This window comes from Protopterus annectens, chromosome 1.part0 (assembly GCF_019279795.1).
Source record: "Protopterus annectens isolate FY-2018-M chromosome 1.part0, PAN1.0, whole genome shotgun sequence".
In the NCBI taxonomy this organism is placed as follows: domain Eukaryota; kingdom Metazoa; phylum Chordata; order Ceratodontiformes; family Protopteridae; genus Protopterus; species Protopterus annectens.
In genome coordinates, this window is record NC_056725.1 from 967707228 (window position 1) to 967984195 (window position 276968).

At 38.8% G+C, this 276968-nt stretch overlaps 1 protein-coding gene across 1 annotated transcript; it reads right to left on the reverse strand.

Annotated features, from left to right (window-relative positions):
* Nucleotides 1-31159: 31159 nt before the first annotated feature.
* ARG1 (arginase 1) lies at nucleotides 31160-242470 on the reverse strand. The gene is made up of 8 exons (XM_044064577.1): nucleotides 242356-242470; nucleotides 176617-176689; nucleotides 151502-151676; nucleotides 112915-113074; nucleotides 86817-86911; nucleotides 74469-74573; nucleotides 50550-50689; nucleotides 31160-33778 (listed from the first exon to the last, which is right to left on the reverse strand). Exons 1-8 carry the CDS (start codon nucleotides 242410-242412, stop codon nucleotides 33606-33608), a joined length of 978 nt encoding a protein of 325 aa, XP_043920512.1. The 5' UTR covers nucleotides 242413-242470; the 3' UTR covers nucleotides 31160-33605.
* Between the last annotated feature and the right edge of the window lie 34498 nt (nucleotides 242471-276968).

Sequence of the window (276968 nt, forward strand, 5' to 3'; positions counted from 1 at the left end):
GGAAGCCCTCCTTACACTGGAAGATGCAGATGTCTGTGTAGTCACGGAAACTTGGTTTAGGCCTGTGGAAAGCACCCCTGCCTCACCAGGCTATACCTCATGCCACACATTCCGATCACAAAATGAGGTCAGGAAGACTAACGGTGGTGAAGTCTCTATCTTCATTAAGGACAGGCACACCTCCAGACTGGTTTGCCAGCATGATGCACTGGAACTACTCCAGGTACAACTGACAGTTGGCAATTTATAGCTAGCTATAGACCCCCTTCCATGACTCAGGACACCCACTCCTCTTACCTGGATCTACTAAACTCAATCAAGGTACCCCCTAACACCCTGATCCTTGGTGACTTCAACTACCCCACCATAGACTGGGTAAACTATTCTTGCACTAATGCACTCTCTCAACAATTCCTCGACTTCATCAGTTCTAATACACTAGACCAGCTCACCTCATCCCTCACAAGTGGAGATAACATTCTAGACTTGGTTCTCACCAACATGGGTGACCACTGCATCACTCTCATAATATGTAATTCCCTGGTGAGATCAGATCATTGCACCGTCTCATTTGAACTTTCAATCCCACCCAACCCATCCCCCCAGCCGTAATCAAGCTAAAAAACTTCTCAACAGCTGACTACAACCTCCTAAGGAAGGGTATCTGTAGCTTCACACCACCACCCCCCCAAAAAATCTAGACAACTATGCTGAGCAGTACGCCAATGCAGTTTACAAGCACCTGTACAACTGCATGGACTCAGCCATATCCAATAGAACTAAAACCTGCTCCTCAAGGAAACTCAAACCTGTTCAGTGGACATCCTCTATCAACAGGCTTTCCAACAAAAGAAAGAAACTGTTGTCCAATGGTAAAAGGGAACAAATTCCAAATTGGAAAAACTCCCTTCTTAGCCTCAACAAGCAAATTAGATCACTAGTAAAAACCTCCAAGGCCAATTATGAATTGAAACTAGCCTCCATAACAAAGGGAACCATAAGGTCTTCTTCAGTTATGTCTGGAATCTTCGTGGCAAAGCCCAGATTTGTTCCAAATTAGTTCTTAACAGTATCACTTACACTGATCCTGTTGACTTAGCCAACCTGCTAGCAGATAGATTCAGTGCAAACTTCACCCCTCCATTCCCCCAAAGGCCCTTTTGACATCCTTGATACTTGTCCCACACCTCAGATCTCCGTAGATCAAGTGTTACAGGCCCTATCCAAGGCAAAGAACACAGCTGCCATGGAACCTGATAGTATCCCAGGATGTATTCTGCACCATCTCCAGTATGAACTGGCTTTGCCATTGAATGCTCTGTTAAACCACAGCCTAAGTACTGGCTTCATTCTAGCAGAGTGGAGGACCACTATTGTTATCCTCTTGCACAAAGGTGGTGCCACTACTGACCCTGGAAACTATCACCCCATTAGCTTGACAAGTCTGATCTGCAAAGCTATGGAGCGTATTATTATGGATCTCATCAACAAGGACATAGGCAATCTCCAAGCACTTGACCCCACCCAAGTTGGATTCGTTAAGCGCAGATCTTACCTGCTGAACCTGGTTGACTTCTTTGAGACTGTCACCAAGGCCCTGGATGAGGGAAAGTCAGTACATACAGCTTACCTTGACTTGGCCAAGTCCTTTGACACAATCCCATGCTCGGGCATCATCAAAAAGCTAACACAACGTGGCATAAATCCTTATCTCATCAGGTGGGTGGCCAACTGGCTCACCAACAGGACCCTTAAAGTCAAAATAGGCACCTCCACCTCCGATAGCAAACCTGTCACTAGTGGAGTTCCCCAGGGATCTGTCCTGGGACACCTACTGTTTGGCATCTATTTCTCAGAGGGAAAGGCCAAGACAAAAGGCCTGTGGCTGACCAAGTTTGCTGATGACTGTAAGTTGGGTGCTGTCATTGACTCCCCAAACAATGTTAACATACTGCAAGAGGGTCTCACAGCAACTAATGACTGGTGCCAAAGTCATGGCCTCAAGCTAAATGCCAAAAAAGTATCATCATACCCTTAAGCAAAAACACGACCCCTACTGATTACCACATCAATGGCAAACCCCTAAGCACACAACCTGTGGTGAGAGACCTGTGCACTCAGGTTTTTTAACAACCTCACATTCAACTATCATGTATCAGCAGTGGTCAGAAAAGCCTTTTACTTGGTTCATCTCATAAGTAAAGGGATTGCATCCAGAAAAAAGGAGGTTATTACCTCTCTATACTCCTCCCTCATTAGAGTATAATGCCCCATTTGGGATGTACCTCTCCAAACATCTGCACCAACTGGAAAAGACATTGAAATACCTCACAAAGAAAATCCATGGCTCCAACACATGTCCTATGCAGACAGGCTGAAATCACTATCACTCTCCTCAGTATCATATAGATTGCTCAGGGGTGATCTGTGTCTCGCCTACAAGACAATCTCAGACCCTGCCCTACTAGAGATGCTACATATCTGTAAGGCTAACTTCTCACGCGCTACCCACTCAAAAATCCAGAACCTAATATGTGACATTAACAAAACCTGCTGGAGAGACAAGTTTGTCTCCCAGCAGCTGCCCCGTCTGTGGAATAGACTTCCCATACACATCAAGCAAAGCACCTCACTGACCCTCTTCAAGTGCAACCTAGATGAGTAGATGGGGAACCACAAATTTGTCTAAGTGGTTCCACCTGTGTCCATCACTGACAGGGGTGACAGGTGCTGACTGAGTTTTCTTTTTGGGGATAAACTCTTGGCTAGGCTTGTAAGGGCCCCAGGGCATTAGCCTAGTAACCTCCTATGATCGTATGAATGCATGCAGAATAATGTGGGAATGAGGTTTAAGGGAAGACAGGAACTGAATGAGCTATGTAATGTTAGATTGACAATAACTGTATAAAAGATCAAATGTGATGTATAATGTTTGCATCTGAAAGTATGTCAATATGGTTTGTTTTCATTTATATAAATGTATAATTATCTATGGCATAAGTAATAATTCAATAAAGTTTTTTGCTTAAAAAAAGCATGAAAATGGAATGGCTTTGTTACAAACTGTGATAGCAATGGCTGTGTAAAGCTGCTGCGATCTAATTATTAAAAATATTTAGGGCATTCGCACTATGCATGTGTGTGTGTGTGTGTGTGTGTGTGTGTGTGTGTGTGTGTGTGTGTGTGTGTGTGTGTGTGTGTGTGTGTGTGTATATGTGTGTGTGTGTGTGTGTGTGTGTGTGTGTGTGTGTGTGTGTGTGTGTGTGTGTGTGTGTGTGTGTGTGCGTGTGCATGTGTGTATGTATATATGTATATGGGAGCAGAACCTTTCATCACCAAGTCTGACGGTCGACAGATGTTTGAACTTGTGCAGCTGATTGAATATCAGCTAATCAAAGTGCACCAGTTTTATCAGTACGCGACTGCACTAAGGTGATGACTGGGGAATATGCTGTTTCCCCATTGTAGTGCAATCTTGGACATGGCATACATAATGAGAAGAGGGTATGGGTGTTTCAGGATAACAAATGAATTTTTTCCTATCTTTTGTTCGATGTTTAGCTTTTTGATGAGTAGGAAACAATCTTTATGGGACTGACTTTTTCCCATTTTGATGAAAGGTGATGCTTCTGTATACAATGGATATAAAAAGTTTACACACCCCTGTTAAAATTCCAGATCTTGTGAAATAAAAACATGAGACCACAATAAATTATTTCAAAACTTTTCCCACCTTTGATGTGACCTATAACCTGTACAGTTCAATTGAAAAACAAACAAATCTGTTAGGGGAAAAAATATAAAAAATAAAAAATGTACAATAAGCTGGTTGCATAAGTGTACACAACTAATACTTTGTTGAAACACCTTTTGATTTAACTACAGCATTCATTCTTCTTGGGTAGGAGTCTATCAGCATGGCACATCTTGACTTGGCAATATTTGCCCACTCTTCCTTGCAAAAGCACTCCAAATCTGTCAGATTACAAGGACATCTCTTGTGCACAGCCCTATTCGGGTCACCCCACAAATTTTCTGTTGTATTTAGGTCTGGGCTCTGGTTGGGCCATTCCAAAACTTTAATTTTCTTCTGGTGAAGCCATTCTTTTGTTGATTTGGATGTATTCTTGGGGTCATTGTCATGTTAAAATGTGAAATTTCTCTTCATTTTCAGCTTTCTAGCAGACACCTGAAGGTTTGGGGCCAAAAGTGACTGGTATTTGGAACTGTTCATAATTCCCTCCACCTTGACTAAAGCCCCAGTTCCAGCTGAAGAAAAGCAACCCCAAAGCATGATACTGCCACCACCATGCTTCACCCATGGGGATGGTGTTCTTTTGGTGATGCAAAGTGTTGCTTTTGCACCAAACATACCTTTTGGAATTTTAGCCAGAAAGTTCAGCCTTGGTCTCTTCAGGCCATAACACGTTTTGCCACATGCTTTTGGGAGACTTGATGTATTGTTTTGTAAATTTTTGCCGGGCCTGGATGATTTTTTTGTGTAAGAAAAGGCTTCCGTCTTGCAACTCTACCCCATAGCCCAGACATATGGAGAATACGGGAGATTGTTGTCACACGTAGTACACAGCCAGTACTTGCCAGAAATTCCTGCAACTCCTTCAGTGTTGCTGTAGGTCTCTTTGAAGCCTTCATGGACAGTTTTTTATCTTGTATATTCATCAATTTTGGAGGGACATCCAGTTCTTTGCAACATCACTGTTGTACCATATTTTCTCCACTTTTTGATGACTGTCTTCACTGTGGTCCATGGTATATCCAATGCTGTGGAAATTTTTGTGTACACTTCTCCTGACTGATACCTTTCAACAATTAGATCCCTTTGATGCTTTGAAAGCTCTCTGTGAACCATGGATTTTGCTACAGCAGACAACTGAGTAAATGTCTGGAAACTCCTACTAGAACAGCTGAACTTTATTTGGGGTTAATCAGAGTCTCTTTAATTGATGGCAAGTGTGTACCTAAGAACTCTGAATGCTGTAATCAAATCAAAAGGTGCTTCAACAAAGTATTTGTTTAAGGGTGTGCACACTTATGCAACCAGCTTATTGTATGTTTTTATTTTTTATATTTTATATTTTTTTCCCTAACAGATTTGTTTGTTTTTTTAATTGAATAATACAGGTTATAGGTCACATTAAAGGTGGGAAAAGTTTTGAAATTATTTATTGTGGTCTCATTTTTTAAATGACAAAAACCTGGCATTTTAACAGGGGGGTGTAAACTTTTTATATCCACTATATGTATATATATATACAATTTGTAATGTAATATTAATAGTTTAGTGTGTTTTATGGAGTATGTTTTTAGAATCTTTATTTCTGCATATGTAATGTGTCATAATAACTGTTATGAATTTTGATATGTATTTATGTTTTTAAAGTGAGGTTCCTTTTATGCACTTATTACATAGTTAATTGATTACCTATCTAAATGGGTGTATATATAAGCTTGTTGGGGAATGGCTTTGTTCATTCTGAAGAAGTCTCCACTGAGGAGACGAAAGCGCTCAATAAAGTACTCACTGGTTCCTGTTTTTCGCTTTCCTTACTTGTGTACAAGTTTTTTGGTTTGTGGAGGTGTGTTTATATATATATATACACATATATATATATATACACATATATAAAAACAAAACAAAAAAAACAATGAATAGATGCTTAGCCAGAACTGTTATTTGCTGAGCGCTTTTGTTCACTTTTTTGATAACAATCGAAATTCATCAGAGCAAAATGTAATGTTTTTTCAGTACTGTACGAGCTTTAAATGGTGTAACTTGTATAAAAAATGCTTCACTATGATTTGGTAGATAGACTGCGCTAATGCAGGAGTATTTGGACTAATGAGAGACACTGCTGTAAAACAAAAGGTTTTATCTGCTAACATCCTGCCCCTGGGGACGTGCCGTAACTTTTTAATTGTACCACTTTAATGCACATTTAATGTTGAGATTCTCGTTGTGCCCTGGTGAGGTATCTGCTTCAAGGAGGAGTTGCCATCTTAATTCCTTCAGCTCCAGTAGTGTGTTGCAATCTCCAAAAAACTGCTGGACCTGAGCCGCTGAACATATGTCGGCGGTCCCATGAACACCAGGAGCTCCTCGAGGAGGTACTAGGGGAGTGGAAGTTACAACTCACCATCACCCTTTTCAATTTAACTGACAGAAATTTCTCAGAGGCTCACGTTAGTTTATTAAACAAGGGCTTCTCCTTTTTACCGTCACAAAGAGCATGGATCACCAACGTTCTGCTGGATCTAAGGCTTTATCTCAGAAAACTGAATCTGAAAGTGCTTCTGAATAACACGGAGGACACAGACTCAGAATCCTCCGACAACCCTGATACACTCGCAGCCCCCAGAAAAAGGAGTTTATTAACCCCAGCCCTAAACAACATTCTTTCAGCCTTCCAAAAAGTGCGTGAGCAAGATCTCAGAGGGCTTCTTAATGAGCCCAACTCCCACAAATGGTAGAACCTCTCACCAGTGGAGCTGCACGCCATGTGGGACTTAAGCCAGGATCACGATCTGCATATCATGAAAGCAGATAAGGGAACGGGCCTTGTACTTATGGAGCAGGAAACCTATGTACATAAACTTAATTTGGTGCTTAACCAGGACTTTTACAAGGCTGTGACCTTGAACAAAGTGAGCAAAAGCTTCACTACCATTGATAAGCTGCTCAAAACCCTGGAATACAAGCAGCATATCACCCTAGAGGAATTTGTTTTTCTTTCAGTGCATAACCCAGCCTAGGAAGAGCGTTCGGCATCCCCAAAGTACACAAGGACCCCACCGACCCCCCATTCAGTCTCATCATCTCTAACCATAAAACCAAGACAGAGACAATCTCGGAATAACTGGATTTCTTTTTCAGCCCGCTAGTTCAGGCAATGGATTTTTACAACAAGGACTCCTGGGACTTTTTAAACATTTTGCATGAGAGTAATATTGATTTCTCAAAATGCATGTTAGTAATACTAGAAGTAGTAGCATTGTACTTCAACATCCCCCACAGGGAAGGTTTGGAAGCATTAGAACTGTTTCTCAACAAACATGCTAAATTCAATGTTTTTAAAACTGAAATGCTTATAGCTTTAACCATAGTGGTTCTAAAAACAACTTTTTCTGCTTCAACGGAGCCATCTACCTACTGTCCAAAATGGCCCCCTCTTTCACCAACCTAGTCCTCAGCACATGGGAGAAAGAGACTTTGACCCATATACAAGACTTCCACAAAGCCCACTTATATTGCCGTTTTATTGACAATATTTTTTTCATGTGGTAGGGTGACAACACCGAGCTGGACACCTTCCTCATGGCACTCACAAACAGCATCCCATACCTAGACTTTGTAATCTCAGGATGAGGGACCCACATTTCTTTCCTTGATACTCTGTTAACCATTGACCCCCGCACTGGCAGCCTTGCCTCCAATGTGTACCGGAAGGACACTTACAGGAACAACTTCCTGGATTTCAAAAGTCAGCACCGAATGTGCTCAAAGGGCAGTACATCCACCTCTCCAGGATCATCTCTGATGATGATACCTTCCTCAAGGAAAGCCATTTCCTTTCAAAAATGTTCATCCATAGACATTACCCCAAACAGCTAGTAGCGGATGCCTTTCAAGAAGTGGCCTCCCACAGATCAGACAAGACACCCACCCATCCTTACTCATGGCTTCACCCCCCAAGGCAACCACCAGAGCTACTGAACCCAAGAATAGAAACTGTAGTTTCCCTATCCCTATCAGCCGAGATATGCAAACCATTAGGGATATCATCAGTAGAAACTGGAACATCATAAGAGCAGACCACAATACCCACCTGATAGTCGGTAACGAGCCTGTCTTCTCATACAAGAAGACCAGAACGCTCAAATAAACCTTTGAAAGGAAAGAGACCCCCTTACTTATGAAGCAGCGTCCTCATCTCACTTCATACACCATTCATTGAATTACCTTCTAACCAAATAAGCAGCATCCTTACCTCAGCTTACTTATCTATTCAGCAAGCTTCCTCCAGCTGCTCATTTTGCTTTCCCCCAAATCCTTGAAATGAACATACAGACACCAGAGGGGGACAGAAAAGGGCAAGCCTGTTCCTTTTCTCTGCCTACCCCGACTGATAAAATAGCCACAATCCCCACCAACCCACCAATAAAAAAGGGAGGGTGGGTGGGTAGCAAGTGCATGCAAAAATATGATTACTTACCCAGCTACACTTGTCTAAACCCCTTAAGCCCCTCACCACCCTTACCTCATTTCCTCCCAATCATCCCTCCTTCCATTTAACCCTTTCACCTCCCCAACCCACTTAACTTCCACTAATATATCAATCTAACCCCTCGTGAAGATGTCCCAGGACAACTTGGTTTGTTGCCAAACCACATTTGTCCCGGTCCCCTTCAATAAACCCATCACACTGAATGACATTTGACGACCTTTATTAAAACTTCCATAACATAGCTTTGATCACCAAAATTCATTAATTATGGCTGGACATAGTATAATTGATTCCAAACACAGCATAAACATTCTTGTAATGTTAATCAGGACAGCATACCTACTCATCCTGCCCCAGTAAGCAGCATCCATACCTCTGCTTGCTTAGTTTACTTATGAAGCTATATTCAAGACTCACTTTATATCCCATTTACTGAATTACCCTGCCAACCAAATAATTCAGGAGGACATGACCTTACTCATCTTGACCCAGTAAGCAGCATCCATACCTCTACTTGCTTACTTTACTTATGAAACAGTGTCCCATCTCACTTCATAAACCAGTCATTAAATTACCTAACAACCAAATAAGCAGCATCCTTACCTCAGCTCACTTATCCATTCAGCAAACTTCCTCCAGCTGCTCATTTCCTTTCCCCAAATCCTTGAAATGAACATCCAGACACCAGAGGAGGAACAGAAGAGGGCAAGCCTGTCCCTCTTCTCCACCAACCAGCCTGACCAGGCTGTTCCCCCTCCCTTCTACCCAAAATCGTTCAACCAACTACCTCCCTTAAAGGGAAAGGGTTAGGTCAAACATCATTCGGTGTACCCATCATCTGTAAAGTACATTAGAACCCTGTTATCAACCCCATGCTTTGACATACCAGCACTGAAATATGCTTTAATGAAACTAAATAAAGTAGGATTACCCGTGACCCCACTTTACCACCAGAACATCCACTCCAAGAGAATACATTCCCTTATAGTCCACTTCCTTCAAGCCACTAACCATGGCTCAACCTTTCTGGAATGACAACCTATAGCCATAACAAATGCCACAAAAACTATTACCTCTTGAACTCAAATCTGCATCCAGTCAAAAAAAACCCTTAGCAAGTCTCTAACCCAGGACTGTCAACTATAGCATATCACATTAGCCCACCAAACTACACAGCTCTGGATGTGCAGTAACTCAATTACTGCATGGAATAGTCTAACTCTAAAACTTTAATGACCTAACACTAAGTGCCAGAAAACCAGAACCCCTTGACCTAGTTCCTTGAAACACACCTATGCCCAGCAATGAAGTACTCTACGTGCCCAACCGTAAACACCCACAATTCACCCATTACCAAATGGTAATCAGGACTAGAACCCAAGCCACCCCACTCAGAACCTCAACTTCCCCACTCACTTCTTCCTAGCAACAGTCCTAGCTAGAACACTCAAACTACTAACCATCCTTAATCACTGCTTGTCCCTGACCTTTCCCTCAAAGGTTCTCTTCCCTTATGTTACCTATACCTTTAGTAAAGCATTAAAACCTGGCCTACAGCTGCAATATCCTGCAACCAAGCTTCCGTTAAACCTTCTAGCTCCCGTCTAAACAACACACCTAGTTTCTAAAATGACCCCAAAACAGCCAACTACCTACCATGCTTCCTAAAACCCTACCTACAAAATTCACCCAAACCATAAGTGAAATGATCCTTGTGCTAGTCTGTAAAACCTTAACCTGGTATGTGACATTAACACTTCCTACTCAAGGGACAAATTTGTCGCCCCAAAGATACCACACATTAGGAACAAACTCCGACATCCTGTCAAACAAAACACATCATTGGCCCTTCCTCCAAATACGGTTTAAACAACTGGATGAGTAACTATAATCACCCCAAGGTTACAATCACCTGAAATCAAGGGTTGAACTCAGCTGACTTGCAAGAGCCATAGGACTTTAGCCTAATAAGTTCCTGTGCTCCTATGAATGTTGTGACTCCATTCCTCCTGTGGGATCCCCACTCTCCCCATAAACCGTCCCCAACAGTTTTACCCTGGCCCCCCATCTACCTCTTCCTTACTTGCCCCACATTCTAATGCAATAATCAGCTCCCACACTACTTGAACACAGTCCTCTAACATGCCTTAATGACCCAAATCAGGGGATTACTGGTGACCGCATTGTGCACCACTCCAGCCACCAAAACATCCCCCAACAAAATTCATTACCTTGCAATTTTACCTCATTCCTGCCACTGACCATTACTCTCTGTGCACTGCCCTCTCAGCCTTGGTATACACCACTCTGCCGACTGTGACTTCCACTGCAACCAGCCTCCTTCACTCTGGCCATCGATTGATTCATGAACTGCTGCCACTCTGCACTTCTGCCATCTGTGACCCCATTCCCATCTGCAAAACAAAGAAAACTGTAAATCCTCTTGACACACAAGATATGACTACCTTAGTCACTGCCAAGAGCCTATCTTGTACCAAACTGCATAGATTCATAGATTAATACTGAGACAACTGCCCCTGTGGGCCATTTTAAGCCTAGCCAATTAAGTCAGTCACACATTCCACAGTAACTATCTAAATGGTATCGGTGGTAAGCAAAAATGAACCATTATTTCATTACAAGACCCCTAATAAAATTGAAAACAGCACATTTTTAGCCATCCTATGGGCTTCTTAGGTAAAGAAGTTCGTGAGGCCTAGAAGTAATGCCCAGTGATCTCGCACTACCCTACAATCACAGTTCCGCCTAACACTTGCAGTGCATGCCCATTGAGCCCCCCTCAATTGCGACACGCCCGCAAAATTGCTATCTAACGCTCACCGTCCAACTGAACCACCTTCAAAATAAACCTGAACAAAGTCATAAATAAAATGTAACTGCAGCACGCCATTATGCGTAATTTTAAATATAGTCATTAGAAAAATGAGAAAATTGGTAGGCTAACAGGTTTTGCTTTACCATGCGCCAAGTTTGAAAGTCAAATATCTGCCAGCACCTTCCAAATTCCCCTTTCACCGATGTCCACTAAGTTGACAGAAATCACCTTTTATGGAGTAATCAATATTACCAAGCAAAGCTATATCTTTCATGAAGAACGATACAGTTGAGAGGTATGCTACCGACTGCTCAGGCACCACCTAACCATAGCAGCAACCCGAATCAGCACCATCATCCTCACAACAACTCCTTCCTAACTGCCAAAAATTCCCAGATAATTCTCCCTATCTCTCAACCCATCCAGGACAAATCTCCCAATCTGGCAACCTGGGCCAACTCAACTTGTCCAAGGTTTTCTGACCTCCATCCTTCAAGCCTTATCAATGCCCAAACAGCAAACCAACACTCCACTACCCACTGACCGACACCTCCTAGCCTCCTGTAAAACTGCTCATTTTAAATGCAGCTAAGCCTCCCCCTTTTTTTTGACTACTAGAGCCACACTGCACATATGCAGCACTGTTGTTCTGACCCACTCAAATGCCCACAAAAACAGATTCAATCATAAGAATAACTCAGAAAATGGGCACAAGTGACCACCTGTTCAGCATCCTGCAAGCAACAACAAACGATGGGCTTGTATTCCCAATCAATACCAAATGGCACTGAAGGCCATGCCAAGCACAATACATCACAGAAATTGCCCGCTACAGCATGGGACAAAATGTGCAAAGGTACTTGAACACCCACCATTCCAAATAACCAAGTCTCCCCACACTATGCTGCATTCCACATGCCACACTCCCCCATTTGAAAGTGAATGGCTCCTGTGAAGTCTGCACCCACCCTATCCCTCCAACCCTTAGATTGCTGAAACATCCATTCCCACCAAAGGTACATCCAATCAGCAAGTTTAATTAGAGACATCAACAATGGATTCGCTTGGACCCAGGGCGGCCCACCTGCCAACAAAATAGCACATGTCAGGGCAATTTCACTTCACCATCACAATTCATCTCCCAAAATAACTGACATACACAATGTGTTTCAAAGGAGCATGCATGCAGCACCTGAAAATAACTAACATATTAAGGACATGATCTCCTTCACGTGCAGCTGTCATATGTACAATCAAGCATACATCCAGTGTTAAACATTGGCTAGGCGAACATCAGTGCCACTATTCATTACACATTTGTCTACCTTTGTTTAGTGTGAGAACTGAGGGAACTATGCCTCCTCCACGCAAACAAAGATGTTACAAGGAGGGGCCCGGAGCACCAAGAACCATTCCCACGACAGAACACGAATGATTTGATAGCACTCCCAGCACACTGCCAACCCCCCCCCCCACCAAGATCCGAAACTCAGTAGCAATGACAATTTCCCCAGCACACCAACCCCCAGCAACAAATCCTTCACCTCTGGCAGCACAGGCAAACAACATCAACACACATTGTTCCGGCCAAACACTTGACAGAATCCTCGACACTTCACAAAACAATGGCCAACAGAGGCACAAGGTGTGTGACGAGAACTGCCATCATCATCAGACACCCTCGCACTCAATCTCAAACAAAAGAGCTTTGACAGAGCTGCCAGAAGTGTTCAATTCCACTCTTCTCCCAACACAACCATCCAGAAGTGGTGCAGAAAATCCCCACCTCTAAAACAGAACTTCTCCCTGCATGCACGTTTCTGAAGGATACAAGGTCAACTGCATAACCCAAATCCTCAGACTGACCCAGTGATCTGCCAGAAACTCACATTTTCATGACCCAAATCCTCAGATTAATCCAGTGATCTGCCAAAACTCACATTTTATGGGGACCCACACTTTCATGGAAACAAGCAAATCATAGACAAGCTCTACTCGAGAGCAGAAGTAACCATCTGGCCTACCTGCAACGGCCAACCCACATGCTAGAAGCAACCACTGCTTCAGTTATCTCACTACTCCGCACTGCGTGAAAAGAAACACAAAAGGCAGCTCTAAAACTGCCAATCCATCCTGCATGTCACTCTGAAAAGCCTTAACCCAACCTGTACTGCCACACCACAAAGAACTCTTTCAGCGGCTGTGTGCCTGCAACACATGCAACAACAACCCATGCTGCTCTGCCATGTTTACCCACTCCACTATCAAGAAAACAACTACAAGCCATAATACATTAAGTGGAGTAGCTTGCAAGTACAGAAGCCAGAAGTACACAGCTGTCCACTTTATCCATGAAAGCATCCACATGGGACCAATCTGAATTATCGCTCTGATCAGATTAGAAAATTACTAGCATAATAAGGTTGCATTAGCAGAGACTGTAGTCCTTCAAATAGATGCCCGCATGCATGGCCAGTTTTATGATGCCATGACATTTGCCTACTTAAGCAACTGCAGAATGTTGAGTGTGTGAAGAAGGCTATTTCCAGATCACAGCCCTACATTTGCCATGGACTTTTATTTGACAACTTTAATGCCACTTGAATAATTGACCAATTGGTTCTTCGTTTATAAATGTATAACACTAATAGATTTGACATAAGTGCTTTACAGTATTCTGCAACCTCGTGTTTTTTATGGCACTTTCAATGTACTGCAAAGAAAGTATAATTAAGATTCCTTACTTTTGTTTATGCAAGGTGTGCAGATCAGGACCTTTGCAACCATTCTGGCAGCTACCATGTACAGAGGTTTTACAACCCACATGGTTTGACCAAAGCAGCTCCACTGTTTTTTCTGGTGTTTTTTTTTTAATAAAGATTGAGGAGCTGTAAATACACATCAAAGCTGCTACATCTTTATCAACCACTACCTTTCAAATGAGATGAGTGATACTTATCAGCATGCCGTGCATGCGCATGGAGCCCTTGCTGACAACCGAACTCTAAGCCTGTGAATAGCTTACCAATGGTCTAAGATTATAACAGGGGTATGATGCATGTCTGTGCCCAGAAATGTGCCTTGCTTCACTGAGCAACCCATCTCTGAACATAAACCATTCAGTCCTGCTGTAACCAAAACAGAAAACCTGGTAGACTGTCTCTTCAAACCAGAACCTCAGGGCTGAAAGAGCCTCTGTCCCTCACTGACTTGAAACCCAATTTCTTTTCTTGTTATTGTGCATGGCCCTGAAACAGCAGCACCCCACCCCACAACACGATAAACCCAGGTGCACTGCCAACATAAAAGTACCTAGCTTGGAAGAGACAGGGCCATGAAAAAAAAATATATATATAGCCTACCTGTTTTCTAGTGATACCTACAGGTCGTCTTGGATGTCACTTGCTATAGCAAGTTCACACCAAAATGTGATTACTTACCCAGCTACACTTGTCTAAACCCCTTAAGCCGTTCCACACCCTTACCTCATTTCCTCCCAATCATCCCTCCCTCCATTTAACCCTTTCACCTCCCCAGCATTAACTCCCACTAATATATCAATCCAACCCCTCTTGAAGATGTCCCGGGACAACTTGGTTTGTTGCCAGACCTCATTTGTTGATGAAGTTATTGAATAACAGAAGGACTGATACTGATCCCTGTGACAAAGTTACATTGACTGGTAAGGGAGCGGAAGATGTATTTCTCAGTGAATATTTTCTGTTCTCATGCAGAGATAACTACTGAACCATCGTATTTACAGATTAGTTTTGTACAGTACTGATGCAAGGCTGAAAAGGAGGTGTAGCAGTAGGTTATGTAATAACTATGTCAAAGGCTTTAGATAGATCTAAAAATAGTGTTGCAACTATTTGCCCCTTGGTTATACATGATTTACTACATCTAGAAATGACAAAGAAGCCATCTCGAGTAATATGGTTGCATAAGTATATATATATATATATATATATATATATATATATATATATATATATATATACATATATCTTTATATATATATATATATATATATATATATATATATATATATGTATTTATATATATATATATATATATATATATATATATATATATGTGTGTGTGTGTGTGTGTGTGTGTGTGTGTGTGTGCGTGTGTGTGTGTGTGTGTGTATGTGTGCATGTGTGTTCTGTATGAGGGAGTGCACATTATACAGGTATTGACTCACATTCAGGAATGTTGTGAGGTATGAGCTGAAATTTCTGTAGTATGCCCACCCCAAGTGCTTTGTTCCATTTATTCAACTTACAAAATGAGCATCTGCATGTTTTTTTTTTTGCAGTTTGAATTTTACATTTAGTAATTTATGTATGATAATTATATATTTTGTAGTGTATTTTAAAGTAAAATAGTTCCTCCATGTATTTATCTGCTAGCTGTGCAAAGTTAAAACTTTTTAACTGTGTGGAATTTTGGTCTGAAATGTTCTGGGAAATCATTTAACAGACCACCCCCCCCTCTGTCAAACTGTTGTGTACTACTTCAATATTCAGTTTAAAAAAAAACAGATGCTAACACTATACAATACCTCAAATACTTTCTGGCAGGTGAATCAGTCCAGATAAGACTAACATATCAGTAGAAGAGTGCTTCATAAATATGTATACTGCTTTTGAGAAAACACATGCTCAAAAATATTCACACCAATAATCATGTTAGTGGCAACTCTAAGAAATGAAAGACATACATATGAGCAGTAATGTTCCTACCATGTTTCACTAACTTGATTTAACCTATGATATGTTTACTGTACCCTAAAAATATTCACAAGGTTAATCTTTGTGGTGACAACTGGGCGGGCATTATTTCCCCAATAATACACACCATATTGGGCATTACTGCTTGCGTACCATATTTTCAATGCTACCTCTTAGGTGAAAGAAGGCCTGGAAGAATCTTCCTACCAAATTTCTATGTTCAGATATAATTTGACTCATAACAAGTGTGGCTGCTTTCTATTGGTATAGTTATTGTTTTTCTTTGTGTTATTCACTTCTTACCTCCTCTGACAGTGCTTCATTTTTTGTTTCAGGAGTTTATGCTTTCACTTTCTTCCAGAGATTATTTTTTCACTTTTTGGCTATCTTATATTGTTTTTGATCTATTAATATATTTAAATTTGTGCTTATAATGGTTTTATTACTGTAAAGTATGTTTAATTTGTATCACATTGCTAAATCCTGAGTTGTTGTATTTCTTTTATTACTATTTTTATGCAGACAGTAATATACGGAAATTGGGGGTGTATTTCTGGTGTTTAGTATTGTTTTTATTAATTTACAGCTTATAGGTGCCAATTTTTAAGAGTATTTATGTGTTGGGCAGTTGTCCCTGCTAAATGACTTTTCAAGATGGTGGCAGTTTGTTGAATTTCAAAGTCTGTATGGAAGTATGGATCTCTGAATGAGTAAGGTTTAGGTAGCCTGAACTAACTTTTTTCCATGTCTGGGTCCAATCTGATGTACTGGTAGCTGGATATATGACTGCTCAATTTCCCTTGCTAATTTTATAAATATATATGTATGTCTACCAAGTGCAGATGACTACCTCAGAAGATAAGTACATGTCTTCAAACATTTCTAGTTTATAGTGTAGTACAGTATAATATACTACAGTATAATACAGTATATATTATTATATTATAGTACAGATCATTATATGTATTCTGCATAAAATAATGTTTTTGTTTAATGAGCAGGATGCAATGTACTGACCGGTATGTGTTTAAGTATCCCATAAGCCTAGAGTATACACAGGATGTCACATGATGCTCTCATAAGCCTAGAGTATACACAGGATGTCACATGATGCTCTCTTGCTTCTTTCGTTGCTGTCATGTTAGTAAAGAGAATAGTTGGCCATGTACTGTCTATGGGATATCCATATATCTGGCCATCAAGTGAACAAACATCTACAGGTAGAAGTTAACTAACTGCATTCCACAAAAAGTATAAGAATTTGGAGTATTTTGATTTAAGCAGCTTGGTGTCAGGACAATGTTTATATACCACATGTTGGAGCAAGCTAGCAAGATATTTTTAGACAGTGGACACACAAAACATTGCAGCTATATGCTATGCATCAAGATTATAAGATGTGTAGTTTAGGGGAGATAAAGCTTCATTACATCTCATGTACTAACAGGGCAGATCCTAATGTCATGATTCACACACTTATCCACCTTCACATTTAGAGTCCAGAATAGAATATATTAGCATCTGTGGTGTATGATAAAAAACAATTCTAAATGTGAAGCAACATTTCTCAAAAAGGTCCAGTACAGAGATGTCCTATAAATTATACTGCAATTAAATGAATAACATTGGGCCATGGTTGCTAGCAGAATTTTGTATTTCCATTGTCCAGTGTTCATCTGTTGAATATGCAGCATATAATACCAATTAGCATCTTTATTGAATCAGATGGTGTGCTTGTCCAATAGTAGTGTAACTCATCATAAGAACTCACATGATATAATTCTTTGCTCACACACACGGGTGATATTATGAACTAAGCACCCTACCCCCTCCTCGGGGATAATTTGGCTATAAAGTGTTGTGTACTTAATAAAATCACTACTGATACAAAGTGAATACTAAATTCCTCCTCTGCTTAGGTTTTTAAACTGCTCCACTAGTTCCAATAAACCATAACTATAAAGTATTCCAGAATTGTGCTTATATGTGCTGAGTTATGAATATGAACTCTTGTACATGGCACCATCAGCTGCCATGAACATGACACAATAAATTAGTTTTTAATAATTTTTCTGGTAAGCTGTGATGCAAAGCTGTACTCACATTTTTCCGAGGTAACATTTTATAACTTAAAACCTCAGCTTTGGCCAGCTAAGAACTTGCTGTATTCAACTGGACGTATAAGAGAATTTAAGTACCTTTATCTGCACCTTTTTTTTCAAAAAAATACAGTATTTAAATTGATTTTAACTGTGTTGCAGGAATATTAACTGAACTGGAAGTTAGTCAGTGTTTGCTGAATTTTGTTATTTGCTAGTAATTACAGGTGTGGGGGTAGCCACAATCTTTGATTTCCTGTCCTTGCCTATTTAAGTGGTACAGTGTGAAATATTTTCTGCTTAAAAACCTCAGCTTTGGCTGGCTAAGAACTTGCTGTATTCATCTGGATGTATAAGAGAATTTAAGTACCTTTATCTGCACTTTTTTTTTCAAAAAATACAGTATTTAAATTGATTTTAACTGTGTTGCAGGAATATTAACAGAACTGGAAGTTAGTCAGTGTTTGCTGAATTTTGTTATTTGCTAGTAATTATAGGTGTGAGGGTAGCCACATTCTTTGATTTCCTGTCCTTGCCTATTTAAGTGGTACAGTGTGAAAAATTTTCTGCTTAAAAACCTCAGCTTTGGCCGGCTAAGAACTTGCTGTATTCAACTGGACGTTTAAGAGAATTTAAGTACTTTTATCTGCACTTTTTTTCAAAAAATACAGTATTTAAATTGATTTTAACTGTGTTGCAGGAATATTAACTGAACTGGAAGTTAGTCAGTGTTTGCTGAATTTTGTTATTTGCTAGTAATTACAGGTGTGGGGGTAGCCACATTCTTTGATTTCCTGTCCTTGCCTATTTAAGTGGTACAGTGTGAAATATTTTCTGCTTAAAAACCTCAGCTTTGGCTGGCTAAGAACTTGCTGTATTCAACTGGACATATAAGAGAATTTAAGTACCTTTATCTGCACCTTTTTTTTTCAAAAAATACAGTATTTAAATTGATTTTAACTGTGTTGCAGGAATATTAAATGAACTGGAAGTTAGTCAGTGTTTGCTGAATTTTGTTATTTGCTAGTAATTACAGGTGTGGGGTAGCCACATTCTTTGATTTCCTGTCCTTGCCTATTTAAGTGGTACAGTGTGAAATATCTTCTGCTTAAAAACCTCAGCTTTGGCCGGCTAAGAACTTGTTGTATTCAACTGGACGTATAAGAGAATTTAAGTACCTTTATCTGCACTTTTTTTTCAAAAAATACAGTATTTAAATTGATTTTAACTGTGTTGCAGGAATATTAACTGAAATGGAAGTTAGTCAGTGTTTGCTGAATTTTGTTATTTGCTAGTAATTACAGGTGTGGGGGTAGCCACATTCTTTGATTTTCTGTCCTTGCCTATTTAAGTGGTACAGTGTGAAATATTTTCTGCTTAAAAACCTCAGCTTTGGCCGGCTAAGAACTTGCTGTATTCAACTGGATGTATAAAAGAATTTAAGTACCTTTATCTGCACCTTTTTTTCAAAAAATACAGTATTTAAATTGATTTTAACTGTGTTGCAAGAATATTAACTGAACTAGAAGTTAGTCAGTGTTTGCTTTATTTTGTTATTTGCTAGTAATTACAGGTGTGGGGGTAGCCACATTCTTTGATTTCCTGTCCTTGCCTATTTAAGTGGTACAGTGTGAAATATTTTCTGCTTAAAAACCTCAGTTTTGGCCGGCTAAGAACTTGCTGTATTCAACTGGACGTATAAGAGAATTTAAGTACCTTTATCTGCACCTTTTTTTTTTTCAAAAAAATACAGTGTTTAAATTGATTTTAACTGTGTTGCAGGAATATTAACTGAACTGGAAGTTTTGACTCTGCTCTTCAGTTAGTTTTCCCACCCACCCTCACTGTTTGTTTCTGTTTTGGAGTTAATCTTAGTGGCCTTGAAACTGCCCGCCCCTCTTGTAAATTTGTGTTTGGATACTCCTTCTGGGCCCATCTCATTTGCTCACTCAACTGAGTGCAGTGAGATCATATTCTGATTTCAGGCACTCCTACTGTGTACAAAGAGAGCATCTGGGAAACAGAAAAAAAAATTAAGCTTGTTTCCTGCCTTTCCTGTTAAGTGGTATAGACTATTTGTAGGCTTCTGAGCCCCCAAGCCCTTCTGTGTTGGAGGGAAGCCTTCTAGCTTAGTTCTTTTTTCTTATAACTAGCCAGTTTTCTAGTTTCAGCACTCAAATCTGTTTCTTTGATCTCAGCACTTGTTGAGAAAAAAAAAATTTCATCTGCTTTTACTGTACTTGTGTTTCTACCTACTTTGTTTTACTTTTGCATCATCTTAAAAGTACTCAATTGTATTTATTAGTGCTTGGTGTAACTCATTCTAAGCCTTTTGGTTTAAACACTTGGGCTTCGGACCAATTGTTTTGCACTGAGAGGGTTTGTGGTCTGCACTGTAGTGGCAGAACAGGTAGCTTACATCCTTCTAGGTTGGGAACTGCTGATTGAGGGCTCAGTGTCTGTTATTCTAAAAGTGTATTAATTCTGGTTTAAGCACTTGGGCTTTCAGGCCAGTTATTTTACATTAAGAGGGTTCGTGGTCTGCACTCTTGTGGGAGGAGGGCTGGACTCTGCCCTTCTGAGCTGGGAATTTCTGGTTAAAGGCTTATAGTGCATGCATATCTGAACTGCTTCTTACTGAAGTTGGTGCACCTTGTTTGCTGTGGCATAGACTGGATTCGGGCCTGCTGGATCTAGCTTTGTTTGTGTAACTTGAGCACTAATCCAGGCATTCTCTAAAGTATTCAATTATATTTATTACTGCTTGGTAGTAACTTGATTAAAGTGTAGCTATCATTCTAAGTCTTTTGGATTAAGCACTTGGGCTTCAGACCAGTTGTTTTCCATTAAGAAGGTTTGTGGCATGCACTGTGGTGGCAGGACAGGTAGCTTTCATCCTTCTAAGTTGGGAACTGCTGATTGAGAGCCCAGTGTGTTATTCTTTAAGTGTATTAGTTCTGGTTTAAGCACTTGGGCTTCAGGACAGTTATTTTACATTAAGTGGTCTGCACTCTTGTGGGAGAAGAGGCTGGACTCTGCCCTTCTGAGCTGGGAATTTCTGGTTAAAGGTTTATAGTGCCTGAATATTTGAACTGTATCTTACTGAAATTGGTACACCTTGTTTGCTGTAGCATAGACTAGATCCAGGCCTGCTGAATCTAGCCTTGTTTATATGCTTGTTGTTTGTTTGCTTATTTCCCTGGAACGCTAATTCCACCTAATATGCGGCTTCTCACTGCTTCTGTGGATCACTAGTGATATCTGCATTGATTACTGTACTTATTTCCTTGTTTCACTTGAAAGAAAGTTACTGTTTTTCATTTTTGCATTTAAGTTACCTGTAACACATTGCACTTAAGTTACCTGGCACTTCCTCACTAAAGCAATTATATAAGTCAGCACTAAAAATTAAAAGCACTACACCCTCACTCCCCACTGGCCCTTGTTTTCAATTATTAAGGAATTCCCAATATTATTCTAGCATGTCCAAAAGTCAGTTGTCAATCTCCTCTCTGGTCCAGCTGGTGAATCTGGGAATCTTGAGGTAATGTTACAACTGCCTCATGTACACAGACAGCCCTCTCCTCCTCCCAACAAATTCCAACACATGTGAGAGATGCAACCATATAGCCAAACTGGAGGCTAAGCTCTCTCAACTCAGTACTGGCATAACCAGTCAGGAGGAGAAGGAAACCACACTCACTACAATTCCAGTCTCACATAGACCTACCACGACAGCAAACCAAACACATAATCACACAAAAACATACTCGGAGACTCTAAATAAAGATCTGCCTAAGCAGCAGAGACCTCCAAAGCAGACACCCAAGCAACCGCTACCCCAAAACAAAACACGTGCAACACATATCTCACAAAGCCAGTGTGCCGAACAGTCACAGCTCTTAAGACTAAACAACACACTTGATACACTTGTAATAGGTGACTCTATCGTCAGGCACACTGACGTCCCGCTCACCAGGCTGAACAAGGAGAGGGTCACGGTGAGAAGCCTGTCGAGCGCTAGGATCCACCACATAACACAAGCACTCAGGTCACTCCAAGGCAAGTACAAATATGACTCAGTCATTGTCCATGCTGGTGTGAATGACCTGAGACGTACCTCCCTGGACTACATGAAAAGAGACATAAAGGAGCTCTCTGAGCATGTAGCCCAGGCCGGTATGACCCTGTCCTTGAGTAGCATCTTACCCTCACCAAGAATGATGCCACAATATGAAGACAAGATGATCAATTTCAACAATTGGCTTAAGTACTGGTGTCATTCAAAGGGGATCCAATGCCTGTCAGCTTGGGATGATATGCTCGACAAGCCACAATGCTTCACTAGGGATGGCTTGCACCTGTCACCCCTGGGCTTTTGGATATTGGCAAAGGCTCTTGCTACCCCCATAGTGCCTTTTTTAGGCAAGGCTCAAAAGACAAACCCACCTCCATAGGTATCACAAGGGATAAGAAACTAAGAGTAATGCTACTCAACGCCATACGTCTAAACATCAAGATGCACACACTCGAAACTCTCCTTAGCATGGAGAACATCGATATCTGTGCAGTAACAGAAACCTGGTTCAGGGCTCCCGAGAGCACCCCAGCACTACCAGGTTATACCTCATACCATGCTTTTCAGCCCCAAAACTTGGACTGAACCACAAAAGGAGGGGGAGTATCGATATTCATCGAAGACACCCACACCTCCAGGTTGGTGGCAAAGCACAAAGCATCAGAGACTATTCATGTGCAACTAACAGTGGGTAAAACTGCCTTCCAGTTTATAGCCTGCTACAAACCACCCTCCCTAACCCAGGAACCCCACTCGGCCTTCCTGAGAACACTGGAAAATATGAAAGTCTCTCCAAACACCATTATATTGGGCGACTTCAACTACCCAAACATAGACTGGGAGCATTACTCTAGCTCCAACACCCTAGCCCAAAGGTTCCTAGAATTTATAAACTCAAATGCTATGGAACAACTTGTTACCACTCCCACAAGAGGGGAAAACATACTGGACCTGATCATCACCAACATGGGGACTCTATGCTCCAGACCAGAAGTGTATCTCTCACCGGTAAGATCAGACCATAAACTAATCTCACTGGATTGTCACATTCCGACCCCACCCCTGCCCAGAAAACCACAGTGAAAAACGTCTCTAAAGCAAATTTCACACTCCTCAAAACCGAGGTGGAATCCTTGAAAGCCCGCCGGCCTGTCGAAAATATCGCCCAGACCGCAGAATCCTTTATAAACGCATTCTATGAACACCTTCAGGAATGCATGGATCATGCGATCCCAAATAAAACCAAGACCCAATCCTCCAAAGGCAGAAGTCCTGTCTGGTGGACCCCATCCATAAACAAACTATACAATAGAAGGAGGAAGCTACTAAATGATAGAGCAAAATCCCAAAAAGGGAAGGCATCACTGATCAGTATTAGCAAAAACTATGGGCACTCATAAAATTGTCTAAGGCCAGCTTTGAGAGAAAAATTGCACAGGACACTAAGGATAATCACAAGGCTTTCTTTAGTTATGTTAGGAACCTGGGTGATAATTCCCAGATATGCTCAGAATTAGTCCAAAATGACAAAAAATACAGTGAACCCACAGACATTGCCAACATCCTAGCTGACAGGTTCAGGGCAAACTTCTCCCCCCCCACCAAAAGGGCAAATATCTATCCCAGCAGAGTGCTGCCCCCCTGACATCTCAGATGCTCAGGTAAGAGCCGCCCTCTCCAAAGCAAAAAACACAGCATCAATGGGACCAGACAGTGTCCCAGGCTGCGTCCTACATGAACTCCAAGAAAAGCTAAACCCAAACATAAAACTACTGTTCAATCTCAGCCTTACTACAGGATATGTGCCCAAAGAGTGGCGTACAGCAACAGTGGTCCCTCTCCATAAAGGTGGTGCCTCAACAGATCCTGGAAACTATCGCCCCATAAGCCTGACTAGCTTGGTCTGCAAAGCTATGGAAAGGATCATCATGGACCTCATAAATAAAGATATTGGGGACCTACAGACACTGGATCCTACCCAGTTCGGCTTTGTTAAGGGCATATCCTGCCTCTTAAACCTGGTTGATTTCTTTGAAACAGTCACCAAGGCCATTGACGAGCAGAAGGTGGTCCACACAGCCTACCTGGACCTCACAAAAGCCTTCGATACAATACCCCACTCTGGCATTATAGATAAGCTCACCAGCTTAAATATAAACCCCTATGTCACTAGATGGATTGCAAACTGGCTCAAGGACAGCACCCACATGGTTAGAATTGCTGGAGCCATGTCAGACTCCAAACCAGTTACAAGTGGTGTCCCACAACGCTCAGTCCTGGGACCTCTCTTGTTCGGTATATATTTCTCGGAGGTACAGGCCAACACGGAAGGACTGTGGCTGACCAAGTTCGCAGATGACTGCAAACTGGGCGCCATAATCGACTCTCCAGCTGGCACAAGCATCCTCCAAAAGGGCCTCATAGAAACAGACAACTGGTGCCAGAGCCATGGCCTCAAGCTAAATGCCAAAAAGTGTATAGTCATCCCCTTTGGCAAAAATATAGTGCCCACAAATTACCACATAGGTGGTAATCCATTAAGTACAGAAGAAGTAATTAGGGACCTGGGGACCCAAGTTGATAGCAATCTCTCATTTGACAACCACGTGGCCAAAGTGGTTAGAAAAACATTTTATATAGCCCACCTAATCATGAAGGGATTCACATCTAGAACAGGAGAGGTCATCATGCCTCTTTACTCATCCCTCATCAGGCCCATAATTGAGTACAATGCCCCTTTTGGGATGTACCTTACCAGACACCTGCAGCAACTGGAAAGACCCCAAAAGTTCCTCACCAAGAGGATCAAAGGGCTCAAACAGATGCCATATGCTGCCCGGTTAAAGAAACTCTAGCTGTACTCAGTGGCATACCGCCTGTTCAGAGGTGATCTGTGCCTGACGTATAAAGCCATGTCCAACCCGGAATTAATGGACATGCTGCACCTCAGAAAATCCAAATCCCATTGAGCTACGCGCTCGAGACTTGAACCTCAGCACTGAAATAAATAGGACATGCTGGAGGGACAGATTCATAACCCAGAGGCTCCCTTCACTCTGGAATAAAATCCCAGTCCAGGTTAGGCAGAGTCCCTCATTGACTCTCTTCAAGAGGAATCTTGATGAGTGGATGGGAGATTGTAGGTTTACCCTGGGTATCACTTCTGTGTTACTGTTAGACAGAGGCACAGTATACTAACCTCGAAAAAGGGCATAGCAAAATAAATTTAAAATGGGTGGCGAAAGCCAAACACATTCTGGCTAGGCTTATAAATTCCCTACGGCAGATAGCCTAGTATGAACCTATGAACCTATGAGTGAAGTAGAAATATTGCTGAAATGTGAACAGCTAAATAAAAAAGTTAGACTTTGCTGGTTGTAAGTTAATGATCCCAGTCAAACAAACCAAATGTAACAGTAGCTGCTTATCAGTGGCATTGTAAATAGGATAAACTTTGCAGCAGGTAGCGCACCTATGAAATATTGTCTCCTTTTATACATAAACATATTATACAATTTTCAACTATTCTGCATAAATCAATGCCATTAATGTACTGCTTAAGGTGGAACTATTACATAGAGGAAGAAAGATAAAAAGGAACAGTCGTAGGTGGGATAGTTTGGTCTAAGGAATAGTATTTCATATCATACACACACACACACACACACACACACACACACACACACACACACACACACACACACACACACACACACACTGAACTAGCAAAGCTGTTTATATGTGTAAGACAACCACGACAACTACTAGCACCTAGACAGGATTTTCAGATGATTTAAATTTATCCAAGTCTTTTGGGTTTCTAATACCATGATGGGAATGGGCCCCATTCCTAAGTCAAAGTATGATTAACATTCATAAAATTAATATTGTTTCAGTCTCTGATGTTAGCCAAAAGTGCTGTTTGCAGCACTCGCAATGTGCCCAGAACTGACTCCTTCTACAATTTATATGGATTTACATGTATATGTAGCATATCAAAATACAACTATGAATTCTTTTTTATAAGACCTACTGCTCCTGTTACTGTTGGAACTGTCTGAGTATCCTTCTTCCACATTATCCCCATTTCTGCCTGTAAATCTTGCCATTTTATAACTTTGTGTCTCTGTTTACGTAAGACACTGTAATCACTGGGTGTAGCAATTTCAATTATTAATCCTACTTTTTTCTTCTTTTCATGGACTACAATATCTGTTTTTTTTCCCATCTATTTTTTGATCTGTCAGTAATAGGTGGTCTCATGTGATATAAATTTCAGCAATCTCTATAATCCTTTGTGGCTCATGTTTCCAGTGTTTCTAAACTTCTTCAGTATTGTAATGTCTGCGCAATCAGCAGTACAACAGTGTTGCCGCATTATTATGTCTATCAGTATACAAGCCCTCTGCCACTACTGTATCATATCGAGCAGCAAGATGTGTGACTGTTTCCAGTTCTGTGTTACAGAATCTGCATTTGTCTGTTTCTCCCACATGTTCAATGGACTTTATAGACCAATGTCTACGTAGTCCACTGTCCTGTGCCACCAATATTAACCTTTCATTATTTGGTTTAAATTCACCTCTCCTTAACCATTCCTGCATCAAGTCCTCATCAACATGAGGTTCTTCCAGAAGTTTTCTGCACTTGCGCCGATATTTATATTTTTTTCACATTTCTTTCCTTTTCATCTGATCCTTCTCCTTAAATTATTTCTTTTGTTTTTTGGTATCTTTGGCTGCTGCCTGATTTTTGTCTACATCTGATTTGATCTCCATTCCTGCTTGACACTGATATACTTCTCCTAAACTAAGCAGGGAAGTCATTTTAGACTTGTTCTGTTCAGGTTTTAAAACTTTCACTGTGTTTGGATCTGGTGAAGTCAGCAGATATGTACACCATGCTACAACAGCAGATCTATACATATAATCAATTTTGAGGAGGCACATACCTCCTTCAGAATGAGGGATATATAATCTTGGTATGCACTGATTTGTATATGTGTTCACATTGTGATGTGCTCTACATAGGAATAAACACACACAAGTTCTCTAAGAGAATTAAAGAGCATTTATATGCTATTAGAGCTAAAGCTGCTAATAACGCTTTGTATAAGCACACATTGACTTGTGTTTTTTTTTAAATATCTTCCCTGTTTTAGAATATTTGCCTTTGGGTTTTATAGGGCTAAGTTATAAAACTCAGTTATTAAGAAAACAGATTTTGTGGCAGCTAAGAATGCAGGCTGATAAATTTCCAGGATTAAATGAAACATATTAAATTTTTTATAATAAATTTGTAATGTCTGAGGGTTATGCATATTTTATATTTAAATTAATTAAAATTAATTTGATTGATGAAGTAATTGGAAGATCATTTTTATTGCCTTGGTTTTTCTATAGAATGGATGATATGATTTTAGTTTGCATTCTGATGAAGTCCTGTGTTGGATGAAAGCGCTTAAGAAAACTATCAAAATGTTAATTTGTTTTTTTGCCGCGTCACCAGTGGAGGATTTTGGTGTTTTGATTTTTATGCATCATTTTTCTTGTTTTCTTGTCCAACTGATACAATACCTTTTGGGGGCAGTCAATTACCCCAAAACTGTAAGTTAGAACAGGAAGAACAATTTAGTTTATAGCTTGAACTTTGTTCCTAGATGTCAGGGCTGTTTGTAGTCTTCTAAAATATTCCTGAGTTTTTTTTAATTTGTTCATGTTTTATTGTCAATCATTCATCAATTTCCAAATATTTATGCACTCTCCCTGCTCAAGTTTCTTTATATCACATTCCTGTCCCAGACTGGTATTTTCTTTGTGCTGCATTTTTCCTGCTTTAAATGTTGCTTTTGCACAATTATCAAGACCAAATGATATTCTTATATCATCTGAGAAAGTTTTGACCACTTGCAGTTGTGCTTTCAGTTCATCATCTGATGAACTGTACAGTTTTAAATCATCCACAAAAAGGAGATGCAAAGTCTTTACACTTTTTTTCTTTTCTGGGAGCCAAATTGTAACGCAAAGTCTTTACACTTTTTTTCTTATCTGAAATTGTAACCATGACCTAATCTGTTAAGTACACAACTCAATGGGTTAAGTACAAAACAAAAGAGCAGTGGTGACAAAGAGTCACCCTGAAATATCCCCCTTTGAATTTTTAATCATCCATCCATTCATCCATCCAGCCATCCAGCCATCCATCCATCCATCCACAACCCCCTTTTCCCACTTTTGCACATTGGGGTTGGGGTGTCACGGTTTGACAATCATCTAGACCCAAGGTTTACACCACAGGGTACTAGCCCTGCCATGGTCGTTCTTCCACACCACACACTCATATGCACATTCACATCTATGGCCAATTTAGAGTGTCCATTACAACTACTGCATGTCTTTGGCATGTGGGAAGACACCAGAGCATCAGGAGGAAACCCACATGAACAAAGGGAGGACATGCAAACTCCACACAGAAGGCCCCTCTAACCAAGAATCGAACTGGGGAACCTCTTAATGTGATGACTCTTGGATAATAATTTGACTTTTATTATGGATTAGCTGCAAAGTGTATTGTCACTGTTTCATGGTCACTGTAATGTAATTGATCAATGTAGGGTATATCTTATACATCTGTAAGCACTCCCTTATCCATGAATTTGGGATGCTGTTAGATGCTTTTTTGTAAGCTATCCATGCTATACTTCAATTCTTCCACTTTTTTACAGTTCTCCGTTATGACTACAAATGATTCTTTGTTCCATATCACTTTCTTTTGTAACCCTTATTTATTTATTTTGCCATGAATGAATTTTCTTCAAAATGATTATAAACTCTGTCGACATCAATTCCACTATATAATTTATACATTGATGGGAAGCAAGTTACTGGCCTATAGTTTTAGGATATCTACAGGTTCACTCTTAAGGAGGAGTATCATTTTTCCTGCTGTTAATCAGGTTGGTGTCTGTTTGGGATGTGCATATAAGTAGTTCTTACTCAAGACTAAATCCTCAAGTAAAGATGTTAATACTTTTAGCCGGAATTAGGTACTCGGGTTTTCTAGTTAGGAGCTTTTCTTAATTTTGCTTCATTTTCTCTGGCCATTACTTCATCCCATTTCATATCCTGTACATTTGAACTTAACTGCTTCTTTTACTTCTTCTATACATTCAGTAACTTTGTTATGTTCCACAAGGTCTTCATAGATATTTCTCCAAAAGGTGTCTATTTCTTCTTTTTCTGTGGTGTTTTTTTCTTTTTGCTTTGTTTTCCATTTCTCAATAAAACCTTTTTGGGTCATCAATGAATTTCTTATTTTGTATTTTTCTTTTATATGTATCTGCATATCTTCTACGTTTTTTTGCCTGTGCTGATATCTTTAGCTTGTTATTTGCAATAGTGTATTACAGATCCTTGTCCATTCTGATATTGTGCATTGTTTATATCTTTAGAAGTTTGTCTGTATGTGTGTTCTCATGTAATAATGACTAGTCACACATGTGTAATGCAAATGATGCAAGGTTTTATCCCAGAAGAATGTAGTCTGTTATTCCAATTAATTTATATGCCTATCCAACCATTTGCATTGCAGCTACCATTCTGCAGAGGGACAGATAAGGAAAATTATATAGGTACACTTTTACATGCAATCCATTCCTCACCCCTTTTGTACTTTATGTCAGTGTATTTGTAAGGTCAACCAGTACTGCAGAAGGGTTAAACATTTCACAAGGCCAACTTTCATGAAATAGTTATCAACTCGCAAACTTGTATTATCTATGCATAGGAAACAAGAATCACAGAGCCTTATGAAAAATTGCTTCATAGTTTATAATTATTTTTGTTGGCTTATCCCTGCCATACCAGGGAGTGTGACTCACTCACTCACTCACTCACTCACTCACTCACTCGCTCGCTCGCTCGCTCACTCACTCACTCACTCACTCACTCACTCACTCACTCACTCACTCACTCACAGCTTTGACTTGCTTTATTCCTTGAAGTAGTATAGAATATTCTGAGTGTGTTAAATGAGGCACTTAGATAATTATATTAAAAAAAACAAACTCTTATTTGTAGTGGGGGTGGTAAAGACCAGAAATACTTTACCAGCAGTTTACAGATAGATGTTCACACACAAAAGCATGAAGACACACACAAGCTTTCACCTCAGATGCACAAACACAAACTTGCATTTGCCTAGGAAGCTATATTTACCATCCAAGTAAAGATTGGATCAAGCCAGAAATACAAAACATTCTTCTTCCTAGACTCCTTGTAAGGTTACAGATTTTGTGTAAAATTCTCTTCATGCTGAGCATACTGAGTAATTTTTTAGAGTTTCTAAATGTATTTTTCTTTTCCCTATTTACACATACATACATACAAAGGGAGTACTTATAGGTGGGTATGTTACCTCTTCTCTCCATTTTCATACATACACAAATGCGTGCATGCACATGAATGCACATATTCTCATACAAACATACTGATTCATGTACGTGTGTGTGTGTGTGTGTGTGTGTGTGTGTGTGTGTGTGTGTGTGTGTGTGTGTGTGTGTGTGTGTGTGTGTGTGTGTGTGAGTGTGTATGTGTGTGGTGTGTGTGGTGTGTGTGTGTGTGTGTGTGTGTGTGTGTGTGTGTGGTGTGTGTGTGTGTGTGTGTGTGTGTGTGTGTGTGTGTGTGTGTGTGTGTGTGTGTGTGTGTGTGTGTGTGTGTGTGTGTGTGTTTGAACTTGTGCAGTTCATTCCAACACTGAATCTGTAGTCAGATATAATTCACATCACAGATAGTGCTGTAGCAGTAATGGCATCAGGAAGGAATCAGGAATAGCACATGGATGTGATGACTTTTTTGGTTCCAGTAAAAAAATATGCAAATCTTTTTTTAAGCTATCCATTAAAGGGCTATTTAAATAGAAAGACTGAAGAAAATTATTCAGAAGACAGTTATTAAGGCAGAAATGCATGATTTGTTTCTCATTAAATAAGCTTTTCTCAAAACTTCTCACAGCAGACTGTATTTCGGTGGAAGTAATGGATCTTCTACAAAGATTTATTTGCATATATAACATAGATCCTTGAAAAGGTAGCAAGACTGAATATTTTCTTCCACTGGACTAGTGAATAAAACAATAACCTTTCAAGAGCTAATGAATGAAGACAAATACATTTTTTATACTTTATTATAATATTAAACATTCAAAACATGAATATATTTACAAGTTTATAAATGAAATATATACATTCAAAAGTGATTAGATCAACCCTTTTCAAAAGCACCTGTACATAAATGAAAATAATTGCATTTAGTCTGCATTTTACCATCTCAGTGTACATACTGTATTAAAACCAGCAACATGGAGAACATTCTCTGTTCAAAACAGCATATTAGGTACAATCACAATAAAGTCAGACAACTTATCTAATGGAATTTGTAGGTTACTGAAGCAGAAATGGTCAAATGCTTTAAAATATTTTCTGCTGAAAACAACTTAGTTTGGAAGATACAACCTATTCACTTCAAATCAATATCAAAAATAGATAAATCTTGTTTTAAATTAGGATGATACAGTGACACACGGAACATTGCCACCAGAAAAAATAATGTTTGTTTCTGTTTATATGTTTTACATGACGTGAAGTTTATTCATTTGCTAGTTTAGTCAGCATTTCTCTCATTCACTGAAGTAGCTTTCATTAAATTCTGCTTTGACAAATCATTCTACAGTTGTTGTTAACATGCAACTGGTTGTGCTATAAAACTGAGGGAAATCAGTGTGGCAAATATAAAACAAATCTCACATTCAAAAACTAAAAGTACGGAGTAATGCATTTAAGAATACCTTTTCTAGAAAGTCACTCATAACCAGACACAGAACAGTGACAGTGAGACAGTCTCAAAAGGGATGTAGAGCTAGATTTGGAGTGTAGTAGTAACATATTAATGCAGGCCTGAGGTACAAGACATAGGCCCTTGGGCTCACCAAGTCTGTACAGCTGTTTAAGCTTTTATCTTAGGCGCTGAAGTTTCCCCACCCTTTGTGCCACTCTCTTTTTTTTGCCATCGAGCCTACAACAATGTGAATACTCCTTTGTATTTTGCTCCACCTTTTCTTTTTGTGGGGTATTCCACTGGCCACCACCTTAACAATAAAGGAAAACGTTATCTTGTTTGTCCTAAACTGAGTTCCTTCGTGATATCAGTTTCATCTCCCAGCCTATGTGTTCTCTTCAACTTTATACTCCACAACATGTCTGTTATCCTTTCCTCCTGAGGGCATTGCCATTCCTCAGAACATCTCCCATAGTCTTGGCCATCACTAACCCCAGTCACTGTTGTCTCCCACTCTTATACCATTTCAGTCTGACTCTTATCCTTTTCTTCACAATGTCTTAAGGCTACATATGGATGGTAAGCATCCTGTACGGGAGTGAGAGGACTTCTGCCTCTATGTCTCTCTGCATTGTTGTCCTTATCTTCTACATCCCAGTCTTGTAGTGGCCTTTCCTCCAACCGTACATTTTGTTCAGCATAACTGATCACAGAACCAATGGCAAACCTGGGTATCTCTTTTCATAGTTTTTCTCCACCTACCATTTCATAGTTCCCTTACTGATTCCCCACCTCTTCCTATATCACCCTGCACTTCTTGGCAGTGAGTTGATGGTACAACATCTCAGCCCTCTTTATAAACCTCCTTAACTCCCTTCTAATGTTTTTTGCATTAACTGTCACTATTTTGCTCAACTGAGTGCCATCTGTAAACACTTTTATTTTGTACATCTTTTCCTAGATATGCACATAAAAATGAAATAAAACTGGCTCCAGCACAGATCTCCAGAAGACTGACTGGTCACTGTTCTTTATCATGATAGTTCTGTCTGCTTTTCTTTTCTCTTATTTCTTTTTTACTGCAGTCCTTTACTTCTTACCAGCTATCTATTTCCCCCAGCTCATGCTGCCTACTTGTCCCATCCATGTTTTTTATAGGATCTTATTGAATGTCTTTTTTGTAACTAAGGAAGAACAAAAAATTGCAGTTACACTCCATGGAAGGTTTCAAATGATTGAGTTTGTTATCTGCATTTTAATACAATAATTTACAACAGAAATATTAGTTGCATCATTATTAAGATATTTCATGGCTTTTTGTGTTCCCCGTTATTATCAAACTTAGTGACAATATCTAACAGCCGGCTTTCCTCAAACACTGGAAATTTTAGAATAGCATGAAATTTTACAATACTGAATACTGGTTGACTGATAGGCTTTAGATTATGTAACTGAAGTGCATTTGAATACCAGGGCACCTGTGTGATTGCTTAGTTTTTTTCTAGATCATCAATAAGAAATCTATCATTTTTATCCATGTCAAATTACAGAGTCAAAATCCATTTTCCACAACCTAAAGAAATAAGACAACAGATTTTTATATGCACAAATTTTGTTAGACAAGGCAAGCTAAACTTATTTTATAGTATCTTGTATTCTGTAATGGTTTATATAAAATCAAACTTAGGTAGTTTAAGAAAAGTAAGCAGTTCAGAAGTCAGAATACCTGAGCGCATTTAAAATAAGTTGTTATATTTGAATATTTATAATGGGATAAGTCTTAATTCTTGCCAGGTTCGGGAATTACATAACCAGATCTATGGTTGCCTTCGCATGCTTTTCCACAGCAAGACAGGACCACATTGAGTGCAGCTTTGACAGTGAGATCAACTTCCTTTTCATTCTTACCAAGAGATGGGTTGACTTCCATGATATCTACGGCTGAAAGCAGACCTAAAACATATCATAACAATGAAGCATCAGTTCAAGGTGTTAGTATAGTTATTCAAAGTTAATAGTTGTTTCAGTAATAGGTGATCAGTGGACAAAAGATCAATCCAAGATTAAACTATTAGTTCTACACGTCACAAAGTGTTCGTTTTACTCTATTAGTTCTCAGAGATCACCATAGCAAATCTTATGCCAAATATCCAGATATATCAAGGTTATCCTTAACTTAAAAAAAATACCAAGGGTCTGTTCTTCTTCTAAGAAGTGCACACTTCAATACAGGATAACAGAAGATAAAACATGAAGTATTGCATAGCCATGTTTTTCATGTGTCTGAATCCCTGGTGGTCTAGTGCTTAAGACTAGTCACTCTCACACCATGACCTAGGTTCGACCCCTTTTCTGGAACAGGCTTCCTATTCTCATAAAGCAGAGCCCTGTCCCGACCTTCTTCAAATGCAGTTTGGATCAATGGATGGGGAATCGTAAATTCACTCCCAGGGTGGTGCCCATGTCTCTTATGAACAGGGGCAGTCTGTAAAATCCTCTAAGGCATAAGCACAAACCTAAACCATCCTCTAGCTCTTAGGGATTGAAAATCAGGTACATTTCCGGTAATAATGGGTAGGCTTATACGGGCTTTTGAGCCATTAGCCTAGTAACCTCCTGTGAACCTATAAATGCAGCCCTGCATTGTTAAACAGGATTCTGGTTTTGAGCCCCAGTCAGTATATAGAGTTAGCCTCATTAAATCACAAAATATTATTTAATAGTAGCTGTTGATATTATTAGACAAGTATATATAAACAACTCCATTCTGACCAATCTATGAGAACTAATAGGTTTGTTATAACAGCAGAATTGTACAGATTTGCAAGGACATTCCATTTGCGATTTTTTTCAATCTCTAAAATTAGAGAGTACTAATAAAGATGAACATATAAGTCAAATAAAATGCAGTCATTATGTTCTGAAAACATTTCTGTAAGGGATTTAATTACTACTGATAATCAGGAAGTTAAAACACAGTCCAGCCTGACTATAGATCAAAGGGATGCAGTCAGAGGTAGAGCTGGATCATCATCAAATGGGGCCATAATGAGCAAGATAAGAGACATGGCCCTGCCAGGCCATACCAGCATCCCAGTTCTTGGCAGTCTTTCCCTAATTACCATAAAACAATGTTCAAAAACACCGAAATCCATTTGCTATCAAAACCAAAAGCTCTCACACTGTAAACAGATTTAGCATGAGCAACAGTAAATCTCAATTTCCATGAAACCCACATTTATTTTAAGTGCATCTAACAAGCCACTGAATTACAAGAGTTGTGCTGGCATTCATTGCCAGACAGCATATAGCAAAACACTCATAGGTTCATAGATTAGTACTAAGCTAACTGCCCTTGCAAGCCATTTTAAGCCTAACCAATTATCCCTTGTGAGACTCAAACCACGCACCTTGTGTTTGTAAGGCAAACACCTTAACCATTAGGCCACCCTCCCAACGTACTTCTTTGTCATTTCCAGTGATTTATGAAAAACATACCTCTCAAGTGTTCTTCATGAATGCTCCTCATTTTGAATCTTAAAAAATCCATAATCCTCACAGTTCCTCACTAAAAGAGGTTGTCATACATTCAGTGTTAAGAATTTTCAGGTGCTGCCCCAGATAAATAATACTGAATCATATTACTTAAACACCTTTTTATAAGTGTAAGGTAACACATTTTAACCATCCTGTAAGCTTCCTAGTTGAAGTTGTTATGAAGTGTTCCATTTAGCAAATGTGTTCCATATTAGGAGTGGTAGTGTTTATAGTGGAAATATAATGGAAGGTTGAGAGCTATGACCAATAAAATCAAATTTTTGATTTGTAACAGGGCAAAATGAGCCAAAAATCAGTTGGTATGGTTTTAGAACAGCAAGCTGTATAAAACTCAAATGTCTGGAATTATTTACTTAGAGCAGAGCTCCCAGATTCTTAGGACAAGAATTAGGTAGTAAAACAAAAATAATGAGTAGAAAGTTGCTAAAATACAGATCTCACATTAGCATGCATATTTTTGAAGGATATAAAGTTTAAAACTCAGTCTTCATAAAATCATCAAGAAGTCACTTCTTTTAAAAGGAATAGACCACAGCAGACCACAGGGATAATTCAGGACATTCTGCAAAATCAAGGACATTTTAGAGTTATGCCTCAGTGATTTAACACAAAATTAAATATTTCAGTCGTGACAGTATAAGGTAAAAGAAATGAGAAAAAAAGGAAATGGCAAATGTTGTCCTGCTTAAAAACTGTCTGCAATAAGTATGAAAAAAAAGCTCTGTCTGGCATTATTGACTGACCAGTTCTCAGTGATTTCCCAGAAATTATACATTTTAGAGGGACAGTCACTCATAGTAGAGCACAAAAATATGTTATAAAACCATGGTCATTGACATTCTGACAGATCGCAAACTAACAAGTATGAAGATCTCTAATTCAGTGAGGATTATATTTCAGTCAATATTTATTTACCAAAGTGAGAGAAGATGAAAACAAAATGGAAGAACAGCTAGTTGTACAGCCACAAAACAAAAATATGAAAATGCTTTTACAGCTGCACAGTTCTGATGTATGGTGACAGCCTGGATTCACTACAGTGTTGTCAGAGATTTAGCAAATTTTGTAGATACAGTAAGAAAGTTCTAGCTAGAAATATCTGTCAGTTCGATAACTGCAGACATTGTATCTTTGTACAGTAATTCCTAGTGCTAAAGGTTTGGGAAGCCTTTATTTTTTTTCTTTCTTTTCACATTCTAAGTTTGATGAATTCCTCATGCTCTCTTTAATACAACTAAGACAGTATATCCTGTTCCACATGTTTGCCTTTGAAGAAAATATTTACAGTCAAACAACGAAGACAGCATGAGATTTGTTTTAGCCCTGCTAGATGTCATATTTGTAAATCTATAGGAAAGGTCTGTTGAATACGTCTCCAAATATCTCTCTCTCTCTCTCTCTCCCTATATTTATATATATATATATATATATATATATATGTGTGTGTGTGTGTGTGTGTGTGTGTGTGTGTGTGTGTGTGTGTGTGTGTGTGTGTGTGTGTGTGTGTGTGCATAAGACCTCAAACAGCTTAACATAAATGATTTAGTCTGCAATATATATGTTTTCCAGTGGCTTGAAAAGATGTGTGAACTTAGGAAGTTTATGATGCTTGCAAATGAAGACCATAATTGCCATCTGCTGAGAAATATTATAAATAAAATGTGAACTATATGGTAGACTTGTGAATGAAGAACTACAACTGTTTGATTAGACAATATGTTACTATTTCTAGACCAGGAAGCTAATTTAAGTTATATATTTTTTTTACATTTATATTATGTCACTAAACTATATCATTTACTTATATCTTTAATATTACTTTACTGTTGTAACTGTGCAAGTAATCTGGGCTCAGTCTGAAAATTGTCAGATCTGGTAAATGATCTGTCCTGCTAAACACAAATAAATAAAGAGTTGTGAAAGAACATTTAGATATTAATGTTACAGAGGTAACCAGCCAAGAGCAGCAGAACAGGCTCATAGCAGGTAACTATAATACACTGCTTAATTAAATGCATCTATGATTTCTGTGTGGGCAAAAATATTAGAGAAATATCTGAATGAACAGCCAAAATGCAAGATAAGGAGAAAAGTCAAAGGAAGAATTACCCTAGAGCTTGTAAAGACCTGTGAGATTTCCTAACTGCACTTGTCTTTGCCTGCAGTATCTAGAAATTCATAACATTTAGCTTAGGGTTCAGTAACTGCTTTAGTCAAGAATAGCTAGGAAAAAGACTGGAAGTAAATAGATGTTGTTTTCTTTCATGTACTAGTTGAAAAGGATTAGTTTCTGTTTCTCTGTGCAATTTCTCACGTCACTGCATATTTACCTGTTAATGTTGAGAGGCTGCTGGCATCTACCTTTAATTGTCCAATTTGCTGAGAAACCCTGTGATCATGTCATACGTGCAGACATGGATGTGCGCTGTAAAAACCCATTATATATCAACTGTTTGGACAAAATGAGCATGTGAAGGGTAAATACAGGATTAAAGCAAAAACTTGATCCTCCCTGTCAATGATAGCCCTGTTATTAGTATGCTTGGCACTCACCCCCATGGGACGTATTAACTGTAGCACTCTTTTACAGGGAGAAAGAACAGGTCAAGAGAGAAGATGGTGAGAGGTGAGGTTTATGTTCAGAAAAGAAGCAGAGCAAATAAATAAATAAACAAATAACCTTAGCAGAAAATGCCCAACTCACATTCTGATGCCAGGGCTGTTATTTCTGAGATAGAAGTAACACTGCAGGATAAAGGGGAAAATGGATTTCATTCCCCTTTAGCCATTCCTTGAGAGGAGATGTTAAACCAAAGTCACATCTGCTTGAGGTGGTGGTAGCTCAGGTGGATGCAAAAGATTCCAATGCACCTATTAAAAGAGTAGGGGCACTTTACTGAAAAGTAATACATGCATACGTACATACATACAACTATGAAACTTAGTAAAATTAGGGTCTATATCAGTTCATTGAAACATCTGAAGTTCGAACACCATATGTTTGAACTTCAAACCACAAAGTGCAAAAACACTGAAGTCTTAAAACAGCGATTTTTTTGCCCCGGGAAACCACACAATCGCACACTTACCTGAATCCAACCCGTAATTTCCCACCACAGTCCTGATACTCGCAAAGCCACAGAAACGGCCCACCTAATTCTTTCCCTGGGAAAGAATTTGGTGGGCCGCAGCTTTGTGATTACCAGCGTTTGAACATTACAGTCGGAACATCTGGTATTCGATATTCAGCAGTTTTGACGGCCTGATATAAACTCCTAAAATTAATATATATATAATATATATATATATATATATATATATATATATATATATATATATATATATATATATATATATATATATATATATATATATATATATATATATATATATATATACCATGCTTACAAAATTATTTTATTTTCAAATAAATAAGGAAGATTACAAATATTAAAGTCCCCCACTCATGTAACCATAACCGCTTTCTTATGTTTTTGATAATCTTTACAATATTCCAAACCTTATCATACATTATTTCTTTTAATCTAGCATTCCAAATTTCCCAAAACTACATAAAATAAATTACAACCATGTGATTCATAATTCTTATTCTCATAATATCCATACAAAATCATCTCCATAGTCAACTTGTCAATGTGTGATTGATCCAAATATATTTTGTTTACATAAGCATCACCAAATTTTGCAGACCCTAGTGAATTAAAAAAAAAAACATGATCTGAAGTTTCCATTAATTTACAATAAATACACACTCTATCTTCCTTTCTTTTATATAACATTTTGCAATTCAGATGAACATTTGCATGACATTTGTCAGGAAGAATGGAAGTAGGAGAAATATAAAATAAAAAGCATGTAGTAAATAGAGTCAGGACCTGAGTCAGTATCTTCCGCTGGTAGAAGGATATGTGTGTAGGGAATGAGTAGTATGAGTGCATTAAATATTGTTTTAGGTATAATAACAGGAGGAATACAATGAAGTAGATTTAGAAGTAAAACCGTAACATGAGAAATATATCTGTGCTAGAGTAAGGTGTCATAATACTAGAAAAGTTAGATGTTTAGCTATGGACAAAGCTGCTAATGGAACCATGTAATGTGATAAGGGTTTGTTTTTTAGACATGGCAAGCAGGGGAACCCTGTGGATATGAAATGAAAATGGGAGTCAAGTAAGGCAAGAAGAAATATTACATGGAGAAGACTGAGTAACAGAAGACAAAATAATTAAAAAGACTAAAACAGATGAAGTATATTGCATGTTTTTTATGCTGTTTGCTAGCAAATCAGTGTATAGATTATGAAAGTAAGAGATTAAAGAGGCTTTAAATAAGGAATTGGAAGGGAGAAAGAAATGGTAATGGCTTCTTTAAGAGTATGACTGACTAGAGAATTATTCACTTAGTGTAACCATATTACATACTAATTTAAGCAACAGAAGTTACTAAAAAACAGTTCTATTAAAAGTACCTTGCTTGTTAACCAAATTATATTTGATGGAAGAGTGAGCAGAGATAATTAAAATATGTATTTAAAATGCAGAGTTAGTAGTAAAGTAGCACAACAGATAGCACACTAGCCTTTGATGTAGAAGGCTATGGGCTCTATTTCCACCCCAGCTAGATCGATTGCTGACACTACATTGCAGCATAAGGGGAGGTGCTACACCTGTGAGTATGTCATCCTTCAGATGAAACATTAAATTAAGGTCCCATCTGCTTGAGTTAATGGTAGTTCAAGTGGATATAAAAGATCCCACTGCACCTATCAAAAAGAGTAGGGGTCCATTATTTATATACAAAAATAACTTTTATTTACAAAATATTTAAAATATTTACAAATGTACTGATATATAGATATACAAATATGGTTACACATACTTATAATTTCCTTTACAATCACACTAAATGTTCATCCCTATTAGACCCCCACTCCTTTTTCCACAACTACCATCTGATTTTACTTTATATTGTTGCTAAAATCCATTCACCATTAAACATAATTTCATTTAATCTTTCATTCCATATAAGATAAAATATATCTATTATTTTAACATATTCTTTATGTCTGTTCTTATAATATCCATATTTAATCTTACCCATATTTATTTTATCCATGTCTTTTATATCTTTTAAAATATCTTCTTTACATAGTTTCTCCAAAACGTTACTCTTTTACATTACAATAGCACATGTTCCATAGTTTCTTCTTCTTGCCATTGTAAACATATTCTATTACTTTTATTTTATATGGCATATTTCCTTTTATCTTTACTAGCAATTTATCTGTTATAGTCTCCACAAAAAATCTTGATATTTTACTTTCTAATTACACCATTCGTATTTTGATAGCTTTTTTTTATCTGTTAGATTTCCCCATGGTTTTAGATAGCACTGTTTGATCATTACATTCTTATACCGTACTTTCTGTCTTTTTCTATATCATCAAATTATATTTTCCACAAAAATATTTTTTCTTGGCAACATTTTATTTTTTCATTTATACAATCTTTTTTTCTTTTATTCTTTTTACCATATCCCAGAATTTATCATACTTATACCATTTTACTACTAATTCATCTTTTTTCATTTATCTACCTTAACACTTTGTACAAATTCAATGAAGCAGCATACACCACTGGGCTAATTAATCATAAAGATATTTCTTCTTTATTTATATACAAAACTCCTCTTTTTACTGACTAATCAATAATCCCATATAAATGAAAAATATATACTATTTTTCCATCAGTACTGAATTTATCAAATAAGCCTTTTTTCTGGATAATATTTCATATGTTCTCCAAAAAAGACAGGTTTGTTGTAGTTCTTCTATTTTCCCATTGAATTCTACTTATACGTTTATTCCCAAATTGTATACCTAACATATAAATTTCATTAATTGTAAAATATATATGCCCCTATCTTCACTACATCACTGGAACCTTTACTTTTCTCTTTATTTAAACCCATCCCTATTACCATTAGATACCCATTTGTGCAAATTATTACTTATTTTATCCAAACTGTGTTTTTTTTTGTAATTATTATAATGCCATCTGCATATGTTGACAAAACTGGAATTTTTAACACTTCAGGTAATTTACACCCCCACCTTCCTCATTTTGTAATTTATTTCACATAGTATCACATTCATAACTAAATGCAAAGAGTATACAACTCATTGGACATCCCTGTCTTACACCATTCTTTATATGTACCTCTTGGCTTAACCAGCCATTTACAAGTATTTTTACTTTATTATTACTATACACTAACATACATAATTTACTAACTTTCTCACTTACATTATATTCTTTCATTATTAACCATGAGATGCCTTATTAAGGTTTCATCATGATTTTTGCATCTACTTTTCTATTTATAATATCATCCACAATTTCTCTATCATTAATAATTCTTGACAACCCTTCCCCTTTATACTATCTTCCACAATATTTTCCATTTTAGTTTCAAATCTCTTTTGTATTATTTTCATAAAGATCTTATGATCACTATTATTCAATACTATCAGTCTCCATATTTTTTAATTGTATTATATCTTCCTTCTTCATTTAACCATTCATTCAAAATCTTTAAACCATATTTTAGCCAATGCCTTAATTTTCTTTTATATATTTCATACTCTATTACATCTGGTCCTGCAGGCAAATCTATATTTACTTGTCCTAATACTTTACCTAGCTCATTTAAAGAAATCTCATTTTTCCAACTCTTTACTCTCTTTCTCTGTTAACTTTTTTACTTTCCATGTTTTTTCGCTACCTTTTCTTCCTTTAACCATTTCTTGTACATATTCTTCTATACTATTCATAATCTTTTCCTGAGTTCTTTCTATTTTTTCTTTTACATTTTTTATTTCTCTCATTACACTATAATCTTCCTTTACTAATCTGCTTAAGTAACCTGATACTTCTTCTTTTTTTTATTATAAAAAGTCTTTGCTTATAAAACAATTACTGTATTTTTTCTTGATTTCTTTCTTATAATTATTTTTTTTGCCAAAGTACTTTCTATCATTATGTTCTAAATCTTCCAATGTATTGTTATATTTTCTTTTACAATTTTTCTTTTTCCTACTTTTCTCACTTCATATTGTCACTGTAAAAAAACATTTTTTTATTTTTTCTTAAATATCATCCACCACTCAGACCTATTTTGAAAAAAATGTTTTCACAGTAATATAATATTTCCATAAATCTATTATGAATCTCTTTCCTTCTTCATTCCATACGTTCTCATTTATACATTTTATTCATTTGCCTATTGTTATTTATCCCTTGCTTTCCTTTATCTCTAGCCATATTGCATAATGATCAGAACATCTACTATATCTACTAAATTCTACTGTAACTAAACCTTCTGATACTATAAAATAATATATTTCACTTCTATACATACCCCTTTGTAAGTCCATGAATTTTTGTCCCGTAGTTTTAACTTACCATATCTTATAACCTCTAGCATTTTTCTTATATCATTTCCTTTCTTTTTAAGCTTGCCTCTTAAATCAAAATTAAAGCCTCTTGTTATTATAATATTCATATTTATCATTACATATTCTAAAATCTGATGAAATCAGCATCCCCTTTCTTTACAATCAGTATAAGCATATAATGTTATAATTCTATGTACTTGTTATTTTCATTTTAAAATTACAATGGTTAATCTACCCATAACATCTCTCATTTGCTAAATTCCAGATTATCTTTCCTCTCCATAGTTTCTCTGTAATCTTTCTTCATTTGTTAAAAATCATGTATCTTCTAATATAATTACTTGCACATCACATGTATTACACAATAATAATATCTATATTCTTCTTACTATATTCTTAATGCTATTCACATTTATAAAAAGCACTCAAATTTTCATTTTCCCTTTTCTTCATGGTTTCATAACTTAATAGGCCATCCTAAGCCTAGCCAAGTTCCCTCCCAAGAGTTAGAATCAAACACTGTACCTTGTGTTTGTTTGTCAAATACCTTAACCATTATACCAGCCCCAATCATTAGCTATTTATATATATATATATATATATATATATAGAGAGAGAGAGAGAGAGATACATATAGATAGATAGATAGATAGATAGATAGATATAGATATAAATATTCATTTTTATCCATTTCCTTTCTTGTTTTCTTTTGTACTTATCCCTTTACATTTTCTTTTTCTGCATTTTACCCTTTTACCAATAGAGTTCTTTTCCCTCTTACTACATTCCAATTTATGTCTTCTTTATCAATTATTTCAGAACCTTCTTCTATGTCCTCATTATTATTTTTTCCTCATCTAATTCTTTTCCATTTCTACTACTTCTAAATGTTCTTCTCTTTGTTCATTTTCTCCTCTTTCCTTCTGCTTATTCTTATTTTCATTTTTGCAATCCATCCGTAACTGTCCAAGTTTGTTAATTTATGACATTTCAATTCACATTTTTTGCATCATGTCCCATTTCCCCACAAATAAAACATTTTATTTTGTCACAGCTACTTATCAAATGTCCTTTTTTTCCACAAAAAAAAACATGTTTTTGCTGTCTCAATATTTTATGACACTCCTATTCCCCTACATATTTATCATGTTTTGTATATGTAAAATTGTGTCTGTTTCTATTTTTAACACAATACTGCAATAAACCCAATTTGCCATAAACTTTTGCAATGCCCAGCTCTTTTTTACATGAAATTTTCAAACGTCCTTTCAAAGTCTGTCTTTCTATATCTTCTCAAAATTATACATGAATTCTTTTTTTTGTTTCCTTGTTAAAGGCTTTTAACACATAAAGATTCCATGGGTTACAGTCTTTCCTTTTTCCATATCCTCCAAGAAAACCTTCCATTGAAAAAACAGTCTCAAATATAATGTCATGAAATGCCTCTGTTAATAGGAATAAATGCTTTTACCTTGTGTGCTTTTACACCCAAAGGAGCTATTAAATTCTCCCACACTTCATACCTGCCTTTTCTTTGTCTTCTTTATTTTGACTTCTTATCAAATGTGATGTCTCTGCTCTGAGCTAGTGATCAAGAAGTCTCAATCCTCACCACAGACACCAGTGTGGGACGTTCACTTGGAACAAAGATAGATACACACAGTATTTCCAGTTGCAGCTCTCTTGCCCCAAGCACAATTTCTCTTAAGAGCACACAGAACACACGCAGTCTTGGGGCTGGGTTTCCTTCTCTCTCTTCAGACCCACAAATAAAACACCCCACTGACACAGCTGTAGATTTGAGTCTCCAGCCAGGTGTTCCAAGCTAATTCCTCCACCATCCTCTCTATTAAACCAGTAGCTAACATGCACATTCTTTGAGATTGTATTTTCACACAGATGCACACACCTGGAAAATGCTGGCATTGATTTATTAGCTATGACCCCTGCTCAGATTATAAGGTAGGTACTGCCACAAGAACACTCCAAAGTAATCTACTATAAGACTGTTACAAGGGTACGCAATTATACTGAGTAAAATAATAATACAAATGATAGCATTTGACCAATGCAGCAAGGCTTTCAGGAGCAAATAATGTGTCACCAAATAAATATAAGTACTTTCAAAGGTTAAAATATTCTCTAAAAGACCAGCCACAATGAAAAGTTTAAATATATTTAATAATAAATAATAAATAGCATGGAAATTCTAAATATTTATTTACAGTAAACACCAGAATTTCAATCACAGAAAATATTTAAAATAACACAGATGGATAGATGCAAACAGTTACAGGAAAAACAGTACCTAACTAATCTCACTATATTTTTCTGACTGATCTAAAGAACTGCTATTCCCTGGTTATTTACTAAAGCAAATTAAGATGAAATGGGTGAGTGGTCTTCCTTCTTTATCAGGTTTCAAAAACAGACTGCTCTGAGACTTCTGTCTCATCTAATATTAAAACATCATTTCAGTGCTGGCTTACAGAATGACATCACACACATCTGGTCATTTGACTTCTGGCTTCCATACCCCACTTTACTAGAAACCGAATTAGAATCTAGCACATATGTGTTGCCATACACCCACATAGAGCTTTGCTAAGATGTGTTATAGCATCTGGAAACTATAAAACCATTTCAAAACTTCCACCCTTCCAGGGTAACAATTAGTTCACTCCTAAGAGCAATACAGTAGGATTCCTAGCCCTGGTTTTCAGAGACATTTTGTCTCTGGCTGCAATCAGAACTGTCAGATACAATCTTTACGGCCTAAACCAGGTAATTCAATTTCAGACTATTTTTAAAAGTTAGCTGGATTGAGATTAATCTCTTTTCTTCCAGTATCCTCTGTTACAATATATTTTTTTCAACACTTACAATAAAGGCTGACATACAGGTGTATGTCTTTTCTGTCCAGCAGGACCCCACTGTTTGTACATTTTTTAACACAAGCAGCTTTACAAATACATTTTCAACACAAGCATCTGTACAAATCAGTTTGATATACAAATGGCATATAATTCCTTACAGAACTCCAGCTAGCTGGCATATGTTACTCATCCACTGTCCTTCTTCTCCTGGCATAGCTAGCTATACCTCACAGCATCACATCAAGTACTTCTGTTTTTCATTTACTTCTGCCTTCTTTTTTTCTACTCCACTTTTGCCTTCTTTTACTTTCTTTGTGTGTGTTTTCTTTTCCACCTCACCACTGTTCATCACGATTGTCTCTGCATCTTCCTTTTGCATTTTTTTCATAATGTCCCCCAGGAAACATCACCTTCATTTTCTGTCTCACTCTGCACCATTATTTCTTTACATAAATCATCCTACAACCTTCCCAACTGCAGGGTTGTAAATATACATCCATAATTTGCTAACTCATCTCCTTCAAACAGATTTCTTTGAAACGTTTACTCAGAATCCTGCACATCCTGCACACATTATCTGGTCTTGATATTTCTCCTCCATTTCTTTCACCACTCCATCATCTCCTTCTCTCTCTGTCTGCCCCCTTGTTTCTATAGGACACCTCTGTACCTGGAATGGAAACAGGAAGTGCTCCTTCAATATGGGTCCCACTCACAACAATGACAAGTAGGGGAAGTTCACTGATGCCTGGCCAAATTTTTCCTAGTAGTAGAAATACCATCTCGGGTTCCCCTGAAAAGAGGCTACTAGCCTAGTTCAACAAACTTGGTCAAATAAAGATATAGAAAATAAATAAAATAAAGGTAAGTAGGTTTGGTGAGGATAAGAAGTCTGTAAGCATAATCTAAAAGAGCAGGTGCTGGGCTTAAAGGTGAAGCAGTAAGTTTTATCAGCTAGATTTAACTTATTTAGTACTTTGCTATTACTGATAATGTGACAGAAGGTGTTACAACTAACTAAGAGAAGTAGAATTGAAAGCAAGAGGGTAAAAAATATTTTAATACTAAAATTGTTAGGAGTGGTTCTTGATTAAAACTTGTAGATGTAAGATTAAAGAGAAAAATCTGAACTTTGTTCAGACAGACAGATCACTAGTAAGTGGAATTCATAAAATAACCCTTTAAGATACATGGGCATAAAAAATTAGAATATTAGATCATACATTGCAGAATCCAGGGCTTGTAGAAATATGGGGAGATAATTATGAGACCAAGATGACCCCAAAAGCAATGCAAAAGAATCAAGAAAAAGGAAAACAAGGAAGGAAGGAATCCCTACAAAACTTTGAAATGCTGAGTGCAAAATATGTTTGAATGTGTTCTGTGTTAATATACAGTGTGTCTAAAATGGCATGTACATCACATAAATAAAATAAAACAAAAATAAGGTGAGAAACCACTCAAGAAAAAAGCACATGACTTAAGACCTACATAAACATTACATAAGGCAACCATCAATTATCACCATTGTTTCATAATGTAATTTAAAGCTATGTTTGTAGATAAAACATTACATAGGGAAAAATGGTCATTTCAGTGTGGAAAATTTTCAAACACTACAGACTGCAAAGGTGTTACACATGAAACCAGCAGGAAAAAAAAAACACCAAGTTAATGATAGCAAACAGTCAGTTTATTAAATTATCAGTGTGCCATCTTTATTCCAAATACTGTGGATAATTTTCATTGTCATTTCATTGCATGCCCCAAAGTACCTGATATTGTCACCATACTCTGATAAAACACTAGATGCAAAATTGTCTGAGGGAGAAAAAGAAATGAAATAAGGTATTCATTTAAAGAAGGCATTAACAAGACAATTATGTATAGAATCAGACAACAGTAAAATGATTTGAAGAATTTAGCTGAAAGGGAACATATTTAAGGCAGGAATATTAGGCAGAGTAAATGTGCTGTGAGAAGTAATTCAGGTTCTCTTAACAGTATAATATGGTAAGGGTACTGGGCAGAGTGGAGGTTCCTGCATTTACATGCATAGACCATGTCACCAAATCACAGGGAAAGTAATGCAGACTATGGTCTAAATTACAAACAGGAGGAGAAGATTTTCCCAGAGTGTAAAAACTCGTATAATAGACTGTACTGTTGATCTCCAAATTTAGCAATGTAATGACACAAAGTAGAACATATAAATAAAAGATGGTATTAACTTATCAATGAAGACCAGTATTTGTACGACCAGTAGAAGTCAGTATTTAAACATAAAGTATATAATGTTTTTAAAATTTCAGAAAGTAGAAAAGGGATTGATGTCAAAGATAGAAAGGATACAAGTGGAAGGGAAGCAACAAGAAACAGATAAGCTAAGGAAGAAATGGGAAGTGCTGATAAGTAAGGATTTGAACCTTCAGCAACAGGAAAGCATCTGCCATATTCTTGTACATATGTGCTTGCATAAGCACTTTTACACACCAGTAAGACTGCAAAGTATGTTTCTGATGTCTGAAGGCTACTTCTGGAGAGAAGATAGAGGGAAGAGGGGATACTTGAGACTTATATTCTGGTCATGTGCTAGATTACAGAACTCTAGAAAGGAGTTAAAAGAGTTGATTGACAATATAGCAATATCAGCGGAAAGACTATAGAGTTAAGTGAAGATAGATATCTTTTAGGTGTAGCTGATAAAGAGGATAAAAGCCAAGGACTGCAACAAATATTCTAGATAATTGTGTTAATGGCCAAAAAAATATATAAAAAAGAATGGAAGATAGAGAAGTCTGACTGTAAGAGAGGTGAGGAAGCTGGTCGACGGAATAAGAAAGGAAGAGGACAGACTAATAAAGGGCAACAAAATTTCAGGAACAGATGGCTGTCCTGGTTGAGATAACTATTTGTGAATATTAATAAATGTAAATGTTATATAGAGTTTTCATACATATTAGTTTGGGAGTGCAGAAAGTAAAACTGAAGAGTTTAAGTAACAAGGCAATAATGTAGCATTCACTTTGGACAGGGTTTAAGAATGAATTAACACTCTTGCAATTAGTAATCTATGAAGATGATTTAGAGGGACTGAAGTATTCATCCATCTATAAGAAGATAATGTTTAATGAGGAGAGGTATACTTAATATTTCAGTATTAATATTTTGCTACAAATAATCAACATTTTGATTATAGGTTTATAATCATCTATTTGGGTCATGCTACACTGTGTTAATTAATACTGATAGTTAACTAAAGAGAGAATTTGCAAAGCTGGCCTCTGGTGAGTTTTTGTGTACCATGCTTGCAACAATCATACAGCTTTGTGTTTCTCCTGTTTTCCGCTGTTTACTTTATAGTAATGGTATTCATAAGACTGTTTTATGCACCATCACCAGAGAGCCCCATGATATGGCTGAAGACTTACTGAACCACTCAAACCATTCACTGCTATATTTGCGTGTGGACTAAAATATGAGATATATAAAAATGCATATTTTCAAAAGTCGACTTAAATTCAGTAACCCAACACAGATGGCAGACTGTAGTATAGCAAAATCTACTGTTCTCTTCTTCTCATAATAATAATAGTAATATAATAATAATAATAATAATAATAATAATAATAATAATAATGTGGATATTCATTCATAAATAGTGCTGTATGAAGTACTGTGTAATATCACTGGCTGTTTTGTATTACATATCTAGCCGCATGTAGCAAAACTAAGAAAGTTTTAAAAATAGACAGTTTTATTAAATAGCACTTCACACAGAAACTCTTGTTCATGAATACCTAGTCTGGTCGACATTAGCAGAATAAACACTCCATTATAAGCATGTTGCTGAAAGTAATGTCATGAAGATACATATTTTTATTATTTAAGCTACACTTACAATGTAGTATGTAATGTTTACTGCACTGACTTTGCTTCTTTGTCAGGGAAATAAGAGATGGAAAGATGGAATATGCTGGTAGAAAGAGAGACAAAGACAAACTAACAGAAATACAGACAAGCCTAGCCATAAAAGTTTAGATGCAAACATATGGGAACAACGTATCAATTTATTTGTTGACCAGGAAAGTGTGACAGAGTTTGAAGCCTTTTTTTCAGTGAAGGACTGGAGACAAAAGCTTCTCTTACAAAACTGAAAGTACGACAGTTAACATTTAAAAAAAGGTGTACATAGTTCCAGTTACAGAAAAAAATCATATAGTAAAGTTAACATTGATTAATGAAGGCAAAATTACTGGTTAAGTCAAAAATGTACAAAGAAATTTAAGTGTACTTAGATTTACACTAAAACTATACTGTAGTAAAACTGCAAATTATGGCCACAGAAATGCAGCTGAATAATCTAAAGGGTAGGTAGTAGTCATGTGATCAAATAGTAGAAACACTGATTAACAACCTATTTCTTTGGGACATATCCTACAAATTACATTTAAAATACTGCTCCAATACAGCCTATAGCTCATAAAAGAATTGAGACTCCCACTTCATGTTTAGAATTTCAATTTATTTTTCGGTTCGGAGTTAGCACACAGCAGAGGAAAATGGTACATGGGAGAAGTGAAAAAACATGTCAACAACATCTTTATACTGGTCACCTGCTTAACTAAATACAAAATCATCTTAACCCATGAAATGGACCTGTAGAGCTCTTCAACTGTACACTTGTAACTGCATTGTGTCATTCGATAACATGAGCATAGCTTTTGTCTTTAAGCTGAAATGTCCTGTATGTATACAGTCTCCACATAAGTCATATATGTAGCAGCATTTTCTAAAGAAAGGTACTCCTTACCTGTTTTGTGCAGTACTTCAGCTATGTAGATGCCCTCTCTGTAGCACAATCCGCCAGGAACAGGGGTGCCAGTGGCAGGGGTTGCAGAGGAGTCCACACCATCTACATCAAAGCTCAGGTGAATTGGTCTTTTTTCACCACTAAGAGGGGAATTAAAAGAAAAGTTTACTTCTTCTAAAATGTAGAATTTGCAAACATACTTCAGTGTTTTGTAACATGACAAAATAATTGATACTTTAATACTGTCTAATCTATTTTTTTTGAAAGTAGGTGAAATAACCCGGTACTACTGTATGCTTGAGGCCATATCCAGCTGTGCTCAGACCATTGTAACTCAAAAGACAAAGGCATTTTCCAGTAGTTTCCAGTAGTTAGGTTAAGTTCTGGAAACCTGACTATTAAAACTCCAACCTTCAGTTGTGCAGATCACCACAAAAACAGGCAACCTTATTTGACAGCATTAATCAGGTTAACAAAGATGAAATAAAATATCATTGATTCTTTTATCGCAGGTCTGACATCATAACTTAAACATTTTTACAGTGATATCTGCCCCTTTCTTAAACCTGAAATGTGGTAGGGTGTGAAAACTGAAAGCTTTGAACAAAGATTTCTACAATTCTCTAGGATAACATCTTCTTAACCTCAATGTCCCTCAGATGCTGTCCCTAATGCTTAACATATGCAGCCGATTTTCTCTTTCTAGAAGGGGCTAGCCCTCCATTCCAAACAGATTCCATGTTTGTTCATATGTCGATGACTCACCAAGTGGAAGGAAAAGCTCACAATCTCTTGGGTTCCTGTGTTATACTGCTAATGCATATTCTCTCCTTTTTAGTTGGGCTTCTGGAATCTTCCCTTTCATTTTTTAACTCACTGCATTCATTCTGATAGTGTATACTAGTACCATATTACTCAATAATCATTGCTTCTTTACAAAACTTGCCAAAGCTCATGTAATTAAAATATTATGGCAGTAGGGGCTTTCAGACTTTTCAAAAGCAGACTACATTCAACAGCGCCTAACAAATCTGGTTTTGAATTCACCATCTAACACTTGCATTTGAAATTTCCACAGTAAAGTCACAATGAGAGATGCCACAGTAAATAATTCTGTAAATACTGTTCATTAGTTTAAGACTAACACGTTTGTCCAGGTTAAATGGGGCATTAAATTCAGTATTCATTTAATGTGTAGTATTGAATTATTCTTTTAGGATTTCATTTATAATACAATATGGCAGGCATTTAATTTTTTCATTATATTCCTCTGAGTACTCTCTGGACTAATTCCAGTTCTCATTACCCTTTTACAAATATAAATAGATAGACAGATTGATATAGATAAAATACATGTCTCTGTCTGTCTGTGTACTGTGACATAGTATTGCGGTATTTACCAGAAAGGTGTAAAAGTCATGCTAGTATTACTTGTAAACTTGGAAAAACAGGGAAAATTGTAACATTTGATGTTTAAATTTTGCATCCAAAAGCTGACCCTTTAAGATGATTAAATTTGTCTGACAATCAGAACCATGCATGAGCAAATGTATATAATCTAAATGGAGCCACAAAGAACTGTCACTCTTGAAGAAGAGAGAACTAGAGGCTTAGATTAATGCCTCTACAGAAGAGATGTGCATTCACAGTACATTTTTAAGAGAAAGAGTCCTGAAACCCATTTGCCTAGAGAATGTCAGAACTAGAGACTTTGGTTTGAATTGTGTTCAGCACCTGTGTTTTCTAAAGGTACTGTGACTTGTTTTCTACTAAAGACCACACATTACTTTTGTTTTGAAATGATACAACTTGTATGTTCCTTTGTGTAAGTAAAGCTGTTCTTATACAAAAGTTTCTTATCTCTGCTACATTGCTTTTCCATGGAATATCTATATGTGCACATCCATATAACTATATATATATATATATATATATATATATATATATATATATATATATATATGTGTGTGTGTGTGTGTGTGTGTGTGTGTGTGTGTGTGTGTGTGTGTGTGTGTTTGTGTGTTTGTGTGTGTTCGACACCTCATTGCAAATAATGCATAGATTAGTTAACAAGCAGCCCGGACTGTTTCTGAATATTACACTGTTGGAGAATGTAGTTAAAGTTTAGTTAAACCATACCAAAATACACTATTATTTTGTCCTGCATTTTCCTATCTGCAAGTACTAATATTCTGTTAGTTAAGTTCTCAGTCTGTGGAAAGAAAAAATCAGTGCCGTCTGTGGGTGTTACCAAGCCAACCTACACAGAAAAAAGTGTTTGCTTACTGAAGAAATGACACACTTTTGTCATATTGTATTTTTGCTATGGGCAACCACAATTAGAAGGTAAGGAACTACTTTTGAGTTAATGTGAATTTAACAAGTGAATTTTTGAGTCTGCATTGAAAAAGGGATGGGGGAGTAACCTTACAAAAAAGCATTATTGAATGCAGCTTTAACTGACTGCTAGCTCATATGTGGATTTTAAAGAACTGTGGTTATAATGGATTGCTTTGTTTGAACTATATTCAATAAACAGAGAATGAAATAAATATTTTAATTGCTGCTTTTTAAGCTGTGCTTTGCTAGATTCAAAAGCTTCTCTTAACATGGCCAAGCAGAGAATCAGAAACAGAAGCTAGACTCTTAGGAGTGAAGTAACTGAAATACTTGTTAAACAAAGTTTTAAAATGGCACAGAAAATAGAGTGGCAAGTACTGTTGAATCTTTTGACAAACTGATATGATAGCTGCTGAATGGTTGCTTACCAAACTTGCCATTTTTGTAAAGGGACTGCACTAAGCTGCTGAGAGAATTGCACTGGTGAACATGATGTATGTTCTCAATTTTACTGATGAAAGAAATTGCTGCAGCTGCTACTGAGAATTAAAAAGTCATGCTGAATTTTCAAACTGCATAAGTAACTTACTGCATATTAAATGTGGAAGTAAAAACAATGAACTGTGAAGAATTGGAGGTTTCAAATTATTTTTCTCCTGAAAGCAGCTGTTGGAAATTCTCTAAATATAAGAAATTCTTATGAGCATATGCAATGTGTGAAAAAGTGGTCTACAAGGAAAGTTTAGCAATAGCTGCTATACAGATTGTTGGAAATACTTTGTCACAAAATTTGTGTCATAAAATTGCTTTACCAAAGCTCTGTTAAATTATTGTGTAAGATGATGAGTCTTTGAAGGTAAACTTTCTGACAATGGAAATGAGTTCATTGCTGTGTTATGCAAAAAAGAAAACTAGATGCAGTCCTGGTGAAACTGATTGTGAAACATCTGTACTGAAAAATGAGAAGCAAAGAGGCTATAAGTAATAAATAAATAAATAAATAAATAAAAAATGTACTTCTTGTTATTTTGTAAAAGCAGCAGATGATAGGCTGTGCTGTGGTGCAACAGTATATATTCACAAAAGAAGGTATTATTGGCCAAATAGGACGGGTAATAAACAGTGATGTGATACTGCAAAATAAGAATGATTTGTATTTGAGTATCTACGGTCAACAGGACATCTGGATGTTTTACTGTCCAGCATTGTAATTATGCAAAGGGAAACCTTATATGAAGGTGAAGAATCCGGATCTAAAGGTTTGAGGAGAGCTGGCACAGATTAACTTAAATATCAGAACTTTTTTTTTGAGTGTGTTGTCAAAATAGACCTTGTTAAAAAAGCAGTGGAGCTTCTTATATGAAATTGTCATGCAACAATGGGCCAACAAAAACAAGGACAGTAAATGAAACACTTTCTCAGTGCTTTGCAGATTTGTAAGGAGAAGTCAAAGCATTAACTGAGAGTGTAGAAACATTACAAAGTAAGACAGACAGGTTCTATCTTTATGCAGAGAGAGAGAGAATCAGTATCAATTTTGGAACAGATGGTTTATGAAAATGAAAATGAAATGGCAGTTTTAAATGTTGTAGTATGGCATTGATAAGCAAATAAAATGGAAAAATAAAGCTAGCAAAGAAACAGTAGACTTGATCAAAACGTTTAGTACAAATTGAAAGTGAAACAAAACAAACACATCTTGAAAGTGCTATGCCAAGTAGCATTAGGAGCAAAGTGCCTGGTACTAGAACATGAAAGAGAAAAGTGAAATAAGTTCCAAACCTGACATTGAGTTTACAGACTTAAAGGGAAAAATGTGGTGAAAGAAAGAAAAGGTTAACAACATTCTCCTTGAAATAAAAAGTTAGTATAAGAATACTCTGTCTGAGAATGAGTTCCTAAATGCACAACTCCAAAAGACTGAAAACAAAGCCCAGTAGCATACCCAAATTTGTACTCACAGCAATAAAGTAGCCCAGCTAATAGAACAAAAGAAGCCTAGAAATGTAAACAAAAGTAAATGGTTGACACTGATCAGTGAGAAACCCAACAATCCAGCCATCCTCAACCCCTTTTTCCCATTTTACACATGGGGTCGGGGTGTCACTTCAACAGTGATAATCATCTCAAGCCAAGGTTTACACTACCAGGTGGCTAGCTCTGCCATGGTAGTTCATCTATATCACTCACTCATGCACACATTCACACCTACAGCCAATTGACAGTGCCCAATCCACCTACTGCATATCTTAGGAATGTGGGAGGAAACCCACATGACAGCAGTGAGGAAATGCAGACTCCACACAGAAGGCACCCCAGCCAAGAACTGAATTGGAGAACCCCTTGCTGTGAGGCGACAACACTAACTGCTGTACCACCGCGGCCACCCACAAAACCTATATGCAAATAAATACAGAGGTGAAATAACAGTGACTTACAGGCATTAAATCAAATCATTCAAGAGCTGCGGAACTAAAATGCTAAAAGAATGAAAGCCTTATTAATATGCTGCAGGAAGTAAAAAGTGCGTTGTGTTGCACACCTGAGGAACACCTTGATATTATTTTCTAGCTACCACTAAGTGTAAAGATCTGAAGGTTGGTAATAAAGTCCGAAGTAAATCTGGAGAAAATAGACACTATTTGAAAACAATATCTGTCAACATACTCTTCTCATGCTGAGCTGATATGAGAATGTCTTAGTGCTGTAAGAAACATATGAAAGGAAGATAATTCTCTCAGACAGAAAGAAGATATACTAGCAGACAGTGGTAACTAATATGGAGAACAGCTGAGGCCTTCAGAGTCTGAAAGCCATAGAAACCACTGAACAAAACTATACTTAATGCAGACTAGTATGTCTGGTGAGATCATAGAACAAACAGTTGCAGAAACCAAAACTGTGGAGAAAGAAACCCGTCCATTTTGGAGCATGGAGAAAGTCTTAGACTTTCTCAATATTGAATATAGTCCATTTATAAAGTATAAACTAGCAGACCCATCACTTTTATGTCTGATGTAAATAAAAACCCAGTAAGGGAGCCACAGTTAATGCCAGGAAAAAACTAAAGAGACAGTTCAAGCAGTCAAAACTGACAACATATTAAATGGTAAACCTTTTAGTGCAAACAGATGTGAAAATGCAGCACCTATAAATTATTTGGTGTCTGAAAAAAACACATTCAACCATTACAGGAACTTCTATCAGCATGGGAGATGATGGTGTGGATGGTTTTGATGGTTAGCAAAGAAAAACACAGCAACAGGATACTACGGTACAATTGCAGGATAAACAGACAGCTAAGCATAATGAGGAGAGTTTTCAAGTTGCAAATGGTTATGGTTTGTCACTTGTTTTATGCCATTCTGTGAAGGACGGAATTAGTTGTTGTTGTTGTCTTCCGGCTTTTCCCAGTTAGGGGTCACCACAGTGGAACTCCGGTCCGCTAATGATTGGCAGTAGATTTTCACGGTGCCGAGTTGCCAGCTCGATGCCCAACCTTCAACTAAGGCATGCCCATTCAATCATGTCTTTCGAAAGGATGGAATTAGTAACAGACATTAAAGCAGTGTTCTGACCTTATTAACAAAAGTGTTGACCAGTCTGGAGACCTAGATAGAGAAGTCAATGAGGGCAAGGACTGGCCAGGGCAGAAAAGCAGTTAAGTTGCTTTGTCCATTTCAAGGCTAGACTTGTTGATAGACATCTTTCAATGTGGAGAAAAAAATAACCCTATGCCAGTGAGTTTGTGAATCAGATGAGATATAGTCTGACAGTCTGGTGTTGCTTTTCCCCACAGGACTAAAATGGGGGGGAGGTTAACATAGTTTAGTGCCCTCTAGTAACTGGTTAAAATTTATGGCTCTGTAGTCTCAAATTATGGTGGGAGGAAGGCACGCGCGCACACACACGCACACACACACACATGCGCACACGCGCTCTGAGTGAAGGAAGCCACAACCTATTTTTTATCACAAGAAGTGCTTGAACAGAGAGACGAAACAGAGCCACTAGCAAAGTAACAGAGATGAGATTATGGGCTGTAGGAATACATATTATGGGAATCTCAGAGTGAAAAAGAGACTGTCATTGAAATTTGCCTGTTAGAGACAGAAGACAGTGTAACCAGGACTAAATACTCTTTTGGAATTTTGCCCAGAATATATGACCAGAAGAAACATTAGAATACAGACACCAGAGACATATTAATGGATAAACTTGACCAGGTTATGTGAACTATAAAACAAGGAGTGTTAACTGCATATATCTATTTATCTATAATTGGTGGGTAAGAGTGAACACTCAGAACAGTAAACACTCCTTTTTGCTTGTTTTTTCAGCCTATCATCTGCTTTCTCTATATGATTCCATTAAAGCTGAAAGAAGAAGAAGGTGGGAATTTGCCCTTACTCCACTACTGTGTGATCTCAGAACTATTCATATAATTTGCAGGGGTTGGAGGAGCACTCCCCCTTGGAGATGCATGGGCTTGCTGCCCTGGAAAAAAAATCACTTTTTCATTCACTCTTTGAAACATTCAATATTTCATGAGAGAAGTATATGCATATAATTATATATATATATATATATATATATATATATATATATATATATATATATATATATATATTTCGTGCTTGACTGATGGTTATTGCAAAGGAGATGTTAACAATTTGACTGAATAAAAGAACTGTGTTGGCAACTCATGTTAGGGGTAAACATAAGTCCAAGGTTTAATGAACGTCTGAATATTAAATGTGTTTTAAAAAACAGAACTGCTAAATGATAAACCTTGTCATTTATTTTACATGTGTTCATGTGATCATATAATCAAACCTATAAATAGACATGTTTTCAATGTGTGTTTATTTGGAAGACTTCCCGACAATAAAAGATGAAAGTTCTGAATAAGTTGCCGCTCTGGTGGTTCCTCAGACAAGTATTTGGTTGTTAATATATACACCCACACACAAACACACACATATGTATATATTTTGTACATACATGTGTGTAAATGTATACTTTATTTATGTATATGTGTGTGTGTGTGTGTGTGTGTGTGTGTGTGTGTGTGTGTGTGTGTGTGTGTGTGTGTGTGTGTGTGTGTGTGTATGTGTGTGTGTGTGTGTGTGTGTGTGTGTGTGTGTGTGTGTGTGAGTGTGACAGCACAACACACACACACACACACACACACACACACACACACACACACACACACACATACACACACACACACACACACACACACACACACACACACACACACACACACAGACACACACACACACACGCACACACACACACACACACACACACACACACACACACATTACATTGTGCAGATTTGAGCTATATCAACATTATACTTTAGCAATAATCCATGACTGGGTGAGGGTAATGCAGCATTTACCCATGGCTGGCATGGTTTGATCATGAGGGCAAATCCTGAGTAATTAAACAAAGCCAGACATGGGTAAATCCTGCATTACCCACACACAAGAGTAGATCCTTGCTATTATACAATGATATTGTTTAATAAAAAAGTGTTACCTTTTCTAAATAATGTCATTGTAGAAATGGCCTTTAGTGGCCTTCTGCTAGTTTCTCATACTCTGGAGCATTGAAGAAATCTACTGCACATGCAAACTACATTGCTGTATAATCTCTTTTATTGAGTTAGGTTATTCAGACTGGAAACAGTGAGACTTCAGCTTTATTTTTAATAACATATTCTGCTCTACTTAGCAGTTTACTGGTCTGAGTTGCCATACTTTAATTTTTTTCACTTAGCAATGCAGAGAAAGTGGAGTTCCTTCTGTGGGGAACTCAACTTACACAGAGCATGCTGACTGGACTGACCAATGAGTGTTTACATTTTTAAATATTAATTTTTTTTTAGCAACAGAGAAAACAGCATTTTCTTTCCATATAGCCATTAGTTTTGGTTTCTTTGATGAATAATTTTACAGACAATGTACAGTAATAGCAAAAATGAGACATTCTGCAGCTTCATGAGTGAAGCATGTACAACTGGTCCATAAGCTCACACACCAGACTTTTTTCTGTTGTGATATCATGGATTTACAATTTGCACACTAACTACTTTATCCAGTTGGCATGCTTCTTTTTGAATAGAAATGAGCCTTTATTGCATAATAACTCTGAGCGGATAGAATAACTAAATCCCTCATGCACATGTTTCTTAAAATGGACTGTATTTATACTGCTTCGTATTTTCCCCATTGCTTTCCTATCATGTTTTATTCTATGCTATCCTAGCCTCTATCCTCACTACAATAATCAGTCTACTCATACTGGTCCTGAGATGTACGTTAGCTCTCCTTTATCCCCTCACTCTACTTGTCATTTCTCCTTTCTATTTACATTAACTAGACAGCACATGGAGTGTGCCTAATGACTTTTGCTAATCATCACTGAATGCTCTTATGTTCGAGTCTTGCACACTGCAGCTAACTCAGAGCAGAACTAGAAGTGTTTTTCCAACTTTGAAAGCTATAATACACCTTGCAGTACCACAAATATAAAAAAAGTCATGAGAGAGTGAAGAGTATGAAATGTTTAAACTATTGGCTGTCTGTGTAGCAGTGGTAAGTGTATTACATCTTCCAAGATTGTGAAGCAGTGTGTGATATCGTTCTAGATGCAGTTCATGCTCCTACACATATATTTTTATGAAAATACTAGAATGTTGGGATAGCTAACCCTCTATGTAATACACAGAATCATGGTTGGTTTCTCCAGCTACTTATGTGTTTTTAGCATGAATGTCAGGATTCACGTATCCAGCTTCACTTTGCTCTGCTGTTGAGGTGAATCTCTTGGCACCCATATCTCAAGCCTACAACAATGTTCACAGGTTCACAGGTGTTTACTAGGCTAACGACCATAAGGGTCTTTTTAAGCCTAGCCATGCATCCCAAATCTCTGACAAGTTCTGATACCCTTAATAAGTGTAAGCATGGGCCTGGGAGATGAACAATTTACAGGTTACCTCTGTCCATTAGAGACATAGGTGCTAGATTAGGGATGAATTTCCTGTTTTCCAGCCAATTGTCCACGTCGCACTTGAATTGGGTTAGGGAGGAACTCTGCTTCACATGGATGGGGAGCCTGTTCCATAAATCGGGTAGTCTCTGTCATACACTTTCTCCAGCACATCTTATTTATATCACAGGCAAGGTTTAAGTGTTTAGAATGGGTAATTTTGGTACTGTTCATTTTGTGGATATGCAGGATGTCCATCAGAGTGGGCTTTGGCAATGCCCTGTATGCCAATCATAGATCTCCCCTCAAAAGCCAGTAGGAGACAGAATACAGAGATAGGGCCTTAAGGCAGTCTGCACAAGACGTATTACTTATGCCCTGTATTCTTTCAGTGAGGAACCTCTGTGGATGGTCCAGTTGTTGGATATGCCTGATTAGGTACATACCAAAGGGGTTGTACTCAATGATATGTCTTATGAATTTTGAATACAGTGGAACAATGACTTCCTTAGACTTAGATGCCTTGCATTTGTTTATAAGTTGCACAACATAGAATGATTTCCTCACCACTGTAGACATGTGATGATCTAAGGCTAGATTACTATCTAGGTGTGTCCCTAAGTCCCTGACTACTGGGTCAACTCAAAGGGGTGTGTTGTCAGGGTGATAGTTACCAGGGAAGGATGACTTCCCAAAGGATACTATTGTACATTTCTTGGCATTTAGTTTTAGTCCAAGGCTCTGAGACCAGTTGTTTGTCTGTGTCAGCCCCTCCTGGAGAACATTTGTGTTAGTGTGAGATTCAAGGACAGCTCCTAATTTGCAATCATATGCAAATTTAGTCAGCCAGAGACCACTGAAATTGGCCTTGACATCTGAGAAATAAATGCCAAAAAGGAGTGGTCCAAGGACTGATCACTGAGGGACTACACTTGTGACTGGCCTCTTTGTAGAGGTGGACACCCCAATTCTAACTTCCTGGGTCCTGTATGTGAGCCAGTTGGCTATCCACTGGGAGACATACGGGTTTGTACCTAACCTCTTACGTTTGTCAACTATATCCGAGTGGGGTATTGTGTCAAATGCCTTGGCCAGGTCAAGGTAGGCAGTGTGAACAACTTTGCCTTCAGCCATGTGTTTAGGAATGAAGACTCACTCATAATCCTAAATGTTCTGCTTTTTATGACAAAAGAATTTTGCTGACTTATGTTTTGTTTTGTTTGCATTATTGTCAACATTTCAGCAAGGAATAAATCCTGACAAGATATGCATCATAGGGAAACAATGGACCACACAGGGGTGTTGTAATGCCTGACACCAAAAGCAGAGTGCCTCTCTATTCTTTGGAAAATCTGTACTGGGCAAGGTCCTTAGAAACAAGGGCAAAATCATCATTGTGCCATTTTATTGCATTTGCACTTGCAAAAGTGGCATTTTCCAGATGTTTTGCAGGGGGTGAATTTGGAGGGTTTTTCCCCATGACTCCTTACAAAATTAAACATCGGACAGTATCGCACAACTTTTTGAAAGGGGTCAGACTTTAAAAAGTGTAATTTTGAGGCTTTTGACCTTGATATTGTAGATACTTATTTCCCTGTAACATCCAGGGTCTATATTATAAGCTTGACCACTAAGCTTGTTGAATGCTGAAATGGCGACAGCGAAATGGCAACAGCTTAAAATCGTGAATGGCCACTTACGTGAATTTTTTCATCGGGAAAGAATTTGCTTACCCATTACCGGGAAGTTGCCCCTTCCCCAATGTAGAGCGACCTCTGACTTGGTACATTTAGTTAGGGGGGCACAGCCCCCTGGCGACAATGGAGGGTGGAGCACCCCACTTTGTTAGTGTTTGGAAGTTTATTTTAATTTGTGATGGTTAAGCGAATTTTTTTCCCGATGAAAAAATTTGCGTAAGTGGCCGTCTGCAATTTTAAGCTTTTGCTGTTTAGCTGTCGATGTTTTGGCATTCGACAAGCTAAGCGGTCGAAATTCTAATATAGACCATGACATCCATGATGGAGGTCACTATTGTGTTTTTTAAATGGACATTGATTTTTTTTCAACTGTATTTGCTATTTACTGTGCTGGATTTTTTTGTAATTATTATGCATTTCTGTTACCGATTGAGAAATAGGTATTTTCTTTTTTCTGTATTGTTACTAAATTGTATTTGTTTATTTATATTATATATCTACACTATACATTCATTTAGTCAATGAAACAATCTCCGAACATTATATTTTCCAAACAAGAATGTCGATTTTCAAAGTGCCGAATGCAACATTTCCGACCGCTCTACCACCTAAACAAGCGCTACCATGGGTCAAAAAGGGGAGGATATTTTGTGTTTCAACTATAACCGATTCGCAGTTATGAGAACCTGCTGTACTGCTTTCGACAAGGTAACGGATGACTAAATGAATGCATACCTCTATCTACACATAAATGGATGGATAGATACATTTTTTTTTCATTTTGAGATTTTTAAGTTTGCTTTGCACTGGTAATTTGTATTTAATTTTAGAATTATGATACATTTCCACTGAATTATATGCACTTTATTCTTTATTTTATGTACTATTATATACTTCCTGTTTCTCATTTCAGGGGGGGGGAGTTAATGAGAACCTACTTTAGCATGGTCTGTTAGTTTTATACATACTTCTGTTGTTTTTCTGGTGTTTAGTTGGGGTAATTAATTATTTGGTTAATCACATCATCATTTTTTGTACAACTGTTTAGTCATCGCACTTCTGCTTTTCTTGAACATTATTGTATTACAGTTACTATCCATCCTATTGTCCATGGGACACTCACAGGTTGAGCTATGTCATCCCATTGCCCAAACTATGAAGCAGTGGAACTTTAAAAGTCCCGTTTTTTGATTCACGCCAAATCACTGTGGAAAAGCCGAAAATATTTCCTGTTTTTTCCACTGTAGTTTGGTTACATCACCAACCCAGACCTGCAGGCAGAGGTATTCCCTATTAGGTCCAGGTGTTGTAAATCATGCAACAACTGGCTGCAACTCTTGAAGGGGGCAGGGATTCAACCAGGAAGAGCCCTACAAAGGTCGCGGCTATAGAGTGTTTTTTTATTAAAGTTCCTACAGCTGCTAATATTAGGACTGCGATTTTCTGTTTGTTTCAAGACAGGATTCCAGCCAGCCATCGAGGAAGCCAGGAAGCTAGCCATCAAGGAAGCCAGGAAGCTCTGAAGTCATCCAGCTATCCAGGAAGCTAGGAAGCCAGCCAGCCAAACACTCTAGCAGGTAGGAAGCCTGCTTTCCAGCCAGCAAGCCACTGAAGCAGGTAGGAAGCCAGCTGGCCAGCCAGCCACTCAGCAGGCAGGAAGCCTGTTACCCAGCCAGCCACATCAGCTAGAAAGGAAGCCTGCTAGCCAGCCAGCCAGCCAGCCAACCAGCCACTCCAGCAGGCAGGAATCCAGTCATCTAATTAATTTTAGAGTTACTTTTTTGTAAAGTGAAAATGTGTTTAACTTTATTTTCTGCAGGGGTGGGGGGGGGGCATGTTTGGTGGTAAAAATAATGCATTTGGTTTTCTACAAGCTGTGCTAATGTCAAGTTTTCAATGGCCAAAATGCCCCCCCTACATTATGCCATTTACTATTTTACCTTTTTAAATGGTTTGTAATATTAATTCTCTTCTGCTCCATTTCTCAGGTCTTTCCTATGCCAATGTTTTGACAGTTTTCAGGTCCCAATGTTTATCAAATCAGTTCTTTCAAATGACAGTGTTTCTAGCGAGTTCTTTCAAATGCTAGTGTTTCTATCCCTCCAGCTACAACCCCTTTTTCCCATTTTTTGTACATGGGGTCATGGGGACATCACTTAACAGTGACAATCATCTAGAGCCAAGGCAGGTTTTTCTTCAGGCCTTCAGTGAATCTACATCAAAGAACAACTTTAGAAACTGCTTCATGTTTCAAATGTCAATGTTTTTATGATTGTTATCAGGTGCCAGTCTTTTTCAAACCAATTATTTCATGTGCCAGTGTTTCTTGCCAGTTCTTCTTCATGACCATATTTCTAGACAGTTCTTTTGTGTGCCAGTGTTTCTAGCCAGTTCATTCGTGTGCCAATATGTTACTGCACCCTACTATCACAGTTTTGCTAAATATGTTGCATATCAGTTAAGTACAGATTCAAAAACCAAGAGAGCAGCAGCTTCATCGCAGTCATCCACCAACAAGAGATGTGCAAGTGGCAGGATGTTTGGAAAATGGAATTTAACTGGATCGAGAAGTGCAATGATGTAAAAGCATTCTGCAGGTACTGCAAAAAGGAATTCCTGGTCACCTATGGTGGAAGAAACAATATCGCACAACATGAGGCAACTGAACAGCATCAGACTACTATTCTTCAAGCAAAATCCAGTCACCTGATGACAAAGTGAGCAAGGAACACAAACCTTGAGGGATTGAAACTTGAGATCATTGCAGAAGAAGCCTCTGAGGTGTTCAGTGCTGTTAAGCACAACGTTTCCTATAACCATTTGGACTGTGCAGTAAAACTGGCCAGCCAGTTATACAGCAACTCAAACATTGCAAAAAAGCTATCTTGGGGAAGAACCAAGGTTGAAGCCATTGTCAAAAATGTTTTGACACTGCACTCATTGGAATCCCTCCTGCATGACCTTCAGAAAACAGGCACTTCATTTGCAATTCCATCAGATGCTTCCAACAAGGGGAACATAACATTATTTCCACTTGTTGTGAGGTATAGGCCTGTAAGACTTCTATGAAGACCCTGATGAATCTGCCCAGGCTATATCACAGCTGATTTTGAACATTATGGAAAATCACTCCTTGCCCTGGAACAGCATTTCAGCATATGGGGCAGATAATGCCAGTGTGAACTATGGGAAGAAATCTAGTGTGTATGCCAGATTAAAAGAAAAGTGCCCATCACTCCAGAAGGCTAACTGTGTTGCCCACATCATTCACAATGCAGCCAGAAAAGCTGCAGCACAACTACCATATGATGTCCAAGTATTTGTAATGAAACTTTACAGCCATTTATCAGGCTCTGCCACAAGGACCAGGGACTTGAAAGACTTCTTTGAGTTGTGTGGTATGGAATTTGGGAATCTCTTAAGACATGTGCCAACAAGGTGGCTGCCACTCCTGCCAGCCATTGAAAGAACAGTGAAAAATCTGCCAGTGCTCCAGTCATATTCCCTCTCCCAGAGTGAAGAGGAGACCCCTCGGCAGATGTGGCAGTACGTTTCAGCTAATGAGCGCGATGAGAATGTATTTCCGACACTGTCCCAGTACTATCTGCATTTTCTCAGTGTTGTTCTCATGGATTTCATTGAACATGTAAGTATATTAGAAAAACAGCACTTACTGCCATGGAAACATTTTCTGTAATGGCCTTTCTCAAGGAAAAACTGCAGGCAAGAGCTGAAGGTGCTTTCTTTGGAGGAAAACTTAGGGCACTTATGAGCACATTAGACCGCACTTATGTTAACAAACTGAAAAGAGACTTCACTGTATTCTTGGAGACAGCGGTTAAGTACTTAGAACAGTGATTTGAGTATACTGAAAACAACTACTTGTTTACACTGTCTAAGTTATCTTTAACTGAGGCCTTTGCTTTCAGTGACTTACTCAATGTGACCACTGCCCTGAGTCTGTGAGATGGAGATGAAGACCATCTTTTCCGGGACAATTTAGCAATTAAGCCCTTTCTCCAACAGTTATGTACCACAAGCTTGTCCCCAGGGGAAAAGTGGCTGAAGATTTTCAGAGAAGAGCCTGAGCTGACTGCACTATATCTGGTAATTGTTAGGGTATTATCTATACCAACATAGATGCATTTGCAGAAAGAGTTTTTTTCTTGGGTGAAAAGTAAATGGACAGATGTGCGAAACCGATGTAGTGTGGACTAATGATGACTATAAATTACTGAATTACGAATGAAATGTAGCTACTTTTATTCAAATATTGTATCAAATCGAGTCTTTCTTCAGACCATAAAATCAAATAAAATACACATTAAAAAAAGTGATTTAGTCTACTTATCTTGTAGTGTGCAGTATGCAGTTTTGTGTTATATTTTGCTTTAGCTTTAATTTGTAATAAAAATAGTCTTAATTATACACATTTAGCTTGTATGCAGTATGTAGATTTTTTAGTTGTCTTTCAGAATAGTTATGGTTAGTCTATGTAGAACTTTTTTTTACTTTTTTTAAATAAACATAAGTGTCTGTTTAATATGAGTAGTGAGTTTTTTTTCCTTTAACGTTTACTTACTGTTACAACTGAGCAATGTGTTTTTGCAGTAATGTTTCATGTCATTTAAATGGTTTGCGAGTTTTCAGTATGCTGTAATAACTTCACAGTGTTGTACCCATAAATGCAATACCACATCTCCTTTAACACCACTGGTGATGTCACGGTGGGGGTGTGGCCAATGGCATGTTGGCCATACCACCTATGTCCTACTGGCCACACCCCTATGTCCCATTCCGGCATTGTTAAAAGTGGCAACCCTATATTGCATACGGTTTTCATGTTTTGCTGTATCTTCCTTTTTTACGTTTGCAGTTGTAATGCACGTTTATGTGTCGCAGGTCTGAAGCTGTATATAGCTGTATAATCGCTTTCCTACCATTGTTCAGGGTGAAATTTCTCAAGCATCAGTAGCATGTAGAAAAAAAGATGAAAGGCATAACATCAATCGCTTTTTCTCATAAGAAATCATTGTCAGTGAGATTTCTAAGTATGTCCTACCAGTGATGCACTTGTTTTAGAAGATTTCTCCCTTTTTCAAGTTGTTTTGACAAAAGAATTAGTGTAAATAATTTCAAAAGGCATGGGGAGCTGCAGGGAGAGCTTGCCCCTGCAAAAAAATGACTTAAATTGATTTCTTCTTCTTACTTCTGTATAGTGGGCATTTTGTTTTTGTTCTTTCTGCTCATCAGCTTTCAGGAAGTCAGCGTTTCATAGTAGAACCCTATGGAGTGGTCTTTGTCTCACCAGAGTAAACGTGTGCTGAATTAAAACATGAATCTCAAGTAAAAGCATTTATTTAATGTAACAACTTGTATGTAGTAGTATACTTCAAATCTTAAAAAAAATGATTTTTGGAAATTTCTAGTGTTTATCCTATAATAGGTTAGGAGTAGTTAACCACTTAATTTCTAGCATGGTATGCTGCTATGCTTTTAATTTTAATGTCATTGCTTCTAGCTTTTAATTTTGATATCATGTTTTAGAACTTCAGTCACTGCAGTTCTGCTTTATTTATGCATTTATTTGTTTGCCTGATACGTGACTTGTTTGCTCGTTTATTTAGTTTATTTTTCCTGTTCAGTATATCTTGCAGGAGTTTTATTTTATGACAAAGCTGTTAAGTTAGTTGCTATAGTAATAATGATATCTAAAGACTTTTACAGCATGTTGCCCCTGTAAATGGGGCACCATAATGAGTCATTGACCAAGATCTCTTCTAGGGTCTCTGTCTTAATTTCTAGCCATTATCTGTTTAGTTTGCATGTCATCATGTTTGTGTCACTCTTTTTCAGGTACTATGGTTGTCTCCCACCTTCCCAAAACATTTCGGTTGACTGGTTTCTTGAAGCTATTTATATTACATTTACCCCCCCCCCCCTGCCCTTGTGGCTTGGGCATTGGTTGATTGGTTGAGAAGAGTCAGTGATGATCACTTCTCTTAATTGTTTAACAAATGTATATATATATATATATATATATATATATATATATATATATATATATATATATAGTTAGATTTAAAACTGGTAAAAAATAAAAATAACCTAGCCCTAAAATCCCTAACATTGCCTTTCATCTTTGGAAAAACTACAAGGGTTTTATTTCCGCTAATCATTGTTTTATTTCCCCTAAACAGAAAGGGATTTCACGAAGGTTTCAAGAACTGCATAATGATCCAAAATAGGGAAAGTCATTGTATCTGTTTGATAGAAAGCAATTTGTTGGGGTGATCCCTGTGCGTTGAGGCTGTCTCTCATTAGTGCAAGATCGAATATTGTGAGTCCTGACACTTTGCAAAAATAAAATGCAAATGACTCAAAAAGCATATTGTGAAACTTGCCATTGTACCATTAAACCATTTTTTTTGTAGGGAGTCTTCACATCCTCTCAGGAGGTGCACCCATCACAGCTATGCTACTCATTGTAAATCTAAGGTCATTGTACCTTGGAGTAAGGTGAATATTCTGAGATGGCACAAGTTAGGAATTAGTAACTCTCCCCCCAGATTCAGACTTTAATTTACAATATTGCAAGGACTGCAGTTACAAAGCTTGATGGATCTATGGGAACGTATGGGAACCTGTGTATTGCATAGTGTTGCTGAAATCAGTTGCAGGCTGCTGTTACAAAGCTTGATGGATCTATGGGAACGTATGGGAACCTGTGTATTGCATAGTGTTGCTGAAATCAGTTGCAGGCTGCTGTTACAAAGCTTGATGGATCTATGGGAACGTATGGGAACCTGTGTATTGCATAGTGTTGCTGAAATCAGTTGCAGGCTGCTGTTACAAAGCTTGATGGATCTATGGGAACGTATGGGAACCTGTGTATTGCATAGTGTTGCTGAAATCAGTTGCAGGCTGCTGTTACAAAGCTTGATGGATCTATGGGAACATATGGGAACCTGTGTATTGCATAGTGTTGCTGAAATCAGTTGCAGGCTGCTGTTACAAAGCTTGATGGATCTATGGGAACGTATGGGAACCTGTGTATTGCATAGTGTTGCTGAAATCAGTTGCAGGCTGCTGTTACAAAGCTTGATGGATCTATGGGAACATATGGGAACCTGTGTATTGCATAGTGTTGCTGAAATCAGTTGCAGGCTGCTGTTACAAAGCTTGATGGATCTATGGGAACGTATGGGAACCTGTGTATTGCATAGTGTTGCTGAAATCAGTTGCAGGCTGCTGTTACAAAGCTTGATGGATCTATGGGAACGTATGGGAACCTGTGTATTGCATAGTGTTGCTGAAATCAGTTGCAGGCTGCTGTTACAAAGCTTGATGGATCTATGGGAACGTATGGGAACCTGTGTATTGCATAGTGTTGCTGAAATCAGTTGCAGGCTGCTGTTACAAAGCTTGATGGATCTATGGGAACGTATGGGAACCTGTGTATTGCATAGTGTTGCTGAAATCAGTTGCAGGCTGCTGTTACAAAGCTTGATGGATCTATGGGAACGTATGGGAACCTGTGTATTGCATAGTGTTGCTGAAATCAGTTGCAGGCTGCTGTTACAAAGCTTGATGGATCTATGGGAACGTATGGGAACCTGTGTATTGCATAGTGTTGCTGAAATCAGTTGCAGGCTGCTGTTACAAAGCTTGATGGATCTATGGGAACGTATGGGAACCTGTGTATTGCATAGTGTTGCTGAAATCAGTTGCAGGCTGCTGTTACAAAGCTTGATGGATCTATGGGAACGTATGGGAACCTGTGTATTGCATAGTGTTGCTGAAATCAGTTGCAGGCTGCTGTTACAAAGCTTGATGGATCTATGGGAACGTATGGGAACCTGTGTATTGCATAGTGTTGCTGAAATCAGTTGCAGGCTGCTGTTACAAAGCTTGATGGATCTATGGGAACGTATGGGAACCTGTGTATTGCATAGTGTTGCTGAAATCAGTTGCAGGCTGCTGTTACAAAGCTTGATGGATCTATGGGAACGTATGGGAACCTGTGTATTGCATAGTGTTGCTGAAATCAGTTGCAGGCTGCTGTTACAAAGCTTGATGGATCTATGGGAACGTATGGGAACCTGTGTATTGCATAGTGTTGCTGAAATCAGTTGCAGGCTGCTGTTACAAAGCTTGATGGATCTATGGGAACGTATGGGAACCTGTGTATTGCATAGTGTTGCTGAAATCAGTTGCAGGCTGCTGTTACAAAGCTTGATGGATCTATGGGAACGTATGGGAACCTGTGTATTGCATAGTGTTGCTGAAATCAGTTGCAGGCTGCTGTTACAAAGCTTGATGGATCTATGGGAACGTATGGGAACCTGTGTATTGCATAGTGTTGCTGAAATCAGTTGCAGGCTGCTGTTACAAAGCTTGATGGATCTATGGGAACGTATGGGAACCTGTGTATTGCATAGTGTTGCTGAAATCAGTTGCAGGCTGCTGTTACAAAGCTTGATGGATCTATGGGAACGTATGGGAACCTGTGTATTGCATAGTGTTGCTGAAATCAGTTGCAGGCTGCTGTTACAAAGCTTGATGGATCTATGGGAACATATGGGAACCTGTGTATTGCATAGTGTTGCTGAAATCAGTTGCAGGCTGCTGTTACAAAGCTTGATGGATCTATGGGAACGTATGGGAACCTGTGTATTGCATAGTGTTGCTGAAATCAGTTGCAGGCTGCTGTTACAAAGCTTGATGGATCTATGGGAACGTATGGGAACCTGTGTATTGCATAGTGTTGCTGAAATCAGTTGCAGGCTGCTGTTACAAAGCTTGATGGATCTATGGGAACGTATGGGAACTTGTGTATTGCATAGTGTTGCTGAAATCAGTTGCAGGCTGCTGTTACAAAGCTTGATGGATCTATGGGAACGTATGGGAACCTGTGTATTGCATAGTGTTGCTGAAATCAGTTGCAGGCTGCTGTTACAAAGCTTGATGGATCTATGGGAACGTATGGGAACCTGTGTATTGCATAGTGTTGCTGAAATCAGTTGCAGGCTGCTGTTACAAAGCTTGATGGATCTATGGGAACGTATGGGAACCTGTGTATTGCATAGTGTTGCTGAAATCAGTTGCAGGCTGCTGTTACAAAGCTTGATGGATCTATGGGAACGTATGGGAACCTGTGTATTGCATAGTGTTGCTGAAATCAGTTGCAGGCTGCTGTTACAAAGCTTGATGGATCTATGGGAACGTATGGGAACCTGTGTATTGCATAGTGTTGCTGAAATCAGTTGCAGGCTGCTGTTACAAAGCTTGATGGATCTATGGGAACGTATGGGAACCTGTGTATTGCATAGTGTTGCTGAAATCAGTTGCAGGCTGCTGTTACAAAGCTTGATGGATCTATGGGAACGTATGGGAACCTGTGTATTGCATAGTGTTGCTGAAATCAGTTGCAGGCTGCTGTTACAAAGCTTGATGGATCTATGGGAACGTATGGGAACCTGTGTATTGCATAGTGTTGCTGAAATCAGTTGCAGGCTGCTGTTGCCCTGAAAGGAGTATTGAGAACTACAGTAGAGAAAGAAAAAAGCTGTCGGACTGTACATCGGACTTAAGGGTGCAGCCAGGCATACTCGATGTACTCAAATAGTGTCTGTTGTACAGAGCTATACAAAACATGATTACATGATAGGAATGCACCTCTAAAACAACCTTTGTATAAGAGGTAGTAGCTGAAAATAATCTCTTTTCAACATTTTAGGGCTGAGCACAATTTGTAAATGAGAGGTACGTGGTGGGGGTAGCAGCTTCAGGTCTGAGTACAAAATATGTACTACTGGCTATATACCTGTTGACCGTATAGAAACAGTAAGATCAAAACTGACAATGTCTAAGTAAGTGCACTTGAGAGTGAGAGACAGACAGAGAAAATCAGACAGAGAGAGAGAGAGCAATAGAGAGAAATGATAGTGAACTGAGAGAGAAATGAAAAGGACAACTCAAAAGTGGCAATGCGCATATTAAAGCTATGGATAGAATGCAGGCTGGGGCTTAATCAACTGCTTGTGAAATTCCCAGAAACATGCAAAGTATTGACCATAACTGTCTAGCATACCTCTCATCTGTACAGATTTCACAGAATGTCCTGATTTTTGCTGCATATTTTTAGTCCATTTTTCATAAAATTGTGGGTTTTCTGACAAATCATTGGCAAATCATAGAAGAATGAAGTCAAAAAATAATGACAGACATTTAAGTTTCAGACTTCATACCCTTCAAAAGCTCATGCTAATGCAAAACCTGTTATTCTGATAACTCTTAGGTTTGTAAGAGTAATATTTAAAAATGATCCCTATTTTTGGGCCTTTGTCCCTCTCATTATTTATGGCTTTGAAAGGTATCCTGTCTAGTTCACTCAATGCTGTTATACCCATTTCATTTTCTAATGGCACCAGGAGCATCAGGTGGTACCAACCATGACTTCTATATCACAGATGTACTTCACCAGGATATTATTGCTAAAAACAATGGAATCAGGTGTTACTGATAACTAATGTGAGCTAGTTCTGTGATCGCAAACTGCCAGTTCCCATTACTAATCTGCATCTAATTTAAATTTAAAATAGAGTTATGTGATGGGCTGGGTAGCATCGACCTTAGTGAGCGAAACAAATGTCAGTCTTCTGAAACTGCTTTGCATGGCACGCAGACATGTTGTACATTGTTGTTGTTGTTGTTTTGCTGCATGGTCTCACCATACATTAATATACCTATTTGAAATTCTATGTTACTGTATTTTATCTTCTTTTCTGACAGTTTAAATATCTGTCACATCCTGTGCATTCACACAATCTGCTCCTGATGTCTTGCCTGTCATAATTTTATCTGGCACCGTTCCTTGAATTTTATACAGCTTATAATGAAGCTTTTGCCCAGACCTCCACAGGAAATGGTTCTAGCCCAGATGGACAACCTGTATAAAATGTTGATTGTGTATTGATTTAAATAATAAACACTTTTTTGTATTTAAATATCTACTAATACCACTGCCTTCAACACTGTATTTCACGTCAATTCAGGAAGTCATCTAAATTTGCTATCTCTCTCTCTCTCTCTCTTTCTCTTTTGACCTTATGTTGACCACCTTTAAACCCCTCTCCTGGCATCCAATTTACCAATTCATTCCTTTTCACTGTGACATCTAGTCTATTTGTTTCCCAACCATGTTGTGTGCAATATGGCTGATCTGCTTTCTAGTCAGGACAGTAGCCTATAAGCCCATTCATTTCATTTAGAGACAAGAACTGGCCATCAGAAGTAGGTTGCCATATGCATAAGATCACTGTACCTTGGAGTCAGGGGAATATTCTAAGATGCCAAAGGTTTGGATCTAGAATATCTAAACCAACCCTTCCCAATGGCAGCCCTGACTTCTACAGTCACTACTTTCCCAGGCTGATGTCTAGTCATCCCTGGCAACTATATAACACAGTCAACCTCCAGCCCATAGTGCTGCATTCTAGGCTTCGCCATTCATGTTTGGGACACCATTGCAGCAGATCAGTCCACCATATTCCCCAGGATTAGCGCTATTAGCTGCTCATTCCCATCCCCCTCCTTGCTTTTCCAGCTTCCTGTGCCACTAAAGTGGACAGAGATCATTTGGGGGACAACCAGAGCTTTATCCCTGTACATCACATAGAATCCTAAATGTTCTTTCTTTTTATAGCCTCAGCTTGCTGACAGCTGGTACGAATAAAGCATGCTGATACATTAAATCACTTTCATTATGTGGTCTTACATATATTAAACTATATCAATGTAACAATGCTGTTTGGGTAACTGGCTTTAGAAATTTAAATGAGCAAATATGTGACAATGCATGTTCATCAGTTTCTTTAACACCATAATCCCAGTTCTGAGGCTAGGGGCCAAAGCCCTGACTATGAATCAGGCAACATGGGTTGATTAGTGGCCTTGGCATTGCAGGAGCCAGGCAGTAATGAGAGAAAATGGAGTGTGCCTGCTCACCTGTCACAGGGAGGGAGGGGGTTCACATACTTAGGGATGGCATAGCCGCAAGCAGGATTACCCCTGGTAGTGATTGAGGTGGACTGTCTGCTGTGCCTTATGGAGGGGGAGGGCTTGTTTGCCAGAAATTCTCTCAATGAAGTGGCTGAACTGTTCAACATTATAAACCATTGTATAGTTACATGGGGGTAACCTTCCCATGTCTATGGCAGAATTTTAAAAGGATTTCAAAGTACCCTGATGGTTGTTCAAATGATGTCTCTCCTTGGTCAATCTTTGCCTTAGTGATAGGGAGCAAATGATCCAATTGTCTTAGAGAAAGATTCATAATCAGTAGGTAGAAGGGGCTAAGACAGCCAAAAATGTCATTCCATAAGGACTGCATTAAATTCCATGATCTGACTTTATATAAATTATTTTATGTGTCCCTCTAGCATATACCATGCTTGTTGCAGTTGTATTGCAATTTGCTCAGATTATTAAAACAAAATCATACATGTAGTCACATATTTTGATACCATCTTTAAATAGTAAAAAAACTACAAGAAAAACCTAGCAAAGCTAAAGTTTTCACTGTGATAATTTAAACTACTTGTAATAGAGACCCATGGGATATATGAAAATGACACCTTAAGGACATCAACTGTTTTAGCCATATGGCTTCTGAATGTCCATGACTTTTTCCTTTTTAAGTCTTTATGGATTCATTCAGGTCAATAAAGCTAAACACCACTAGCTGTAGACGTGCATATTTCGGCCTTCTTATGACCTTGCCAGTACAGCATAAGTGGACTTTAAATAGCTCACAATAGAAATCACAAACAGACAATAGAGAAATATCAGACTTTGACATGGAAACTTGTCATACTTTGGCAACAGGTAGTTAAATGTTTCTTCCATCACTTTGGCAATCCCAAGCTTCACAACTTCAGTCATGGAGTAAAACTTTATATTGTATTGTTGCAGAATTGCACTGTAAAATAAAAAAAGTGCATTGTTACAAAAGAACTATCAAGACGTAAAACATGCTACAAATAACAATATAAAATTCAAAATTCTGAACATCTCATCCTTTTCACAACATCCACTTTACTTTATTTGCTAACTACCAACATGGATATGTACAGATTCATTACTTCTTAGATGAATACAACTTCATTGAGAAAAAAAAACATTACTTTGTGTGTAATATACTAAGTAAAGATAAGTTGTTTCTTTTACGTAAGATGACATTTCATAATTCCTAGTACATATGCCAATATTCTGACATTATGCCTACAATATAATTATCACAGAAGTTAACATTTACAAGTAGGAACAAACACACAATATGCATATTCCCTATACAAACATTGGTAATGCAGCTGTAAGAGATGCTGTAATAACAGTAGAGATAAACATATGTGCCACACTGCTAGACAGCAGCACTTTAGCTTTGATCTAAATGAGGCATTTCAGCTTTACCGGAAACCTATACTGGCCTTACAAATTTAAGCAGACATTTGTGTCACGTAACTGTCTAATGCATCTTTCCATATTGAGTAATATAAAGAGAATGTACCCATACTATCAAGGTTATAGATTATTAATCTTTTCACAGAGATCCTTCATTAAACAATAGAAAACATGTTAACCTCCCCTGTATTTAAAAGTACTTCAGACTACTTATAAAAAAGTAAGCCTTCATCAAACCACAAAAAAGCATGTGAGCCTCACCTTATATCAAAAACTATTTCAGACATCTCACACACACACATACACACACACACACACACACATATAAAACATGTATAGAAACTTAATGATCCCTATCCCAAATACACCCACATTGGAAATACTCATCACTTGTCCTAGTACAATATTATGTGCTGTGGATTTTCGGTTATGATTGGATATAATCTTCTACGCTATATATCTGCATGAATTCATATCAGAACAACACAGACTCAAATATCATTTCCCCAAAAATTACAAGAAAAACAGTTAGGTGCTCTAATACTTGAAGAAAACAATGAAATATGCATTCTGAAGGGTGGTTTACACTGTGCAAAGGTTTTATTCATCTTTATTCTCCTAATTAGCCTTAGGGTGCTGTTCGGTCCTGGCAGTGGAGTAAATAGGGTTTTTAGCTGCTCAACTTGGTTTCCCAGTATTAAGGAGGACTTGCCCTGCGTGCTGAAAACAACTATTCTCCTCAACACACTGCGGTTATATAGGTTCATAGGTTCATAGATTAGTACTAAGCTAAATGCTCTTGCGAGCCATTTTAAGCCTAGCTAATTATCCCTTGTGAGACTCAAACCCTGTACCTTGTGTTTGTGAGGCAAACACCTTAACGATTTAGCCACCCTCCCAACCCAACTAAGGAACTGAACCTTTCCTCCCCTCTGCTACAGTCCCCAAGGGAATTTAATTATAAGTAAACTGCTCAACCTCGTTTCCCAGTATTAAGGAGAACTTGCCCTGCGTGCTGAAAACAACTATTCTCCTCAACACACTGCAGTTTCCCCTAACTAAGGAACTGAACCTTTCCTCCCCTCTGCTACAGTCCCCAAGGGAATTTAATTATAAGTAAAGTACGTACTTTAAACCAAAGTCTTAAGACAATTAGTGTGAGATATTCTAGGTTGTAAGTTTACTTTCACCAGCCAGGACAGCCGGCAGCCTTTACTATCTGCACCCATACCTGTCACCCCTTCCCCCTTCTTAGACTACAAGTATTTTTACTGTTCTTCCTCTTCAATCCTCTATAACATACTTACTGCCCTGCACTCTTTTCTCAGTATATATTGCCTCTGCTATACAGCTTTTGTCCACTAGAGGGCAATAGTTTCCTTTAGACCACCATTCTGACTTCAATTTTAAGTAACTTACAGGCTCTTGGATTCTAATATTCTGGAAGAGCTAATACTCCCACTCTATTCTTTCTTTCTTCTAATATTCTTCACTGCCAACCCTCTCTGCATATTATATTATCAAGGCATTGTGTCACCTTACCCTCTGCTGCTTTACTTACCTTTGCTTACTGCTCCTCTGATTGTTTGCCTAGGGTGAACTCCTCTGTGGCTCATCCCGCTCCGTTCGCCCTGGAATTCCCCCCAAATTCCACCCGCCCCCAGTGGTCTTAAACTTATACTCTAACTGCCACACCCCTATGCATTAGGACCAAACTCTAACTCCTCCCCTTAAAGTGCTATTACCTCTATTATATTCTCACTTTACCCCTATCTCCTCCCCCTTAAAGAACCATCACTCATTTACCTTTATCCATTACCCTACCACTCTATCCACAAATATCCCTACATTTAACCACCTTAACCTAAACAAATGGCTCAAAGATCCTGTAAACCCTTACCTTTATTACTACTCCTAATTATACTTATCATTCCCTATCTACTTACTCTTTACGAACACCACAGATTCCTAGGACTGCATACCCACATCACACACACCTATGTCCTTACCTCCAGCTCCACTCATAGTGTTAGCAACCTCCCCAGCTCAGCTAAGTACTCAGCAGCCATATTTCATAGACTCCATCACATCTCTCAATTTAACCCACTAGCTAGAAAAAATAAGAACCTAATTTCTTCATAGACTCCATCACATCTCTCAATTTAACCCACTAGCTAGAAAAAATAAGAACCTAATTTTTAAACTTCTACAACTCATCCTAAAAGTTCAGGTCCACTCCCTGTTAGATGGTGATATACACCCTAAACCAGGTCCTACCACTATCACAGCTACACAGCCTGATACACCAACAAATTCAATCACACAGACACTTACCAAGCCCCCCAACTCTCTCCTGATAGCTCATCTTAATATTCGTAGCATCAATAACAAAATAGCTCACCTGCATGCCCTTATTGATGTTTATTCCTTTGACATCCTCTGTCTGTCTGAAACATGGCTTAATCCATCAATACAAGACAGAGCAGTTCTACCCCCCTGGCTATAATATCATAAGACATGACCGTAACACTAAAAAAGGAGGAGGCGTAGCCATACTTTATAAGAATGGATTACAAGTTACCTTGTTAGACTCCAAACCTCCACTTTGCAACAATGCAGAAATTCTTCTAAGGTTCAGCTTAACAAAAGCAAAGCCATATATCTATCATGTGTCTATCTTCCCCCAGGCAATAACATCAACACATTAGAGGCTATCCTCAGCTGGCTCTCAAGTAACTACCCCCAAGAAACCATTATACTTGGAGATTTTAACATTAACTGGAACTCCTGTATATCTGAGCAGCCTTCTACTCATATCAACTTATATGGTTTTACCCAAACTATAACATCCCCATAAAACTAACAACAAAACTAGTACCCTTGACTGGATACTCACTAATACCCCCCAACTAAACTATAAAACAGGCACCCTCCCTGAGGACATAAGTGATCACTTGCTTACCTATTTAATCAGAACAAAAACTGTCATCCTAAACTCTACCATCTGTAGAACTATTCGCACTACCAAAAATTTTAACCCTGCTCACTTTCAGGCTGAACTAGTCACCTGTGACTGGTCACCCCTGAAATACCTCCCAATAGATAATGCCGTGAAATACTTTAACTCTAAATTTCGAACCATTTTAGACAGCCATGCCCCATTACGCTTAGAACCAAACCGGCACCATGGCTCACCAAAACGACCAAACAAAAAATCCTCCAAAGAAATAAATAAACAATGAGCCAAATGGCGCTCAACAAAAAGCTCCTCAGACCACCTGCAATTCAGACAGCTTAGAAATGAAACAAAAAAAGCCATATTAGCCGATAAAAGAAACTACTACTACCAACTACAACAAACCAACCAAAATAATCCCCAAAAATGCTGGCGCGGTATCAATAACCTCCTACACCCTGGATGCTCAAGTACTCCCTCTCCCTCTGGCTCTGATCACAACAATCCCATCCAAATAGCTGACTCATTTAATACTTTTTTCACTGAAACCATACAATCCCTAGCCAACCAGCTATCCCCTAGCATCCCAGGCTCTGCCACAACCTTTACCAATAATTCTCATCAATTTCATTTTCAGCCAGTGCCCACTTCACTTATCTGTAACCTCATACAGAAACTTAAACCCACTACTCTCTCTGCTGATAAATTACCTGCAGAATACCTGCAAAAAGCTGCTAAAGTCATAGCCTACCCCATATCCATCCTCATTAACAGAACTATTTCTAAAGGATCTATTCCCCTAATCTGGAAAGTCTCTCACATAATTCCCCTGCATAAGGGCGGTAACTCCAAAGAGTTGTCCAGTTATAGGCCCATAGCTATTCTATCTCCTTTGGCAAAAATAATGGAGAAATGTATACACATACAACTGTTAACCTACCTACTCGATCACAATTTATTAGCACCCTGTCAACATGACTTTAGACCATTTCATAGCACCACCTCTGCTCTCTTATCCTTCACTAACCATATTAACAGTAATCGTAATATTGATACTCTATCCTCAACTGTTTTTATTGACCTGTCCAAAGCATTTGACATGGTGAATCACCACCTCCTTATAGACACACTCAAAAACCTGTCATTGGACAACTATACTATACAGTGGTTCCAATCATACCTACATAACAGGCAACAGGCTGTACTATGGGAAAATACTTTATCTTCCCACGTCCCAGTCACTCTAGGGGTCCCGCAAGGATCTATATTAGGCCCATTACTCTTCTCCATCTTTACAAATGACCTTCATTCTGTAATTCCTCAAGCTGACTGTATCCAATACGCTGACGACTCCACACTCATATGCGCTGCTGCTTCTCAATCAGAACTTCAGTCACTAACCCAAATGACCTTTAGTACAGTTGAAAACTGGCTCCTACAAAGACATCTTATCCATAACCCCAAAAAAACAAAAATGTTACTATTTACCCCCACCTGCAGAACCTCCCCACTTAACTTTACTATTACTTCAAATGATAGAAATATTATATCTCCTGAACCAACCACCAAACTACTCGGGGTACTAATAGATAACAACTTGTCCTTTGAACCTCACATTAATAACACCATAAAAATAGTAAACAAGAAACTAGGTTCCCTCTATAGAATAAAACCCTTTCTTACACCTCCAGCCAGGGTTACTATTGCTCGTACCCACCTCTTCTCTACCTTGCTCTATGCCTCCCCTATCTATACCAAAATATGTAGAAGTAATCTGAGTAAACTTATATCCTCCTACAACAATATTGCCAGATTTGCAGCTGGGTCCTCCTATAGAACTCATCACTGTATCAATCTGAATCAGTTAGGATGGTTAGAGCTGCCAAATTTAGTACTTTTCAATCAATTAATAGTAGCCCATAAGATCCTGTATTTACCTCAAAATACACCCATACTTACATCCCTAGTCATCCCCTATAATAACCTCAACACCTTACGCTCAGCTAATAACCTACTTGTACAAATATCAAAATCCAACAACTTAGCTGGTGACACCTTCTTCTCCAATACAGTAGGTAAAGCCTGGAACATCCTCCCAAGCCAACTAACCTCAATATCCTCTGTCAGCTTATTTAAAAGCAAGCTTAAACCCTACCTCAAATCACACTGGCTATGCCCCTGTGTTAACCCAGACTAAGTACCTAACTATTAACTAGACTCCCACAATTCCAAGCCTCCCATGATCATGATCTTGTGTTGTCTCACTAATTTTTAGTGAGCTTAACCTTCCTTAGGATTTTTTCTCATGTAAATAAGTATATACTGTGGAATGATCAAACACCTTCATATAGTATCACTACCTATGTGTTAAATAACACTAGAAATCCATCCTTGTTTGCTGTTCTTCTATACTCTAGCTATTGATCTCTAGTGTTTTTCTTTCTTAGGTTTTTGTGAGACCTTAGTATCTCTTATCATAAATTACTAGGTGTATCTAATTTTGTAATATGTTATAAAGATTTGTACTACACCATTTCTAATACAAGTCTATTAGTCTTATTCATCTATTCTTAGATAAATTTTTCCTTTTTTCCTACTGAAATATAAACTATATAATCTTAGGCTTGTACTATAATTGTTAAAACTTATGTACCAAATTATACTGTTATTGTCTTTGTCTTGACCTTTTATGTTGTTGTAATTTGTGGAGCTTTTCTCCCCGGGCCTCCACTGAAAATGGACATATATCCAGCTGGACTAGCCCAGTCAACAAATGTAAAATAAATAAAATGTCAGGTTCTTCACCATCTGCACTCCCTTCGTAAACTACAATAACTCCATATTCACACGTTTGTGGCAAACAGTGAAAGCAAAGGCTGTTTGTATACATTCTGTTGTACATTGCCGCATATTTTCACTGAATCTGGAATTCAGTAAAACAAAAATTCATTGTAAACTCCCTGCTACCTAATTTTACACCCTTCAAAACACCCTCAATAACTCAAGTACCATAAACATCAATAAGCTAAAATGTACAAATTGCAGTAAAAGCCGAGACTTCAACAACAGTGGAGTGTGATACTAATGCGCCAATAATATTGTAATCAATAAAACTGCAGCCAATAATCTGATGTGCTCTTTATTTATTGAAGGTTAGAAGTTAAACGTCCATTTTAACTTTAATATGAGTTGAAAGGAAATCATTTTAGATGCTTCCAAAACCACATTTAGTAATGAACTTTCCACGAAAACAAAATGCATATATTTCTCAACTAGGTAACTGTCCATCAGGAAAACATTGAAAGGGGTGTAATATTAATCTGATATGAAAGACTAGCAGTCTAAACTTTGAAATATACAAAGGTTTTATTCATTCACCCATTTCTGACATCACTGAGACTCCTTGCCCATATCACTAAAACACCAATGAACAAATGTGACTAGCATGTAGCACTAGAACTGAAAAATAAAACAAACAAAAAATAGTCTACACAAGCCAACATAAATTAAAATTAAAACAAAAAAATAGTCTACACAAGCCATTAATGAAAATTGAGATCTTTTTCTCTGACTAAATTAAGACTTCTTCAGAATTAAAACAGTTTATATATAGAACCTAATCAAATTTTATAATTTTCATCATGTCAGCTAAAAACCAATGAATATGAACTCTTTGTTTTACCATGTCTTGCACCACTAATATCAATAAAAATATTTAATTAAAACAGCCTCATAAACTTAACTTTTTTAAATTAACTTTATATTGCATTTTATAGTTGTATTATTTTTCAAGTCTGGAAAACTGTAAGCATGTCATAAGCAGCCAATGTAATTTTTGAGCTTCTAAAATATTGTCATAATTATTTCATGTCTCATCCAACACAACCTTTTCAGTTCTACAAAATAAACTTTTTTAGAAAACACTAGATGTGGCATTTCATTAAAATTACATATAGGGTTGATGTCAACATTTTCTCATTATCCAAAGGTCTTAACTCTGTCTTGAAATTTAAATTTCCTTGAAAAAGACAACAGAAATAAATTAAACAAGACATACTTCTTAATTCAAGTCACCACCTAAATGAATGAATTAATTAAATTCTAAGCATTACATACTGTTTAAAGTTTGAATTATAAGCACCTTTTCTAGATTGATAAGTACTTTATCTCTGCTTCTGCCTTTAATATGCCCTGCCTTTTAGGGAATATGAATATAATCCTGAATGGCCTCAATGTGTGGTGGGTAAATAAAATGATAATAAAAATGCAGTTAGGCAGTGGAGTCCTGCCAAACTATGGATAGGCGTTCCATGCCATCTAATTAAAAAATGTAATATAATAGCCATACCCTCCTTACATCCAAAAATACAGGACTGATAAAGTTGAATATGCTGCTGTATAAATAGTGAGAAATGTTTGGAAACAATCACTTAATCAATAGAAAAATCCAGACTATAAAATGAATTTGTCTTCTTTGAACACTGCCCAGGCCATTAAACTTAGAAATTTATAATGGCCTTTTCAAAAAAATCCACATTTCCCCCTGTGTATGGCAAAATGACATCAACAGACTTTTCCCCTCACTCTTGCTTTATATTCTTAAGTACAGGGAAACTAATTAATGTACATTGAAGCAGTCAAAAGGGAACTATACTATATATGTAAATTCACAGAAAATTATATAAAAGACTGCTGTTTCAAGTACTATGCCAGTGACCAAAGAGACACTGCACAATTTCAAGCAACTTTCTTGCAAAGCAAAGCCTGAATTATAAGGATATACTTGCAAAACTCTTACAGTAGCCGTAGACATTTTTATTATCAATGGTATATTAATTATATGAACTTTATTTGGGTTATAGAAAAAAGGATTTAAAAAGTTAAAAGTTAAGTTAGCTCTCAGATTTGTGATTTATGGGTGGTTGTGATTTTCACTCTCATAAACTGAATTTCCTTTCCCAGACTGACTCAGTCCCCATATTTCCATTAACTTAATACACAAGTAGTCACGTCTTCAGAGTCCACTCCCCAAAAGAACACACCCACCTTGCTCTTAAGAGATCCTACGCATTCACTCTGTATGTAACCACTCTAGCCCTGTACCACTGAATGCCTTCTCACTAATCTAAAATGAATTAATCCACGTGGTGGTTGTGTGCATAGTTATGATCAGACAGTCACTGTGTAGTTCAGCTTTTGTTTGCCTGATGTAAAAATCCCATGGAACAGACAACGAACTATGTGACAGAAGATTCTCCATGTATGTCAACAGTAACATAAAGTTTTGCTCCTGGAGGCTAAACAAATGAGAGATCTAAATCAAACACAGTAGGCAGTAAACTATATTTTATTTTTTTTATCTACAGGCTAATTGTATACAGTTCATGAATTTCTACCAGTGAATTAAAAATTGACATTTCAGCATAGTAATCTTAAGACTGCATATTGAATACCTGTATGTATCATTGAGGTATACCTAATTACACATTTTTATTGATGGCTTATTAGGCAAAATGAGTATTTTTGGAATTTTACACTGTGTTTCACTGACACACTGAGTAGTTATTCACATATACACTGCTCAGAAAAACAGATGCCCATGCATATATGTGTATAAAATCTGTGAAGGCTCACCTGGACAAAAAGTACTAGTTGAACCTCCAATTTCATGAAACTTTTTTTTTAAAGCATGTTTTTCAGGAGATCAAACCCCTCTGCGCTCTCTATCCCCAGACTTATATATACCAAATCCATGGTCGTGCCAACATGGACAAAAGATAAAAGACCAAACTCACTGCTATCATCGGTGGTACACAAACAGAAATCGCACCAACAATGAATTTCTATTGTTGTATAAAACTGGAAAACCTGTATAAATTGGTTGAATTCTTGTCCATGTAGAGCTCATTATTTAGTAGGTTACTTGTATGTATTACATTCATATGTGTACAATTATATATTTTACATATGTGTGTGTGTGTGTGTGTGTGTGTGTGTGTGTGTGTGTGTGTGTGTGTGTGTGTGTGTGTGTGTGTGTGTGTGTGTGTGTGTGTGTGTGTGTGTGTGTGTGTGTGTGTGTGTGTGTGTGCAGTGTACATTTTTATATACTTTATATATGGGCCTTGTTATACTTTATTCAGTTCCTGTTAGGTGAGGACTCAACTCGCTGAGTTCAACTCCTTGATGTTAAACTCCCCACACACTGTTAGTTACAGGAAATCACTGGGGGTATGGTTTGTAACTGTGTGCTGGCAATGATTAATTTGTTTGGGAAGTTTCCCTTTTCTTTATGTTTATGTATTTGTATAACTGGTGTGTAAATATATATGTGTGTGTGTGTGTGTGTGTGTGTGTGTGTGTGTGTGTGTGTGTGTGTGTGTGTGTGTGTATATATATATGGCTCTACTTCACAATGCCGAAATTTCAGAATGCCGACCACCATATGGCTGACACCATATGGCCAACATCTGAAATCTCGACATTGTAAGTAAACTATGAAAAAGGAAAATAAAATTTCCATTCAACTGCTAGCAGGGGGTCTATGCCCCCCTGCACCCCCACCCCGTAACTTTAATATACCAACTCCGAGATCGCACTACAGTGCAGGAATGGAAATCTTTCCATTTTGCACTATAGTGAGATGCTGGTTCCACATTGTCGGCATTCCAAATGTCAATCATATGGTGTCGACCATATGGTTCTCGGCATTCTGGTCTGCTGGCAATGTTAGGTAGACCTATATATATATATATATATATATATATATATATATATATATATATATGTGTGTGTGTGTGTGTGTGTGTGTGTGTGTGTGTGGGTGTGTGTGTGTGTGGGGGGGTGGGGGTGTGTGTGTATGTGTGTGTGTGTGTTTGTGTGTGTGTGTGTATGTATGTATGTATGAGTTCAGGGGTACAGGGGAGGATTTTCCTAGTTCAAAAAAAAAAGTTTATTTATTTTTTTCATCAGGTTAAGTTGCTGACTTATAGGTAAACCATATATTTGAATGTGTGAGTGTATATGTATGCATGTGTGTGTATTTGTAATTATATGTATAGATAAAATATAGCTGAAACAGATAACTATGGAAATTATAAATTGATAGCTATAACTACAGATACACATACATTTAGATGCACAAATATATATATATATATATATATATATATATATATATATATATATATACATATACATATATACATGGATCTATGTTTACACATTGAAAGTGCATTTCAACGAAACGTACATCAAACTCACTTTCGCAAACTGCATTTTACTGAAAATGCACTTTCGCAAAAAAAAAAAAAAAAAAAAACAACATGCCAAAAAACTAAAAAAATATATTTATTTATTCATTTATTTTATTTTATTTTACATTTGTTGACTGGGATAGTCTGACTGGATACATGCTCATTTACAGCGGAGGCCTGGGGAGAAAAGCTCCAAAGGTGGTTACATATACAAACATTACAATGTACATATACATCAGGAGTCATCATAACATTACACAAATATAGCACATTTTCCAGTCTAGGTTAAATTTATACAAATATAACACATTTTATAGTGCAGTTAAATTTGTACAGTCTAACAATCTTCTAAACTGGCATAACAAAGATATTTGAGTACCACTTACAGACGCAGAACTAGTATACCAGTATGCATAAAGATTTAGTCAGGCTCGGAGCAGGGACATATCCACTGAGACTTGAAATACTCCTTGAGAGCTATTTTAAATTGAGATAGGGTGGTATCTAGGGTAATGTTGGCAGGAAGGGAATTCCCAATTTTGCTAGCAGAGTTGGCGAACAGGGAATCACCAGCTGAGTTGTTGGATTTGATGGTTTGCACTAATAGTCTATTAGATGACCGGAGTGATCTGGAGTTGGAGTGGAGATAGATGATGTTTTTCAGGGCAGGTGTATTATCTGGTTTGTTAAGTGCTTTGTGAGCCACAATGAGTTGATTATATTGAATCTGCCTGGGAACCTCTAGCCATATGAGATAATTTAGATTTTTTACAATGAGGTACTCACATTTATACAGGGGGGCAAGCCCCCTCCTGCACCCTATTTTCCACAAAATGCACTTTCGCAAAAGTGAGAACGATCATGTACGTTTCGATGAAATGTACTTTCAATCATAAGACAGGCACCCATATATATATATATATATATATACATACATATACACACACACACACACACACACACACACATGGATCTGTATAAACAAATTGGAGATCAAAGTTTTGCAGACAACATCACAAAGTCAGTTCAGTGAAAAAAGGGCACTACCCATGTTCCCTCACATAATCACCTGAAAACATCTTTTTCTTTTTCTCTGCAGCAAGCCCCCTGCAACCCCTGCGCTACTTTCTACTTATATATACTAACTCAGAGATTGCACAGTAGTGGGGAAATGGCATAGCCTCATTCCCATTTGTACAAGAAACTTGCAACTCTACAAAGCTACTCTTTAGTCAATAAAACAAGCTAGATTTAAAAGCTTTCAACTATACATAGAATGACAATATTGAATCCACTCATAGACATATCTGTAGATGTAAATATTGATATTGATACAGATAATGATATAATGGCCAGCGGTACAGCACTTACTATGGTTTCTACATGCACACATGAAATAAACTTCTGGTATATCATTTAAACAGCACATCAGTGTGAGCTATTACAAGGGACAGTTATTGCAAAAAGATTTAACTGTTAAGCAGTTAAAATGCAAACACATATATATGGTATATACGGGATACATACCAAAGAACAAACAAGAAATACTCACTGTTCTCCGTCGTCAACATCTCTTAATCCAATGTAAACAATATCTTTGGAAGAGAGGCATGGCTTTACCCATGAAAACCCTGGTACCTTAGGCATCTAAAGAAAATTAAAACATTTTTTCTAGTTTCATAATGGTTAGGTCAAGCCTGAAACATAAATATTGCAAACAATCTTAGATCATTAAATATCTGTACACAGGTAAACAATGAGTATCACAACAGCATATAACAGTCAATGTGAAAAGCATAATGTAAGTTGCTCTTTCTTTGTTTTGTTTTGTTTGGCTAACTTTAAAACTACTGATTTTTCTTGCAGTTCTAATAAAGTTCTTACGTCTATTTATTAAAGGTTTATTTTGCATTTTTGGAGCATAAAGGGATTGACTTTATTTGAATTGTGAAGGAACAGAGAAGTATAATTTTTATATAAGTTAAGCAAAAAACAAGGTTTAATCTTTGAGCACTGCAATCGCTCTATGGCAAATATTTTGTGATTATTTTTAGATTTTTCTCATCCTAACCATCATGTCTCTGTTGTAGCTGTAGAGTTGTGCATTCCTTTTATAAATTTGACTTTAGAAGCTCACTGCCTTATGTCATCTGTTCATATTGACAAGCATTAGAAAACATATCGGAGAGGTCCTCACCGTAGGTTGACAAAATGTCAGTAACCCTCTTTTTCATATCTTCCCACACACTAGGTACATACTGCAGTAAATACAGTATTATCCCCTTTTCCAGTTTTCTTTTAAAATCCCTCACCTAGCTTCTATTATTGTCAGAGAGTAGGAAAGGCCTAGCTAAACAAGAAAAAGGACCAATGCACATGCTTACTGAATACACAAGATACATGGAAGGAGGAAGAGATTCTGCTATCACGCTGCTTTTTAAACGTTTTGTTATATCTGTCTTCAGTCCAGGACTGTTGCTACTAATTGTTCCTTGTAAGAAGGAGGAATCACCATCTTTCTCTGCTGTTTTGCTATTAGTTATTCATTCAGTTGTTCTGATTGGTGGATTCCTGTTAAGAGATAATTTTTATGCTATATATCTTAAAGGGGTGAGGATGCATGGATATCTATATCTATATCTCTTTATATATCTATCTATATGTATATATATATATATATATATATATATATATATATATATATATATATATATAAGTATATATATATATATATATATGTATAAAGAACTGCTGTGCAGTTCAGCATTCTATTTTGCTGAACTGTCTGTGAACCTACATATATATATATATATATATATATATATATATACACATAAATACACCAAATGACAGATAGGGTAGTAGAAAGATCCTTTTGTGTCTAAGATCAGAATGGCTGTGCAAAGTGCAGCATTGTGGCCTGATCAGCCTGTTATCCTAACTCTTCGAGATATAACATTTTTACACTTTCTCTGATCTTACCAGGTTTGTGTGCTCTTTAACTGCTACTTAGTGTGTGGTTGTACTGTTCTGTTAGCACACTGTTTTGCACCTGTTCCTGTTATCAGAGTGAGGTTGCCATTAGACCTTTGCTTGCTGCTTTGTCTTTCAGTAGCCTATTTTCACTCTTGAACTTTGTTTATATTTTATACACACACACACACAGATTTAAACACACACACACACACACACACACACACACACACACACACACACACACACACACACAGATTTAAATACACACACATACACAGACGCACACACACATTTAAATACACACACACACACACACACACACACACACACACACACACACACACACACACACACACAAACATACACACACAGATTTAAATACACACACACACACACACACACACACACACACACATACACACATGCACGCAAACTCATGCATGCATACATACACACACACACACACACACACACACACACACACACACACACACATGATTTTTTTTTCTAGATTGCTTGTATTTAGCATAAGCTAGCAGGTAATCCCTAATTAGTTATTCTCTTTATCTGTCCTATGTTTTTGCTCCTGTATCTTATAAACAAAGCCAATACTGCCCAATACACTTCTCAGCACTTACTTGTTATTTATCCTTCTCCATTAATAACCACTACAGCAACTTCAGCCTTTACTTTCAATGCACAACTAATCCTACCACTACCTAACTCTACCACTATCTAATTAACCCTACCACTATCTAACTATCTGTGCCACTACCTAACTAACCCTACCACTACCTAACTGTACCACTATCTAATTAACCCTACCACTATCTAACTATCCCTGCCACTACCTAACTGTATCACTATCTAACTAACCCTACCACTACCTAACTAACTGTACCACTATCTAACTAACCCCTACCACTATCTAACTATCTCTGCCACTACCTAACTAACCCTACCACTACCTAACTGCACCGCTATCTAACTAACCCTACCACTATCTAACTATCCCTGCCACTACCTAACTAACCCTACCACTACCTAACTGTATCACTAACTAACCCTACCACTACATAGCTAACTGTACCACTATCTAACTAACCCTACCACTATCTAACTATCTCCTCCACTACCTTACTAACCCTACCACTACCACAATAGGGATTTATTTTTATATCCCAAATTTCTTCCCATTGAAGAAACTGAATATATAGCAATATGTCTCAAAATTGGTTTTCATTTGTGACATGAGTTGGGAAATTGTGCAGTTTTTGAAACTATTCACATTCTCGTATGGCATGGCATTAAAGGAACATCACGATTCCTGCGGATAGTCACCAAAAGCATAAGCCACCTGCTTCCATATGATGTGGTCTGTATCCACATTATATACACGTGTGTTCTTTTTACATGTTAGCAAATAGCATAAAGAAATATAAAGTTCTTTGAGACTTAGAGTCTGCTCTTGTTAGATGTTAAGCTGAAATGGAATTGTCTGGAGAAATCAAAATGTGCATGGTTGTATGAAACACTGAGTGCACCACATGTAATGCAGCCCCATCATGACTTAATCCACCTTATTTAGAACACACTGCTAAATGGCAATAAATGGCCAGTGTGCCTGAGCTTTTACTGTAGACTAAGGACGTGGTGCTGTGTTCCACTTAAAGAGACTTTAGACAGTTTAATTGCTGCCTTGTGTTTTGAGTGATAGACTCAGTTTTAGAAAGTGCACAATTGCTTTGCTTTACGTTGTTCTACTATTACTGATAGGCTACATAATCATAATTATATAATATAATTATACATAAATCCATAAGCAACTGAGACACATGCTTTGAAAGGTTTGATCTCTTGAAGAACCAACATTATTACAGTTTCTGCAATCTTCCAGGAGCTGCTGTGACCCTCAAATTATAACAGCACCTTCCTCAAAATTACAAGTGGGGGGACATCTTTTTAATTTATGGTGGGCAGATACAATCCAGTCTAAGCTAAAGACAGTCTTTAATGTCTGCCCTAAGAAAGGAAAACTATTTCATCAAGATGATGTGAATCTTAATGTAAAAAGAACATGCTGTGGGCTATCTGTAGATAGCAACTTTGTTTAGGCAAACTGATATATTTGAGCCAAGCCCTGTTCAAGGTAAACAAACTATATTGTTTAATCTGGCAGAAGGGTTGTTCCTCATTTATTATGTAAATATTGTAATAAAAGAAAGGATAAAAAAATAAGTCTTGCACTTCTGACAGCTTATAAACACTTACTATCAATTTCCTGAAATCCACAAGAATCTTACAATATTACTTATGCCTGAATCTATTTTATCATTCTTAAGTCTGCTCTGTCGTACCCTGATCTCGTGTGCATTTATTTATTTCAAACATACACTAGACATCACGTTCCCTCTGTTTTCATTTGTTGTTTCCATGCATTTTATTTATGCTTAGGACATGGGAGACGTTTGCTCTGGCAGAGTTTATGCTGCCCTAATGTTTGTGAAAGCAATATTGGCATTGTATTAGAAAAGTACTTTGCAGGCCAGTCTGCACAGAAGTGGGCGTAGCCTCAGTGACTGACAGATGGAATGGGTGCATTGTGGTATGGAAAAGACTGCAAGTATTTTTTTCCTTCATTTTTGCAGGGGGACAAGCCCCCTGCACGCCCCATGTGAGGTGCTCTGCACTCCACACCCCCTGCAAATTAAATATATCAAGTCCAAGATTGCACTACCTTGAAAAAGTAAAAGTGCAAGCTACGAATAGGCAATGAATATTCATGCCACCATCAGTATGAATATTACTTTACTTTCACCGATTGTTGGTTTGTGGGTGGAGTTTGGGCCGGACTTGCTACTGCACATCCATTGAGGTACATCTCTAATACAAAGCTGCAATATTTCTAGACCAGCAGCCAAGCAAAACTCATAAATGCAAAACTCAAATTCTTATGACTACCTTTTAAAAATACATGAACTCTAAATATGTTTTCATGTTTTTCAAAGTCATCTTAAAACACTTATGATTTTCTAGAAAATTGACAGTTCATGAACTTGATAATAAACCTCAGAAAGCAAGCCAAATCAAATATATATATATATATATATATATATATATATATATATATATATATATATATATATATATATGTATATATAATCTAGTGAACTGTATAGGAATGAGGAAACCCTAACATCTAAACTCATGCTGTAATACTTAATTTAATCCTGTATAATCCAACCTTTAAAAAAAATCATAAGTACAACAGTATCAAGTCTTTCTGAGCTGTTTCAGGGGGGAGGTAAAATTATTTACTGCATGCCTACTACAAGTATTTTAGTAGTTGTTTTCTGTTTCTACTTAATTCAAAGAATAGATAAATATATTAGTACTGCCATGGCCTGGCACATAGTAAACTATGTTCTTGATATGGTTAACTGGTAAGACCCGTGATACAGTCGTGTTGCCAAATGCGTATGTGGAGAAGGAATTGAATATATGACATTAACCAAAAATTCCCGTCTCTAGAAAGTAACGTCAGTATTACTGCAGTCCATTGCAACTTTTCTGATGTGTGAGTTAAATGTACAGTGCTAACCTCCCCATTATTTTAGTCTCATAGTTGTATGAACACGCATCCTAGGGAAATGAATTTGCCACAAAGGATCCCTGAGTCACCCATCATAAAAGACAAACAGGGATAATCACACCGAACAGTATTCTCAACACATGAATTTTGTCGCCTGCTGTCAGCTATCAGTCACAGCAGCAAACAGCTCAAATTTGCCACTTTGACAGATTGAAGGGGGGTGTTTAGGGAGTGACTCGATGAGTTTAAGGACTACAACTCAGGCAAAACAAAAGAATGGAAATTAGCCACTTTAGAAAGAAAGAAGTAACAGGAACTAAGAATACTGTTCTGTGTGATTTATCCCTGTTTGTCTTTTAAGCAATCATTGAAAAGCAAGAAATGGTAATTAAACCTGACTAAAAGAAGGCAGGATATTTGTAAAAATGTAAAGTCAGTGCATTGACAGGCACTTAGGGTTTATGATGTAATATTTTAAAGTCAAACACTGCAATGTGAGATACTTAGAGGATGATTAAAAAATCAAGATGCCAACTCCATATGTGCAGACTCTACAATTACATTTAAATATATAAAAAAGTATATTGAGCCCAAAAGTGGTGTCAGAATGTAGGAAACCAAGACATGATGAGACAAACATGTTTTTTTTTCAGTCTGTGGATGTGGTTCTCCTTTAACAAGATGGTCTTTAATGAAGACTTAGAAATGGAAACAGGAGTTACACTTTCCAAGGAAATACTTTAACCATTCCAGGAAGTAATGAAAATTGAGGCAATCTGGATGTTATCTTTCAAGAGGAAATTGGGAATAGGCGACATGAACTGATTCAGTAAACAAAAAAATAGTGATTCTATGACAGAAAAATAAGCATGTCAGAGGGGGTCATAAATGACTTGTGCTGAGAAGAAATTTGAAAGGTGCGGGTATGGCAAAGGATTGCTTTATGGAAGATATAACAAAGAAATGGTGAATTCGTAAACTGCATTGCCTCACAGTGTGATGGCTTTTCCATCAGTGATTGGATTCGTGCACATGTGAGACAGGAATAAAGGAAATGGAAAGATAATCAAAGGGTGAGTGAGCAGGAAGGGTACAGACGTAGCTGAGACAGGTCATGGAAGTTGTACTCCTGCATGAATTCAGCTGTAAGCTTATTCTGTTAACCAGTTTTCATGTATCATTATTAATAAGACCATACTGGTTATTTCCAACATACATCTAGATTCTTTAGAAGCTCCTGCACTCTACTAAAAAAGTTACAGACCTTTGATCAGCCACTACCGATCCATACTTATGAAATGCATCACTCTTCTGTAGTTACCCTATGAGCAGCCACTGCCTTTTATAGAGTTTACTAGGCAGTAGAGAATGGAAACAGGTTACCAGGCCTTTGTTCTATATCACTATATCACACACACACACACACACACACACACACACACACACACACACACACACACACACACACACACACACGCACACACACACACACGCACACACACGCACACACACACAGATACACACACAGACACACACACACAGATACACAGACACACACACACACACACAGACACACACACACACGCACACACACGCACACAGGCACACACGCACACGCACACACACACAGATACACACACAGACACACACACACAGATACACACACAGACACACACACACACACACTCACACACACATGCACACACACATGCACACATGCACACACACACACACGCACACACACACACACACACGCACACACACACACAGATACACACACAGACACACGCACACAGATACACAGACACACACAGACACACACACACACACACACACACACACACACACACACACACACACACACACACACACGTACATACACACACACACACACACACACACACATATGCTGCATGCACACCTAGGGAGAATCTAGGTTCACCAATCCACCTACTGCATGTCTTTGCAAGGTGGTAGGAAACTGAAGTAGCTCCAGTAAATCGCACCCAAATAGAGCTTATCCGAAATAATCCAGTGATGGTTTGTGATTTATTGTCCAAATGATTGGTTAGAGAATTTTTATTTTTATTTTTTTTTTTTTTTTTACCTCTGATTTTTGCTGTTTGTATGAAGAAAGCGGTCGTTTGTAGACAGGAAGATTTACTTTGATTTATATATATTTTTACCTCTGATTTTCACAGTTTGTTATTAGAAAGGAATAGAGTGAGGACAAGCAAACTCTAGCTGTCCAAAGAAGCCTGGTCAGTGATAAATTCACACAGACTATAGACAGGACAATCCAGAGCTTATCTGAAACAACCCTGTGTTGGTTTATGATCTATTGTGAAACTGCTTGATAAAATAAGATTTATTTTGATTTATATTTCATTTTTCACCTCTGATTTTTACTATTATAAAGATGTGCAACTGCAAGTGATAGTGAGCAGAAGCTACTATGTGTTTGTGCATGATGTAAAGGGCATCCAGCATTTTAGTGTGAGTGATACAATTGTTATGGTAGGTCAGAGTGATAACTTTATGAATTACTTCCCCTTGTACATGGGGTACACATTCATTTACTCAATGAAACGATCTCCAAACGTTAGATTTTCTGAACCAGAATGTCGATTTTCAAAGTGGCGAACGGTCAGAATGTCTTACAAAACACAGAATGCAACATTTCTGACCGCTCTACCACCTAAACAAGTGCTACCATGGGTCAAAAGGGGGGGTATTGTGCGTTTCACATATTTACAGTTCGCAGTTATGAGAACCTGCTGCATTGCTTTCGCACATTTTCCGGTCGGCCATCCACCAGCTGGACAAGTGAATGTACACCGTACAAGGGTGGCTCAATGCACTTAATTTAATAATCAGAAGCATATTGTGTGCAACTTATCTGTGACTTCCTCATACAGTTTGACTTAAATTACTCCCTGTTTTACTTTCTTTGAATTCTGCGGTAACTGATTGTGATTATTTTCTTTTACAATTTTTAATCATGTGTAGATGAAAATCGCTTAAATTAGTATCTCATTAATGGTTTTCGTAAGCACAAGTATCTTGCACATTGCACTAAATGCTACGTATATAGAAAGATTAGACCTGATAATGCTGGAGACTGATGTTCTGCATGTCAAAAGTTGGATGATTTGCTTACTATTATTAGAAGTAAATCTAGACTTACTGCTGATGATTGCACTTGTGCAATTGGCACGGCTTGCAAAACTGTTGTTTTGCATACGTTAGCTGATGAAATAAATAATATTAGGCAAAGTGTAAATAGAGCACATTTAGGATGCAAACTGTCGACTGTCAGTAAAGATCACTCAACCCCTATTTAACATGATATTACTGATACAACTTTGGAATTTGGAATACAAGTATTCAGCATTCTGAAGATTCAGAGCATGAACAAAAAAATGAAAGAAAGGGAGAAGTTCACAACAAATAACTAGGAAGAAAAAAAGTTGATTAATGTGCATAACACAAATAGAATATATACTATAAAATACACTGTTTTGTTATGTAACACACAGATTACAAGGAATGACAACATTGTACAATCAAAAAAATTCAGTCAACAGAAAATTGCATCATTTTCTCAACAGAGAACATACAAAAAAGAAGCGAGGGGCAGGCTAAAAGTAAGAAACTAACCTGGGCATTGGAAGGAATGAAGAACATTACTGTAAGAAAAACGTAGAGGAAAGCCAACGTTGACAAAATGGCTCAAGCTGTGGATATAAAGACAGCTGAATGAGAACATTATGCTTGTAAATGAAATAAGCAATGGAAACAGTGAGGTTAATAAGACTAATGGTGATAAAGATGTTTCCTTGGTAACAGATAATAGAGTAGATATTACTGAATTAAAGTTGAAGATTCTTCAGATCTGGACAGAAATGATATACTAGAAACTGGAGATTCTGTTATTAGAGGAATGAATAGTTGCATTTGCAGAGAAGATCATGAACATCAAATAGTGTTATGTTTGCCAGGAGAAAATGACAGGATGTGAGTAGAGCCTTAGAATCTGTTTTTTTTTTCATGTTGGTACAAATTATATCATCTTCAAGGACTCTCTGGCTGTTAACAGGGAACTTGAAGCCCTTGTGGACAGTATAGCTTATATATGTGTTAGGACATACTTTTCACAAATCACGTATAGAAAGGAGAGTCAGGTCAGTGTGAATGAAAAATGTTGACTTAACTGGCCATTTGGGCACAGGAGATTAATATGCTGATAAATACATAAAAAAACTAAGCATATGTGTCTTGGGAGACATAGAATGAAGGGTGAATATTTACTACAACTCAGTGATTGAAACTGTAGATTAATTTAAGAACCTGGGTATACGGGTAGATCCAGCTTTGAGTTTTATTAATTATATCAACTGATTAGTTTGTAATAGTTATAAAACTGTAGGCTGTATAAAAAGATTTATAATGTCAAGGAAATCAGAAATGATCAAATCATGGCGAAATTGAAGTGTATTAACCCACCACCGAGTTTGCACAGGAATGGGTGTGCCCACCGTGATTGACATGCGGGAGGGTGGGGATTAACAGCGGCAATGTGCCGTGATTGACACGCAATGCTAATGGCCTTTCCATTCAAATAATATAACATGCAAATATAACGGTAAATCCATAGAATTAGAAACAGAGCATTTAATAAGCACAAACACATGCTAATAACAAGTACATGTGGAGATTGACATATGGACATGACTGACACTTTGCTTCTGAACTTTGTGTCATATCAAAGAGTACCAGGAAGCTCAAGCTGTGGATCTGGATGAAGGCTGACAAGGAAAACGAACTGCCTTGACTGTATACTTAATTAAGAGTTGCTTCATAACTTATGCTTCCTGATGTGGTGTTACAGGTTGTGGGTGTCTGTTTTTAGCCTAAGTTCGCAAAATAAAGAAAGCACATGCAAATGTAACTGTACAAACAGTACTTGCCTTTGTACTTTTGCCCCAATTTGCGAAATAAAAAAAATATTTGATTTCACAGCAATCGCATCTGCGTTTTTATGTTATACATACAATGTTTTCTTTATAATCTAATCTTTTTTGTGCAATTACCTTGTGTTTTGGTGGCATTCACAGCAATTGCATCTGCGTTTTAATACACGTATAATGTTTTTTGTTTAAAGGTCTATATTACCTTGTGTTATGGGGGCATCTTTCAATCAAAAGGTGGGCGGTACAGTCAAAATGCTCGCAGGCGGGGTTTGGGAGGGGCTTGCTACTGCGCATCTGGTGGGTTAATACACTTCAATTTCGCCCAAATCACTGTTTTTAAGTTACATTAGATCTGAACTAGAGTATAAAAAAACAATATAGAAACTTTATAAGAAAACAAGCATGAGTAAACTGGAAAGAATACAGCAGAAATATACCAAAAGCATCCATGGATGTGAAAATTAAAGTAATTATGAAAGACTAAACTATCTGAATTTGTACAGTCTCATATTTATATTTAAGAGGAGATCTTATCCAGGTATAAAAGGCATTTAGAGACGACTACCTCTAGGAATGTGTGGGGTTATCAAAAAGTAGAGAATCATCAGACAACCTAAGTAGATTATATAGGAATGGGAAATATAATATTTGGTTATGTGAGAGGGAGTAGCAGATGCATGGAACACACTACCAAATTATATTAAAGCAAGCACAAGTTCAGATATTTTTAAGAACAACTTGGACATTTATTATGGGAATGACTGTTTTGGTATATTGGCAAGCTAGACGGGCATTATCGTTTATGCCAAAAATATTTGCATGTCTGTATGTACATACATATGTATGTATATATCTATGTATGTATGTTTGTATGAATGTAGACATGTACATAGACCACAACTGAGAAATAAATCTATCAACCTTTTGCTGTGAGGTCACAGTGCTACTTACTGCACCTATGTGCCTCTTCTCACTGCACCACTGTGTGTCTAATTATTCTACCCTGTGCCTCTACTTACTGCATCACTGTGTGTCTAATTACTCTACCCTGTGCCTCGTCTTACTGCATCACTGTGTGTCTAATTACTCTACCCTGTGCCTCTACTTACTGCATCACTGTGTGTCTAATTACTCTACCCTGTGCCTCTACTTACTGCACCACTGTGTGTCTAATTACTCTACCCTGTGCCTCTACTTACTGCACCACTGTGTGTCTAATTACTCTACCCTGTGCCTCTACTTACTGCATCACTGTGTGTCTAATTACTCTACCCTGTGCCTCTACTTACTGCATCACTGTGTGTCTAATTACTCTACCCTGTGCCTCGTCTTACTGCATCACTGTGTGTCTAATTACTCTACCCTGTGCCTCGTCTTACTGCATCACTGTGTGTCTAATTACTCTACCCTGTGCCTCTACTTACTGCATCACTGTGTGTCAAATTACTCTACCCTGTGCCTCTACTTACTGCATCACTGTGTGTCTAATTACTCTACCCTGTGCCTCTACTTACTACATTACTGTGTGTCTAATTACTCTACCCTGTGCCTCTACTTACTGCATCACTGTGTGTCTAATTACTCTACCCTGTGCCTCTACTTACTGCATCACTGTGTGTCTAATTACTCTACCCTGTGCCTCTACTTACTGCATCACTGTGTGTCTAATTACTCTACCCTGTGCCTCTACTTACTGCACCACTGTGTGTCTAATTACTCTACCCTGTGCCTCTACTTACTGCATCACTGTGTGTCTAATTACTCTACCCTGTGCCTCTACTTACTGCACCACTGTGTGTCTAATTACTCTACCCTGTGCCTCTACTTACTGCATCACTGTGTGTCTAATTACTCTACCCTGTGCCTCTACTTACTGCATCACTGTGTGTCTAATTACTCTACCCTGTGCCTCTACTTACTGCATCACTGTGTGTCTAATTACTCTACCCTGTGCCTCTACTTACTGCATCACTGTGTGTCTAATTACTCTATCCTGTGCCTCTACTTACTGCATCACTGTGTGTCTAATTACCCTACCCTGTGCCTCTACTTACTGCATCACCATGTGTCTAATTACTCTACCCTGTGCCTCTACTTACTGCATCACTGTGTGTCTAATTACTCTACCATGTGCCTCGTCTTACTGCATCACTGTGTGTCTAATTACTCTACCCTGTGCCTCGTCTTACTGCACCACTGTGTGTCTAATTACTCTACCCTGTGCCTCTACTTACTGCATCACTGTGTGTCTAATTACTCTACCCTGTGCCTCTACTTACTGCATCACTGTGTGTCTAATTACTCTACCCTGTGCCTCTACTTACTACATTACTGTGTGTCTAATTACTCTACCCTGTGCCTCTACTTACTGCATCACTGTGTGTCTAATTACTCTACCCTGTGCCTCTACTTACTGCATCACTGTGTGTCTAATTACTCTACCCTGTGCCTCTACTTACTGCATCACTGTGTGTCTAATTACTCTACCCTGTGCCTCTACTTACTGCACCACTGTGTGTCTAATTACTCTACCCTGTGCCTCTACTTACTGCATCACTGTGTGTCTAATTACTCTACCCTGTGCCTCTACTTACTGCACCACTGTGTGTCTAATTACTCTACCCTGTGCCTCTACTTACTGCATCACTGTGTGTCTAATTACTCTACCCTGTGCCTCGTCTTACTGCATCACTGTGTGTCTAATTACTCTACTCTGTGCCTCGTCTTACTGCATCACTGTGTGTCTAATTACTCTACCCTGTGCCTCTACTTACTGCATCACTGTGTGTCTAATTACTCTACCCTGTGCCTCTACTTACTGCATCACTGTGTGTCTAATTACTCTACCCTGTGCCTCTACTTACTGCATCACTGTGTGTCTAATTACTCTACCCTGTGCCTCTACTTACTGCACCACTGTGTGTCTAATTACTCTACCCTGTGCCTCTGCTTACTGCACCACTGTGTGTCTAATTACTCTACCCTGTGCCTCTACTTACTGCATCACTGTGTGTCTAATTACTCTACCCTGTGCCTCTACTTACTGCATCACTGTGTGTCTAATTACTCTACCCTGTGCCTCTACTTACTGCACCACTGTGTGTCTAATTACTCTACCCTGTGCCTCTACTTACTGCATCACTGTGTGTCTAATTACTTTACCCTGTGCCTCTACTTACTGCATCACTGTGTGTCTAATTACTCTACCCTGTGCCTCTACGTACTGCATCACTGTGTGTCTAATTACTCTACCCTGTGCCTCTACTTACTGCATCACTGTGTGTCTAATTACTCTACCCTGTGCCTCTACTTACTGCATCACTGTGTGTCTAATTACTCTACCATGTGCCTTTACTTACTGCATCACTGTGTGTCTAATTACTCTACCCTGTGCCTCTACTTACTGCACCACTGTGTGTCTAATTACTCTACCCTGTGCCTCTACTTACTGCATCACTGTGTGTCTAATTACTCTACCCTGTGCCTCTACTTACTGCATCACTGTGTGTCTAATTACTCTATCCTGTGCCTCTACTTACTGCATCACTGTGTGTCTAATTACCCTACCCTGTGCCTCTACTTACTGCATCACTGTGTGTCTAATTACTCTACCCTGTGCCTCTACTTACTGCATCACTGTGTGCCTAATTACTCTACCCTGTGCCTCTACTTACTGCATCACCATGTGTCTAATTACTCTACCCTGTGCCTCTACTTACTGCATCACTGTGTGTCTAATTACTCTACCCTGTGCCTCTACTTACTGCATCACTGTGCCTCTGTTTGAACAATCTGCTATTCTTCAAATCAAATATTTCTAAATAAGAACACAAATCAGTTGGGAATAACTTTTTAAAACTGATATATATATATATATATATATATATATATATATATATATATAATTATTTTAAATAGGAAAATAACACTATAATGTCTAAGTCGCACACACACACAGACACACACACACACACACACACACACACACACACACACACACACACACAAACTGTTTTTTTCCCTCTGACTCACCCTATTTCTGTGGTGTTTGTTATAGTTGGTGGCTTTGCAGTTGCCCATCCTACAATAAATTTGATCTGGGACACTCCTCCCAGTCTAGTGTTCATTCTACCTAATACAGAGAGAACATTTCAGAAGGCCAACCCACTTAGATTCTTAACCTTGAATTATTTTCTGGTCCTCCTTCCTCCCCTTGCACTTTAACAAAAAAATCTCCTTGTGTTCTGACTGAGTGTGCTTCTCAGCTGATGAGTATATTTTTTGACAGTTTTTAACTGTTCAGAGTTGAATAAAACAACAATTGAATTTAGTTTAGAATACATTTTGAAAAAATTGCATTTATTTAAACTGTATTTGCTTTAATACTGCTACACACTCAAGTGTGGTAGCTTGCACTGCACTTGAATTGTTTTTAGTGATGTTTTAGCTTCATTTGGAAAAAAAAATCTAAGCTTGTTTCCTTCCTTTCCTGTAACTAGTCTAGTCCTGATACAGAGTTGCTGTATCCAGGACTGTTGGTAAGCTTCTGAGCCCTCCAAGCTTTTCTGTGTTGGAAGGAAGCCTTCTAGCTTATCAGTGGGAGTGGTAAGCACTAGGTAGCCTATCTACCACAAGAGGAGTTATTTTCTCGCCCAGAAATTGTAGTTTATTGGCCATTTGGGCAGTTTTTCAATCTCTTTCAACTTTCTGGTTTAAAAGCCCACATTTGTGCTTTTCCCGCCTTTCCTGTAACTAGTCTAGTCCAGGTACAGATTTGCTCTATCCAGTTCTGTTTGTAAGCTTCTGAGCATCCAAGCCTTTCTGCGTTGGATGGAAGCCTTCTAGCTTATCAGTGGGAGTGGTAAGCACTAAGTAGCCTATCTACCACAAGAGGAGTGGTTTCTGGCCCAGAAATTGTAGCTTATTGGCTGTTTGGGCAGTTTTTTCCATCTCTTTAAACTTTCTGGTTTAAAAGTCCACATCTGCACTTGTTTTCCACCTTTCCTCTAACTAATCTAGTCCAGATACAGATTTGATGTATCCAAGACTATTTGTAAGCTTCTGAGTGGTGCCACAGTCTGTTCTTCAATTTTTCCCTTAAATCTGCTAGTTCCCTCCTCTCCCACACTTTTACTAGCTTATTACTTTAGCATTTTACCAGACTTCTTGTAGCAATTATTGTAGCACACAAAAGTGGTACCAGCACTAAACATTCTACAAGGAAACAGCTCCAGTATTTATTAATGCCCACCCCTCCAGGCATGTCAAAAGGTCAGTTCCCTGTGCTTTCTACTATTAACCTGGTGAGCTTGGGCATCCTGAGACAATGTAGCAACTGCCTCATTTACACTGACATCCCTCTGCACTTACCTCCCAACACTCAGACTTGTGAGAGATGCACTTATATATCCAAATTGGAAGCCACGCACTCTCCAGCCAAGACCAAAATAGCTGGTCAAGAGGAGAAGATCAACACTTGCACCACACCACATGGAACACATAGCCCTCCAGAACACACGGCAGCACTGCCTTCACATAAAAACACAAGCCATAGCCTTAAGATCCTTCATGGAGGCTCTCAATAAAAATTGACCCAAATAGCAGAGACTTCCAAGGCAGAAGTGCACTCGACCACCACAACACAACACTAATCATGAGACACATAACTCTCCTAAACAGTGTGCCACTCAACCAAAGCCGCTAAGGCAAAGCAGCATGCCCAACACACTAGTCCTAGGTGACTCAATAGTGAGGCACACTGATGTCCCACTCACTAGGCTGAATAAGGAGAAAGTAATAGTCAGCTGTCTGTCAGGCGCCAGGATCCACCACATAACGCACACACTCAGGTCTCTCAACAACAGGTACAAATATGTTTCTTTCATTGTACATGTGAGTGTGAATGACCTGAGACATACCTCCCTGAACTACATGAAAAGAGACATGTAGGAGCTCTTGGATTATGTAGCCCAGGCAGGTATTAGCCTAGCCCTGAGCAGCATCCTTCCATCACCCAGAATGATACCACAGTACAAGCAGAAAATGATTGCTTTCAACAATTGGTTAAGTTTCTGGTGTCATTCTAAGGGGATCCAGTATCTGTCTGCCTGGGATGACATCATTGACAGACCTCAATGCTTTGCCAGAGATGGCCTGCATCTGTCACCCCTGGGCTTCCAAATACTGGCCAAGGCTCTTGCCACCCCTATAGTGCCTTTTTTAGGTGGTGTTCCAAAGACCAAATTACCACTGCAACAGCTACAAACAAAAGCAATCTGAGAGTCATGCTGCTCAATGCTAGAAGACTAAATCTCAAAATGCATTCCCTCAAAGCACTCCATAAAATGGAGAACATCAATATTTGTGCTGTAACAGAGACCTGGTTCAAGGCAGCAGAAAGCACCCCTGCACTACCAGGCTATAACTCATTCTACACCTTTTGGCTGCAGAACTTGGACTGAAGCTCCAAATGCAGTGGTGTTTCCATATTCATAAAGGATGTGCACACCTCCAGACTGGTAGCCCAGCATAATGCATCTGAGATACTTCACGTGCAGCTAACATTGGGTAAGACAGCAATTCAGGTTGTAGCCTGATATAAGTCCCCAACCATGCCCCAAGACTCAAACTCCATGTTCTGAAGCACCCTGGAAAATATTAAGGTCCAACCTAACACTCTCATGCTGGGCGACTTCAACTACCATTAACTGAGAAAACTACTCATGTACCAATACACTTGCCCAATGCTTTCTGGAATTCATTAACTCCAATGCTCTGGACCAGCTTGTTCTTACCCCCACTAGAGATAGCAACATCCTTGATGTGGTCATTACTAACATGGGTGACCGTTGCTCTACACCAATAGTCAACTCCTTCCTGGTTAGATCAGTCCACAAACTAATCACCTTGAAAATCCACATCCCTCCCACCCCACCCCACCCCACCCCACCCTACAAAAGTAACCACCTAGAAAGACTTCCCCAAAGCTAACTTTGGGCTCCTAAAAACAGAGGTGGCCAACTTCATGGCACCCATACAAATGGAGAATAGTTGCATGACTGCCGAATCATACAATAGTGCACTGTACGAACACGTACACAAATGCATGGATCTCGCCATACCCAATAAAACCAAAACACTCTCCTCAAAAAAAAGGAAGCCAATCTGGTGGTCTCCTGCCATAAACAAACTCTACAACAGAAGGAGGAAATTGATGCAGAATAAGGCGAACTCCCAAAACTATAAAAACTCCCTTATCAGCCTCAACAAAAGGTTGAAATCCCTCATCAAATTCTCTAAAGTTACCTATGAAAACAGAATTGCAGCAGATAGTAAAAACAACCACAAGGTCTTCTATAGTTATGTAAAGAATCTCCACGGCAATACCCAGATTTGCTCTGAGCTGCTGCACAATGGTACCTCCTATACTGAGCCAACAGATATTGCCAATATACTGGTCGATAATTTCAGTGCTAACTTTACCCCTCTACCCCCAAAGGACCAATCACAATACCAGTATATTGCGAGCCACACAATATTACTGCTGCACAGGTTAAAACAGCACTGTCCAAGGCCAAGAATACAGCTTCTATGGGACCTGACAATATCACTGGCTGTATTCTACATGAACTACAAAGTGAACTGGCACATAACCTTTGTGTCCTGTTCAATCACAGCCTCACCTCAGGCTTTGTCCCTACTGAATGGCACACTGCTACAGTCATCCCTCTCTACAAAGCAGGAGTGACTACAGACCTAGGGAATTATCACCCCATTAGCCTAGGAAGTATGATATGCAAAGCTATGAAATGCATCATCATGGACCTAATAAACAAGGATATAGGGAATCTCCAAACTCTGGATCCTACACAGTTTGGTTTTGTGAAGGGTAGATCATGCCTGGTCAACTTGGTCAACTTCTCTGAGTCAGCCACCAGAGCTGTGGATGAAGGCAAGGTGGCTTATACAGCCTACCTTGATCTGGCCAAGGCCTTTGATACCATTCCCCACTCAGGAATCATTGAAAAACTCACTAAGCTAAGCATCAACCCCTACATCACTAGGTGGGTTGTAAACTGGCTCAGAGATAGAACCCACAGTGTGAAAGTAGCTGACTCCAAGTCAGACTGCTGACCCGTCATGAGTGGAGTCCCACAGGGTTTGGTCCTGGGTCCTCTCCTGTTTGGTGTCTACTTGTTTGAAGTCCAGGCCAAAATGAAGGGACTCTGGCTGACAAAGCTCACAGTCGATTGCAAGTTGGGAACTGTTATTAACTCCCCAAGTGATGTTGGCATCCTACAGAAAGGCCTCAATAAGACCAGTGACTGGTGTGAGAACCATAGCCTTAAGATCAATGCCAAAAAATGTGTCGTCATCCCCCTTGGGAAAAAACCTGGTTCCCTTGAACTACCACATTGATGGTAGTCCACTGAACACAAAAGGTGTTATAAGAGATCTGGGAACACAGGTTGACAGCAATCTCTCTTTTGACCACCAGATTGCCACTGTGGTCAAAAAGTCCTTCTATGTGGCTCATCTCATTGCTTAGAGTTTTGCATCCAGAAAGAAAGAGATCATTATCTCCCTCTACTCTTCCCTCATTAGGCCAATCATTGCGTACAATGCCCCATTTGGCATGTACCTCACTAGACACCTGCAACAACTGGAGAGGCCACAAAAGTGCCTCACAAAGAGGATCCTAGGCCTTAAACACTTGTCCTATATGGACAGACTCAAAAAAATCCAACTATTCTCTGTCTCATATCGCCTACTTAGAGGCGATCTCTGCTTGACTTACAAAGCCACGTCTGACCCAGCTCTGTTAGAAATGCTACATCTAAAGAAATCCCAATCCATCCACACCACGCACTCCAGAGACCTCAACCTCATTACCACAATCAACAGAACATGGTAGAGGGACAGGTTCATAACCCAGAGACTGCCCATGCTATGGAATATACTTCCCATACATGTCAAGCAGAGCACCTCACTGACCCTATTCAAGAGAAATCTTGATGAGGGAATGAGAAATAGAAAATTCACCCCGGGGATCACTCCAGTGGCTGTACTCAACAAAGGCACTAGGAACTAAAGTCGGGTGGCAAGATGCTAGGGTAATCCTATGGGCTAGGCTTGTAAAGGTTCCAGGGCCATTAGCCTAGTACACACTTATGAACCTATGAACCAATGTGTGTGTGATTATAATTTTCAGGAAAGATTGCAGAACAGAATGCAAAGTTCCTGTAATCACGGCTGCACAGGTAAAAACCACACTCTCCAAAGCCAAGAACACAGCATCCAATGGGACAAGACAACATCCCAGGCTGCATTCTACATGAACTACAGAATGAACTGGCACCCCACCTAAGTACCATGTTCAATCATAGCCTCACCTCAGGCTTTGTGCCTGCTGAATGGCACACAGCAACGGTTATCCCACTCCACAAGGGGGGAGCCACCAAGGACCCCGGGAACTACCGCCCCTTTAGCCTGGTGAGCCTGGTCTGCAAGGCCATGGAATGTATCATCATGGAACTTATAAACAAAGACATTGGTAATCTCCAAACTCTGGACCCCACCCAGTTTGGGTTTGTAAAACGCAGATCATGTCTCCTAAACCAGATAGACTTCTTTGATGCAGTCACCAAAGCCGTAAACAAGGGTAAGGTGGTTCACACAGCCTAGGTAGATCTTGCCAAGGCTTTTGACAGCATCCTCCACTCTGGAATTATAGATAAACTCACTAAACTAGGTATAAATCCCTATGTCACAAGATGGGTTGCCAACTGGCTCAATGACAGAACCCAAACTGTGAAAGTAGCAGACACCAAATCCGACTTCAGACCAGTGACAAGTGGAGTACCACAAGGTTCAGTCCTGGGTCCTCTCCTGTTTGGTATCTACTTCTCTGAAGTACAGGCTAACACAGAAGGTCTTTGGCTAATGAAGTTCACAGATGACTGCAAACTAGGAGCCATAATCGAAACCCCTAATGATGTGGACATCCTACAAAAGGGCCTCACTGAGACAGATGCCTGGTGTCAAAGCCATGGCCTCAAGCTCAGTGCCAAAAAGTGCATTGTCATCCCCTTTGGTAAAAACTCTGTACCCATGAACTGCAACATAGGCGGTAGTATGCTTAACACCGAAAGTGTGATAAGAGACCTTGGGACACAGGTGGACAGTAGTCTCTCCTTTGATAATCACATCGCCACAGTAGTCAGGAAATCCATCTACGTGGCACACCTCATCACAAAAGGTTTCTCATCCAGAAAAAAAGAGGTCATTATTCCCCTCTACTCATCACTCATTGGACACATTATAGAGTACAATGCCCCTTTTGGTATGTACGTCACAAGACATCTACAACAACTGGAAAGGCTGCAGAAATACTTCACAAAGAGGATTATCGGCCTCAAACAGATGCCCTAAGCAGACCGTCTCAAAAAACTCCAGCTTTACTCCATCGCATATCACCTCAGAGGTGATCTCTGCCTAACATACAAAGCTATGTCAAACCCAGAGCTGTTGGACATGCTGCACTTAAAGAAATCCCAATCCCTCCGAGCTACACGCTCTAGGGACCTAAACCTTGTCACCACAATAAACAGAACATGCCGGAGGGATAGATTCCTGTCCCAGAGACTTCCCATACTCTGGAAAAAACTACCTATCTATATCAAACAAAGCTCCTCATTAGCACTCTTCAAGAAAAATCTTGATGATTGGATGGGAAATAGGAAATTCGCCCTGGGGATCACCTCTATGGCTCTGCTCGACAGTGGCACAGGAAAATAATTTTCTTGCGTGGCAAAAGCCAGGGTACCTTTTTGTCTGTGCTTGTATAGGCCCCAGGGCTGATAGCCTAGTACCTACCTATGAACCTATGACTGCTGTTTGAGTTGTGACTATTATACATATGCAAAAGGGATGTCAGGGGTTCACTTCCTATATGGAGATATAGAAGGTTTACACTCAATGTGAAGTACTTGTTTTGGACAAATATTTGTTATAGATCTAATGACTGCCAGGATGTGAATTACATGCATTTTTGTAACTTATTACCAGACTAATACATATTTGCAGACCACTCTCTGTTCTCACAACCACTACATGCAACAATAGATAAAGTGCCTCCATCAAGTTTAACAGTACTCCTACCAAAAATGTCTGAGATAGTGTTGATATACAACCTTATTATCTGTGTACATTTGGTGTAAGCACCTGGACCCCAATTATTTTAGTACCATAAATGCCTCCACAGCCTTTTCAGTCTGTCAGTTTGTTGATACTTTCAGGCTGCATACAGGTTCACAGGTTCAAAGGTATATACTAGGCCATCAATCAGACAAACCCATAGGAACTAAACCACTGCAATTGCCACTACTTGCTTCATCTAGTCATAGGGGACTGCGTATATAGACTGGGGTGAATTTATGGACCCCATTCACTTATCCAGAATAGATTTAAAGAATGCTGGGGCATTACTTTACTTGATATGGAGATGGAGCCTATTTCATATGGAGCCTTGAGGAGAAATAAAATAATCCATCCAACCAATAATTACTTCTGCCTTCTTCTTTTAGATTCTAGGTCCTTGTGGAGAAGTTATCTTTTTCACCAACAGGTTCTGTTAATATCTCAATGTACATTTAGATCATTAGAATGGGTATTGATGGTGTTAACTGTCTTACAAGCATGAAAAAGATCAAGTAGGATAGGCTGAGTGTGCAGCCTTATAAACAAAGCACAGGCACCATGTAGAAGTCTGGAAGTGATAAGATTTGTAGATGCTCTGTGCAAGCTAAAGAGCTATTACATGATAATTTCTTGGTGAAAATGTGTTGTATTTTTTTCTATTTGGACAATATGCCTCAATAAATTCATGACAAAGAGGGGCATTATGTTCTATTATGGTCCTGATAAGGGAGGAGTAGAGAGGGACAATAACTTCAGTAGACCTGAAGGATATGCCTTTGTTAATTTATTGGGCTAGGTAGAAGGATCTCCTAACAATAGTTGATATATGGTGATCAAATGAGAGTTTGTTGTCCATGAATATACTTAATTCTTTAAAGATAGCTTCAATTTTGGGGGGGCAGATATTATTTATCATGTAGGTGCAGGGGGGCTCTTGATTTCCAAAGGGAACAATTCTGTATTACTTCACATTAAGTGATCCTGGCAAAAGGTGTTCATGTGGGCTAGGCCTTCTAGAAGGTATGGATGCCTTTTGGCGAGTTGATATCTCTGAGTTTGCAGTCATCAGCAAACTTTGTCAGCTAGACCATGAAACTGACCTAGACATCAGTGCAGTATGTGCTGAAGAAGAGTAGCTCCAAAGCAATAGCCTGTGTAGGCCACTGATGACCTGCATATTGAGGAGAGTGTGTCACCAACTCTGACTGTGCAAGTCCTGCTTAGGAACCAGTGTACTATCCAATGAGTTATGCAAGGGTTAATATTTAATAGGCTCAGTTTTTCAATAATGCCAAAGTATGGGGCGGTATCAAAAGCCTTGGCTCAATCCAGGGAGGCAGTGTGCACAAATAAGTGCACACTGCCTGCCTGGATTTAGCCAAGACTTTTGATTTACAGTGCTAAAGTGACTTTTTTCAAAGAAATCCAACAGGCGGTATGTAGAACCTGCTTCTCAGAAAGCCACAAGTTTTGCATCAATGTGCATTTTCTGAACAACAGGAAGTACAAAAAAATAATGCATTGTTGTTACTGGCTGATTGCAATCCTCAGCAATTTAACAGAAAATAAAAAAAATTTACAAGGGACAAGACAAGAATATATCAGGCAGAATCAGGAACATTACAAAGTTAATAGATCAACAGGTTTTGCATGAGGTGCATTTTCTGAATGATAAGTATGAACCTCAAACTTCTGGCATTATTGACCAACTGCAATCCCAGTGATTTACCAAAAAAAAAAAAAAAAAAAATTAGGAGAGGCAAGGCATAATAACTATGATGCAAAACATCAGGGGCATTCTGCAAAATCAGACTATTGTAAAAATTGTTTTGTAAGTGTTATGCTAAGTGTAGGAGGTAAACAGTACTAAGTGCTTGTCGAGGATGACAAGAACTTATAGGTCTGTCTACTTAAAAGGTGGAGATGGTGGATAGCATCAGGTAGGGATTTTTTTTTACTTCTTAAAATACTGTTTGCGATAGTTTAGAATGCTATGGGAGCAGGGTGCAGCTGTCAATCTACATGAATGCCATAAAATTCTAAGCAATATGCAAACACATTACTGTGGTCCAGTATTCTCCATTACAGCCCAAAGCCAGCCATGCTCATAGGTGTGCACAGAAGGTCACTCTACTTCTGTGGAGGGTTGGTGATGATGTCATTATTTCTTTAACACTCCTCCCAATCTCAGAAGTCACTATATCTTGGGCTGGGCTGGGCTGGGCACAGTGTGGTCATTATTTCTTTAATTTTCCTCTTCAGAGGCACGCACAGAAGATCACTGCAGTTTGAACATAAACACCCTACAGTCTCTAAAAGTAACAAGTTGAAACTATTATTGTAATCATTATTTTTTTTTCATTTTCCTCATACTCAAACATCTAATGCATATACAGGTGTCTATATTTTGTGGGAGAGTAAATCAGCATACTGTTTGTATATGTCTGACAGTAAGCATGTTATGCTCTATTTGCTTTTTCAGTTTTGCCCCAGTAGCTGTCTTTTGGTATAGGGGGAGTATGTATGCTATATATAAATATTACAGCAGCAGTGGCAGCTTGAAAGATAAGTGTGATCATTTATGCCTTAAGTTTAATTCTAGTTTAAGACCATAGGGATATACACAGAAAAGAGACTACCTATTTTTTTGGTGGGAGAGGGTATGGGACAGGTTCTACTCTCATATAAGATATATCTATCCTCACAAGCATTTGTCTTCTCAGTTGATTGTGAGGTGGTGTTTGCTCAGCATTCAGCATGAAATCTTGCATACCGATTATTTCTTCCGTGATATAAAAAAGTAGGACTGAATTTATTTTCTTTTCTATACGTATTATTTTTGTTCAGGCCATCATTACATCAGAGCATCTATAACCCCATAGTTTCTGGGTGCCTAGCAAAATCCAGCATAATTTAGTTATCGCAAGGTAGTCTTGGTCAGTTAGGATGTGTTAAAATGATACAGGAAGAAAGCAACGTTGAAGAGGAAGACTGAATTTCTTTCTGTATTCATATTTTGTGTTCAAGCAATCATTGGAAAAAAGGTTGTTTAAGCAACATTAAAATACATCTCAGAGCATCTAGAAACCCAATAGCCTCTGAGGGCCTAATAGCCCCCAGACCCCTGGCTTAATACACTTATTGCCACTGCAGTTATTGCAGTGTAGTCTTAGTCAGTTAGGATGTGTTGAAAAGATATGGAAAAAAAGTTGAAATATAGCACTAAACTTCTTTCTTTGATCATGGTCTTTGTTTGGGCAATCTTTGGATAAAAAGGTTTTTCAAAAAAACTCTCTAAATGCATCTCAGAGCATCCAGAAACCTCAAGGCTCCTAAGGGTCTGTGGGGGGAGTGTGCACCAGGGAGTCTTCTCATCTGTCGTGCAGGTTTTCCTAACGCCAACCCTGCCTGGTAGGTCTTGTAACTCTTCATGGATAATCTGACCTATCTATTTCTGTGTGAAGGAGAAATGGGCTTCCTTGAAATTGAATTAATTTATGATAAATTTGCAAACATATTACATGGCAATTTGTTGTCTTCTTTAGATCCAAACATAGTAAAAGTTCTAAACCATGAAGAAAACAAGTCTAAGATGAAATTCTTGCTAATACTAGCAAACGTATTTTGGAAATGTGACAGTATGGAATCAAACCAGAACGGGGCAAAACTAGGTAGCAACAGAACGTGCTAAAGATGAAAAAGACAGAAAACTTGAAAGCCCACATTTTGATATGCAAAGAACTGCTGACACAATCACACATTGATAAAGAGTTGACATCTGAAAGGCTAATCGAGGTAAATTTAAAACAAAAAGACTAATAATGGCAGTTCAAGGCAATAGACCAGCATCACAGACAGGGTGGGGCGAGAGGAGCACCTGCCGAGGGCACAAAATGTTTTAACTAAAACCTGAGTGCTGTAGTGCTCTATGCAAATAAGGTATACATTTGTAGCAAACAGCTTGATAAAGTTTAAAAAGAAGTCTTTTTTTAACTAAAACATAAGTGACAGTGCTCTGTGCAGGCAGGGTATAAACTGTAGCAACAGTTTGCTATAGTTTGAAAGAAGAAATTATGTTGCAGAAGGCTTAGGGGGCAGAGCACAGAAACAAGACCTGAATGGCTGGGACAGGAGAGATGCATCCGTGCCAAAAGAATGAATGGACACACACACACACACACATATATATATATATATATATATATATATATATATATATATATATTTTTTTTTTTTTTTTTTGCTCTTCAATGAAGAGAGAACTTTAATAAGCTGATCACTTACAATGTAAAAATTGAAAAAAATGGCTTATTACAATAAAGTGCTTTATTTATTTATTTTTTAGTGAATAGCTGAGGGGTGGGCCACTGGTTTATAGCAGCATGCCATACTGATTGAACCAGCTATGCTCTTGCAGTGGACTATGTACAGTATGTGCTGGTTTGGACTATATATAGAAAAAGTGGGCGATACGGACAAATGCAGGTGGTGCACCACAGAACTAGAAACAGTTGCACATCTTGTTGCTAGTTGTGATATACTTATGGCTAAGGGTTTGTATAATGAAACGAACAATGATGGGTTACGAATGGTGTACTGGAGCTTGTGCAAACACTACACAATATGCAAGTAGCTGAGAAACTCTGAAAATGTGAAGCATGAAAATTACTGAAAATATAGAAAAAGATGATCATATCGCCGGTTCACTTTCAACAATCAGTAAAGTAGAAGTAAGAAAGACAAATAAAGTTGTTAAAGAGAAAAGGACAAAAGCTGCATTTATTACTGGAGTAACTATAGCTAAATATATGTGTGTGTGTTTGTTTGTATAAGTAGATAAGCAATATTTTAATGGCTAAAGTAATAATAGGATAAAAAGTATGACAGTAACAAGGACATTGTATTTTCACCTTAGGTTGTAGCTCTTTGATGAGGAATGATACAGGTTGTCCATGCAGATTTCCAGTTGTTGTTGTCAGAGGGGTATTGATGTCAGCATGGGCATCAACCCAGACCACTCCAAGATTTGGATGGACTTCAGCATGTCCAGCAATTGTCCCTACACCCAAACTGTAAATGAACAATAAGCAGTATATTAGTTGTGGTTCACAATTATTACTTATTTAATGTGGTACACAAGCAGTAACATATATCAGCCAGTTTTCTAAAATGTGAAACCATATTTGTTTCTTGCTGTGCCTTTCATGGTTCACTTTTGAAGAAGCCATGTCTTTACTGACCTGGAAAAATCAGTGGTTAAGACACCTTGAAAAGAAATGTGTGAGTAATGCAAGATCTTAGGAAACTGTGCTACAAGTCACTTATCATACTGACATTCACTGCGTGTTAAGTGTGTGTAATAACAAACCTGTAAAGCACACGCACGAGCGCACACACACACACACACACACACACACACACACACACACACACACACACACACACACACACACACACACACACACAGTCACACAAAAACACTCACACACTCACTTAAACACGAGCATGCACACACACACACACACACACACACACACACACACACACACACACACACACACACACACACACACCACACACAGAGTTGGGCTGACAGACAGTTAAGTGCATTAAACGACTGGCACTAAAAGGGGCTGATTCTGTGTGGAAATGTGATCCAGAGCTACATTAGCCACAATAAGGAAAGAGCTCAATGCTGACTAATTTACATGCCTCTGAATCATGTGTCAAGCAACACTTTTAGAGCTTTTTACGGCTGCCATCTTTTCAGACGCCCAAAGTGGGGCATTTCTTATTGAAATGTGAGAAGACAAACTATACCCACAAACAGTGCAAAGGATTGGACTTAATTTAAAAAAAATTTTTTTTTGCAAAACTAAATGCTCACTTTTGCAGAATTTGACTTGATTTTATTGTTTTGTGTAATATTAAGGGGTCCCTATACAAAATAAATTGGGGTGTAACTGTTACTGGAAACTTAGGGAATATTTCTGTCTGAAAACCTCATGGCATTTGTCATTTTTCATGTTTTTTGTACAACACAACTGTTCATATAGGGACCATCCTGCATGAAGATGGACAGGTTCCAAACCTACCACTTTCCTGTGGTAATTATCATTGTTGGCCTATGCATCTTGTTGGCACAGATACCCCTCATTCACTCATAAACACCCCCCCCACACACACACACACACACACACACACACACACACACACACACACACACAAAATAAAAAACTTGTTAAGCACCTGCATAACATCTGCAAGGTGTTGAACAAACTTTTTTACCCCTAAATGCTGTTAAGATCAAGTTTCTCAGTGAGGCTTGACAACAGACAGTGATAGATGGTAAGGAAATGCAACAGAAGATACAATAGCTTTAAACAATGTATTACAGAGCATTTTATGAATAATAAAGTTAAAAACCTAAATAAATGTAAACATTTGCTGAGCAGTAAAAGTTATTAAACCGTATTAATAGCAGTGTTATCAGTAAGAAGTGTTCTTTACAGTGATAATAGTCAGTGCATTCATAGTCTTTTCCATAAATATTGCAGTATATTATAATACACACAACCCTCAAATTATATTTTGTAAACTTTCACAAACCCATTTTCATACTTTGAAAACTGTACGAGCTAGGCATATATAGTTAGAACATTTTTATTAACCAGACATTAACTTTCACATGACAACAAGAGATTTCTCTATAAGTCCATGATTATTGAGATATTTACAAGAACATGAAAACGTTTGCCTAATTATATAATTAGCAAAACATATAATGCTGGATATCTCTCAAGATATGCAACTTACAGTTCAAATAGCAAAGACAGTTTCTTAAAAAAAATCTATTGTCTCAGTTAATGTCATGAAACAATTTTTAAGTCACTTGTTTTTTGAAGTGTTAAGTACATATGCAACAGTTAATTGTCTTGTCTCCCACATTGGTGTTTCACACCATACACCTCAATCACATGTCAGCCTCTAAGTTATGAAAATATGAACATAAATGTGGAACTATGAATAATATGTGGCAAACAAAGATTAATTTCTCCACTGCAGGACATCCTAGACTAACAATCTTAGTGTCAATTTGTTAATATCTCCTTGCCCTTTCTAATATTGCATATTATTAGCTGGTATGTCACTTAGTTAAAGAGACAGATCCAAGAAAGGTCTGGATGCCATAAGCTGGTATTGATGTGAACTGAAAGTATACATTGCAGGCTCTAGACAATTGAAGCAGGTCATTCAGAGGAGTGCTTAGCTTCTGCTTGCTTCTATTATGCAGCACTAAAGTATTTTACTGGCTTTCAAAGTCTCTGAAAGCCAGTAAAACAGTAAACACTTTGTGCTCCCAATTGTTTTATTTTTTTCCTATAATTGGTAGTACATGGAGCAGATAAAGCTCCATGAACTACAAAGAACTATGATTAGGCCTCAGTGACCATAACCTTTATTATGTGCCAGTAGTGTACCAAGGGTGAATGGGGCAATTGCCACAGACACAAAGTATTACAGGGCATGACAGAGAGCTGGTTTCTCTTCAGCTGGGGGCTGTTGATTGGCTTCTGTACTTTCATACTTAGGTAGCCAATTGCACAGCAAGACGAAGACTCTTTTTTTTTTTTTTTTTGGCTGTTCACTTGAGAGTTGGGGGAGGCATGGATTTGGCAGAGAATAGCGGATTTACTGTAGGAAGCCAATCACCTTTTTTACTCTTTACTTGAAGAGCAAGGAGGGTGGTAAGAAATGGCTGTAGGAAGAAAAAAGTTGCTCTTCCTTTTTTTTTTTCCTTTTTTACTCTTCACTTATGTGACAAAGGGAGATACTGCCACCACTGCTATCTGGAATTTTGTAAATAAGTATATGTGATTTGTGAATATCAACATGATTCATATAAGATGCTTGTGTTACAACTGTATTAGAACTGCATGTCATGTGTATATTAAACTTGTTTGTACAGATGTGTGCTGAAAAAGGTTTTTGCAAAGTGCTTGAAATGTATCCACAGTGTGCCATACTGGAATAGAACAGAAATGTACATGCACTATTGTAACAGTTTAAATGCATATATTTTAACAGTGGAAACTGGAACACAGGAGGTTAACTTGAGTCCAGCAAAACTTCAGAAAAATAGCTGAAATTAAATTACTTTATGGCAATGCAATAAAAGGTGATATCTTTCAGTTTCAATGCAGCAAGGAGACACAATGTCTAAAACTAGGGAGCTTTCTGTATTGTTTCAAATGTGAAATAATTACCAGTCTTGAAATGTGAAGGCATGTAATTGTTTTATGACTTCCAGCATATGCCAGAGATCTAAGGTCTATGCATTTTCATAGGTAGATGCTAAATACTGCTAGGTTCCAGCAGTGGGGGTTTCACCTGTGATAGAGTCAGATGACAAGACATTATGTCATTCTGCAAGCTATCTCAGCAGTAATATTTGATATATTAATTTGAGGATTCTCTTAGAGAGACACAGCATTCTGTATTCTGTCTTGGACCTGACAACAAGAACTAGAAGATCCATTCACCACATCTGCCTTGCTCTAAAGTAAGTTAACAAGGGTATAGTAATTCTCTTAGATTCAGTCAGGAATATAGTGAAGCATAGTTTATGTGTTTTTATTTATTTATTTGAGACTGTCCTGCAATGTTGCTTTAAACATTTCCTGCTGTTTTGAACTTTGATGTCACTGTGAATATATACAGAGTAGTTTCTTATTATTAAATATATTTAAACCTTTCACTCTGACTGATCTTTGTAATGATATTTAAGTTTTGAGAGTACTTGCATATTTATTTGGTGAAACTGTAGGCTACTTCAAATAGCCTTTCTCTTGGTCAAACTACCATTTGCATTAATATTGCTATTATACAGTAAGATTGGATACCCTTTGTTAGGGGCATTAAAGTAGATGATAAGGAGTTGGCTGGTGGCAGTGATAACTACCTTATAGTCTGGGAAAAAGGGGGCATTGCTAGTAAACCTGTACCAGCCTTTCCAAGGGGATTGTGTGTGTGTGTGTGTGTGTGTGTGTGTGTGTGTGTGTGTGTGTGTGTGTGTGTGTGTGTGTGTGTGTGTGTGTGTGTGTGTGTGTGTGTGTGTGTGTGTGTGTGTGTGTGTGTGTGTGTGTGTGTGTAAATCAAACCTCAAATTGTGTGTGTGTCAGCTATTTGGGCATTAACACAAAGCACTGGTTGGACAGAGAGGATGATGGAGGTCTTGGCTTGGCCACTCAGCTAAGATCTCAACTCTATAGCTGTGCCAGTGGGGAGTCTTACTGGGGATCTGGAGAAAGACAAAGAAACCAGCCTGGACTGACTGTGGCCTCTGTGTGCTCTTAAGGGATATTGCACTTGATGCAGAGAGCTGCATCTGGAAATACTGTGCATGCGTGTGCTTGTCATCCTCCCTGTGTACGCCCCCCACCATTGCCAGTGTTGAGGACTGAGGCTCCTTGATTACTGATCCAGTGGTGGGTCATCACAACTTGAATGAAGAGGTGAGGGTATAAGGTGCAACTTTGTGGGACCAGCAGCAGGTGCTAGTTGTGCCAGCTATGGTTCTGTTGTTTGCTTTCAACACTTTCAGTATCAAAGTGAATTTCTTAACATCCATGTTGAAAACATACTAATAATTTGGTTATGATCAGAGACTCTGGGGTGGATTCAATAAAGCCTACACTAAGTGTACACTAAGTGTACACTAAGCATACATGATGTGTATTTAATAAAATTCTTATCACATTTTTTGTGCTTTCTAGTCACTCAGATAGATTACATTAAGTGTACATGCAGACTACACTTTGTGGTAACCTGTATGAATCCCTGTCAATATTTGAAGCTGCAAGAATATCAAAAGGAAAACTAAATTTAGGAGAAGAAGGTGTGCTTTAAGTCTGTGTTGTCTGTTCACTCAGAACAGTGTACACTTGGTGTAGGCTTTATTGAATTTGGGCCTTTGTCATAACCATCTATATAATGCAAGTAATGCTACAATTGCACTCTAAAAGCAGGGTAGAAACAAGCTTGTTAAATACCTTTCTGAATTCAGAAAAAAACATACTAAGTACCACTAAGAGACTGGGTTTCACATTAAAGATTAATAGCAGACAGTGACAGCCAGCAAAAGACAGAGAAAGAAGGTAAAATTCCTTTGATAGCTGCTAGGTACTTCACTCTGCCATATTAAAAGTAAAAACTGTGGCAGAAAAAAGTCTCTTAACTTTTAAAGCTATTTGTTCTTAAGAGAGATGCTTAATTTTTGCCTAATGTGTTTTAGCAGATCTAACTGTTTTACTGACTTTCAAAGCCAGTAAAGCACTTTGTGATCCTATACATTTTTCCTGTGGCTGACAATACATGTAGCACATAAAGCTGATTATGATCAGGTCTCACTGATAATAATTCTTATTATGTTCTTTCTCAGCATGGATGTCAAGATTCACCTCTCAATCTCCACACTCAAAGGGAATTTCTTGGCATTCCTGTATCAAAAACACAATAATTTGGTTATGATCAGAGACCCTCTACATTATTTGTTTGTAAAGGTAGTTCTATAAAACAAAAGTAACACATGATGGAGACAGTAAGTGTAATGTTCTATAGCAGGTAGGCTTTACAATCACTTCCTGTTGAACAAACTAAATAGAAACATCATTTGTGGAACTCAGCATTGTTTCTATGTGTCATTCTACACTGTATGTTAAAACCTATGGCAGTATCTAGCTGGGAGTCCAGAACATGAAAAGCAGTATGTTTGCTGGAGAGGATGCATAATGAATTACAGCTGCCATGCTTTAAACATTTGAGATTTTGTTGCAGCTTTCCACATAGGTGATAACAGGTTCACTTTAAAATGTGTATCTTCATTCATTGTTCTGTTATTTTTTATCTTTTGGAGTAATTTTCCTCAGTTTATTTTTTTATTTCCAATGGTCTCTGATTTGATAAGGTCAGTTTTAGTTATATTTTCTTACTATGGTTCTGTATGACAAGTTGTTACTCGGTTCTTAGATTTCTCTTTTAACACACCATCACTATTTCATTTCATAAGTGATTCCACTAGGATAGAAAACACATTGTACAATGCACTGTTAATCTATCATCTTTCAAAAGAAAAAGAAGACTAGCGTACAAAGTATTTATAAACAAGTCAAGGAAAACAGGTCATTGTAGAATCCAGTCCATCCAACACTTGTGAACTATGTTAGCGTTTCAGTCTAGCATCATGAAATGTTTTAGGAATGTTTGATTACACTGATGGGTATAAAAAGTTGTGTTGTGCTCTAAGATAGTCCTTATTCATATTTTTCTACCTGACCTAAATGCAGAGTTTGCTGGAATAAATTTATGAACACATTTTCAGGCAAAAGCACAATTCTGTGACCATTGACATCTTTCTACTATTAACAGACAAATATTTTAATCAATTTTTGATGGTCTCCATAAGACATTTGTCTTGACAGAGTATCATTTTTTACAAACAAACTCTAGAGTTTGATGAAACTGGCATGACTTAGTTTACCCAATACCAAGTCCGGTGAATAAAACAGAGTGAATGTGGTAACCAAATCTCCTTGTTAGGTGTATTTTCATGACTTCAGCTAGCCTTGAAATTCCATTCAAGCCCCAAACGGCTTCCTAATCTAATTAAACACATGGAACATCTCTCTCAGTCGACAATGGAAGTACAGCAGTGACCATTTCATACTGATATTGCATTATGTTAATGCCAAAGAATTAATCAAGTTACAGGCTGATTTTCAGATTCATGACCACTGGTTCCTTCATAGTTGATAACATCTACACCACAAACAAAACAGTCACTCGCACGTTCTAGTGCTGTATCATACATCAAATGTCTCTCATTACAGCTACCATAGACACTAATCAACAAAACAAATCAAAGCATTTGCCTGCCTTTAGGGGGAAGCGTATGGATGACTGTAAATGGCTAGGTTACAATTCTGTTAGTTGACTGAGGAAGAAGCCACCAAAGATGATAAACTGCCTAAAATCTACAAGGATGGGGACTGGCAGCAATCTTCACATGGCAATGGAATTGGATTGATATGAGGGTGAGATGCCACAGTGACAGATGCAGACTGGCTGCACTTCCTGAAATCTGCGTGGCTGAATTGTAAATCTGTATCCTTAGTTATACAAATATAAGTCCCTTGTATGTTTTATTTATTTTATTTATTACATTTGATAACCAGTAATGTCTGACTGGGCCAGGAACCCGTTTTCAGCAGAAGCCCGGGGAGAAAAGCTCCACTATAGTAACATTACAGACAAAAATAATAATATATATACAGATACAAATAAAGATAACAGAGTATACAAATATATAGAGAAACATTAAATGAGCCAGCAAGACAATTGCAAATGCATGAACATTTATGAGCATAGTATATATGAATGCATGTGCAACAGAGTAACAGAATGAAGTTGTATCAAATAAGCAATTCAGCATAGAGGTGAAGTGGGAGAGGGAATGCTAGAAGCAACAGGAATCAGGGGTAGAGTTAGGAGGAGCAGAAAGGAGTGTTATAGTAAAGCAGCTGGGAAAGAATTAGCCTGGAGTTTGTTTATGAAGCACAGACAAGTAAAGGACAGACTTACTGCAAAACCACTCTGATTGGTCTGTCAGCTGAGACCGAGAATTATGAAACACATTAAAAACTATGTGGGAAAAGAGACAGTGTTACTAGTAAATAGGATTCCTTTCACTGACATGAGATGGCAATAAACAAATATATGTAAAAAAGAGGTATGACAGTGAGAAAGAGCAACATGTTCCACTAAAAGATAAAGCTTTGTCTTCCTTTGTGACAGAATAGTTTTGCATACAATAGTTCAATTCTTATTTCAGGCACTTTCTCATTTATTTTCCCTATAAACAGGAATACGGCAAGAGTAGACAATAAGGTGAACACTAACAGATCAATCCTGGAAGGCATCCGCATCGCATTAGCTTTTAGTAGGGTAGATGTAGGTCATTAGAATGGATTAATATCCTGGAAATGTTTAAAACAGTATGCTAGGCTGTTGCTGTTTCACTGATGCAATTTGCTTGCATGGTATAAACAAATACTTTCAGGTGCTTGGTACATTGGTCTTCTTGATGCTAATAATAGCAACATTTAGGTGTTTACCTAGTGCTGAATGCATGTATGAGCTGTCACTGAACTTCATCGAAAAGAGGTCATAACCTCACCTCATTTCTACACCCCTAAAAAGAAAAGACTGAACCTGTGATTTTTGTCCACATATAGGAAGTCATGTTCCTGGAAGTAATGTATAGTCTGGTCTGTAGCTAGGTCATTTGGCACACTGAGGAATTTTCCAGTTAGTAACCACCCTCAGTCAGAGGTGAGCATAAATAAAAAAGTCAATGAGCAGAAACAGTCATCCACCAGACAGAAAGCTATTAAGTATGCACATGACAGGACTTTGTACTATGTATAACATACCTTTCGGGTATTGTAGCATGCTTGTTCCTGCAAGCAATTTATTTAAGCAGTCACTATCTCAATACGGCTCTTAAAATAATTTATGTTAGTGCTTACAGTTGCAAAGTTGGATCAACAGTCATACCCAACGATCACACTACTGACTTGCTAGAACCCAGTGACACCTTTTCTACAGGGCTGTAACTGTTTCGACCTGGGACATCTGCCCCTTTGCTCAACCCTAGCTATGACATTTCCATTGAAGCAGTGGTTGGTAGTGTTTCCTGCCACTGTTTTATTGTCCAGCCTTGGCAGAGACAATTACAACATTTAAATTTTACTTCACAAACAACACAGAAAAGTTCAGGAAGTTTGCAAAAGTATCATAAAAGAGCTTACTGCCAAAGTTTACATATCTTCCTCTAACAATTAACTATATTGCATAAAATTTTATTATAAAATTAAGATATGCAGCCATAAATGTTTAAGGAACTACAGCAATATAAATATTTTCATTTAACTTTACAAATACAGAGATAAGGACTCTCAAAGACTGCAATGTGGTGAGTGCATTTTGTATTAAGGATAAGGACATAAAGTGCCTCCCTGGTGTACATTGTTTATTTTAAATAATCTTGTAGGTCAACCAATACAGGGGAAATATAGTTTTGTTAACTATCTCTAGAGCAGTCTGTCGCATTTAACACACGTGTGTACCTGTTACAAATCCAAATAGCTGGACTCTTCAACTGGGAGAATGAAACTCTACATTCTTCAGATGTAGCCAGTGCCATAGCTTCTTTTTTTCATCTGCTGCACCACACTTTGAAGCAAGGGTCTAGGCTGCTGAAGCAACTGTTCTGTCAGGTAATCCCTAGTGCCCTGTATATCCTGGGAGCAAAGGAGCATCTGTTAGCATGAGTCACAAGCACTGGACTGCCAAAACAAACTCCACAATGAGGGAAATGTAAAGTAGCAAGAACACTGTCAGGACTTTTGTGGCCAGAACCTATTTGCTGGCTGTATTAAAGAATAACTAAAGTGGGGGGTATAATGATTGTTTATTGATGAATGTACTTCCTTACCTTTGCACTTTTCAGCAGAACCACATCTGCGGCTGAGGGGCACCCTAGGCAAAGAGATCCATGGTGCTACCCCTACCGCCAACTGCTTCCCACCTCCTATTTAGATCCCTTCATTGCTCCCTAACTCCATCCTGGCCTCTGCCCACACCATCTATGTTACTTTGTTCTTCCTTTTCTCACATTTTCACTACTTTCCAGCTTTTTCTTGTGTCTTTTAAATACAGCCTAACTGGCTAAGATCACACTGTAATAAATGTGGAGGAAATAAATTAATAAACCAGGGGTCTGAAGCGGTGGGGCTCTGGATAGACTGACATGATTTTATAGGTTTTCTTTACAGCTTTTTCATCCAATGATGGTCTGAAAAAAACTCATGACCAAGGAGAAAAATTATGGCTATTTTTTGGTTTTGCTTTTTCATGCATCCTTTCAACAAAGTTTAACTAGCCAAGACTGCTGTGTAATAATTGAGGAGGAAATAAAACAAAGTAGCCAGGTGTCTGGGTATTGCTAGACCTCCAAGAAGCCATGGAGTTGTACATGGTATGTAGTACATTTTATATTATTTTCCAACCTTTTCATCAAATGATGGTGTGAACAGAAATTATGAGTAAAGAAAAGAAATTCAATCTTATTTTTATGTAAAAGGCTTGATGTTGAAAGCAGACACATTAGCAGCTCACAACAGAATGATAACACAAATGTTTGAGAGGATACTTATTAGATTGGGATGAAAGTGAAGGCAAAAATTGTCATAGTAATATAATTCAAGGGGCTGGTGCCATGCATGTACACAGCATGCTTCATCACCTCCAGTCTGAAAAGATAGCCATCTTCTGTGTACCTCTCTGATGTCAGAATGGGACGCAATTAAAAACAAAATAAAAGAAAAATAAACAAACAGATTGAATGCAGTAAGATATTTCACCCTGTTGGTGTCAGATAAATATAAATGACATGTGTCCATGCCACTTCCCCCAAAAGACATCAGTAGATGTGTCTGATGTTTGAAAAAACAACAGTCACATCAAGATACTCTGACTTTTTGCACCTAGATAGTACATTGTCCCTAGCAACCTATAGTGGCCTTCTACGAATACCTCTGAGATTTGTGAGGAAAGTTAAATAAATACTGACCACACTGTCCTCAGTTTCCATACAAGCTATAGTAACCTTATGTCTACACCTCTGAGGTTTGTTAGAAAAGTTAAAGAAAATATTAACCTTTGTCCTCAGTAACTCACATAAGCTATTGTGATGTTCTGTGCACACATTTGAGCTTTGATTGAGATGAAAATTAAACCAATAAATAATGACCACATAATCCCCAGCACCCCACACAAGCTACAGCAATATTCTGTGTACATATATGACAGGGACAGTTTTTGACAACTAAGACTGTATCAAAATGTACTTATACAGCTTGCATTGTGGGGGCTGCCAGGGCGACATAAGCGCTTAGTGTCTAGATGTTCTATGATGCAATTTTTGTCTTATTTTTAAAAGTTAACTTGTTAACTTTTTTACTAACCAGAAGAGTTTTGAATGTGACCAGCAAGTCTACAGCTAAAAATCAATTATATTTTTACACACACTCACACTCACACTCACACACACACTCACACTCACACTCACACACACACTCACACACTCACACTCACACTCACACTCACACACACACTCACACTCGCACACTCACACGCACACTCACACTCTCACACACACACACACACACACACACACACACACACACACACACACACACACACACACAGACACACACACTCACACACACTCAAACACTCACACACACTCTCACATTCTCACACACACTCACATACACTCACACACACTCACGCAATCTCACACACACACTCTTACACACACTCACACACACACTCTTACACACACTCACACTCACACTCGCACACACACTCACACTCACACACACACTCACACACTCACACACACTCGCACACACTCACACACACTCACACACACACACACTCACACACACTCACACACACTCACACGCTCACACACGCTCACACACACTCACACACAGTCACACTCTCACACACACTCACACACACTCTCACACACACTCACACTCAATCTCACGCACACTCACACACACTGTCTCACACACACTCACACACACACTCACACGCTCTCACACACACAGACACACACACACACACACACACACACACACACACACACACACACACACACACACACACACACACACTCACACACATATACTGACACTAATCCTGAATGCTGACCTGATTTCTCATACATGCACATACATATATTACTACTGACCCTCACAAACTGGGTGTTTCACATGATGCACACACATACATGCTTTATTTACAGACAAATTGGAGTAATACTAGTTAACTTAGGGCATGTTTTGGGGATGTTAAGGGAAACCATCGCACATAGATAAACACACATAGATGGAGAGGGAATACAGATGACATGCTGAAGAAGCCACATCCAAGGACATAACCAAAGTCAATTGCTGCAAGATGACAATAAAACTCACTGCACCACTGTGCCAGTATGCAGTTAATTTCATTTGCTCATTCCAGACCATTAATGATAACCACTTAGTGTGTGCAGTGCTGACGTTTGTGATGCAAAGTGAGAGAAATTATTGTGAACTTCTTACTTTTAAACACACTGCAAATACCCCAGGCATACACCCCCCCCCCCGCACACACACATTATATATATATATATATATATATATATATATATATATATATATATATACAGACTCACAAGCACACACTTGTACATGCACACACACCACTGGCACACCCGCACTAGCATTGTCCATAGCAATACTAGTTTTACACACTGATTTCAGCAGATATACATTGTGTGCCACTACTTCTGCCATGCCAGATCAGTGACTGCTGATTAACAATGATCAAACATAAGCCACAAAAAGTCAGATTTATGCACAGGTGGCTGCCACAGTAACACACAGTAATTACAGTAAAGTATGAATCTTGTTTAAAATGCACGCTAATCCTACAACGCCAGGTTGGTGACTGTATAAACTGAGAAAATGACAAAAGGGTCAGTTACTTAAATTCACACTCAAACCGCTCCCTCACTCCCTGCCTAGCAGTAACCACATATTTCAATTTTGTTTCACACAAATAGAAGCCACACATTAAAGTATTCCAAGTTGCTCTACTCAAATCATAATAGTCCTGCAAAGCCAGAGCAATGAGCAATCAACTACTAAACATTTTTCTCCACAGACAGTTCCAGCAAGTATGGCTTATTTGTCTGTGTACATCTTAGATGTGAAAATCTCACAAAATAAAAATATGTGTAATAAATAGCACTCAAAAATGTGTTCAAGTAGCTGTCAACCTCTTAGCACAAGAATCAGGGGCAAAGGTCCAAAATCAGGGGTAGATGTTAAATATTGTCCTTGTATACTTACTCAGAAAATTGCTAAAATAAAAGCTTATGATTTTTCTGAAAGAAAGTCTGAAATTCAAATGATTATAATTATTTAGTGACTGCAATCCTCAGTGATTTGAAAGAAAGCCAAACATTTTATGAGGAGCAGACCATAAATGAAGCAAAATTAGTGACATTTTGAGAAGATTCCAGCTTATATCACACAAACATATGTTAGCCAGTGCCTCTCAATCACATGGACTCAACTTCTTTTTTCAAGACATATCTAGTTGCCTCTCAGTCACATGGACTCAACTTCTTTTTGAAGTTTATGACCCTGACCTTGAGTAGCATCTTACCGTCACCAAGAATGATGCCACAATATGAAGACAAGATGATCAATTTCAACAATTGGCTTAAGTATTGGTGTCATTCAAAGGGGATCCAATGCCTGTCAGCCTGGAATGACATGCTTGACAAGCCACAATGCTTCGCTAGGGACAGCTTGCACCTGTCACCCCTGGGCTTTCGGATATTGGCAAAGGCTCTTGCTACCCCCATAGTGCCTTTTTTAGGCAAGGCTCAAAAGACAAACCCACCTCGATAGGTATCACAAGGGATAAGAAACTAAGAGTAATGCTACTCAATGCCAGAAGTCTAAACCTCTAGATGCACGCACTCGAAACTCTCCTTAGCATGGAGAACATCGATATCTGTGCAGTAACAGAAACCTGGTTCAAGGCTCCCGAGAGCACCCCAGTACTACCAGGTTATACCTCGTACCATGCTTTTTGGCCCCAAAACTTGGACCGAACCACAAAAGGAGGGGGAGTATCAATATTCGTCAAAGATACCCACACCTCCAGGTTGGTGGCACAGCACGAAGCATCAGAGACTATCCATGTGCAACTAACAGTGGGTAAAACTGCCTTCCAGTTTATAGCCTGCTACAGACCACCCTCCAAAACCCAGGAACCCCACTTGGCCTTCCTGAGAACACTGGAAAATATGAAGGTCTCTCCAAACACCATTATATTGGGTGACTTCAACTACCCAAACATAGACTGGGAGCATTACTCTAGCTCCAACATCCTAGCCCAAAAGTTCCTAGAATTTATAAACTCAAATGCTATGAAACAACTTGATACCACTCCCACAAGAGGGGAAAACATACTGGACCTGATCATCACCAACATGGGGACTCTATGCTCCAGACCAGAAGTGTATCCCTCACTGGTAAGATCAGACCATAAACTAATCTCACTGGATATTCACATCCCGACCCCACCCCCTGCCCAGAAAACCACAGTGAAAAACTTCTCTAAAGCAAATTTCACACTCCTCAAAACCGAGGTGGAATCCTTCAAAGCCCCCAGGCCTGTGGAAAATACGGCCCAGACTGCAGAATCCTTTATAAACACATTCTATGAACACCTTCAGGAATGCATGGATCATGCAATCCCAAATAAAACCAAGACCCAATCCTCCAAAGGCAGGCGTCCTGGCTGGTGGACCCCAGCCATAAACAAACTATACAATAGGAGGAGGAAACTACTACATGATAGAGCAAAATCCCAAAAAAGGAGGCTTCTCTGATCAGTATTAGCAAAAAACTACGGGCACTCATAAAATTGTCTAAGGCCAGCTTCGAGAGAAAAATTGCACAGGACACTAAGGATAATCACAAGGCTTTCTTTATTTATGTTAGGAACCTGGGTGGGAATTCCCAGATATGCTCAGAATTAGTCCAAAATGACAAAAAATACATTGAACCCACAGACATTGCCAACATCCTAGCTGACAGGTTCAGCGCAAACTCCCCCCCCCTCCCCACCAAAAGGGCAAATATCTATCCCAGCAGAGTGCTGCCCCCTTGACATCTCAGATGCTCAGGTAAGAGCCGCCCTCTCCAAAGCAAAAAACACAGCATCAATGAGACCAGACGATGTCCCAGGCTGCGTCCTACATGAACTCCAAGAAGAGCTAAACCCAAACCTAAAACTACTGTTCAGTCTCAGCCTTCCTACAGGATATGTACCCAAAGAGTGGCGTACAGCAACAGTGGTCCCTCTCCACAAAGGTGGTGCCTCAACGGATCCTGGAAACTATCGCCCCATAAGCCTGACTAGCTTGGTCTGCAAAGCTATGGAAAAGATCATCATGGACCTCATAAATAAAGATATTGGGGACCTACAGACACTGGATCCTACCCAGTTCGGCTTTGTTAAGGGCAGATCCTGCCCATTAAACCTGGTCAATTTCTTTGAAACAGTCACCAAGGCCATTGACGAGGGGAAGGTGGTCCACACAGCCTACCTGGAACTCGCAAAAGCCTTCGATACAATACAAACAGGTCATTGTAGAATCCAGTCCATCCAACACTTGTGAACTATGTTAGCGTTTCAGTCTAGCATCATGAAATGTTTTAGGAATGTTTGATTACACTGATGGGTATAAAAAGTTGTGTTGTGCTCTAAGATAGTCCTTATTCATATTTTTCTACCTGACCTAAATGCAGAGTTTGCTGGAATAAATTTATGAACACATTTTCAGGCAAAAGCATAATTCTGTGACCATTGACATCTTTCTACTATTAACAGACAAATATTTTAATCAATTTTTGATGGTCTCCATAAGACATTTGTCTTGACAGAGTATCATTTTTTACAAACAAACTCTAGAGTTTGATGAAACTGGCATGACTTAGTTTACCCAATACCAAGTCCGGTGAATAAAACAGAGTGAATGTGGTAACCAAATCTCCTTGTTAGGTGTATTTTCATGACTTCAGCTAGCCTTGAAATTCCATTCAAGCCCCAAACGGCTTCCTAATCTAATTAAACGCATGCAACATCTCTCTCAGTCGACAATGGAAGTACAGCAGTGACCATTTCTTACTGATATTGCATTCTGTTAATGCCAAAGAATTAATCAAGTTACAGGCTGATTTTCAGATTCATGACCACTGGTTCCTTCATAGTTGATAACATCTACACCACAAACAAAACAGTCACTCGCAAGTTCTAGTGCTGTATCATACATCAAATGTCTCTCATTACAGCTACCAGAGACACTAATCAACAAAACAAATCAAAGCATTTGCCTGCCTTTAGGGGGAAGCGTATGGATGACTGGAAATGGCTACGTTACAATTCTGTTAGTTGACTGAGGAAGAAGCCATCAAAGATGATAAACTGCCTAAAATCTACAAGGATGGGGACAGGCAGCAATCTTCACATGGCAATGGAATTGGATTGATATGAGGGTGAGATGCCACACTGACAGATGCAGACTGGCTGCACTTCCTGAAATCTGCGTGGCTGAATTGTAAATCTGTATCCTTAGTTATACAAAGTCCCTTGTATGTTTTATTTATTTTATTTATTACATTTGATAACCAGTAATGTCTGACTGGGCCAGGAACCCGTTTTCAGCAGAAGCCCGGGGAGAAAAGCTCCACTATAGTAACATTACAGACAAAAATAATAATATATATACAGATACAAATAAAGATAACAGAGTATACAAATATATAGAGAAACATTAAATGAGCCAGCAAGACAATTGCAAATGCATGAACATTTATGAGCATAGTATATATGAATGCATGTGCAACAGAGTAACAGAATGAAGTTGTATCAAATAAGCAATTCAGCATAGAGGTGAAGTGGGAGAGGGAATGCTAGAAGCAACAGGAATCAGAGGTAGAGTTAGGAGGAGTAGAAAGGAGTGTTATAGTAAAGCAGCTGGGAAAGAATTAGCCTGGAGTTTGTTTATGAAGCACAGACAAGTAAAGGACAGACTTACTGCAAAACCACTCTGATTGGTCTGTCAGCTGAGACCGAGAATTATGAAACACATTAAAAACTATGTGGGAAAAGAGACAGTGTTACTAGTAAATAGGATTCCTTTCACTGACATGAGATGGCAATAAACAAATATATGTAAAAAAGAGGTATGACAGTGAGAAAGAGCAACATGTTCCACTAAAAGATAAAGCTTTGTCTTCCTTTGTGACAGAATAGTTTTGCATACAATAGTTCAATTCTTATTTCAGGCACTTTCTCATTTATTTTCCCTATAAACAGGAATACGGCAAGAGTAGACAATAAGGTGAACACTAACAGATCAATCCTGGAAGGCATCCGCATCGCATTAGCTTTTAGTAGGGTAGATGTAGGTCATTAGAATGGATTAATATCCTGGAAATGTTTAAAACAGTATGCTAGGCTGTTGCTGTTTCACTGATGCAATTTGCTTGCATGGTATAAACAAATACTTTCAGGTGCTTGGTACATTGGTCTTCTTGATGCAAATAATAGCAACATTTAGGTGTTTACCTAGTGCTGAATGCATGTATGAGCTGTCACTGAACTTCATCGAAAAGAGGTCATAACCTCACCTCATTTCTACACCCCTAAAAAGAAAAGACTGAACCTGTGATTTTTGTCCACCTATAGGAAGTCATGTTCCCGGAAGTAATGTATAGTCTGGTCTGTAGCTAGGTCATTTGGCACACTGAGGAATTTTCCAGTTAGTAACCACCCTCAGTCAGAGGTGAGCATAAATAAAAAAGTCAATGAGCAGAAACAGTCATCCACCAGACAGAAAGCTATTAAGTATGCACATGACAGGACTTTGTACTATGTATAACATACCTTTCGGGTATTGTAGCATGCTTGTTCCTGCAAGCAATTTATTTAAGCAGTCACTATCTCAATACGGCTCTTAAAATAATTTATGTTAGTGCTTACAGTTGCAAAGTTGGATCAACAGTCATACCCAACGATCACACTACTGACTTGCTAGAACCCAGTGACTCCTTTTCTACAGGGCTGTAACTGTTTCGACCTGGGACATCTGCCCCTTTGCTCAACCCTAGCTATGACATTTCCATTGAAGCAGTGGTTGGTAGTGTTTCCTGCCACTGTTTTATTGTCCAGCCTTGGCAGAGACAATTACAACATTTAAATTTTACTTCACAAACAACACAGAAAAGTTCAGGAAGTTTGCAAAAGTATCATAAAAGAGCTTACTGCCAAAGTTTACATATCTTCCTCTAACAATTAACTATATTGCATAAAAATGTAATTATAAAATTAAGTTATGCAACCATAAATGTTTAAGGAACTACAGCAATATAAATATTTTCATTTAACTTTACAAATACAGAGATAAGGACTCTCAAAGACTGCAATGTGGTGAGTGCATTTTGTATTAAGGATAAGGGCATAAAGTGCCTCCCTAGTGTACATTGTTTATTTTAAATAATATTGTAGGTCAGCCAATACAGGGGAAATATAGTTTTGTTAACTATCTCCAGAGCAGTCTGTCGCATTTAACACACGTGTGTACCTGTTACAACTTGTTCTACATCAGATACAAACATTTTTATTCCTTATTTTTCTTTTTATTTTGTACATGTATTAAACATTTTTGAGTTGACACAGGTGTACATGTATTAAACATTTCTGAGATGACACAGGTGTACATGTATTGAATGTTTTTGAGATAACACAGTAAGCACACCAATGTTAAAACAGATGCAAGCCAAGCTAACTTATTGTTGAGACAAATGTAAATTGCATCCACTGAAGTCCACATTCTATATATGGTGCAGAGTCATTTCCTACCATTGCAAGTTTGGTCTACTTCAAATCATCGAAATACCACATCATCGAATCACAAAACATTGAGTCAGAAAGAATGAAACCTGATAATATTGAACTAAGTACATGGAACTATTTAAGGATTATAGTGCTGCAATCAGAGCACCTTCTCCATTTAAAAACATAAGCTAACAAAAATATACCCATTTCAACAGTTTTGAAAGCAGGTAAACCTCCCTGCACCCCCTCACACCCCCCCCCCCGTAAATTATATACGCCAACTCCAAGATTGCACTACAGTGGGGTAGGGGTAAATTTCCTAATCCCCAGTGTACCGTGATCTCCATTGCAAACGTTGAAAAGCAATAGTTTTTTTTTGTTTAACACTGTTATTAAATGCAGAAGCTGCTCTGATGACTGCAGCTCGATCTCCATTCCATAGCTTTGTATACTACCTGACTCAGTTCACCTGGTTCAGTGTTTCACATTTCAATAATGTCAGCCTTCGATGTTATCAAGTTTCATTCTTTTCGTCTCAATGTTTTGTGATTCGATGATGTGGTATATCAATGATCTGAAGTAAACCCTGCAAGTTAACATATTCAATAAATATGATTTTGTCTTGTAAAATGGAGAAACATGTACTGGTACAGGCCAAATCATAATCTAAATGAGGATGGATGACTGTATATAGGCTGGGTTCATACTCCCTGCACCACCCTTCAAAGTATACATGCTCCTGACCTTCCAGACAATTGAACCAGTAAGCATGTTTTAAATATAAACTGAAGTCCACCACCCTGCTTGGTGTCATTTATGTTTTTGTGTTGTCAGACAGTGCTGACACAAAGGAATGCATTTTCAAAACACACAGACATGGTTGCTACATAAACCCTGTGCCCATCCAAATAGCTGGACTCTTCAACTGGGAGAATGAAACTCTACATTCTTCAGATGTAGCCAGTGCCATAGCTTCTTTTTTTCATCTGCTGCACCACACATTGAAGCAAGGGTCTAGGCTGCTGAAGCAACTTTTTTGTCAGGTAATCCCTAGTGCCCTGTATATCCTGGGAGCAAAGGTGCATCTGTTAGCATGAGTCACAAGCACTGGACTGCCAAAACAAACTCCACAATGAGGGAAATGTAAAGTAGCAAGAACACTGTCAGGACTTTTGTGGCCAGAACCTATTTGCTGGCTGTATTAAAGAATAACTAAAGTGGGGGGTATAATGATTGTTTATTGATGAATGTACTTCCTTACCTTTGCACTTTTCAGCAGAACCACATCTGCGGCTGAGGGGCACCCTAGGCAAAGAGATCCATGGTGCTACCCCTACTGCCAACTGCTTCCCACCTCCTATTTAGATCCCTTCATTGCTCCCTAACTCCATCCTGGCCTCTGCCCACACCATCTATGTTACTTTGTTCTTCCTTTTCTCACATTTTCACTACTTTCCAGCTTTTTCTTGTGTCTTTTAAATACAACCTAACTGGCTAAGATCACACTGTAATAAATGTGGAGGAAATAAATTAATAAACCAGGGGTCTGAAGCGGTGGGGTTCTGCATAGGCTGACATAATTTTATAGGTTTTCTTTACAGCTTTTTCATCCAATGATGGTCTGAAAAAAACTCATGACCAAGGAGAAAAATTCTGGCTTATTTTTTGGTTTTGCTTTTTCATGCATCCTTTCAACAAAGTTTAACTAGCCAAGACTGCTGTGTAATAATTGAGGGGGAAATAAAACAAAGTAGCCAGGAGTCTGGGTATTGCTAGACCTCCAAGAAGCCATGGAGTTGTACATGGTATGTAGTACATTTTATATTATTTTCCAACCTTTTCATCAAATGATGGTATGAACAGAAATTATGAGTAAAGAAAAGAAATTCAATCTTATTTTTATGTAAAAGGCTTGATGTTGAAAGCAGACAAATTAGCAGCTCACAACAGAATGATAACACAAATGTTTGAGAGGATACTTTTAGATTGGGATGAAAGTGAAGGCACAAATTGTCACAGTAATATAATTCAAGGGGCTGGTGCCATGCATGTACACAGCATGCTTCATCACCTCCAGTCTGAAAAGATATCCATCTTCTGTGTACCTCTCTGATGTCAGAATGGGATGCAATTTAAAACAAAAAAAGAGAAAAATGAACAAACAGATTGAATGCAGTAAGATATTTCACCCTGTTGGTGTCAGATAAATATAAATGACATGTGTCCTTGCCACTTCCTCCAAAAGACATCAGTAGATGTGTCTGATGTTTGAAAAAACAATAGTCACATCAAGATACTCTGACTTCTTGCTCCTAGATAGTACATTGTCCCTAGCAACCTATAGTGGCCTTCTACGAATACCTCTGAGATTTGTGAGGAAAGTTAAATAAATACTGACCACACTGTCCTCAGTTCCCATACAAGCTATAGCAACCTTATGTCTATACCTCTGAGGTTTGTTAGAAAAGTTAAAGAAAATATTAACCTTTGTCCTCAGTAACTCACATAAGCTATTGTGATGTTCTGTGCACACATTTGAGCTTTGATTGAGATGAAAATTAAAGCAATAAATATTGACCACATAATCCCCAGCACCCCACACAAGCTACAGCAATATTCTGTGTACATATATGACAGGGACAGTTTTTGACAACTAAGACTGTATCAAAATGTACTTATACAGCTTGCATTGTGGGGGCTGCCAGGGCAACATAAGCGCTGAGTGTCTAGATGTTCTATGATGCAATTTTTGTCTTATTTTTAAAAGTTAATTTGTTAACTTTTTTACTAACCAGAAGAGTTTTGAATGTGACCAGCAAGTCTACAGCTAAAAATCAATGATATTTTCACACACACTCACACTCACACACACTCACACTCACACTCGCACACACACTCGCACTCACACTCGCACTCACACTCGCACACACTCACACACACACACACACACACACACTCACACACACTCTCACATTCTCACACACACTCACATACACTCACACACACTCACGCAATCTCACACACACACTCTTACACACACTCACACACACACTCTTACACACACTCACACTCACACTCGCACACACACTCACACACACACACACACTCGCACACACACTCGCACACACTCGCACACACACTCACACACACACACACACACTCACACGCTCACACACACTCACACACACTCACACACACTGTCACACTCTCACACACACTCACACATACTCTCACACACACACACTCAATCTCACGCACACTCACACACAGTGTCTCACACACACTCACCCTCACACTCACACGCTCTCACACACACAGACACACACACACACACACACACACTCACACACACACACACACACACACACACACACACACACACACACACACACACACACACACACACACACACAAACTCACACACATATACTGACACTAATCCTGAATGCTGACCTGATTTCTCCTACATGCACATACATATATTACTACTGACCCTCACAAACTGAGTGTTTCACATGATGCACACACATACATGCTTTACTTACAGACAAGTTGGAGTAATACTAGTTAACTTAGGGCATGTTTTGGGGGTGTTAAGGGAAACCATCGCACATAGATAAACACACATAGATGGAGAGGGAATACAGATGACATGCTGAAGAAGCCACATCCAAGGACATAACCAAAGTCAATTGCTGCAAGATGACAATAAAACTCACTGCACCACTGTGCCAGTATGCAGTTAATTTCATTTGCTCATTCCAGACAATTAATGATAACCACTTAGTGTGTGCAGTGCTGATGTTTGTGATGCAAAGTGAGAGAAATTATTGTGAACTTCTTACTTTTAAACACACTGCAAATACCCCAGGCATACACCCCCCCCCCCCCCGCACACACACATTTTATATATATATATATATATATATATATATATATATATATGTGTGTGTATATATATATATATATATATATATATATATATATATATATATATATATATATATATATATATACAGACTCACAAGCACACACTTGTACATGCACACACACCACTGGCACACCCGCACTAGCATTGTCCATAGCAATACTAGTTTTACACACTGATTTCAGCAGATATACATTGTGTGCCACTACTTCTGCCATGCCAGATCAGTGACTGCTGATTAACAATGATCAAACATAAGCCACAAAAAGTCAAATTTACGCACAGGTGGCTGCCACAGTAACACACAGTAATTACAGTAAAGTATGAATCTTGTTTAAAATGCACGCTAATCCTACAAAGCCAGGTTGGTGACTGTATAAACTGAGAAAATGACAAAAGGGTCAGTTACTTAAATTCACACTCAAACCCCTCCCTCACTCCCTGCCTAGCAGTAACCACATATTTCAATTTTGTTTCACACAAATAGAAGCCACACATTAAAGTATTCCAAGTTGCTCTACTCAAATCATAATAGTCCTGCAAAGCCAGAGCAATGAGCAATCAACTACTAAACATTTTTCTCCACAGTTTCCAGCAAGTATGGCTTATTTGTCTGTGTACATCTTAGATGTGAAAATCTCACAAAATAAAAATATATGTAATAAATAGCACTCAAAAATGTGTTCAAGTAGCTGTCAACCTCTTAGCACAAGAATCAGGGGCAAAGGTCCAAAATCAGGGGTAGATTTTAAATATTGTCCTTGTATACTTACTCAGAAAATTGCTAAAATAAAAGCTTATGATTTTTCTGAAAGAAAGTCTGAAATTCAAATGATTATAATTATTTAGTGACTGCAATCCTCAGTGATTTGAAAGAAAGCCAAACATTTTATGAGGAGCAGACCATAAATGAAGCAAAATTTGTGACATTTTGAGAAGATTCCAGCTTATATCACACAAATATATGTTAGCCAGTGCCTCTCAATCACATGGACTCAACTTCTTTTTTCAAGACATATCTAGTTGCCTCTCAGTCACATGGACTCAACTTCTTTTTGAAGTTTATGACCCTGACCTTGAGTAGCATCTTACCATCACCAAGAATGATGCCACAATATGAAGACAAGATGATCAATTTCAACAACTGGCTTAAGTATTGGTGTCATTCAAAGGGGATCCAATGCCTGTCAGCCTGGGATGACATGCTCGACAAGCCACAATGCTTCGCTAGGGACAGGTTGCACCTGTCACCCCTGGGCTTTCGGATATTGGCAAAGGCTCTTGCTACCCCCATAGTGCCTTTTTTAGGCAAGGCTCAAAAGACAAACCCACCTCAATAGGTATCACAAGGGATAAGAAACTAAGAGTAATGCTACTCAATGCCAGAGGTCTAAACCTCAAGATGCACGCACTCGAAACTCTCCTTAGCATGGAGAACATCGATATCTGTGCAGTAACAGAAACCTTGTTCAAGGCTCCCGAGAGCACCCCAGCACTACCAGGTTATACCCCGTACCATGCTTTTCGGCCCCAAAACTTGGACCGAACCGCAAAAGGAGGGGGAGTATCAATATTCGTCAAAGATACTCACACCTCCAGGATGGTGGCACAGCACGAAGCATCAGAGACTATCCATGTGGAACTAACAGTGGGTAAAACTGCCTTCCAGTTTATAGCCTGCTACAGACCACCCTCCAAAACCCAGGAACCCCACTTGGCCTTCCTGAGAACACTGGAAAATATGAAAGTCTCTCCAAACACCATTATATTGGGCGACTTCAACTACCCAAACATAGACTGGGAGCATTACTCTAGCTCCAACACCCTAGTCCAAAAGTTCCTAGAATTTATAAACTCAAATGCTATGGAACAACTTGTTACCACTCCCACAAGAGGGGAAAACATACTGGACCTGATCATCACCAACATGGGGACTCTATGCTCCAGACCAGAAGTGTATCCCTCACTGGTAAGATCAGACAATAAACTAATCTCACTGGATATTCACATCCCGACCCCACCCCCTGCCCAGAAAACCACAGTGAAAAACTTCTCTAAAGCAAATTTCACACTCCTCAAAACCGAGGTGGAATCCTTCAAAGCCCCAGGCCTGTGGAAAATACGGCCCAAACTGCAGAATCCTTTATAAACACATTCTATGAACACCTTCAGGAATGCATGGATCATGCAATCCCAAATAAAACCAAGACCCAATCCTCCAAAGGCAGACGTCCTGTCTGGTGGACCCCAGCCATAAACAAACTATACAATAGAAGGAGGAAGCTACTACATGATAAAGCAAAATCCCAAAAAGGGAAGGCATCTCTGATCAGTATTAGCAAAAAAATACGGGCACTCATAAAATTGTCTAAGGCCAGCTTCGAGAGAAAAATTGCACAGGACACTAAGGATAATCACAAAGCTTTCTTTAGTTATGTTAGGAACCTGGGTGGGAATTCCCAGATATGCTCAGAATTAGTCCAAAATGACAAAAAATACATTGAACCCACAGACATTGCCAACATCCTAGCTGACAGATTCAGCGCAAACTCCCCCCCTCCCCACCAAAAGGGCAAATATCTATCCCAGCAGAGTGCTGCCCCCCTGACATCTCAGATGCTCAGGTAAGAGCCGCCCTCTCCAAAGCAAAAAACACAGCATGAATGGGACCAGACGGTGTCCCGGGCTGCGTCCTACATGAACTCCAAGAAGAGCTAAACCCAAACCTAAAACTACTGTTCAGTCTCAGCCTTACTACAGGATATGTACCCAAAGAGTGGCGTACAGCAACAGTGGTCCCTCTCCACAAAGGTGGTGCCTCAATGGATCCTGGAAACTATCGCCCCATAAGCCTGACTAGCTTGGTCTGCAAAGCTATGGAAAGGATCATCATGGACCTCATAAATAAAGATATTGGGGACCTACAGACACTGGATCCTACCCAGTTTGGCTTTGTTAAGGGCAGATCCTGCCCATTAAACCTGGTCAATTTCTTTGAAACAGTCACCAAGGCCATTGACGAGGGGAAGGTGGTCCACACAGCCTACCTGGACCTCGCAAAAGCCTTCGATACAATACCCCACTCGGGCATTATAGATAAGCTCACCAGCCTAAATATAAACCCCTATGTCACTAGATGGGTTGCAAACTGGCTGAAGGACAGAACCCACATGGTTAGAATTGCTGGAGCCATGTCAGACTCCAAACCAGTTACAAGTGGCATCCCATAAGGCTCAGTCCTGGGACGTCTCTTGTTCGATATATATTTCTCGGAGGTACAGGCCAACATGGAAGGACTGTGGCTGACCAAGTTCGTAGATGACTGCAAACTGGGTGCCATAATAGACTCTCCAGCCGACACAAGCATCCTCCAAAAGGGCCTCATAGAAACAGACAACTGGTGCCAGAGCCATGGCCTCAAGCTAAATGCCAAAAAGTGTATAGTCATCCCCTTTGGCAAAAACAAAGTGCCCACAAATTACCACATAGGTGGTAATCCATTAAGTACAGAAGAAGTAATTAGGGACCTGGGGACCCAAGTTGATAGCAATCTTTCATTTGACAACCACGTGGCCAAAGGGGTTAGAAAAACATTTTATATAGCCCACCTAATCATGAAGGGATTCACATCTAGATCAGGGGAGGTCATCGTGCCTCTTTACTCATCCCTCATCAGGCCCATAATTGAGTACAATGCCCCTTTTGGGATGTACCTTACCAGACACCTGCAGCAACTGGAAAGACCCCAAAAGTACCTCACCAAGAGGATCAAAGGGCTCAAACTGATGTCATATGCTGCCCGGTTAAAGAAACTCCAGCTCTACTCAGTGGCATACCACCTGCTCAGAGGCGATCTGTGCCTGACGTATAAAGCCATGTCCAACCCAGAATTAATGGACATGCTGCACCTCAGAAAATCCAAATCCCATCGAGCTACGCACTCGAGAGACTTGAACCTCAGCACTGAAATAAATAGGACATGCTGGAGGGACAGATTCATAACCCAGAGGCTCCCTTCACTCTGGAATAAAATCCCAGTCCAGGTTAGGCAGAGTCCCTCATTGACCTCTTCAAGAGGAATCTTGATGAGTGGAAGGGAGATCATAGGTTTACCCTGGGTATCACTTCTGTGTCACTGTTAGACAGAGGCACAGTATACTAACCTCGAAAAAGGGCATAGCAAAATTAATTTAAAATGGGTGGCGAAAGCCAAACACAATCTGGCTAGGCTTATAAATGCCCTAGGGCAGATAGCCTAGTATGAACCTATGAACCTATAAGACATATCTGGTTGCCTGTCAAGAAAAAAAAAAGTACCTGCTACTATGCAGATTACCTTTTTCAACACTAGGTATGGCCATGCTACATAGTACTACATTTAGAATTTCCAGGCTTTCATCTCAATCTCACCCATGATCTACACAACAAATCGGGATTTATTGTATAGATTGTGAGTGTGACCAAGCCAAAAGCTGAAAAATTACAACATCTGAAAGAAGGCTGTTGAATTCTTTTGTCTGTTAAGAGCAAAATAAATGACTAGACAAGCCAGAGAAGTGCCCCTAGCAATATGAGATCCTAGGCTGCCACCTTATTCACTGTGTTTAAGGGTGACCATACATTGCTAACTGAAAATTTTGCATATCACATTTTGCAGCAAATAAAGGTATTAGAAATTAGCTCCTTGCGCATGCCACAAACCCTTGGAAATATTTTTCAAAGTATCTGAAAACTGCAACATACTGATTTTAATAAATTATTTTGTCACAAGTTACATAATGTGCTTGCTACAAAGCACTTCAGTGAAGTATCATTTGCATCAAATTTGTTGAGTGCTTTTGAATTCAACAAGAGATTTGAAAGTATATATTACCAATTATTCATATTTTAACACAGCAATATACTCAAAAGTATGCTTTCTTACAAGAAATTTGAAAATGAGGAGAACAAAGTGTCACATAACAAACTTTAAGCCTATATTCTTGCCAGAAAATAAGAAAAGGAGAAAAGCAAGGTGCCATATAGCATGTGTGCATGCACTGGTCAGCAAGTTATCAAAGTAGTTTACATCTTCTGTAAGTATGTATTGTACATCTATCTCACCATCTAATCAACACACAAGTCAAAAGAGTATCCTGATGAATACACATCTGAAGAAACAGCAGACGAATATGCTAGACAGGTTTAAGAAACAAATATGGCTACCCTACATTCTATATCACTAATCTATTTCCAGTCATCAGACTCTGGTTGTCCTTAAACACACTGAGTAAATTGTTCAAAGTTTGAAGTATGTCGAATGAGATAAGAATAATGTGTGTAAGTCCTCAGATTATGTGGTTTACTTAAGGTTACACTTTCTCTCCGCAAAAATAAAATTAGTTCTTAAATGCATTTTAGGAAGTACAGGGGGCATGAAGCTGTATCAGCTTATCACAAAGAACTATGGGAATAATTTCACTGATAAGAATGAATATTAAAGTAAGTAAGTAATTGTGTTTCCTGCAGCTGTATACTCATTTGTGGTAAGTGTGTGTAGGTTTAAGCATTTGTTACCCAACTCAGTCCTGAAAAATATGTGCAGGAGGGCTTCCAGCCAGAGTAAGAAGAAATCATATCTTACATGAAAATTTAAGCTGTTTGAAAATATCTGAAGCAGTGAACTGTACAACAGATGCAAGGGGACGTGTTTCTGGCTTAATGTAAAATAATACACAATATGCAGCATCCCAAAAACGTAAGCAAGCAGTTTTGGGTAACAGTCAAACACATATGACCAATTTCTGGATTCTTTGCACTAATATGTGCTTTAACTAAGTATTTTGAAGATCAGTTTGTACTCTTGTTAATTGCATTACATGGGTTGTCTATTCAGAAATACTTACAATTTTGCTTAATTCATATGCAGTGCATTCCTTTCAGAAGTCACACTCAGACAAAGTAAATTCATTTATGCATGTGAAATTCTTTTTTACAGCTTAACAATGTCTGATTTGTGTAGTTCATGATAAGAGCTGGCACAAGCATATCTAGTTATCAATATCCTCAACATGTATTGTCATTTGATTAACTATTTAATCTTGATTTTTTTTAAAAAATTAGACAATGGATGTGTATGCATCCCTTGATGTTTTTATTGCCAGTTTGTTTTTGATTCTATAAAGATGTGTACATAATCCAAAGCTATTTGAAAATATTAAACCTGGAACAGTTAGAAGACCAAATAACAAATCCAACGCACTTGCAGAAGAATGTAAGTCCACTCCAAATACTGCAGTTCCAATTCTTTAATGTAGCACAAAAATAAAGAATAAAAAATATATAAGGATAAATGATAAAACAAAGGTGAACACAAAGCACTTTTCATCCCACCTGGTGGTGAGACTTCTTCAGGTAAAATTATTCACTGAAACCAGTACATTTAAATACAGTCCATGATGCAATCATATTACTACTCAGCCAATGGGTGAGGGCTATTCCTAACACACTAAGTGATGGTGTGACAATCCACTCAATGAATAAGTACTTTAAAAAAAAAAAAAACATTTGGTCCTGTTAATACAAACAAGTGTATATTTAAATACATACTCTTGTCTTAAATGACAAAATAATGAGTCAAACGTCATGTTATATACGCACACAATTGTTAAAAATATTTAAAATTATATATGTTTAAAAATGCATGCAAAGGTAAATAAGAAAGAGTGAAGTGAAATATACCAATGCATGAAAGTACACAAAAAATGCATTCCTGTCTACGCAGGATGGCATGAGATCCTACATTTGAAATACACATTCCTTACTTTAACTTCTGTTATTAAAACATACGTAATGTTTTGTGGTATAACAAATGATGTGTACTTGACGCAGCTAGTTAGATTCTACATTTCATCACATTAGTTACCTCTGGAGGTTTTACAGCTTTAAGATACAAGAAATAGAGTAAACCTCATTTAACCCAGGGTAAGCACAGGCAGTAGTCCTGAGTTGCCAAAGTAATTCTAACCTTTCTAGATATAAAGATTCTGGGCACCCTCTCCCATCAGAGTTTACAGTATCTATTGCCTTGAATTTAAATGTGTGATTCGTATGTTCATGTTTGTGTCTACTTAGGGCATTCTCTTGCCTCCTTTTCTTTATATGGTACATGTGTTCATAAACTCTTTCTCTGAACTTCCTGTCAGTCTTTCCTAAGTAGAATGCTGAACATTGTTGGCATAGAGCTACATAGATTACAGCTTTTGACTGGCAGTTTAGTTTGTGTTTTATTTTGAACTCATTGTCTCTTATGGTAAAGAATGACCCGTAGACATGTGTGAACAATAGTGGCACATGGTGCATCTGGACATACCACTCCTAACTGCATACTTGTAAGTTCCATGGTTAGCTTCCAAGATGTTTTTCAAGTCGGGACCCCGTTTGAAAACTAATCTGTATGGGGCTTCCATTCTTAACCTGGAAGTTAGGTAATTCCATAATATGTCCCAATTCTTATTAATAATCCTCATGATCTTATTTTGAAAATATGGTTATAAATAAGTCATGTCATTGAATATTGTGATCTGTCTCCCTCTTTCTGCAATTAGTGGGGGTTACTGTTGTTCCACTTCATTCATATTCAGTGTTAACTCTTAGCCTAGAGGTTTACTCTGTGGTTGTAAGTGTTAGTCATATATCTTTGAAATCATTTCAGCAATAGCTGCTTGGCTGGCTGCTTTATATCTACAATCAACTGCATTACAAGCTGGGATAAGTACAAACGTGCAGTGTTAAAGATAGTATTGCATTTATTTTTATATGTATTTGTTCATTGAATATATAGTGGTCTGTCTGCAATTCTGTTATTTCTTTCATTGAATATTGTGATCTGTTCCCCACCCTCCCTCCTTGTTGGTGTCTTCTTATTGTTGGTGGCTTTGCAGTTGCCCCCCTCCTACTGTAAATTTGATCTGGGACACTCCTGTCAGTCTAGTGTCATTAGCTCATTCTACCTAATACAAAGAGAACATTTGAGAAGGCCAACCCACTTAGTTTCCTAACCTTCTGCTTCTCCTCTCTCCCTTTCCTTTACAAAAAAAAAAAAAAACTCCCTGTGTTCTGCTTATAATAGGTATAAATCCTTACATCACAAGATGGGTTGCCAACTGGCTCACTGACAGATCCCACACTGTAAAAGTTGCAGACTCCAAATCTGACTTCAAACCAGTGATAAGTGGAGAAACACAGGGTTCAAGTCTTGAGACCTCTCTTGTTTGGTATCTACTTCTCTGAAGTACAGGCTAACACAGAAGGCCTTTGGCTAATGAAGTTCAGAGATGACTGCAAACTAGAAGACATACTTGAGTCTCCAAATGATGTGGACATCCTACAGAAGGGCCTCACTGAGACAGATGCCTGGTGTTAGAGCCATGGCCTCAAGCTCAATGCCAAAAAGTGCATTGTCATCCCCTTTGGTAAAAACTCTGTACCCATGAACTACCACATGGGCGTCAGTCTACTTAACGCCGAATGTGTGATAAGAGAACTTGGGACCCAGGTGGACAGTAGTCTTTCCTTTGATAATCACATTGCCACAATAGTCAGGAAATCCTTCTATGTGGCACACCTCATCACAAAAGGGTTCTCATCCAGGAAAAAAAGAGATCATTGTTCCCCTCTACTTGACACTCATTAGACCCATTATAGAGTACAACGCCCCTTTTGGACTGTACCTCACAAGACAGCTGCAGCAGCTGGAAAGGCCACAGAAGTACCTCACAAAGAGGATTACTGGCCTCAAACAGATGCCCTACACTGTTCATCTCAAAAAACAACAGCTTTACTCCATAGCATATCGCCTACTCCGAGGTTGCCTCTGCTTAACATATAAAGCTATGTCAAACCCAGAGCCATTGGACATGCTGCACCTAAAGAAATCCCAATCCCTCCAAGCTACATGCTCTAGGGACCTAAACCTTTTAACCATAATAAACAGGACATGCTGAAGGGATAGATTCCTGTCCCAGAGACCTCCCATACTCTGGAACAAGCTACCCATCTATGTCAAGCAAAGTTCAACATTAGCACTCTTCAAAAAAAAATCTCAATGAGTGGATGGGAAATAGGAAATACACCCCGGGGATCACTTCTGTGGCTCTGCTCAACAGGGACACAGGAAAATAACTTTCTTGGGTGGTGTAAGCCAGGGAACCTTGTTGACAAGGCTTACTTAGGCCCTTGGGACAATAGCCTAGTACCTACCTATGAACCTATGTTTCCATAAGTAGTTCTCCCTATTTTGACAGAAGCCTGGAAATCTGGTTTCGTTAACAAAAGGTCAAGTGTGGCTATTTAAATATATATATATATATATATATATATATATATATATATATATATACACACACACACACACACACACACACACACACATATGGGAACACTTTACATGCTCGAAATACTAAAATATTAAATTTTTGAATTTCGAGCCTGTAAAGCCGAATGGACAGAAATCGGGAACCCGGAAATTTCGAATGCAGAATGTCGAACCCACAGTAGGGATAGTGTGTTAGGTAAGTGTACTTTTTTTAGGGTTTTGGGGAGGGTTTATGCGTGTTTGAGGGTGTTGGGATGTTTGAGGTGTAGGTTAGGGTAGGTGTTGTGCAGTGTGAATGTGTTAGTGTTGGGAGTGCTGGTGTTCGTGTGTATGTGATGTGTGTTTGTGCGGGGGGTGTGGAATGTGCGGTGCTGGGTTGTGTGCATTATGTAGTGTTCTGTGACCTCGGAATATATATAAGTAGGGGGTTGTGGGGGGCTCAGCCCCCCATATGGGGGTGCAGGGGGGCTTGCCCCCCTGCATATACTAAGGGTAGGTGTGTGCATGCGTTTGGTTGTGTGCGTGTTTTATGTTTGTTGTAGGGAAGTGTTGGAGGGTATGTACGTTTGTGTATATATGAGTTTTCTAGTGTGTGATGTGTGTTTTTCGTGATTTTGTGATTTTGTGATTTTGGATGTCGGGTTTATATATGTTCGGTGTTTAGGGTATTCGACTTCATGGTTTCAAGATACTGCAGTTCGTTATTGCAGTATTTCACGATTATGAAGTGAATCCATGCACACACACACACACACACATATATATATATATATATATATATATATATATATATATATTATGCTACACCAAAGATACTACTTTACTTTAAGCAAGTATAAAGTGCACAAAAAGAGTCAGAGAAGTTTTGTATATTAGGTAGTGAGATTTTTCCTTATGCTCAGCTGCATACATGTCTCATATCTTAGTAAAGAAAATGATGCTGGGGTATTGTTATTGTCCCACCCTCTCCTTAGTTTGCTTCGGGACTTACGAATTTGGCAGCCGTCCTACCGGGTAGTAATGCATTAATAGTGACATGACTAACCATATTACCTTTTTTCTTATCATGACATGCAAATATGAATAAAATGATGTATTTTAAATAAGCTGTTACACATTTTAAATGTAGAAATGCAATCTGACGACAGAAAAAAGTCATTTCATGCCTATGTATGTGCCAAGTAAGATCAATCAGGACTCCAAATATTCATTCCAAAGCTCAAGGCTCTGGAAGAAGAATCTCACTTAGTGGCATATTCAGAAATGTTTGAAATCTGGGGGGACCCACACAGTCCTTAGAGAAGAGAATGTGAGGGAAGAGCGTCATTCTTCTCCATAAAGTCAGGAAGTTATCACATGACTGTTATGCTTCTAAATATCCTGCTCCATAATGTAACCAAATATGTGATTTTGGGATGCTATTTATTACCTGCTGTTAGAAAACTGGCTTATAAAAACAAGAAACATGGATTGCAAACTGGCTAACAGATAGAACCCCCATATTTAAAGTAGCAGGTGCCACCTTACAAAGCTAAAAGGTAACTAGTGATATTCGCCAGGGGTCAGCATTGGGGCCACATCTGTTTGGCTTCTTCTTCTTTCTCTCAAGATATGCAACATTCAATGCAAGTAACAAAAGACCGTTTTCTTCAATATCATCTAGGATTTCACCTGATACCATGCAATAATTTGTTTGTAAGTCACTTGTTTTTTTGAAATATTAAGTACATATAGAAATACAGCTTATTTTCATAATTACTAACAAACAACTAGCAGTGTCGGCCGTGGTGGTGCAGTAGTTAGCGTTGTTGCCTCACAGCAAAAGGCTTTCTGGTTCAATTCTTGGCTGGAGTGCCTTTTGTCTGGAGTCTGCATTTCCTCCCTGCGATTGACTGAATATTAAAAGACAAGCAGGTAAGTGCATGAGTGTGTGTGTGTGAGCCTTCTCTAAAGGTTGGTTGCCGGGCTGGCAACTCGACACTGTAAAAATTCATTGCCAATTATAAGTGGACCGATGAGCCGCTGTGGTGACCCCTAACCGGGAAAAGCCGAAAGAAAGACTAATTAGCAATATCTCTAGCATAATGTCATATGAATGGGCATTGATAATGAATTTGTCTGCTTCCCACCATGGTGTTTCTTACCATATCTTTCAATGACATGTAGGTCTCTCAGTTATGAAAATATGATCACAAATATAAAAATATAAATTGTAAGTGGAAAATAGTGATTCATTTCTCTGCTGTAGGACATCATAGATTAACAATCTTAGTTTCATTTTATTAATAAATCTTTGGCCTTTCTAATACTACCTATTATTAATGAGTATAACACCTGGATATTCAAGCAGGGTGTATTTTTTGGGATCTGGTTGTAATATGAGTACTTATTCGGTGATACAGCGGTAGCGTTGTTGCCTCACAGCAAGAGGTTCTCCTGTTCGATTCATGGCTGGAGTGCCTTCTGTGTGGAGTCTGCATGTCCTCCTCGCGGTCGAGTGGCCTCCGAAAGACATGCGTGAATGGGCTTGCCTTCGCTGAAGGTTGGGTGTCAGGCTGGCAACTCGGCATCATAAAAAAATCTACTGCCAATCATTAGCGGACCGGAGTTCCGCTGTGGCGACCCCTAACCGGGAAAAGCCGAAAAGACAAACAACATTTCAATACCAATGAAACAGTGCTTGAGATGCTAAAGATTTCATTCCTGTATCACTAAATATTTAAGGCTAAATGCAAAGTAAAAGAATTAGACACTTTTTCTTAGATTCCAAAAGAGGTTATGCTTTGAGAGGTAGTGGCTCTTCTCCCCTTGTAAAACAAAATCTCCAGGACTTCTCACACCACCTAGTCACATCAGGAACTCTAGAACCTTAATCTCACTTTCTAGTTATATATATTTTGGATATATTTTTTAATGTTACATGAATAGCTGTGATTGAGTATGAACACATTGAAATATCAGTGCATTGGCATTATTCTTATAGGTCAATAGGCTGTTGTAGTGTAAGCCGTCACCTATTTGTATGTGAAGACTGATACTGTGTGCAGATAAGTTCCACTGTCTGCAATACTTGTCCTCACATACAGGTGGGGCTACTAACAAGCAGTAGAGAAGTGTGTGTGGGGCGAGTTGCCAGCTGGAGACTGTGTGCATCAACACCACTGTTCTGCACAAGAGCCATCCCTTTGTAATAACAGGATTGCTACAAACACTTTTTTTATATGTTTGAGCTGCACTTTGGCAACGTAATCCCACAGTATGCCTCCCCACCTGATTTTTTTTTTCACTGTTACAATGCATGCAGGCCAGAGTTTTTACTTGTCACATATGCATTGTAATATCTGGCATTCATATAGCAATATGGGAGAATCCATCTTCTGGTGAGTTAAGTGCTTGTATAGATTGCATAATAATAAGCATAGACATTAATCTCTGGTGGGCTACTGGCCCAGTATACACATCCCTCTCCTGTAGGCATGATGGATCTGTTGGCTGTTATGCAAGCATTTGTCGACCTTACAGCTGGACCTGTTGCTGTGGACAGCCTCACAGCTGTGTATCTCCAAATGTATGTCAGACCAGGCACTGCAGGCAGGCTCCCCACCATCACCTGCAATGAATAGTCTGTCATACAGATGGAGGTGTTGTACACTAGAATTTTGCATAGACTCAGCTACTTTGCCAAGTCTTCAGGCAGCTTCAGCACTATACTCTTATTACCTATGCACTATATTCAGCATGCATAGGTAATCAGATTCATTACCATCAAATGTTAGGGAATCTCATTAAGTTGTCTGGGCATAATGGCACTCTGTTTAGTTCAGTACTTAGAGATCCAAGGTATTGATCTGGATGAATGTCACCCCCCTCCCTCCCGGGAGGATATCATCTCAGATAGTGTGGTGGATTGTACTGTACTGTGTAGCAAGAATGGGATAGTTATACTTTTGGAATCTTGCCTAGTATCTCTACATAATAAAAAGAAAAATCTAAAGAAGTGATCAATTTCAGAACTGAAGTCTGTATGTGATTTGCACAAATCTGAGGTAGTGATTAGATGGTATGAGTCATGTAAGGAAAAGCATTTTGAACAAATGTTGCACATTTCCATGATTATAAAAATCAAGAAATGACACAATGTCCCACTCTAGTCAGTATGGAAGGAACTAGCTTGTATGTGCCTTGACATTGTAACAGCTATCAGTTACATATGGCCAAAAGCAAGGCTCCAGCAGTAGTACATGGACAAGTCTACCTCCCAAAGAAAAACAAGGGGGACGGTCTCTCTCTGTAGCGAAATGGCTACATAGTAATATCTCTAGAAAACTCTGTAGTTTAATTAGTTTGTGTTGTGAGGCTGTAAAAATGACAAAAGATTAACAGAAGTTTTCTCAATAACACAAACTGGGATAATTTAGGAAAAATTGAAAACAGTAAAGTTCAAAATGCTGTGCCAGTTTCTAAAACTCACAGAACTTCTACTTTATCTAAACGAGAGGAAAACTCACATGTTTAGGTCATATATGTCATCTGTCCAGATTTATGAAGAATGTCCAGGTTTTTGCCTAATATTTTTGGTCTGTTCCACATAAAATTTGTGTTTTTTTGATAAAGCACTGAGTATTGATGTCTCTAAATAATGAGATACATTTGAGTTTCAGACTTCATATCCTTCACAAAATGCATGCTGATAAAAATCTTGTTATTTGAGCAACTTTCTAAGTTTATAAGAACAGTATTTAAAATGTCTCCATATTTTTGGCCCTTTGTCCCCCATAATTTAGGCTCTGTTCAAATTTCTTGCTCTAAGAGGTTGAGAGGTATGATTTATATCTAGCATGAGTTGTATGTAGGGGACTTCAAATGGATTATGAAAAACAGACAGAAAATATATAAAAAAGATTATATTAAGAAAGAAGGCCACGTAATGCTCATTTTGTGGTAAAACATAAAGAAACACTACGTGTTATCACTGATATTAATATATTTTTAATGTCAAGATTCAATGAAAAACACTCTTTTGTAGTCTTGTAGAGTTTTCCCTTAAAAAAAAAAAAAAAAAAGAATGAATGTAAGATAAAGTTTGTATCAAAACAAGGAGTCAATATGAGAAACAAAGTGAAACTGTATTATAAAAACACATTTATAAAAAAGACAGCCGTGTAAGGTTGCATGGTAGCAGTAATGGAGATGAAAAAAGATTACGCAACTGAACTGTAAGGTACACCACAGTATGTGTGGCTATCATTATTAGAGAAGGAAACTCTCCTGCTTTTAACAAATTCTGTGAAATCGGTGCTAGAAAAGATCCTTTTCTAAGCTGCGTAAACAGAAAGCCAAGTATTTTCAAAATAATTTTCATTTTGCTGAAGAGAAATATGCAAATCATCAGTGCCAGCACACAGTTCTGTTTTGTTGGGAAAACCTCTCTGACCCCACTATTCATGCTGGATTAGGAATAGCCCTCATCCAGCTGACTATATCCTACTGCAAGGCCATGGTACCTAAAATATGGTAATATTTAGTAGGATGGCTGTCTCAGTCATTCAGAAGATTTGGGGAAATGGACTCGGAAAATCCACTTTCAGTAAATCTCACAATAAACAATCATTGTGCTGCCCTTTTATTCTAATGGTACAGCCCTCCTATCTATTTATTTAAATGGAAACATTTAAAGATGAGTAGACTGAATGCAGCACTTTTTCTCCACACTGCAGTTGGCCATCAGCTGCTACCAGCTCCTCTACTCATTCATCAGATCTACTGGATCCACCTGGGTCTCCCTAAGCAAAACCTGACTCATGTCCAACGCCAATAAGGAGATCAGGGGTGCTGGTGGAGTATCATACTGCTGCCAAGGTGCGTACCCTAACCCCACCACCCTCTGGCAGCCTTGCCTTTAGGAGGTGAATGTGTTCTTCTGTGCATGTGCAACCTGTCAGTCAAGTAGTATACTGCTTGTAGCTTGGAGCTCTCCAGGTTCTTAATGCTTCTATTGCAATAAGCCTAGGCTTCCTTCCTTCACCCATGTTGAGCAAGCCAGTGTTCACCACTGACTCCCATCCACCCCGACCGAGTACCTCCAGTGCATGTGCCACTAGTGAAGCACAAGTCAGCTGGGGAACAGTCAAAGCTGTATCCCTTTATACCATAGAGCCAAGTTTAGAATTAATTTGATCTCTGAAGAAAAATGTAGAAGGAAATGGACTGCGAGCCCCTCACTTAAAGGCAACCTTTACTTTATTCACACCTCCACCTAGAAAGGATTCGCTAACTGTAACAGCTACAGGAAGTAGCTGAGTAGTTTGTCTTTCCTTGTTATGCAACCCATATCATCTCAAAGACCATTAAAACAAAACAAGAGGTAATATATATATATATGTATATATATATATAAAATACACACATATATATTTATATATATATATATATATATATATATATATATATATATATATATATATATATATATATATATGTGTGTGTGTGTGTGTGTGTGTGTGTGTGTATAAGAAGAAACCACTGACAGGAACTAAAAAAACACATTCAATGACTGCTTTCACCCAAAACAATATAGACTTGGTCAGATGAAGTCTGTACCAGTTAAACTCTTCCGTACCTGTGATCTCCCCCCATAGTGATGCATAGTCTACCATCCTGCTGCACCTTAGCAACAGTTTTGGCTAGCACTTCATTAGCTTTTCCCACAGTCCGAGGATTCTTCACAATTCCAAAGGCTTCATCATTAGGAACGTCCTCAAATTTAAGATCGCCATAATCTTTCACATCACACCCTGCAACAAATGGAATAACAATTTGTTACTTTTGCTTCCCCAGACTTGTAAATTAATATAGTTATGCAGTATTGTTGTGCCTTAGCTCATATATTTAACAAAGCCCGTGATAATAGCATCATAATAGTACATGGAGTAGTTAGTTGACTGTTGCACTTTGTTTAGTGAAAAACATAACAGTTTTGTTTATATTCTTAAAACTATTTTTACCTTTAAAGCTATGGAATCTCATTCTTTAGTGATCTGGTCTGGTATAAAATGGAATTTAATTTATAAGGGTATGAAATATGCTAGATAAGCAATATAACCTACAATAATGGCCAAGAGGAAATGCAAGTATTTTTGCACAAGCAAGTTACCATAATCTGTAAATAAATCTCTGCTGCTTGAAAGGCGGAAATCTACGGCCAAAACATTACATAAAACCTGGAATTCTTTTAAGTAACCTTCAGTTTAATGATTTGTTGAGATTTGTTATTTAATAAACAAGCAAGCACACTAGCAGACCTTTGATGGTTACCTTTAATGCACATAGATAAGTCCTACAAGCTTATAATTGTTGTTGTATTCACTTTTTCTAATATCCATATGCTATCACTCTGGTAATAGTTTTATCCTGTTATTTATCAATACATTATATGCCATCCCTATCTGTGCCCATACTGTGCCCTGCTCTTATCACACTTTTATAGGTTCATAGGTTCATAGGTGTGTACTAGGCTAATGGCCCTGGAGCCTATATAAGCCTAGCCCAAGAAGATAACCTGGCATCATGCCACCCAAACTTAGTTCCCAGTGCCCCTGTCAAGCAAGGCCACTGAAGTGATCCCCGGGGTGAACTTCCTATTGCCCACCCACTAGTTAAGATTTCTCTTAAAGAGGACCAGTGAAGTGCTCTGCTTGAAGTGAATGGGAAGTTTGTTCCAAAGTATGGGAAGTCTTTGGGATAGGAACCTGTCCCTCCAGCATGTTCTGTTTATTGTGGTAATGAGGTTAAGGTCCCTGGAGCATGTGGCATGGAGGGATTGGGATTTCTTTAGGTGTAGCATATCTAGCAGCTCTGGGTTAGACATGGCTTTGTAGGTCAAGCAGAGATTGCCTCTAAGTAGGCGATAAGAGATAGAGTATAGCTGGAATTTTTTGAGTCTGTCCATATAGGGTATGTGTCTAAGGCCTAAGATCCTCTTAGTGAGGTATTTTTGTTGCCTTAACAGTTGTTGTAGGTGTCTAGTGAGGTACATACCAAATGGGGTGTTGTATTCTATAATAGGTCTAATAAGGGATGAGTAGAGAGGGATTATGACCTCTTTCTTCCTGGATGAGAAACCTTTTTAATGAGATGTGCCACATAGAAGACTTTTGGACTACAGTGGCAATGTGGTTATCAAAGGAGAAGTTGCTGTCAACTTGTGTCCCCAGGTCTCTTATCACACCTTCAGTGTTTAGTGGACTACTGCCTATGTGGTAGTTCATGAACACTGAATTTTTCCCAAAGGGAATGACAATGCACTTTTTGCAATTGAGCTTAAGGCCATGGTTCTGGCACCAGTCACTGGTGTCAGTGAGGCCTTTTTGTAGAATGTCTACATCAGATGGAGAGTCAGCAATGGCTCCCAGTTTGCAATCATCTGCAAAATTGGTCAGCCAGAGTCCCTTCATATTGGCTTGAACTTCAGAGAAGTAGATACCAAACAGGAGAGCACCCAGGACCAATCCTTGTAGGACTCCACTTGTAACTGGTCGGTAGTCATATTTGGAGTCTGCTACTTTCACAGTATGGGTTCTATCAGTGAGCCAGTTGGGAATCCATCTTATTACATAGGTGTTTATACCTAGTTCAGTGAGTCTATCTATGGTTCCTGAGTGAGGGATGGTGTTGAAGGCTTTGGCAAGATCTAGGTAGGCTGTGTGAACTACCTTGCCCTCATCCACAGCTCTGGTGACAGACTCGAAGTAGTCTATCAGGTTGACCAGGCATGATCTACCTTTCACAAACCCATACTGCATGGGGTCCAGAGTTAGGAGATTCCATATGTCCTTATTTATAAGGTCCATGATGATGCGCTCCATAGCCTTACATGTCAGACTTGTCAGGCTAATGGGGCAGTAGTTCCCAGTGTCTGTAGTCGCTCCCCCTTTGTGGAGTGGGATGACCGTAACAGTGCGCCATTCGGTAGGAGCAAAACCTGAAATGAGGCTGTGATTGAACAGGCTACTCAGGGGTGGTGTCAGTTCACTTTGTAATTCATGTAGAACACAGCCAGGGATATTATCAGGTCCCATGGAAGCTGTATTTTTGGCTTTGGACAGTGCGGTTTGTACCTGGGTAGATGTGATAATAAGGACTTGGCATTCCTCAGGTATTGTGATAGGCCCTTTAGGGGGTGAAAAGGGGGTAAAGTTTGCACTGAACCTGTCAGCCAATATGTTGGCAATATCAGTTGGTTCTGTATATGTATTGCCATTGTGCTGTAACTTAGAGCAGATCTGAGTGTTGCCATGTACATTCTTGACATAACTATAGAACGCCTTGTGGTTGTCTTTAGAATCTGTAGCAATTTTGTTTTCATAGCTACCTTTAGAGGATTTGATGAGGGAGCTCAGTTTTTTGCTGAGGCTAACAAAGGAGTTTTTCCAGTCTTGGGACTTCACCCTTTTCTGCAACAATTTTTTCCTTCTGTTGTAGAGTTTTTTATGGTGAGGGACCATGAGATTGGCTTGCTTTTTTTGGAGTAGAGCGTCTTGGTTCTGTTTGGTATAGCCCGTTCCATGCATTTGTGTATGTGCTCATACAGTACATCGGTGTATGATTCAGCAGTCATGCACCTATTTTCTATTTGCATGGGTGTCATGAAGTTAGCCACCTCTGTTTTTAGAAGCCAAAAATTGGCTTTGGAGAAGTTTGTTATGGTGGTTTCCTTTAGGGGACGGTGAGGGTGGGATGTGAATATCCATGGTGATTAGCTTGTGGTCAGATCTGACCAGGGAGGAGTTGATTACTGGTGTAGAGCAACAGTACCCATGTTAGTAATGACCAGGTCAAGGATGTTTCTACCCCTGGTGGGGGTAAGAATGAGTTGGTCCAGGGCATTGGAATTAATGAATTCCAGAAAACATTGAGCAAGTATGGAGGTACATGAGTAATTTACCCAGCTAATGGAGGGGTAGTTAAAGTCTCCCACTATAAGGGTATTGGGTTGTTCCCTAATATTTTCCAGTGTGTTTAGGAATGTGGAGTGGGAGTCTTGGGACATGGTGGGTGATCTATAGCAGACTACAACCTGGATTGTAGTTTTAGTCAATGTTAGTTGTACCTGAAGTATCTCTGATGCATTATTTTGGGCTACTAGTCTAGAGGTGTGCATATCCCTTATGAATATAGAGACATCACTGCCTTTAGTGCTTCAGTCCAGGTTTAGGGGCCGAAAGATGTGGTATGAATTATAGCCTGGTAGTGCTGAGGTGCTCTCCGGAGCCTTGAACAAGGCCTCAGTCAGTACACAGATGTTGATGTTCTCCATTTTAAGGATTGCTTCGAGTGAGTGGATTTTGAGATTTAGACTTCTAGCATTGAGTAGCATAACCTTCAGATTTAATTTGTTTGTAGCTGTTATGGTTGTAATTTTGCCTTTAGGATATTGCCTAAAAAAGGCACTATAGGGGTGGCAAGAGCCTTGACCAGTATCCGGAATCCTTGGGGTGACAGGTGCAGGCCATCTCTGGCAAAGCATCGAGGTCTGTTGATCATGTCATCCCAGGCAGACAGATACTGGATCCCTTTAGAATGACACCAGAAACTTAGCCAATTGTTGAAGTCAATCATTTTCTGCTTGTACTGTGGTATCATTTTGGGTGATGGCAGGATGCTACTCAGAGCTAGGGTCATACCTGCCTGGGCTATAAGATCAGAGAGACTTGCTTCCCACATTCACCTTTATAGACCTAGTCCGAAAAAGAACAAAGATTCCCAGTTGATATCCTGGCAGGTCCTGAACCCCCAGTAATATGTTTCCGCCCACCCACAGTGAGCCTGTGGCCATCTACCTGTGACACAGAGTATACTCTCCTGTTGCTTCACAGCTGTCATCTTCTCAGCTTTTTATTTACACCTACATTAGTTGCCTCCTTCCTTTCAAACAATTTCAAATACAAGTATTCATCCTCAGTCTTTCTTATGCACCAGGCTTTTAAGAGGTCAGATTATCTAAATGTGGTAAGTATGGCATACTTAGTTCTTAAGAAAGTCAGCTTGGTAACTGTACAAAAAAACAAAAACAAGAACAGGACTTTAAGTTTGAAGCTAAAAGAAAGTATGAGCTAGCAAATTTATATATGTTTTGTAGTTGTAAAAGGACTGAAATCATGGTGGAATGCACCTGCTGTCATAATAGAGTGCATTATGAATAAGGATGTCAGAATGTCAGATCCTGTCCACGGCAGTTAATTTAGCAAAACTTACCAACAATAAATGAAGTGCTTTTCCAGAAGATAAAACAATCCAGTGTGGGGTTTAAGCAGACCTTTATTCAACAATGGATAAGCTTTCTTGTCTGATTCCAAGCTGACATTTAAGCAGGTTCCGTAGTATCATTCCAGGGAGAGGTACCAGGTCTGCCTATGTAGAAATGGTTTGTTTGGTTTTGGTAAAATTAAGCCACCATTTGTATAGCTAATGGAATAGGGGCTGTATCTGGGGTCTCTATGTTACCCAAAAATTACAAAGTATTGTATAATTTTACATTTTAGCAGTGTTAGGTATGTGTCATAAACAGTTCATGACAGAAGTGATAAACCACTACCTCACCACAACTTAACAGAAAGTGAAACAAAAAAATCCTATGTTGTTGAAAGTATGCAGTGATGCAGAGAATCGTAATCCAGAGATAACCCCACTACAGCAGGCAAGACCCATAAATGCAAACAGATCTTGATGGCGTATTGAGGTACCAGATCAGTGCTTCACATATTACATTGTCTTTTTTAACAGAGTGCATTATGAAACCACAAGTGTTTGTAAAAAGAAATTAGCTTCGCATAGTCAGGACCATCACCATGCACATGTAGATTCAGTTATAGACTAAATGGTTCATTTTATAATGTTGCCGGAAATTTGCATTTATGCTTTTCAGAAGATATGGACATGATGCAAAATGTTTTTCAGATTGTGACCATAATTCTGATTATCTAAGAAAACAAAAAAGCTCTGTTTTGAATGTAAAAGACTGTAACAAGCATGCATTCATTGAATTTATGCTGTGTCACTTTGACATTAATAGGCTTCTGTTTGTATTTGAAGAAAGTGCGCTTTGTTTCTGACCTAACTCTAAGAATTTGATTTTACTGCCTAACAGCAAATGTGTTCTACGTTGAAGCTTTATAGATTTAACACTCACTCCATTAAAGCACTGAATCTATAATGCTGCCGGAATCCAAATTCACCTGTAACCGTTTATTTCCTAATACCTCGTTAAATTACTTTTAGAGTATTTTTTCTGTTGCATTTGTTCATCTAATGGCAACAGATTGCATCAGTGTATCCCAAAGACACTTGTATCTTATGTATTTACTAGAATTTTTCATGGAATAAATATCTGAGACTTGTATTATGGTTTATTTACTCTGATCGGGGTATATTACACAGCACCATATTTACTTATAGCATACTACTTGTGATATTTCCTCTTGACTTTCATTGTAAGGTAAAAATCACATTCCAGTTTCAGACAAAAACATTTTTTATTTATTTATGTTAGTCACATTGGTTAAGTGGCTCTTCACTGACCATTTTCAGCCATGGCCAACGGATAATAAGCAAGGATTTACAATAGCCATCAGCCAGCACATTTTTAAAGGTGACAGAAAATGGCAGGAAACTAGAGGGCGCAAAGAAATTACAGTCAGAGGTTGAGATTCCACTATAGACCCTGGAGCTGTAATGCAGATATCTTATTCAGGCAGTTGACATATTTAACTATGTATCTTGTAAGTAAGCACCAAGGGATGAGTGTATTTGGCAAGACCAGTGTGACAAAGAAAATACTCCATTCCCAGCTGCCACAGTTTTCTTTCTGCTCTCCTAGCAAAGTTTTTTTCAATATTCTTGAGGAAATCTTGTCATAACGATTTGTAAATATTCTGAAAGCAGGTAAATACAGGAAATTAGTCTCCTGCAGAAAATGCATAGCTGATTATGTTAGAATGTGCAACTGACTGCTAGGCATTTTCCTTCACCGTGTATTGACAGTAAAACAATAAATACAGATATCATAATGACTATTTGTTCCATCATTACTCATTGCCCCTAATGTTCAAATGCTGTGCACATGTTATGTATGTATGTAGGCATGCATGCCATTCACCTGCTTTAGCATGATTACCACAGGTAACAGTGCAGTGTACATATGAACATAAGCAATGACCTGATGTACATTTCAGTGCTTTTCAAACTCTGAAGTCAGCTGTAGTTTGCATTACTGTCTCTTACTGTCTCTGGGCTGATGTGCTTGGGTGCTCAAATTAATTACCTCCTTGATATAGTGTTGCCTTTTTCCATTTCTTAAGAGTATTTTCTGGCAGAAATATTTTTTTCATATTCATTTTACTAACATGTTTGGATTTTATCAAAAACACAACCTCCTTAATTCTGGATTCAGCCTCTTAGAGAAACATCTTAGCCACTCAGGATAGCAACTCTATGGCCCCACTGGACTTCAAACAGTGCCCTGACTAGGTCCCTTTGGGGTGTCCTACACTGCACATGGTATGACATCAACGTCTCTGTCATTCAGTGACTTTTCTCTTTTATCTGTTTTTAGTCAAAGACTGACATCCTTCTTGGAATGTAAAGCTGTTCAGTCATTATGTTGTAGGCATGGCCATATGGCTGTATGTGTCTGTCATGTGACATTGGTTAGGAAAATGGTAGATTATCTTCCTCATATAGAAATGCTTATGTTTTTTCGTTCTTCCTCCATTGTTAGTCTGGTCATACATAGGCCTTGGGGGTACATTTTTGATAACTGGCATCACTGAACAAGTGGTCATGGCAGCCATCACTTCTGTGATATCTCTGCACACATCAAGTAGCTGTTTCATCTTCAGCTGCTGTACAACTGATTATAGACCATTCACTTGTTTCTAACTTGATCTATGTGTCTGCTACAGGTACCCTGTCATGCAGTAACAGAATAAAAAAGCAATTTAGCTGCTTTAAACTTCACAAAAACCAATTTATTGTAAGCGCTTTCAATCTAAAAATGTATGTAATAAATGTAAGTTAGATACAATAAACATCAATTAAATACGATAAACATCAATTTGTGTATAAATATAACCTATACTAATCTAATAAACTTAAAGTATTTAATTATTTATACACAAATTGATGTTTATCGTATCTAACTTACATTTTTTACATACATTTTTAGATATTTAATTATTTATGCAAGTCATGGATTTATATGGTATTTATATAATGAAAGTTCGGGTCCTTTAGAGGTGCCTATCATTCTGTCTCACTTTTCTGAATATTCGATATTTAGATTAAATATAAATACAAACAAAAAGTTTTTGTAATAGTAAGTATTTTATGATTTTATAATATTTATTAGGGGGTTTTAATAACATGTAAAAACAAGTTTTTTATACTGTTGCCATAGCTTCTAAGATATTGCAATAAACTGTAAGTCAGGAAGCAAGGGCACTTTAAATATGAAGTAGTTTTAACTAATGGTTCAATCAAGGATTTAACTGTTTAATTGTTTAATTATGTTGAATGTGAGTATAAAATGGAGGTTTTTATGGCTGTTGAGTTGTCTGATGAAGTTGGGCCATTGGCCTTGATGAAAGCGCTTGCAATAAATTGTTTTTTGTGAAGTTTAAAGCAGCTAACTTGTTTTTTTGTTTTTTACCAAGTTAGTAAAGTGAACAGTTTGTATGCAGTAACACAATACTTTAGGGGTCAGCTTGACAAGACAGTAATATAGTCTCTGGTTATCACTTTTTGCTGTATGGTGACATTCTTTGATTACATCTCATGTGTATGTATGCACTTTATTTATTTATTTAATTATTTAATTTGTTAACTGCATAGGTGGACTGATGCCTATACTCTTTTTAGCTATGACCTAGGCCACAAGGCAAACATGTACAATACAAAAACAATATGCATATGACTAATATTTTCCTTTGGGGGGGGGGCCTTTCTCTAAACTGCATCCCACAACCTGCATCTCCCTTCCTCAGAAAGTAGGAAAGCTGCATAGCTTCTCACAATTTCAGAAGCAAGTAAAGTCCTTCAAAAACAATTAGAATGCACGTACTTTTTAGACAAAGGTTGACCATTCATACCCGAAGTCTAAATCCAGTGAATATATACCTTTTCAATAAATCTTTCTCTGTTACTCTAACACGGAAGATAACACTCTAGCTTGTATAACACTGTCCATTTAGGCAATTTGCATGTTTACTACCATTGTATTGCTTTGTTTTCTAAGTGCTCTGGAGTTGTATGCATTTTCTTTGCTGTAACGCTAACTCATTATTTTACTTCTTCTGCAAAATCCTATTGTATTATTATAATTTAATGTTTATGTAATTATGTCTCAACTGTGCGTGCAATTGGCAATGGCCCAGGATGCGATTGAAAAAAGTCCTTGGACAAGCTCATTCAACCATTTAACAAATTTGAATAAATAAATAAATAAATATATACATAAATAAATAAAGTAATAGATTAGATAAACTTCAAACATAAGTTGTGTTTTGTGCTTTTGACTTCATGTATTTGATTTCATCAGTCCCGTATGGAATGAATTCTTTTATTCAATACAACATTGCTGGTGTAGCACTCTTGGGGATGTGTGCAGTAACGTGAGAACTAAACTGAAAGCTGTCTCTGTTGAATTGCAAAGACTCCCATATGGAATGGTTATTTATTATTATTGTCAGATGTTTTCACAAATTGCCCATCTAACTCCTCAATGGTTAGGTGACTAAAGCTTATTAAACTATTTTAATTTAAACTGTTGGCAGTTATCACATACCATCTGCTCAGGTAAACCATTTCTTACAGACCATGCCCTTAGCATGTCTGTTACCTTTCTTATCATTACAAATGATTGCCAGATCATTTATGGTCATTTTTAAATGGGCACTCACTCTGCTTAGAAAACGCTTTGTCTCAGAAGGATGACCAATATCTATACAAATATATTACCATGATGCAGATGGCAATTAACAAGCACAGAAGTGTAGTAGGAATGGTACATTGTGGACCATTTGATAGCCACCACATACTTTGAGGCTAGGATTTCCAAATTTTTTTTGTTCATGCCAGCCCTTACATGTAGGTCTAAGTAAGGAATTTCATTTCTGCTGTTCTGAGGTGACCTTTCTATACAATCTTCAGGACCATGGAACAAATCTTGGTTAAGAGTACTATGCTATACTCACATAATAGGATTCCTTGACACATAGGTAGGTGCCTTCTCTATCATCCAAGTTAAAGAACAATAGATTACTGCCAGAGATTATCCCTTTGCAGCTATTTCAAGCACATCTATTAATTTGGGTTATTTATAGTTTCATAGGTTCATAGTCAATGATAACTGCAGCAGATGCTATGTGGTGCACCGGGTCCTTACCCGTAATTTCATCTGGCTGTTCCTATCAGCACTTGCTAAAAATACTGAGTTAAAAAACTTAGTTATGATTTGTAGCTTATTATTATTGTAAACCATCTTCTGCAGAAGCACTAGTTAAAACTTTTTGCATTTCTCATGCCAAGCTAGGAGCATTTCTCTCTCACTCTCACTAGACAGAGTCACATGAAGATTTAGTCAGTAGCCTTACTATAAACCCTTTGGGCCTCTGCACAGATCTAGAGTTTGTGTGATGGAAGAATGCCAGTTCCATAACAACATATGTCACATGCTGGAATAATGCCAGTTTCATAACAACATACATCACAGGCTGGAATAATGCCAGTTCCATAACAACACACATCGCAGGCTGGAATAATGCCAGTTTCATAACAACATACATCGCAGGCTGGAATAATGTCAGTTCCATAACAACACACATCGCAGGCTGGAATAATGCCAGTTACATAACAACATACATTACATGCCAACCTAACAGGCATCAAAAAAGGTAAGCACTTTGTGTAATGCTAGCAATTCTTTTTTAACTCCTTAAAGCTTTATGCAAAGTCCTTCATTCATTTCCAACCATATGTTTGACGGTAGTTACAATGTAGAAAGGTTCTAAAGAATAGTATGGTAGTAATTCATCTGACTAAGCCACATTCTCAGTTTGTGGCACTTTCTGAGACTTATATGCCTACACACTATCTTGTGACTTGCATTGTCTATTTATGTTAACGTACTCTATTTTTTCCTGTTTGCTCTAAGTTCATATTCCCCTTTCCTGTCTAGGACTTTCTGTAAGTTTTATAGTTTCCTAGTTTATATTATCGTGTCTGGACCCAAGGGTCATTAGAACAATGGACTTCAAATTGTTAGATAATAAATCAAACTCACCCAACAAGTTCTCTAGCTACTCTTTATCACTCACTCATATCATCAGTGTGACAGCCTAATAGTAATGGACATTATACATTATTAATGATACTGGGCTATTACCTGCTACCAATTAACAGACACAGATCACTTTGAAGGTTGGTCATGTTATATTTGAACTTTAGTGTTCCTGTTTTTAAGGACTTCTTAGAAATCCATTTTGTTTACATTTATACATTTATCTGCAAAAGTGTAATGTTTGATAACTGCACTTCTACCTATCAGCAATGTAAAACTCTTTATTGACAGAAGATACTGTACCACTGTCGTTATTAAATTAGTAGTAACTTTGAAAGCTAGACTAATCTCAAGGCAGATTGATTTGCCTTTCTGGAGTAATGAAGTTCTAAGAGAAGATCACTGACTTCTCTTTACTTTAAATTATATGCTGGAATTTTTTAGTTTGTTTACTCTGTCTTCTGTTTTGGTATTAAGCTGCATGATACTCACCTTATCCTCAATGAGTTTTGGCTTTGCATTTGGTTTTATTTCAAATCACACCTTTATGTCTTCTGATTTGTTTACGCTTTTAGTAACTGCTTGCTTATTACCTTCCAATTTTATGGCATATTTTTATCTGTAGTCTTAATTCTCACAATGTTCTGAAGACATTTCATATCATCACAGATATTTTTTTGGTGAGGGAAGGTCATCTGCAGTGGCACTGAAGCTGAAAGTTTTGAAATGTTTAAAACACTCTCTGGAAGAGAACTGATAGTTGCACCTAGTAGGATGTGTGCGACCTGACAGCATATTATGATATCTAATATGAAGGACTCAGCTTGGGAGATTACTGCTAACAACCATATAGTACTATCATACAGCTGTCATGTGATGGCCTTGTGTCATCCCGTGCAAAATGCTTGAAACAGCCCATTCCCTTTGCATATTCAGAGAATATCCATGAGAGATGGCTGGTGCAACATGTTAGTGCTAGCAATGTCACCTTAATAAAAAAAGTGCACTTTTATTACAGTGCAGCAAACACTTCATGTTGCTACATTGTGCGTATGCTTCTTCATTTTAAACAAATCAATTTGCTGGCAAGAGGTGTACTTAAGTGCAGGTACAAGACCAAATGTCCATTCTGTGGTTATGTACTCATACCTCAGCCTACCGTAGTCAGCGGCAAAGGGCTGAAGACCACATCCCAAAAATACAAAGTTCATGTAAACGATAAGTATGAGAAAACTCATTGCGGAACATGCAGATAATGAAACACTTGGGATTTGTTTTCCAGAAACAAAAGAATGAAAATCAGACGTCAGACTATTGGGTCCTAACTCTGATTCCACCATCAGCACCATTACCTAAAGTACTATATTTTGCACATTATATTTCCATGCCTTACTTTGTCACAAAATTGTAGTTATCTTGTAAAGTATGTAAAACAACAAACTATGATAAATATCACGTGACTTTCATGACGATTCCCAAAGGTGTTTCCATCTACCTTTGTCTTCATGATGGGCAGGGTTAATCTGCTGCTATAAAACCTTTGTGTTGTGCTGTAGGTTAGCTGCGTATCTATGGAAACTGATTGTTTTAGGATGCGTAGTGGATAAGAAGAGTATTAGTGAAATGAACCTTAATCTCTGGATCAATTCACTTTTTGTAATGTAAAACTGCATAAAGCTGTGATTCCATGTTTACTTCTGAATTACTTTCTTACAGTATTTATAGGTATCATGTAAACCTTTATTTTAGTAATCTGCATTACAATTTATATACAAATCTATGACCTGGTGCAGCAGTTTTGTCCTGTTTTGATGTTTTGGTAGTGAGATTAGAAACCTCAGAAACATAAAGAGATAACCACATTCGAAAATGTTTTGTTATTATTTTACTTAGAACTGGCTGTTTGCTTAGAATAGAAATTTTGAAAACTGTTTGACTTTCAGAGACTGGCTCCTGAAGAAATATTAAATGCATTCAAAGATTAGGACTTCTCAAAATCACATATTTTGTTCTGCTGTATCAAACAACAGAAACATGTGTGCCTGTTTTTTGTCACAAAATCGATTTTTGCAATGGAAATGTTTTAAAAAACAAATTTTATCTATCTGTAGGTTAACAATGATAAATTTATTTTTAATTTTTTAGAGAATGAATTTTGATTTTTCCGGTATCAGAATGCACTTAAGATTCCCCTCAGGAATCTTTGACAGAAGACACTGATTTTGATAAAGGGGAAGGATCCCCCAGAGCTCCACTGGATCCTTTGGCAACATTTTAGAAATCCTATGCCGAAAAGGTGGTTGGTCTTCCCAAACCCTTTCCCAAGAGGAGTCAGTGTTCCTAGAAGCCTTTGGGTCTGGCCCATCTACATCTTGGGTTACCACCCCCAGTGGATGAGCTTATAGATCTTGTCTCACGCCAGGCATGGAAGGAATTAGACACAGTAGAACCAATCACCAGACATCCAGACAAGATACATGGAGCACCCACAGAATGGCAGTTTTGGAGTAAGGGAATTCCTGTGGATGCCATGGTTGTTGCAGCAACCACGAAAAAGGAGCTGGCCTAGCAGAGCTCCTCTGTCCATCTCCCTAATAGAGAATCTAGGGCATTGGTCAGATATGGAAAGCAAGTTTATGCCTCAGTGACCTTTGCCTTACAGTTGCAAAACTACCTGTCATATTTCATTAGGTTACAGAGGGACTTGATTAAGGAACACTCTAACTCTACCCCCTGGGTCGATGTCAGTGGAGGAAGAGAAAACATATTCTTCATGACTGGCCGCCCTACAACCTATGTCGAATGTGTCCATGAGGTCAATCTCTTATGCAGCTGAAGGTTCCTCATGGGCTGTGGGTTCAGGCATAGCCATTAAGAGACATGCCTGGATGCAATTGTGTGACATTGCAGAGTCCTGTAAAGTGTCATTCATCAATACTCCCTTTGATGGATCTTCTCTGTTAAACAGACACATTCCTGCAGTGAGCAAGATGGAAAGACCTTATATGCCATGGGAATCTGTTTTTCTACCCCACTGAGACCTTTTTCTAAAAGTCAACACAGAGGGAAGAAAATGCCATTCTGGTAATCCTAAGGGCCTTTTCAAGAATCATGTGGAGGTTTTCCCCAGAGGCACAGGGGGAAATAATAACAATGGTAGATGCCACCCACACAGCACAGAGAGTCCACAAAACCAAGGTTTCCAAGATTTCTTCTCAGACAAACCTTTTCAGCACTCCTGAAGGATTGCCTGACTCTTCTTATCTGGAGGCAGTTGGGGGGCACTTGCTTTGCACCCAAAAGTCTGAGCAGCCATTGCAAAAGATATGTGGGTGCAAAGAATCATATGCAGAAGATATTTCATTTTCTTTTTTGCAAGTTCCCTCAATGAAAAGAAAATATCTCCCCAGTGTTCCACCCAATCAGTGGGAGTCAGCAGCTCAGGAAATTCAAAAGCTGCTAGTAAAAAGAGTCATCCAAGAAGTTCAATCAGACCAGACAGGATATGGATTTTACTCAAGGTTCTTTTTAGTGCCAAAGAAAATGAGGGACCTGAGACCTATCCTAGATCTCAGTTATCTGAACCAGTTTGTAAAAAAAGTCCAAATTCTGGATTGCCACAGTTCAGTCAATTCTGCTTGTGTTACAGAAGGACAACTGGATGTGCTCTGTAGCTCTTCAGGATGCATACTATCACATAAAATTGAACGGACACTTTTGAAGATATCTGTGCTTCTAGTTGGGAGCCTGCCATTATCAGTTCAGAGCCCTGCCCTTTAGTCTTACCACAGCCCCCAGGGTGTTTACCAAATGTATGGAAGTGATAGCAGCTCATCTAAGACTACATGGATTCAGAGTGTTTCCTTATTTAGATAACTGGCTCCTCGCCACATCAACCAGGTATCTTTTAGAAAAAGCCAGGGATTACTTACTTCATTTACCTCTGTCTCTAGGAATCACCACTGACCTCTCAAATTCCCATCTTCAACAAGTTCAAGTCTTGGAGTTTATAGGCCTTTCCTAGGTACAGTCAATCTTTTCATTCTCTTACCACAAAACAGAATTCTCACTTTGAGATTACATGTCAGACAGGCTCTTTCTCACCCCTCTTCCCCAATAAAACTGATTCTCAAAGCCCTAGGGTGGACAGCTGCTGCAATTACCTTGATACCTACTGCTTGTCGTCACATGTACATTCTCCAGTGGACTCTGGCAGTACAGTGGTCCATTCTTCGACAGCCCTTGAAACACCCTATAAAACTATCTCAGGTTTACAGGGACTCCCATCTGTGGCAGGTTCAGTTCAACAAGATTTGTCATGGACATCCCTTGGTCCTTCCTTTCCCAAACCCCGTGTTCACCACGTATGCCTCCCAATTGGGGTGGGGGCATTTCATGGGATGGACTGTTCAAGGCACATGTCATATAAATGTCTTAGAGATGAGAGTAGTTGGTCCTTTTAGCATTGCAGGCCTTTCAGAACTCTTTCTCTTGGGTCAGTTGCTATCCAAATTAGACAATATGTTAGTAGTTTGGTACATCAGTGGACAAGGGGGAACCAGATCTTACTCCCTTTGCTGAGAAGCAATGAGAGTTTGGCAGAGGGTGGTCTCCTCCAGCTGCTTTCTTATAGTGATGAACATGCAGGGAAATGCATCATTTTAGAAGACAAGCTCAGCAGAGCTATCCTAATGCCTCACAAGTTGCCTCTCACTCAATCAGTGGCAAACATGATCTTCCACAAATGGAGTCAAGCTTGTAATTTATTTGCCTCTCCCCTCAAAAACAAATGCAACAGATTTTCTGCTCTAATTCCTCCCTCAGGGACAGTCTGCAAGAGATGCGCTAGTCTATCTTTGGCCCTCTGGTCTTCTGTATCCTTATCCTCCCCTATCTGTAATCAAATTTCTTCAGAAATCACTCCAGTTGAAGTGCAAAGTAATCTTCATCGCCCCCTGCTGGCCTCGACAGGTATATTTCCCCTTTCTATGGTCTCACCTATTATGGACACTGGACCCCAGTCCAGACCTCCTTTCACATCCATCATGGATGACTCATCCAAACATTGCACAACTTAAATTGACTGCATGATTTCTCCAATTCCATTGATGGCTAGGCATGGCAGGCTTTTTTCTCCTGTTCACCAAATTTTATTTTCATCTCAGAAGCACACTACAAGGAAGATTTACAAGAGTAAACTGAAAAGGTTATATTTTTGGATCAGCAGAGAGAAATGGTTACTTTCACCACTCCAGTTTCTGCTGGTTTAGAATTTCTCCCTTCAGTTTTTCATAATGGTGCTAGATTTTCCACTATCAAAGTTCAGCTGGTAGCCACCTCTAACTTCCACATCAGGGATCATGCTTTCTCTTTGGCTTCATCCAAGTTATACAAGGCAATTCTTAAAGGCACCATTTTATTAGACCTCTGATTCAGGATCCTACTCCACCTTGGGATCTTACTGTTGTTTATCAAAGCTCAATACATTCACCCTTTGAGCCACAGCTAAAGCAGATCTTACATTTCTTTCTTGGAAAACAGTCTTTCTTGTGGCTATAACTTCTGCAAGGTCAGTCTCTGAACTCAAAGCACTCTCCTCAAAACTGCCTTATTTTCCATAAATGCAGGGTTACCTTACACAGTATTCCTTCCTTTTCACTCAAAGTTGCCTCATAAACAAACATCAAGCAAGTCATCGACTTGCCAGTTTTCTTTCCTAAATTTGACAATAAAGGCGAATACATGATCTACCTTTTAAGTGTACATAGTCAGTTTCATTTATATCTTCATAAGATGAAAGATTTTAGAAAAGTTAATCAATTGTTAGCTTCATTGGCAAACAACATGTCAAATTTAGGAAAGAAAAAGGAAGGCATACTGTGTAAGGTAACCCTGTATTTATGGATAACAGATTGTAGTTCCCATGTTTACTGTTCAAGGGGTTTAACTGTGCCAAGACAACCAAAAGCACATTCAGCTAGGTCAATAGCTAAGTCAGTTGCTTTTTGGGCCAGAGCTTCATTGATGATATTTGCGCAGCTGCCACTTGGTCCAATGCTCATACATGTATTGCTCATTACAAGTTGGATATCATCTCCAGAAACAGGGCTGCTTTTGATTCTGCAGTTCTCCAGATGATCCTTCCATGAGGGCCAGCCAAAGTTACTGTAGCTGGGGAGTCTGTCCCATTCATTGAGAAATTAATGAAAATGACAACATCAGATATGAAACTTATGTACTCAGCATAACTATGCATCTGTGTTGCCCAGTTTCTTTCTTCCTCAACCCCCCCACCTTCTCCCTATCCATGACTTTGAGAGTGACCTGATGAAAATTTTTGTTAGTAACCACAGTTCCTGTTTCAGCACCTGTTCTGTTACTATTCCTCTTTTTCTGCAGTATTATTATAATGTTTTATATTTCAAAGATAATACAGTAGCAGCAAACATGATCTGAGGTAATGCAGTGGTCATGGGCATTATGGGTAAAGGGAGGAGCTCAAGAGTCAGACCCTAGAGAATCTAGAGAATCTAGAGGAAAGCAGCCAAGTGAGCTATGAGGGCCAGATCTGAGACCCATTTGTTGAGGAAGAATGAAAATGCACAACACAGATGTATCGTTATGGTGAGTACATAACTTTTATTTTTCTTTGTATCTTTTTACTGTCAGTATGCAGCTACATGGTATAAATCATTGAAAGAAAAGCTTTCTCATTTTGTGACATGGTGCACCCAATCTGGACTTGTAGTCTCGTGGTCCAACTCAGGTACACCATGCTGTGATGTAAAAAAAATGTCAGTACTTTCAGCACTGATTCCTGCAATATTGTTCCATAGCAGGACAAAAGATTTTAAAAATCTACAAAAAATCAACAGAGAAAAATAAATTGATTGTTTTTATCTGTTCCTGTTTCACCCTGTGGACCACTGCAACAAAGCAATACTTGCACAGACAATAGTACAGGTATTCATTTTTTTTATTTTTGCTGTTACTATTCAACTATTGTTTCAAATGCTTTTTTCAAATATTATTAGAGTTAGGGGTAAAAAGTAACAATCTGGAGTGGGTCTCAGGGATTGATGCATTTGATGCAAAAATGTTATGCAGGATGAATGCCATTGCTTCATTGCTTGAATAAAACAGGACTGGGTGGTTGACTGACAGATTGATTGATTGATTGATTGATTGATTGATTGGCTGGAAAAAATGCTTCAGATCAAGCAATGAGCATACACCACTGGATGAGTTAGGTAGTAAGATGCTGGGCTGAGCATGACTTACTGTATCAGCAAGCTGCTGAATCTTATTTGTAGTACATGGAGCACTGTAATTGCACACCAATGTCAGGAAAAAGTTAAACTTGTTAAGCACTTCCCCAGCTCAAGATCCACTCCAATAAATAATGACAAAAACCTAGCCATGGTAATAATTTATATCCCGCCTGGCAACAACATGTCTACCCTCAAACACTTTCTCTCCTGGGCATCTAAAAACATCTCTTATAAGACTATCATCCTAGGTGAAGCCAATATTGACTGGAACTCCCTTAATTCCTACTCTCATAATACTAGCATCAATCTCTTTGGATTCTTTCAACTCATCACCTCTCCCACTGGTATCAATAAGCATACACATAACAGCACTACCCTTGATTGGATCCTCACCTCTAACCCAGATCTCTATCACAATGCCAACACCCTACCTGACTCCCTCAGTAACCGTTTCCTTAACCACGTGTTACGACACTCACCTCATCTGTTGAAACAAACCAATATAAAGACAGCCATAATCTCTCTAATTTTTGCCCAGTTACCTTCAATAATCTTTTCTCCTCTATTAACTGGTCCTTTCTCTATGACCTCCCTCTCAATGATGTTGTCTCCAAATTTAACAACACCTTCCCTAATATCCTAAACTCTTTAGCCCCCACTAGAAAAATAAGAACAAAAACAAACTTTGCTCCATGGTTAACCCAATCCACATGTAAACTAATGCTAAAATATGACAGGGTCTGGAAAACCTGGAAAAAAAACAAATTCCCATCACCGACTCCAAACCTATAGAGAACTTGGGAACCTAACCAAGAAACAATTCAATCTGGACAAAAAACAATAGTATCAAAAAACACTATATAACCCCAACTCCAACACAAAAATGTTTTGGAATAGTATAATAAACTCTTACATCCAGGCAACCCTTATACCCCCAGCCCTTGTCCTAACAGCTCACCAATAAACACAACTTCCTTTCTTAAATTCTTCTTCATCAACTTTATAAAAGAGTTAACTAAACCTGACAATACCTCCCTCTCCCCTTCTGATCCCCTTCCCTCTACCAATTCCATTCAGCTTTGTTTTAAACCTGTCCCTACTGCATACATCAAATCTCTTCTTCCCAAACTGAAAACCTGCTCCCCCTTTGCTGACAACTTACATCCTCTGTTCCTTAAGCTTGCAGCTAACTCTGTTGCACATCCAGTCTCCATATTAGTAAACAGGTAAACTCAAGAGACACAGTCCCTGACATCTGGAAAAAGTCCTATGCCATACACCATGCAAAGGTGGCAATTCAGCTCAACCAACCAACTACAGACCTCTCGCCATGCTACCACCCTTATCCAAAATTCTAGAAAAATCTATTCATAACCACCTTCTCAAACACATCATACAAGACAACCTGTTAACTCCCATCCAGCATAGTTGCTGGTCTCACCACAGCACCTCTACAGCTCTCATTTCATTTACACAGAATATCATCAAAGCACAGGACAATAACAAACTAGTCTCATGACTCTTCCTTGACCTATCTAAAGCCTTTGACACCGTTTCCCATATCCTACTGTTCTCAAAACTGTCTTCCCTTAACCTCTCCTCTTCTACTATACTATGCTTCTCCAGTTACCTCTCCAACAGATTCCAGTCTTTCAAATGGCTTTCCACCTCTTCCTTCCTCCCAATCCAAACAGTGCCCCCCAAGGCTCAATTCTTGGACCTCTCCTTTTTAATATCTTTACAAATAACCTATACACTTCCTGTCCAAACTCCTCAGTAATACAATACACAGATGACTCCCCTGTTATCTCGTGCTCTGATAACTTTCCATGCTTCCTTGCTTTTACTCAAGATTCCCTCCTTTCAGTCAAAAAATGGCTGACCAATAATCAACTACTTCTCAATCCTAAAAAACAAAACATCTATTTTTCCTTCCCAAATCTCTACAGCAGCACAAAAATACCTTCATAGTATCTTCTCTTAATAATACACTTATCTCTGTTGAACCACATACTATTTGACATACATATTTAGCAGGCCATCAAAAAGACTCACCAAAAACTTGGTCTCTTACACAGACATAAAAAATACCTCACTAATAATGCCAAACGTTCTGTAGCACAGACTTTCCTTCTCCCAACCTTACTTTATGCAGCCCCTGTTCTCACCAATATTCAATCCAATCTATTAGCTAAACTTGAAACCACCTAAAACAAAATAGCCAGATTCACTGCCAACCTTCCCTACCTCTCTCATCACTGCATAGCTTTAAAAAACCTACAATGGCCTGAGCTCCATAACCAACTCGTTCTTCCCCAACTCCACCTCACACACACTATCTTAAATCAGCCCTCCCGCTGTCCTGCTGTCACGGACCTCATCACTTCCTACTCTCCTTAGCGTAACCTACGCAGCACAGACCTACAGATCTTAGATGTCTACAAACCCAATAAAAATATCGACAAACATTTATACAGCCACTCCATCACCAATGCCTGGAACAGACTTTCCCTTTCTCTAAGAAAAAACGGCAACTTCCTTAACTTCAAAAAACTTCTAAAGGACTTATTTACTAATTCCTGGACCTGTCCTTGTCCACTCCCACCTAAACTACTCCCTGTCTTCTTCCCCCCTCACCTCTCAGCTCTCGTACTTTACCACAACTACTCATTTAAGGGCTTTGTGATATTCTACCAACCTTGAATTTCTGTCTGATGGTAATTGTTAGATAGAATCTAACTTGTTATATCATATTTATATACTTAATATGTACCATGGCTGTTTAAACCCTCAGTATTACTCTTGTATTCTAGCATGTTCACTTATAAGTTGTATTCTGTTTCTCCTGTGTATCTACACTTCTATGTTAATATTGTATGGTGTTTTGTTTTTGTATTTGTTTATCTGGAGAGCTTTTCTCCTTGTGTATCCAATTGAAAAGGGCTCAGCAGTCCGGTTGGACTAACACGGTTAACGAATGTCAAATATAAACAAATAAATAATTGCAACAGCAATGAGGGGGTATGTAACAAATGTTAGTCACACTCCCAAGTGCTGGTGCGATCGGGTCTCGCACTAGAGACTAACAGACAATAGTTGGTTGACAAAGAACTGTAGGAGAAATAAAATAGTTTAGTTTCTGCCTTCTGTCCTTACCTCTCAACTATCCCTAAGTTTGTCTTATATTTTCCTCTGTCACTTATACTTTTTTTTTATTTGATTGCAAATCACTGAAAATTAGAGTCAGTCAAAACTGCCAAAATTAGAAATCCATACATTTAATTTTTCAGAAATTTTCCATTTTGATACAAAACTTCTATTAACATTTTATGTGAATCAGAGGAATATTTAAAACTGTATCTAATTTTTATCCTCTGTCCCCTCCAAAATTCTGAAGCAGATAAGGTGAGAGGAGTGCTGCTGTCTGACAGCACTCATTAAGTGCTTTAGTGGTTTTCAAAGCCAGTAAAACACTTTGCAGTTTTTTTCCTCTAATCAGTAGTACATGGAGCAGATAATGCTCCATAAACTATAAATATTTATGGTCGGGTCTTTGATCATATCCCTTTATTATGTGGATACCAAGACTCACTGCTTGAGCTTGACTCTCAAGGTGAATTTCTTAGCATCCATGTCTCAAACACATAATAATCTAGTTATGCTTGGAAACCTGATCATAATTCTCTGTATTGTTAACACCTTTATCCAACTTTCTGATTTTTTTATTCTGTAGGAATTAATCTATCCTTAGTATATTTTTAATAATCAGCATTTTGTCTCACACAGTATAGTATATTGTTAAATACTGTTATGGATATGTGCTTACAAGCTTAATTCATAATCCACTTATGTGCTCATAAACTAGAATGTGTATTTCGTGAAGAGCTGAGATAATTACTAAGAATCTGAAGACTTTCACTGTCTATACTAGTGTCTTGTAGTACTGTTTGAAATACTTCCTATCCTGTTCTTCCTGTAGCATATTTTGTCCTCGTCAGGTTTGCTGGACTATGCAAATTAAATTAAAAAAAAGGAAAGTAGACCAGGTGCTCATCACAGCAAACTACAGATGGGCCCACTATTGCAAGGAAGAGTGATAATGACTTGGGCTCAGTAAGCGACTGGGTAGGAAAATAATGAGAGGCTGGACGCTTCCTTTTCCTGTGAGTGTAAGGGCACTTTTTGTGATAGTATGCTACCCTAATGGAAGCTAGCATTGTTGATTAGAAACAACTATCAAAATCCTTTTCCTGTCAGTGTAAGGGCACTTTTTGTGATAGTATGCTACCCTAATGGAAGCTAGCATTGTTGATTAGAAACAACTATCAAAATCCTTTTCCTGTCAGTGTAAGGGCACTTTTTGTGATAGTATGCTACCCTAATGGAAGCTAGCATTGTTGATTAGAAACAGCTATCAAAATCCTTTTCCTGTCAGTGTAAGGGCACTTTTTGTGATAGTATGCTACCCTAATGGAAGCTAGGATTGTTGATTAGAAACAACTATCAAATATTGATGTTGGTGAGTTAATTAGAAATAGGGGGAGGGTATTGATGAAAGAGGATTAATTAGAAAACGGGATAGGATATTGATGCACATGGCTTAACTAGAAGAAGGGGTGGGGTATTGCAGCAGATGGATTAATTAGAAAGAGAGTCGGGTGGGTTAATTAGAAAGAATGGTAGAATATTGATGCAGGTGGGTTAGAAACGTAGGGTACCGGTGCAAGCATATTCATTTGAAATAGGAGTAGGGTATTGATATAGGTGAGTTAATTAGAAAGATGGGTAGGTATACAAGTGGGTTAATTAGAAGAAAGGGTAGATTATTGATGCAGATATGTTAATTAGAAGGAGGGCTAAGGTACTGATAAAGGTGATTAATTAGAAAGAGAGGTGGGATATTGATGCAGATGGATTAATTAGAAAGAGGGGTAGGGTAAGTTCAAGCATATTAATTAGAAAGAGAGATAGACTATTGATGCTGGTGAGTTAACAAGAAAGAGGGGTAGGTATTGGTACAGGTGGGTTAATTAGAAGGAGGAAAAAGTTATTGATGCAGATTGATTAATTAGAAGGGGTGGATTATTGATACAAGTGTGTTATTTAAAAAGTGTGGTTGGGTGTTGATACAGATGGATTAAGTAGAAGGAGGGTAGGGTGTTGATGCAGGGGGGGTTAATTAGAAGGGAAGGTAGGGTATTGATAAAAGAGGGTTAATTAGGAGGAGGGTAGGGAATTGATGCAAGTGGGTTAATTAGAAGGAGGGTAGGGTATTGATGCAGGTGGTTGAATTAGAAGGGGGTAAGATGTTTATTTTTATTTGCAGTTTGTTTACCAGGATGGTCCTTTGGGCCACGAGGAGCCCATTTTCAATGGAGTCCTGGGGAGAAACGCTCCAGAAAAATACAGATATTGAAAATTACACAAATTACAAAATCACAAAATTACAAAAATTGCAAAAACTTACAGGTTAATAAATGAGAGTTAGAAAAAATGCAAGGTAACAACAGTTGCAGTAAAACTGGCATTTGAGGGGGCAAATGCATGAAAAATCTTTTCAAACAAATTATAAAGGTGGGTTAATTAGAAGGAGGGCAGGGTGTTGATGCAGGGGTGTTAATTAGAAGGGGGTAAGGTATTTATGCAGGTGGGTTAATTATAAGGGGAGGTAGGGTACTATCCGACCTTAACAGAGACCATGGGTGTGGAAGCCCTCTTGCTCCAGTCTTGATGCCTTTGCACATTCAGTTTGTCAATTAGACTAGCATTTCTTAGGAATCTGGGACAATATTCAACACTTCCTCTTGACTACGAACAACAAACATAAAAAATATAGTTAGTTGCAAATACAGATGAATGCTTGTTAAACATAATTCAAACATCTAGCAGTTTGTAAGGACAGCTTTATTGTGTTGATGGGTGATATTTTGTTTACTGTTCTGAACTGACCAGGCAATCTTTGCTCTGAGTATTCATTATTTATGGCAGTTCTGGCTTCTTTTACTTAGCATTGTCCTCATTCTTGAAATAGGAATATCTTTAAGGAATGTATATTTAGAGAGGTTGAACATTTCTGTCAAGTACTTGCAAATTGGATTTGCAAATATCATTTGCAGCTTTATTCAATGTTTACCAGAAAGAATGGTTCTTTGTATGGTATCTGGTTTTATTCCCTCAGCTCTCAAACTGTTGTTGGTTTTCTGTTGTGCTTTTCCATAACATTCAGTATTGCACACTAATGTGAGGGTGTGAAATGGTGCCGTAGCCAAACTTCAATTTTATTAAAGCTGCCTTGGTACACAAAAGCTGGAACCAACCTGGCTAAGGATGATATTGCATTTCAAAAGAGAAAATACAGGACAAGAAAAGAAATGCTGGGAACCATTACTTTAAGGAGTACACGCCCTTGTCCTGCAAGTCCAAAATTATTTTGGACTCCTTGATTGTTATCAATATAGTAAAATGCTGTGGACAGTGTGAGGCATGTTCCATCAAAGACAACACGTGCAGCATATATGTGAAACTATCGTGTACTCAAACAGGTTGTTATGAGAGGAAAGATGAACATAATGGGTCATAACTAAGTAAACAATCCTAAAGTCACTTTTCAGGACTTCTAATGTTCCATTTCTAGTTGAGAAACTCCATCTGTATTGCATTTTTTAGCTTGTATTTCACCTGGTGTTAACCATTTTTTAAATCACAGTTGTTGTCAGTATTTGACATTGATATAAATATCAAATATTAAAATGAAATCCATGAAATATATTTAATCACAGTTTCTGTTAGCATTAGACACTGATATAAATATCACAAATGGAAATGAAATCCATGAAAAAAATGTAATCACAGTTGCTGTCCGTACCATACATCGATGTAAATATTCCATATGGAAATGAGACCCACTAATACTTTTTAAATCATGGATGCTGATGGTGTAACACATTAATATAAATACCACACAAGTGAAATCCATGACATTCCGGAATTATTTACCTATACGCTGAGGCAATGATGCAGTGCATTATTAAAGTAATCCTCATTCAGAAATCAATACATGGAAAATAATTAAAGCAAGGAATAGCTACAGTACAATTAATTGACAGAAAAAAAACATTTTTGTAACATTACCTAGTGCATTTAGCTTGTCAATTAGACCAGCAGCTCTTATGTATTTGGGACCATCTTCAACACCTCCTCTTGGCTGTGAACAACAAACGTACAAAATATAGTTAGTGGCAAATACAGATGAGCATCTGTAAATTGTAATGCAGACATCAAGCAATCTGGAAGAACATTAGTAACTTTATTGCTCTGATGGATGTTATTTTCTTTATTGTTCTGAAATGAGTAGGCTCTTACTGGAGTGTATTAAGCAAATTACAGTCTGGTAATCCTGTCATCTATTTGTAAAAATAGTGGAGTGCCAGAAGTATTACTCTGTCATGAAGTATTTAATAATAAACTGTTACTGTGAATATAATCCACACCAAAATGAATGTGTTCATGTTTGCATATGGTACTATATGTCACAGTTTTCAATGTGAAAGACACTGTGTGAAAAACAAAGTCCAATTTCCAATTACTTTGCACTATTAGACAGTCATAGCTACATGAACTGGCATGCTGTTAGAGTGTTTCTGCACTGATCATGATTATTCATAAAGTTATTTTAGTCTGAAAGCAAGGACTATTAAGTCTGTCAGTTTATCTGTTGTGATATTATCATAATCTGTAAACCCTGATTTTAGTAAATATTTTCTTGCAGCATCTCTGGTTATTTTATAATCCAAGGTCATCAACTTGCAGTTATGTCAGACTGGTCAATAAAGTGATCCATTATAAGTATTTTATGCACTGCTTAGCTTTCCGAGTATATGGGGAAAAGTAATTTGAGAGATGGAGAGTGTAATTATAGAAAGCAGAACAAGTCTGAAGAGCAACAGTTAAACTAGGCAGCAGTGACAACATGGGACATGTTTCCTTTACCAGCAAAATTAAATGAAACCTTTAAACATTTAAAAATCGGGGGGGGGGGGGATGAAGTAGGATACAGGAAGTGTGTAGCATGCAGTGGTTAAGCAGAGCAATATGGAAACCTTGTCACATCTGTGGACGACATGCGGGTAAAGATATAGAAAGGGAAAATATTTCTGGATTAGCTGTCTAAAATGTGTGAGTGCGATAACAGAATACTAGGCATGAAGTTCAATGTAATCCAGAAATAAAGAAGTGTTAGCCATATCCTGCTGCTCCCTGGTAAGGGCTCACCTTGAATACAGAGTGGAAGCCTGTTTGCCTGCATTTGGAAAACAGGTTTCATCTGCATGTGTTTAGTTGTAAAAGAACAGAAATTAAAAACTCAGTTACATTCTTAGGTCCGGAGTGTCCAGTACAATCACCTTAAAGAAATACATGGCTGAGGAAGATTTACTTTCTTTGAGTGGGATTCACAGAGGGCTACTACAGAGATAAGACATAATACAACTGTTTTCCCACTGGGGCAGCCCTTTCCAATTCAGAGACAGGCCTTCTTCAGTGATTCTATGTAGTCTGTAGAATCACAACAGTGGGCTGTCAATTCGGAAGTGTTACATGCTAATGAGGCATTGCAAGGGGCGTGACCTATGCTAATTAGCCATGTGCTCTCCCACAGAAATGCCTGCAGTAAAACATTTATGCAGCTAAGTAATTCTTAGAATCACTCAGTTGCATAAGTTAGCTCAGCTGGATAAGCTAATTACCTCATCCAAGCATGCACGTTCATCATCATTTTCAATGGATGAGACTTTATTAGAGGTAAGAGCCAGGGAATTGTATTAGATAGACAGTGCTGGACTGTGTATGTGGTGTGTGTGTGCGTGTGTGTGTGTGTGTGTGTGTGTGTGTGTGTGTGTGTGTGTGTGTGTGTGAGTGTGTGTGTGTGTGTCTGCCTGTTTGTCTGTAAGAGTGATCAAATAAGAGAGGGCTGATCTACGGTGAGTATCTGTGTGTGTGTGTGTGTGTGTGTGTGTGTGTGTGTGTGTGTGTGTGTGTGTGTGTGTGTGTGTGTGTGTGTGTGTGTGTGTCTGAGGAAGGCTGCCATACCTTTGGGACTATATTATTCCAGAGAAAGTGCTCATATATTAATGCGAAAAGAGTGACACAAATACATTGAAATGCATTTGAGCATTTTGATGTATTTGCCATACGGCAAGGATGTAGTTGGCCAACTACCTGGAGTTGCCCTTTCTGTTGCTGTCTCGGAGTTGGTATATTTAGTTAGGGGGGGTGTAGGGGCAAAGCACCCCCACCTATTTATGATTTTAATTTAGTTTTTTTTTTTGCGAACGGCCACGTGAATTTTTTCCCTAGGAAAAAATTTGATTTCGCGGCCATTCACGATAACCAGCTTTCGTGCATTATATGTCAACTTTTATGTAGTCGCACATTTGCACTTTCACTTGAATAATATAGACCCATACCTTTAGCCTCCCCTGGACTAATGAGCAAATCCTGAAATACAAGGGTAGAACACTAAACTACAGAAAATTTTAAATATTATACAAAGACACTTAAAAAGGTAATTGGACAATAACAGGAAGTTTAGCTGTATGAAATATGTATTTGGGGGCTCTAGACATAATGGACAATTACTTCACCTTACTCTTATTACTTAAAAGTTAATAGAACAGCAGGTTTTGCAGCAAGAATGACATAAAACTTATATGCGGAACAATAGACACCAGGAACACTTTACCATAAATTACTTAAAAAGTTAGTAGTCCATTAGGTTTAGAAACATCAGGCACCAGAAACACCTTAATATTAACCTTAACTGCTTAACAAGTTATATACTGAAGGACTCAAACCTTGTATCATAGCACAGGAAGCAGCTGACTAACAACACGGTGCTTTAGTTCTGTGTGATAACTGAGGACTTAACAGAGGGAAGGACTAGTATCAGTATGCAGTTTGTGAACAATGCCACAAGTGAAACTCTGATGTCTAGTGTTACTGACTAAATGACTGCACTCTGTAATGGTTAGAAAGAACAGAACCGGTATAAGGGGCATCAGTGTCATTCTGTAAAATCATGGACAGGTGGGACTGATAGAGGGTGTCTTTGTGTGGGGAACTGCCATACATTTACATGAGTATGCTCAAGAATTCTAGATGAAGTCAAGAGTAACACTAGACGACACCAGGTAAAATGTTTAAACCGTAGTACAAGGGGATGCCATCTCACTAGCTCTCCATGAAACACTGCCCCACTTAGAAGACAAAAACTGCTATGCAAGACTGCTATTCATCGATTTCAGTTCTGCCTTCAACAATGTCATCCCTCAGAATCTAATATCAAAGCTACTTCAACTGGGCATAGACTCTCAGTTATGCAATTGGATTCTGAGCTTCCTTACTGAAAGGCCTCAAAAGGTCTGTGTGGGAGACAACAGCTCCGGAAGTATCACCTTGAACACAGGAGAACCACAGGGGTGTGTCTTAAGCCCTCTCCTTTTCACTCTGCTGACACATGACTGCATGGCCAGACATGAGACAAATAGGATCATCACATTTTTGGATGACACCACTGTTATAGGCCTGATCAAAGACGGAGAGGAGGAGGCCTACAAGAATGAGATTAATCAATTACTGGTCTGGTGTGACAGCAACAATCTAGCACTGAATGTCAGCAAGACTGCTGATTTCAGAAGATCTCAAGTACCACACAAACCTCTAATGATGAAAGGGATGACAGTGAAAAGGGTCAAGAGTACAAAGTTCTTAGGTGTTCATATCACAGATAACTTATCCTGGTCAATCCATGTATCCAGTACAGTCAAAAAAGCTCAGCAGTGCTTGCACTTTCTAAGAAAACTTAGGAAGGCAAAATTACCAAGCTCTATACTTCAGACCTTTTATAGGAGCACCATTGAAAGTGTCCTGACCAACAGCATTGCAGTCTGGTATGGCAGCTGTGACAATCAGGATTGGCAGTGTCTTAATAGAGTTGTAAAGGTGGCAGGAAGAATCATTGGCACTTCCCTTACACCTCTGGAAGATCTACACAAATGCCAGTGCATTGACAGGGCCAAAAAGATTTCCAGGAATCCAATGCATCCTGCCAATGGTTTGTACACTTGGCTCTCCTCAAGCAGGAGATACAGAAGCCTGCATTGTAAGACCACCAGACTAAAAGCTGTTTCTTTCCACTCTCCATTAGACTGTTGAACTCTTGGGAAAAACGAACCATGACGTCTGTTACATAACTAGCTTATCAAGGGGCTTATTTTATGGATGTGCAATAACTAAGTGCAATACTAAGGTAGCTCACCCACACACTGAAGGATTGTAAAGTGCAATATACTAACTGTGCAGTAATTCAGTCCATTCATAGATATGCTGCTATTGCTTATATTTTACTTTGACAGTATTACCTTCATATTGTTCCTTGTCTTCCTTGTCTCCTGTTCTGGCTTGGGTGTGGGTCACTGCTGTCCTACTTTACTTACTAATTGCTACTTATTAAAATTCTGCTGTAATATTTTATTAATTTTTCTCTGTCTATATGTGCAAATGTTTCCTGCATTGGGAACGAAGCATTGTAATTTCGTTCAGCTACACTGTTGTGTAGTTCTGAATGACAATAAAGTTTTCTTTGACTTTGACTACTTCAAGTCACTTACAAAGTTAATAGACCAACAAGTGTAGCATCAAAATGCAGTTTCTGAGACTCTAATATCTGGCTTTATTGACTGACTGTAATCATCCATGATTTATGAGGGGGCAGGGGGACAATAAGAAGCTACATCATTCTGAAAACTCAGGAATAGGTAAGACATATAGTGCTCTGTGTGTGTGTGTGTGTGTGTGTGTGTGTGTGTGTGTGTGTGTGTGTGTGTGTGTGTGTGTGTGTGTGTGTGTGTGTGTGTGTGTGCGTGTGTGTGCGTGTGTGTGTGTGTGTTTCTATGTGTGGGTGTGGTCATCTGCCTTTTGATGCTGTCTATGCTGTTATGGCTCTGCTACAACCAATTACTGTGGGCCATAAAACAGTGAGATACTGTAAAGTTACCAGGATGCTGTAAATTCTGTGCATCCCAATTACCAGTCTATCAGAAACTGTCAGGTCTTCCATGTATGGTCACATATTGGTGCAACACAAGGAAACAAAAACAAAACATATTGAGTCCATTACAGTAAATGCTGCTGCAAAGGGTATTACCCACCTAGTGACAGCCAGCCCCACACATCCATTCTTACAATGCTAGTTCAAGCACTCTACAATTCATGGAAAAGCTTTGTGACAGTTTCTAGTACCTACATAACAAGAGACATTTGGCTATGTGTTTATGGTCTGCAAACATATGTAAGTGTATGTAGTTTGTTAACCACATCAATACTGACAAGTCCGACACCTATGTACAGGTGTGCATCTGTTGGTGCCCTACAGTATGTGCTTTAAATATGATGATTCTGAATGGCTATTCATAATTCTTGGATAAGGATACTCTGTCTTATATTCTAACACCCACACCCATACGGAGACATACAGGCACACATACACAGACACTACAAAAAGACCAGTATGTACAAAGGTAATTAGTTCATATAAGTGGAGTCTTTTGAGGCAACCACTTTCGTGTAAGTTAGGGATGGGAAACGTGTGTAGTAGTACTTGATACTTGTACATTGTGCAAGTGTCATTGAGCTCCATGCTTGTATTCCATGGATGCATCATTAATGTTGTCTTTTTTGCCCCCATCATCCCTTCTGGTAGCATGGTCCCCACAATGTGCACAGCACTATATAATGCAGCACAGCTCACATGAGAAGCACTATGGCAGACATGCATGGATTGCGTCTTGGCTTCTGCGACATTGCTTTAGAACACCAAGTATTTTGTGCCACTGCCTGTGACTTATTTGCATCCTACTGTACCTGTACTTACCATGTTTTGGAACACTGGGCAGATGTCACCAACTATGAAAGTAGTGTGTAAGTGGCGTCCATTGTAGGATGGAAAATTACACGTATGGTATGCCTCATGTGTACTTGTCTTTCCTTACTATGCTCCCTCTCTTCTAACTGTTCCTGTATTCATTTCATTGTTTTATGCAGTGTGTTACTTGTCTGTTTGAGGTAGCTAACACTACTGTGTGGGCTGTGCTTTATACTCCCAACAAAATGTCTCTATGGTATCATGTCATGTGTAAATGCCCAACAAAGTTCACTTACCTACTATATGTATGCATAATGTAGACTCACAGTGTATTCGGCACCCTCAGAAGGAAGGAAACTGCAGATGGACTGCCAGTCAATACCACTTCCTGTTGATACACTCATTCCCAAATTGCAAGTGAACCTTGAAGGTATCATGGATGCATTTTTTTCTAGTGCACTTTGTTACTCTGTGGAATACCATCACAATATTGCATCCGTCTTGGGAGCTAATGAGGAACTTTTTGTCCTTCTCATGCTTTTCAACAGTCATCTAAGTGCAGAATTGAGTGTCCTGCATGCAGATAACTGGAAAATAACTGTAGTGACCTGACGGCTAAAACATTCCTCTAACTAAGATGCAGAGCATTGTGATAATGTTGTCTGTTTGTAGGATGTGCTATCCATGGTATGATAAGGAGTTTGGGTCACATGTCAATTGCTGCAGTTGTGGTGCAAGGTGGCTCTGCTGAACTTTCATTGCTTCAGGAGATCCTTTTCATTTGGGACTGCAAATCTCACACTACCATAGAATTTCCATCTGTAGTGTAGCTTGGCTGGGAAGGCAACACAAGTGCCCATAGTAGTGAGTTCTTTATTTTTCCTTTTTTTTCTTTTCCTTTCTTTACCTTCCTTTCATTCCCTTTTTTGTTTCTTTTTTCTTTTTCTCTTTCTTTCTTTCCATATTTTTCCCTTTCTTTTGTTATCTAAACTAACTAAAGCTCATAGCTCTCAACCTTCCATCTCCAAAATGAGGAGCACTACCTGTTTTAATGTGTGACAAATGAGCAAAATGTGGAACACTTACTAACAGCTTACTGACAACTTCACCTAGGAAGCTCATAAGATGGTTAAAATGTGCTGTTTTTACATATAGGAACTTATCTTGATGAATTAATATGATTATGCTCTCTTTATCATGGATATCAGCTAAAAAAAATACCTAACGCTGAATGTGCAACAGATACTTTCATTGTGGAACTTCAAGGAATGTGAATGTTTCAGGATCTCAAATGAGGAACATTCTTCCTAATGAGGTACACTTGAGAGGTATGCTAAAGTTAACTAAAAATAGCTTGCATAAACTTGCCTCACTGATGGGCAGTTGTATGCCTTCAGCACTTTTTATTCCTAAACTCCTGTGTGGGCTTCCCTTGTCGATACACAAATAGTTCTTGATCAGTCATAGTGCCTCTACCCTCATGTGTAAGACATCTCTTATAAGTATTATATTTTCACAGAACAAAACAAATGGAGACCTCCACGATGTAAAATGAACTGAATTTATTAAAAAACAAGCACTTTCACGTACAATAGGTACGCTTCCTCAGGTTTACAAAAAGACTCAATATGAATGCTTTATATACCTTAGACCAACAAATTAATCAATCAATTACATAAAACACTTATTCAATTAATTAACCAATCCATTCAACAAACTCAACAGGGTTTGGTAGAACTCAATATTACTAGAGTAAATGTGTATGTATAAGCCCCTTTTTTATACCAATATATTTATACAAAATCATCATGCATATGGATTGAATGAAAATGAAAATTTATATAAATGTAGATATATACATATAAACATGGTACTTAACTAAAATATATATAATAAAGATGAGAATAAAAATAAATATAAGATAAAATGTGAAGCATCAAAACACCCAGGACTACTGAAAACACATCAGTCCTAGAATATATAGGATAGGATAAAAACAATAAATAACAAATGCAGTCATAAACCACATAGAAATATGCAGATGTATTTATATAAAGATATATACCAATTAATTTAGATATCATAATCAAATAATTCCATGGCCATATTCATATAAATAAAATAACTAACTATAATAACTAACTAAAAAATCCAGATTTAATATATCTATCTACGTGTTGCTAATATGGGTTTTATACTAACTGACTGGTTAAGTCCCGGTTGAATGTGAGACTTCAATCTTAGAATCCAGTTGAGCTCTGCTGTTTCCAGGTGATTCTGTCCATCACCCCCTCTCTTGTTTATATTTATAACTTGTAAAGCCCTAAATTTAAAACTATGTTTAGGGTGTGTATCTATATGCTTAGCTAAAGCATTTGTTAGGTTCACCTTCCTTATATCATAGATATGATTATAGATACGATCTCTCAACCTCCTAGATGTTAGACCTACATAGTATGCATCACACTCTGTGCATGTGGCTAGATATATCAAATTCTTAGTCTCACAAGTGGCATAGAAATCATTCGTGAATATATGATGGAGTTCAGGTACAATAAATTGATAGTCACTAATAATATGTTTACACATATTACACCTTTCACAAGGAAAGGTGCCATATCTAGAGGTCGATCTACCCATGATGCTATTGGTTTCCCTATTGATTCTTTCAGAACATAGTAATCTCCTTAGATTCTTACTATTTCTATACCTGAACGTTGGTTTATCACCTACTATGTTGCTAATGCATTGATCTATTAATAATACACCCCAGTTTTTCTTAATGATATCAATAATAAATTTGTTATCATTCGTATATCTGGTATTGAAAGCTACCTTCTTGTTATTAAAACTAGCTTTAGGAATATGTTTAGTTTTGTTCTCATTTTTGCCATTATTTTTATTATTATTATTTCCATTCCTTGATTCTGTATCAGTCGGTAATGCATTGTTATTATCAATAGGACTGGGAATTATACCATTCTTACACTGTACATCTTTCTTCATACTTTCTATCAACCAAGTGGGGTAACCCCTACTCTGAAGTAGTTCACATAGAATATCCCATTGAATGTCCCTATCAATACTATTTCTACAGAGCCTGAAAATTCTTGTAAAATGATTTCTCACAAGGTTGGAAAATATATGACGTGGGTGCATGCTGTTATATTGTAATGATGCATTCCTCCAGCATGGTTTACGATATAGTTTAGTGGAAATCATGCCTTCTGCATCTTTAAAAATAGTAATATCTAAAAAGTCTATAGACCAAAGAACAAGGTGTAGGCACTCGAAAACAAACAAGTAAATCCAAGAAAAGTGCCCAGGTCCGCTTGTAGGTGTACCAAACAGTTTTATTTCACAGAATAAAATTGATCACTCAATGAAGTGAATCAATGGCAGCAATGTCTCAAACAAAATAAACGCTCTTATATGCACTTTGAAAACTGCGTTTTCGTCAAAAAAGACTTCATCAGACAACATAAAAACCATATACACACGTTTAAATACTTGAATGAAGTGATTGAAAACTACTTGATTGGCTAAATTTCATTTCAAACACACCTATCATTTCGGTACATCATTTAATTCATTAATGTTAATGATAATGACTATGTCATAAAGTGCTACGTGCTTTTGTTAAAAACTCATGTGTTAAAAACAAACCTTTATCTTAAAAACTGATCCAAAATAAATACTTATTGTAAATTATTATATATATGGATATATTATAACTTATATCTCAAAAAATTAAAAAACAATTTAAAAAGACGGTTTTAAAAAAAACATTTTAACCACTGATTAAGTAAATAATGTATGTATAGAAAAAAAGGGCTGGAGATCCACAATGTTCAAATGCCCTCTAGTTTCCACAGTTGGAATTACATTATAATTTATTGGCCCTTATTTTTAATAGGGGTGTAATTGTTAAAAACTCATTCATTCCTGGAATATTGTTGGAATCCAAGTAAACCTGCCACCATAACTCTCTATTTTCGAGGATTTCTTCCCATAATCCTCCCCTACTGTCAGGTTTAACCTGGTCCAACACAAAAAATTCATATCTAGCTCCAGAACATACGTTGCTATGTTTGTATAATGCATTGGTACTTTTTGATTTGGAGATGTCATAATAATGTTCATAAACTCTGCGTTTCAAACATCTCTCAGTCTTTCCTACATAAAAAGACTGGCAAATTTGACAAATAGCTATATACACAACCCCCCTACTTTCACAATTATAATGGGCCTTACTTGTAATTCTTTTTTTCCTACTGTCAATATATATCTCCGACTTATCCATAATGTATGGGCACTGATGACATCTTCCACACTTATATGTCCCCAACCTCCTATTTATACCTTCCTTGTCTCTTTTCTTACCTCTTTCAAGTATATTTCCTATATTAGGTGGATTTTTGAACACTATCTTGGGTGTCATTTTGGTTATCTCTTCAATGTCAGTTATAGTACTAAATTTGTTCCATTCTTTTCTAAAAATGTCCCATAATTTTGTGTTGGAATTATTATATTCCAAAACTAAGCTTCTCTTATAATTAGCTTGATTATTCTCATTACTATTGCTTTCTGCAGGTTGCCCAAACCCCATTTTAGTTTCATTGCCCTTGCCCAAAATAGGTTTGAATCTATCCAGTCTTCCATCCTCTACTTCTTTTCTTAATTTGCTTATAAATTCATCTGGATAACCACGTTCTCTAAACATTTTATGTAACAATAAACATTCTTCCTGGAAGTCTAAGTCATTAGATGTCATTCGGGAACCTCATACAAATTGTCCTTTGACGATGTTCTTTTTACTGTGATATGGGTGGGCACTATTATAATGTAAGTATGAATTGACATAGGTTTCCTTCCTATACACCTTACTCTCAAATTTACCTAATTTTTTGTATACTTCTATATCCAAATACTTCAAAAATTCTCTACTAATAGTATAGGTAAACCTCAAATAATTGGTAGTATGATTGATATAATCCATAAATTCCAAGAATTTTGCCTCACTCCCAATCCAAAAAATAACAATATCGTCTAAGAACCTGTGGTACAATGTCCATAGTTCCTTGTACTCACAATTGATGATAAACTGCTCTTCCCATTTCGACAGTACGATATTGGCAAAAGTGGGGGCACACGCGGCCCCCATAGATACCCCCGCCTTCTGTTGATAACACTCCCCGCCAAACATAATGAAATTATATTTTAACACAGTGTCCATAAGAATCACACTTGCTACTTTATCATTAAGACTCAAATCAACGTCTTCAAACACTGCTTCTTCAAAAAGACTCATACCCTCTGCATGTGGTATACTTCCAAACAGGTCTATGACATCTATTGTAATGAATCTAATATCCTCTCTAAACAAGTCCTGTTTGAGTTCACCTAAAAAATCCCAAGAGTCTTTTAAAATTAGCTTGTTATTAATCCATATATGTTTGGTCTTAACATCTATAAACTTAGCTAAAGGGGCTGTTTTGGATCCCTCAGCTGAAACTATAGGTCTGAGGGGTGGGTTCAGCATATCCTTATGTATCTTCGGTATGCCGAATATGGTGGCCACCCTTGGTTTCTTTACTTCTAAATATTTCAAAGTTGTTTCATCAATTGTTTTTTCTGTCAATAAGTCCTGCAGAATAGAATCTATCCTATGATGCGCTACATTAATTTCATTATGTGAAACCTCTGTGTACTTAGTTTCATCCCTTAAGATAGTGTTCATTTTACTTTCGTACAGTATTTTGTCCATAATGACGACCCCACCACCCTTATCTGGTTTCATAACTCTCAGCGAAGCATTATTACTCAATTCCATTAATATGTCATTCTCCTCTTTACTTAAGTTATAATGGACCCAATGTCCACTATGTTTGTTTCTCACTAAATCAACCATATTATTTTCAAAATTCTTGATCTGAGGGTATAAGGGTGGATTGTATATGGACTTTCTCCTCAATTTATTCTCAATCCTTCTATCTTGATTAAAGCCCATTTTAGAGGCCATTACTTCTAAATTAATCTTCCTAGTAAATAACTTCACATCTAATATAGTACGTGTATAGTCTCCCTTTCTATTTGGTATATATTTTAATCCTTTGCTTAATAGTGAAAAGTGGTTTGAATTTAATTTCAATGCACTAAAATTATATATAGTAAAATTGTCATAAGTGTGTTTGACAATGTTGCTCATTGTTTCATCAGAGTCATTAAAATGACCCAACAAGCCCAGGGTATCTAGTAAAATCTCCCCTGCCGTCTTACCCCCCCCCACCTCTGAAAATTTCCTCCATGTTCATAGTTACTATCCTGTGCGTGTCCCTTATTCCCTAGGGGAGGGAAATCAACATCATAATCTGTTGTATACCATCCATTTTCCTCATTCAACTTTTGTCTATTATTATATTGTACATCTCTTCTGTAATTATTCCTTGTCCCATTACGTGTGTTATAACTCGTCTGGTTATTGGGTTTTGGGTAACACGTGTGGTTTTCGTATTCCCTAATATCCCTTTGCAGCTTTCCCATTTTTCTCTGTATCACATCCTCACATTTAATGTCGATATTTCTTCTAATAGAAAAATACCTGTCATTTTCTTCCTTGATGTTATGAACTAAATCAGTAGTGATACATGCATCAAGATTAGCAATAGCAGTCCCTAGTTCCTTTTGAATATTATTATTCTCTTCAATAATTAATTTAATAACTTCTAACCCACATTCATTAAAAACCTTAAGCAAACTTTCATGAAAATGGGTCCCAATATGCACATTGTTCGGAAATTTATAAACCCTTAGACCTTTGGGTACTATTCCCCTTTCCAAACATTCCTTTAAATATGCATTTTCAATACTTAAAGTTCTATGTTTCATGAGCATTTTATCTAATTTAACAAGTTTCATAGCATAAGTTTCATTATCAACATTATTAACGTTGTTAACACTATTCTTGTTAACATGAAAATGAATGTCCCTTTTGAGCCATTCCTCCGTAGGTTTATTTGTATGAGTAACTTTTGAATGTACAGTACCTTGCAAACTAGTTGACGAGTTTGCATTTCTCTTTGGGATAGCGCCCTTATCCCTTCCGTGAAAATTGCTTGATTCATCGCCGTTAGGAGTGTCCTGCAGCATACCAGGGGTGTTATTTGGGTTGAATTGAGTCCCTTCAAGAAGAACGCCGGCTCCGCTATCGTCGCCAATAAGCTGTCTCTTCCGCTTCCCCCTGTGAACGTCTTGCTCCTCGGTATCCTCGGCCATATCCATGGTGCGTTTGCTGCCAACAATGAGGTGGGTACATAGAGGAGTTAACAGGTCAATCAACTCTGTCAACTGGCCAATTAGTCTTCGTGTTTGGCCCGAATCCTCCTGCCCTGTAACACTCATACTTCCGGGTCCGGTTCACGATAACAGCGATCCCTCCTAACTCGACTATAGACCAAAGAACAAGGTGTAGGCACTCGAAAACAAACAAGTAAATCCAAGAAAAGTGCCCAGGTCCGCTTGTAGGTGTACCAAACAGTTTTATTTCACAGAATAAAATTGATCACTCAATGAAGTGAATCAAAGGCAGCAATGTCTCAAACAAAATAAACGCTCTTATATGCACTTTGAAAACTGCGTTTTCGTCAAAAAAGACTTCATCAGACAACATAAAAACCATATACACACGTTTAAATACTTAAATGAAGTGATTGAAAACTACTTGATTGGCTAAATTTCATTTCAAACACACCTATCATTTCGGTACATCATTTAATTCATTAATATTAATGATAATGACTATGTCATAAAGTGCTACGTGCTTTTGTTAAAAACTCATGTGTTAAAAACAAACCTTTATCTTAAAAACTGATCCAAAATAAATACTTATTGTAAATTATTATATATATGGATATATTATAACTTATATCTCAAAAAATTAAAAAACAATTTAAAAAGACGGTTTTAAAAAAACCATTTTAACCACTGATTAAGTAAATAATGTATGTATAGAAAAAAAGGGCTGGAGATCCACAATGTTCAAATGCCCTCTAGTTTCCACAGTTGGAATTACATTATAATTTATTGGCCCTTATTTTTAATAGGGGTGTAATTGTTAAAAACTCATTCATTCCTGGAATATTGTTGGAATCCAAGTAAACCTGCCACCATAACTCTCTATTTTCGAGGATTTCTTCCCATAATCCTCCCCTACTGTCAGGTTTAACCTGGTCCAACACAAAAAATTCATATCTAGCTCCAGAACATACGTTGCTATGTTTGTATAATGCATTGGTACTTTTTGATTTGGAGATGTCATAATAATGTTCATAAACTCTGCGTTTCAAACATCTCTCAGTCTTTCCTACATAAAAAGACTGGCAAATTTGACAAATAGCTATATACACAACCCCCCTACTTTCACAATTATAATGGGCCTTACTTGTAATTCTTTTTTTCCTACTGTCAATATATATCTCCGACTTATCCATAATGTATGGGCACTGATGACATCTTCCACACTTATATGTCCCCAACCTCCTATTTATACCTTCCTTGTCTCTTTTCTTACCTCTTTCAAGTATATTTCCTATATTAGGTGGATTTTTGAACACTATCTTGGGTGTCATTTTGGTTATCTCTTCAATGTCAGTTATAGTACTAAATTTGTTCCATTCTTTTCTAAAAATGTCCCATAATTTTGTGTTGGAATTATTATATTCCAAAACTAAGCTTCTCTTATAATTAGCTTGATTATTCTCATTACTATTGCTTTCTGCAGGTTGCCCAAACCCCATTTTAGTTTCATTGCCCTTGCCCAAAATAGGTTTGAATCTATCCAGTCTTCCATCCTCTACTTCTTTTCTTAATTTGCTTATAAATTCATCTGGATAACCACGTTCTCTAAACATTTTATGTAACAATAAACATTCTTCCTGGAAGTCTAAGTCATTAGATGTCATTCGGGAACCTCGTACAAATTGTCCTTTGACGATGTTCTTTTTACTGTGATATGGGTGGGCACTATTATAATGTAAGTATGAATTGACATAGGTTTCCTTCCTATACACCTTACTCTCAAATTTACCTAATTTTTTGTATACTTCTATATCCAAATACTTCAAAAATTCTCTACTAATAGTATAGGTAAACCTCAAATAATTGGTAGTATGATTGATATAATCCATAAATTCCAAGAATTTTGCCTCACTCCCAATCCAAAAAATAACAATATCGTCTAAGAACCTTCAATCACTTCATTCAAGTATTTAAACGTGTGTATATGGTTTTTATGTTGTCTGATGAAGTCTTTTTTGACGAAAACGCAGTTTTCAAAGTGCATATAAGAGCGTTTATTTTGTTTGAGACATTGCTGCCATTGATTCACTTCATTGAGTGATCAATTTTATTCTGTGAAATAAAACTGTTTGGTACACCTACAAGCGGACCTGGGCACTTTTCTTGGATTATCTAAAAAGTCTATCTTAGAAGGGGATGTCTCCATAGAAAATCTAAGAAATTCAGTGGTAGATTCTAAAAAAGTAACTAATTGTTGCAACTGTTCATTGTCACCTTTCCAAATAATAAGTATGTCATCTACAAAACGTCTGTATAACACTATATTTTGCATGAACACACTTCTAAACAGGAACAGTGACTCCCAGTAGTACATAACTAAATTCGCGTACGAATTTGCACAGGGGGTGCCCATTGCAACCCCCCATGTTTGTTTGAACAACTTATCTTGGAACAAAAACAAGTTATTGTTTAGTACCACATCCAATAAGGTACAAATAAGTAACTGTGTATTATTATCAAACATCCCATCATTAAGTAATAATTCCCTAACTGCTTCAATTCCATAGTCATTTGGAATCACTGTGAATAAGTTTTTGACATCAAGTGTTACAAACGTATAGAAAGGGGTGGCCACATTATTATCCATAAGATCTTGTAGATAGTTTAATAACTGATAAGTATCTTTTATAACTGTGGATATATTCCTGACCAGAGGTCCCAGTTTGGACTCCAAATAGCAGGAAATTCTCTCAGTCACCCATTTTTCCCCTGCTACTATGGGGCGTAGAGGGGGAGGAAAGATACCTTTGTGTATCTTAAGAAGTCCCTTGATGAGTGGAATCAGTGGATCTGCCACTAAAAAATAGTCATACAATTCTTTCGCTATCTGTCTACACATGAGGAGATCATATAAGATGTCATGAACCATTCTAATTGTTCTAATGTCTATCACTGTTTATCTGCTCATATTTATCAGTATCATTCAACATAGTACACATTAGCTCAGTGTATAAAGTAGTATCTAACAAGACAATTCCGCCACCTTTATCTGCTGGTTTTAAGACCAATTTGGGATCTCTAGACAAGGTTAACAAAGCATTGCGTTCATTAGTATCCAAGTTATAGAATAGGTCACTTTTCTTACACTTAAAGTTGAAAAAATATTCATAGTAGTCCCTTTCACACAGTTTAATGAATGAATTAATATGATTCTGCTCTCTTTATCATGGATATCAGCTAAAAAAAATACCTAACGCTGAATGTGCAACAGATACTTTCATTGTGGAACTTCAAGGAATGTGAATGTTTCAGGATCTCAAATGAGGAACATTCTTCCTAATGAGGTACACTTGAGAGGTATGCTAAAGTTAACTAAAAATAGCTTGCATAAACTTGCCTCACTGATGGGCAGTTGTATGCCTTCAGCACTTTTTGTTCCTAAACTCCTGTGTGGGCTTCCCTTGTCGATACACAAATAGTTCTTGATCAGTCATAGTGCCTCTACCCTCATGTGTAAGACATCTCTTATAAGTATTATATTTTATTATATAATATTAGCAATGGAAACATTAAAACAATGTATCATATAAAATTAAACTATAAACAACAAATTGATTTTCTAACAATGGCAGTCTGTTTGCCCCTTCAGAGCTATTCCTTTCAAACCAGATGTAAAGAAAATGCAGAACTATGAGTTTCAGTTTCTAATGTAAACTTTTAAAAACAATCCACTTTTTGACTGCATCTTTAAGATGAGCCTAAATGTATGAAATTAAACAGCAGAATGTTACACGTGGTACCCAGAGAAGAAAGAAATTTCAAACAATTGCAACAAGTGCTTTTCTCCAGACCACTACAGGATTAAATCATCATCATGATCAAAATGCACACTAAGTTCTTACAGTCTTAATTAGTTTCACTCCAGTACAAACTGTTTATCACCAATTAAATCACATAACCATAACATCCTCTGGAGAGTTCTATTCAGAACCACTCTATTGCTAAGACATCTCTTCCTCAACACGTAAGTCTTGAAGTCCTGTGTTTTTGTCTAGCCTACCTTTGTCATTATTCCACTTACAGTTTCCTGTATAGTTAAAGGTGATCTTTATATACTGTGCTCACGGAAACTGCACATACACAAACACATACACAAACACTTGTGAAAGCAATACAACTGTAGTTGTACAGTAGACTGCAGATACAGCCTACAGACTTTGCTCCAGGAAAAGTCACCTCTACCACCAGTCCTGCGACACCCATCTGTGTTCATTTCCCACTCTTCCACCTGTGTAGGTATACTTCTTCTTCTTCTTTTGGCTGCTCCCATTAGGGGTCGCCACAGCGGATCAACTGTTTCCATTTTTTCCTGTCCTCTGTATCTTGCTCTGTCACACCAACCACCTGCATGTCCTCTCTCACCACATCCATAAACCTTATCTTAGGCTTTCTTCTTTTCCAGTTAACTGGCAGCTTCATCCTTAGCATATTTTTCCCAATATACTCTGCATACATCCTCAGCACATGTCCAAACCAACATATTCTTCCCTGTCTGGATTTGTCTCCAAACCTTCCAACCTGGGCTGACCCTCTAATATACTTATTCCTAATCCTGTCCATCCTTGTCACACCCAGTGCAAATCTTAACATCTTTAACTCTGCCACTTCCAGCTCTGACTCCTGCCTTTTTGTCAGTACCATTGTCTCCAACCCATATAACATAGCTGGTCTCACTACCCTCTTGTAGACCTTCCCTTTCACTCTTACTGGTACTCGTCTGTCACAAATCACTCCTGACACTCTTCTCCATCCACTCCATCCTGCCTGTACTCACTTCTTCACCTCTCTTCCACACTCACCATTACTCTGAACTGTTGATCCCAAGTATTTAAACTCATCCACCTTAGCCACCTCTACTCCCTGCATCCTCACCATTCCTCTACCCTCCCTCTCATTCACACACATATATTCTGTCTTAGTCCTGCGGACCTTCATTCCTCATCTCTCTAGAGCATATCTCCACCTCTCCAAGGTCTCTTCCACCTGTTCCCTACTCTCACTACAGATCACAATGTCATCTGCAAACATCATAGTCCACGGAGACTCCTGTCTGATCTCGTCTGTCAACCTGTCTATCACCATTGCAAATAAGAAAGGGCTCAGAGCTGTTCCTTGATGTAATCCCACCTCCACCTTAAATGCATCCGTCACTCCTACCGCAGACCTCACCACTGTCACACTACCCTTGTACATATCCTGTACCACTCTTACATACTTTTCTGACGATCCTGACTTCCTCATACAATACCACAACTCCTCTCTAGGCACCCTGTCATATGCTTTTCTCTATGTCCACAAAGACACAATGCAACTCCTTCTGTCCTTCTCTGTACTTCTCCATCAACACTCTCAGAGCAAACATCACATCTGTAGTGCTGTTTCCTGGCATGAAACCATACTGCTGATCACTAATCATCACCTCCCTTCTTAACCTAGCTTCCACTACTCTTTCTCATAACTTCATGCTGTAACTGATCAATTTAATCCCTCTGTAGTAACTATAGCTCTGCACATCACCCTTATTCTTAAAAATCGGTACCAAAATACTTTTTCTCCATTTCTCAGCCATCCTCTCACTTTCCAAGATTTCATTAAACAATCTAGTTAAAAACTCCACTGCCATTTCACCTAAACACCTCCATGCTTCCACAGGTATGTCATCTGGACCAGCAGCCTTTCCATTCTTCATCCTCTTCATAGCTATCCTTACTTCCTCCTTGCTAATCCACTGCACTTCATGATTCACTATCCGCACATCATCCAACCTTCTCTCCCTCTCATTCTCTTCATTTATCAGCCCCTCAAAGTTCTCTTTCCATCTGCTCAACACACTCTCCTCTCTTGTGAGTACATTTCCCTCATTATCCTTTATCACCCTAACCTGCTGCACATCTTTACTAGCTCGGTCCCTCTGTCTAGCCAATTGGTACAGGTCCTTTTCTCCCTCCTTAGTGTCCAAACTTTCATACAACTCTTCATACGCCTTATCCTTAGCCTTTGCCTCCTCTCTCTTTGCCATGCACCTCATCTCCTTATACTCCTGTCTACTTTCTTCATCTCTCTGACAATCCCACTTCTTCTTCGCCAACCTCTTCCTCTGTATACTCTCCTGTACTTCCTCATTCCACCACCAGGTCTCCTTGTCCTCCTTCCTCTCTCCAGATGTCACACCAAGCACCTTTCTAGCCATCTCTCTTACTAGATCTGCTGTAGTTACCCAGCTATTCGGTAACTCTTCACTGCCACCCAGTGCCTGTCTTAACTCTTCCCTGAACTCCACCTCACAATTACTCTTTTTCAATTTCCACCATTTGATCCTTGGTGCTGCCCTCACACTCATCCTCCTCTTCTTTATCATCAACGTCATCCTACAAACCACCGTCCTATGCTGCCTAACTACACTTTCCCCTGCCACCACTTTATAGTCTCCAATCTCCTTCAGACTGGCCCTTCTACATACGATATAATCCACCTGTGTGCATCTTCCTCCACTCTTGTATGTCACCCTATGCTCCTTCATAGGTATACTCCTACATAGATATGCAAAGCAGGTAACATCACAGAACAAACTAGTACCAAAACAATATGAATATCTAAGAAAGATTACAATACATGTCTGGAGATGACCCATAACCTCTGCCTCTCACTTTCAATACAAGTTTGGGTGCTGCCACTTATGGTCATTATAAGAATGCCAGTGACTTCAGTCACCAACTATTACAAGGTACACAATTCATGTAGCTTGTTGTTTGAAGAAACCAACAGCTACTAACTCAGAAAATATAGATCTTTTATAAAAGATGATGCCTCTCCAAAAACAGTCTTCTGTTGTATAAACATTTGTGTATGCAACGGGACAGGTATCTGATTATGTATCACATACTGATTTGTAACGATGACTTGGCAGCTATGCCTTTCATACTCTTAGTTTTATAACTTCTTTCCTTATTTATATAGTTGCTGCATCCTGTGCGTAAGTGCTAAGTACCCAGTATTTATATACAAGGAGTGACAGGAAAACATACAAAATAAAACACCACATGCATGCAAGCTATCACACCCACATTACTTCCTGTTGTTACAACTTCACCCAGTCTACTGTGTGCAAGAAAAATAATTTAGTAAAATGCTTCTACATTACCCTGTGTAGGAAGACTTAAATTTCACCTTCATTTAATAAATACTTTTAAGAGAAACCTCAAAATTGTGTCATCTTAAATAAATTGAAATAAATTAAAGCATGTGATGTGAGCAGCTTCACTTTCTCCAAACAAATCACTCACACAGCTACAAGAAAACAATATAAATAAAGATCAAACATAAATTGTAGCTCAGACACCCATAATCATATCAGAAGTTACAGTCTATCTCATATAAATGAAGATTCAAAACAAATATGGGAATAAAAATACAAAAGAAGTAAAACTCATGCATACACACATGCTCACATTATCAGCAAATCAATGCAAAGAAACTCCTCCTTACCTAAAAATGCATAATAAAAATGCAAAACCAAGCAAAACACAGACTATAAATGAAGAAGTGGTGGCCTCCCCCAAAAATATGTAAACTAGCTTTGGTCTTATCTTTGTATTCATTCTCATCCATTTATGCCTCACATAATACCCAACCAACAAAATATGTTAATCATCAGTTTTTTTCAATCTGTGGAAATAAATGAATAGCTACTGTATATTGTTGTGGTTCAGTCTTGTACTTCTAGATTTTTTTTCTTTTTGCTAGTGTTTAAAACAGTGCAGTTGGCATACTTCATTAGTCTCTGAGTTAAGAAAATGGATATATATATATATATATATATATATATATATATATATATATATATATATATATATATATATAGGTTTATGTAGAATATGCATGCTGAAGTGTATAGTGCATGAACATCCCTTTGGACTTGCCATATAAGTGGTAAACAAAGGTCACATATAATGCATCTCTGACTCTAAATGTTTATTCTGCATTAGCAATGAAAATCATGTTGTCCAAATACCTAGTGAACTGGTGGCAAGGCCAGTTCATGTGTATAAAGACCGTCTACAAAGGATGAAAGCGAGCTGTGGTGTATTAGATAAGAAGAATACCTCTTGCTGACAAAGATGGTGAACTGTTGGTGAAGTAAAATATCCACAGAAAGGAAAATTTAAAAGGAACTGCATAACAAAAAATGCTGAAAATCATTTATATCAAAAGATGATTTATGCAGTTCCCTGGCTTCATGGCACAAAGATAAAGCCCTAACTGCACCCCAGACAACCTGCATTTGACTTGTTGCACAGCTGCTGGAAGCAGTGAGCAGGAGAGGGTGTGACTGGGTGTCCATCACCAGCTTGGTCATCATGGGGAGATGTAGGCAGCTTAGCTCACAGCATTGGTGAGACACTCCTGTATGTGTTACTGCATTGGTGAGACACTCCTGTATGTGTCACTGCATTGGTGGTACATGCAGGAGTGTGGATGCATCATGTGTAGCAAGGAGCCTAGCGTGCCCACATTGTACAGTAGTAAGTCACTTAGCCAGGATGTTGCACATGTGCAGTAATGAGCATATACCTCTTGAGGGCAGCCATAGTGGAGCAGGCAAGGTCTTGAGGGGGTGGATGTAGGACATTCGGGTGGCCTAATGGTTAAGGTGTTTGCCTTACAAACACAAGGTGCAGGGTTTGAGTCTCACAAGGAATAATTGGCTAAGCTTAAAATGGCTCGCAAGGGCAGTTAGCTTAGTAAGAATCTATGAATCAGCAGACTGACCCACTCTATAACACCCAACTCTAGTCTCCACTGAGGAATGAACAGGCCAGAAGATTGTTAACCCAACTGAGGAAAGAATAGGTCAACTGGATGCAGGAGCTGGAGCCACTGAGCTGATTCTGTAAATTGCAGAAAAAAGGGATATTTGCAGTATAATTTAATTTTAAAGAAAATACACTGCGATTTTTCAAGAAGAAACTATGTGAAAGAATTGTATACAATGTTTTCAAAGGCACCAACTATAAACTGTAGTTATTAATGGCTAAATGCTGTAATAAATAATGCACAGTAAAATGTTCATGTAACCCCACATTATAAATGGACAGTATTAAGCAGTTTACATGTAAAGAGTACAGTCGTTAACCATAATACACAGTGACTTTCAATATCAGAAAGAAGCTATCATCAAGCAATGTCCATAAGTACAAATTGTCAAGTTAAACATAATATATGATGAAATTTTGCATTAAAAAGTGGACAGTGACCGAGTCCTAAAACAGAGTGATTTTTTTATGAACTAATGACTTTTGTAAATGCAAAACAGTTTTTTTTTTTTTTTTTTGTATCAGCACAAGCAAATTTGCGTGGTAATATAGCAAGTAATTTATGACTGGTTAAACAAATAAAACAATGTGCAATTTAAAGCCTAGAAGTAAAAAGTAGATTTTTTTTTATAAATGCAGGTGGGGTAGGAATAATGGGTCTATATCAGAAGATTGAAGTTTCAAAACTTCGAATCTGATATGGTTGACACCGTATGATCAAAGTCTTGAAACTTTGAATCTTTTAATGGAGATCTCAGTACAGTGCGGAAAGGGAAGATTTCCCTTTCTGAACTGTAGTGTGTTAAGAGAAAAAGTTATAAAACATACTGTTATTTGTCTCTTTCTCCCATCTAGCAAAATGAATATGCTATTTGCTGAAGTGTTGGTAAGAAAAGGTCATTGAACCATGTTTTTTAAAGATGGGCTTTATCTATGATAGATGTAGTTTGCTTATGAACTTGAATAACATCTGTTTTCTATACTTCTGAATAAAGAAAGCTAACTGCAGTTAAATGAAAGCTTGGTAAAAGGACGCATGGCTGAGTAAGATTTAATTTACTGAGGCAAGCTATGTGTCCTGGAAAATTCCAGCTACCACTGTTGAACTCTGTACCTTTTTGAACATTCTACACTAACTGTGGTTTTGAGGTAAACATTCTACACTAGCTGTGGTTTTGAGGTAAAACATTCTTTTCTGAGGTAATTTGTGATCCTAGATGTTTTTCATAGCCAACTGTCAACTGTTAGAAATGTAACAAAAGCTATTTTGGCTCGCAACAGGAAAGTATAAAAGTTGATGTCAGTAAACAAGCTGATCAGATTGAGATCATCTTGGCCAACATGTTGCTGTAATCTGGTTAGCAGTTAATAAAGGAAATTTTCATCACCTGAGGCAGATGTGACTTGCTTGAATTTTTTTTCTGACATTTCGGTCCTTCAAGCCGGAAACCTCTACGAAGATACGGATCAGACCGACAGAGAGACCGAAAAACCTGCGCAGGTGAGGGTTTCTCATCTTAAGATTCCCTCGACGGAAAGCCCTCTGACTGATTTGTCATTGGAAAGAGGCCGGCCGCTCTCTGATCCCTATCTGAGGGACGGTTTCCGAACCAAAAAGGGGAAACGGAGTCTCATCTGGTTCAGGTAGGATGAAAAATACCTTTTATTCTTTTAATTTAATTTAACCTTGTTGACAAGGGTTTTATTTTTAGTTAAGGGTGGGTAGGAATAATTGTTAAGATTATTTTGTTAGGATTACCTGTTATTTTGTTAGGATCCCCGTTAAGATAGCCCCATTTTGTAATAAGCCCTGTAAAATAATTTTGATGCAGTCCTAAAATATACAGTCCTAAAATAAGAGATCTAGGAAAACATGGGTTCAAGTTGCTGCAAGTGTGAGAGTGATGCCTGTTTAAATGTTGACGCTAAGTATATGAAAAGTTTAAACAAAAATAATGTTACATTTTTGAGAAAATGGAAGTTGAAATATGGTTTTGATGGTACACTGAATAAGAATGCCTGTGCAAAATTGGTTAGAGATTTGAAAAAGGATGCAGGAACTAGAACTAAAAAGCAAAGACAATTGGGATTTCCCCAGGCATAAAAATGGTTAGAAGAAGCAAATAAATGAGCTATAAAAGAAAAACAGTGTCAGGAAAAAGAGAAAATAAATCAAAAGGGATCACTGGTGCCAAGTGGAAAAGTAGCTTTATTTTTAGATAAGGAGGATTAGCACACAGTTTGTGCAGTACAAAGGCAGGCAACCGCCCCACCGTATGGTGAAATTGCTGCTGCCGTACCGGGGGAACCTCCTCAATATCAGTCTGAAGATGTGGGATCTGTACAGCAGGGTGGGTTATTAGCTGCTCAAGGAAATGTTGTGACCCCTCCAATTTACCCACAAATTCCCGTAGTACCTAAAGTTGCTTTGCAACAGGTAGACCAACCTATGCAGTTAAGGTCAGGACCAGCAGGGCAAGGACGTTGGGCTATTAAACTTTCTGACCATTCAGAAGCTCTTCCCTTAATACAAGTTGCAAACCCACAAGCAGGAAATGTTGGACAAGAACCAACTATTTTAGTTTATCGTCCCTGGGCTAGAGAGGATATAAAACGAGCTACAGATGGTATTCCTCATCCCAAGGTTAATTTTCAAACGTTTTCTGAGGACATAGTTGGTATGCGTTTAAGTTATCATTTAAATGGTTTAGAAGTAGAACAAGTAGTGCGACAAATCTTAGGTCCATATTGGCACTTAGTTTGTGGTACTTGGACATGTAAGGCAGATGACAGCACTACATTAAAGCATAATTCTGGGGTGTTAGATACGCGAGTCACTGATCTGTTAAAGAGAATTTCTGATAAGTGGCGTCCAAGAGCAGATTGGACAGTAATAAATCAGTGCCTCCAAAATGATGATGAATCTGTAGATCATTATATTGTAAGACTGACAGAAGTGTTCAACAACCATTGTGGAATGATGATTCCGCAGGATCAGACTAATGATAGTCCATATGAACAGCAATTGAAAAATGCTTTCCTTAAAGGTTGTAAGGCTCCGATAAGTAGTTTTATTACTAAGCACATGGTAGAGCACAGAACATGTAGACTGCAACCTTTGTTTGAATATGCACGGCATGCTGAGTGACATTTTAATCTAAAAAAAGAAAAAGAAAGTACAAGTGTTGGCAGTAGGGGATGATGGTGGGATATTCTTAGTACAGGACCAAAGGGGGCAAGGGCACCGTGGTGGCATAAAAAAACGTGGGGGCCCGCAATGGGACACGTTAAATGAACCGGGTGGACATTCAGCCTATAGGGAAAGGTTAAAACGTGGTGAATGTTTTAAATGCGGTAGACATGGGCACTTCACTGCCGACTGTGAAGAGTGGCAACATCCGCCACAGCTTACGAACAAGGGCTCCGCATGACTATATGATAGTAAAGAAAGGCGCCATCTTCATTATGGGGATAGTGAAAAGGCAGACACTCTCTACGATGAATGTCAGAACACTCTAATGGAAGGGCGGGATTGTGACTGTGAAGTCATAAACCTGGCAAATTTGGGTATTGCTATGCATCTAGATCAGAAACCCATGATAGAGTTTTTGGTTGAGGGACAGAAAGTGGAGTTTTTATGTGATTCAGGTGCATCATGTACACTTTTGGGTCCAGCAGTTCTGCCTCCGAACTGCGAAACAGATGAGTTTGTCCTTGTAAAAGCGGCAAACGGGAAAATTTATAAGGAACCACTGTCTCATCCTCTACTGTTCACAGATCCGCAAACAAACCAAACTGTTAGGTGTAGGGTAATTATATCAAAAGTTTGTCCAGTTAATTTGCTGGGAACAGATTTGATGCATGTGTTTGGAATAGCGGCAATTCCCACACCTAAAGGTATTGAGGCAAAAAGGTTAGCGGATGGCTTAGTAGTACAGGGAGTACAAGACTTGTTTTACTGGTATAGCCTAGACTTGATTTCAGATGGCCCGGGGAGGGTTGATACAGAGTTGATTAATCTAGCTCTAAGTAAATCTAGGAGCGGGTCACCGCAGGTTGCGGCGCACTTACATTGTAGAATGTTCTATAAGGCCCTTGGTCCGGATAAAGAATTTGAAAAAGAATTCTTTAAGCACAAGTGTGCAAGGATAATTTTGAATGATATGTTTTGGGATACGCAATGTAATACAGTAGTAACCTGTACTTTGACTAAGGAAATGAGTTCTTTATATCGCTCACGTTATAGACCGCATGTTTCAGTTACTAAAGCAGTGGGGACACATTGGGTAGATTTGGCGAAAAAGGTAACGATTTGGGACACAATGTCTGAAAGTCAGTTAAAAGATCAACAGATCCAGATACAAAGATTAAATTGGGTGACTTGGGCACGACCACGCGTGCACATTAGGGATGACAAAGTAGAAGTGGCATGACAAATCCTCCTAACTCAAGAGGAAGATAGTGTGTTAAGTGCCTTGCCTGTAGATTTATGGTCAAAAAGGTAAAGGGGATGTGGGACTGATGAAAACAGCAGGTGAAGTTTGTATAACTGCAAAGTCAGGTTTTAGACCTCGTAAGCACCAATACCCGTTAAGTAAACAAGCGGAGGAGGGAATTAAACCAGTTATTGAACAGCTAAAACAGGTAGGAATTCTTGTTGAATGCCCAGATTCACCTTGCAATACTCCGTTGTTTCCTGTAAAGAAACCAGATGGGTCATGGATGTTGGTTCAGGATTTACAAGCAATTAATTCAGCTGTGATCCCAAGAGCACCGGTGGTCCCTGACCCCTATACACTACTTAATGATTTACTACCTCAGCACAGATATTTTTCTGTCATAGATATAAGCAATGCTTTTTTCTCCATACCACTACACAAGGAGAGTAGATTTTGGTTTGCATTCACTTTCCAAGGTAAAAGATACACATACACCAGATTGCCACAGGGTTATTGTGAGAGTCTGACAATATTCGCACAAGAAATGGCTGTGAATTTAGCTCAGTTTGTTCCCCCAGAGGGAAGCCAGGTCCTGTTGTACGTAGATGATATTTTATTGGCCTCACCCACGCAGGAAAGTTGTAAAAAGGATACCCTTGCCCTTCTTAGTTTTTTAGCTGAGCAAGGACATAAAGTAAATAAAGAGAAGTTACAATTGTGGAAAGCACAAGTAAAGTCCTTGGGTTACTTAGTCTCGCAGGAAGGTAGACAATTGGAAAATAAAAGAAAACAAGCAATTCTTGAAGCACCTATGCCTACGACTAAGCGGGAGATGATGTCGTTTTTAGGTGTGACTAATTTTTGTAGAAGTTGGATTCCTAATTATGCTGAAGAAGTAGGGCCATTGACCGCACTGATCTATGACACTCCCTTGGCAGCTAAAAGTAATATGCAGCGGACAGATAAGGCAATACAAGCATTTAATAGAATTAAGCAATTGATAGCAGGATCCTCTGTTTTGGCTTTTCCAAACTATTCTAAGCAGTTTGTACAAATGGTTGATTGTAAGGGAGGATATATGACTTCGGTTCTGGTACAAGTACATGGGGACAAACAGAGACCGATAGCTTTTTATTCCTCCAGATTAGATCCTGTTGCAAGGGCATTGCCGCATTGTGTTCAAGCTGTAGTGGCAGCTGCCATGGCAGTGCAAGCCTCAGCATCATTAGTTTTGTTCCACCCATTAAAATTGCGAGTTCCACATTCAGTAGCTACTATACTTTTGCAAGATAAGATAACTTTTTTATCTCCTAGCCAACGTTTGTCATGTATGACAGTGCTGCTGACACAGCCACATATGACCATAGAAAGATGTACTACTCTTAATCCGGCGACACTTTTGCCGACTCCAGAAGAAGGTACTCCACACGTTTGTTTAGAAAGCATTCATAACAAAGTACTCGAGATGGGATTCGTACACCGTAACGAATGGTTATCTTGGGTTAGATATAGTACCCGAGAGGCACATCGTGAGAACTGTGTTTCTTGTGCTGAAGGTAAACAGCAATTAGTGACAGTCCCATTGATGCGAGATGAAGGTAATCTGACGTGTCTGTTAAAGTTATTCTTCAACAAAACTGAAGATAAATGCAAAGATGAAACCCAGCGTTTTCCAATCATAAGCAAAGTTGAAAAACCGCCTACAGCAATCTCTTATTCAGGTTCATATATGTGCATTTCCAGAGATGGCACAGGAAAGAATTATGGCAATATGGGACAGAATTATTGCAATGTTACTGTGAATGGCAATGAAAATCCATTTCTGGAAAACCAAACTCATAGTTTGGCAGATGTATGGTGGTTATGTGGAGACAACAAACTCAGATCAAGGCTTACGATTCCCTGGAAGGGAACTTGTGCACTTGCAAAGTTAATTCTGCCATTCTACATTTTCCCAGTTCCAGCAAGCAATTTCGTAAGAGAACCTGAAATAAAGCCGAGATGGTTGAATAAGAGAAAAAGAGAGGCACCGAAGCAATTCTTTGATAGCAGTGTCTACATCAATAGCATTGGTGTACCAAGAGGCGTGCCTGATGAATACAAAGCAATAAACCAAATAGCGGCTGGTTTTGCATCCATCTTTGTCTGGATTCAACCCAATAAGAATATGGACTGGATCAACTACATTTACTATAACCAGCAGCGTTTTGTGAACTATACCAAAGATGCATTAAAAGGTATTGCTGAACAACTGGAGGCCACTTCGCAGGTGGCATGGCAGAATCGAATTGCATTGGATATGCTCCTGGCCAAAGAAGGAGGAGTTTGCAAGATGTTTGGGACTTTCTGTTGTACATATATTCCGAATAACACTGCCCCTGATGGGAGCATCACTCGAGCTTTGAAAGGTTTGGAGATGTTATCCGAAGAATTGGCAGAGAACTCTGGGGTAAATAATCCCTTCACAGACTTTCTACAAGCGTGGTTTGGAAAATGGAGTCATCTCATCAGCAGTTTCCTGGTGTCCGTCGGAGTCGCTGTGGCTATCGTGGTGGTATGTGGTTGCTGTTGTATACCCTGTATCAGAGGTCTTTTACAAAGACTGGTTGATACTGCTGTTACGAAGACGATGTACCAGCAGTTGCAACAGACTGGTGAAAGTGAATGCATTGAAATGTGACCTTTTGCAAATGTTTTGAAGTTTAAAAGTTTGTCTTGCAAATGAAGTAATGTATGCAAAGAAAAACTTGGTTTTTACCATATATTGCTGAAATAAAAAGACAAATAAAAGTGTTTTGTGGGGGGAAATGTTAAGAGAAAAAGTTTTAAGACATACTGTTATTTGTCTGTTTCTCCCATCTAGCAAAATGAATATGCTATTTGCTGAAGTGTTGGTAAGAAAAGGTCATTGAACCATGTTTATTAAAGATGGGCTTTATCTATGATAGATGTAGTTTGCTTATGAACTTGAATAACACCTGTTTTCTATACTTCTGAATAAAGAAAGCTAACTGCAGTTAAATGAAAGCTTGGTAAAAGGACACACGGCTGAGTAAGATTTAATTTACTGAGGCAAGCTGTGTGTCCTGGAAAATTCCAGCTACCACTGTTGAACTCTGTACCTTTTTGAACATTCTACACTAACTGTGGTTTTGAGGTAAACATTCTACACTAGCTGTGGTTTTGAGGTAAAACATTCTTTTCTGAGGTAATTTGTGATCCTAGATGTTTTTCATAGCCAACTGTCAACTGTTAGAAATGTAACAAAAGCTATTTTGGCTAGCAGCAGGAAAGTATAAAAGTTGATGTCAGTAAACAAGCTGATCAGATTGAGATCATCTTGGCCAACATGTTGCTGTGATCTGGTTAGCAGTTAATAAAGGAAATTTTCATCACCTGAGGCAGATGTGACTCGCTTAAATTTTTCTTCTGACAAGTGCGATCTCAGATTTGGTATATTTAAGTAGCAGGGGGTGTGGGGGGCACAGGGGGGCTTGCCTCCCCTGCTTAGAACATTTAAATGGTTTGTTTTTGTAGGTTGTTGTCTTTTATTACATTTTCGATGTTTCAAGACTTCGATTATATGGTGGCGACCACATCAGAGTAGAAGACTAGAAACTTTGATAATGTAACATAGACCTGAAATAATGACCATTACATGCCCGTGTAAGAAAAAGTCATCACATACAGATTTGAATGTGACCCATAATGCTAATAGAAAATGCTTATGATTGAACACAGATGCAGATGAGTATATTATGCATATGAATACTTTCTGACAGTACCACAAGAAAACGATTGACATAACTGTAAGATAGAACTGCATTTCACAGCTAACTGTACTAAAAATGAAGAATTCTAGTACTGCTGTATGTAATGAAGTCAAAAACATATAGATGATCCAGTTTGATAACATTAGCTAAAATATAAATAAAAATAAGACTAAAATATCTAAAAAAACATGCAAAGAGCTTTTAGAGACTTGGCAAAAATATCTGAACCTAAAACTTTTGATAAATATAGAATGCTTTAGATCCTCTAAGAGGAATCGGTAGAGACATGAAACCATTCTGGCATTTGTGGCAGAGCTATAAAAACTGGCCCATCTTGAAGTAGGCTTGGCAGATACATTAAGGTACAGATATGTTGGTGATGTCTAATGTGAAAACATACAAGGGACTACTTAAGGAGACTTGAGTTTGGGCTAAGTATGAATCATAGGAGTTATTCTGAAAATAGCAGACATGGATATTAGAATTTCAGTAAAATACAGTTCATTTTGTGAACAGAATGTCTATAAAGTCTTCAACAAAACAACTATAGAAAATATTATAAAAGGCCATAATGAATGAGTTTGCTGGTGAAAGACACCTGAACTGAATTGAGTCACATGCAAAGGGTTTAGCATGGCAAACAGAAGTCAAAATATTGGCATGAAAATGTAGATACAAGAAATGATGAGGGTTAAAGAAAACAGGGGCAAACACAGACAATTAATACTGAGATATGATATGCTTAGATCTGTATAGCACAAATCAAAGATTTTGCCTGCATCTCATCAAGTTACAATACAGTGAAGGTTCAACCAGGTGAAAACAACTGGTCAGTTCTTCATCTGCCAACTGCCTGGGTTCCACTTTAGTGAGAGTAGAGGGGAGCTAAGTCATTTTCTGGCCCAGGTTTGTGTAAAGGAAAGAAAAGTGTGCTGTTGTTGATTGGCTCTGGGCCTAAATATTTATAGCGCAGTAGAAGTGAAATGTTATGTTCTCAAAATGCATAGCATCTGGCCTAACACTAGGCTGAGTATAGTTTGACAAATGAAGCATGACATTTGCATGAGGATTTTGCTTATTGAAATGACTCACCTTCTGCAATAAACAAAACACCTCCTCCCAATATAAAAATAGCTCACTGTAAGGTATGAACATTTTACAGTCTGTATATTCATTTGGTGAGGAAGGGTAATACCCTACCTCTGTAAACATTATACAGCAATTCTACACCCTCCACACTCACACACAGACACACGTGTTTTACTGTCTGTGAATCTGAATCCATGCTGTTGTGAAATCACAAATTTTTCATCACTGTATCGTGAATTGTCATTTAACAATTTTTCTTATCAAGACTTAAACAAGTGTTATGTAATTGTTTAGGAAGCAAGAAACAGAAGTGGTGAGACACCATATCAAAAGAGAGAAGTACAATATTTCCCTTTATATTAGAATATGTGATACTCCCCACTTTAAAAAAATAGTAAGCATTATTACCTTCTTAGTAATGGCATGAAGCATGTTTTATATGCTGTGTCTTAAAGAATCAGGCAAGTAGATGAAAACTATTGATCAGTTAAAGATCTACGAGTTTTTCTTTGTTATGTAGCCTGACTGAAAGTTGCTTGTTGGGATTGGGTTCATTCTATACTACTGCATTGCCATCCATGACTTTTCAGTTTATATTATATTTATTTATTTATTTGACATTTATTGACTGTGAAAAGTCAGACTGGGCAGAAACCCAATGGAAAGACAGTAGAAAAGCTCAAAATATATAACAAAATTAGTGAAGTACACAATGAATCAAATTTCAATTAAGTTTCAGTATTGATTGACTAAGTTTCAGCATCAATTAACTAGGTAATAGTACAATAAAACAAGAGTTAACATATACAATAAGGTTTCAGCAACAATAAGATAAAATAAAACGAGAGTAGCTTAACTGTACAATAAGTCCTGACAAGTTTACTTGCAAATCAGTTTAAAGCTGTAGATAGTTAGGTGAAAGGATGGTATAGAAGAAGCAGAACAGATTAAGTAAAAAAATATGAAGTAATTGATAAGTATTTATAGGTTAGGGAACATAGATAAGATGATGCAGAGATTGAAACAGGAGTAGTAAAGAGGTGGTGTTTGAGTAAGTAGGAGGTGGAAGATAAACTGAGTAGTAAGAAATGGCTGGAGGGCAGTATAGATGTAAGAAGTGAAGAAAAATAGGAGGAGAGGTAGTATATAACTAGGATAGGGAGGGAAAGAGGAAGAAAAGATTATTGACAGACAAGGTAGGGCTAGGAAGTGGATTGTGGAGACACTAGGTGGGGGTTGAGGCAGGAACAGAGCCAGGAGTTAAGGAGTCCTTCTTTTAATAGTTTTTTGAAATTATGACTGTTCGGTATGGATCTGATATTCTAAGGTGATCCTGTTCTAGGCTAAGGGCACTGTACAGCCATATAGGCTATGGCCTATGGATCTTATAGGTTTATAGATATTCAAGAGCAGTTTAAGGTTTTTAGAGATAGATAGTGGCATGAGTTGAAGAGCTGACTGGCAGCAAATCTAGAAATGTTATTGTAGCATAGTTCCATTTTAGTTTTTAGGTGGGCTGTATGTTGGTTAGAATGGGAGAGACACAGAGTAGAGTGGAAAGCAGATACGCATTAGCAAGACAGAATCTGGAGTCATTAGTGGGGATTATTCTTTTTGGATCTGTAGAGCAAGCCAAGTTTCTGATGAGTTTTAATACAGTTTTGGATCTGGAGATCATAAGTAAGTTGATTATCGATGATAACACCTAGCAGTTTGGTGTGTGGCACTACTTCTATCTTGGTATTATCAAGAGATGTGATAGTAAAGGCTGGTTTATAGTGTGATTTAGTTTTTGGGAGATAACATTAATTTTTTTTTTGGGGGGGGGGTTAAGCTGAAGCTGGTTGTCATTAAGCCATCTTTCAATAAAGTTAAAGGATTGCTGGGTGATGGAGTGGAGGTGTGGCAGAATGTCGGAAAAGCAGATGATAGTGAAGTCATCAGTGTATTGTACAAGTGTGGACTGAGGACAGAATGAATTGAGATTGTTTATAAAAATGCTAAAGAGAATAGGTCCATGGATGGAGCCTTGGGGTACCCCGTGTAATCTGTGAGGTACTGGGAGTAGGAAGAAAGCCACTGAACTGATTGTTGTTAATTGGAAAGGTAGCTGGAAAACCAGCTGAGAGTAGGGTTGGAGAAACTGAGAGAAGACATATTGAAAAGAAGTTTAGTGTGGGAGACTGTGTCAAAGGCTTTGAAGAGGTCAAGAAAGAGGGAGGGTACCAAATTATTGTTTTCCCTGGCTTTTATGATGGTGTCAGCAAATGAGAGTAAGGCAATGGTTGTGCTGTGGTATGGGTGAAATCCATGTTGGGTTGATAAGAATGGATCTTTTGTAGGATGCTTTGCCAGAGATGGCCTGCACCTGTCGCCCCTGGGTTCCTAATACTGCCTAAGACTCTTGCTACCCCTATAGTGCCTTTTTTAGGCAAGGTTCAAATGCTAAATTCACCACCGTAACAGGTGCAAGCAAGCAAACTCTGAGGGTAATGATACTGAATGCTAGAAGTCTAAACCTCAAAATGCACTCACTCGAGGCACTCCTTAAACTGGAGAACATCAACATCTGTGCAGTGACAGAGACCTGATTCAAGGCACCAGAGAGCACCCCTGCATTACCAGGCTGTGATTCATACCACACCTTTCGGTCTCCTAACCTGGACCGAAACACTAAAGATGGAGGCGTGTCCATATTCATTAAGGATATCCACACCTCCAGGCTAGTTGCTCAACATAATGCATCTGAAATTATCCAAGAGCAACTAACACTGGGCAAGACTGCAATTCAGGTTGTAGCTTGTTACAGATCCCCCACCATGCCCCAGGATTACCACTCTTCATTTCTTAAGATACTGGAAAATATTAAGGTACAACCCAATACCTTAATTATGGGTGATTTCAACTACCCCACCATCAACTGGAAAAACTACTCATGTACCAACTCATTCGCTCAAAGTTTTCTGGAATTCATAATTCCAGTGCCTTGGATCAGCTTGTCCACACCCCCACCAAGGGCAGCAATATCCTGGACCTGGTCATTACCAATATGGGTAACCGGTGTTCCACACCAGAGGTCAACTCCTCGCTGATCAGATCTGACCACAAGCTAATCACCCTAGACATTCATATCCCAGCCCCACCCCCCACCCACCGTTAAGGAAATCACTGTCAAAAACTACTCCAAAGCCAACTTCATGCTTCTTAAGACAGAAAGTGGCAAACTTTACGACACCCATGCAGATGGAAAATAGAGGTATGACTGCTGAATCTTACACAAATGCACTATATAAGCACATACACAAGTGCATGGATCGTGCCATCCCCAACAGAACCAAGATGCTATCCTCCAAAAAAAGGAAGCCAATCTGGTGGTCCCCTGCCATAAACATACTCTACAACAGAAGGAGGGCGCTGTTGCAAAAAAGAGTAAAATCCCAAGTTTGGAGGAACTCCCTGATTAGCTTCAGCAAGAAGCTGTGATCCCAAATAAAATCCTCCAAAGCCAGTTATGAAAATAAAATCACCACTGATTCCAAAGACAACCACAAAGCATTCTACAGCTATGTCAAGAATCTCAATGGCAACACTCAGATCTGCTCTGAGCTACAGCACAACGGCACTAAATATACAGAACCAACTGATATTGCCAACATCCTGGCCGATAGGTTCAGTGCTAACTTTACCCCCCTCTCATCCTCCAAAAGGCCCATCTTAATACAGGAAGAATGCAAAGCCCCTGTAATCACGGATGAACAAGTAAAGACCGCACTCTCCAAAGCCAAGAACACAGCATCCATGGCACCAGACAACATCCCAAGCTGAGTACTGCACAAATTACAGAACGAACTGGCACCCCGCCTTAGTACCATGTTCAATCATAGCTTCACCTCAGGCTATGTGCTTACTGAATGGTGCATAGTGACAGTTATCCCACTCCACAAATGGGGTGCCACCACAGACCCTGGAAACTACCACCCCATTAGCCTGAAGAGCCTGGTCTGCAAGGCCATGGAACGTATCATCTTGGAACTTATAAACAAAGACATAGGTAACCTCCAAACCCTGGACCCCACTCAGTTTGGGTTTGTAAAAGGTAAATCATGTATACTAAACCTGATTGAATTCTTTGAAGCAGTAACTAGAGCCATAGATGAGGGCAACGTAGTGCGCACAACCTATCTTGACCTCGTCAAGGATTTCAATACCATCCCCCACTCTGGAATTATAGATAAACTCACTAAACTGGGCATAAATCTCTATGCCACAAGATGGGTGGCAAACTGGCTCACTGATAGAACCCACACAGTAAAAGTAGCCGACTCTAAGCCCGACTTCACACCAGTGACGAATGGAGTACCACAGGGTTCGGTCCTGGGCCCTCTCCTGTTCTGCATCTACTTCTCTGAGGTGCAGGCCAACACAGAAGGTTTTTGGCTAACAAAGTTTGCAGATGACTGCAAACTGGGAGCCATAATAGAATCACCTAATGATGTAGACATTCTACAAAATGGCCTCACAGAGACATGGCCTCAAGCTCAATGCCAAGAAGTGCATTGTCATCCCCTTTGGGAAAAACTTGGTACACATGAACTACCACATGGTAGCTCACTAAACACTGAAAGTGTGATAAGAAACCTCGGGACACAGGTGGACATAGTCTCCCCTTTGATAACCACATTGCCACAGTAGTCAGGAAATCCTTCTACATGGCACACCTCATCACAAAACGGTTTTCCTCTAGAAAAAATAGGTCATTGTTTCTCTCTACTCATCCCTCATCAGACCCATTATAGAGTACAATGCCCCGTTTGGCATGTATCTCACAAGACACCTGCAACAATTGGAAAGGCCACAGAAATACCTCACTAAGAGGATTACTGGCCTCAAACAGATGCCATACGCAGATCGTCTCAAAAAACTCTAGCTCTACTCCATCGCATATCGCCTACTCAGAGGCGATTTCTGCCTAACATACAAAGCTATGTCAAACCCAGAGCTGTTGAACATACTACACTTAAAGAAATCCCAGTCTCTCTGAACCACACACTCCAGGGACATAAACCTTGTCACCACAATAAACAGAACATGCTGGAGGGATAGAGTCCTGTCCCAGAGACTTCCCATACTCTAGAACAAACTACCCATTCATGTCAAGCAAAGCTCCTCATTGGCCCTCTTTAAGAAAAGTTTTGATGACTGGATGGGAAATAGAAAATTCACCCTGGGGATCACTTCTGTGGCACTGCTTGACAGGGGCACAGGAAAATAATTTTCTTGGGTGACAAAAGACAGCGAACCTTTTTTGCTAGGCTTATATAGGCTCCATGGCCGATAGTCTGGTACCTACCTATGAATCTATGAACCTATAATCTAGAGGTTGTCTGTGTATGCATTTTTCAAGTATTTCTGAGAGCGGGGACAGTATAGCTATGGGCCTATGGTTTTGTAAGTTCAGTAGAGTTTCCACCTTTATGAAGTGGAATAACATAGAACTGTTTCCAGATGGACGGGACTATAGATTCTTGGATTGACCTGTTGATCAGTCTGGAGATTGGGTAGGCTATGGAGTTAGCTGCGAGTTCTAAAAATTTAGTTGGTAGTCTATCTGTCGAGGGGGAACAGGGCTTAAGTTTAGACAGGATTTGATAAATGAGGTAGGGACAGACTTTAGAGAAAAAGTAGCATTATTGTGGGGAGATGAGAAAGGTGGAGTTTGATTTGAGGTATGTTGTTTTTGAGTTAGGGAGATTACAGAGTCTCTGAAGTAGGAGTTAAACATTGTGGCGGTTGCAGAGGGAGAATCATTAGGGCAAGGGTTTGGTATGCTAGGAGAACCATGGTGAAGAATATTGTTTATGGTCGCCAAGAATTTTTTTGGGATTATTCTTTGGTTAATTTGTGGTTCAAGATAGAAAAATTTTTTGCCATTGTTGACTTGTTTTTTGCTAAGTTCTGAAGTTGTTTGTAGGATTGCAGATGGCTAGGAAACTGAGATGATAACCAATTTTTTCCATGCAATGTCCCCTTTGTGCATTAGGGCTCGGTTGGAATGGGATTGCCAAGGTGCATGGAGAGGTTTCATTCTTCTCTTTCTGAGGCTATTAAGAGTATCTAGGAATATGGAATTGAATTTTAGAACAGCATCATCTAGTGACAGGCTAAAGAGGAAGGACCAGTTTATAGCTGAGAGTAAGCTGTTAAATACATTAGGATTAAAGTTGGTGAGACCTGGGCATTCTTTATATTTGTGTTGTCTAGTTTGATGGAGGAAAAATCTTTGAACATAAATCGGGAGGTGGTTACTGATAGAATCAGAGGGTGTTTTTCGGTTTTGGTACAGACTAGGATTGGATACTAGGATCCAATCTAGGATCCTGCCTGCATTTGTGAATTTGTTGTAATGGGTATAGGAGGTTATAAGTTGAGTGTAGCCATGAAGATTAGTACTTGAAGAAGGGAAATCAGTTCTTATGGTATTCCAGTTAATATTAACATCACCAAGAATTATAGTTTAATTGGAGATAAAGTTGGTGGTCCAGGAGAGAAAATATTCTAGAATGGGAATGTTATTTCCTGGAGGAATATATATGACTATAATACATAGCTTTCTATGACTGTTTAGTTTGCAGTTCGCAATTATAATTTCAGCATGATGAAAGTTGGGGGAGGGCCTTGTAGACAGTGAACAGAAGGAAATATGGTTTGAATATAATATAACTACAGCAGCAGCTTTTTTGTGTAATCTGTCAGAGCAGATAATATTATAGCCAGGTGGAAGTATTTCAGAGTCAGTAATATTTGGTTTAAGCCAGGTTTCAGTAAAAATTGCTATGTCAGGACAGTAGAGAGCAACCAAAGAGTGGATTTTGCAGATTCTGTTAAGTAGACTGCCTAAATTGATAGAGATAATGGTTAGGTGCTTAGTAGGTGGTTTGCTATGAGTGCATGTAGAGGGAAAGGGGTTAGAATTATGTGTGGTGGAGGCATTCGGCCAGGGCTAGGATGAATGTCTCCACATAAGGTCATTTTTTTAAAGCAAATGGATATAGAAGGTAGTGTATATAGGTTAGAGTGTTGTTTGAACTTTGCTAGCTGAAAATGGTGATGGCTGTTGAGGTGGGTTGTATTTTATTGGTATATGAGCAAGTTTGGGAGATTAAAAAGATGGGTAGAGGTGTGACGGGGTGGTATTTATCAGTGTTGTATAGTGAGTGGTTAAGTGTGGGAGGTGAGTTGATAGGTGAAATATTTAAATGATAGCAGGTTAGTAGGGAGAAAAGAAAAAGGGACGGAACAGAGATGAATATTATTGGCATATTTAGGGCAGATAACGCAAGTAGATTGAAAGATAGAAAAACAGGGAGAGAACTAGAGGGGATGATAGAAAGGTAGTGGAATGCGGAATGTGGATGATAAAAGCAGATGTCAGGGTAACACCTTTTTAAAATATTGAGTGTCTAGCTTATGCTAAATAACTTCAATTTGAGAAAAACATCAAAAATACAGTATAAATGTACTTTTATTAAAGCTTATAAAGCAGCTGTCTGGGGAACAGCCTTTAAAATAATGAACGTTCAACTAGTGATAAAATGTCTATTGGGAAAAGCACAGCAAATACAATGTAATGCCATTAGATTAAAATTTCATAAAGCAGATGTAGCAGTAACTGCCTATTAAAATATTGAGCATACAACTTGTATAACAACTTCTGTTATGGAAAAAAACTGAAAGAAATATGGTGAAATGCTATTAGATTACAGCATACAAAGCAAACTTCCCAGTACAAGCTTTAAAATATTGAGCATTCAGCTTATATTGCAACTTCTGTGGGGTAAAAAACAAAAAAAAAATACAATGAAAATGCATTTAGATTAAAGCAGATAAAGCAGATGTCAATGTAAAAGCATTTGAAATAATGAGCGTCCCACTTTTGTTAACAGTTAAAATTAGATAAAAAAAAATACCAAAAATACAAATAAATAGTACTTCAATTAGCTCATGCATATCACCGTGGGCAAAGGGAAGGAGTCTGAGAAAAACTGAAAAAGACAAGATGGCACAGCAGAGTAGAGTGAAGGTTTAAGTTTCACAATGCATCATGGGATATGTGAGACGAAAAGTAATTATGTGATGCTGTTTCACTTTTAGTTTGAGCATTTCATATCGTAAGAAAGACGCAATAAGGGGAAAGCAGTCATAAATGGATGTTTTCTTGCAAAACTATCAGCAAGGAAGCACTATTTTCTTGGAATGCTTTTATTACTTAACTGAAGGAAAAAATGCTATTGCTAATATATTATTGCCAGAGAGGATTTACTGCAGATAGGAGTCTAGCAGTACTGAAGACTGGGTTTTAAAGAGGAAAAAAAAGAGAGTAAGTTAAATAAATAAATAAATAAAGTTTAAAAGATGGTGGGGTTAAGTAGAAAACAGAGTCAACTATAGGTAGAAGTAAAGTTAGTGAAAGCAAGTCAGCTAAATAAATGCAGTTTGATAGATGGTGGGGGTGAATGTAAAACCAGAGTACACTATAGAATAGCTTGATAAGACAGGATTTGAAAAGGTGCCAAAAACTGTATGTGGAAAGAAGGGAGAAATATAGAGGAAAAAGGGGAAAACTGGCATGCGGGAAAGATATGTGGAGGTATAGAGCAAATATGGGTTATAGAGCAAAACCCATAAACACAGTAGTAAGTCGCATGTAGTAATGACCTTCAGGGGTCCAAGACTTGGGAGAAGCCTGTTTCCTTGTGGCCAGGAATGGTGAGCCAGTTGACATCAGGTGGTGGAAATGAGTCCTTAACTTCAGTTAGCTCACGCACAACACCATGGACAAAGGGAAGCAGTCCGAGCAGAACTGAAAGAGAAAAGACCTGTTCAGGAATGTCCAACTCTGTAGGCTTTTTTTTTGGGGGGGGGTGGCGCCCTCTTTAGTGTACTCACATTAAATATGCTACTTTGCTGGTTTGTTAACAACTGTCTACATGTAGACTCAACAACAGTACTTATTATATGATCTAGACAACCTGTGACATAACCTTGTAAAAAAAAATAAATCACTGCAGCCCTCTACAATGTATAAGGTGCAGATGACACTCAAGAAGAGAAATAGTTAGACATTAACGTTTCGTTAAGACCATATGCAAAGGCATTTCTTAAACAGATCATCCACTGGGATTGTCTCACAAACATGAATCATTAAATCATGGTTGGAATGTTCATAATTTTGATTGTCAAACTAATGACATACTGGCTTTCATGAACTTCAGGAATCCCAGTTGACATGAACCCATATTCCATGAACGTATATGTATATAATTTATTACTGACATTTATTTTTGTCTCTAGATTGCCTGATCTGGTGTTAGCTCCCATAATGGAGTATTCCAGACTTACATTTTCAAACAGAGTCATATCAAGCATCAACTTATTGACCATGTAGGGATCAAAATAAGTGGCACATAGGAAATAAACTATCATGGAATTTCATGAAGCCTTTCTGAATAGTTCAAGTTCTCCAGCCTTATGATTTTTTAAGGAATTATACTTTTTCAACTTTTTCAGGTGATGTATTTAAAGACTACAAAATAAAGCATTGTGTTCAACAATGGATATTAACACTAAGGTACAAAGTGATGCATTGATTTCATCTGAGTCACTAAACATGCCCCATAAACTTTGATGATCTGCAAAATATAGCTTCTGGCTTTGGTATGTGCACAATGGTGAACAGTTAATTACAAGGTGACACTGTTAATAAGAGAAGAGGATTGTCACTTACAAACGTGGTTTGTGTAAAGAGTATAAATAAGTGGTCGTCAGCTCACGTTGTTTACTGAGTATCAACAAACCATACCTGAGCTGTAGCTGGTCACATTTCATAAATTTCAGCAGAAGTTGTGCTGCACCTCATCACTTTACATGCATTTCAGCAGAATCTTTGTATGCAGACATCTGTGCAGCAAGGTGTTTTATGCAGGAAGAATAAGATGAAATCTATCCAGCACGACAAACATGTAAGAGCAAAAAATGTCAACAGTACATTATATAAACACATAATAAGATGCATTAATTGCAGCATATTTTTGTTTTTGTTTTGTATTGGATGCTGTTGAGAATTATGTTAGAGAAGGGGATGATGAAAACAAAACTAGACGATAAAGAGCACACATGGCAGTTATTATTACATCCTAGAACCCAATCAGACTGGAATGACTCAGTTTCAAAAAGGGCCTTGAGATGCAGACTATGAACTACTGATTTTGTCCTCTGAGTGCTTGTATTTTTAATCTTGTTTTAAATGTTAAGTTCTTTTAAAGTTTCTATAGCATGTTTTTTATCATGAGATCTTGCACAGTATTTAACCTGTGATTTTAAGGTTGATGTCAGTTTGAGGAAGTTTTTTATTGCTGAGAAGATAAATATGTTATATTTTTTTTCAGTATAGTCTGTTTTGAACTAGAAGGTATCCAACAGCTTTTCATCTGATTGGTTTCATGCAATATATTTTAAATAATATTGAGTAGTGTTTGCTTACATTTTTTTAAATTGTTTCCAATGCTTGTCCATAGATATTTAATGAAGGTGTCAGTTTTTTGATTCAGTCAATTTTTTGTAATAATAAGTTATGTTCTTTTGTCAAGCCATACTACTTCATTATTGGATATTAAAGGTGAGGTAATTGCTACTACACGAGGTTCTTATATTTTGCATACCATCACGGAAAGCTTTCGCACCTTTGTAATTATAAACATATTTGACCATCCAGAACTCATTTACTACTTTTTTATCTGAAAAGAATCATCAAGTAGTAAGTGGTCCCAGCACACAGCCCTCTTTGACACCAGTAGTAAGTGGTCCTGGCACACAGTCCTCTATGACACAAGTAGCAAGTGGTCCCAGCACACAGCCCTCTATGACACCAGTAGCAAGTGGCCCCTGCACACAGCCCTCTATGACACCAGTAGTAAGTGATCCTGGCACACAGGTCTCTATGACATCAGTAGCAAGTGGCCCCTGCACACAGCCCTCTATGACACCAGTAGTAAGTGTTCCCAGCACACAGCCCTCTGTAACACCAGTAGTAAGTGATCCCGGCACACAGGTCTCTATGACCCTACTAGTAAGGGGCCCCTGCACACAACCCTCGATGACACCAGTAGTAAGAGGTCCCTGCACACAGCCCTCTATGACACCAGTACTAAGTGGCCCCTGCACACAGCCCTCTATGACTCCAGTAGTAATTGGTCCTGGCATACAGCCCTCTAATGCAAAGCCACGGTTTGGCTTTGTCAAGGGGGGGGGTCATGTCTGTTAAATTTGGTCGACTTCTTTGAGACAGTCACCAAAGCCATGGACGAGGGAAAGATGGTGCACACCGCCTACCTTGACCTGGCTTAAAGCCTTCGGCACTATTCCTTACTCGGGCATCATAGATAAACTCTCAACCAGGCATCAATCCATATGTTACCACATGGGTAGCAAACTGGCTCACTGATAGAACCCACCTAATCAAAATAGGGGAATCCACCTCAAGCAGTAGACCCATAATGAGCGGTGTACCCCAGGGATTGGTCTTCGGGCCTCTGTTATTCGGGATATACTTCTCTGAGGTACAGGCAAAAAACAGTGGGCTATGGCTGACCAAGTTTGCAGATGACTGCAAGCTGGGTGGAGTCATCAATTCCCGAAGGAATGTGGATGTCCTTCAAGAGGGTCTCTCCCAAACAAATGACTGGTGCCAGAAACATGGCCTCAAGCTGAATGCCAGAAAATGCATCATCATCCCTTTGGGGAGAGTGACATCCCCACATATTATCACATTAATAACAATGTCCTAAGTAAACAATCAATAGTGAGGGATTTGAGCACTCCGGTTGATAGCAATCTGACTTTTGACCACCATGTTGTTTCCGTTGTACAGAAAGCTTTCCACATAGCCCACCTCATAAGTAAGGGTATCTCATCTAGGGACAAAGAGGTCATAGGATCATGTATTCTTCCCTTATAAGGCCAATTATTGAGTACAATTCCTCCTTTGGCATGTACCTCGCAAATCACATGTAGCAGCTGGAAAGACCACAGAGGTTCCTCACCAGGAGAATCTAGGGTCTCAAACACCTACCCTACACAGATAGAATAAAATACCTGTCCCTCTACTCAGTTTCATACAGACTCCTCAGAGGTGACCTCTGTCTGGAATACAAAGCAATCTCAGACTCCATCTTGATGGGACTGCTGCATATCTGGAAGTCAAGCTCCACTCTAGCAACTCATATGCATGACCTCATCTTGGTCTGTGATATCAATAGGACTTGTTGGTAGGACAGATTTGTGTCCCAGAGACTCCCCCTTCTGTGGAATAGACTGCCTCTCCAAATCAAGCAGAGTACCTCATTATCCCTTTTTAAGTGCAACCTGGATAACTGGATGGGAAACAGAAAATACACTCCTGGGATTCCACCTGTGTCCCTCCTGGACAGGAGCACTGGGTGCTGACTTGTCTAAACATGAGCTAAACTCTTGGCAGGCTTATAAGGGCCTCAGGGCCAATTGCCTAGTAACCTCCTATGAACCTATAAACCTATAAGTAGTAAGTGGTCCCTGCACACAGCCCTCTATGACACCAGTAGTAAGTGATCCTGGCAAACCGGTCTCTATGACACCAGTAGTAAGAAGTCCCTGCACACAGCTCTCTAATACACCAGTAGTAAGTGGCCCCTGCCCATAGCCCTCTATGACACCAGTAGGAAGTGGTCCCAGCACAAGGAGCTCTATGACACCAGTAGTAAGTGTTCCCTGCACAAAGCCCCCTATGACACAAGTAGTAAGTGGCCCCCTCACACAGCCCTCTATGACATCAGTAGTAAGTGGCCCCTGCACATAGCCTTCTGTGACACCAGTAGTAATAGGTACCTGCATACAGCCCTCTTTGAAACCACTATTAAGTGATCCCAGCACACAGGTCTCTATTACACCAGTAGTAAGTGGCCCCTGTACACAGCCTCGATGACACCAATAGTAAGAGGTCCATGCACACAGCCCCCTATGACACCAATAGTAAGTGGCTCCTGTACACAGCCTTCTAATACACTAGCAGTAAGTGGTCCTGGCACACAGCCCTCTGTGACACCAGTAGTAAGTGGTCCCAGCACACAGCTCTCGATGACACCAGTAGTAAGTGGCCCCTGCACTCAGCCCTCTATGACACCAGTAGTAAGTGGTCCCAGCACACAGAGATCTATGACACCAGTAATAAGTGGTCCTGGCACACAGGTCTCTGTGATGTCAATAGTAAGTGATCCCAGCACACAGCCCTGTATGATACCAGTAGTAAGTGGTCCCAGCACACAGAGCTCTATGACACCAATAGTAACTGGTCCCAGCACATGACCCTCTATGACACCATTAGTAATGCTCATTTGGGTAGAAAGGCAAACACCTCCCCACCACTTACTAGGTCTGTTGCTTAAACATTGTTTTCCCTATTTTAAAAAATTCTGGTCTACTGCCAGCAGTAAAGAATGTTCTTCCATTTAAGTTATAGTGTACTATTCCAAAAATTTCTTGTTGTTACCAGCTAATTCATAATTGTCACACAACCCAATAGCACCTTCAGGTTTTAATGTAGGGACCACAGGACTAGTCAGTTTTAAACATATCATAAGAGTTAGGAATATGTTTTCTTCTAAGAGTCTGTTTATTTCTTCATCAGCCTTATCTGAAGAACCTAGATTTAACATCCAATTTAATATGCATAGTAGCTGTGATGTACTGCATGTTTCTATAAACACTGATTCATGGTAAAGCTTCAGTTTCAGAATGTGCGTGCTTTCTTTCTCCAAAGTACAAATTTAATTGGTTTAGCTAGCCTCTTCTCAGCAAACTTGCCTCACTGCCTTTGACAGTTGTAAAAGGTAATGCTTGAGCCTTATAAGAAACTATTACATTAGAAGCTCCAAATATTAATGTTTTTTTATACTGGTTTTCAGAATATCATTGGGTTCCCAAACTATGTTTCCTGTGTCTTTGAATTTAAATATACTCCTTAAAATGACACTGCTCCAAGTATCACCTTTGGCACTCAGACAGTTCTGTTATAGATTAATTACTACCAGGATTAATTTGACTTAATGCAGAATGAGACCTACTGCACCATGCAAACCGAAGGCCTGTCCTGCAGTCTCAGTCTTGACTTCCTTAACAGGTCCATTATATAAGATTGAAGTACTAAACTTCATTTCATTTCATTCAATACTGGCTTTCTTACAATGTTTACTTGTCATATTTCTCCAAGATAGTGCATACGCTACAGTCTCCATTACATTTAAATACACACATTAACATGCCACAGTGCTCTTACATGCAAAGGCATTAAAGAATGCTAAATTAGTTTCACACAAGAATTTTCTTTGTGTACAGTCACCATTTCTTCTGTGTACAGTTCTGTTTCTCAGTATTTTTATACTATGTCTCCATAGTCCTGGACTAATTTTCTGTACTCATCAAGCTTTCTTGTACAAGAATCAATCCTTAATCTTCAGTGTACTTAGGTTTGAAGTTGTAATGATTTTTTATCTTTAGTTTTTATTTTTTTTCGCTCGTTATTTACAATTGAACAATATCAGCAAAACACATTTGACTTTTCAGTTATATAATAATAATATTTTTTTCAACTTCAATAGACCTAACATAGTATATAAAAATATTTCAAAAGACAATTCTATATATGTTTTTCTCCACTGGGTTTCTCCAGACTTAAAACATCCCTTGTTAATCTATGGTTCTGAGATTAATACACACTTGAAAAAAGTGTAAAGCACACACTATCCTGATGATCCAGAAAGGGAGTCCTTCCCTTCACAAAGAAAATTCCAAACACTTATTTATTATAAAAAACACATAAAAAGACCAAAGAGTATAGTATTTGAAGAAATTAAAAGATCATCAACATAGTTTGTGCTTTATGCTGCTTTCAGCACTTTTTTTGTTATCTGTAGCAGTTGCACACTCTAGCCTCCTTTTTCTTCTTCTTCTTTCAGCTGCTCCCATTAGGGGTTGCCACAACAGATCATTGGTCCACAGAACAAGTAGTGGCAATAGACTCTTTCTGGTGCCGAGTTGCCAGCCCAGCACCCAACCTTTCTCAGAAGGCACACACATGCACATGCTCACACCTAGGGCCAATTTAGAATGGCCAATCCACCTTCAGCATGTCTTGGGAATGTAGGAAGAAACCCTGAGCACCTGGAGGAAACCTATGTGAACACAGGGAGGACATGCAGACTTCACACAGAAGGCACCACAGCCAAGAATTGAACTGGAGAACCTCTTGCTGTGAGGAGAGAATGCTAACTGCTGCATCAGTGTGCCACCCCACGCTAGCCTCCTTTTTACTTGTTGGTTATTAATATACATTTACAACAATTTTCTGTCTTTTTTCAGTTATAGTGGATAAAAAAGTGATTCTCTATTGGATAATGTTTCTCCCATTTCTGGCTTTGTGCATTAAATAAAGTCAACGTACTTACAGCCCAGGATTTGTTTTGATTTCAGCCATCCTTCGCATTTCTTTCAAACGCTGAAACTCTAGCAAATGTTTAGAAATCTCACAATCAAAAAAAAAATCTCAGGAAAAAAGAACTCAGACATTTTTAATTGTTTAAAAACTTTAATTCATAATCCAAGCTCTAAGATGAGCCATAGCAGCAACAGCAAAAATACATGAAGTTTAGCGTCCAGCACATTTTCAGTAAAACAGAAAACAAACAGAATAATTTAGCCTGCACATGATTCTTAAACCAATCCTGTATAAAATTTTTACTGCATACATGGCACAGTCAAGCAACATAAAGTAGGGGTACATAAGACAATTCAATTACCAAAGATGTATTTAGGTAAAAAAGTGGCCACTAAAGATAAAAATCAACACTCCAGTGATGTGTAATTGTGTAACGGGGAAGAACAGATGTAAATATGTGTAAAAGACTGGATAGAGAAGATTGAATTGAAGTGGTATTCTGTTAAGAAACTTTATGTTCCATTAGTAAAAACTAGCAATCATTCCACATTTAAGAAAGTCAGTTTCTAGTGAATACAAAACAAGTTTTTGGCAGAGAACTGTAATCAGTGAACTGGATGTGAATGCCAGGACTGACCTAGGTAAAAGTTTTGGTCTCAAATTTTACAAAGGTTATGCATTGCCACCTATACTCTGGCATAAGTTAGAGTTGAAATTACAGGAACTGGTAAGTGCTGTAATGTTGTCCAGGATGGAATAACATGAGTGAGCCTTTTCTATAGTACTTTGTAAAAAAAAGGCAAAACAGGAGATGTTTGTATTTGTAAATATTCCAAATATACTTATACCCTAGTCTTATGTTCTTTGCAGAATCCATAATCATGAACTGAGGAAATGTGTGTACCAGAAGTGCTTTATCACAACCTTATCTGAAGAGAGAAGATTCTGACAAGCAGTTTTCAACTATTAATATGCACAATGGTGTGTTTCAGTACAACTGTCTTGTCTTTAACATGACACACCAGCCATTTAATAAAAGCAATAGTCCATGTGCTCTAGGACATTCCCAATGTACTGTTACCTTGAATTCTTATAGCAGACATTGATAAAAGATACCAGTTGAACAAGCTATAGATGGTTCTAGACTGGATAAAAAGGGACTTTCACTAGCAGAAATAAGTTATGAGACTTTCAAGAGGGAGATTTCTTATTGTGAGTATTTGATTGACAAAAAACAGATGGCAAATTTTAAAGCACAATGGAGGTTGTGTTGAAAGCATACAGCTGTCATGACATATCATTCATGATATCAGACTTAAGACCGGTTCATTGATATCAGTAGATTATTTGAATTTTCTTTGTGATTATGAATTTACTGAGAGCATTGTTACAGGACAGGTTTACCAAGAAATTGTTGGAGTGCTGCAAACAGCCCTTCCTAGTAATCAGAATGTAAAAAACAGTGGATGAATTGCTTAAATTATTTAACCCATTCTTGATTATTAGACTGGAATATGATATGTTGCCTTAAAGACATACCATCATTTCATCACAGTTCATAGAATGCAAGGAGAAAGGGAATGTATTTACTTCACTGATTTCTGACAGTCCAGTACAGAAGATTAAGGCTATCAGCTATTAATGAGCTTTATCCTGTAGTCCTGGGTTTGAATCCACTTGTCACTGTTTCCCTGCTCCATGACTCTAAGCGGATCAGTTGCCAAAAATGCTTTGAGGTTTCAAGAGAAAATGGGCCTCAGCCCAACTGGACAGAATTATTAGATACTGTGTATGTATGTGCATGTGTGTGTGTGTGTGTGTGTGTGTGTGTGTGTGTGTGTGTGTGTGTGTGTGTGTGTGTACACACACACACACACACACAAACACAAGCATACATGCATATCTTTCAAAAATAAATCAAGTAACCTGACTGCAATTATTTATTTGTCCTTTGTTGTCCAAGTAAGTCCCACTAGTCTAGTGGCTTCTTTATAGGGGAGACTCAAGGCAATATTTCTACTGAGAGGTAGGATTTGGCTACAGCATCTGGGAATTTCCCCTACTCAATTCAACGGGTGATTTCTGGATTTTTTGCATCCACCTGAGCTACCACTGACTCAAGCTGATGGGATCCTAGTTTAACATCACATTTAAAGAATGCCACACATAGGATTGCAGCACTCCCTAGCATTGTACTTTAGAGTCAACAATCCAGTTACCTGGAGCGGGAATAAAACCCACAGTCTTCTGGTGTTCTAGCACCAAAGACAAGTGTGGTACCTGCTGCACCACTGACAAATTATACCTAAGTTCACAGAGAAGCACTTTGTCTGGCATTCAGGAAAATGTTCTTCCAGTAATATTATGGAGATAATTTTTACTGTTAATGAATCACTGCTTTTAATATCAGTTTGTAATCCAGAAAAATTATTGTCGTTGGTGGCCAAAATAGACATGTAGCAAGAGTTACTTTTCCTATGATTATGCTCCTGTGATGCTGAGGTCAAAGGGTAAAACAGCATGATGACACTGCTAGATGGCCATGTTTACTACGTGAAACAGCAGGAAGAGCATGTAGAGTACAGAATGAGCTGTCTGTTATACTAGCATCCACAGAAGCAAATAGCCTTATTCGGAGGGAAACCAGAAATTACCTAACGCAGTTTATGATTACAGGAATGGATATCCATGCAGTGATGGTTCACTTTAATTAGCATTTATAGCTAGAAAGGATCAACTGTCTATATATTAAGAATCTCTATTAATTACAACTACAGTGGCAATGCTTATTTATTTTATTTATTTATGTACCAGGGAAGGACATTGATCTTAAGTTTTTCAGATCCAGTCCAACAGTAGTGTACACTCAGATATAAAATGGATATTTAGACAAGTATTTTGTTCAGCAAACAAGCATAATAAAATATAAGTATACAGTTTAGAAAACAGGACTAAATTGTGAGTGTGTGTGTGTGTGTGTGTGTGTGTGTGTGTGTGTGTGTGTGTGTGTGTGTGTGTGTGTGTGTGTGTGTCTATGTGTGTGTGTGTGTATATATATATATATATATATATATATATATATATATATATATATATATATATCAAAATCTAAAACAAATATGTAGATATATATGATAACAATATAACAGTGGCAGAGAAGAACAAAGCAATGACTACGACCAGCTGACCAAATTTCAAGTAGATGGTTAGCATGGAGTAGGAGTTAAGTGGGGGGGGGGGTTGGAAGTGAGTATCTGACACGGTTCACTATCAAAAGATTGAAAGTCATATGGTCTAAATTTCATATGGTCGACAGATATGGTCGACACATGAAGATTAAGTAGTTCATTTGATCGACAGATCATTTGGTCGACATTATGTTGACAACAGGCAAGGATTTCCCTTGTCAGCACTGTTGTGTGGCCTCAGAGTTGTAATATATAAGTAGTGGGGGTGTGGGGGCAGGGTGAGGGGGCACAGCCCCCTGCATAAACACTAGTGTTATTTGCATGTCTGTCGACCATTTGAATATCGATGTTATGAATACAATATTATGAACTTTAGATGTAATGATTTCGACCAAATGAATGTCGACATTATGACTTTCAATCTTTTGATAGTAATCCATCTGACACCTGCTTGCCCATCCCGAAGGAAGGGAAAAGTGGTACCAGTTGGCTGCATTTGTGACTGCTAAGTGGAAGATAGCATACAACAGAAAGCAGCAGCAGAAGCTGTCGATGTGGACATGGTACTGCCAAAATAGTGACAGCAGCCCCTGTAGTATGTGGGTGTAAGTACACTTATGCATAACCAGAGAGTACAACAGACCATCACACTGCTATTAGTGTTCATGTCCACCACCGTTGATGGGAAATATGGCTGTACAGAAATAGCCACATTGTCTATACCTAACTAATACAGATAGAAGGGGTGGGTATGTGGATTATTTTCCTAGACTAAGAAAATTAAGTTTCAGTTTTGAAATATGGATCCCTCCAAACTGGGTGAAGAAGCCATGCAATCAGGCCATTGTGATGAACATGTTCCCTTTCCTCTCAAAGATGAGAAGGTGAAACTGAATGGGCAGGAGCATAAAATTCTCTATGGCCGCCTTGATTATGCACAGCAATGAAACATGGACAGCACGCTTGTCGAATTAAAAACAGCAAGTAAATTTATTCCATAGAGAAATTCATGTATTAAATGACAAGCAGACCACTATCTGCCAATGCCTTCATCAGTGCAATATCAAATTAGCTGCAAATCAACACAACAGTAAATAAATGAATTGTGCACAAGGAATCCCACCCATAAAACTTATACATCTGATCACAGCACTTCATTTTGACCAAAAAAAACACCTAATTTGACAATTCACCCCAGTTCCTTTTTATTTAAAACATCATGCCATCCTAACTTATTAAGAGAATGATAAGATATCCTGTCTACGGCTGTAAATCTAAAACTAGCAACAGAATGTTTAATAGCATATTTACACAGAGCACCAGAGGACTTACAGTTTTTTAATGTTACTTCAATGTTGAAAGATACATGTTTTGAATTGTCTAGAAGTTTTACTCACATCACAAACCCAAGCAGTATTGGCGGACGAAAACTGTTTAGTTTTCATAATTGTCTTACAAGCAGAAATTACCGTTGTGCAAAATCTGATCATAACCATAGATATCATTGCCTTCACCACAACAGTATTCATAACTTATGGGATTCCCGGCCATAGAAGCCTATTGTCTGGCCAGTCTACCAAAGCCTACTGCTGCTTTAAGGTACTCTGAATGTCACCTAAATGCTCCTTGCGTAGCATAGGGCATAAAGGTGACATTCATATGTACTATCCTCAGAACTGATTGTCCTAATAGGAAAAGCAGTCCAAGGAAAAGCAAAGATAACCTGCACATCCAGGAAGGAACAAAGACTGGGGCTGGAGGAGAACAGGGAGTGAATACTGCAGTGGTGACGGCAAGGACATCTACTGTTATGGTACGATTTTACACAACTATGTCCTTACATTCACCGCTGCAGTATTCATTACTTGTGGGAGAGTGCCAAAGCTCAAGAAGAAACCTGGGAGGTGGAAGCAGCAGCAGAGCCCTCTAACAAGCCATGAAGAATGGCATCAGCAAAACCAGCTCTGGAGATACCATCCAACTTGTAGTGTTTGGTAAAAGTATGCAAAGAAGTTCACGTAGCGGCTTCAATAGTAGAACTAGTGTCTGAGCCCTTGAAAAAATCACCAGAAGAAGCCACAGCTCTAGTAGAATGAGCCTTTACAGAAGAAGGGAGGCTCCCTCCATGAAAAGTGTAACAAAAAGAAATAGCCTTTGAAATCCAAGTAGAAATAGTTTGTATGGAGACAGCCAATCCTAATGACCTAGGATGAAAGGAAATAAACAACTGATCAGATTTTCTGACAGCTTCGGTCTTATCCAAATAAAATTTGAGCTGTGTGTGCGCACATCTAAGGAATGCAGCACCCTCTCACTGTCAGATTGTTGACAGGGGAAACAAGCAGGCAAATTAATAGACTGATAAGTGACAACTCATTAACCACCTTGGGTATAATGAAGGATTAGTATGTAAGGGTACCCTGTCCTCATAAAATATCAAAAAAGGTGGAGAAGCCATAAGGGCTTGCAACTCATACACCCATCTGGCAGAAGTAAGAGCTAACACAAGAACTGTCTTCCAAGACCAATGCTGCAAGGAAGCTGAAACAGCAGGCTCAAAAGGAGACAGTCAATTTCTACAGAACAAAATTAACATCCCAGGGAGGAGGAGCATACATCCTGGGAGGTCTAATATTAAGGAGGCCTTTAGGAAATTGCTTAGCCTCAAATCTAGAGGGTAATGGGAGAGTTAAAGGTAGACAAGTACAAAGAGCTGATAACTGAGCCTTGATAGAAGAACAGGCCAAACCATCATTGAGCAACTCACACAAATAAGAGAGAATCAAAGGAACATCCACAGTAAGTGGGTCCAGGTCATGGGAAAGAGACCAAATAAAAAACCTCTTCCATTTAGATAAGTAGGATTTTTAGTAGTAGGTTTCCTGGCCTCCTGCAGGACCTGCAGTACGTCCTTAGAAAAAAGGTCTCTGTGACAGATCAAAACCCTATCACCCACAGTGTCACTTGAAATGTACAGGTGGGGATGGATGATAGATCCCTTGTCTTGTGTGAGTAGCTCCACCCTGTAAGTTAACTTGTAATGATTGCCCTTGGCTAGATGCAGAAGTAAAGGGAACCAGTGATGTCATGGTCAAAAGGGAGTCACCAGCAAGACTTTGGGAGCATCTTGTTGTATCTTGAACAGGACTCTTGGAATGAGCGGAAGGAGAGGGAATGCATAGAGAAACATCCCCTTCCAAGAAAATGAGAGGGCATCCACCTTCCATACCAAAGGACCTGGGACTATGGCACAAAACAGAAGTTGCCTGTTCAGAGGGGTGGCAAAAAGATCTACTTGAGGAGTACCCCACTGGTGAACAATGTCCAGAAACACATCCCTGTGAACCATACATTCATGGGATTAAGTGAAGGACCTGCTCAGAGTGTCTGCCACAATGTTCTGATCTGAAGGAATATAAACTACCTGAAGAGTCCCTTGATACTTGACAGTCAGATCCCAAACCAGAAGTGCCATCTGACAAAGAAGGTAAGATTTTTCTCCCCCCATTTGTTAATATACCACATAACTGTGGTATTCTCTGCGAATACCTTGAGAGGCCCCGGAGAGAAAAGAGGATGAAAGGCCTGAACAGCCAGCATAATAACTCTCATCTCTTTGATGTTGATGTGCTTCTTCTGCTGATGAGGTGACCACACTCCCTGAACTTTCAGGAACCCAAACATTGCTGCCCATCCCACATCTGAAGCATCTGTGAACAGATCCTGAGAGGGAAGAGGAGGATAAAAAGGGAGCCCTGGATTCAGAGACAACATCTGAATCCACCACAGAAGTTCCTTCTTGAGACAAGGAAGAAGAAGAACCATGAAGTCTAGAAGATGCACATGTTGAAGCCACACTGACTTCAGAAACCACTGGAACTTCCTCATGTGGAGTTTGGTCAGAGGGAGCATTGGATTGGTAGAAGCCATGAACCCCAGACCTCTCAGAAACTCTCTGGCTGTAATGGAGGTCAGAGGAAGGAGAGTTTGAAAGTAAGAAATGAGAGTTAAGGCCTTTGGAGGAGGCAGGGATGCCAGCATTGGCACCATCTTAATCCTGCAACCCAGAAAGACATGATCCTGAGAAGGAGTCAGAGAAGACTTTTTGAAGTTTATCATGAACCCCAGGCTGTGAAGAAGAGAAATGGTAAAACAAAGATTTTGTAAAAGGACCTCTAGAGAGGATGCCTGAATCAGCAGGTTGTCCAAGAAAACAAATATTTAGATCAACTGAAGGCTGAAAAAAAAACAGTCACAGGAGAGAGGCATTTGGTGAACACCCTTGGGACAGTGGAAAACCAAAGGGCAAAGCATAGAACTGAAAATGCCAGGAAGCAACAGAGAAATGCAAAACTTCCTGAAAAGAGGATGGATCTGAATATGTAGATAAGCATCCTTGTGATCCAGAGACACCAGAGAGGCCTGAGGGAGCAAGAGAGAAAAAAAGGTCTGAGGGGACAACATCCAAAAGAAAGGCACATTCAGAAAAGTGTTTAGATGAGACAAGTCTAGAATCGGTCTCCAAGTACTTTCTTTTCTGAGCACTAGAAACATTCTTGAATAAAACCCCTTCTCCCTTTGAGACAAAGACACCTCTTGAATCGTACCCTGAGCAAGAGATCTCGAATGACCTCTGGGAAAAAATGAAATTGCTCTTGAGGAGGCTGAGGAATGCCCATAAAAGGAGGACGGGAAATCCACACCATGAAGTACCCCTGATGAATGATTGATAGAACACAAAAATCCTGGGTGATTCAAAGCCAAATAGGAAGAGAAAGAGAAAGGCAAAGTGAAAGAGGAATGTGGCTGTGAACAGGTCAATAGTCAGACAGTATCTGGTTTGTCAGGAAAGGAAGGCTTTAGAATGTCTGCAGTCATAGTGGCCTTAGCAGGAGGAGCCTGTTAACCACCTTTTTTGCCTTTAGCAGGAGGGCAAGATTGCCTAGTTTCTCTGAAATGTAGGCACAGGAGAAACAAAGACATGTTTAAGCTCCTGTAAGGCCTTCCCCTTATCCTGAAGAGACTTAAACAAACCAGCAGCTGCTTCCTCAAACAAAAGTTTATCATCCAGAGGAGCATCCATCAACATAGCTTTAATATCATCGGGTAAAGGTTGAAGCCTAAGCCAAGCATATCTCCTCAGTACTGAACCAAAAGCAGTAACCCTAGAAGAGGCGTCCACTGCATCATAATTACATTTGACAGAATGACAAACTACTTCAGAGGAAGTCCCAAGCAAGGAAAGAGCAGAAGATTTACTCTGAGTCTGGAAGATCAAAAAAAGCTAACAAGCCTGAGAAAGAAGAGCCAACACATACCTAAATATGTGGGTCTTATAATTAATATCCCTAAAAGCTAGGGTAGCTGAAGTATAAACCTTCTTTCCCAGCCTGTCCATGGTTCTGCTGTCCTTATCAGAAGGCAGTAACTTGGACAAAGGAAGCAATTGAGATGGCTTATCAGAGACTACAGACACCATAGAGGGGTCAGCAGCAGGACATTTGATCAAAAAGGAACAATCCTCAAGCACCCTACAAAACCTATCAGACTTCTTGGGAGCAGGGGGCAGAGAATCAGGTATTTTATAAGCATTGGAAAAAATATCTAGTAAAGCAGCCAAGACAGGAGGAATAGCCGCAGGTTTAGGAGATTCCATCTGCAATAACTCATAGTACCTCTTATGGATATCAGAAACCTAGGCACAATCCCACTTAAAAAATTCCATCATCCTAGAGATTGTGTCCCCAAAGAAAATTTCCTCAGAAGGAGTATCTGGACTACTAGATTCCTCCTCCTCCTCCTCAGACTTGTAGTCTAAAAGAGAAGGAATCTGGGTAGAATAAGTAAGGGATTCTTCATCAGAATCCAATTCTTCCTCAGAAGAATACAATTCCTTGAGCCTTTTAAGTGTAGAAGAGGACTGAAACCCCTTTAGGAGCCCTTAATGACATTAACGCATTAAATAACCCCTGAGTAAAGGCCTACTACTTACTTTGTGGATCCCTATTAGTAGAGGAACATGTTTAGTTTTCTGTTTCTTTTTTAAGGGAACATCCATCCTAGAGAACTGAGAAGGCTCTGACTCAGGGCAGCATTCCATGACTGTAATAGCTACTTCTTCCCTAAGAAGAACCTGCAGAACCCCCTAGACCCCTCAGATACAATCAACTTGGTTCCCTCTCAACGTTCAAAATGGCCACCTGCAAAGCCTCATCAGACATGCTGCCTGCCAGATCATATCTGGCCTCCAACCCAGACACAGCAGAGAAAACGGACAACACAGCCAGGCGAGCCTCTGGGTTTGTAACAGCCTTGGGAGAAACACCCAGCAGAGGCTGAACAGAGGAAGATTCCTGTCTTACCTTTTTCACCTTCTTCTTCCCTGACTGACAGCTGACCCTTGGGGTGGGAAGTTCCATCCACAGTGTCTTTAGCAAGAAGCTTAAGATGCTAATTCTCAAGATACAAAGAAAGGGAAGAAAGCCTACTGCAAAGGGTATTAGGGACAGATGCCTATCAAATTGAGTAAGACGTATGGTCATGAGAAGCTCCTAGGCAAAAAATGTACTTATTGTGGTGGTCTTTATGGGAAATTTGTCTCCCACACTGGCATTTACCCTTCCTGGTTGACATTAACCCCCTAAACAAACAAATAAACTCAAGATTAAAACCAAAACCCCAACTGGGCACTTATCTGCAATGGTGAGGACTTCAGCAACTAGGAGTGATCACTGGAATACAAACAATAAAAAACTGCAGAAAACGGATAGAGGCAAACAGACCGATGGTTATTTTATTTATTTATTTTTACATTTTTTAACCGGGTTAGTCTGACTGGGCCCTTTTTCAGCAGAGACCCAAGGAGAAAAGCTTCAGGAAAGTAATTAAAAAATAAGAAAAGCCTAACAATTCAAGTTGTAAGGTACTTAACAGTTCAAAAACAGAGAGAAATATACAATATGAATATATACAAGGCAAAAGTACAGTATTTTGAGACTACAGTAACAATATGTTTGAGAAATTGTGTTAGCATTAAGTTATTTACAAGGAATGTAGCAATGTCTAAAATAAAAAAAAAAAAACAACGTTCGGACTGGTGGCAAAGAAGTTCTGAGGATGGTACACCTGAACATCACTTTTATGCCCTGTGCTATGCGAGGAGCATTTAGATGATATTCAGTATACCTTAAAGCAATGGAAGGCTTTGGTAGGCTGGCCGGGCAATGGGCTTCCATGGCAGAGAATTGCATAAGTTATGAATACTGCAGTCATGAATGTAGGGACATCAATGACTACATGGAAAACATCTCCTTAATTATGTACCATCCATGTTTTTTGTCCATCCAAGTCAACAGATATAATACTTTTGTAATGATTCATTTTGTATTGTTTTACCATGTCTAATTGAAAATTTACATTTTGGTGGCATCAGCTCTACAATTTACTATCTGATGAAAGAATATCCCAATGCCTATATATTAAATTTTGAAAAGCCAAAGAGTTATTGCCAAAGAATACCCCATATCTCAATAATTCTGGTCTACTATAAGACTTGGTGGAATTATATGCTTTTTGTACATCATAAAAATTATACCTCTGGCATAACAGTGTTGAAATAAATCTTCCACATGATAATCTAACTCATAAAGGGAAGAACAAATCATTTGATTCTAAGAAATTGTGACTTGGGAAATGTTTGTAATGATATATGGAGGGTGACAACTTGTAGCATCAAGAAGGGAATTATAATGGAACTCTTTCCTAAATAAGGAAGTTTGCAGAGTTCCGTCAGCATTTTTTGAAATCATTACATCCAGAAAAATATTCTGTTAAGATCAAAATTAACACTAAATTGCAGTCCTCACTTGTTGTCATTCAAATATTGAACAAATTCTTGAAACTAAACTGCACCAGATTTTAAAACCATCCAACAATCATCCAAATATCTACACCATATATCCATGGCATCTAAATAGATGTTATGACTGGTATCATATATAAGTTGCTCATTCAAAAACCCATAAATAAGTCTACATAATGGGAACAAAAGCACCTTCCATTAACGTACCTTTAAGTTGTAAAAAAACATTCACCATTAAAATAAAACACATTTTTGATCAACATATGTTCTGTCAAACATATCAAAAAGCCAGGGCTACATAAAGATATCTTATCCAATCAGTAAGTCCAGCCCAATATGGAATATTGGTATATAGTGCTTTGCCAACAAGGATACACATGTACCAACTATCTTCTAATTGTGCATCTTACAAAAATATTTACAAATTGAGTGGTGTCTTGTATCCTTGCCTTAACCCCTAATAATAAGGGGTTTTAATAATGTGTCAAAAAGGAGGACAAAGGTTCAGTCAAAGAAGCATGCTCCAAAACTATCCTGTAACCCAGAGGACAGCAAGAGTTTTTTGGAAGCATGTAAAAATATTTTGGAGAAGAGTCATGAACTGTAAGATGATAAACCTCATTTCCAGATATAATACCTTCATCCATGTCTAATGACAGAAAAACATAAATATCATGCTTGAATTCAAGTGTAAGCTCTAAAACCATTTTCTCGTAGACGCAGCAGCCCAATAATTTGCTCCCTGTAAATAAGTGGCCCAATCTCAAACAACTACTGCCCCATCCTTATCAGCAGTAATTGATGACAATGTCTCTATCTGATTTCAAATTTTGTAATGCTTTCCTTTGTGAACAAGAAAAATTATTCTTATGTCCAAAACCATAATAGAAATTAAAATGTAAGTCTCTTAAAATACTTCTCTGGAAAGTTGCAAAATGCTTATTCATGGGGGGGGGGCAAAACTAGATTGCTTAAACATAAATTCATTATTTTAGGCTTGTGATTGTTGTTATTATTATTATTATTATTATTATTATTATTATTATTATTATTATTATTATTATTATTGTGGTCAAAAAATAATAGTAAATTCAGTTTCTGACAAAAAGAAATTACATCTTGAACAAACCTTTCCTCAGAAACTGGAAAGGATTGAATAAAATTTAAACTCTTATTTAGAACATCAGGCCCTTCAGTAGACAAACTATTAGATGAAATATTATGTACAATATGACATAGTAATGATTTAGAGTCATTAATCACAACAGCCATCCAAAGTGAGTGTCTGTTGTGATGCTTACGTCCCACCCTTCACATGGGTCTAAAGGGTTGATTGTATGCTTCTTTTTATCCACTGGTAAATTCAAAGATACCTCCCTATCTGTCTCAATAGCTGAAGAAGATTCATCGGCTGATGTCCCTGATACATCACCCACGTTCTTAAAAATAGATCAACCTCTCTTCCTTTTATCTTTTCTATAATTGCCAAGATTTTCATCTCCCTGTTGAAACTTAACAGTTTTCTTAAAAAGACTAGTAGAAAATGGCTTGTCTCTGACAAAATCGGTAGCATCCCATTGAATCATTTTTATTTTACATTGTTTAAGTTCTTGTTCTAAAGTTGCTAAACCAGTGACAAGTGACCCAAACTGTTCCTTGTAACTCACATGAGAAAAAAATGACTTAGCCACATCACAAAGCCGATTAACTTCCGGTTTTACTTTGGAAATGTGTCTTTCATAAAAAGAGATGAGAACCTTTACGAATATCATGGAGGCCACCTGTTGTATCTTGAGCCAATCATTTAGCAATAATTCATCAGCTTCCTTGACCATAGGCTGTATCCTAACTCGCAAACTGCCAAGAGAAACCCTTTCATTCATAAGCCTTAAGTAATTTAACATGCCATACTTACGAACAGACGTTTCCCATCAGATCGGACAGTTGTTTAAACATTTGTACACAGGATAAAGAATGTTCAGGGACAGTACCTGTAACAGTAGTAATAAAGGACATTGTTCCCAACTCTTGAAAAATGTGCACATCACCCTTGTTGGCAACCAAAAAGCTAACCAAACCAGATAGCGCCATATCTGTGGATGATATAGAATATCAGGAATGCAAACAACAAAGCCAATAGCGCAGACACACACACCAAAATCCAGTTCCACTCAAGTAGAGCAGAGTCAACAGCCAGCAAAGTACTCAACAATGAAACATGGACAGCGCTCTTGCCAGTATGAAAAGGGCAAGTAAAGTTTATTCCATACAAACATTCATGTATTAAATGACAAGCAGACCAGTTTCAGCCAAAACCTTCATCAGTGCAATATCAAAATAGCTGCCAATCAACACAACAGCAGATAAATACATTGTGGGCAAAGAAACCTGCCCAAACACTTATACATCCAATCACAGCACTTCATTTAGACCCACAGGGAACAAAGCACCCAATTTGACTATCCACCCCCACTCCTTTTTCTCCTAGGTAGATACAAAATTTGGGAGGATATTGAGTGCTACAGATCATCAGAAGAGGGCTAAGCCTACAGGCATTGAGCTTGAAAGCAAATAAAAAAGAAATACAAAAGCCAATATTTGCAGTAAGAAACAATTATTAAGAACTAAATGGAATAGAGATGACAGGTAGATCAGAAAAAAGTAGAAGGTGCAATAGAATGACTGGGAATTGAAAGGTCAGCAGGAAAAGGAACAACTTGTTGCCTATAGGAACAACATAACCATTTGTTACAAAAAGCTTTTAAATGGGATGAAGGTCAGGTGGAAAGAGAGGGAAAACATATGTAAGTTGGGTTGAGTGGTTCTTTAGGAAGCATTCATACTTTGCAGTTTCTGTGAGGTGCAAATTTTGAAAGAATCCGAACTCAGGGTAGGAGGTAAGATCTTTGATTGCAGGCAGGTTGTAAAGAGTTCCATAGGTCCTATAGTTATTTCTGGGGTGGGGTCTGCTGAAAGGAGAATGTAAAGAGTGAGAGCAAAGGTAAAAGAGCTGAGCTGCTAAGAGATTGGTCTAACTGTAAGTCTACCAGCTAGAAAGGGAATTAGCTTTAGTTTAGGCCATGTGGTATGGAACAGCCACAGCAGGGCTAGCCATCTGGTAGTGTAAACTTTGGCTCTAGATGATTGTTACCATTAAAATGAAACCCTGATCCCATGTGCAAAAATGGGAAAAAGGGGTTGTGGATGAATGGAATGACCTGGTAACAATTTAGCTTTAAGAGAAATGAACAGCGATTTCCCTAGTTGGTTGCAATTGAATAGAATGGTAGATACTGCTGGTCTGTAATGTCTACAGAAATATTTATTTATTTGGCTATAGATGATTGTCAGTGTTGAAGTGACACCCCGACCCCATGTACAAAAAAATGGGAAAGAGGGTTTTGGTGGGATGGATGTATTTGTTTGTTTGTTAATTTATTTATTTACTTTGGAGGCAGCAGCAAATGGGAAGGTCAAACTCAAGCTGTGTACTGACTGAAGGTTTTCTTTATTTGTAGAAGTAAGCAATCATTTGGCCCAGAATATGACTGATTTATTTTAAATTTGGTATAGCTTAAATGAAACCAAAAGTCAAGTCAATGATCATACCAGATTCTCACATACCAGAAATTCTTAATACTTTCCAGAGGTTTTTGGTCAGCATGTGCCAGTTGCCACTACAGATTTGAGCACAGAACTGTGCTAGCTCATCCAGTGCCCTGTGCACAGAACTGTGCTAGCTCATCTGGTACCCTGTGCACAGAACTGTGCTAACTCATCTGGTACCCTGTGCAGCTCCCCCAACTAGCTGAGGAGCAAAAGAAAAAAGGTCTTAGATAAGGATGAAAAATATTCTGAAACTGTAACAAGCTGTTTGTAACAAATTTAACAATGATAATACTTAATTGCATCACATACATACATAATTGCCTCTCTGATATCTAAAATGGGAAGAAATGCAAAGCATCTTTTCAGTATTGCACATATGCATATATGCATGCATATCTCTGAGAGTCTATGCAATGTTTGCAAAGCAAGTAAATGTGAGCATCAGCTTTCTGTGTATGCATGTCTGTGAGTGTGTGTGTGTGTGTGTGTGTGTGTGTGTGTGTGTGTGTGTGTGTGTGTGTGTGTGTGTGTGTGTGTGTGTGTGTGTGTGTGTGTGTGTGTGTGTGTGTGTGTGTGTGTGTGTGTGTGTGTGTGTGTGTGTGTGTGTGTGTGTGTGTGTGTGTGTGTGTGTGTGTGTGTGTGTGTGTGTGTGTGTGTGTGTGTGTGTGTGTGTGTGTGTGTGTGTGTGTGTGTGTGTGTGTGTGTGTGTGTGTGTGTGTGTGTGTGTGTGTGTGTGTGTGTGTGTGTGTGTGTGTGTGTGTGTGTGTGTGTGTGTGTGTGTGTGTGTGTGTGTGTGTGTGTGTGTGTGTGTGTGTGTGTGTGTGGGTGTGTTTGTGTGTGTGTGTGTGTGTGTGTGTGTGTGTGTGTGTGTGTGTGTGTGTGTGTGTGTGTGTGTGTGTGCGTGTGTGTGCGTGTGTGTGTGTAGGTGTAAGAAGGGCTGTGGCTGTGTGTGTGTGTGTGTGTGTGTGTGTGTGTGTGTGTGTGTGTGTGTGTGTGTGTGTGTGTGTGTGTGTGTGTGTGTGTGTGTGTCCATACATTTGTGTTTGTATGTACCTATAACCGTAAAGTAGGAGTGCAGTATATCCTTTTTATGTTGGTTTTGCTGTTGAATAACTACAACCTCATTATTTATTTGAACAATACCTTGAATCTGTTGCATTAACCTGGGCATCTACCTTTACAGTATCAAGCACAATGATTGATTGGAGGGGACCATGTTTTAACATCTCATCTGAAGGACACACAGTCCAAAAATAGAGAATCTCTTTTTTTGCAGTAGTCAGATATCAAATTCTCAAGTAGATTCTTAGTCCATTCCAGCAACTAGCCATCAAAAGTTCCATTTTAAAGAGTCAGATATGTTACAAGATCTGCCCGAGATACAAGTAACTGTCTGACATTTATGACTGGCAGAAACAAAAAAAAAACACATTTTGCAAATAAGTAAGTGGTAGTACTTTACGTTCCTTAATTAGTAGCAAATATGGGCATTATGGTGCCAAAGTATGCAACAGTAAAGAAAAAAATAAATATACCATGTTGAAAATGCAAAAAATTACATTAAAAGCTTAGTGTTAATTTCTGTTCCAACAAGGCATTTTAGTGTGTCACTTCAGTAATGCAAAATTCTCTTTCAAATATTTCAGTTAACTGAACTAAAAACATGCATAAAATCAGCAGGTTAATACTGAAGTATGCATACTAGAATTTCAGGAAGCTAATGTGTGTCATTACAAAGTAGAATGTCTAGCTGGCTGCCCTATACCTTGTCAAACTTAAAATGGATGAGGACATTTTTGGTGGAGTTCAGCTTCATGAAGTTGACTTCCCTGTTCTCTGTTTTCTAAATGAAATCACCTCAGATACGCTTCTCCATCTGCACCGCAAGTGATTCCTTCCACTGAGGGAGGGGTCATACCATTGTTGTGGTTCTGCAAATGTAGAGTTGGGATACATAAATGTGGGGGAGTAGCTTGCACCCGTTTGGAGGGGGTGCATTCGGCATCCCATGCAAATAACATTTTTTGGAAAAATTTTAATGGAGTGGAAGGTTCATCTGGTTAAATCTTTGCTGAGTTTTAACACAACAAAATGTAGGGAACATTTCTGACTTCACTCTTGCTTCAGAAGTGAAATATTTGTTTCCTCTGAAAAGCTACAGACTTCTGGTGAGATTCTAAATTTTTGTGCATATCCACAAGAGCCAGTCAGGATTCTAGCACATCTCTTTTTACAGTATAAAGAAATACAGTAGTGGTGCAAATGGTGTGAGCCTGGCTACATCCTTGGTGAGCTGTGGGCATGCATGCTTGCAAGTGGTAAGTTGTGATTCACTGATTTACCGAGTACTGATTGTACGCAGATTGTAGCTCAGTGCAAGTTGTTTACATTCAGTGTCCTCAGTAGACAAGTCTGTAATTCATAAAAAGATTGGACAATGGTGTAAAACAGGTCAGACAACCCAGTGAATTAGGGATTCAGGTGCACCACATATTTGTCAGTGTAGTACATATCAAATACATGCATCTAGTTGCTGTAACTGCCTCATTTAACTACAGTAATTATTGTAATTTACTTCACTATATTATTATAAAGTATCGGATTACTGCATCTAGTCCTGACTCTCATAAAACATGGTGTTTAAAAAATTAATCCAGATTACCTTCCAGAGGAGACAGGGAGTGAGAGAGAGATTAAAAAGGGGGGGGGGTAGAGTGCTTTTGTCTTACTCAGAGTACTGGATTATTATGACAGGTTCAGATGCCGTGAACTTTAGGAGTAGAACATCAAGTTAGTCAAGCACTACAAATTTTTCATTTAAGCACATTCTGTCAAAAACAGTTTAGTGAACTCCAACTGTCTCTGTGTAGGAAGCAGTGGTCATTCACACCCTGAGTCTTCTAAGAAAAATCATGGAAAGAAATTTGAAAAATGTCATGAAATGTACAGTCAGTAAATGCCTTTAACTAAACTAGACATCAACAACTTGTGTTTCAGTGTGCTGAATTATTACCAGTTTCATTTAATAAATGGGTAATTAAGCAGTTGTCTATCTTTCCTAAATTATTTTTAAGTATTTTATATCTTATTAGGTTGGGGAAAAATCACCCCAAATTAGTTTCATAAAAATCAACTGTATGTTCTATAATTGCTAATTTTAAATCAAAGCTAATCTTTACCTCTTTGTCGGATAAAGTCTGGGAGTGTTATGTTTGAAATAATTGAAGTTAGAGAATTCTGAATATTTAGATCATCTAGAAACTATGTCATTTTACTGAAAGGCAGCTTATGCTATGCTTTTCTACGCAAGCATTAGTAAAGAAACATTTTAGGGAATCAGGTCAAACATATCAGTTATGTGTTGGTGTTGCAACCAAGATTTTTTAGTCTTATTATTTCTGTATAACTTACTTATATGGTATATTTTTCATTATTATATTATATTGTGTTATATTGCATTGTATTGTATCTGATGAAATACATTTTATGGAATCATTTGAACTTTCACTGATAAGCACAGAATTTTTAATAATGAAAGTTGTTGGCTAGTACTTTGCTTATAATAAGTAACTACATTTTAAGCATGTATTGTGGTTTGTGTTATGACTTCATTTATGTTTAATATTCTATTTCTTAACAGAGGTATGCTAACAACATATTACTTGCTTGGTATAATGCTCTAAATAAAAAAAAAATGTTTTTATAAGCTGGGCTGTATCTACAGACATATTTCAATTATATAGTTAGGATGCTTAACCAATGTAACCAAAGCATTCATAGCTCAAAACTGATTTGTTTTATTAAACTGGGTATTCCTTAATTTATATTAAACTTAAGATGAATAGTACAGTATGCTATAAAAAGCTAACAAATTAGTATGAAATCTTTATGGCAAAATTATTTATTTGAATTTACAATTTTATTGGCAAAAACAATTTGTGAAAATATATATTTACCACTATTCCATTTTATGCTATCATATAATCAAAATTTGAAAAAAAGAACATTGCATACTGAAAATGAATCTTAGCAATAACTCCACTTTTCATTTTAACAAATTTTTGTATGTAAATGTGAATTATGATTGAGCTATACTGCAGCTCTACATTTTTAGTTTGAATTTATATAAGAATACCTTTCAATGATCATTAGCATTACTGCAATATCTTTAAAAATGTTTATAACTTTGCAAGGACTTGAATAAAGACATTGGTAATATAATTAAAAATAGCACTGTTAAACATAACTTCTGAGAAAGTTCAGCAAAAGGTAATTGATTGATTCATGAAATGCCTCTTACCTGACCCTTGGAAAAGGGAGCACCAACAATACCAACTTTTACTGGTTTGGAACTCATGGTGTCCTAGATAGCTAATGTCACTTGGTAGTAAGCAGTAGTTGTAAGTGAAAGTACATTAGAGCTTGCCTTCTAATATAAGGTGGGGAGTGTCATCAGACTCACATGATGATCTGCACACCCACTGTGAATGTGTGGATATTTTATAAGACATTTCCACAGATGATTGCATTCACTAGTTCATGAAAAAAATCTTCAAAGGCTAAATGCATTTCCTATCTTGTTGTTAGACAGTTTTATAGGTGTGTATATGCCTAGCAGAAAGGGAACCCATGAAAATGGCAAATATACTTGCAAAGGATTTGAAACTGAAAGTTAGAAGAAAAGATAGTAGCACATAGCAACCTCAAAAAGAGACAGAGACAGACAGAGAGAAAGAGAACGAGAGAGAGACAAATAAACAGAAAAGTGAACATTTCAGCTTTAAAACTATCTTAAAAAGATAGACTGCAAGTAAGTTTGCTGATCAAAGGTTCCAGCATCATAGCTAGTATTACTAGTCAGGGCAAAAACAGGATTTCTTTGCAGGCTGAGTGATTATCAAAGAAAGAAAGTTAAATAAGAAAAACTGCACAAGTTTAAACATTTAAGAAAATGGATAGTGGACACTACATGTCTCACAGAAGCCAGATGGGTCCTTGATTATAATGTCCCTTAACATTATTTAATTATTATTAATGTTTAATGTGTGTTGCTGGTGAGAAGATTGCTAGCAAAGTGAGTGCTGAAATTTACCTCCGATAATGGATTGTACTATAAGAAATGTAGGTATAAAATTAGCTAAAATGGGCAGCTCTTCCTTTTTTATGATGAATATTATTTTATTTTATTATTTCAACAGCATAACAGTTGTTTTCTTTAGCATATATTTTATGTGTAATGAACTCTGAGGTAGGACATACACAGTGACAAACTTCACATATTATTCTGCCGGCTGAATTATACGTAATCTAGTCTCCTTCTGCTCAACCAAAGTCCTGGCATGTTTCTTTTGTCAGGGTCTGATAAAAACATGGATTAAATCATTGTATCAGTGTATACACTATACTGATTAAACTGCATTGTCATATTGCTCTGTCACAGTCAAACAGTTTCTCTCTTGACTTCATCATCAGCTGCAATAGTACAGGATGACATGATCCTTCTGACAACAAATGGATGTGGCCAAAATGTTGCTGTCAGTTTCTTGGGATTCAGAGAAAGTAGTGGCTGGCAGAGATTATGTCATACTGCCCGAAGTGCATATGCTACACTTCTGAGATATTAAGAACATGATAAAGTTATTGCAATACCACCCATATGAATAATATGTGAAATGTTTGTGAGATGGTATCCATTGCAATTCTGAGGATCACAGCTGCAAACCATAGAATACTAAAATACTCTTAATAAATATAAGGGAATATATACTAATTTGTACATTGCACTTCCCTAGAGTACCTACCTTACACAAAGGTACAGTGATTTAAGAGTTAGTTTGCATAGTTAGCAGAGGTCTGAGGATACTGCCTCCTACATCACAGGTAGCAGAGTGGGTACCCAAGGCCACCTACAAAAACATGTATACTTGTTTAATCAGTGATTACAGTTTTTCTTTGTAGAATTGCCAGGGAATAGATATCTATTTGCATATTCACCACACCAACTATTTTAAGTCTTACACATGCTCAGAGTAGTGCAGACTGAAGATGTGTTATTTTTTAAGATGAGAGATACTAAGAGGTGAAGTTTTACAAACTAACAGGTTTTCAAGTTACTGTATCATAACCTTCTGTCCTAGGCACATGATGCATGGCCTGTTATAAGGGGATACAGCTGGGTTGAGTTGCATGGCTATGCTTATAAAGGCCTTGGTGGCTGTTAGCCTAGTATAAACCTATGAACCTATATGTGTAGCAGACTTACTAGATACAAAACTAGATATGAAGCTACCTTAGTGATACACAGGAGATTATGCCAAAAAGCCACAGTAGCACATATGGAATCATTTGGTAATGAAAATGAAAATAAAAGATTCAAAGAGAATGTGTCATACATGTCAATTATGCTGCACTGTTCTACACATATCATATATGTCAGTGATGAGCTATTCTACATATATTGTACATGTCAGTTGTACTGCACTGTTCTACATGTATTGTACATGTCAGTTGGGCTGCACTGGTCTACATGTATCATACATGTCAGTTGTGCTGCACTGGTCTACATGTATCATACATGTCAGTTGTGCTGCACTGGTCTACATGTATCATACATGTCAGTTGTGCTGCACTGGTCTACATGTATCATACATGTCAGTTGTGCTGCACTGTTCTACATGTATCATATATGTCAGAGATGAGCTATTCTACATATATTGTACATGTCAGTTGTACTGCATTGTTCTACATGTATTGTACATGTCAGATGTGCTGCACTGTTCTACACATATCGTATATGTCAGTTGTGCTGCACTGGTCTACATGTATTATACATGTCAGTTGTGCTGCACTGGTCTACATGTATCATACATGTCAGTTGTGCTGCACTGTTCTACATGTATCATACACGTCAGTTGTATTGCACTATTCTATACGTATCGTTCATGTCAGTTGTGTTGCACTGTATACACATATCATACATGTTGGTTTTGCTGCACTGTTATACACATATCGTACATGTCAGCTGTACTGCACTGTTATACACATCTTGTACATATTGGTTGTGCTGCACTGTATACCCATTGTACATGTCAGCTGTACTGCACTGTTATACACATATTGTACATGTCTGTTGTGATGTACTGTTATACACATATCGTACTTCTCAGTTATGCTGCACTTTTATACACATTGTGCATGTCGGTTGTGCTGCACTGTTGTACACATATTGTAGATGCCATTTGTGCTGTACTTTGTCTACATATATTGTACATGGCAATTGTACTGCACTGTTATAAACACAGTGTCAGTTGTACTGCATTGCTATAGCATATATATTGGTTGTGCTGCACTGTTGTACACATACTATATATCAGTTGTGCTCTAGTCTGTATTGTTATACACATATCATACATGTAGTTTGTACTGCTCTCTGTGTAGACAAATTCTATATGTCAGTTGTCGTGCATTGTTGTACACATATTGTACATGTCTGTTGTGCTGCATTGTATACATATTGTACATGTTGGTTGTGGTGCATTGTTGTACACATATTGTACGTCTGTTGTGCTGCATTGTTGTATACATCTTGTACATGTTGGTTGTGCTGCACTCTGTGTAAACATATTGTGCATGTCAGTTGTGCTGCATTCTTGTACACATATTGTTGTACATGTCTGTTATGCAGCACTCTGTGTTAAAGCAGTTGAAATACTACCCCTGTTACTGACTATACTGAAGTGTCAACTCAAAAAGCATTTTTAAAGTGCATGCCTCAGTGTGATTTTCTGAATGGGGGGGTCCTTGTTTTTGCAACAGTCATGCTCAAATATTTGCAAGCCCTTACTCTGGTAGCTCCATGAAAAAGCTCATAATGATCCGTAACTTTTGCAGACAGTGCCACTATTGGAGACCAGAATGAAGACTGACCCCATCTCCTTGCCACGTTTTTTCTGTGTCAACCTCATTTTGACACCAACATTCACACAGTGATCTATCGAAGAAAATTGATCAAGGAGGCCACTACTTAAGGCATATTTTGTTATTAATGGTGAACTAAGCAGAAGTATTTCTGGGGTGCAGTTCAATGAATCCATTCTGCTTTCCATTATGTTTTGTATCAGATAAAGTCTGAACAGAATTTAACACTGTTCAGTACTTTAGAGGGGAAAAAATGAAGCCTGCAATTCAAAGAAAGCCATTTAGGTAATAAAGAAGATTGTAGACTAGGGGAAATCTAAACTTGCCAATGTTATTAGCAGGCATCAGTTGGTGGAACTCCAAGCAGGGGTGCAATGACATTACTTTTTTGAAAGGAAACGTCATGTCTGTCATCACATTTTAAAGGCACAAAAATGCTTGCCTAACTTTAGTGAAAAAGTAATGTTTAACCTTTATTATTTGATGGTTTCAGTACGTGTAAAAATATTTTAGGCTGGATTCATATGGGTTACTTCAAAGTGTACACTATGTGTACAGTTGCTGTGACCTTTCTGAGTGAATAGAGTGCACAAGCATTGCGGTAGGGCTGTTCTTGAATTCAGAAAGTGTATGTTTTAAAATCTGTCTGGCACAATGAAAATAACCTATATGGGTCTGAGTCTTGTTGCAAATTATTCTACCTGGTGTCTTCTGCTTTAACAGTGTATGAAGCAGGTTTGAAACACATATTGATACGTCTCCAAGGTTCTCCTGCCTACTACAGCAGAATCTATCTGCCACAGTGTGTTCATTTAAGCAGCTATGGTAGACTAATGTCCTACTTCTGCTGTAATTGTTTACCTCAATGACTGTCAATATTTTCCAGCAAAAGCTTTCCACTGCACAGAGTTGCAAAGGAATGCTTTGTGAACTGACTAGCCAGACTGTAACCAAATGACAGCATGGAGTAAACATTTCCTTTTTAGCATTATTTCCTTTTTCTTTTGTTAAACAGATAAAAACAGAACTGACTGTGAAAGTAAAAATAGCTAAGAGCATAACTATTCAGCTTTCTAATGATTTCACACACTGAACTGCCTTTCATCACTATATGGGAATCACCTTTGAAATACCTTAGAGGGCACTTTAGAGAGACAGAGAAAGAAAGGGGCAAGAAAGTAAATCAAATGTATAAACAGTGTCCTACCTACCTCTGTAGTAATAGTAAATCAGCATCTTACTCCCCTCTTGTATGATCTGTACTCCGTGTTCATGCTTGTTGACATAGGAGAGTGCACACAAAGAAAATAGAAGATAGTGTGTGATGTTATGACATTGTTATTCACAGCAGAATAAAGCCAGTGAGCTGTCATATTAAGTAAGAACTGCATGGAACTCAGTGGCACTAGTTTGCTCATTTCCCCATTGTTTATTTTAATCACAGAGTGCTACCTTCTAAAGCTGAGAGCTCCACCTCTCACAAACACGCTGATTATGTGTTGACTTCTGTAGCATTTCCAGTCTCTGATGCAGTGCATTGTATATAATATCTTGTACAGCTTTGTGGTCCATGAATGTTTCCCGGAACCATGGTCCTTCCTGTTTATAGCAGCAGCGTTTTATTCTACAGTTCCAGGCTATAGAGATACGTGGACTGTACATCTTACCAGATGAAGAAAATAAAAAGTTGTTCCTGATTTATTTGTCAATGAGTAACCCAACGGCTGATGTCTCTTTAGCATAGCATCCTAGTTGAATCAGGAAACCATCAGTTTATTTCTTAAGAGTGTTAAGTGACATTTATACCAAATGCAGGCTTTTAAATTTATTCAGTTGAGTACAGCACATGAGCATGTTGTAACATCACTGATGCACCGTATTTGTTATAGTCTTTCTGCAATGAAATGAGCTGGGTGTTACTAACATGGGTGTGGTTCTGTCAGTCATCACTCGAGTACTATGCAATTTATGACTAGTTAATCAGCAATACTAAAGATCACTGAATGACACTAATATATACTTTGTAAGACACTGTCGTGTACAAGAAAATATAAAAAAACTAAGTGTTATACACACAAATATATGTATGTATAAATATATGTGCGTGTGTGTGTGTGTGTGTGTGTGTGTGTGTGTGTGTGTATATATAGATATATATATATATATATATATATATATATATATATATGTGTGTGTGTGTGTGTGTGTGTGTGTATATATATATATATATATATATATATATATATATATATATATATATATATATATGTGTGTGTGTGTGTGTATATATGTGTGTGTGTGTGTATATATATATATATATATATATATATATATATATATATATATATATATATATATATATATATATATATATGTGTGTGTGTGTGTCTGTGGGTGTATATATGTGTGTGTGTGTGTGTGTGTGTGTGTATAAACAATGACCAATTTAGTCCATTTTGTACGTGTAAAATATATATTTTATTAAAGCCATTTTACATATCAATACTGGAAATAATTTTCACAGACAAATATTTATTCAGAGATGCATGTTTGAACATCAGGATTCATAAATATGTAGCGTGCATTTGCATATCAATGAACGCCATGTAATGAATACTGCAATGTAGCCCAAAGCTATTCAGGTATGTATTAGGGTCAGCACCAGAGCGTAATACCAAGCATAGAACTGCATAATAAGTGAGAAAGGCCACATTATGGTGAAGGGCCATGCTGACGTGGCACAGTGGATGAGTAGTGTGTCAGAGAGGTGCATGACTGATGTGGCAGCTGTCACTACGAAAGCAGGCTAATGCAGCATATTACTTGCATGTCCACGTCAACAATGAAGCACTCCACAGCTTACAGAGGGTCAGCACAACAATGTGCCAATGCAGTTCATCATTGAAATGAGGAGGATATGAAGAAATAGGAAAGTAGAAGAGAGGAATATAGCAAGCAGAAGAAAACAAGAATAACCTTAAGGTATGACAGGTGGGAAGAAGGAAGGGCAACCATGTTTTTTGGGTAGAGAGCATAATTTACAAAATGTAATGAAGAAGGGTTAGTAGCAAACATACAATAGTACAGCTGTGGAAGGGATAGAAGGTAGAAAGGAATGCAGTAGGGGTAAACAAACATAAAGCACAACCACAGATAGACAGACAGGGGTGATATGCACACCACAGGTGAGGATGACAGTTGAACACAGTCTGGCAGAGGGCGGACATCTGGTGTTGGGGAAGGTTGGACAATGAACAAAGTATGGCAAATGACACAGTAGGAGGGGAATATATGAAAGACAATATGATAGGGGCCATATCCAGATGTAAGGCCAACCCAACTCAGTGAGCAACATCAAGCCATTAGTCTGCTCCTCTGGTGTCCAGATGGTTAGGATCTGTTGGCCCCATGACTTAGCACGTCACATCAGGATGTGCTCCGCAGTACTTGGATGGGTATGCAGCTGTCAGACAACATCTGCCTCTACAACTGACATCAGGAGATGAGGGGAGAAGAGGTGCCTCTGCCCCTCCTTGTGAGAAGTACTCACAGAGACCACCAGCAATCCCTCAAGGGGACCTAATGCAGGGTGACCTCCACCACACCCAGCCCCCAAAGAAGTAGACCTGACAACCATTTATGCCCCGGAATCACAGACATAAGCTGAATCATGCCGAGGTGACTGCTGCTGATCCACAACCTGCAACACAAATGGATTCGTAGAAGGACAAGAAAATAAGAACACACTAGTACACACATACGGCACACATGCAATGGCTCTTAACACAGTGAAGTGCCACACGTGGCATAAGCACACCACCACCGGATGAGTCACACCTTCCTGCTGCAGCATCCTGTTATGTTCATCTCTTGTTCCCCACCTACTATAAAATAAAGTATGCACACCTCAGTACACAGGTACAAGTGATAATACATTAGGAGGAGGAACAAAATGTTTACTATGCATGTATGACAGTCTCATCCTATCTTCTGAATCGGATAATGGTGGTGCCATTGCATATCACTATACCGATGCTGGCCCTGCTCAGCAGAATTAGTAAGTGATGCCATTGGCATCACTCAGCATCTTGGCAAACTTGTATCAGGCACTCACCTTGGAGAAGCGGCCATTTTACCTCCCAAGCAGGTTATCATAAAAATCATTGTGCAGGAAGAACAATACTGCCTTTTCTCCCTGCCACTGCCCTGCATTTCAAAGTACCTGAGGAGGTCATAATTATTACACAGGTCCACTCAAGGATCAAAATGGTAGACCTGTGGCCACAGATACATATCGGGACTTCATGTGATGTGCATTGCAGTACAGCAACCAGGAGCTACCATACCAACATAGCACAGTAATCAGAAAAGAAGCACAGGGACAGTGCCTTAGTGTCTTAATGCTACAGGTCCACACAGGCTATGTACATGAACTTACTGATGACATGTTCTCACAGAGCTGTACAAGGAAAAGCTAGCACCAAATTTGGCTAAGTAATGTAGTGTATTCCTGATAGTTTTATTTTATTTTATTTTATTTCTATTTTAAATTTGTTTAGCAGGGTAATACACTGATCAACACAAAGAAAAATGAAAAAAAAAGTGAAAAAGAGATGCAGGAAGCTGTACTTTTCCAAAAAAAACAAACTAAACAGAAAGTAACAATATATAACAAACTGTATACTGTACCACTTAATAGATGTAGCAACAATATTGAGAGAAATGTACATTTTACATTATTATATTTTGGGTTTACATCATGGTGGACATGCTGTGAGGATATATTACTGTGCAGCTAAATTAATAACAGATAAAATTCTCCCACAAGAATGCAGAGTAGTGAGGGAAAGGAAGGGGAGAAATCAAATACTATCATGGAAGTATTGAACAGAGAAAACTATAAAGCAATTAAGACAAGAAGTGTCAGTGTTAGAAGTGTATAAAAAGGGAACAGATCAACAAACATACTAAGAAAGATAGATGTGATAAAAGCAATGCACATTATTAGAACAGATCAGGATCTATCATGTACTATTGCAAAAAACAAAATAAAAATCACAGCACAGGCAGAAAAACTTAGAAGGTAAGCAGATAAAGGAAAAGATAGGGAAATATACAAAATAAGCAAGTTATTCATGACCCCAAAATGTTCTACAGAGAATTGGGAAACAAGGCAAAAGGAAAAAAGAAATAGAAACATTTTTTGAGAAGTATCTGTGAAAATCCTGTGAAACACAACAAAGATGCTAAATGGATAGAAGACGTAAAAGAGAGAATAAGAAATTAAAATGTACAGGCTATAAAATGGGGTAAAGTAACAGCCAGAGAGATTGAAATAAAGTTAAGTAAAGCCTCCAACTGGAAAACCCCAGGCCCAGATGCAGCACCTAACTTCTTGTTAAAAGTATTAACATCTTTGTATAGGTTCATAGGTTCATAGACAGGTACGAGGCTATCAGCCCTGGGGCCTATACAAGCCCATCCAAAAAGGTACCCTAGCTTTTGCCACCCAAGAAAATTATTTTCCTGTGCCACTGTCGAGCAGAGCCACAGAGGTTATCCCTGGGGTGAATTTCCTATTTCCCATCCAATCATCAAGATTTTTCTTGAAGAGTGCTAATGAGGAGTTTTGTTTGATATAGATAGGTAGTTTATTCCAGAGTATGGGAAGTCTCTGGGACAGGAATCTATCCCTCCGGCATGTTCTGTTTATTGTGGTGACAAGGTTTAGGTCCCTAGAGTGTGTAGCTCGGAAGGATTGGGATTTCTTTAAGTGGAGCATGTCCAACATCTCTGGGTCTGACATAACTTTGTATGTTAGGCAGAGATCACCTCTGAGTAGGCAATATGGAGTAAAGCTGGAGTTTTTTGAGACGGTCTGTGTAGGGCATCTGTTTGAGGCCGGTAATCCTCTTTGTGAGGTATTTCTGCGGTCTTTCTAGTTGTTGTAGATGTCTTGTGAGGTACATACCAAAAGGGGCGTTGTACTCTATAATGGGTCTAATGAGTGATGAGTAGAGGGGAACAATGACCTCTTTTTTTCTGGATGAGAAACCTTTTGTGATGAGGTGTGCCACGTAGAAGGATTTCCTTGACTACTGTGGCAATGTGATTATCAAAGGAGAGACTACTGTCCACCTGTGTCCCAAGGTCTCTTATCACACTTTCGGTGTTAAGTATACTACCGCCTATGTTGCAGTTCATGGGTACAGAGTTTTTACCAAAGGGGATGACAATGCACTTTTTGGCATTGAGCTTGAGGCCATGGCTTTGATACCAGGCATCTCTCACAGTGAGGCCCTTTTGTAGGATGTCCACATCGTTAGGAGTTTTGATTATGGCTCCTAGTTTGCAGTCATCAGTGAACTTCATTAGCCAAAGACCTTCTGTGTTAGCCTGTACTTCAGAGAAGTAGATACCAAACAGGAGAGGACCCAGGACTGAACCCTGTGGTACTCCACTTGTCACTGGTCTGAAGTCGGATTTGGAGTCTGCTACTTTCACAGTGTGGGTTCTGTCAGTGAGCCAGTTGGCAACCCATCTTGTGACATAGTGATTTATACCTAGTTTAGTGTGTTTATCTATAATTCCATAGTGGGGGATGGTGTCAAAAGCCTTGGCAAGATCTAGATAGGCTGTGGGAACCACCTTACCCTTGTCCTTGCTTTGGTGATTACTTCAAAGAAGTATATCAGGTTTAGGAGACATGATCTGCCTTTTACAAACCCGAACTGGGTGGAGTCCATAGTTTGGAGATTACCAATGTCTTTGTTTATAAGTTCCATGATGATACGTTCCATGGCCTTGCAGACCAGGCTCATCAGGCTAATGGGACTGTAGTTCCCAGGGTCCGTGGTGGCTCCCCCATTGTGGAGTGGGATAACCGTCACTGTGCACCATTTAGCAGGCACAAAGCCTGAGGTGAGGCTATTATTGAACATGGTACTTAGGTGGGGTGCCAGTTCATTCTGTAGTTCATGTAGAACGCAACCTGGGATGTTGTCTGGTCCCATGGATGCTGTGTTCATGGCTTTGGAGGGTGTGGTTTTTACCTGTGCAGCCATAATTACAGGAATTTTGCATTCTTCCAGTACAGAGATGGGCTCTTAAGGGAGTGAGAGGGGGGTAAAGTTAGCACTGAACCTATCTGCCAGGATGTTGGCAATATTAGTTGGGTCTGTATATTTAGTGCCATTGTGCTGTAACTCAGAGCAGATCTCAGTGTTGCCATTGAGATTCTTGACATAGCTATAGAATGCTTTGTGGTTGTCTTTAGAATCAGTGGTGATTTTGTTTTTGTAACTAGCTTTGGAGGATTTTATCGGGGATCGCAGCTTCTTACTGAGGCTGAACAGGGAGCTCCTCCACTCATGGGATTTTACTGTCTTTTTCAACAGTTTCTTCCTTCTGTTGTACAGTTTGTTTATGGCAGAGGTCCACCAGATTGGCTTCCAGTTCACAACATCTGTCTTAAGAAGCATGAAGTTGGCTTTGGAGAAATTTTTTACCATGGTTTCCTTAATGGGGGGTGGGGCAGGATGTGGATATCTAGAGTAATTAGCTTATGGTCGGATCGGACCAGTGAGGCGTTGACTTCAGGTGTGGAACACCGGTCACTCATGTTGGTAATGACTATATCTAGGATATTGTTGCCCCTGGTGGGGATGTGGATAAGTTGATCCAGGGCATTGGAGTTTATGAATTCCAGAAAGCGTTGAGTGAAGGAGTTGGTACATGAGTAGTTTTCCAGGTTAATGGTGGGGTAGTTGAAATTGCCCATTATTAGGGTGTTTGGTTGAACCCTACTATTTTCCAGTACATCAAGACAAGAGGAGTGGGAATCCTGCGGCATGGTGGGTGATCTGTAGCAAGCTACAATTTGGATTGCAGTTTTGCCCAGAGTTAGTTGCACCTGGATAACCTCAGTTGCATTATTCTGAGCAACTAGCCTGGAGGTGTGGATATCCTTAACGAATATGGACACACCTCCGCCTTTGGTGTTCCGGTCCAGGTTACATGGCCTAAAAGTGTGGTATGAGTTATAGCTTGGTAGTGTAGGGGTGCTCTCTGGAGCCTTGAACCAGGTCTCAGTCACTGCACAGATATCGATGTTCTCCATTTTAAGGAGTGCCTCGAGTGAGTGCATTTTGAGATTTAGACTTCTAGCATTAAGCAGCATCACCCTCAGTTTTTGCTTGCCTGTTCCTGTTACAGAGGTGAATTTGTCATTTGAACCTTGCCTATAAAAGGCACTATAGGGGCAGCAAGAACCTTAGCCAGTATCCAGAATCCCAGGGGTGACAGGTGCAGGCCATCTCTGGCAAAACATCGTGGTCTGTCGACCATGTCATCCTAGGCAGACAGATACTGGATCCCTTTAGAATGGCACCAGAAGCTTAGCCAATTGTTGAAGTCAGTCATTTTGGTCCTTGTACTGCGGCATCATTCTGGGTGATGGCAGAATGCTACTCAGGGCTAGGGTCATATCTGCCTGGGCTACAAGATTGAAGAGCTCTTCCATGTCTCTTTTCATGTAGTCCAGGGAGGTACATCTTAGGCCATTCACACCAACATGGACAATGACAGAGTCATATTTGTACTTGTTGTGGAGTGACCTGAGTGCATGGGTTATGTGGCAGATCCTGGCACCTGACAGGCAGCTAACAGTGACCTTCTCCTTGTTTAGCCTGGTGAGTGGGACATCAATGTGCCTGACTATAGAGTCACCTATGACTGGTGTGTTGGGTACTCTGTTTTGCCTTATTGGCTGTGGTTGAGAGGCACACTGAGTCTGCGGGCTATGTGTCATTTGGGTTGTGTTGGGGGGGTGGAGGTTGCTTGCATTTCTGCTTTGAAAGTCTCTGTTGCTTGAGCAGATTATTACTGAGAGCCTCCACGAATGTTTTTGTGTTTCTATGTGTGGATTCTGGTGGTGTAGATGTAGTGAGACTATGTGATGAGTGTGGTGTGGTGCAAGTGTTTACCTTCTCCTCTTGACTGTCAAGTTCAGTCTTGATTGGAAAGAGCTTTACCTCCAGTTTGGCTAGATAAGTGCATCTCTCACAGGTTGTAGTGTTGGGTGGTAGGAGGAGAGGGTTGTCTGTGTACATGAGGCAATTTCTACATTGCCCCAAGATGCCCAGATTCATCAGATAGACAGGAGAGAACACTGGGAGCTGACCCTTGGACATGCCTGAATAAAAAACTATTTTCCTCTAGATAAGTGAGGAAAGTGAGTACAAGAGCTATTTTTCTCTAAGCAAGTGAGGAAAGTAAGTACCAAAACTGTTTTTCTCTAGGTAATGAGGAAGGTTGAGTGCTGTAGTAATTAGTAGGTTATTTAGTGCTTACAACAAGTTCTGAACAAGTCTTCTTCTTCTTTCGGCTTTTCCCGGTTAGGGGTCACCACAGCAGATCACCTGTCCGCTCATGATTGGCAGTGGAGTTTTACAGTGTCGAGTTGCCAGCCTGGCACCCAACCTTCCATGGAAGGCACACACATGCACACACTCACACCTAGAGCCAATTTAGAGTGTCCAATCTGCCTACTGCATGTCTCTGGGATGTGGAAGGAAACTGGAGCACCCTGAGGAAACCCACGTGACCACAGGGAGGACATGCAGACTCCACACAGAAAGCACCCCAGCTACAAAAAAGCATTTGACAGTATCCCACATTCATGGATAAAAGAATACTTAAAAATGTATAAGATACACCCTACACTGATCGTTACAGTACAACAGCCATGAAACAGTGGCAGACCACTTTGCAATTAAGGATACATTTTTATTCCAGAGATGAAAATTCAAAGGGGGATATTTCAGGGGGTCTCTCTGTCACCAATGCTATTCTGTCTTGCCCTTAACTCATTAAGCTGTCAAACACATTAGGCCATGGCTATAATTTGGCTTCTAGAAAACAACAAAGTGTAAATACCTTTCATCTCCTTTTTGTGCATGATTTAAAACTGTATAGTTCATCAGATGAGGAAATGACAGCACAACTGCAAGTGGTTAAACTTTTTCAGATGATATAAGAATGTAATTTGGCCTTGTTAAATGTGCAAAAGCAACCTTTAAAGCAGGAAAGCTGCAGCACCAAGAAAACATCAGTTCGGGGCAGGAATGTGATATAAAAGAACTTGCGCAAGAGGGAGTGTATAAATATTTGAGAATTGATGAAATGCAAATAAAACTCAGGAATATTTTAGAAGGCTTAAATTAATACTAAAAACAGTAATAAAATCTAAGCTATAACCCAATTTGCTCTTCCTGTCTTAACGTACAGCTTTGGAGTGATTGCTTGACCCCAAAATGTGTTGGACAGGTTAGACAGGAAAACAAGAAAAATGTTTCATGCTCATCAAATGATTTATAAAAATCAGTTCATACCAACATTATATACTGCAGTGGTGGTGCTGCGGTAGCGTTGTCGCCTCATAGTAAGACGTTGTCCTGTTTGATTCTCAGCTAGACCGTCTTCTGTGTGGAGACATGCGTGAATGGGTGTACCTTCATTGTAGGTTGTGCATCAGGGCCGACAACTCAGCACGTAAGTATCTACTGCCAATCATTAGCGGACCAGAGTTCCGCTGTGGCAACCCCTAACCGGGAAAAGCTGAAAGACGCAAGTTCATACCAACATTATATATCCCACATTCTGGAGGAGGTATGGGCCTCCTCAAAATTGATTACATGTATAGATCTGTAATCATGGGACTGTACACATATCTGTTAATGTCACAAGACCCAAATGTAGTGAAAGTTCTTAAGCATGAGGAGGAAAAGTCTAAGACAACTTCCCTGCTTAGTTTAGCAGAAGCATTATCAGTGTCGAGCAGGAATGGAAATCACACCAGAAGTAGATAAAAATCAGGCAATGACTGAATGTGCCAAAAAAACAAAAGAAAGAATATAAGGTGAAGGATCAGATGAGAAGGCAAGAAATGTGGGAAATGCATAAATACAGCTGCAAGTATAGGAAACTCTTGGAACAACCTTATGTTGATCAGGATTGAATGCAGGAATGGTTAAGGAGAGGTGAATTTAAAACAAAAGATGAAAGGTTAATTTTGGCGGCCCAAGATAGTGAACTATGTACACTTTGGTTTACAAAGTCCATTGAACATGTGGGAGAAATGAACAAATGTAGGTTTTGTAAAACAGAACTGGAAACAGTTGCACATCTTGTAGCTGGTTATGATATACTAATGGCAGAAGGACTGTATACTGAAAGGCATAATAATGTGGCAAGACTGTTGCATTGGAGTGGATGCAAAACATTGGAAATATGAATCATAAAGCATCATAGAAAATGATCAACTTCATTTGATATGGGATCACCCACTACCACCAATTCAAAAAATAGATGTGAAAAAAACAGATACAGTGTTCCATGAAAAGAAGACAAAAGTAGCACTGATTATTAAAACTGCTACACCCAGTGACTATAGTGTCTTACATATAGAGAGACACAAAGTCATAAAATACCAGGATTTGCAGATGGAAATGAGGGCAATGTGGAAAAAGGATACCCAAACAGGGCAACAGGTCTTATATAAAAGAATTTAAAATCCTACTTGGATATGTTACCAATACATGTAACTCCATACAAATTGCAGAAGAAGTCATTAGTGGGCACATCATGGGTGCTGCAAAGAGCACTTTTGGCTAACAGAGACTGAAACAATACTAATTTCATGAACTTTAATCATATTTTGACTTAGGAATGGGGTCCATTCTCATCATGGTATTAGAAACCCAAAAGACTTGGAGAAATTAAAAAAAAAATGGGGCAGTGAAAGTCAGGGCAGGACAGGGTGGGGAGATGGATTTAAGAGGTGTTAGTAGTTGAGAGAGAAGAACGCTACAGTTTGAAAAGCCCTTACATGATGCAGCCTGCTATATAATATGTATAGTTTGATTTGGTGGGGAGGAATTTTTTTTAAGTTCAGCTCTGAAATTGGGGAAGGATGATTGTAGTTCCTTAGTGAGGTATTCCCATATTTTAAGAGCAATGATCAAGAAAGAGTGGTTAGTGCAGTGTAACCTGGTGTGTAGGATTTGGAGTGGGGAGGGGTTGTTTGGGAGAAACACCAGAGGTCCGTGTGTGTGTGTGTGTGTGTGTGTGTGTGTGTGTGTGTGTGTGTGTGTGTGTGTGTGTGTGTGTGTGTGCGCGTGTATGTAGTATAATGCTTGACAGCTAGTGGTGTAAATAAGTTAGATTGAAGGTGTTTGAAAATGAGAGAGCCTAGCAGAAGGTCTGCTTTGTGATTTACTGGGGGCCATTTAGTTTTTTTGAGGGTGAGGCAGTGGTGCTTGTGAGAGGGGGAGTTAGTGATGAAGCCACAAATTTTGTTTTTTATAGAATGTAGTGTGGAGGAGTTTTTCTTAGAGGTTGCGGCAAGGCTAGTCACCTGGCAGTGTAAACCTTGGCTCAAGATGATTGTCACTGTTGAAGTGACACCTCGACCCCATGTGCAAAATGGGAAAAGGGGTTGAGGATGGATGGATGGAAGGATATTATGTGTAGTCCATATCTGAGCTGGTTTAGAGACAGTGATTTTAATTTGATGGATTAGCATAATGACCAAACTAAGAGATCCTTATTAGTGTGATATGATGTTTGAGTACCATCTTGCATGAGAACGCATAATGATGGACTTCAGTGGAATACAGGGCTTTACACAGTAACTCTCTGGAGGTGGTTATATGAATACTAAAGACAGGAAACCCACCTGGTAATGTGCTCCATCAGGGTAAACAGCATGTTTGGTATGTGTTAGGGGAAAACAGCACAATTACATATGTTTGTTTGCTAATTTGCATTGCACATTGTGCTAAATGTCCATGAATTCCATATGTTAATGTTCAACTTATAATGATCATAATATGTTATGGACTCAGTCTTATGATGTGATAGCCAAACCTCAGAACAGCATAAACGCCTTAAATTCAATGCATTATAGTATAGTGCTATCTAATACTTAACCAGAGAATGAGTAATGTCATTTTGGTTTGAAAATTAAACTAATCTATTTCTTTTTGTGAGCATGATGTGAGACTGGACAGGGCCAAGCTGTCTCACACAGTGCAACAGTTAAAGTGTAAAAGGCAGAAGTCTTAGCATCACAAACTGATTAGTGAGTCACAGTATGGACATTTAACTGTTACAAAGGATAACAAAATTTAACAAAGCAGGAACGGTTACAAAGTAAATCAAACAAACAAAAAAAGACTAGATTAGCCTCACAGCACTAGTCCTAAATAAAATTTGATCAAGCAGACTTTAAAGCAAGGATTATGTGAAAACTGTTCATTTAATGGTCCTGTGCTATCAGGCAGGTGTTTTGTTGCTTTATCCTGAATTTACTTACAATGCTGTTCCTCTCACTAATAATAAGTACACTCGAATTTATTACTAACACTGTTAATGACTGAGGTTATTTCTTACAAGTATGAAGTGGTGCAGTGTTCTGACAGCTGTAGCACAAATGAAAAGTCCTGTATGCTGGCTGTTGTCCAAACACGGGTGCTGTTATATGCAGATAAGCTCAGATGATCCCTGTCCCCTCGAATGGTAATAAGTACAGAAAGTCTGACTGCCTACACTCTGTAAACACAGACCAAATGACTAACTGTAACCGCAAACACATCCAGAAATAAAAAGGATTCCTACTTAAAAAACTTCACTGAGATTACAATATCTGCATGTTATGTGATAGTGTACAGATATGGTCCATGAAATAAGTTATCATATTGTGTTTTCTAAGGCACCTGGGATTCAGTTACCTTCCTTTTGTGCTTTTAGTATTTACATCAGAAAAATATATACGTTACATCTACTCAATGCACACCAGTTTAAAAAAATACAACTCAGAATGATCCAAAGACCTACGTGCCATTTTAAAGCAATTATTTAACATATTCAGTGAGGTTTTCGATGTGAGAAACACTTTAGAAACAATAGGAGATTACATACCATGCATTCCTTTTGAAATCATGAGAATTTGAAGGAAAGGGGTATCAGAAACTGAAATATGACTGTTGGACTATCTCTGATTTATTTGCATATTTTAATGCATACACAACACTCTGGACATTTTGGGCAGATGACTGCAATTGTAACAAGTGCTATTAAAGATTAGGGCGAAACATTAAGTGAATTATTTAGAAAGTATGAAGCCCCTCAGTACTAACTAAAGCAAAACAAAACAGGAAATTCATTTACAAAAACAAATGTCTAAGCTGAGGAAATAATGTGGCTCAGTTAGGCTGTGAGGCAAGTTTATTCAGAGAAAGCAGTAGCCAGGTACATTATTTATACTCAAGAAACTGCAATGTTGTTATCATATCTCAGGCATTGTAAATTCCATAGAAAATAAGCAGCCTTTGCCTATCTAAAGTAATGCCTCTGACATAGATCCATGCACATCATCTTTAGAGAGTTCATCAAGCACCTGAAAAGAAGGTAGCTTTACTGATGTATGCAGCATCAATTGAAAGTGATGCATAATTAGTTTGCACACCCATTAACAAATGAATACATTTTAAAGTTTCAAATAAATATATTTCTTAACAGTGTAGAGGCCAGTAGTTGTAGAGATGACTGCATGCTTTTGTTTTCATTATCAGGTAAGGAGGGGATGACAGGAAATAATATAAAGCTAAAGACTACAGAAGAAATATTGTGCTACCCTCCTGTTCAGGATGTGTTAAGTGAACAGAGAAAAAGTGGAAGAAAACTAGTGAGGCTAAAGAAAATAGTGAGAGGGGGTGAAGAAATTCACTGAAGGACAGTGAAGAAATAAGTCCTTCTGCTCAATATTATTTGAAGGAAGACAAAGGAGATTTAGTAACAAGTTATTAGAAGTGTTAGTAGTAAGTCATTAGTCCCGATTTCTTTGACAGAAAATAATTGTGAAAAATCAAAAATGCAAATATGAACAATGTAATGGGGCTTGATTCATTTTGTCCCATAATGTTTAGTGAGCTGAGGGGAGAAGCAATAATATAAACAACTATAATTTTTTAACAAATCGTGGAAAGAAGGAATCCTTGTTGGAGTCCAGAAGAAGGCAAAAAATGTTTCCCTGCAAAAGAATAGGAAGGAAGATGATAGAATATGGAAACTACCATTCTGTAGATATGAGCTTAGTGATAGTAGGTGTCATATGCCCTTGAAGTAGTAATAGAGATGGGGAAAACTAGAACTCAGTGATACATGATCACAAAAGGAAAGAGTGTCAGGTTAGCCATCTGGAATTTTGTAAATAATTATATGTCATTTGCATAGTAATATGATTTATATAGAATTGTGACAGAAGGAGATGCTGCCATCACAGCTGTCTGGAATTTTGTAAATCATTATGTGTCATTTGTGAATATCAACATGATTCATATACTTGTGTTGCAAATGTATTAGAACTGTATGTCATATAAGATGGTTTCTACAGATATGTGTGCTGAAGAGATAATGTTGTGGAGTACTCATCTTAAAGATGTAGCCACAGAGTACCCTACTGGAAAAGAATAGAAATGTATATAAACTATTGTAACTGTGTAAATGTATATGTTTTAACAGTGGGAACTGGCACATTGAATGTTAACTTGCAAAACTTCTGAAAAATAGTTTAAATTAAATTATTTTATAACCACATAATACAAGAGATGTTATCTTTAAGTTTCAGTGCAACAGGAGACATGATGTCTAGAACTAGAAGTTTTTTGTGTTGTCTTTAAATGTGGAGGAATGTAAATTATTTTATGGCTTCCACCACATGCCAAAAGACCTAAGGCCTGTGCATTTTCACAGAGAGATGCTAAAATCAATGGTTGTGAGCCTGGGAACTGATAGTCAGATGACAATAAATGCTGTCATGCTGCTAGCTACCCCAGCAGTAATATTTGAAATATTAATTTAAGAACTCTCTGAGACAGAGACTGTGCATTTTGTATTTTGTGTTTGATCTGACATCAGCTGGAAAACCCACTCACCACATCTGTCTTGCCTTGCTATGAGTAAGTAAATATAGGGTACAGTAATTTTTCTTAGATACAGTTAGGAATATAGTGAAGTATACCGTAGATGTTTTCTTTATTTATTTGAGAATGTCCCGCAATGTTGTTTTAAATATGTCCTGCAATTTTGAACTCTGATGTAACTATGATTGTTTACTGAGTATTTTCTTGTTCTTTTATTATTTATTATTAAATATATTTAAACATTTAATTGTGGATGATATGTGCGAGACATATTTAAGCTCTTAGTGTACTTGCATATCTATTTGGTGAAACTGTGCAGACCAGTCCCAATAACCTTGTTCTTGGTCAGACTACCATTTTATTGGATGGTGCAGTGGTGCAGCAGTTGCATTGTCGCCTCACAGCAAGAGGTTCTCTGGTTCAATTCTCAGCTGGGGTTCCTTCTGTGTGAAGTCTGCATGTCCTCCCGGCATCCATGTAGGTTTCCTCTGGGTGCTCTGGCTTCCTCCCACATTATAAAGACATGCATCTGGAGCATTTCTCCCCAGGCCTCTGCTGAAAATTGGCTTTGTTCCAAGTTGGACTTTCCCGGTAAACAAATATTAAATAAATAAATAAATTATGATTTATAGTAGCATTACACAGTAAGATTGGACACCCTTTGCTAAGAGACTTAAAGCAGCTGATAAGTTCATAGGTTCATAGGTGTGTACTAGGCTAATGGCCCTGGAGCCTTTATAAGCCTAGCCCAAAAAAATTGCCCAGGCATCATGTCACCTGATGTCTGTTCACAGTACCCTTATCCAATAGGGGAACTGGAATGATCCCTGGAGTGAACTTTCTGTTACCCATCCACTCATCAAGATTTCTCTTGAAGAGGGCCAATGAGGTGCTCTGCCTGACATGAATGGGAAGCTTATTCCAGAATATAGGCAGTATTTGAAAAATGAACCTGTCCCTCTTGCATGTTGTGTTAATTTTGGTGATGAGGTTGTGATCTCTGGAGCATGTGGTGCAGGGGGATTGGGATTTCTTTAGGTGTAGCATTTCAAGTAGGGCTGGGACAGACATGGCTTTGTAAGTCAAGCAGAGATCACCTCTAAGTAGATGATAAGAGACTGAGAAAAGCCAAAGTTTCTTGAGTATGTCCATATAGGACATCTGTTTAAGGCCTAGGATCCTTTTTGTCAGGTACTTTTGTTGACTACTGTAGGCTTCTGGTCAGGTACATGCCAAACAGGGCATTATATTTGATGACTGGTCTAATGAGGGATGAGTAGAGAGGGATGATGACCTCTTTCTTCCTGGATGTGAAACCTTTGGTTATAAGATGTGCCAAGGGAGGCTTCTTTGTTCACCAGTGGCAGTGGGGAGCTTAGAGCAGCCTATCTATCCCTGGAGGAGTGTTCCCAGCACAAGAATCTGGTAGTCTATTGGCCGTTTTGGGCCAATTTCTAGCTCTTTCAACTCCCCCTGTATAAAACCCGCTTTAGCGGGTTTTTTGCGTTTGTTACTACTCAGCCAAGCTCCTCGTGGTCCTGCAGAGTGGTGCTAGCAGCAGAGAGGCTAAAAGAGCGACTGATAACCTGATAAAAGTGTTTTTTTCTTCCTGCTACTACCTGGGCGACTGTCCAGTCTAGCTAAACTGCAAGTATTTCTGCTTCTTGAACTGTTTTAAACTGTTTAAAGTTGTTTTTGCACCTGCACTTTTAAAGTTTGCCCTGTTTGTTGCATTTACCTGTTGAGTCTACACACTCAAATGCGCTAGCCTGTGTTACATATTTATTGCATTTTCCTGCTGTTTGTTGCAAAAAAGAAAAAAAAAAAACAAATTATCCTTGTTTCCCATCTTTCCTGACCTAGAGTAGTCCAAATACAGAATTTGCTGTATTCTGGACTTTTGAAAAGTTCCTGTGTTGCCCATTTCCTTTCTTGGATAAAGGGAGGCTTCTTTGTTCACCAGTGGCAGTGGGGAGCTTAGAGCAGCCTATCTATCCCTGGAGGAGTGTTCCCAGCACAAGTTTCTGGTAGTCTATTGGCTGTTTTGGGCCAATTTCTAGTTCTTTCAAGTCCCCCTGTATAAAACCCGCTTTGGCGCGGCTTTGCGCGATTTTGCCCATAGCGCAGCATCGGGCAGCTCCGCTTAATTAGGTTTAAACCATTATCGGCTCCGCAAAGTCTGCTCTTCACTTTTTCCCTTAGAACTGATCTAGTTATCATAATAAACACCCTATTCCTACTCTAAAGCCTGGCACTTGCTCACTAAAGTAATTATACAAGTCAGCACTAAAAAATTAAAAGCACTACACCCTCACAAACTCCCCCTGAGTACCTTGTTCCCCACTGGCCCTTTTTTTCAATTATAAAGGAATTCCCAATACTATTCTATGATGTCCAAAGGTCAGTTGTCAATCTCCTCTCCGGTCCAGCTGGTGAATCTGGGAATCTTGAGGCAATGTTACAACTGCCTCATGTACACAGACAACCCTCTCCTCCTCCCAACAAATTCCAACACATGTGAGAGATGCAACCATATAGCCAAACTGGAGGCTAAGCTCTCTCAACTCAGTACTGGCATAACCAGTCAGGAGGAGAAGGAAACCACACTCACTAAAATTCCAGTCTCACATAGACCTACCACGACAGCAAACCAAACACATAAACACACAAAAACTTACTCAGAGGCTCTAAATTAAAATCTGCCTAAGCAGCAGAGACCTCCAAAGCAGACACCCAAGCAACCGCTACCCCAAAACAAAACATGTGCAACACATAGCTCACAAAGCCAGTGTGCCGAACAGTCACAGCCCTTAAGGCTAAACAACACACCTGATACACATGTAATAGGTGACTCTATCATCAGGCACACTGACGTCCCGCTCACCAGGCTGAACAAGGAGAAGGTCATGGTGAGCTGCCTGTCGGGCGCTAGGATCCGCCACATAACACAAGCACTGAGGTCACTTCAAGGCAAGTACAAATATGACTCAGTCATTGTCCATGCTGGTGTGAATGACCTGAGACGTACCTCCCTGGACTACATGAAAAGAGACATAGAGGAGCTCTCTGAGCATGTAGCCCAGGCCGGTATGACACTGACCTTGAGTAGCATCTTACCCTCACCAAGAATGATGCCACAATATGAAGACAAGATGATCAATTTCAACAATTGTCTGAAGTATTGGTGTCATTCAAAGGGCATCCAATGCCTGTCAGCCTGGGATGACATGCTCGACAAGCCACGATGCTTCGCTAGGGACGGCTTGCACCTGTCACCCCTGGGCTTTCAGATATTGGCAAAGGCTCTTGCCACCCCATAGTGCCTTTTTTAGGCAAGGCTCAAAAGACAAACCCACCTCCATAGGTATCACAAAGGATAAGAAATTAAGAGTAATGCTACTCAATGCCAGAAGTCTAAACCTCAAGATGCACTTTTCGAAACTCTCCTTAGCATGGAGAACATCGATATCTGTGCAGTAACAGAAACCTGGTTCAAGGCTCCTGAGAGCACCCCAGCACTACCAGGCTATACCTCATACCATGCTTTTCGGCCCCAAAACTTGGACCGAACCACAAAAGGAGGGGGAGTATCAATATTCGTCAAAGATACCCACACCTCCAGGTTGGTGGCACAGCACGAAGCATCAGAGACTATCCATGTGCAACTAACAGTGGGTAAAACTGCCTTCCAGTTTATAGCCTGCTAGAGACCACCACCCCCCCAAACCCAGGAACCCCACTCAGCCTTCCTGAGAGCACTGGAAAATATGAAGGTCTCTCCAAACACCATTATATTGGGTGACTTGAACTACCCAAACATAGACTGGGAGCATTACTCTAGCTCCAACACCCTAGCCCAAAGGTTCCTAGAATTTATAAACTCAAATGCTATGGAACAACTTGTTACCACTCCCACAAGAGGGGGAAACATACTGGACCTGATCATCACCAACATGGGGGCTCTATGCTCCAGATAAGAAGTGTATCCCTCACTGGTAAGATCAGACCATAAACTAATCTCACTGGATATTCACATCCCAACCCCACCCCCTGCCCAGAAAGCCACAGTGAAAAACTTCTCTAAAGCAAATTTCACACTCCTCAAAACCAAGGTGGAATCCTTCAAAGCCCCCGGGCCTGTGGAAAATACGGTCCAGACCGCAGAATCCTTTATAAACGCATTCTATGAACACCTTCAGGAATGCATGGATTATGCAATCCCAAATAAAACCAAGACCCAATCCTCCAAAGGCAGGCGTCCTGTCTGGTGGACCCCAGCCATAAACAAACTATACAACAGAAGAAGGAAGCTACTACACGATAGAGCAAAATCCCAAAAACGGAAGGCATCTCTGATCAGTATTAGCAAAAAACTACAGGCACTCATAAAATCATCTAAGGCCAGCTTCGAGAGAAAAATTGCACAGGACACTAAGGATAATCACAAGGCTTTCTTTAGTTATGTTAGGAACCTGGGTGGGAATTCCCAGATATGCTCAGAATTAGTCCAAAATGACAAAAAATACACCGAACCCACAGACATTGCCAACATCCTAGCTGATAGGTTCATCGTAAACTTCTCCCTCCCTCCCCAACAAAAGGGCAAATATCTACCCCAACAGAGTACTGCCCCCCCTGACATCTCATATGCTCAGGTAAGAGCTACCCTCTCCAAAGCAAAAAACACAGCATCAATGGGACCAGACGGTGACCTGAGCTGCGTCCTACATGAACTCCAAGAAGAGCTAAACCCAAACATAAAACTACTGTTCAATCTCAGCCTTACTACAGAATATGTACCCAAAGAGTGGCATACAGCAACAGTGGTCCCTCTCCATAAAGGTGGTGCCTCAACGGATCCTGGAAACTATCGCCCCATAAGCCTGACTAGCTTGGTCTGCAAAGCTATGGAAAGGATCATCATGGACCTCATAAATAAAGATATTGGGGACCTACAGACACTGGATCCTACCCAGTTCAGCTTTGTTAAGGGCAGATCCTGCCTCTTAAACCTGGTCGATTTCTTTGAAACAGTCACCAAGGCCATTGACGAGGGGAAGGTGGTCCACACAGCCTATCTGGACCTCGCAAAAGTCTTCGATACAATACCACACTCGGGCATTATAGATAAGCTCACCAGCTTAAATATAAACCCCTATGTCACTAGATGGGTTGCAAACTGGCTCAAGGACAGAACCCACATGGCTAGAATTGCTGGAGCCATGTCAGACTCCAAACCAGTTACAAGTGGCATCCCACAAGGCTCAGTCCTGGGACCTCTCTTGTTCGGTATATATTTCTCGGAGGTACAGGCCAAAATGGAAGGACTGCGGCTGACCAAGTTTGCAGATGACTGAAAACTAGGCGCCATAATCGACTCTCCAGCCGACACAAGCATCCTACAAATGGGCCTCATAGAAACAGACAACTGGTGCCAGAACCATGGCCTCAAGCTAAACGCCAAAAAGTATATAGTCATCCCCTTTGACAAAAACAAAGTGCCCACAAATTACCACATAGGTGGTAATCCATTAAGTATGGAAGAAGTAATTAGGGACCTGGGGACCCAAGTTGATAGCAATCTCTCATTTGAAAACCATGTGGCCAAAGTGGTTAGAAAAACATTTTATATAGCCCACCTAATCATGAAGGGATTCACATCTAAATCAGGGGAGGTCATCGTGCCTCTTTACTCATCCCTCATCAGGTCCATAATTGAGTACAATGCCCCTTTTGGGATGTACCTTACCAGATAACTGCAGCAACTGGAAAGACCCCAAGAGGATCAAAGGGCTCAAACAGATGCCATATGCTGCCCGGTTAAAGAAACTCCAGCTCTACTCAGTGGCATACCGCCTGCTCAGAGGCGATCTGTGCCTGACGTATAAAGCTATGTCCAACCCGGAATTAATGGACAAGCTGCACCTCAGAAAATCCAAATCCCATCAAGCTACGCGCTCGAGAGACTTGAACCTCAGCACTCAAATAAATAGGACATGCTGGAGGGACAGATTCATAACCCAGAGGCTCCCTTCACTCTGGAATAAAATCCCAGTCCAGGTTAGGCAGAGTCCCTCATTGACTCTCTTCAAGAGGAATCTTGATGAGTGGATGGGAGATCATAGGTTTACCCCGGGTATCACTTTTGTGTCACTGATAGACAGAGGCACAGTATACTAACCTCGAAAAAGGGCATAGCAAAATTAATTTAAAATGGGTGGCGAAAGCTAAACACACTCTGGCTAGGCTTATAAATGCCCTAGGGCAGATAGCCTAGTATGAACCTATGAACCTATGAACATAGAAAGACTTTCTGACCACAGTGACAATGTGGTGGTTGAAGGTGAGGTGGCTGTCGACCTGGGTGCCCAGATCTCTTATGGCCCCTTCAGTGTTCAGTGGGCTCCCATCAATGTAGTAATTCATAGGAAATTAGTTTTTTTCCAAAGGGGATGATAACGCATTTTTTGGATTTAAGCTTCAGGCCGTGGTTCTGACACCAGTCATTGGTCTCAGAGAGGCCCTTTTGTAGGATGTCTGCATCACTTGGGGAGTTGATAATGACATGTAATTTGCAGTCATCAGTGAACTTGGTCAGCGAAAGTCCTTCTGTGTTGGCCTGGACTTCTGAAAAATAGATGCCAAACAGGAGAGGGCCCGGGACCAAGCCCTGTGGGACTTCACTCGTGACTGGCCGACAGTCTGACTTGGAATCTGAAACTTTCACTCTGTGGGTCCTGTCTGTGAGCCAAGTTACAACCCACCTAGTGATGTAAGGACTGATGCTTAGTTTGGTGAGTTTATCAGTGATACCTGAGTGGGGAATGGTATCAAAGGCCTTGGTCAAGTTGAGGTAGGCTGTATGCACTGCCTTACCCTCATCTACAGCCTTGACTGCCACAGCCTAGTGGCTGGTGGCAGTGAAAACTATTGTATAGTCTGGTGAGAAGGGGGCATAGCTAGTAAACCTGTGCCAGACTTTCCCAGGTGTGTGTGTGTGTGTGTGTGTGTGTGTGTGTGTGTGTGTGTGTGTGTGTGTGTGTGTGTGAGATCTACTTAGGCAGGGACACAAAGCACTGGTTGGGCAGAGAGGGTGCTGGAGGTCTTGGCTTGGCCACTCAGCTGAGATCTTACCCCTATGGCTGTGCCAGTAGGGAGTCTTATTGGGGATCTGGAGAAAGAGGTAGAAATCAGCTCCAGACTAACTGTAGTCTCTGTGTGCTTTTAAGAAAAATTACTCTTTATTGTGTATGTACTTGACATAATTCCAATGTGCACATCCCCCACTGTTGCCAGTGGTGAGGATTGAGGCTCCTTGATTATTGGGCCAGTGGGGGGGGGGGTCACATATTAATTGTGTGGCAGTGATGGGATATCCACATATTAGGATTCAGTGGTGTGGATATTGAATTCTTGTAACCTGTAAGCAGTGATCACTAAAGAAGGTGTTTGTACTCTCAGTCAGCCACACAGTGAACATTCAGAGTTTTATATCACAATAGTTTTATTATTTTTTTGTTAGCTTACTTAGTCAGGGAGAGCAGGCAGGGATGTCAGCAGAGGAGTATGGCAAGCTGACATGGAGCCAGTTGGCTGAGATGTGCCAAGACAAAGGACTGGTGCATGCTAATCTGATTAAAGCAGAGATGATTGCAGCCCTAGTCACAGCTGCATCACAGACCAGCAATCAGGAGGACAATCAGGCTGGCCTTGGAGATGTACAACTCTCAGAAAATGGACAGTTCAACCTTTCCACAGAGGACTTAAAATCCATCTGGAGTTAAAAGAGACTTGAACTGGAGGCCAGATATTTGGAAATAGAAACAGCAGAGAGACTGAGATATCTGGAGGCTGAGGAAAATGAGAAACTGCAATGTCTGGAAGCTGAGGAGAATGTGAGGCAGAGGCAACATGAGAAGGAGATACTGACTCTTTGCCAGGGTCATGGAGATAATGGGAAGGGAGTAAGCAAACCCCAGAAGCAACAAAGGTCAGTAAATTTCTTCCACAACTTACAAAGGGGGGTAATTTTGATAGTTTCATTCATATGTTTGAAAGGGTATGGAAACAGTATAATGTTGACCAAGGGCTCTGGGTATGGTTCCTGACCCACTTACTCCATGGTAAAGCTGTAACCACTATTTCTAAATTATCTGATAATGATTGCTTAAATTATAATACTGTTAAAAGTTGTATGTTAGAGTGTTTTAAGTTAACACCTGAGGCTTATAGAAAAAAGTTTTGTGAGCATGGACACAAGGCAGATGAAAGTGTGTATGAATATATTGCTGAGTTAAGCACTTATTTTCATAAGTGGGTGAGTGGGTGTCAGGTCACCACTTTTAAATGGCAGACAGACCTTTTGGTAATGGAACAAGCCCTTAGCACTTTTCCTGAGGACATGAGAATCTGGTTACTAGATAGGCAATGCAATACTGCAGATGAGTTGAAGAAGAAGGGGGACCTATGCCTAGCAAGCAGAGCATCACTGCACAGGAAAGGGATACCCACTGCTGCTTATGGGTCTAAGGGAATCCATGGTGGGTAGCCTAAACTGCCCCAACAGAGTCTGCCAGTAGCAGAGGAAGCCAAGGCTTAAACATTTTAAATGTGGATTCCTATTATGTGATCAAAGTTTTGAAACTTCGAACATGACAATATCGAACTTGTCTGTTCGAAGTTTCAAAACTTTGAACACAGAAAAAAAATGAAACATGCAACAGTAAACTAATTGTTGCAAGCAACATGGGCTGCACCCACCATATCCCCTTGAAATATACCAACTCCAAGATTGCACTACAGTGCAGTAAAGGGAATTATTCCCTTTCCGCACTATAGTGCAGTCTCAGAGTTGGTATATTTAAAGAGCAGGGAGTGTGGGGGATGCAGAGTAGCTTGGTCTCCTGTTTGCAACAGTTAGTTTACTTTTGCATGTGTTTTTTTTTTTTCCGTGTTCGAACTTCTGCACGTTCAACTATATGGTTTCAACCATATAGGGTTTGAACTTGTTGAAGTTCGATCACGTAATAGGAACCCTTTAAATGCAACCAGTTGTTCCATGTAGCATATAGATGTCCACATAGGAAAGGTGGGAAACAAAAGGTGTAAGAGCCAGTAAGTGGGAATGACAGATGCCAGCAATAAGTTGTCTGGAGACAACAAGGGAAGCAAACTACCACAAGAGGTTATATCCTATCTTAGTAAATGGGAAACAGGCCACTGCTAAAAGAGACACAGCGTCTGACCTAACCATTGTGAAGACTGCAGTGGTTAAAGAGGAGCCCTACTTTCTTGGGCAGTCTTCTCTAGTCAGAGCTTTAGGAGTGGCCCCATTCCAAATACCTTTGTCTAGGGTTCACCTTGACTGGGAGGGTGGAAAAGGAAGCCAGCAAGTAGGTGTGTTTGAGGATATCTCTGCACATGTCCTGATTGAGAATTATTTTGATAATGCAGTACCTAGTGTGCTTGCAGTGATACGCAGTCAGGTTTGGAAATAAGCATGTGGGTCTGGTAGCCTGGCTGACTCAGATAGCTTGCAGACTTGAAGCCGGGACTGGTATGGTGGTTACTTCAAAGAGGGAGATACCCTGTAGCAATGAGACTGAGGGTGAGCCATGGCTGCTTGTGAGTACTGAATGTTCTCTTGTACAGAGTGACTGTAAGGGCAGAAGTAAGTTGTAGTACCCAGGCTGACAGTGAGGCACCGCTGGCAGAGGATGCCAGACTTCTTGTGGAAGGGGAGCTGGGAAGGATTACAAAGAAAAAGTTGAGACAGGCTCAGCTCTCAGACTGTACATTACAAGGCCTGAGAGAGGTAGCTAGTGAGGCACCTGATTCACAAGGGAAGGGGGAATTTGTATACTGAGACAAAGGGTTGCTGTATAGAGAGTGGACTCCTGAAGGAGGGCTAGAAAGTGAGAAAATACAGCAGTTGGTAGTGTCCAGAGACTACCATCTGGCACTTCTAGCCATAGCCCAAGACATTCCCTTTGCAGGTCATATAGGCATAAAGCATACAAAGAGGCATATTATGCAGAACTTTTATTGGTCTGGGATTTCCAGGGATGTAACATGGTACTGCAGGACCTGTGAGCAGTGCCACAAAGTAGGCAAGGCAGGGGGCAAGGTCAAAGCTCCATTGATATAACTTTGCCTGTGATTGAGGAGCTATTTCAGAGTGTAGCTATGGATATTGTGGGGTCTCTGAGCACCCCAAGTTCCACAGGGAAAATGTATATCCTAGCGGGAGTAGATTATGCTACCAGATACCCTGAGGTGGTGGCGCTGTCCTCCACTGAGGCAGAAAAGGTGGTAAATGCTTTGTTAGAGATTTTCAGCAGGCTAGGTTTTCCAAAGAAATACTGACTGACAGAGGTGCTAATTTCATGTCAGACCTGCTGACTCGTTTGTGGAAGCAATGTGGGGTGAAGCACCTAAAGACCACCCCTACCATCCCCAGACTAATGGTCTGGTGAAGAGGTTAAACTCTACACTAAAGACCATGCTACAGGCATTTGCAGACCAGTTCAAGAGGGAATGGGACAAATATTTGCCACATCTCTTCTTTGCTTACAGAGAGGTGCCCCAGAAATCCACAGGTATTTTAACCTTCAAGTTGCTGTATGGACATAAGCTGAGGGGGCCTCTAGATTTGATTCAAGATGAGTGGGAGGGTGAGTGTGAATCCCATAAGGAGTCTGTTGTGGCATATGTCCTAAACCTCAGGACAAGGCTCAGGTAGCTGATGGGCTTGGCTCAGGTGAACCTGGCAGAAGCCCAACAGTAGAAAAAGGTGTGGTGTGACAAGAGTGCTCGAGCTAGAAAGTATGCTGTAGGGCAGCAGGTAATGGTTCTCATTTCTGTCAGACACAACAAGCTTCAGGGAGCTTGGGAGGGACCCTTCAAATTGGTAAGGAAGGTCAGCGATGTTAACTACATGGTAGAACTGCTAGGCAGGAGGCAGGGGCACAAACTGCACCATGTTAACATGATGAAACCTTACCATGATAGGGAGACCCTGGTTCTAAGTATTTGCAGTACAAAGCAGGAGGAGTTTGAGAGGGATCTATGGCTACAGGGAGCCCAGCAGCCAAATCCCAAATTACTATGGTGGTGCCTAGGTTTGCAGGTATATGATAGAAAAATGAAGCACTGTACTTGGGTTAACAATGCCAAGGCAGATGCACTCTCAAGACAGGGTACGGGGTAATGTATTCCCAGATAGGCTCACCTTCTCGAGCAACATGTCTCAAGGGTCATTTGAAAAACTAGCTTGAGTTTTCGGAGTGGGGAATGTCACAAAAGGAAATATTGTCAGTCTAGTTATCTGGAATTTTGTAAATAATTATATGTGATTTGAATATTAATATGATTTATATAGAAGTATGACAGAAGGAGATGTTGCCAGCACAGCTGTCTGGAATTTTGTACATGGTTATGTGTCATTTGTGAATATCAACATGATTCATATGCTTGTATTATAAATGTACTAGAACTGTATATCATATAAGATGGTTTGTACAGACATGTGTGCTGAAGAGATATGTTGTAGAGTACTCAGATTAAAGATCTATCCACAGTGTACCCTACTGGAAATGTATATAAATTATTGTAACTGTGTAAATGTATAGGTTTTAACAGTGGGAACTGGAATATAGAAGGTTAACTTGCAAAACTTCCGAAAAAATAGTTGAAATTAAATCATTTTATAACCACGTAATAAAGAGATGTTATTTTTCAGTTTCAGTGCAACAGGAAACATAGGGGGTAATTCAGTAAAGCCTGCACAAAGCTATTCTCCATGTAGGAATAGTGTTAATGCTTGGAAATGGAACATGTCCGCCGAATGATCCAGGAAAAAGGCTGGGGGTGTGCACGAGCTTCCCAGCACTGTGCAGACATGGAAGCGATCGCGGAATGAAAATCACCTCATCTGCTGGTGAAAACCATACAAATGAGGTGATTTTGCGATCCAGAAAATAGAGAGGCATCCGTGTAGGTGCCGTGTCTGCAGGAAAAATGTATGTAGTTACTAACCATGTACCAGACCATAAAATTGAAATAGGGGCTGTGACAGCTCAAATAAAAGGTTGGATATGTGACAGTGGCCATGCAAATGGACAAATCTATGGCCAGTGATAAAAAAATATGAAAAATAAATCTTTTTTTTTAATACATATGCTACTTTTAAGCAGCAAGGAGCGCCGCACAAACATGCTATTTCTTAAAATAAATAAATAAATAAAATAAAAAGTATAAAATAGGAAATATAAAGGTATGCAAAGTTATTGCATTGTAGTGGCCAGCATGCAGAGTCATACAATGGCAGGTAATAGTGGTTGCTAATGACATAGGCCCTGGTGTAGAGCAGTATCCAGGGTATACCCAATTAAGTGTATATAAATAAGGCAAGTTTATTGAATAGCAAAATTAGCCACCATGTCCGCAGGTACTAACTGTGTAAGGGCTGGAACCATGGTAGTGTAGGCAGAAGAGACAGCTGACATGAAAAAAAGGTGTGTCATGTTTAGTGTAAGCAGATTGGAGCTCAGCGACTTCTGTTTGCACTCAACTAAGCACAGCTAAACAGGGGGGAGTGTGTCTGAGACTACTTAGCAGGTTGAAGAAAAGCTAAGCGTGACCGTGTACAGGGAAGGGCTCTTTCTTCTCAGCAATGTTTACACTAGCTCTGCGGGTTTGCATGGAGAGCCATGGAGCTTAGCACTGAAAGAAATGAAAAAAAGGGGGGGGGAATAGCCTGGGAAAGCCAATCAAGCATAAATTATTGATAAGCCCTGTTCTATTCACACTGGCTCAATCAAACCCCTCAATGATATACCTAACGGGTGGAATGTATCATAGTCAGCCAATCACACAGGCTGCATCTACAGCAAACCAGCATAAAGTATGCATACACCCTTCAATCTGATTTTTCCCACATACTCTGCACCATTGGAGTACACACCTGGGAATTTTAACTGACAAAATGATAGGGGCTGCTGCTGCTCTGCTACATCTGTATGCACTACAGGCTGAGGTCAGGGATGACGATGATGCTGACAATAGACCCAGACTGAGGAGGAGAAGAGACTTCAGGCCCAGGGTAAACTTTCAAGGGCTACATGAGCTGGAGATAGTAGAGCACTACAGGGTGGACAGGGACATACTGCAGCAACTCACTGAGTTCTGCCAGCCTCACCTCAGACCCAGAGTCAACAGAGGGGAACCCATCCCAGTGGAAACAGAGGTATGTATAGCCTAAAGAATACTAGCTACAGGTACTTTCCAAGGACCTACTGGGGACATCATGGGAATCTCACAGACATCTGTATCCAGGGTACTCCACCAGTTCCTGGATGTCATGCTAACACATGCCACTGAACACATTTATTTCCCCAACACCCCTGAGGAGAGGACCAGCAATATGCATCTCTTCCATTGTGTGGCACACTACCCAGAGGTATTGGATGCCATAGACTGCACTCATATGAACATCAAAGCATCACCCGGTGAGGAGGGTAGAGTCTATGTCAACTGCAAGGGGTATCACTCCATCAACTGCCAGGTCATGTACAATGCCTGGGACATTATCATCAATGTGTGTGCTGGCAGCCCTGGCAGTTATCATGACTCCTACATCTGGCATGCATCACAGCTGTACCAGGCATTTGCCAGTGGGGACATTGCATACAGCCATCTAGTGAGGGATGCTGGTTACTGGAACCTTGGAAATCAGAAATGCACACACACACCAACTGAAAAATGCCATAATGAGGCACATGCACAAACTAGAACATCATAGAGTGTGTGCTTGGACAGCTCAAGTCACAGTTCCACTGCCTTTTCATATCTGGTGGCTCTCTGTAGTACTCTCCAGCTACATGTGCACACATGCTCAAAGTATCTGCCATGCTACACAATATGATCCTGCAGAAACAGCTGTGGCAGGAACATCACAGGGAAGGGACACACAGCCCTCCACTATTGCCAAGGTCCCCAGAGGCACAGGGGAACTCGGAGGAGGAACCCCCTGAGCCTGTCCCTGTAGGCAGATGTAGGCATGCCCAGTACACCCTGGCCTTGGCAAAGAGGCAACACATAGCACATACACTGACATCCTAGGGACTCAGGAACTGACACCTCACTCCGACTCACATGTGGTAAAATGGATGCCAGCCACATCACACTACCTATACCTTACCATATATAGACTATGTACTATGTACATCCAACAGAGTCAGGCCTGAAGCACTGTCCTTGCAACTGCTGCTGGCACAAGGTAAGTCACTCTTCTTAATAATAAATGAATTGGGTAGTAGACTGTGATAGCATATGTATGGTATAGCTGCATGTATGCATGGGAATGGAGTGGGTTATCGGGATAGCTGCACACAATGGACAGCGATGTGGGACAACAAGAACTCTTCCCAAATACTGACTGCCCCACAATATGCAGTAGGCCCAAGCCAACAAAATCCCCTGCACTATGTGAGGAACTTACAAACAGCGGGGTCATAGGACAAATGCATGGATGTCAATGCTGGAGTCCCATACATACCTCTAAACCTCCTACAGCAGGTAATCTGTACAAAGCCATAAGAAATGTGGTGCAAAGGCCCACAAATAGGGACAACTCTTAAATATTGCTCTTACAAACATGGAAAGTTGATAGAATAACAGGTTTTTCAGTAGCATGAATTCAGAAGGGCAAAACGTCTGAAACTCAAATGTCTGTCATTACTTTCTAACTTCAGTCTTAAATGATTTCACTATTATTTGCCATGCAACCACAGGTTTTATGAAAAATGGACCCAAAATATGAGCCAAACATCTGGATAGTCTGTGAAGATGTGTACAGTTGAAAGGTATACCCCTCCCCTCAACACACCCGTGTTCACATAGAACTGCAGTAACATGTATATTTGTAAGGTAATAACAGCAGACCACACATTTCCAGGGCTGTCACAATCAACTTGATAGCTTGTTACATTTCTACAATATGCAGAGGTCAATA

What these genes read in the sequence shown, in the direction of transcription:
- ARG1 (XM_044064577.1), bottom strand. Translation starts at nt 242,412, where the DNA reads ATGAGTTCCAAACCAGTAAAAGTTGGTATTGTTGGTGCTCCCTTTTCC. An exon ending in GATGTTGACGACGGAGAACA is followed by an intron (nt 74,574 to 86,816) that starts GTGAGTATTTCT and finishes TTTATTTTACAG; the next exon opens with TGCAATTCTGCAACAATACA. An exon ending in TGAAGTACTGCACAAAACAG is followed by an intron (nt 33,779 to 50,549) that starts GTAAGGAGTACC and finishes GATATGTTTTAG; the next exon opens with GTCTGCTTTCAGCCGTAGAT.